Source organism: Lonchura striata, chromosome 18 (genome assembly GCF_046129695.1).
Source record: "Lonchura striata isolate bLonStr1 chromosome 18, bLonStr1.mat, whole genome shotgun sequence".
NCBI lineage: Eukaryota > Metazoa > Chordata > Aves > Passeriformes > Estrildidae > Lonchura > Lonchura striata.
Genome location: NC_134620.1, coordinates 4072809 through 4287272, shown reverse-complemented (window position 1 = coordinate 4287272; position 214464 = coordinate 4072809). Strand labels below are relative to the sequence as shown.

Below are 214464 nucleotides of genomic sequence, written 5' to 3'. Positions count from 1 at the left end.
AAAATACTATTAAATTTCAATATGAAAATACAAAATATTTTACAAATTGCATGTGGTGCATTCTGTACAGTCTTTGAAATTGTTGTAAAGTATTCAACCATCCTGGGCTTGCTCTGAAGAGAGCTGGGACAGTCTGGTGCCACTGGTGCAGCTGTAATTCAATATTAGAGGGCAATCCTGTGCGAAGAAATCAGCTGGTTTTGTAGAAAATACATGATCATGTGTGCTTTGGGACAGCTAGCATGAAACCCAGGCTGCATTATACCTGATAAAGTTTTTAGCCAAGATTCCATCCCCAGATTTTCAACTGGGAATCAAAGGACAGAGCAGAAGCTCCTCCCCCCACACCCCTGCAGTACCCAGGTTTTTGTGATTTCAGTGATCTCTAGCTGCTGTTGGCTCTGATAAATGGTCTTTGGGAGCAGTGTCTAGAGGCAGGAGGCTAATTCAGCTGATCTTGTCTTGGCTGCAGGCTCTGATATTTGTGGTGGTTCTAGGATGGATCTTTGTACCCATCTACATCAAAGCTGGGGTAAGTCAAACCACTGCGTTCCCTCTGTCTTTGCTGCTCGTGCTTACAGCTCAGGGCTGCAAACTCATTATGAATGGCACGAGATTCGAGTGTGCCAGACCAGCACTTTGGCATTTCTGTACTTGGAAAATGAGGATTCTCTGTTCTAAGACCTGTGCTGAGAAGTACTTGGTGCTCCTTCCTTGTTCTCCTTTGATTCCTGGAGCTGCTCTTCATTGAAACTGCAATTACAGTCTCTTAATTTTGTGCTCCACTCTCATAGTATCTAAATACCAAAAAATCTTCCTCTAATTTGATTTTACCTGTTCCCCATTATCTAAAACCTCCTCTGCCTCCACAGGTGGTGACAATGCCAGAATACCTGAGGAAGCGTTTTGGTGGGAAACGGATCCAGGTCTACCTGTCAGTCCTTTCCCTGATCATATATGTTTTCACAAAGATCTCAGTAAGTAAAACTTCTACAGCAATTTCTTCCATTCTACATCGATCTAAAGAAAAGAAATGTCCTTTTACAATATTGCTCTCATAACTGGTCAAGCATTTCAGATTTGGAGCTCTTGGCTGAATTAACAACTGTAAAATTATGATTTTGTGTTTTCTTCAATCTGTCCAGTGAGACTCTGTGTTGCAATCCAAGGTTTTTTCTTCCTGGCAGTTTCTTTTGATGCTTATTGTGCTTTGTCCACTTTTTAAAGTTTTAGGGTTTACTTTTACATTTGGTCTCCTCTAGAAAGCATCAGAGTGGAGGAAAATTTGTAATGTATTATGGTCTGTTATCTTAGGGATCTGTGAAACCCAGAACAGGAATTATTGTCCCTAGATTTCATATTCATCTGTTTTAGTATCTCCTGGTGAACATGCCATCAGTAATATAGATGAGGGTAAAGAGCAAGGGGACTATGGATAAAAAAAGAATAACAAGAATTAGAAAATGGAAGAGTGGGGAAATGAAAATGAGGCAAATTGTAACAGCTGAGGTGAAAGGAGGGAAGAAGAGAGATTCTTTTAATGGGCAAGTGATTGGTGTAAACTTTAAGGTACTAAGAAGTTAATGTTTATTAAGTAAATGGATGTGTTTCTGTGGAGTAGTAAAAAGAGCTGGTATTTTCCACATGTCTTGAAAGTACCAAGCTTCTAAGGAAGTCCACAGTTCAGGCACACTTCAGTCTGTTGTTTTGCAGAAGTTGTCATGGCAGATTAGTCTTTGCCCTCTGAATGGGAGCTGAGTGATAATAGTGCAATTTAAGCTAAAAGATTGGCCTTTTGCTCTCATTCTCACATTATAACTGATCCTTAGAGAGGTTATAAATTAAACAGGTTAGTAGTGTGAGCTGGCCTCAGAGCTGGATTTCTGTATATTTCAAAAGGATTAGAGAGTTTGTTGTAGCTGTGCTCAACTATCAGAATCAGAACTCCTGGGTACAACACAAAGTTCTGGACCTTCCAGCAGCAGAGGAGCTCCTCCAGTCAGTGACTCACAGTCCTTTTCAGCAACACATGTTGGTGGTGAGCCTATCAAGGTGCTGTGTAGGTTCTGGATTTACTATCCAGCTTTGATTTCCAGCCTGTGTCATGCCTGAGGCTCTGATGATGGGATTTTTCACTGTTTCAGTTGGAGTGTCCCGTTTCCAGGAAAAACAGATTCTGCATATAAGCTTCCAGTGTAGCCATGAGGCTCAAACAGCCTCTCCATAGGCAAGGGATCCATACAGCAGCACCTGTTACAGGTGCAGGTTACCTGGGCCCCACTCTGCCACTGGCCCACCCCAGCTTCCCATCAGCCCCTTTATTCCAGGTGTTTGTGGGGAAGTGCCTTGGAGCTGGGTCTCTGTGCTGTGCAGGGGTAAAATATGGTGTTCAATTTCCTTAAGCATTTCTTTGGTTGCCCCTAACTGTCCTGAGCAGCTCTGGCAGTGTCTCTGTCTGTACAGCTGAGATTCCTGGAGTGTACAGACAGGTCTCTGCATTTCTGCCTCATGTGCTGCATTTGGATGGGCAGGATCTGCCCAGGACCGATTCACTTGCTCTGTTTGATTCAGATTAGGCAGAGCAGCCAATCCTTGGAGGTGTCAGGTGCTGTCAGAGGATCTCGGAGTAGGTTTTGCTATGGCCAGAGCAGGGAGGGAAGGGCTGTTCCCTGCTGGGCTGTAGGGAGCTGTGCTGAGGGGAGAGGCACAAGCACAGCCTCCCTCCCCACAGACACGTTGGATATCCAAATCCATCCACGTGTTGACAAGCCATTGTATTGTACTTTCTGCAGTGCTGCCTTTGCAAATACTCCTGTGTGATTTCTGGGGCTCTTTGAGATTTGATAGAGAAGGATGGGCTGCTGCCCTGCCCTGAGTGGGAGGTCACACCCACCAGCAATTCCCACCGCCTCTTACCCTTGGAGAAGAGTGGCATCTCTTGCTTCTGGGGTAGTTATTTCATGTGCTTCTTCTTTGCTGTGTTGAAATATTATGTAGTGTACTTAATATAATTATAGCAATACTTTCTAGGGAGCAGAATCACATATCATGTCGTGTGACTCCTGCTGTGTTTTCTGGCCCAGTGCCACCACCGTGTGAGGATCAGATTCCCTTTGCACACCGCTCCACTGTCCTTTCCATTTCTCTTTCCCTGCACATTTTCTGTTGGTTTTGTTGATTTCTTACCATGCTTTGGGGCTAATCAGCCACTTTACTGACAAGGACATGCTGCAAAGGAGTTAATCCTTGGGATCAGGATACATATGATTTTTGAGCCCAAAGGATTTGTGTCATACAGAAATTTCTGCTCACACAGGGACCTCACCTGTACCTGCTCCGTAAGTGTGCAGCACATTGTGAACACTGCCATAGCAGCTTGCAGAGGCTTTTTAGCCACTGTGTTGATGATCTTGCTCATTATGCCAAAGGAAATGTCTAGTAAAAATAAAGTATTGATGGATAGTAATAGGCTAAGTTACGACAAGACAGAATTAAGGTCTGAATGTTTTTGAAGAAATCAGAAATCATAAACTGGAACTTCTGAATCTGTTAGAGCATTTTTCTCTCTGTTTGTTGTGCATAATTTCAGTAGGAAATCTATGGGCATAGACTTCCCAGGGGAAAGAGGAAGAGAAGAATGACCTTCTCCTAGGAGTGATAGTGCAGGGGCTGAGTAGGTGCTCCTGCTCTGGCACCTACAGGATATGTCCAGCTGGCACTTTCCTGGCCAGGTGTTGCTTTGTGATCCCTGCCTTTGCAGAGGTAGCCTGTAGTGTAAAGGGGAGAGACTCTAATAAGAGATTAGCTGAAGATTGTCTATAAAAGACTATGAATGAAACAGGGAAATATTGGAAGGCAATAATCTTACTGGGGAGGAGAAGCAGTGAAACTGGAAGAAACGCAGCAATTTGAAGAAGTTGATACATTTCCCAGAATGCTCAATAATTAACTATACATTTCTTTGTGGGAATCATTTTAGGCCCATCAATATTTAATGATAAACTAAAGCCAAGAACAATAAAAGGAAGGTCAGGAACACAGACTGATTAGTGGCGTGAAAAGATAAGAAACAAATTGCCATAGAGAGATGTGGGGCAGAGGATGTGGTCTGACAGCCACTGGGGTAAGAGCTAAAGCCCTGGCTCCCAGGGCCAGAGCAAAGCCTCTAAGGAATGTGCTCCAAGGCAGGGTTTGGGAGTGGGACCCCTCTGTCACTCGCAGAGCAGGCGCTGCCCTGCATCTCCGTTCAGCGTCTCGGGAATGAAGATGGTTTTTCTCTCGGCTTCTCCCAGGCTGCAGCACGCCCTGTGGGGGTGGTGTGTGCCCGGGCTGGGCTGTCATCCCGGCTCTGGCCGGCCCCGGAGCCCCCAGGGCTTGGGCAGAGTTTTGTGTCTTTACTTCAGCTCCTGAAGCCCACGGGGACCCGCTGGCAGCTGAGGATGGCAGTCCCTGTGCAGAGCCCTCCACGGGCGGTGTGCATGCAGGGGGAGGAGGGAGCCCGTGAGCTGCATGCTCAGGAGCAGCCTCTAATGAAAGCATAATTTACTGTAAGGCATCACAAGTGCAGCAGGGCAAGTTATTCTGATTGCAAACTTGTATAAATAACATTGATGTCAATTATCTCTAAATCGGGAACTGATTTAATGGGATTAACGTCCCAATGTTACTCTGAAACCTGAACAATTGCTTCCTTATGCAAGAGCTAAAGGTTTCCTCTCTTAGCCAACTGCTGTCAGTTCTTCTGACAGGAACTTAAAAATTATGTTTGTCTTTAATGCAAATGCACCGTTTGTCCTGAGCCAGCAAGACGAGCTACACCACATGTGAGCAGTAAAGGGAAAGAGATTTGTGGGGTGACACTGAATGAATTCTGCCATGTCTTGGAGGTGTCACACAGCCCAGCCCTTCACACAGCAGCAAAGGGAACTCAGTTTTATTTGTTTTGAATCTGTCTCTTAGTGCCTAAGTACTGAACAGTGAGGAAACTGTCTAGAAAAAACAACTCTGTTAAAAAAGGCCTGGAAATTCTCTAAGAAGTGTTACACCTCTGGTACTAAGAACTCCACAGTTCTGAGGGGACACTGGCAGGTGCACAGAAATGGCTTCTATTTTCTTTTTGATTTGTGTGTGCAGTACTACAAGGGGCAGAGTTGTGTATTTCAGTGCCCTCATCATGGAACTATAATAGGTCACCATGAACCTAAACATTGCTGAACCTACCATTTTTTCTTTTCTAGGCTGACATCTTCTCTGGAGCTGTATTTATCCAGCTGGCCATAGGGCTGAATCTTTATTTGGCCATAATTATCCTGCTTTCTATTACTGCTCTTTACACCATCACAGGTGAGTTTGCAGAGTAGTCTGATAAATCAGATGTTGAGGGAGCCAGAAGAAAGAGAAGTGGAGAAAAAGGGAGAAAAGAAAACCTGAAAGGGGGGTTATTTATAGTGGTCCTTGAAAAACAGAGGTGGTGGGAAAAGGGAAAAAAAGAAAAAAGCATTTCCACTGAGACATTTGCCCAGGGCTAACTTATTTGTTCTGACTTCTCCGCCATTAGGTGGCCTTGCAGCTGTGATTTACACAGATACCTTACAAACATTCATCATGGTATTGGGATCCTTTATTCTCATGGGATTTGGTAAGTAAATCGGATGAGTTAAACGGGAATGTTCAGCCACAAATCTTGCAGTGGCTACAGGAATGAATCCTGCAGTGTGAAACTGTTACTTTGACCAGGAGGTTTTGGCTCCTGTATGTATTTATCAGGGAAGAAAACGGGCATGTTGCCAAAAGTCAGGCAGCTTTAGTCACTGAGTCACTCTGTCTCCCAAGCACAAGTGAATGTGTAAGGTAATAAACAGCATCCCATGACAGGATTTTTATGACCACATTAAGGAAGCTTTTCTCCTCACACTCTCAAGCTGTGAGATTTCAGTAATAAATCCTTTATTGCTACTTTTACTTTCTGTGTTGCAGCATTTGCTGAAGTAGGAGGGTATGAGGCTTTCATGCAGAAGTACATGGCAGCCATTCCATCCAACGTCTCCTACGGGGGCACGGCGGTGGATCCCGCGTGCTACACGCCCCGCAGGGACGCCTTCCACATCTTCCGAGACGCCAGCAGCGGGGACCTGCCCTGGCCAGGCCTCGTCTTCGGCCTCAGCATCCTTGCCATGTGGTACTGGTGCACAGATCAGGTAATGTGGGAGCCCAGCACCTTGCAAAGGCCAAACACAGAGCTCCGTGCTCCACTCTGATCTTCCCCTCTAATGCAAAGCTGGCCCACAGAACTGGCTGTTATTTCAAGACTGGTCAGTGACTTTTCAGTTCCTGGTCTCGAGGCATCTCTCACATGTAAGAAAATGGAATGGGTGTTCTTTCACATCTTCCTGCACACTTGTGCCCAGCAGATCTGTGTCTGCCTCCTTTCTCATTTTTTATGTGTGACCATGTGTGAAAACAGAGAGGTTGGGCTGTGAACACTTACTTAGGAAGCCATGGAACAAATGACCCTTGTTAGATGGGTCTAGATACCATTCCCTTTTCAGTAAGACAAGTTTGTTTCCTGTATATGCAGCTTTCATCTTTGCTTGCACAGTCCTGGGGGGATTCATTATATGTTGGATCTTTCATCTTGGAGACTCTTCCCCAGTCATCCTTCCTTCTCTCTAAAACCTACTGTCCAGTTTCCTCAAGAGATCACACTGACATGAGTAAAGAAAAATGTGCTCCTGCAACATGTGAATGTGCCTCTAACAAATGATCTCTCTGCATCCTGAATTGTGAGAAAGATCATCACGAATTCTCAACAAATTAACAAAATCCCCAATGTAACTGTATTTACTGCTCAGTTAAACATTCTATTCCTTTTTGGCTTTTTAGTCTGTCTGCTTTAAAAACTTCTTGTGAGAGAAGTCTTACCCTTCAAACATGCATTGGATAAGTAATATTTTCCTTTACTTATTTCAAACATATTATTTGATTTTCATGTAGTTTTCATTTTTCCTAGTGGCAGAAATGCTAAATAGGCTCTTGTGCTATCACAGAAGTTAAGAAGCACCTTGTATGTGGAACATGGCATGGTATGATCGTGGAAATGTTACAGCTGCCATGTGTCATTGACAGGTTATTGTGCAAAGATGTCTCTCTGGCAAGAACATGTCCCATGTGAAGGCTGGCTGTATCATGTGTGGGTACCTCAAACTCTTGCCCATGTTTATCATAGTGATGCCTGGAATGATCAGCCGGATTTTGTACACAGGTATGATATGGGTATGGAAAAGCAAAGTTCTTGCTGCCTGCTTTTCATTGCCAATCTCTTTGTTCCTTCCAAAATACCTGTTAGATTGTCATCTTCTCATCCAAATAGTCCAGGGACCTTCAGCTAGCTGCACTGTTAGAAGCCCCAGGCCTTCCTCTTTTCCCTGATCCCAGGTTTCTGCTAATACTATTGCTGTCTGTTTTAGGGGAAAGAAATTCCACAGTGTCCCTCCCTAGCTGTCTGTTTGTTACAGCCCCACTCTGACTGAATGAGTGGAAAATGCTGTCAATTGGAGGGACAGGGCCATCAGTCACAGACTGCAGGGTCTGGGCCATGGGCAGTCCCAAGGGCAGCACGGGGAAATGCCACTTTCCCATCTCCCTGACCAGCAGAGAGTCTGGCTGTGCTTGGCAGCAGGCAGAGGAGAGAGGTTCAGGCTGCAGGGAGTAGGCTTGTGTTCCTCTGCTTGGTTTTCTACTTAGTCTCCTTATGTTGTTCAGCCCTGGTCTGACAAACGAGTGTAGATTTTCTTTTGACCTGCAGCACTTGTCAGTATTCTTTTAGAGAGGAAGAGAAGAATCACCTTCCTCCCTGCCAGCAAACCAAGGATGAAGTCAAACGTGTCAATCTGGTGGCTCAACACAGAGATCCATTCTAGAAGCTCTGTTAATTTGGGAGCAATCTGTTGTTTACATGACCTTGTCTCAGTGTCTCATTATCCTCTCCTCAGATGTGGTGGCTTGTGTTGTGCCTGAAGTCTGTCAGCACTACTGTGGCACTGCAGTGGGCTGTACAAACATTGCTTATCCAAAAATGGTAGTGGAGCTTATGCCAAATGGTAAGACGCTGTCTGTATTTGTTGTTTCTTTGTTTTAGGAAAGCCAGACTGCAAAAACAAGTGATAGAAGGAGTCCAAGACCCGTGTTTAGTTCCAAAATTCTTGCTAGAATTATGTACTATTAACCAAAGGGGCTGTCTGTATTAGCTGTAGGTGCAGAATTGCTCCACACTGAGAGTCAGCTCTCAGCTGGTACATACTGCCTGCTGAAATGGTAAATGAGCTCCCTTTTTGTGAAGGTAAAATATAACCTGCTTGGCCAATGATTTATGAAAGACTCTCTGCCAGGATCTCTGAGCTGGTGGCCTATTCCTCCTGCCAACCCCAAAGAGATAGGTGCTGGCTCATGAGGCAAAAAAGCCAGGTTTTTATTACAGAGACCATGGCACTTCCCTGATAGCTTTGGTACTTTCCCATCCTTTGATAACTGCTGTTAAAATCCTGCAGTACTTCCTCATGCTCTGTGACCAGACCAAGCCACCTGGAAAAGTGTCTTACTCTGGTTGCCAGACAGTAAAAGAAAGTAGGCATTTTTTGGCAAATACCTGGTTCACAAATATACAACAAGCAAGTGAGCACTCTCCTGCAAACAAAATGAATTATTTTTATAACTGTTGGGAAAAGCTACTTAATATTGTTTTCTTTTTATTCCAGCATTTAATCAGGCAGAATTCACTAAAGAAGTACCTAACTGCTAAAAGCTCAATGTTTTCCCTGGCACCGCTGTAGCTTTTTGCAAGCTCTGCTTGCCCAGCAAGTGAGTGTCAGGCAGGATTTTATGTCAGGCACATAAATGTGCCAGACATGCTCAGAGCTGGCCGATGGAAAGGGTCAGACCAACAGCTGGTGCCAGGTGCTGAGGCCGTGCACAGAAAGCTCATCCCTGTTCCCACCTTTGTGTTCCAGGTCTGCGGGGTCTGATGCTGTCAGTCATGCTGGCCTCCCTTATGAGCTCCCTGACATCCATTTTTAACAGTGCCAGTACTTTGTTCACGATGGACATTTACACCAAAATTCGGACGCGGCCATCTGAGAAGGAGCTGATGCTGGCTGGCAGGTGAGCGCGGCCGAGCGCTCGGTGCTCCGGCCGCCTCCCCCCGGCGCCCGGCGCGGCCTCTGCCCGGCCCCGCCCGGTGCGCTCCCTTGGGAACAGCCCCGCTCCGCAAGGAGCGCACGGGCTGCACGGAGCAGCCGAGATCGTTGTCGCTGCTTCCCACCGCTCTTCGAAGGAAGATCTTTTAAATCACCTTCCTGGGCTCCGTGCTGCACCAGGCTGCAGCGTCAATGAGCTGGTTCTAGTTCATCTGCTATTGGTTTGTCTCTGGACATAACAACCACAGGAGAAAGTAATTTTTGTATGTTTTGATTGCATATTTAACCATGCGCTGATGGGTATTTGACATACACAATACCCAACTTGGCTTTCTTTTGTTTGTGCAGTGCTAATTTGCCATTATAATTGATTTCACTAGTTGAAATACAAAATGAACATGTAAATTATTGATTAATTGATGTTCTTTTTTCTTTCTGATAGAGTATAGATACTTCTAAGCAGATGGCTAATTGAATATCTGGCTATGTTTACAGGGCATTTATGTTACTCTTAATTGGCATCAGCATTGCTTGGGTTCCCGTGGTGCAGTCAGCTCAGAGTGGGCAGCTCTTTGATTATATTCAGTCTGTTACCAGCTACCTGGGACCTCCCATTGCTGCTGTTTTCCTGCTTGGTATCTTCTGCAAGCGTGTCAATGAGCAGGTAAATGCAAATTAAGGAACAGGTATGCCATGTGTTCCTTTAGGAATTGGGGGAACTGGGTTTATTTTTGTTATGAGCAACTTCTTCCTGTTTATTTTAATCCCAGTATAGCCCAGGGGTTTTGTGTCTCCATACCCCAAAGCCTGAGGTTTCAGAGATGAGTTGGATAAAGTTCTTTCTTAGTCTGATAGATAAACAGTCAGCTAGGAATTCACAGATACCTTTGAAGCTTAGGTTACCTATCACTTTGCCAAGAAGTGTGCTAAAAGGATAATCTATAGACACATATTTGAAAGTTTTCATTTAGTATATTGGTCACCAAGCTCCTTTACCAAACAAACCACCTCTTACTCTCAAACTACCTATCCTGTCCGGTTGGGTTTTAAATATCCCCAAGACTGGAACTTCCACAGTGTCTCTAGGCAACCTGTTCCAATGATCAAGCACCTTTACAGTAAAACAAAAAAAATTATGTTTAAACAGAATTTCCCATATTTCAGTTTTGCCCACACATACCTGTGTGTCTGTTATACTTTGGGCTGTGGTACTGTACACCAGGCACCCACCAAGGCTGCTGAGAATTAAGTAATTACTCAGGGCCATTAGCAGGTAAACCAGACACACATTTCAGGAAAGATGACACAACATTCTAGCTAGTTCCATCGTGCCAGAGCTGTCAGGGATTAAGACCTCAAAGGTAAAAAGGTGTAAGACCAGCCCCTGGGGTGTGCAATCCATGGCTGAAACCTGTCCTGTAGAAGGGGACAGTTGTGTGGAGCCAGATGGACTGTGAGAAATGGTCTGGACGGGGTGTCCTGAGGTGTGCCTGACATCTCAGAGCTGTTCATTGCCCCTTTCAGTTGTGCTCATACACTGAGCTGTAAATAAGGTCACTGAAAGCATCTGAGTTAAAACCCACACACCAAAGCCATTGTAACACATCCATGTTACTACATCCATGTTTCCTCCAGCAACTGTTTGAGACCTTACAGTTTATTTCCATGCTTGAAATTACTAATTTTGGTCCCTTCTTGTCACACCCTTGTCTGCAGGGTGCCTTCTGGGGCCTGATCATTGGGCTGCTAGCTGGACTCGGCAGGATGATTGCAGAGTTTGCCTATGGAACTGGCAGCTGTGTGGCCCCTTCCAACTGCCCCTTCATCATCTGTGGCATTCACTACCTTTACTTTGCACTGATCCTCTTTGGGGTTTCTGCCATCGTCATCCTGGCAGTCTCCTTCATGACCAAGCCCATTCCTGATGTACATGTGAGTATTACTGCACTCCTGCTCCTCAAGAAATGGAACACAATGAAACCACCAGATCGTACTTGGTGTGTAACTTCCAACACTTCAGCCACCCCAGCATACAGCTCTTGTAAGAAAGCAAAGGAAATAGTCTTCATTTACCTGTCACAGATCTTCAGTGACTCCTAACAGCCTGGGACGTCCCAGACATTTGGGATGCTGTGGTCTTACAGCCAGCTCAGGTGCTGGCCAGGCTGGTTGGTCTCTGTGTAGTCAGCCCATGATCAATTTAAGTCCTTTTGTTCTGTGGCAGCTTTACCGCTTGTGCTGGTCCTTGCGGCACAGCAAAGAAGAACGGATTGATCTTGATGCAGATGAGGAGCAGGACAGAGCTGATGAAAAAGATAATGAATCAGGTAACTGTTGAATACCTAGAGATTCTGTCATATATTTGAGTATCCCTGTTTCATTCCTGAAGAAACATTAACATGCTTGATAGTTGAAGAGATCCTCCCTCTCCCCAGCAACAAACCCTCAGCCGCCACAGATTTAAATGGCTCATGAGTTGCCTTTTCCAATCTCTCAAGCTCAGTGTAAATCAGAAGTGAAGTGGGTTTGAAGGGAGAAAATCTTATGCTCTTGCTATCTTGGTGGCAGCTCTAGGAGTAAACCAATGGCAGTGCTCTGGGTCAGAGGCACTGTGCATTGGCAGAACTGTGACTCCAGCACTGGGAGGGAATTCACCTGCAAATAGTGGGCTGTGGTCAGGATTGAAGGAACCATGAAAACAAATTGCAAACCCACCTGCTCTCTTTACTGGGTTTCTGGTTCTGCTCTCAAGTTCCTTTTCATCAGTATTCTCAAATTAATTTATTTGTCTTTCAGTTCAGAGTGTAGAAAATATTGAAAAAATGGAGTTTAAGCTTTGAAGCACTTTGCTTCCCCAATACCTGGCCAAGTCTCTGGGCTGCAAAAGGCCCGAGTGCTTTCTGCAGAAGGCTCTCTTGGAACATGTAGAAAATCCCTCTTTTCCCAGATGAGCTGTGAAAACGCAATATTAACCTAATTCTTGTGCTGTTTTGTACTAAGATGCCCCCAACTGAATTATGACCATAAATCAGAACAGGAATGTTCTCGGTCCCAGAGATCAAGTGTGTGCCATGATCTGTACTCACCTTTCCTGACCAGATTGTTTATTCCTTCCAGTTAATGAAGAAAACCAGGAGGAGCCAGGATGCTGTAGGAAAGCTTACAACTGGTTCTGTGGCTTGGACCAACAGAAGGGCCCCAAACTGAGCAAGGAGGAAGAAGAAGCACTGAAGAAGAAACTAACAGACACCAGTGAAGTGCCACTGTGGAGAAACGTTGTGAATATCAATGGCATCATCCTCTTGACTGTGGCTGTGTTCTGCCATGCCTACTTTGCATAACCCCCTGATCACAGTCCTGGAATTGTACTGCATTGTTCAAGCACAAATGATGGTTTGTACATTTACACAATTAGATACACATTGTATTTTCATCATCTACATTTGTAAAACATCAGAGTGATTTACTCACTGATTTTGTGATCGTAATTTCAACAATTTAAAGATGAAGGCCACTGGGATTTCAAGAGAATTTCTATTTAGACATTGAACCAATCCGGGGCTAACTGAGGTTCAGAATTTCCATCCAATATTCTCTCTGCTCATGATACATTTCATATTTTAGGTTCAGAACAAGTCTGCATGAGCCATATTTTGTATCAGGTTTTGTGAACTATCTTTTAGGGTTCACGATACTATTGATTTTCACCCCTTCCTCTGATCATTCAATTTTCCTTTTCCTTTGGCTATGATAGTCTGATTGAAAAAAACTCACAACCACTGAGGGACTGTTACAAACTCAAATTAAAACATTGCTATTGTCCCTCCAAACATGGGATATCTTAAGTAAAGGATTTATTCATAAATCAATATATTTGATACTACATATAACTTTCCATTATCAGTTTTCCCCCCTTTTTCTCATTTTCCACTGGGTTGTGTTTCTCAGTTTTCAGTGGAACACTAACCTCTGAATTGATCACATTTTGAAACTGAGGAACATCCATCCTGATGATCCTAAGAAGAATTTTGCTTACAGCAGATTATCTGTTTAAGGTTAACTTCCAAAGGTCCTCCTCTCTTGATATTTTAATATATCCCTTTACTTGAATGTGAAGCTTTTTATACAAAATACATGTATTATATATACACAAGCAATACATTATGTATATGCACTATGTATATTATATATATTTAAAATATGTATTTATGTGTGTGTATATATATTTATTTCTTACTGATCAATTCCCACCCTGGTGTGTCAAGGACCTCTTTACTGTGGGCTTGAGTCAATGCACTGTCTCTGTCTCTGGACTGTGCTGCAAACCAGCCCATGGTGAAACATCCACAGTAGTGGAATGCTGGGCTGCATTTTGCAGATACTCTGTACTGCTTTTCTGCAAAGCTATAAATCTTTCCTCTGAAGATTTCATTGAGAAATAGGATTCCTGCTGCATGGCAGCATGAGTTAGCAGTTCAGGAAGGAGAATAGTCACAGCTGTGGGATATCAGCTAAACCAGGCTCATTGTCTCCACTTGATAAGTTTGGTACCAGCTGGGGACACAGGAAAAGACAGATTTAACACTTCAAAGCAAAAAGCAATAGATCTTTTCATCTCATTCAGCTTCCTGGGGAATCGTGTAGAAAGAAGATGCTGGTTGCTCAGTCAGGCAGTGCCACGATTCCCTGTTTCTTTTTGCACACGTTGGGACTGTGCTGTCCCCAGCACTCCCGAGGTTCAGCCCCAGGATGCTCGGGCTGGCAGCAAGTGCAGCTGAAGGGGGAGGCAGAGCAGCCCCTGCCCGTGCCACAGCACCCTGCTCTGTCTCCTGGGCTCCCATCACTCCCACTTCTTACTCTCCTGGCAGGATCTTTGCTTCATTTGGCTCTAAACCCAAATGCTCTGGATTCCAGCAGTTGCTGCTCTTCAGGAGAATTGATGGTCTTCAGCACAATCCCTGCAGGGTCCTTTGCACAGGCTAGATCAAATCAATACTTCAGAAACACCAGTGCAAACCTTAACACGGTGATAGAGTATTTTAAAGACCTTGGAATTAATTGTATTTAATGAACAATGAAGACTTGTATGTATTAAAGAAATTGTATGTTTTGAAGTATTTGGTGTCCACAAAGTGATGGGGTTTTTATATAATATGATGGAAGACAGAGAAACTTCATTTGGTATCTAGGTTTTGACTCTGGGTAATAGTAGTGGATGAAAAACAAACAAGATGTCACTGAGGATTGCTCAGATCCCTCTTTGTCATTCTTTGCTACAAAAATATGGTGAAATTATAAAGCTATTTGGATAAAGGCAAATAATACAAGTGATTTCCTGGCAGTCTGAGCAGCCTTTAGATGACCTCCTGGTTAATCAGGCATCATTGCATGATTTTGGTCCTCAGCAACCTGATTTTGTTCTGGTCTGGAGGTGGATGTTGTGGAGGGAGGGACTCAAATGTTTACATAAATTTGACAGCTACTGTTGACTCCTGTAATTTTGTAGATTTTCAAAGAAAAACTGCCTTATATTGTGAACAGTTGATAAAATTGTAATGTTTAGCTAACATTAAATGCCAACTCAGGTTGGTAGCTATTGCATTAATGATTTTAAGGAAGTAAATTACTTTCCTTCAGTTTTCAGGGGAGCTCTGTCCATGAGCTGTTGTTGGGAACACTCAGCTAAAAGCAGTAGCTTATGCTGATTTGGGCATTGTCATGGTTTAGAGGTGGGAACTGTGAGCACACCCTTTCCCCCAGTGTTGGACTATACATTTGAAATACTTCTGGTTAGTGATGAGACTCCAAATAAATCTCTGGCTCACAGCACAAAGTACCTGCATGATATGTGCAGCATAACACAGTTCTGTTTCAGGGGTTCTTGAGACATCCCAGCTTACCCTGTCAGGTAAGATACATGGTTAAAGCTTATTTTAGTGGACTTTAGTTAGATATACAGAATTATTTCAATAAAATGTAATATGCACTTAGTAGCACTGTCAATGAATTGTGACACTGCTCAGTAAAGAACACACACTAAACAAAATTTTCCATTAAAGAAATACTACATAATCCTTAAGAAAAACCCTGAAAAAGGGTAGTCACTGTTCATTTAATTGGTCTGTATCACCCACAAAAATGTATCCAAGTATCTCACAAATGTTCAGTATTCATGATGATAAGAACACCCTGTTCTTAGAAATCAGGATTTGGGTTTATTCCTAGTCTATTACTGAAAAACCTCATGCACTGAAACACCAGGGGAGGGAAGGTCTGGGACTTTGTTTGGAATCAATCTGCAGTACCCATGGTTTGGTTTCAAGCAGACTGTCTGGCCATGGCACAAGGCTGAGCTCCTCAGGTGCAGGTGATTGTGGTGATTGTGCAGCCCAGCAGCAGCTGGGATTGCCAGGGCACTCAGCTCCCTGACCTGCCTTAATTGGAAAAACCAGGAGTGCTCCTATAAAGAAAAAGCCAACACAAAAATGAGGAGCCAAGCTAACAATAAATCCATGTATTGCCAGTCACTGTATTTGAAGGGCACTTGAGCTCATTGGATTGAAATGTGGAGCCAGAGGACTTTAGAGCTGACATTTCTGAGGACAGCACAGAAAAGGGTTGGGCACAGGCTGTGGGGTGACAGCAAAGCTGCTCTCAGGAAAGCTGCTGGGTGCTTTAATTTGCTTAGTTGGCTCATGTGCCAGCTGCAGGTGTCTGTGCCCTGCAGTGTTCTCTGGGGGAGCAGAGAGCCCCCAGAGAGGGAAGGGAGCAGCAATCAGAGACCTTCCCTTGTGCTGAGCTGAGAACCTGTAGTCCCAGATTTAATAACATCAGACAATACACTGCTGAAAGAGATGGGAAATGAAAAAAACCTAGCTTTATTTGGTGGTTCCTGGCATGTTCTCATGGAGTGTGTATTGTAGGCCTGTGCTAGACAACCTAAAGGACAGACAAAACTTCACTCACTCCAGTTTCTATTGGTTGTTCTAATGCAAGACAGCATAAGCAGTGCCTCTAGTTATCATCCTTATTATTAATTAAAGAGTTTGCCTTTTTTGTGCCTCCTGAAGAACATTCCTTCTTGCCCTCTACCATGGCAGCTGTGAGGAAGACTAATTCCCCTGGAGCTCCTGGGCCCACCCTCCCCTCACCTGGCACAGCTGAGGCCAGAGCAACTCTGCCTGCCTGGATCAGCACCTCCCCTCCTTTTCTGAAGGTACCTGGAAGAGCTTCAAGCTGAGGCGTGAGTTTCTTGTCACTCTGTGCAGCATTTTTGTTTACAATATTGGAGCCTATAACTTTAAAAATGTAGCTTATATACAAGGTATGCTAAAACAAATTATTAAAATGTGTTTTAGTTATTTAAATTGCAAACTTTGTCATGCTAAAAATAAGTCCTGTGCTTTGAGCATATTAGCTTTGTGTGTAGCTCTCTCTGCCATTCTGGTTTAATGTCATTAGCCAAATCTGATTTTCCCACACTATTTTGTCCTTAGACAAATCTCTCACTACATGATTTTTATATATTTTTTTTAATAGAAAAGGTAGTAGTGGGAAACAAATATACTCCCTGCTTTGAAACATGAAGAGATGGAATTAAAAGCTGCCATTTTCCAGAGCAGGACAGGATGATTTCCACCCCTTAGCTTCCTGAAAGCATATAGGGACAGTGGAAATGAGTCTGCAATTGCAAGAACAAAGAGTCATAACATTCAAAACCTTCTGGAAACAGAAAAAATTTAATGTGAGCTCTGTCTGGGTGGGACACCAGACTCTGCAGGGAAATCTTGTTTCCCATGGATGCAGTTGACTTGTCTTCTGGTGCTGCTGAGGACTGCTGGGCAACTGGTTTGAAAACTTAGTCTGTGTAGAGTGTAACTGCATTAATTCCAGTATTGACCTGGGTCCATATTAATTTTATCTGGGCCTTAATATTTGTTGGCTTCAAGCTAAAAAGGCAAATTGATTTCATGATGTTAAAAATCTGCCTTGGTGCTAAAGCCATTGGAGCATAGAGCACTGGGGAGGGCAAGTGCTAAAACCAGAGACTTGCTGTACACATCATGTCCTTTGAAAGAGTGAGTTTAATTAGGGTGTGGGGTGCCAGATCCTGAGATGTTAATTTAAGTATTTGTCATGTGTATGAAGCAATTTAAAAAGATCTTAAGTATTTTTGTGACCAAGTCCATGGTAGCTTTTTTACGGAGTCCAGGAAAAGTGTTCATCAGCTGTTCTTTGATCCAGCCAATTGTTTTACTGACACCTACAGTGCTAATTAATTCCCAGCCTCATGAAATGGGGACTCTTGTGTCTCATCCCAAAGCAGGGAATTAGCCCTCAGCACAGCCTGTGACTTTTGATTATTATATCTGCAACCACCTTTTTGTCAATAATGCACCTTTGTAAGTAGAAAACCCCAACTAACAGTGGTTAACAGTGGCTGTTCCACACACAGACTTTAAATTCTGGCATTTGCAGAGGCAGCACATGGTCAGTACAGCCCAAGGGAATTCCTGTTGTGTTTGGAGTGTGATGGTTTCATGTTGTCAGGTGTTAACAGTGCCAAAGAATTGCTGAGACAAAAGCTGACATGTGGGAGGGCCCCAGCAGTGTCCATATCTCAGAGTTCACCTGAGGCTTTGTTCCATTTCTGTACTGTGTGTGTAAGATGAGAACACTGATCCATGTAGAGGCTTTTTTGGGAACAGTTTATATTGTCTTTGGAGCATTGATCAGGCAGATACTTGGAAAGCACTACTTAAGGTCCAAGTAAATTTCTTCTAGTCAGAGCAGTTCAGTGAAGATGGTCTTATTTCTGCATCTGAACAAGCTAATTGTTTTGAGAACTCACTGAAGGGTGAAACCTTAATTATCAGGGAAGGCTGTGACAAGGTTGGACCTGGGTTAAAATGATGATTGTTATCAGATTTCCCTGCAGTTCTCTAAGAGCAACTGAGCCTACACAGTGCTGCTCTAGTCCTTTAGCAAGTTATTAAAGCTGCCTGGCTTCTCTTATTGAGTTGGATGCACTCTGGCACCAATATGTATTTCGTATGAGTGCCTTATGTGTTTAAAAGGCAGAGTTCTTCCAAGATCCTGCCTGAAGGGAATGAATCCAACTGACTCAATGCTTTTAAATCAAATCCTTATAGGAGAGGAAATTCACCCTTTGGTTACATTATGGAAGAGAAACATTTTAACTGTAATCACTCCTACAGGAAGAGTTTATGCTGTGTGTAAGGGTAATGCAGTTTGCAGTGTGACCATGGGTTTGAATGGAAAAGCAGCCCTGACAAATAACCTCTTTTATACATCTGATGCAGCTTCTTTGTAGCTACAATTCTGGATATAAAACTCCCATGTGAGAACAAAACCCAAATGAAAACAAATTGGACTTGCTGTGAAGCTGTGCCAGCCACTGTGTCACATCTTCCTTGGTGGCTGAGAATGGCCAAGGCTGTTCTGCTCTCCTGTTGGAGAGGCTCCAACTCAGCTTTACCAAGGGCTACCCTTGTAAAGGCTTTCTGACTTTGGTCTTAATCCCATGTTCAACAAATTGCAGCAAAATCCACGTGAATTCCTGTTGGGTCAATTTGTCAGTACACACAACACTGATGGAGGGGTTAATTGTGAACCTTTCTAATACAATTAATTGCTGATAAGTGTTTGATAGGCTGAGGTTTAAAACCAAAAAAGGACAGAACATTATGAAGAAACCAAAAAGGGTTCATGTCGTGTATCATAGGAAAATCTTGGTAATTTGGGCAGTAACTCCTAGTGGGGAATTCCACACTTCCTAACTTTTCTTTTCAATTTTTCTGCTTGTGACCTGCAATATATATGTGAAACTGTTGCCAGATAACTTTGCAGGAGAAACTGATCCAGAGTAAGTGAGGAAGGGAGCTCTGGTGTTGAAGGTCTCACGTAATCATGTACCTTTTACAGCCAGACAACAACAGAGGGCAATAGATGTCTAGAAAAGATCGCGGCTGCAGGAGGGTTTCCAGTCGATCACGGCGATGGCGATTTCGGCAGCTCTTTGCACGGCCTCGCTGGGATCATCCAGACACCTCTGAAATGTGTCCCTGTGATCCAGCAGTGTCTGGCGGCCCTCTGGCAGCTCAGCCAGCAGGGTGAGGGTTTTGATTGCATTCAAACGCGCTTTGCTGGTTTCCTCAGCAACCAGCGTCAGTAAAGGTGGAATGGCTTCAGCACCCATGGCTGAGGATCTCCCTGCAGGGAAAGAAACTGGCTTTGAAATGTGGAATGACATCTAATCATCATCCTTTTGGACTGACAGTTCCATTCCCTGCCTGGCCATGGCTCTGAACAGCCCTGGAGATGCAGTGCACAGAGGCAGAACATGCTCTTCTTTCAGAGCCTAAGGTTGCCTCCCAGCTGTTTATTTTTAAGGAAAAATATCTTTCATGGTTAACTTTATCTGCCTTGCACATTAGTATTTCATTTGCAACAAATTATCCAAAATTACATGAGGTATTAAATGATAGAATAAACTGTTTTGGAGGGGGGTGAGGAGTGGAGTTTGCTAGATGCCCTTAAGAGCATCCTCCAGTCTTTCATTTTTAAAAACACTTCAAAGACCGAGATTCACTTCTGAGTTGTCTTTGGAAGCCCGAGGAAGGGTTGCAGAGAAGGACTGGAACACAACTGTTGTTATTGAGTCTTTTATGTCTAATTACTCATTCATCACACTGGAAATTTAGCAGTTAGTATTTTCTGTGTCATGTAAGTTACTTGGGAGAGCTACAGACCTTATTAATATTCATTGCTCTCCCAGCTGTGAGAGAGGAGCTGCCTCTAATCCCAGAATGTTTCCAGAGAGCACCGCTCCTCTACTGAGCACTGTGCAGCTCCAGCTTTCTGGATCTCTGTGTGGTCTGGACTTGAGTGGAAAATGTTCCCCCTCTGCAGGGAAATTATGCAGGTTAGGTAGATAAATAACTTCTTGACCTACTTAGGGGAATGAAATGTGAAATATCCTGTCCCCCCTAGGCACTGTGACGAAGCAACAATAGCTGCTAAAGACAGTTATAAAGAAATGTCCCACTCTTAGAGTTTCTAGACGTGCATTAACACTGTCAGAAACTGAGGACTTGGGGAGTAGGGAGGGAAAATGTTTTGTTACTTAGTTGCCCTAGAATTGGATTTCCAGGAGGTACCCCAACAGAATTGCCTCTGTTTCTCACCCTGAGGTGTAACAAGAGCAAACATCAGTGCTCCCGCTGAGCTAACTTGAACTTCGGGCTGTGTGTCTTCCAACAGGCTCAGCAGCACAGGAATCACCTCTTCTTTGCACACCTCGATTTTCCCCTCGGCGTGAGAACTGTGGAGAGAAGATGGCTGAGTCCTTGAGCTGAGCCTGCTGCCCGTGCAGCCCCCTCAGCCACCATCCTGGTGCCACCAGCACTGTCACACGCTGCTGTGCCCTGTCCCGGTGCCACCAGCACTGTCACACGCTGCTGTGCCCTGTCCCGGTGCCACCAGCACTGTCACACACTGCTGTGCCCTGTCCTGGTGCCACCAGCACCGTCACATGCTGCTGTGCCCTGTCCTGGTGCCACCAGCACTGTCACACGTTGCTGTGCCCTGTCCCGGTGCCACCAGCACTGTCACACGTTGCTGTGCCCTGTCCTGGTGCCACCAGCACTATCACACACTGCTGTGCCCTGTCCTGGTGCCACCAGCACTGTCACACGCTGCTGTGTCCTGTCCTGGTGCCACCAGCACTATCACACACTGCTGGCCCTGTCCTGGTGCCACCAGCACTGTCACACACTGCTGGCCCTGTCCCGGTGCCACCAGCACTGTCACACGCTGCTGGCCCTGTCCCGGTGCCACCAGCACTGTCACATGCTGCTGTGCCCTGTCCTGGTGCCACCAGCACTATCACACACTGTTGGCCCTGTCCCGGTGCCACCAGCACTGTCACATGCTGCTGTGCCCTGTCCCGGTGCCACCAGCACTATCATACACTGTTGGCCCTGTCCTGGTGCCACCAGCACTGTCACACACTGCTGGCCCTGTCCTGGTGCCACCAGCACCGTCACAGGTTGCTGTCCCCTGTCCCGGTGCCACCAGCACTGTCACAGGTTGCTGTGCCCTGTCCCGGTGCCACCAGCACCATCACATGTTGTTGTGCCCTGTCCTGGTGCCACCAGCACTGTCACAGGTTGCTGTCCCCTGTCCCGGTGCCACCAGCACTGTCACAGGTTGCTGTCCCCTGTCCCAGTGCCACCAGCACCGTCACACACTGCTGGCCCTGTCCTGGTGCCACCAGCACCGTCACACACTGCTGTGCCCTGTCCCGGTGCCACCAGCACTGTCACACACTGCTGTGCCCTGTCCTGGTGCCACCAGCACTGTCACACGCTGCTGGCCCTGTCCCAGTGCCACTAGCACTGTCACACACTGCTGTGTCCTGTCCTGGTGCCACCAGCACTGTCACACGCTGCTGTGCCCTGTCCTGGTGCCACCGTCATATGCTGCTGTGCCCTGTCCTGGTGCCACCAGCACTGTCACACACTGCTGTGCCCTGTCCCAGTGCCACCAGCACTGTTACACGCTGCTGTGCTCTGTCCCGGTGCCACCAGCACTGTCACATGCTGCTGTGCCCTGTCCTGGTGCCACCAGCACTGTCACAGGTTGCTGTCCCCTGTCCCGGTGCCACCAGCACTGTCACATGCTGCTGTGCCCTGTCCCAGTGCCACCAGCACTGTCACACGCTGCTGTGCCCTGTCCCGGTGCCACCAGCACCGTCACACACTGCTGTGCCCTGTCCCAGTGCCACCAGCACTGTCACACACTGCTGTGCCCTGTCCCGGTGCCACCAGCACTGTCACACACTGCTGTGGCCCCTGGAGGGACTGTCCTGCCCCCGAGGGCTTGGCTGTGCCTGTGGCTGCTGAACCCACCCACTGACACAGGCCTGAGGTACCACACTGACCTGCCCGGATGAATTTCACAATATTTTAGCTAATATCTGGATTTTTAAAAAAGCTTTCTATGGTACACTGGACACTGATGGGCAGCTGCATGTAACAGGATGTAGGATTAAGGATGTTGCAACGGAGCTACAAACCTGGCTGGTGAAGCCTCTAGACATGTAAAAACCTGCTAAACCAGAGGGCTAAAATGAATTCTTCTCCCAGACCACTTTTCTCTCTTTCTTTCCAGCCTCTCTAATGAGGAGAATATTTAATGTGGCCCAGCCATTGCAGGAACCTAGAACAAAGCTCATATCCATATTTCAGTTGCATTTTGCTTTCTTTCCATGACTCATGTTAATTATACTCTTTTCATCTAATACCTCTCTTTATTATAGGACATGAGGAAATGTGTAATGCCAGTGATATGTAAACTACATCAACTGCAGACCTTTCCAAATTAGACATTTGTTGAACACTTATTATATTTTCTGATTGCAGTACAGTGGACTTAAGTTATTCCTTTCATCCATTCTCTGATACACAAATTTAATATAAAGATTGCTTTTTCTGATCCATCACTAATGTATGTGGCAGCCTGTGGTAGAAAACCATTTCTGTTTTCAATCACAGTGAAAGTTTCCAAGGATCTCTAATTTTCTGAGAGAGAGCACTTTTCCAAAAACATAAGAGAGATTCTCCCTACCTCCATAGTGGTCAGAATCCTGTTTCTACAGGATTTTTCATGTAAGAATTTTTTTCCTAGCAGTGCTGTACCAGGAAAAAATCCTGATTCCATTGCCTATACTGAAAACAAACAGAAGGAGAAGGAATGACTGATCAGCATCTGCTTTCTTCAGTGATTTTTAGCAGTTAGGAATTTTTAAAGCTCCATGTGTCCCATTTTGTTTTACCCATGTGTGCATTCAGGCTGAGAGTGCTTTACATATGAAATGTGGCAGCCTCAGTGTGTAGTGGAACACAGTTGTAAATGAATGGCATTTATTTACTCCTGAATTAGTTCTGAATTTACTCCTGAAAGAATTAGTTATTTCTTAGACTAAAGCATTAGAGAGGTTTCTTTACCTGATTTCTAAGAGGACCCAGGCTGCTTTGCTCCTGATGGCTGTGGAGGGGTGTGAGAGCTTTTCCTTCAGCACAGGAACAGCACCAGCTGCCAGGGCTTCAGAAACCTCCACACGGAGACAGTTGGAGAGGGTACCAAGGATGAGCTCCTGGATCTCATCCAACTCTGTCTGCATCTTCAGGACCAGTGGGGGAATCAAACCAGCCTGCAGGACACCACCAGCCCCTGCAGAGGGTACAGGAAGGAATGTGGGTGAGAGTTGAGTGCTGTTACTATTGCTACCTGCACCTGGAATTTCTTCAAAGGATCAAAATACATGTGGGAACTCATTTCCTTACACAGAAGTGGGACTGAGAGATGGAAACTACTCCAACACTCCCCTGTTATAAATGTAATCTCAGCATTGCTTCTTTGGGAAGTTTCCCCAAAACTCCTCTAAAGAAATCAGTACCAGGTAATAACCAACATGACAATTGCTTTGATGTTCCCAGTTTCTTTGTAATATTTCTCCCAAAATTATCCTTGCAAGGAAAATACAGGAAATATATATACATTACAAAGTCACCTTCTATGCAGCCTTTCTAACTGTTTTCAACATGAACAGATACTAAGAGAGGCAGAGATGTTGGCCTTTAGAGCTTGTTCTTTTATTCTCCATGGTGCTTTCTGGTGGGGGGAAGTAAAGATTTTGGGAACTGTCAACTTCCTCACACGTTTCTTTGTAGTAGTTCTGTCAAAGCAAAAATATAAATTCTGAACTTTCCAGCAGTCAGACTCTTGCACTGACTCCTAAAATATAACATCAAAGGCAGAGGATCATAAATTGCCCTGCAAGTGATGTCTTTGCTATGAGCAAGAGTCTGATTTGTACCATTTCTCACCCTTTTCTAAGTCAACACTGCAACAGCAATGCCAGGGGAAAGCAGAATGTACTGTCCACAAGTAACTATGTGAAAACAAAATTCTCCAGCTTGTCTTGTTGCTAAGACTGATTCTTTGGTTGCTATGAGAAATGTGGCTCCTTTCAAAGTGATTCATATATGGTTAGATAAGGAAGTTTTGTGGATAAGAGTCATCAAGGTATTTTCAAATGATTCTCCACAGCAGAGACAAGTGGGAAAGACATTTTAATGACCCTTGGTAGTGCATAAGAAAAAATCCCTCACCTTGATAATTGGGTGAAAACCAGGATTCTAATCTAGAGGTTATTCTGTTGTACATATTTCTGAGGCTTTGCTAATACTGAATAACTTCTTATGGTACTAACTTATTAGGATTCACGTCACAATACCAAAGTAAAGAAATGCCTTGGGGTGATATTACAGCTCTACTACCTGTGCTAAATTTGGAGGTCAGTTTCTGTGAGAATTCAAATAAATAAGGAAAATCAGTTGCAAGACAATTCATGTTGAAGGCTAAGAGCATTTTACAAACAAGGATTTCTCCTTGTGCCAGAAAGGCAAAGCAGGAAAGGAAAGTGAAATAATGTTCTTTGAAGCTGTGGCTCTGTGTGTCACTACACAGGGGAGTTGGTGCTTTCACTGTGAAAAAAACCCAACCAACCCTATATTGTTCCATGGAGGAACAAAAGAAATTTGTCAAAGAGTAACTCCAGCCCATTTACACTGTCCCTTCAGAAGGATGTGATGAAGGACACCTGCACTATTGCTCTGCTAAGGACTCTGTTGGAGGGTCCCTGGGAAGGAGGCCCAGCTCGTCCATGACCAACATCAACCCTCTTGACAAGGATGGCTGGAGTTTGGATTATACATTAAAGGTATAGAAAGGTTTTGTCAGGTTAGACAACTGCAGGAATGTATCTGGGAATTCCCCATGCCTTATGGAATGCTAGGCAGTAGGGAACCCACTAGTGAACTGCTCCCAAGGAAGAAGACTAAAGCAGTTAAACCATACTCAGAATTCCTTTAGCCACACTTCCCATCAGTCTTTTGAAATGTCCTGTGAAATACAAGATTTTTCAAATGCAACTTTTAAAACTCCTCCCGAAATTTTTAATGAAAAGAAACTGTATGGCCTGAGTGCATGAAACTGGGATCCCCAGACTGCTCACAGTCACCATATGCACTTCTAAGTTCTGGGTGGAAATCAGTACAGAATCTCAGTTTGGAAGGTACAGTTTCAGAGGAAGAGCAATAAATCAGATGTGACAGACTTAGGCTCACACTGCCTGTTGCAAACACCTGTGTGTAGCCTTAACTCACGTGGATCCCAGTGTGCCTTGCACAGTCCATAAGCAAACCCTTTTTGCACAGACACACTCAAACACTGGTTTGAGCCCAGAGAAACCACTGCTTGATTTAACTTAGCTTTCCATCTTTCTGCAACAACTGCTGCTGTAGCATTCCCTCTACCTCCCTCATGCTGGGAGATGTACTTGGCTCTTTCCTGTTTTTTGTACTTGCTTTCAAATACTTACTAGCCATGTTTTAACCCATCATGTTAAGTTTCATTTTCACTTTGCTGCAATTCCCTTTTGTTCAGGACTTCCTTCCTAAGTTCTCTCAATTCTCTTGATCACTTTATCATCATACAGCCAGGAAGTATAACCAGCATTCAGGTTTCACTTCTTTCTGACTGGGTGTTTCAATTATCCTTAACGTATTCCACCAATACATTCATCCAGCCAGGGCTGCTTCCACTGGCCCTTGGCTTTATTCCTTCCAGGTAATGTTTATTGACTTTCTTTACCTCAGTCATCCCTCATTCATTGCACTTCATGTCTTCTTTTGGTGCTGGCCTTTACTGTGGCACTGCAGTCCTGGGTGTGAAACCCAACAAAGCCACTCTGTTTCTGTGCCCATAAGCTGCTGAGATAATGTACCATGTTGTGTAGAGCAGCTTTGATTTTGTGCAGTCATTAAGCAGGATTTATTCTGGGGCTACTGGTAGTCATTTTGTCTGAACACTTGGGATGGTCTAATGTTTTTTTAAAATTGATTTGTTTTATCAGGCTGGGTCTCTGTAGCAGGAGCTTTTTTGTCTACTGTTTTTGTCAAGCTGTCTGAGCTCAAAAACTGTCGTGCTACTAGAGGGAGCTTCCCAGATATAAATATAGAAAAAAAGATTAATTGTTTGACCTTGTCAAAAGTCTCAGTGTGGTGAAGAGAAAGAGGGTGGAGAGGAAAGGCCATCAACAACAACAAAAAGAGACTACCTAACACTGAGACTGAGATTTCCAAGTGGAAATTCGTCATGGTTTTCCCAAGGGAACCACAGGTTGAAAGGTCTGGAGAGGGAAAGGGAGGAGGCAAAATCAGTGGCAAGTTGTTTGGGAGTCACTTGTAAATGAGAGAGGTCTCAGATCCTTGGATCTTAGTGAGTGAGCAATAAGAGGGGAAGGTAAGCTGGAGTTTCGGGTAGTCCCGTACTGAAAAATACAGTGGCATCCTCAGGATATCGACTTTTTCATGAAAATACTGCCCTTTCAAAGGGGTTGGTCTATTGCAGAGAGTGTCCTAGGTGCCCTGGGCCCAGTGAAATAGTTAGGAAAAATGTTTTCAAAATGCAAATAGTTGCATTTGCAGCTGCATAGTTAACGTCATTATTGATCTGTTTTTCTGAGAACTTGTAATCTTCCCTTGGGCTGCTTTTTATCTGAGCACTCATCTCTTCCTTCTCATAACTGTCTGGCCACTCTCATCATCCCTTTCCTGATTTTTTTTTTTCCAAATTGGCCCAAAGAGGAGTTGCCATTTATTCTGTTCTCTCAGTATGGCTGCAGGGCATGTAAACAAGTTAAATTTAGTAGAAGATGAAGGAGTTATTTACAGTACATAAGAATGGTGTTTTCTTTTGGTTTTCAATTAAATAAATTAAATCATATTGCAAATCCTTTTCCTTAAAAATGTTGGTTTTCAACTTAAAATGGTCTGGTCTGAAGCATAAGCCTTATGCATGGTCACAAAGTGATGACTGGTGTAATAGAAAATAGAAAAATAATATGGAAACACAGATTCTCTGGAATATGAATCTTTGTCAGCACCTTGCATGTCTCTCTGCGTTGGTCACACAAGTATTTGAAATGTTCAGTAAAGGCATTTGTGCTTAGGAAGGGGCACACAAGAAAAGCAAAGCAGAGCCATGGGAAGGGAATGTGCTGCCTGGCATCACAGCCAGCTGGCACAGCCCTGGGGGAGCTCACTGACTGAGGAGCCAAGTGATCCTGACTAAACTCCCAGAGCAGCAGCTCTCTTGCTTGCCCTACAATAATTTATCACCATTGCAGAGGGAAGAAAGGGTTCATTACCCTTGTGAGCCACCATACATCATAGACAAGGCTAACAGTGCTCAGGTGATGCTTCCTTGGTGCCAAGAGTGATGCTTTGAGTGGCAAGATGAGCACAGGGGATGCTGCCCCTGCACACCTTCCTTAATGACTCCTTGCTCACTACTGTTTAAATGGAAGAAATATAATTTATTCTGGGAAGATCTCTGAGTCACCTGTCACAAGAGCACAGTTTATGAACCTTGTAGTAGCTTATTTAATGTTAAGATTCAGCATTTTGATTCTCAGTGCTTCCAGCATTATGGCTGTGTCAGGGAGAAGACTGAATATAATACTAGAAATACTATAAAACTGGGCTGAACTTTCTGGTGAGTTTGGAGCAGGAGGCAGACCAAATTCAATGAACTACAGCTCACCTGCCTAGAACCCATCAGCTTCACCAAGACTCCTACCTAAAGAGGATGATTCTCTTGACCTCTTTGAAAATCAGAATATTTTGCTCTTCTTTGCAAGAATAGTTCTCTGTCTCTCCATGACAATTTAACAGGAACAAACAGCAGTGTCCCAAAGGATGGCTGTGTCTAGAGACAGAGGCTATTTCTTATCTGAAAGGACTGAGGGGTGGGAAGTCTCTGTTTACATGACCTGAAGAGCTACTGGGATATTAAGAGAACTGAGGAAAACTCTGCAGAGATTGGATCAGACTAGAAATAGTAAACAATTCTGTATCAAACCATTTCAAATGGAAGCATTGGCTGGAGGCATTTATCTTATGAGAGCCCTAGGGATTCACCTGGTACAAAATCACAACCTCAACAGTAGTGTCTGCCAGATCTTCATTAAAAATACAAGAGCTTTATAAAACTTTATAAGCTTTATAAAAGCATTATGTGATCTGCTTCTGAAGCCACTGAGAATTTTTCCAATACTCAGGATTTTGGGATGCTGTCTGAATGAAAGATATGACAGAAATTAAGGTTATAAAAATATGAAAAAGTCAGCAGTACCCTGCAGGAACACATAATGTGGCTGCCTCTGGGGATGATTTAAAAACCCAAAATGCTTCCAGCATTAACAAGGAACAGGAAAGATTGGTCTGATAAACAAGAGGTTCCTAAGCCTCAGTAAATAATGAAAGAGATTCCTGTGTATCTTGTTTTTGTTTTAAAAACTTCGCTTTTCAGTGTGGGCAATTGAAATATCAAAGCACCACTACAAAATTTAACATATAAACTACATCTGATATATCTGCATTAGTTTCTCTGCTGTAATTTATAAATCCAAGAAGTAGGTTACTTAAAAAAACCCGTCATTTTGATAGTAATTAAGACTGTCTGTGACCACCTGCTTGAAAGGAGTGGGTTTAATGATTTAAATCATTCATGGCCAATGAAAAGAGGAATAATATCTAAAGAATTAAAAAATTTTAGTCTACAGAATGTATTTTATCATATCACTAAAAAACTCTGGGGATAAATTAGATAGAATAGACTTGTGTTTCACATAGAAATTTTCTAAAATGAGAAATAAACCCTGGGTTCTGTTTTTGTACAAGAACAATCTACAGTCCAAGATCAATAACTGACCCGGACAAGTCCCCTCATTCTGACTGAGGGCAGTGTCACACCCTTCAGTGGGAAATCCCCCAAAACACAATGGTGGAAATAATGAAATGTGTTGTCTGCTGTGATGGTGCACAGTCCAGCAACTGTGGATTGCTGCTCATTCATATGGAATCTGAAGGCAGGCTCCACATTGAAAACCACTTTTCCTTCTTTTACTGAAACTCTCTTGACTTGTTGTCATATACAAGAAAGCAAACAATCAAAATGAAGGTGAAATAGTTTTTCTTCCTAGCTCAAGTTGTTGATAGTCTGCCCGTAAGTTGCAGGATAAGCTGTGCTATTTTTTGTAGGGGTTTTATTTAGCCCTTCTGTACTCCAGGTGCTTGCAGCTCCCTTTTAAGTAAATTTCTATAAGTTTTCTAAATTTGTAACTTCATCTATAGACACACTCAGAGTCATCCTAGGTACTCAAATGTGTGAATGCATGTGCACACACACAGCATGCATTTCACTGATCTTCCATGAAGATTGATCACACAAATTGGGAAATTGCTTGGATTTTATTTCTCTGACAAAATATCTTCATCATTTTCTAAAAATAATAAAAATAAAAGAAAAAAATTGTAAGAATTCACCCAGAGATTTGGGATTTTTTTTCTTGCTCTTTTAGATGAAGAAGGAAATGTCACCCTGAAATTTATTAATTTCCTCTACAGGGAAGACTTTGCCAAAATACATGGAGGAAGGAAAACAATCTGACATGTGCACTACTTGTGCCAAAGTCCTCAGATCAATAACTGTAGAGAAACTTAAAGCCTTAAGATAACTACTCCTAAAAAGCTGAGCCTCAGCCACTGAGGCTATCCCATTTCAGATTTTCAAAGTCAGAATTTGTCCTTTTTTTCTGCTGGCCAGTAATGGACACATTTAGTTCTAAAATGAGACTAGGAGGGACCAGTGTAGCCTTTAACCACAAGAGACTCTTGAATTTCAGCTTCACAAGTACCCACTGTGGCATACAGCATTCACAGAAGGCAGTGGATTTACTGTGCCTGCCAGAAAACATTCTGAAGAGAACCTGGACTGGCACATCCACAAACACTGTCTTAAATCTTGGATTTTGTACTCTATACCAAGCACGTACATCAAATGTTTCCAGTTCCTGTAGCAAGTTTCAGTCACAGAAAAAAACAACTGATGCTGTAAGGTGAATGTGACATTATCAGTTTGACAAATATTCATATGGTTATTACTTCCATTGTGGCAATTTTTAGAGATTCCTGTGGAGAAAGGTCTGCCTTGTCACAGAGGTTTGTAAAGATGTGTGAGAGCTCATTTCCTCCAGAGATGATTGTCTGGCTGGCTGAGGTGGAAGGAGTGGATGGGGAGGAGGGGGGCAAACATTTGTTTCAGGCAAGTCAGTTGAACATCTGAGAAACTATTCAGAGCCATTTTACATGAATCAAGAGTTTGAAACTTTAAAGTCCAACAGTCTTACAAGCCCCTAATGTGAGAGCAATACACAATTGCAGGTTTTCAGAACTTCTGCTGAGAAAATAGGTTGAAAGAGAAAGAAATCCTTCCTCTTTCAGGGCAGAATGCCAAATAATTAAAGCAAAATGAATGAAGTTCAAGAAACAGTTTTCTCAGCCATCTTAAATTTCTGTACCTGGAAGTTATACCTCTGCAACTAGAATTTTGCATTACAAAATGGCATTACACAGTCAAGTGACCATTAGAACATCTTGGCTATCTTTAAGGTTCAGCTTCTGTAACCAGTGAATTAACCCCACACCTTCTCAGGCATTAAAGAACAGTTTTTTCAGTTTTGCTCCTCAGGAGAAATATGTCATTAACATGGTGAAAGTATTTTCTGAACCTCCATAATACAATTATATGGCAAACCATCAGAAACAGAGGTATATAAATGAGAACATTTCCTATAGAGTTTTGATTATACTACTGTCAAACATTAAAAATGAGAGGCTTAAACAACCAAATATCTAGAATTAATTATGTGTCAGATTCCGAAGAATTTTGTCCTGAAAATTAACATAAGCTTACTTTGAAGATATGAATCATTGCACAGACTGAAAACTGAACAGACTGAAAGACTGCAAATACTGGTAGAAGAAAACAGGAAGAAATTAATGGGAACATGAATTCAGTCTCATTGTGTAAACACTGATTTTTTGCATTTTCTCCATTGTTAGAAGGGTGGGAGATATATGCTACATGATGTTACATGTTATATATGTTATATGTTATATGATGTTATTTTAAAAACAACTTGATAGAAATTTCAAAGAAGGAACTGGAGAAATTGTAGTGCTGGCAAATCCACTGCTTTGCTGGTCAGGCCTGCTGGCAAAGCTGCAGTAAGACAATTTTATCCTACAGTTCACACTGCTTCCACTGATGCCAAGATGAGCACAACTGACTGGTGAGAACTGATAAAACCTCCTGAAAAGAAGAATACAGTATTACAGGTGGGTGAAATCCTTTTCTACTTCAGATGCTCTGGCTTGGTAATTTTGTTTGAAATGAGAGCAGAAGCACATCTTGATTGGAGCCACAGGCCCAGATGGCTGCACGACATGAGTGGAGCTGGGTGAAAAAGCAGATTGAGCCTCCCCTCTCCACTCAGACCTGCTACTTTGCAGATTCCATGTTTTCTATGGGAAGCCATGTTCTTAAGGAAATCTGCTTTCTGTCCTCAATGAAAATTGCATTCTGTTCAGACTGAGGCTCTACAGTAGTACTTTCCAGTTTCTTCTAGCCTATATTTTATTTCAAACAGTGAAAAATTCAAAAACCCTAATTGAATACAAACCTGCCAAGGTGTGAGCTGCTTTCAGGATGATTTGTTTTTTAAAGTACCTCCCCAGTAAATGTTTGGCGCAACAGCAAAATGAAGCTGTTATTTAACCTGAACAAAAATATTAAATCTAGCTTCTGTAAACATGCCAGATTAAGCATAGGCACTTCAACAGTACTACTTATGTGCTTATCTATTAGAACATTATATAGAGAGGATTCAAAACACAAACAGAAACAGAGAACACATTTTGTGTGTCTACTTTGTGCTTTCTGTAAGCGGGTAGGTAGATAGATGGGAAGCTCTCAGAGTTTATGGAGATGCAAACCCACTTGTGGGCCTGATGTTGAATAAGTGGATAATTGTGTAAACCAATTAGTCCTGACTGCAATATTGCAAATTTTTAAAGAACTAGACTGGCATTTGAAGTCCTCATAGTAAAGCTACCTGGATGTTCCCAGTACTTCTGCCATAGCTTCCCGGAATTACCTTTGTGTCCACAAAAAAAATTGACCCCCTTTTTCTTTTTTTAACAACCAAATAATTTCTGTTAATCAGACCCAAGGAGGATATAGAACAAATAAAGAACAGTGCCTGATGAATTTGTAGTTATATCTTGTGGTTCTTACATGAAGTGGAATTATGATGCTTAAAGGACACAAGAAAATGTGAAGTCCAATTATAACATTTTTTTCTAAGTATCTATTAAATTATATATAATCCTTCTGAGGGCCCAATTTGGTACTTTGTCATCTGGTAAGAACATAATTGGCAAAACTAAATATATATGAAATCAATACATTTCTTTTTGTTCTTTGTTATTACAAAAAAATTTTAAATCCCCACTAAATGCCTACTGATGTCCTCAAATGGGAGAGATCTACTTTCAAGCCACTTTTCAGTGAATATATTTTATCATTCATATGAAGTGGAAAACCTCCAACCAGGAAGATTGCAGGAGGGAAGAGGATACCCTAAGAACAACCAACAACATGTTGCTCAGACCACTTTAACAGAAGATCTGAAGCTGGTACAATTTGTTTTAAAAAATTCCTGGCACTCTTTAATTGCATCTCCTGGGACTAATTCCCAAAGATCTCTGTATTTTGATCTCAAGTGATTTTTTTCTCTTCAACCTTCATGGATCCTTTGTTGTATACTTTAGTAAGTGATCCCCAATTTGGGTGAGTGTTTGAGGTGTTTTTTTTTGTTTGTTTGTTTGTTTTCCATTCCTTTGCCCTTAATAGTGACAAATGAACAAAGAATATTTTAACTTACTTTTTAATTTTTTTTTTTTTTAATAACAGAATAATGCAGCCTTGAAGGACAGGCTCTTTAAAAAGAACTATGTTCCTTTATCTTATTTCACAGTATCACTGTAGCTTTCTTCCCATGGAGGCTCTGAAGGAATAGGAGTGCATGGATCCATCCCAAAGCTTAGGATAAGCAAGGCCTGCTGTGGAAAGTTTCCTGCACAGGAAAGCCAAGGTACCTCCAGGGCTCTGGGAGAGCAGCTCTCCTCCAGCTGCTGGATTTAATGTTTGTTTTTCTCAACTTGGCTTCAGGAGCAACTGCTGATGCAGCAGCTGAAACAATGAGCTGCAAACACAGTAGGGATATAATAGAACTGTGAAGGGAGGGATGTAAAGTGCTCAGCATTTGTAGGGTTTGGTTGTTGTTTTCTTTTTAAAGAAGTTCTTTTTTAGTTGATTGTGATATTAGATGTAATGCATTGTCTGGGTTCACATTCTCAAATATCTCTCATGATTTGCTCTCATAGGAGGAGTAAACTGCTGATATTAAGCAAAACCCTCAGTTACCTGAAGGGTGAGAGAAGATAAAAGGGTGAAATCCTGGTAGAAAGTGAATTTTCATCCTAAATGATGAAGCCAAATGAGGTCAGGCTGATACCACCTGATAGAATGTGCATTCATGATTTTTTCCCCACCATCTCAGAGTCACTGATACAAAGCAACAATATATCAGATAGATATAAATACCAGATCCCAATCATCTGTTCATGATGCTATTTTAAACTCTTCCACGTGAGAAAAATGGTTAAAAATAAAAATACAGCTCTTTTATTTTCCGTTAAATGTTCTGTTCAGTTCTTCATGCTGAGAGAATCACAGACCTGTCTATAAATATCTAACCCAGATCTACAATTGCTTGTTAAAAAGAGAGTGTTTGGTAGAAGATTGAATGAAATACACTATATCTTTTATTATATTTTTATTACAGACCAGATGTGGCCTCTGTCATTTGGAGATGTATATTCACCAAGAACATTGCATGTGTGCATATAAATATTTTCATGTTGTAATGGTATAATAAAGGGAAATTGGTTAGAAAAATCCCTATGGGATTTTCCACTTAAGAGCACATTTTTGTTTTAGCACTATTGTCTTCAAAATAAACATGTATGAATGTATCTATTTTGATTGATCCAGCAGAAAGCAGCTGTAAACAGGCAAGGCTTTGGCTTTTGGTTCATGAATAGCCCTGGCAAGTTGAGTGAAACTTGTGCAGCCAACGAGCCCAGGAGGTTGTGTCTTGGATGCTGCACCTTGAAATGCTGCTCCCTTCAAACTCAAGCCTGCTCTGGTGGGGAAAAATGGTCACCACACTGACATAGAAGAGGAAATGGAAATCCAGTCAGATTGCACAGGTCCCTAAAATTACTCTTTATATTTCCACACAAACTATTCACTCTCTACAGTTATTTCTGTGTATTCAGTCTACCTGTTTACAGAGCACAACATTCAGAGTCCTGGGCTAAGGACCTGGATTTCTGTGCTGTTTGACTTTTGGCATTTAATCACCTGTCCAGGCTATTTGGAGACTTATTTCTCTTTACATTCCTGTGGGAGCTTAGCTACATGTAATGCAATCAATACATGCTGAAAGGCCCTAATTGAGGATTTCTGGATGCAGGACAAGGTAAGACTGAAGAAAACTTAGACATATCTGCTGAGGTATTTTTCGGTCATGTTGGTTTTTAACTCTGCCATTAATCAGCAGCAAGCTCCCATATGGTAGTGTTGAAATAACTGCTCCTAAACTTCTCAGACTTGTCTCATTACTCAGGTACTGCATGTTTGTAATTCCTTCACTGCCAGCATTTGATCTATACTCTGGTGCCTCCCTCAAAGCTGGAGGAAAGCAGGTGTTCTGTTCTAGCAGTGGAAAATGCCTAAAGCTGCTCTCTCTGTAGACAGCATGCGAATGATGATCGTCCTAGCCAGGATGATGGTGGTTGGTGCTTTATTTCTGCCACAGTTGGTTAGTGTGTGGAAGATGCCTTTTCTCACATATCAAGTACTATGCTAAAGATACATGTAATGTGACAGTTTCTATAGTAACTACTTTATGGAATTGCAGATTAAACCTGTACACCTTGTTATTGTTCTTTTATCCTATTATCTAGACTACTCAGTTACCACAGATACTTTTTTTTTATTCTATTCCCTTGCCAACATAACTATACCAGGGATTTATTCATTTGCAACTAAAGAGTATATATTAAAAACAAAACACTTAGAAGTTTTAAATTGACCACTATCTGATCTTATAAACGGAGATGTTTGTGCATGTATATTGAAAGCTAAAATTCCAAAACAAGACTGTAGAAATATTTTTATTAAAGCAGGTCAAAATTATGATTTGAATATTATTGTTTTGCTGAGAGAACAAAGCAAGTTATGTATTTCACATTTATTTTCTAACAAATTTTACTTGAACAAATTTGCCTAGATGTACTAGCAAACTTTTAATATGAATGACATCTAAGATTCATTATTATAGGAAAATTTTCTCAATATGGTATACTGATTTAAACATGAAATTATTTCATTCTTATAATTTGTCAATTCTGCTGATAATATCAGTACTGGAAGTGATATCATTTACAGGAATCAGATGCTTTCTGCTTTGTATTATGTTAGCCTTATTGTGGGAAAAAATGCCTGCATCCCGTCTGCATGTGACAGTGTCTGTTGCTATCTCCGGCAGAAGTGTATCAGTTACAAATCAAGCTTATAAAATTAGCAGTGTAGGGAGAAATCAGCTACTTGATCAGGGCTGCAGATTCAACAATGCAACTAGTACTGTAGCCAAAAGGAAAAAGACACTAGGAAAAATGTAAAATATGAATCGGGTAAATCCAATAATGAGATAAAAAGAAAACGATACTCATCGTTAATTAAAGAAAAAAAAAAGCTGTAGTAAATTACACATACACAAATGCAAAAGGCAAAAGGGGAAAATCAGAAAAAAAATATCCGCCCAGTACTGAGAGCAACTGAGTGATGGTAGAAGTGGAAAGCAAACAGCCGATAAATCCCGTGTAACTAAAGAAACTGTTTTTTCTCCCTTTACCCTTGACCGTATCCTTCCAACACGTATGTGACTGGTTGTGGAATCAAGCCTAAAACTCGTGCCGCTGCCAGAGCCGGGCACTGCTGTGCTGCAGCGAACATGGACCCGCGGAGCGGCCCCGGGTGCGGATGCAGTTGTGCAGAGGCAGAGCCCGTGGCACGTCTGTGCCCGCACATTATGTAACGCGCGAGTGCAGCGGAGCGTACGAGCCGGGGAAGAGGCACAAACCCCTCGCCAACACCCAGCTCCTTCTGCGCCGCGGCGGGGCGGGGGCTGCGGGGGCTGCGGGCCCGGCCGCCCCCCGGGCGGCAGCCGGAGCCGGAGCGGAGCCGCCCGCCGGCCGCGCCGCCGCCCCGCCCGCGGTACCCCCGCCGTTGGCGTGGAAACGGGCTGGCGGCTCCGGCTCCTCCTCCAGCGCCAGCCCCGCGCTCCCCCTGCCCGGCTCCCCGGCGAGAGCGCGGAGCACCTCCCTGTCTCCCGCGGGGGGTCGCCGGACAAGTGCTCCGCGGCCGCCCTTAGACCAGCCCGGGTTTTTTTACGGTTGTGTTTTCTAGGGAGAAGATGGGAAAGGGCAGGTTCGTGCTCCTGCTGGGGCTGCGGGGCTAGTCCCTGCAGTCGTGGTGTGTGTCTGCTCGGCAAATCACAGATGCTGATGTGAAAAAGGGCCAAAGCAGAAGAGAGGCGTCAGTGGATGAGAGCTGTTTGTACTGATGGATTGAGGAGGTGGAGGCTGCCCGCCTGGTGCTGGAGAGGTGAGTGCAATATTCCGCATTTCCTTCTCTCCTAAATCAGTTCAGTGATCAACATTTCCAAAAATAAAAAGGAACTAATATAGCAAGAAGAAAAAAAAAATGTTATTTTGAAACAATAAGCTATGCTTCTGCTGGATAAAAAACACGAGTGTCACAGTGAGGTAGGGACATTTCGCTGTGTGTAGACAAAAAATAGTAAGGGGAGGCAGGCTGCTGATACAGTGAAAATGACCTTCTCAAGGGATACTGGCCTTCTATTAGCTACTGCTTCAGCTTGGGCCCTTCTTCTAAAAATTAAGTGATCTCCCATTCCTAGCCTGAATCGTAACCCATTAATAGCCAATACCTGAGCCTTAATAAGATCCGTTGTGTTCCCTTAATGATTCAGAAAGATAATCCATTCGATTCTGCCTGTTGGGAGAAGAACCTCCACGCTATGTAGCACCTCCTCCCAGGGAAATGCAGCCTGGATAGCATTCTATCAGAAAAGACTCCTGCTGCCAAATTTCCGTAATAAGTCCTCCTGGTAGCAGTCTCATCTGCTCATTGGAAGGATGTGTGGCTCTGCAGAGCCTGGGTGCATTCCCTCTCCGTGTGTGCCCAGGCATGTGAAGGAATGAGGAGGGTTTCTATTAATCTGCACCTGTGGACGGCTCCCATCTGCACTTGTGAACCACAAGTTTTTTGGTATCTTTGCATTTGCATTTTGGGTGAGCACTTAATACACAAAACCTCCAAGCCTTCAATGTTAGCTGAGAGAGCTGCAGACAAATAGATGTCAGTTTAATTTCTGCTCACAGAACTGATCTGATCTGCTTTTGGCTGTTTCACTGTAGAAGACGTTTAATGTGTGTTCTTGCAGTATTTGTTCTGCAAGATACTGACCTATCTCAACATCTTCCTGGGAAGATTTGAGAAAAAAATCCCTCCATCATGTCTTTATAGTTGTTTATATCCATTTTCTGATAGCCTCACACCCACAAATTGATTTTTATTTGGGCTCAGTATTTCGCGCCATTGTGGGTCACACCCTTCGGGTGGCCATCAACATTTCATCCATAAAGGTTACAACAGCAGGTCAGGTGTTGTGAATGCCTACTTGTGGATCACAAAAGGGCAAAAAATGAGTGTGTACTTTGGACTTAAGGGAAATTTTGTCTGACTTTGTGGATATAGACATTGGAAGTACGAGCTGATGCCTTAGGAGCTGCTATAGGCAGAAATCCTCACTTTTCTTCAACAGGCACAGATTTGACAGCTGAACAGACACAGCTCTGCAGAATAGAGAGTGTTTTGCCATTAACCTGGCTGTCTCCATCAAATCATTTGTTTGGAAGCTATCATGCAAAAAGCTCAGATCCCTGCCCTTGGATTAAGGACATTATAGGAGGAGAGGCCTATATATATAGAAGGATGAAGATGTAGTCTTAAAGAAGCCAGCGACAGGTGTAATCAAAATAAAACCTCTTAGTTATAAGGCATATTTAGGAGAAAAACTCATGCTATCTTTTGTTACCAAAGCACTGATTGCATTTTCAGAGAAGAAACCCCTCCTGTGTACATATGTATGCTTATAAGGAAGAAAAGCTGATTAATTCTGTGCAAGGCATGGAATTTCACTCTGACAATGAACCTTACAGAGAGGAATAAACTCCGCATGCTACGTAAAGAATGCTACACCTCTGGCTGAGATTATATGCTTGTCACTTCATAGGCCACTGGTGATAAGAGTTGAATAAGTCTTCTGAAGATGCTACCTTGAATTTTGTAAGCCTCCAGAACAGTTTAATGTTTCAGTTGCAGACCTTGGTTTTGAATTTAGTGTCGGTGATCTAAAAATAACCAGCCAGGTAGCTCTGAAGGACTGAGGTGAAAGTGTTCTGGTTGTCTCAGTTCTGACTATGCACTGATGGAACAAGGTGTGTTAAATTTTAAGAAGTGTACCTAGAAACAGAAATTTGTCCCTTCTTAAGGAATCTACCTGCTAAGTGGTAGGGAAGGGGATAAGGATAACAGAAAAATCAGTAGGTAATAGAAGCTCAAATCCTTAAATGGTGAAGTCAGCTTTTCCTCTGTAGCTTAAGCAGATAAGGATTTTGACAGCAGCCTTGGTTGATACACAGAGGTGAGGCAATATAGGGAATGATGCTTTATTCTCTCTCCTCCTCCATAAATTAAAGATAAATACTTCAAATTCCTTTGGGTTAAATCACAGTAATCCCACTTATTTCAGATGAGATTCTTCAGATTTATGTAACTGAAAATGAGAGTTGAATCTGACTATTTCTGCTAAAGTTTTGTTCCTGCTTTCACAGGAGTCACTGGAAGTTTTGTCATTTATTTCAGCTGGAGAGAGCCCAGGACACACAGTTTCACTGATCAGGCTCCCCCTTGCCTTTAGGAACAGCAATGTTGAACAGTTTCTTAGCTGGTTTATGTGAGGTCACAGGCTCAATGACAAATTCAGTAACTCTCTACTTGCATCACAAACTAATTCATAAATTATCAGTTACTTGAATCATGCTTTTTTGCTGAGAAAATGGGAGTGTTATGAGTGTTATTCCCATGTTAAGGTTGACAGTACCCACCCTCAGCAGTAATAGTTTCTACACAAGCAACTATTTTCTTTTTCCTAAGAGAAAACTTAGTCAAAGGCCCTTAAAAATTATAATCTTGGCCTATGTGCATAAAATCATATTTACACTTAGCAGAATTATCCTATTTTTATTTAAAAAGAAGGCTAAATTTTGTTCTTTGTGATCCCCAAAGTATCCAGAATAAATCCACATCCATTACTAGTTATAACAGATTTCTTTCACTTACTTGAGAGGATGATATGACTTAAATTTTGTATGTTATATTCAAAGTTCACATTTTTATTAAACTTTCCGGAATTCAAGAGTGGTGATTAGGAAGTCCAAATTTCAACTCTTATATTGATGGAAGAATAATCCCAAGAAACACTATACTGTTCCAAAGCAACCATAATTGATTCTCTTTGCAAAGTTCCCTGGCAATTTAAGGTATGTGGAACAGACAAGATGACAGAGAAGGGCTAAATACAGTTTGATTTATTCTGTTATTGAATCAGGAGTTGATATATATTAACAATTTAAGTTGTTTTAGCTTTCAAGTGGAATCAAGGACAGAATTTAACCCTTGACATGAAGGCTGCAGAGAAAATACTCTTCTCTGAACTGTTGCTTTTTTTTCACCCTGAAGGGCACTGGTGGAGTTGGATGGAAGGAACAGACTGGTGATGGGGCCATCTCTTCCATCCAACCCAGACTTCAAACATTGCCTACTATTAAATAAATTTAAACTCACAACTAACAAAACACATGTCAAAAATTCAGAAAACAGCAACTCTGTATGTTGGGTTTTTTTTTTTTTTTTTAACTTTTTCAGCTCAGAGCATTTTCTGTGGTTCAGCAGAAGCTCGAGTCTCCTCAGAATCCCATTTTATTATTTAGTATTGGACACCCAGTAAATCATTAGGGAACACGGTTTTACCCAACAAATCCTATTTGCCTTTTGTTTTCTCTTTAAACCCCTTATACCAGCGAGTTGTTTCTTCTTTGGATTCCTGAGCCATCACATCAAAAACACAAATGTGATAACTTCCACATGATTCTACATTGCAGAAATAACCTGCTGGATTACCAGGCAACACCTTGGCCAACAGAAAAACTCAAAGAGGCAAATAGAAAAATTCTATTTTTTTTTTTGCTCACACATCAAGAATAAAGACTGGAAAGTAAATAATAACTTCATAGGAATTACAGTTGGTTAATCTGTTATTTTTACAGTGGACTTATTAAGTAGTAATTGCCTGGACTTGGCAATTGGAAGGAATTATTCTCATCACATTCAGACGTCCGTAACATGGATATGTACATATGGAGTAGCTGTTAAGCTGTTCCCTTTTAGCTGGTGGAAGAAAAAGAGGTTTCTCCTTTGGAGTTACCCAGACTAGTTTCTGACTACCATGTTAGCGTGAGAATGAGCTGACCTCTGGAAATGACAGCTCCTCTCCACTGCCTCCGAGGGAAGCACTGAGTAGCTCTGAGGTAGCCACCTACATGCAGATGCTAAATCTGCACAGATGAATCCCACTCTTACTGTCTATAATGTAATGTTTAATCAAGATTTACTAGTTAATGATGAAGATATTTTCACGGTTCACCATAATTATTTGTAAGTCATAATACAGTTGCCATTCCCTACCTACAAGCCCCGTTTCCTTGATAGTGACTGGGCTGGTGTTGGCTTCGTCCTCCGAGTATCTCAACAAAGGTATTGGTCATGGCACTGGAAAGGCTTCACTGGAACAGCACCAGTAATCCAAATCTTTTATCAATTCCTCCTGGTGACTCTGGCAGTATTCTAGCATACATTCCCAGTGTGTTTTTACTGATTTTCTGTGTCTGCTTTCTGTGTTTCCAAACCTTGCCCAGACAATGTGGAATAAGCACCTTTATCTTCATAAACCGCACGAACGCAAATACAATTAGGCAGCGTAGCAAGTGTTGATGTACAAATACAGTTGACACAGTTGTGTTGTGGAAGGAAACAACACAGTGGAGCTGAATTGATTACAGTTCAGTGTCATGGCACAGTAACAAAAGCCCAGCTGGGTGTTTAGTTCTGAGAGGGCTTGCTGTTCAGAGGGGGCATGCACCTGGTTTTTATATTCCTTCCTTTAAAAGAGAAAAGTGTGTATGATTCAGAAGGATACTTACCTACCAGCTAAGGGAACATCTTTCTGAAGATAATACAATTTGAGCTTTTAGGTTGGATTTTTCAAGTAAAGAGTTTTGTCTCTGAATATACAAGCTCAAGTTATATAATCCAAATATTCCAATATGTTAACAAAATATGATTTCTTTTGGATGTATACTATCTATTTATACATATATATGCATTAGAATATGTTTTTTTGTTTGGATGTCTTATGAGGAAAGAAAGACTAGGATACTGGTTGTAGCCCTCTCTAGTGTTTGTGTTACAGGACAGGATTCAAACCAATACTATCAGAAATATTTTTTAATATCATTTAAAGAACTTAATTTAATAAATTAATGCATATGATGCTAACCAAGTCCACTACAAGCTAAAATTTTCCAGAATTAACACCATTGCACTAGAGCATCTCTCGATACTGCCAGCAAGTTGATTGTTGCAACAGGGCCTTGGCAAGAAGATTTTGTCTCAAGATGCCTTTCTGTGCCTGACCTTTTAAATTTGGCAGAGTTCAGGGTACCACAGCAGAAGCCATTTTGTGATGGGAAGATCTTCATATATTCTTATCATTGCTAAGAATCTATTGAGCTTCCATGTTATATTGCTCAGTAATAGTAGAACCACACCTTAATCAGTAATTTCAGAGACATGTTTTTAATCTCTTTTTCAATCCATCTATGTCCATGAACAGATAAACTCACCTTAATTTGTAATTCAGTGACATTTATATAGGCATTTAAAATTCTAAGGCTAGCCTACTCCAAATTTGAACAATTGTTCTATTATATTGTTTCTGTTCCCTGACTAGATGTGCAATAAGTCCTCTGATTATGTTTCATACTGTGAATGTTCCTGAAAGCAAATCTGAACTTTGCCTCATCGCTGTGATTACACAGGTGTGTCAAGTTTGCTTTTTGCATGTGTGCTCACAAAAAGCAACAAATTACTGAAGACTTTATGTAATTTTTTTTATGTTACAGGAACAAATTTTTGGCTAGTAGGTTCAAGGGATCAACAATTGTTTTCAATGTGGCAAGACTTGAGGCTGATGTGCAGTTCAGTATTGTATCAGCACAATATTATTTGCTGTCACAGGTCAAGTAAATATACAATGGTCTAAACAAATTAAAGTATCAGGTAGTATCAGGAAGAGGTAGGAATCAGTGACTTTTAACACTGCAGACTACAATTCTCCCTTTTTCCAGAGAGGCCTGATTGTACCCTGCAGTCCCGAACGGTGCAAATTCTAGATAACAGCAGTTAAAAACATCTATAAAGTAATAACAGTAATAACCTACCATATAGACAAAGAACTGAATTATTGGATCTCATACAGTCCTGTTCTCTGTCAGCACATGTGGGTTATAAACTAAAATTAAATGTTTACAGAGGATATTACTGTGGTCTGTGACAAGAAAAACCTCACTCTTTGCTGTATCCATGGCATAGCAATTCTGCCCTTTTCCCACTTCTGCAGTCAAGGAAACCAAGAACAGCCACTGATACTGTGGCCTCTTGGGATCATACTTGGAAACTGTTCTAATTCACACTGCCACTTAGGCAGCACCAACCTGGCTCCACAATAAAGGCTGGATCACGAAAATTCCTTTCTCCCTCAGATGAAGACTAGAAATGTTTGAGTTTCTCTGTATTTTTGATTACTTTATGTTGCTTTTCTAGTTGTGTCTTCTGATACTGGAAAGTAATGAACACCAAGTAGAATATACCGAAATATTGTAAATCAGAAATCATTTAGACAGAATTGTTCTGGAAGAAATGGATGATGCCTGTTATAGTAAAAGTGTGCTTTGATGGGGAGATTGGGCGCACAGGCATATGGAACTCTGGGACTACCTTTAAATATTGTAGATTTAATTACCAAGTGATGGGAGAACTTCTCAGTGAGCAGCACAATTACAGTCTCTAGGTAGTTTCATTCAGTATCTTCTTTGTGGTTTCGGATACCTCCAATGACAGGAGCCTGTAAGTCATCAAAGCTTATCTATGCAACTGTAGCTTTGGATTCTGGATATATTATGTTTTCATTATTAACCTGTGAAGAATTATTCACAGACCTCATTGAAAGTTTACATAAACAAGTCAATTCAAGAAAATAGTAAAGTATTTGTTTTAAAGGAGACCAGATGGAATGCTGTCAATCTATGCAACACTGTTCTTACTCAGCTGTGAGATATGGAGTGCAAATGGAATTTCTTAGACATGGTGTTTATGATCTGTCTTTTTCTATGTTGCAAAGATTTATAGTTGATGGAGGTATGTTAACAATACATCAGTTTCATTGTTTACTTGGTGTCTGCATCTTATTATCAGAATTATAGATTCCATAATTTCTAAGATGCAATTTAAAAGGATACGCTTTTTCAGAGTTAGCTAGTTACAAAATACATAGAAAATAATATTTTTCACTACAGTTTCTTTAGCTTCTATTGGGATTGGTTAGAGGCAAGTGGTGATCAACAGAAGACAAGAAATAGAAGGTCAAGATTGAAAGATTTCAGAAAATAATACAGGTGTGCAAGAGGTCAAGGACTTGGCTCTTCCTTTTAACTTTTACAAAAACCATTAGAAATGTCACCCTTACAAATGAGCTCCCTCCTGCAATCAACACAAAACTGGGAAAGGATAGTTATTATTTTTGTGCAGAGCACTAGTTAACAGTAGACATGAGACTCTGAAATACAAACTAAAATTGTACCTCATTCTCATAAACTGAAAAAAAAGGAGAGTTCTCAGAATAGCCAAGGAGACATATACAGTATCATGATGACAATGTACTGACTTTTTAGTGCCACTCCTGTGTCTCTAATAGAGCAAAAATACTTACAGCTTTTAGTGGATGTTTCCCTATTGCGCTGACCCTTCAGCCAGCAAAGAGGTGACACAGACTTGACACAAACTGGGGTTCACTTCTCCTGAGCTATTTGGCACAAAATATTCTTTGGGATGAGGAGGAGACTGCCAGTAGGTGTGTGTCAGTGGCATTGCATCCTAATGGGATTGCTGCCAGCTGGAAGAGATTGAAACCAATTTGGAATTGCTGTAAGGTGGGTTTGGGCTGAAAGCTAAGCCAGTTGGGAGCTCTATAGCTATTGTCTGCCTTTGTGCCTTTGGCAGAGGTGGGGAGACACCTCATCGGGCATTCTCCTGGAGTTGAGAAGTAAGAAATTTTATGTACCTTGTTTTCTGGAATGCCTGTAGCTTTTTTGGTGTAGATTATGTGTTCTCTTACTACTGAGGTGCATCCTGAAGGAGAATTTTTCAGCCTTGCTACAACAGAGATGCAAAAGTTGTTTGAAAGTCAGAGAGGGCTTTAAAAGGTAGCCCTTTTCATAGTTAAAATACTGATTCCAGGCTCAATTTAAGTCTTGAGGCATGCTGTAAATGAAACAAAATGTAACAAAAGTTGTGTTTTTAGGCACAATTGTTCTGGTAGTTATTAATCAAGGAACAGTGTGATACTTAACCAGAGGTACCTGACATTACTGAAAATGCAGACCCCACACCTCACCCCAGTCAGCCAAGTAATCCGAGTGCCCTCAGAGATGTCCTTGTAGTCCTTTAATGAAGTTTTCAAGATGAATTCTTGTTCTGCTGTGCATTGTGGATATTTCCCTCCCATCCTCTCCCCTTGGTAAATCTGCTTTGTGAGTTTAAGGTGGATTTGGAATCCCTACAGCTGCAATAGCTTTTGCACTGTTTTGACCCAAATATGGCTTGCTGAGAAATTCGTGTCCAGCCCCTCTGCAGAAGGCTGGATGTGCTGTGGGTAACGTCCACCATGTGTATTATTTCATGTCCCAGATCTGTGCCTATTTCACAGAGCTGCTTCTACAACAATATCAACAGTAGATTTTTAGTGAGCAAAAAGAAATAAAATGGTGAGTCATCAGCTTTTTCCCTGCATATCTCATCTGTGTGAAATGCAGAATGCTAACTAGAATAGTTAGGCATCAGCGATAAAATTCCAGCTTTATGTGCCATCTTAATAGTAGGCTAGAGTGTCACCAGAAGTATTTTTTTCCTGGTAATATGAGAAATGAATAACTAAGGATCCACTGCTGAATAATGAATAAACTAAAGGCTCGATTAGCACCTTTCAGCTTTCAGATAATTTTAGCGCTGCAGCTGCTTGAGTCAAGAAGAGATGTCACTGAGAGTAAAAGGAACAGAAAAGCAACTACCTGAGATGCTGCTGTTAAAGCTGTGCTGTGAGGGTGATGGTGTACATTTGGCTGGTCAGTGAGACTTCTCCTTAAGCTGATAGGACAGACTCATGCAGATAAAAACCGCAAAATTTGAGGATTTTACTATTAACAATAGCAGTAGATCATGTGTGTAGTCTCATAAATCAGTCCATCAGTTCTCAAAATATGATTCAAGAGCCTGCTTCAAAAAAAAAGGAATGAAATTACCAGGGTCCCAAAATGCTGAGCTGACCTCTATGTACCTCAAAGAGGAGACGACAAGTCCAGTTAGGGTGTGACCTGAGCAAAGGAGAACTTGTACAACAGAAGAGAGATGGATTATTTAGAGACAGAATTGAAGGGCTAAAGGATCACTAAAAATATAGACATACTGGCTGCAGGACTAGGAAGTTTGCAGGACTACAGAGAATAAAAAAAATGGGGGGAAAATGTCTGAACGATGAGAATGCCCTTACATGCAACACAACTTGAACAGGAGCACTGATTACCCTCCTCCCCCTCTCTCCCCACACACACCACATATACACAGAAAAGTACTGGTAGTGTTAATAGAACACCAAAATATCATCAGTATGTGCAACAAAATTAGAAGCTACACCTGTTAATATTACTAGTAGTGGTACAGTTACCAATAAAAAATAAAATATAAAAAAAAAATACTGGATTTTTGTGTGTCCCTAGTAACAAAAATAAATCTATCATTCATATATTTCAGGTCTGGGGAAAAATAACAAAGTTGCTTGAGGCTGAAAAATAACAACTTTGTCCAGCTAAATCTAAATCATGGTACTTCTATGTTAAAGTAAATACCCAACTAAAAATATACACAAACTTCCTCAAAAGATGGACTTACATTTAGCAGCTTATTTTGTTACTTATCAGTTTTAACAGTAATTAATTTTAATGAATATACAATACCTAAATTTTTCTATTTGTTTTATAGACAAAAAATCTATTCTTGGAATTATAAGAAAGCCATCCACAATTTTGACAGAATCGGTATAACCCTATGGATACGTGAAGCCATCCAACCAAGTCTTGTCGTAGCGTGACTCAAAATGGATGTGGTCAGTCTGGCCTCTGCTCTTCTAAGATTGATGAAACTAGGAACAAACATAGTGAATAACTGCAAAAGCCAGGCAGGGAACATGTGCACAGAACAAGAAATTAATGTTGAAACACAATGATACTGATAATGCTTCAGCATTTCCTAGAAATACAGTCACGCTGAGATCATACAAAAGCGGGGAGCTGAAAATTAAACTATGTTCATATCTATTTTTACAGAAGTTCTCACTGTAAATATTCTGATATATGAAGAGTATGAATCATGCACTGAATACTAAATTTTCATCAGTAAAACAGTCTATATTGCTGGTACTTTGGTATCCTGCTTGTAGTGTTGTTAAATACATTGTTTTTATTTTCATCCTGTTCAAAACCAAATACATTTTGGCTCATTTAAAAACCTATTGAAGTCAATAAAACCATTACTTTTTATGGTAAGCAGATCACAGACAGCACTTTACAGGGTTTGCAATATTTTTACTCTTATTTTCTCTTAATAAATACTGTCACTGTTTCTGGCAAGGAAGAACTATGAATACCCTCACCCCAAAGTGTCACTTTTCATTGGGTATCATTTCACCATAATTACTTAAGTTCCTCTAGCTCATTTTACATTCTCATTTAGTGCCACATAAAAATATTTTTCATCTCAGTAGAAAAAGCAAGGTTGAATAAGAGGAAAAACCTAACATTATCTAAGGAACTTAAACTCTTCAGAGCACAAGTGGTGAAAAACACACTGAGACTATTGCTAGAGATGTTTGCACTGCTACTTTAGCTTCACTTTTTTGGATCAATCAGGCCTTCATCCTCTTCAAAACTACAACCTGCATCTCCATCCATGACCAACTTGCTTATTAAAAGGCTTTTTTTAAAAAGACTGATGAAACGAATTTAACCACCAGTGTCCTCTAATATTCATTGTATGTTCAACATAAGCTGCTTAAAATCAATCGCGGGTGAGGAGCCAGCAGGGAGTGACTGGGATCCCTGTGCTGTGTGGTGGTGGGTGTGTAACTGCAGCAACTGCAGCTGGGGTGTGAGGAGGGTGTGATCACCCCTCCAGAGGGAGAGAATTGAAAGGAGAGACTGAAGAGAAACCCTCGTAGCTGCTAAACCTCAAAAGGATGTTAGGTTCTTTCTGGCAGCAGCAATTAGTCAGTGGTGGGCTTTTGTGTTGGTGTTTTGTTTTGGTTTTGTTCAGGGAGAGGTGTCAGTGAAGGAAAAATGGGAGCTAAAGAGGTTGATGCATCAGATACCAAGGACTTTTTGATTTACTCTGAGTGAAAAAGAACTTTGTTTCTATAGGTCTCTACAGAACTTTATCTAGATGGCAAAATAATGGCCTGGCTTGGCTTTTGAAACCAGGAGCTTATTGGCTATTGTACAATGTTGTACTGAAATGTTTCTGGTTGCAGAGTTCTTTTCTGTGAAGTAACACTATACCTGTGTTTTGGATTTGGCACAAAGCAATTTCATATCAAAACCAGAACATGGGTAACTTACTTCATATTCATCTTAGAAAAAAAGGTCCTTTGAATTTGAGAGTAACTCCAACAACAGCTCAGCTGTCTGAGATGTACCTGCCGAAGCTCTGGCAGGCAGCAGGAGTGTACGACTGTCAGAGCTTCTGAATTTCAAAAGAGAAGCAGAATGAGACCAGGCGTAGGCTGCAGCTGTAATCTGTGCTTGGTAGCATCCAAGTCCTCTCCCATGAGTCACACTGCTGAGAACATCGTGGATTCTCTTTAGCCTCTTGGGATTTTTTTTTTTGGCCCTGCGCTGCAGTCTAATACTTCTTCCACTTCTCATCTCCCTTTTGCTGATAAAATCATGCTTAATTTGGGTTGTTAAGAAGAAACCTAGAAAATCCACAGTTCTCATGTAGATACCTTCTGACATCGTTCATATGGTTAATTTTATGCGTGGCCTAGGGCTGGAAAATACTCTCTACCTTACCTTCCCAATTAATCCCTGATGATAGCCTTGCCTTTTATGCTGATAACTCTCTTCCTTCCTTTCTCTTATTATACTAGGAACAGCATTTTAATCCATGATTCTGTCTTGTTGTGAGGTTAATAAAAAATGCTGAAGTTTTCTTGTTCTTCCCTAAATTCCCTTGTCCTTCCCATCATGAGAACTATTGGCTTTATTCTTCCACTGTACTGTTTTCCTCTCTTTTATTTTGATCAGCTCTTCGATGTTTTCTCTGCACCATGTTGCTCTTTCCTCTCATGTTTTCATTGAGCTGCTGCCTCTGAACTCCCTTACAATTCATGTGAGTCTTCTATAATCCTTTTTTGACATTTTCTCATGTTGGGAACTTACTGCTCCTGCGTACTCATTCAACCTATGTCTGTTTTTCTGTTTTTTCATTCACCAAGGTTCTTTTGATTTCTTCTCTGTGTAACATTACTCATTCTCTGTTGCTTAGCTTCCAGCTTTAACTATCACATTGCCAGTCCTCCCATGCTGTCACCCACCCTTTCTGTGAATTCAGTGTTTATTACTTCTACTGAAATGATTCCTGTATTTTGCTCTTCTCCTTCCCAAACCTTTTGCTCTGCCTCCCCCTGCAAGTCTACTCTTGCTAGCTTTCCAGTCCTGATCCACTCCCAACAATGTCCTTTCTCTAGCAAAACCATTCTGATGGAAGTCTGATGATCTAGGCAATTTCTTCTTCCATGAATACCCTGGATTTATTATATCTTTTTTTTTTTTTTTCCTTCCTAGTGTAATTAAATTCCATATGTGCAGACCCATCTTTACAGATTCTGAGTCAATCCTTTCCCTCTGGTATTTTTTTTTTCCTGTGTGCAGATTTCTGCTGATCTTATGCCAGTATGATATAGTAAGATGTGCCCATCTGCTCTTCTCGCCTCATCTTTCCTTCCTCTATTGCTATCTCTTCCTTCTTTTTTTCATGGATACAGGATTCCTTGCTTCCTGTGTTTATATACCATTAAATTTACCCTAGAAATCTTACCTAGCTTCTGTGACTTGATTCTCTCATTCCTTCCCTTAATCTTTGCTTTTCCTCCAGTTCCTGCCCTTAAAACCATTAGAACAGTTGTGATGTATTTCCATCTCCAAGACGCTTTCTTATGGATCATCACAGATAAAACTCATCTGTTGTTTCCAGGATTGCCATTTGCTGGAGCATCTTCTCCTTGCCTCTTGCTTGGCATTGAGCTTCAACCTTTAAATCTTCACTGGCTGCTTTTCTCTATTGCATTAAACAAACCTCCTGTCTTCAGGACACTGTTATCTGTACCCAGACTCTCATGTTCTCACTACAGGGATTCCCATAACTCATGCCTGTTACTGGAACAGCTAAAGCAAGCACGGTTTTGCTTTATTATGTCACTTTTAAGGCACAGGAAGAGAGACTTCCTTTTACAAGGCTATACTGTTTTCCTGTTACAAATCCCTCTTAAAATTTCTTTTGCTAAAACTACTAAAATGCCCTTATCTTTCATACGGTATTGTGTGCAATAAAGTTGTATGAGTGATAGGAAATTTGCCATTATGTTCAAAAAAATCTAATGTTTACTAGTGCTTTTAAAAAAAATGTAATAAAATAATCTCCTTAGCCCTGTAAGATTCATGAAACAGCAACCCTGTGATAGTGAGTCTTAGCTCTTGAATCACCCACATAGGGCTTATGAGTCCCACTAGTGAAAAAAAAGCCAAACAGCAGCACTAATGAAGACATAACCTCCACTGCTGTCATCACCCCAGTGCTTACAAAACTCTGAGTGGCTACTGCATTTTGTTTGCTGCTTTATTGCACACTTTTAAATGGGTCTGATGTTTGTACATCCCTAAAGCAGATGCTGTGTGTGTTGTTTCTTCTCACCCTTGTCTAGCAGCCAGGATTTCCTGCACACCCACTGCTAGACCCACTGTAATATTCTTGTTCTTGTAATGCTTTTTGATGCCAGTCTAAAGGTCACCTCGAAAGCGGCTGCTGTGGCAGACTCTGGGTTAGTCAAACCGCTGTGAAGCACAGCAAACTCCCCGTGCAGCCACTGACACTGCGCTGGGGTTTTGGCCATGCAGAGCACAACAGAACTGTGGTGTATCTGGCTCTATTCAAGAGTCAGTCAGTCTCATGTCTGGTTGTGTTGGTGCTTCTTCTCACTGTCTCACTGTCGTTTGTGGCTGTTGCTAAACACGGCAAAATTTAAATAACTCCTAAGTATTTTAGGTATTAATGCTTCACAGGATTTATGTTTCCAACTTCCTTTAGTAAGTGGGGCGTGCACAGTTAAAAGAAAAATAACCAATAGATTTTTGTTGAATACTTGGTTTATAAGAAATAATATGTTTTCACTGTAAGTTCTTAGGTTTCCCTAAATCTTGGATGAAGCCTGTATGCTAAATTTTGGCTGGGTGATATGCTTAGCTGGTGGATATCCCTAACCAGTATAATTTGTATTGTGGTACTGCTAAAGTTTGTTGGATATTTTCCAAGTACACAAAGACGTATTTAAGATCATTTAAGCTAATGAATAGAATATCTGCAGCAAGTCTGTTCTGTGCCATGTCAGGCAGACTCGATCATACACTGATAGGTCTATGCCTATACAGTAAGTAATTTTCTTTGGGTTCTCCATTATCTCCTTGTAAAACTTCCTTTGCCATGTATCACAGAATGGTGTAGCTATGTGGCAATACTATTAGTTGAGCTCAGATTTTATGCCACAAATCTGAGTATTTCTATAAAATCACAGTGGGAATCAGCAGATGAGAACCTAATGGACCTACCAATTGTTCTTGCAAGGGCACTGAAAGCAGATAGAGCTGGAAACAGTCAGTGCTCGTGACACTAAGGAGCTCATGGTATGGCACCAGTTCTGATCAGTGCCCTTCTCATCCCCTGCCTTGAACTGAGTTCTGGATTAAAGTTTTTTAATAATTGTCCTTTCACCTTCTTTGACAACCTTTATTGTAAGAATCCCATTCTTACACAGCAGTTTCTGTTATTTGGTATTGTTTACTGTGGCTAAGGTCCTGTGCCATGAATATGCATTTCTTGACTCACTTTGCTATTCCTCACATTTTGGTAACTTTTGCACAGACATTAGTAATTTCTTGGCTCTGTTTTGGGGACTTGGTATAGAGGATAGGTCCTATTTTTCAAATAGAGATCAAGATGGATCAAGTAAAAAAAGATTCCAGTCAGCTAATTAAATAATGACACTTCTTTCTTCACTCATCTGACTAACAGAATATACGTTTTAACTGCTGCACAAAATAAACCTCAAATACATCAGCTTCCTCTGCTGTTTTCTTGTTCAACAACTACATCTGCCCCATCCTTTGTTTTGGGTGAGATTATAGTGCCTTAATGTGTAGTTGAAAGTTTTGTCATAACTTGAACATACTTCCTTGTCTTTCCGGTTTCAATGATTGTATAAAGAGAATGCCAGTAATATCTGTGTCCACAGTTTAAAAATAACTTTCTTCTGCTAAAAATGGACTTCAATCGCCATACATAAAACAGTAATTTCTGTGAAGTTATTTCAACCTTGTATTTGTACATCATGCATGTCTCTGACTTCTTCCTGGATGCTTCCCTGATCCGAAAATCTGGACTGATTTTCCTATTTCTTGTGAGCCTCAGTTCTTTTATTTTTCTCTCTCTCCCTTAAAAAAAAGCCTGATTAGTAGAACACTTTATTTCTTCCTCAGTAAATGCCTTGGGTATGTCCTGATATACCACACTCCCTTGTGCCTTCTTCTTCTTTCATTAATAGTATAAAAATTATTGAAAATTAAAACATGCAGAAATAAGGTTTTGTTAAAGTACAGAAATTCTCAGTGGGTGTGTATAATCATTAGAAACTGATTACAGTAGCTTGGCTTACACTTGTAGGTCTTATAAGAGTTCTGTGCTACTTCTTGCTAAATTTGCTTGAGTTTGCTTTTACATGGGTGTAAAAGCTTTTTACTGTATGTGAATGGGCAGGTGGTCATGAATCTAAATTATCAGACCACTTGCATTTGAGGGATAATACAGCCTTGTGCCTACAACTCCAGCTGAAATTCCTGCTGCCAGCAGCATGCTGTGTGCAGTCTCTGTGCTGTGACAGTCATAGCCCCTGGTTTTGTTCTCAGATTAGGAGTCACTGCCTTTCTACAGGATCGAGGGGGAAGCATCTTTCCAGGCAGGTTCTGTAACTCTGGGTTCCACGGTGACGTGTCAGCAGCTCATGAATCCAGAGACAATGCTTGGATCTTTCCTTATGGAAGTGTTTACACTTCAGTTGTGGTGGTGTGTCATTCTCCTTCCCTATGGCTCTTCTCTCTCTGCTGCCATAACTTGGGAACATGCTGGGAAAAGGGATAAGTGTTTATATTACACACACATGGATCAGTTTGCACAAGCCAGGAGTGATGGATGGGGCAAAGAGCGAGCCCAGATATGAAACAAACAATAATGACTGATTTTATTGGCTACAAATGAGTGGTCAGAACATGGCAGCAATAAACAGCTTAATGGACTTCAACACTTTAACATAGTAACCAGAGCAGAATTTCGTTCAGGTGTCCTTCCTACTCCAGGAATTGGTAGCATTCCTCTTTGATAATGGCAATAGATCAGGATTTGGGGCATGTTAATCTTATCTTGTGGAAAAAGCTACTCATTCTAGTGATGACAAAATAGCCCATCTATATAATCAGATTTAAAAACCCATGTTTTCTTAATATTTTGAGTCTTCGGTTGTCAGGAGAAGGCAAGTATGTTAGTTTAGACACATAGATACAGTATAATCTACTCATTTGAATAATAAGATTTTAAAAAATGAAATTTACACAAGTGTGCAAGTGAAAGGAAGCAATAAGGCTTTCCACTAGAGAACTGAAAATACGCGTACCTAATTAGAAACTTACAGCCTTAAAACACTTACATGTTTAATATGAAATCTGATTTTAAGAATCCAACAAATTCTAGACTGCCTTATTTTCTGAGTGTATTCCAAGAGAAAGTAAACCTGGTAAGAGGAAGGTCATCTGTATGTAGCCAGGGCAGTAAACTCCAGTAATGGAATAGTCTGTGAAGTTTCCTGAATTTTAAAAAGTATTGATTGTGAACATGAGAGATTTTTTTTCACTGTATATGGGAAAACTTTTCAAATACACAAAACTTTTACTGTAGTGCCTATTTGAAAAGAGAATTTACGACTCATCTTTACAAAGTAATAATATAATCACCTCATTGTGCTACTACTTGAAATAGTGATATCCAAATATCATTGCAATATAAGCAATAGGAATGACTAGAAGTCAGGGGAAAAAAAAGAAATTAAAGAGTGTAAAACTGTGTATTTATATACTCCTGGTCTTTCCTACAGTGAGAGTCTACCTTTTTTTTGGTGTTAAACATATTAATGAATGGCAAACAAAATAGTTCATATGTAAAACACTGTGGAATATGAATGATGCATCTGAATGTGTTGTAGAAATATACAATAGGAAATATGCCACACAATGTATGAGCTGAATGAAAGCAAAAGATTGTTCCTGAGAGAGTCTTTCTACCCAACCATTTGTCATAAGTGTTTGAGGCAAATAACATCAAGTTTAAAAAAGATCTGCTTGTCTTATATGGTCATAAAATCTCCAGATTGATCCTAAGACTGCTGCCTTTTGGCAGGAATATGTGCCCTCTTGCTGCTCGTTGCTAGCAAGCCTCTTTTGTTCAGGGTGGAACTGAGAGGATAAAGAGAAGGAGCCTGGTGTGTTTCTTGCAAAATTCTTCACCTGTAATCAACACAGTGCATAGAAAGTGGCTTAAAGGATTCAGCAAGTGGTTTTATCAATGACACGAAATGAGGCCTGTGATGATGAGGATTTAAAGGAGGACCAGTTTGAAATGTGTCAGAATAAGTGTGATTAGTGGAAGCAGCTCTGATTTTTATATAAGTAAAATAAGAATCTGCCCTGATATCTAATACAGGAATTTCATTCTCTCTGCCTGGTTAGAAAGTTATTCATTAAGAAAAAGCTTCCTCAATTCTGATTTTTCCTTTTTGGTGATTATTGGAAAAAGTGACTTACTTGAAGAAAGTGTAACTCCTGAGTTGGGAGGGTTTTCCTTTCCACATCTTCGGAATAAGTAAAGTTGTGCTAATTACAATTCTATTAATGTGTACACTAGTTTTTAAATTTTTCACTGATTAATCTGTTCTTCACAAGCTAATGTTGTCTCATACAAAGAGAAGTATGATAAATATAGCTGATATTAAGACCCTTGTAGAACTTCAGACCAGGAAAAAGAAATACATGGTGCATTTAGGGCAAAGGATTTGGATGTCTTTACATTTAAGATGCTTAATTTGCCAGCCTGTTCAAGCACTGTGGTCCCTATAGGCAAAGACAAGGGACAAGCACTTCAAACTGCTATGGAGAGGTGACTCTCTGTACTGACTGGATAATTTAGAACAACTCAGAGTAAGATTAGTTTAGAATATAATTCTAACAATATTCTAACCATATTTTAATAATGGTTAGTTAGAAAGTTAACTACATGAGGTTGCAAGTAGTTGTAGTTATACTTCTTTTCTCACAAAAGCTTGAGGCTCAACATCTTGCTTGGAACATTCTGTCTCCTGGTAGTGTGGAGTCATTCTCTTTAATATGTATTTTAATTTATTGTCACATCTACATTTAAATATTGGTAAGTTCAAACAGGAAAACTTAAAAAGGCTTGTAGGGCAACTTTGAAAATGGTGTTGGGAGACTTAATTTTATTAAAATGTAGTTGAAAGTTTTCTTTAGTAGACTCTGCAAGTTTCTGTAAGGATCTCAGTGCCATGTACTTTGGTACTTTGGTTTGCAAATACATTCACTGAGGAGCCTCCAGGCACAAGTAACCAGGCAGCAGGAGAGGTGCCAAGGTGTGCTAGGGCAGCACTCGGGGAGGAAGCTGTGACATCTGTGATTCTGCTGCCCACTGTGCTCAGAGCTTAGTGAGAACAGCAAGCCCTTCCTAGAAGAGAGGCAAATGGTCACCAATCAGCTGTTAGTAATGTGTTTTCCCTCTGCCAGAGTAACTGCTTCCTGCTGCTGCCTTCTGCAGAGTTCCAACTAGCAGGCTTAAAGTCTAATCTGGGAAAGAATAATTGCTCTAACAGACACTGAAAAGCTCTCTGCCCTTGCTTGGGATGGTGTTTCCTGTGCTTCTTGTATGAAAAATTCACCTTGTAGTCATTGTTCTCTTTTACTGTAGCTCAGAAATTTCCTGTATTGAAATGGAAAGAGAGCAGGCTCAAAACCACTTAGCTTGGCTATGAAAAGAAGCTTACAAAGTTTGCATCTCTTTATTGATTAAGCAAAGATGCAGGTACTGTGTTTAACAATACTGTTCTCCAAGGAGAAAAAAGAAAAGAGCTGTTACAAAGATGAGCAACTCTTCATTTCTCAAATACATGAAGAAAAGTTAATCAGCATCTTTTGAATCTTAATTTAGTTATTTAAATGTTCAGTGGAGATAGATAAGATGAAAGAAAACTCAGGAGGATATCTGAGTACAAGATACTGATATAAATAGAAAGCCTAGGAAAAGTGGTTGTGAGTTTTCATTTTCTACTTCAGACAAACCAGAGAGAACAGAACTGTGCAGGAAAAGCACTGCCATAAGCTCTTGCTGAGGGAGAAACTGGGGCACAGCTCAGCACTGTTTGTTTTCACGTAGGTTTAGATAATAAAACACAGAAAGCTGAAAGGGAGATTTGATTTGCTATTGTTCAGAAACCACACTTCCTTTGTCTGTGAGTTTCAGCTGTCCCTATGCTTTTACTATAACTTTAGATATTTGCTTTTCTTTACATTTTTTTTTCCATCTGTATTTTCCATTTGGCATAATAAAAGGTTTGGAAGACTAGAAGTGGAGTAAAAAGTGAGTGGCTTGCTGCAAGGAAGCAGACTCTCTCATTCATTTATTTTCCCATTGTTTGGCAGGTGGAAAGCACAGATTTACAGAGCTGAACAGGATCAGCTGAAGAAGTGGGGGAAGAGAAACAAAACAAGTACAGTACTAGTGAAAAGAGCTTCAGCTTTATCTTGCAGCATCCCCACAGCAACCAGAGAACACAATCAGAAGAAAAGTCTAGAGCAGAGAAGGCAAAAGTGCAGCTTCTTATCTTTGGACAGAAGGTAGCAAAATCATTATGCAGAACAGAAATGGTATTTGATGGTTCTAGACAAACTGTGGCAAAGGGAAGTGTCCCGTCATTTACAGGAATGTGCCACAGTTCATGCACTGGAAAGAGGAGTGCCATGAGATCTGCTGAAGAGACTATTTCTGTGGCTGCATACCTACATGGGTTTGCACCCTTGCTGGGACTCAATTAGGTGGCTGTAGGCATCGGGGATCATCAGGTATTGGATAGCAGCCTTCATTCCATTCGGGGTGTACCTGGCACGAGAACTGAAAGACCCTGCAGATCTTTTTGAGAGACGTCAACAGAGTGAGCCAGTCTGCACCCTTCCCTTCTGTACCTGCCTGCTGTACCATGGGATGTCGGCAAAGCTCTGAGGAGAAAGAGGCAGCGCGGCGGTCCCGTAGGATTGACCGCCACCTGCGCTCTGAAAGCCAGCGACAACGAAGAGAGATAAAACTCCTCCTCCTGGGCACCAGCAATTCTGGGAAGAGTACTATCGTAAAGCAGATGAAAATCATTCACAGCGGTGGCTTTAACTTGGAGGCCTGTAAGGAATACAAACCTCTGATTATCTATAATGCAATTGACTCTCTCACACGTATCATTCGGGCTCTGGCCACCCTCAAGATAGAATTTCACAATCCTGACAGAGCATATGATGCAGTGCAGCTTTTTGCCCTGACAGGCCCAGCTGAGAGCAAAGGGGAGATTACCCCGGAGCTGCTGGGGGTGATGAAGAGGCTGTGGGCAGACCCCGGTGTGCAGGAGTGTTTTTGCCGCTCCAACGAGTACCACCTGGAGGACAACGCTGCCTACTACCTGAACGACCTGGAACGGATCGCGGCCCTGGACTACATCCCCACGGTGGAAGATATTCTGAGGTCTCGGGACATGACCACAGGGATTGTAGAAAATAAGTTCACCTTCAAAGAGCTGACTTTCAAAATGGTGGATGTGGGTGGACAGAGATCTGAACGCAAAAAGTGGATCCACTGTTTCGAGGGGGTTACAGCAATAATTTTCTGTGTGGAGCTGAGTGGGTATGACTTGAAGCTGTATGAAGATAACCAAACAGTAAGTGCACCTTCTGCTCCTTGTTCTCTTTCCTTCATTTCCTTTCTCCTTCATCAGTATTTGGGCTTTTATCTCCCCCTCCTTCTTTCCCTCCCAAGGCAGTAATCAGTAATCCCCAATCATTAGGAAAACCTGGAAGCTATGGTTCCTTTATTTGGATAGTTTTCCCCACTGAACAGTTAGTTATTTAATGTTACTTTTGGGAAATGGAGGTGTTCTGCACATGATGGCCAATTTTAAATTTTTTGGTGCCTTTAGCTAAAAGTTTACATGGTTAACTGTTACTTCAAACACCAGTTAAAAAGGTAGGCAGTAGTGACATCCTGGTGTACAGGGATGGTTCATTTGGACACCACAAAGGTCCTGGGAAATGTCTAAGGTAAAATACTAGTAAGTGACAGTTTCCTCCCCCTTTTTTTCCCCAGGATTTTCAATAGGAATTTGGGATTAAATTACTTTTTAAAATTAATTAAACATGTTTTTTAATTAGTATGACATTTTTATATTTAAAATTGTATTTTTCTTGTTAAATGGCTGGTTTGCCTTGTCCAAAGAACAGCCATTCCCATTTAATAGTCTTTAATGTTGTAAGCTTCTGTTGTTCACAGCACACAAACACAGTAGCCATGGGAAATATATGAATGCTTACAGATACACAAATATGTATTTGCTGTGACTTTCAAAGTGCCTGAATTAAGCTACACTGGGGTTTTACTTCAAATTTTTTTTTGACAGCCTTGTAAAACATGCTGTTTAAGAGAAGGGAGTTTATGGGTAGGAATGCACGATGGCCCCTTTTTTGTTGGTATAGCTTATCACATATATAGTATTTCCCTATTCTTATCTTCTGTAGTGATTTTACTGTTTATAAACAGCACTTCTATTTTCTTTTCTGTACTATTCTGATGAGCCATTCCACTGTCCTGTGCATAGACTTCCCATTCATTATTTGGAGATTCTTTTCTTGGCATTAGTGCCTTCCTACGGTAACAGATTTCTGTATCTACCTTTTTATTTAGTAACCTCATCTTGACATGAGAGAAGCATTGCCACTAATTCTTTCGCCTAATTTTCAGATATATTAGGTAAAGTATTTAACATTAGACCCTGACTAGGAGTTTCTTGCAATTTTGACTTTTTCTGCCTTACTGTTCAGATTTAAAAATCAAAAATAGCTACCTAAAAGGGAAAAAAATCCATATACTCCGAGAAATCCTTATGAGCATTGGTCCATACAAGACCAACAATAGAAACTACATTGGTACATTACTGAAACTGCAACACTGAGACTGCCACTCATGAGAAAAGCCCTACAAATGATGGAATTGCAGAATGTAAAATGCTTCTTGGTGTAGTATCTGTGGTGAAGAGAACTGCTAAATAAAACTAGTCTACTGCCAACATAACTTACTGCTTGAGAGAGCATGTAAGAATCTGGCTGATTTATAAACTGTGAAAATTGAGCAAATGATCTGTATGAATATGAAAACTTCTGTGATCCTGTTGACAGAAGTGGAGAAATGCTATGCATGAACTCTGTCTTTATTGAAGATGCGTTAAAATAATGATTGACGGATATGGTGAAAAATGAGGGGAAAATCAGTTCTGCACACTGTGGGTTCTGATTTTAGCTCAGTCATGAAGTCTGCTGAGGGTGAGATTGTTGTAGTGGCACCAGTGAGCAGAACAGGAGAACAAAAATAATGCCCAAACTATTGGCTGCCTGGACAACTTTTCCTTTGTGTGACATTTTAAGTGACTAAGTTACATTTATCTGCCTGAAAACAAATAACAGAAGGGGAAGGCTGACTTTTTCAGGGGCTTTTGTCTTTCTTCTGCTATGCTTTATTCTGGGTAACATCACTCCTAGGAATAAAATCACCTGAGTTGACAGTTTGTAGACCTGGACAAACCAATATTTTTGCTTGTTTATGAACATACGTGATATTTAGCTGTTTACTAGAGAGACAGATAAAAGAAGTATTATTGTTCACTTTTTTCCTCCACCATGTATGCTCTATCACTCTGTAACAATATTTTTTCTGCTTATCTAGGGTTATTTGGCAATGTGATCTGTGTCTGGTTTCATTTCTACAATATCTTGGGAGGTCTTTCCCTTACCTAATCTAATAAATATAGCTTTATCATTCCATGCACCACAGCTAGTTAGCATGACTCAACCACGTAACAGCTGCCTCTTCTTTTGACAATTGAAAAATTGTAAAATACCTTTGGGTTGCTACTGATTTATTGTATGATTATTATTCCTGACCAGCACTATGAGAAGGTTGCCTTAAGTTTTTATATCCCATGCTGATGTTCTTCTCTACTATGTCAAATAAATTACTGTTTTGTTTTTCATGGTCCTTAGCAGCTGATTGAGCCATTGTACCTTTCATTACATATTAAGATGCCATCTCTGGCCTTTGATCATGTTACATTATCAAGTAATAATTTTTTTGCCTTCTTATATGTTGCATCCTGCACTTCGAGGGCACTACCCGTTAATATCAAAGTGTCTCATCTTTATTTCAATTTCTCTTTAAATGAATGTGTGCTAGAGAATGTTGAATACTGTGTACTCTCAGAAGTCAGTGCTGCTGCCTGTCCCCATTGGAAGGATTCTTGGTTCCTTTGGGAGTCCCCAGCTGTCCAGCTCTGTCCTGCTGTACATTTCACAGCTGGTTTTCTTCCACAGCCTGTACATCCAACAGGGTTTGAGACTGAGAAACACTTCAAAGGTGCAATAATGAAGTTCATAATGAACTGAGTTAAACAGGAATGTATGCCTGAGAATTCCTGAGGTCAGTAGCCACAAGAGATTCACATGGTGCAGGAGATACCAAGTAAAGGTTGTACAGGTCTAAAAATGACACTGGTTCAGTAATAATGTGAGTGTGGAAGTTAGAGGAAAACTGCTTGCAGGTAACAAGTAAATTTTAGGCTTTTTGGGGCTATTTTTTTAGTATCTTTCTAGAAGGAAGATGCAGATGAAAAGAATGCTGCAGCAAACAGTTCAGGTTGGAATAGGCCTCATGCAACACTAATTGCTGGGATCATAATCAAACTTCTCAATTATCTAATTATAACTGGGAAACCTTCTGTCATTGAATTTAAAGTAAACAACATTGGTAACATTTTTTCATTTTTTTCTGCCCTTTTTTTTTTTTTTTCTTTTTTTTTTGGTTTTTTTTTTTTTTTCTTTTTTTCCCTGAGGCCAAATACTTAAGGGGCTTATTTGGCTTTCCTGGCAGTTCAGCTTTTTCAGTAATTCAGGGTATTAAAAATCCTTTCTGGCATGCATTTCTTTTACTGCAATGCTAATAGGACAGAGGGGAAATTGTGATCTGTGTACCCATAGCCCTTCTAGCACCTGTTATTACCAGTGGTAAAACATCATGGCAGGAAACATTTTTCTGACAAACTAAGTCACTTGAGAATCCTAGGAAAAAATTGACCTACACTGTTACATTTTTTTATGAAGCTTTTCCATTTCAAGACTTTTCATAGTGAAGTTTGTGTGGGAGCAAAGCCTAGATGACTTCAGTACTCATGTGTGTTATCTTTCAGCACTGCAAATGAAATTCTAGCCTTTTTGCACTTAACAAAGTAATATATATAGTCCCTTACCCAACTTTAACTTTATATAGTAAGGCATCACAGTTCCAGCCTCAGGACTTGTATCTGTCTGAGAATGTGCCTTCTAAAATATGTAAACAGCAGTAAAATAATCAATATACATAACAGGAAATGATTGATTAACTGCCAATTTGCAGGTTTCTTACTAGATATTCTTTCAAGTCTGAAAATTTATTTTTGTTTACATTGTTCCTTATAAGTGTATGCTTCTTATGTGAATATTCTCACATAGAACACAAGGGACAGCAATTTTTCATATTTTGGATTTGTTGCCACACTCTGAACTTTACATTCTATGTAACTTCAGATACTAACAGTAACTTTATATGCTAATAACTCTGCCTATATGTTCACTAAATTATTTTCTCTAATTGGGGAAAAAAAAGCAATAAATATGATAATGTGCCACATTATGGAATACAAAACCCAGACTCATTCTAATGCCATTGTATGCTTGCAGGAAGATGCCAGTATCAGCCTGGGAAGCTTTCCTGTGAGGCTTATCTATTTCATGTCAATAGACTAATCCCTAAGACAGCCCTGTATTTAAACCTACAGATAAATATTTCTGTCACTGTAGAGCAGTAGAAGAAATTCACAGGGGCAAAACCCGAAAGATTTTTGCCTGTTTTGGAAAACGATGGCACAGAAGTAGTGGACCTACTGGGCAGTATTTGCCTGCTTTGGTATCCAGGGCTAGCTGTCAGACTTACATCTGAATTGATGACTGAATTTCCTGATGTATTTAGGTAACAGCAGGTAATGGCTAAAATCCCCCATGACAAATACCTGAGAGATGATGTAACTCCCGGGTTTTGGTCTCTGTGACTGGCTGTATTCAAAAGTCCTAGACTAGGTAAGGTGTTTTGCTGTGATTTTTAAATGAATCCCAAGCTTTACAACACTAAAGTAAATAAAACACTGAGGCATCAGGAGTAGCAGAATGCTCCTATCAGGCTCAGAATAGTACTTAGGTGGAAAGACTTGGGTACTGACAGATGAATAAACAGAACTTAAGCTAAAATCTCAGTGATCCAGTAACACTGCTGCTCTTCAAACTGTAGAAGAAGGAAAAAACCCCAACCAAAACCCAGCTGAATTCCAGGAATGCCTATCAGTGTAGAGGCAGTAAAGCGTGCTCTGTAAGTGCAGGGTTAAAGCAGCCACCAGTGTAGTACACATGAACACAAGGCACCTGTCAAGCACTGGGAGAATTGTAATGAGTCAGAAAGCCACAGCCACTGACAGGCAGAGGAGCTGATCATACACATGGATAATATCAGTAGGATAAAGAATGAGTTTGTGGAGAAAAGGAACTGAGTGTCTCTGCCTCTCTCAATGGGGTTGAAAAGCTATGAACATCTTCTCAATATATTGTATAGGAAGGATCCAAGTGAAATTGGAGAACTGGTTATAGCAAGCAAGGAGTTGGAAGAGGAATACACCAGGGCAATACAAGGTTCTTCGACAGCATATTGTCATCTTTAAGTGCAACTCTCTAGGTGAATCTATTGTAAATAATTTCCTTAAAAGCAAGCTGTAAATTTGCCCTCAAAGAATCCCTTGAACATTAAGGAATGCCACATAATCTTAGGGCTGTGAGGCACATGTGACAAGCCTGACCTAGCCTTGTGGAAAATATACTTCTTGGACAAGTAGAGTTTTAATCGTCAGAAGTTAATTAGATTCTCTGTAACTTAATGCATATCAAGTAGAGTGGCAATCAGTTTTACTTCTTTGTGATGAAAATACATAGCTTTTAATGCAAACTTAACAATAAACTGAGCAACTTTTAAAAGACATATGAAAAACATTGATGATATAGATGTAGCTTGGAAATTCACTTGACTGCATTGTAAGGAGTCAAGATCCCACTGAAGCCCAATGCCATAAAAAGAATAATGTGGTTTGAGTTTAGAATCTTAGCATCCATGTAGTGGGTAGAGAAGTGTTGATATCATCTCTCATAATTCTGTATGCTGTCTACTTAACAGTCACAGTGAGTAGAAAGTAGAAATGTGCCAACATAAAAAAAAAGGAAAATTCCACCCTGGTCTAGAAAAACAGCTACTTTGGGTTATTTTTGTAGGTGTATAAGCTGTAACAACTCTCTGTGGTATGCCAGCCCTGGGGAGAGTAGTGGAGTCCAATTAGCCTTAAAAAAAAGCAGAAATGCTGGAACAAAGAAGGATCCTTGCTGCTAATACAGCTTCAGAGTGAGTTTTGGTGGTGGTGGATTTTTCAGAACTTTCCTCCATGATTACAAGTCAGTAATTTAGATTGCAGGTTAAACCAACAGCCATGTCAGGCCAGCATTGGCCATGGACTGGTCCCTGAGCATTCTTGTTCTTGGAGGGCTACAGGATTCATCACATTCTCTTTTTTAAAATTTACTATTGTCTGCTACCTTTACACTAATATCCTTACAGAGTAATCATCCTAATAACCTTTTATACCAATCAGTGCAACATTGGCTGAGCATGTTCTGACCGAGTTAGACAGCACTGGTAAAAAGGCCCTGACAGAAACTTTGCATCTTAAGAAAATGTAGATATTTGTTATAGGATGTTGTGAGAGGTGGTCAGTTTAAGCTATAGAGTTTTGCAAATACACATATTTTATCACCAAACCATACCTTGAAATATTCTCATGGGCAGTTTGAAGCAGCACTGAATCTAGACTAGAGCCTTTTCAGATATAACTTTCTTTGTTCCTGTTTTTTTTTGCATATAAAATATTATGTGTATGCAAAACTCTTACCCAACTTGAAACTCATTTTACTTGTTTCCTTTGTAAGGATCATTAGTGACTACTCTCTGTCAATTCTGCAAAATCCCTGAACTGAATTAATACATGAATTTAAAAAAATCTCTGTGACTTGGTATACAGCTGAAATTAATTATAATTCTGATATATTGTTGTCTTAATCCTGGCCTGTGTTCATGGCATGTATTAATGTAGTGTTATCTGTTACTATAGTTATCCCTTCTGTCATTAACTAAGATATTAAATAAGCTTGGCCATTAAACAGATCCTATACACTTGCATTTACTTATTTGCCCTTTTTGTTGCAGTTTTACTGCTTTCAGCCTTTTTTTTTTTTTTTTTTTTTTTTTTTTTTTTTTTGGGATTGTGTGCTGCCAAGACTGAATACGTATGCCTGTATCTTGGGAAAGATTTTTGAGCATCAAAATGCATTTTTTGAAAGCTATTAATAAGCTCAGTTAAACTTTTAACTTGTCAACCAATGACAGTGTCCCCTGATTATACTTCAAAATTAGCAGACAATGAATAACTCCTCTACTCCAATTAATTCAGCTCTCTAACTCCTGTCACTTATTTTTTAGATATTTAAGCTTGATACTGTCCTTTCTTTCCATTATTAAGCTGATTGAAACTACTTGCTTTCAAAATACACAGTCCACATACTCTGTGTACTTTTTCTCATTATTTACTGATTGGCCATATTTTACTTTGCTAATAGGAACCAATTCCCAGCCATTTCCCATCAGTAATAATAAACTCTTGATAATATTTTAAGCCAATTTAGCATAAAATGAGAAGCTGTGGGGAGAAAGCTTGTGCCTAAACTGATTTTGTAGCAGGCCATGGTGGTGTGTCAGATGTGCTGCACCTCCTCCAGGCTGGCTGGGCCCCTCAGTTCAGCACCCTGATGTTCTCTCCCTCTGCTCTTTCCCTGCCAGCACAGCACTGGGTGTCACAGCTGCTGACAATGGCTTCAGCCTGGTCCTGCCAAAGCTCCCAGTGCTTCCAGCAGCCTGAGCTTTGCAACTCTGACAGAGCAATGAGCTTATTGCCATTAATATTTCCCCAGATCAGTTGGAATTCTGCTGGTGTCAATTACTCTGGTAATGCTGATTAGGGATGTCATTGGACTTGTCAGAGTACACTAATTTTTATAAAGCCTGTACTAGGTGTAGTCTGATAGTGTGCATTCTCCTGGCAGTGCCACAGAGAGGGATGGCTCCAACAAGAGCTTGCCAAGTGCCTTTGCTGTTCTTCAGAGATCAAATCAAAGTAGAAATTAGAAAGAAAGAAAGAAATAACCCCTCAACAACCCACATATGGAAAAAGGAAAAAAAAATCCAACTGAATTGGAAATGTGAGAGGTTAACAAAGGAGGTTAAAGATATGTTAAAAAAATATCAAATTTAAGTTGACAAGAGTAAATGCTTTGTGGCTGTGCCTAAAATGTCCTGGAGGCAGTGTTCTGCAGAGCATGTGGCTGTCATTGCTATCCAGCAATCCAGACTGAGACTTAGAGCATTTAAAAAGGTTTCAAAAGGTTAATTAGTTTTATAGAGCTAAAAAAAAGTGAAGTACCTGCTTAATGTATAAATACCTGAAGGACCAAAAAAATGCTCAATATTTAAAGAAATACGTCATCTAACAGAGAAAGGCAAAGAACAACTGGCTGGAAGTTAGGTCAGATAAATACTGTCTTGAAATAGTGGCGGGTTTAATTCTGGTTTTTTAGGAAAGAGACTGAACCAATTTTTCTCTGGCAGCTAAGTCTGATTCAGCTGGCAAAGACATAAAGGTTATTGATGTGTTAGAAATCATGGAAAAGCCTGATCATGTCATGATTCCTGGTCATGTGTAGGAATAGTGCTCATTCCTCCCAAAAGGTGGTTGGATCAGTAGCTCAACTGAAGTGCATCTACACCTACACCCACAGCATGGGCAACAAACCAGGGAGCTGGAAGGCACTACACAGCAGGAAAACCATGGCATAGCTGCCTTCACAGAAATGTGGAGGGATGACTGGCACCACTGAGTGCTGCAACGGGTGGCCAGAAACTCTGCAGAAGGAATAGGAGAGCTGGTAGGTGATGTGCTGCTTGCAGGCTGTCTTGGCACAGCAATCACAAAGGGAGTGTTTGCAATTCTCAGAAATCAAGGAGGGACTCAGCAGAAGTGACACCTTGCACTTGGCCTGTTCAGGAGACTGGCTGTCCCTTGAGGGGACAGTCCTGAGGCCAGGAAAGCTGGACATCCTTCAAGAAGGAAATGTGAAAGGCACAGGAGCAGGACAGGCTGTCCCCATGTGCTAAAAGATGAGCCAGTGGGGAAGAGCTTGTCTGGGAAACCTGTCTGCTCCTGGCTTAGATGGGTGTAGTGGTTTAACAAAGAGTCATGTAAAAGATACAACTAGATGATGAAAATCCATGTATTTATATCTTCATACATGCAGCTTAAATAGTTGAAATACTTGTTTTACTGAAGAAACAATACTGGGAAATTATACAGAATTCCAGCAGATTATATTGTAGATGCTGATTTCATTTTATTGATAATAGTTTTCAAACAGCAAAATGAATTAAAATATTACTACCATTGATTTTAATATGAGCAAAACCAGGCTCCAGATTTTAATTCTTTGTATTTTGCTTTCCTGATTAATACTTCTGTATTTCTGTGCTCTTTGCATTCATTATTTGCTGTGAGGAAATTGGTAATTTTTATTAGTATGAATTTTCTTTATTAATACTGCACATTCTCAATTGTTTCCTTTATTGGTAAATAGATCCTGGATGGTATCTTGCTTTCTGACTCATGAAGCTAACTTTCCTATTTAGAAATCAGTTTTATATGCAATTTGTTGTATTGCTCAGTGTATAGGTACAATACAAATAGGGAAGTTCTTGTACAATATCAGAGAGAAGTGAGGCACTGTACAGCTAAGAAATATAGAAGAAAAAAGTCTAGCTTTCCCCAGTTTGATTTTTCAATCATTCTTCCTCATCAATATAATTATTTTAATGAATAATTCATCCCCAATCTGTAATACCACTATGTCACTTTTTGAAGTTGACATAACTCAATAACAGCTCCTGCTAAAAGGGCATCAGTCACACAGCAGGGCAATGTCAAGTGAGGTGCAGCTGGCCAGCAAAGAGAAGATGAGTTATAAGATAAAGTCTTGGCTCACCTACATGATTATGTATTGAATTTACAGGCCATGCTGGTAGATTGCTAATATTTTTCCACTCTTTATTACTTGGTATCTGAAGTCTTTCCTATCCATAAACCTCTAAAAAAAGATACTGTTTGGTTTTTGGTTTTTTTTCATTTTTTTATCCCAGTTATAAAAATCATTATTAAGTTAAAGATGGCATAATTAGTTTTCAATTTTGCACTAGAGGCAGAAAGATAAATAAATAATATGATTTTAACATTTATGCAGTAGTATTTTTGCTGAGGAGCCCTGTCCCATGTCTTGAGGTTTTTTGCTCCAAAGTAGCCAGCATGTATCTTGAATGGAAGGTAACTGAGTTATTAGTTAGAGATTTAGTTGAAAATTATTCTGAATATGGATTTTACAGATGATATGATTTCTGTTAGTTGCAGGTTCTACTTAATGTGAAGATTTTAGAGAAATTGTAACCCTTTTTTCCACTGAAGGCTTTTGCAAGGTGCCTTCTCAGTTTGCCTTACACAAGGGATTCTAGGGCATGCTCATGAAGAAGTGATCAGAGTTTTCTGGAACAGCTTGAGAAATGCTTTTATAATTCTAGTGTTTTCACTATTATGAAGATGATTATCCTCTGAACAACAGAGAAATTACATGATTATCCAAAAGTGCAAGCTGGATACCAACAGGTTTTCTATGATAATAAATCCTGGACATAAAACACCTCCACTGTTCTTAAAATTCAGTGGTAAAATGGTATCTGTGTCATACAGCTGTGATTATGGCATGGGGCATTTCTGGTGGGAGAAAGAAGGTAAGTTTTTATAAAATGGAAGTGTCATATGATGACAAATGCACCTTCCAGGGAGAATGATTGAGCCACTGCTGTCTAAATCCCCTAATGTGTCCTCAAAGGATCTTTGCTTCAATAGTTGTTTAGTGTCCTGCTGTTCTCTCTCGTTGTTCAGCAGATGACAAACACTTCCTCTAAGTCCTTGCTGCTCCTTTTGATGTGCTCTTGATTCAGCGTTGGTATTTACGTCATCCATTGCTGTTCCAGGAGCCCAATCCCCAGAGCTGAGGCCTGAATGGCAGCATCATAATACAGAAGTGTGTATGACAGGGGGTGTATTGTTTTTTAAATTGTAGTTATTAAGCTTTACAGATGCAGTCAAAAGAGCATATCTGCAGTGACTCTACAACAACAATTCCTAAACTTTTCCATATTATAATGTTTCTTTTCTGGGTTAGAGCAGTGGAGATGAGGGATTTATTTATTGATTGTTCTATCAGCTTGCATCAGTGACTTAATCTTCCTTGTCTGTCTTGCTTTTCTCAGTTCCAGATGTGTATGGCTTATAAAAAAAAGGGTATTTTTTGAAAAATATACTTCTTTAAACACCTTTTTACCATAAAAATGTCCCAGAGTATTTGTTGCATGCAGAGCTTGGATAATTGGTTTAGTTGGCTAGCATATCACTTGTTTGAATGTCTTTCAAAAAAAGGATTTACCAAAAAACATGCCAGAAATCAGGCTGATTTTATAGATGAAGACTAATAAACATTTGGATAGATTTTCATTGGTATGCAGTGGTCATCTGCCTTATGATTTGCAAATTTTTTTGATAGTAACTTCATGCAAACAAGTCAATACAGCATTCTTGACTTTGATTATTAAAAGGGACAGTATTTTGACATATTTAACTGTTTATTTTCACAGACTTATCCTTTAAAAATACTTTTTTTTCTTGGAAAATGAAAACCACACAAAACCTCTAGTAAATGTTCTAACAGCAAGCTTTTAAATTATACATCTATTTACTATTTGTTTTTCATAAATTTTTAAAAGTTGCCTTTATATTACATACTGTACTCCATTCTCGTTGAGGGTCAAAGTACTGCAGTGGAATCTGCCCATACAATGGTGTTTTAAGGACTACAGTTTATATTTTGAATCAGAAATACAGATTTCCTAGAATATAAATGCTTGTTATCCTACTAGAATTTTAGTAGTGCTTAAGATCCAAATCTCTGTAATGAGTAAACAACCAAAATAATTAGTCTGAATAAGATTAATGAATAAAAATATAAATTAAGTCAATGCATTTTCTGCTTCCAGTTAGATTTTCAAAGATTAAAAGAATGTTGAGGTTTTATACTTATTTTAGAACATTAAATGTACTCAGGAGTTCAAATGTATAAGAGCCTTTTTGAAAGGGTAGAATTTTAATTTTGTATCAAATATTCTATTTGCAATAACTAGAAGGAATTAGAAGCTTTATACAAGTAAGATTTCAAAATTTAATTAAATAGTTTGGAGTTGTGCAGTATTTTTTTTAGTTAACAGAAATAGTTCTGTAAGCTTAAATCATCTCTTCCCTTGAGAAAGGGTTCAACTTCTAATAGCAAAATCTTAGCAGCATTTTATTTTGCATTGTTCTGGGAAATCTTGTAATTCATTCCTGCCTTCTCTGCAGGTCAGGTTTGTCCTGCCTATCCCTTCTGCTACCACTGTGAGGGATTTATTCTAGGCCTGCTCTCAACAGAATGCATTCGCTTACACACATGATCATTTACAGACAAGAACCCTAAATTTGACTGCCTGCTTCAGCAATACAGCATCTGTCATTTAAACTATCTCTTTATCCCTTTTTATGAATATTTTAATGCCAAGAATATAAGCACACTTCTGTGCTATTTCCATGGAAACCTGAAGAGGGACTTGAAATGAATGCAGTGGAAAACAGAAGTTGGAGGAGAAGGCATCTCGTGTTCTCTCTCTGTACTTAGGACAGGTTCAGGAGTCACCAGACCAAAATTATTTTCTGTTATAACTGGGTACAAAATTAATTACAGTATTTCTGACCTAATATTTAAACACTAAGTTGAAAATAGGAAGGCAGTACACAACCCAAGAGCTTTTTCCCTTTTAATGGGTTGAATAGAAAATCAGTCTACACTTCCTTAAGAAATCCGAGAAATGGACAAGTGATAAGTAGCCTTACCAATAAATGAAATCCCTTCCAGCCTGAAAATGCCTGTAACTTGGTTAGTTTTCCTCTTTGTTTCCTCTGTTATAAGTAATTCTCAGAATGTCCCTTTCTTGATTCAATCCTAGATGTATTAATTAAGAGTCCTCCAACCAGACAGGAGTTATTTTACAGAGACAACACTAGAAGCTGATTTGTTACAAAAAACATCAGGCAGGATGCCAAGACTACTGCATTGTTACTCACATGGAGTAAACATTTTAAAAAAGTTCGTATTTTTTTCAAAAGTTAGTAAACATTAAAAAAAAAAAAAAGTTCTGTAATAACAGAAATAATCAAATGTTCAAATAGCTTATCTTTTTTCCTTCCATGTTGCTCTATGCTGTTTTCCAACTTGTCATTACTCCGCCAGCACTTCCTGTGATTCCCCTTGTGATCCCACAAGAACCAGTTCAAGAGAGATGTTACAGTTTTTGAAATAAGCCAATAAAGCTGTTTCTGTTGTCTCCTGAGAGCAGGAGAGTCCCATGAGACACTTCCTTGTGTAACTGTCTCAGCACATCTGACGCCCCTCTTGATCTCAGCTATCAATTTCAGCTGGAATTACTCAATGGCGAGATAAAATAAATTATGTGATATGTTAGATGTATGGAATCTTGCAGTTTAAGGAAAAACAATCTGGTCTCACTGAAATTCACACACACAATCAACAGTGAAATTTGGTGATGGATGTACAAAAGGCACAGCCCTATCTTCTAGCAATGCAAATTCTAGGATTAAAGTACCACAAGAACTTTTTCCCAGTGTAGGAGAGAAGGAATTTTAGAATAATACAAGAGTATCCATTTAGAAGTAGCCACAGCTAAGATTCTTTCTCAGATTCTTTCTCTGATACCTAGAGAGACCCTTAAATACACCAAAATTACTGTACTAAACTAGTCATGAGGAAGCTGGAGACAGGATAAATCTGCCTTTCTGCAAATGGTCAAATGTATGGTGATTTGAAAAAATTATTCATTTGCAGGGAAAAATATTTTCAACCATTATTATAAAAGAAAAGCAATTAAGAATTTCACTATTTTAACAAGATCTTTATATTTCAGATGGCACAGCCAGGGTCTCAGAGGTGCCGAGTTTTTTCCTAATTCCTTTGCAAGTTTGAATTGTTTTAAACTGTGCAAGCTTCTGTGCCAATATGAATGGTACAAACCATTATTATGGAGATCTGCTCAGCCTCTAATGGTACAAAATTATATAAGCACTGTTTCTCATCTGGAATGTTCAAGTCAGAGGAGGAAACAGCACTGGAAGAGTGAGGAGGTTGGGAGTAAGTTTGAATTGTGAAGCATTGTGGGTTGAGGATGAGGTGGAGAGGAGTTTAAGTGCTCTGGTGCAATCAAATAATCAAGAGTTAGTAAATGGGAGAATGTTGTTGTAACTTTATTTTGACTGTCTTGTTTGTGTATATTTTGATTCCAGCTTTATATTGATGATAGGTTTTTTCCACAGATTTTATGCCTCTTTCAATGAATACAATGATTTTTCTATGATTAATGGGGGCTCATGTGATAAATAAGACTGTCAACTGCAGGAACACTGCCATCATCTCTAGCAGAGGGAGGAAAATGTGAAATGAATGGAACAGAGGGTTACAGGAAAGCAGAAAGTGAATGTGGCTAAAGCAGTGGAACACTACTGAAAAACTGGACTAGAACCTGGCATTAAGTCCATGATCTTTTTTAGTCCCAAATGTGTTTACTAAATGACAATTTTCTTAGGTACACATTCTTCCTTACTCTTCTCAAAGGAATCTAATTTGAGACACTGTGATTTGATTTTTAGTAGGTCTGATTATTCAGAGCTACACTAGACATCACTGATATCTTGAAAAACCTATTAATCTTTGTTAAATACATTAATATATGTGCTGAAAATTTATGTTCTAGAAAATTAGATTGGGTGTCTAGAATTACTGGGTTCCTTCTAACTATAATTTCTCATTGTACGGATTGTTTCTTCCCTATAATTTCTCATTGTATAGATTGTTTCATTCCCTATTTATAAGTTCCTTTCAACAGCACCTCTTGATCTGACAACATGCTGTGGAAACAAATGTAGTCAATGAAATATTCAGATACAATAATTATAAGCTTGAGAAGAAACCAGTAATTCTGGTTTTTGAGCAGTTCATAAACAGCAAGTCTATAGTAAAGCATGAATCTATAAATTGAGTTGTGACTCTAAAGACAGATATTGACTGGCACAGGACATCGTCCATCCTGTGAGTTGAATGAGACAGAGCTCAGTGAAGAGAAAATGTATTCCTATAACCTGAGACCACAACATTGTGTTGTTTGGGGTTCTCTTAAATATAGTCCTGATCGAACAAAATAATTTTTACTTCTTTTTCTGTAGCCCAACAGTTTAGAATTTCCATGTCAAATATGGGAGAACCGTTTTTTCAGCATACATCACCATTTCTTTTATTCTTCTCCAATTGCTCTGAAATAACTTCATAGAAATTATCTCTTGAAACTGATTTGTCATGAATCCCCATAATGTTGCTTAAAACCAAAAGAATTTATTGAAAGTGAAGACAAGATTCTCCATGATGCTAAACATGCTGGTTTTGCACTCTTAGTATTTGTCTCAGTTTATGCAAAAATTGCCAAGATCAGACCCAGATTCAGGCCCTCTGCTTGAGGCTGCTTTGCAGTTTCCCTTCAGCTTTCTTCCTCTTGCCTTTTCATTCTTGACTCTGAACACTGACCTTTGTGCCCCTCAGCCTTGGTTTCTTTCAGGTTAGTAGGAGGCAACCTCAGAACCCCCACAATGGGAAGAACTTTGTGAGAATTACAGGCAAGGCTGCTAAAAATACCCACTTTACTCCTGCTACCTTAATCTTGCAACATGGACAGGCTACAAAGGGAATGCAGCTCTTGTTCCCACAAGAGCTCTTGCTGTGCTAAACTCTGTAAGCATCCTACTCAAAATATCTTCAAAGTTGCAATAAAACAATAAGCCAGTCTCCTGCAAGAATTTCAGCTGCCTAAACTGTGAGGGTAAGAGGCATCTCTCTCCCCATGTCCCACAGTCTGAGAAATGGTGTCAGGGTTTGTGAGACTTTTTTTCCCCTGCAGTGAATTTCTCAGTATAAAGGGCCATTTACCTTTTTTGGTGTATAATAGGCTGCTTTTATTGTTCAGATACTACTGAAGAATGAAATGACTGGCCAACTCATTCTGGTGAAAACTGGTTCAGCATCAATGTGAACCAGTCTCACTTTCTTTCTTTCTTTGTCTGTCTGTCTGTCTTTCTGTCATTTAAACACTCCAGCACTGGACAATGCAAATTACTAGAGGTCAGTACTTTAGTGCCAAGAGCCTTTGCCTACCTTTCAATGAGAAACACTCACTGCTTCAAATGATGGTGAAGTGTGCGCAACAAACTTTTTCTAAGCTGGGCAAGACTAATGGGAAAGGCAAAATTGCCTGGGAACTGAAGTGATTTCACATGGGTTACATAAAGGAGAATTTTTCACCAACAGGGAGATAAACAATGATTTCTCCCTGAGGATGAGCTGTTCTGACAGCCCAAACACACAGATCAGCTGTACTAGGTCACAGCCAGTACCTGCAGCAGTTTGTGTCTAGCTGTGGGCAACAATGGACATTTAGGAAAATTATGGGAACAGATCAATCATACACTGATATTTCCTGGAATTTACCCTCCCAGGTAACTGAACAGCAGATTGCAACAAGATTTCTCTGTTTAAATGCCCTTTTAATTTAATTGCTTCTTGAACCCAATTACACTTTTTTTGACTTTTACTATTATGATTCTCTAACATCTCATGACAGAGTTTTACATTTAATTATGCACTGTATGGAAGGAATACTTGTCTGCTGTCAGATAAATGAATTTGATGTTTCTTACTTCTTGTGTTGTAAGAGATGGTGAAAAAATAATCTGCTATTCAACATTTCCATACCATTCATGGTTTTATAAGCTCTGTCATGTTCTTCCTCAGCTATTTCTTTTTCCAGATTGAAAAGAACTAGTTTATTTAACTTCATATGATAGTTATTCTATGTGTATGATAATTCTTGCTGGTTTTCTCTGTTTTCTAATGCTACTGTTACAAATGACTCTCATAAAGATCCAGAGAGTCTTGTTTGAAAGCTGGGCTTGAGTGTGTTGAAATGAAAACTTACTTATTTGATAAGCACTCTTTATATCATATGGTTATTTTCTCCAGAGAAATGGCATTCACAGGCACAAGATTTTGCAATCTGTTCCCCTGCCATTTTAAAAATAAATATTAATTTCCTCTTATGTAGCCAATATATTGTTTTACTTCAATTAAGACAATTGCCAGAAAGCAATAGTCACCCTATTAATACCCTTTCCCACCCTGTAATGTATTAGAAAACTGCCCATTTCAAAGAATGTGCAATGAAAAGTATTCTTTCTTTACACAGACAGTATCAGCAAAAACTTGGGTTATGAATAAACTGTACAAAAGTAGGTTAGTCAGTAGCCTGAAAGAATGGATAACCATTTCTCTTTTCACTTGTGTATTCCTGTGTAGTTCTCTTAGAGATTTCTGCCCTATTTCAGTAGCTTAAGGGCTATTCCAAGGACCAGAGAGCATCAAAGAACAGAAAAGAGTAAACCCTGGATATTCCAGAAAGGCCACAACTCCATTAATTAACTATTTCCTTTTCATCCTGCATTAGCAACAGGATAGAGACTCTTTCCATCAAAGGACAGTCCTTGTGCTTGAATTCTTCTCTTTGGGAGCAAAGTTTGAGACCTGCTCAGAACTGTGTATATAAAATTGACTTCTTATTTATGCATTCAACTATAAATATGTTTTTAAATTGCTTGGAATTACAGAAATGTAGGCTGGATGTGATCCCTAAAGGTCTGGACTACTGCCAGCAGTAAATCAGGCCAGCTATGGCTTTATCAGTTAGTTGAGTGAAAATCCTCTATGGAAGTAGATTTCACAAAACCCAGCAAATTGTTGCAGAGCTGTGCTAGTCTTCTGGAGGAAACCTAACATCTACTCTGAACTTCACAAACTTCAATTCATGTTCATTGCTGCTTATTCTTTCCTCTAACACTGCTGGGAAAAGTTCTGTGTCACTATTACTTCAAGTAATTGTAGGCTGTCCCCTCTGGCCTCTTCTTTGCCAGCACAAACAAGCTCAGCTCCCCCAGCTTCTACTTGAAGGTCAGAGTTAAGTTGTCTTCTGGGTAGATGCAGACTGGAAATTAGGAAGAAATTATTAACTATGAAGGTGGTGAGGCCCTGGGACAGGTTGCCTGGAGAAGCTGTGGATGCCCCATTCCTGGAAGTGTCCCAAGGCCAGGCTGGATGGGGCTCTGAGCAACCTGGTCTAGCAGAGTGTGTCTCTGCCAGGGCAGGAGCTGGACCTAGGTGATCTTAAAGGTCCCTTTCAACTTAAACCATTCTTTGATTCTATGAATGTCTAGACACAGAAGGCTGACAGTAAGCTTAAGGCTTTCAAACAAGGACAGCCAAAGTCCTGGATCACTTTATGTGTAAAACTATGCCAATATTTCAGCTTTGTAGAATATATGCTTGAAATGCTCCTTTTACCCTTGAGCTAAGCAAGCAATCAAAAGACCTGGGAGAAAACAAAACCAAAAAACCCACCCCACTTGAAAACACTGAGTAAATGTTGAAAGCAAATGAAATATATTAGCAGGAATAGAAAAGCTGGACTCTATTATTCTATAAAAAGCTCAATCTAAGGATAAAACATCCAGGTATTTACAATTGAAATATGGATTTAAATGATACCTTCAATATATTTTCAAGAACTGTGACATTTTAAATAAATATGCTTTTATCAAGAAAATGTTCTTAAGTTAGATTTTTGCTCACTTCCAGAATTATGCAGCTTGCTTGGGATACTGTACAATGCTTAAAAAACTCCTACCCCCAAAGCAAACATAGATATTATAAGCTGCAAATATGCTGCTTGGAATGACATGAAGATCCTAATTTGTACTCAGGAAATCTTAATTCGCTGGCACTGTGAAAGACCCTGGAGATCTATTTTTATATTCCCTTTATGGGATGTTTACCCTCTTAGTACTGGTTGTGCCCCAAAATGATCCACAGAGGAGCAGACCGCATGCACTCATAACTCAGCAGCCAGAGGCTTCTGTGGCATGAAACTTTGCTGACTTTGGGGCAGTAAAAGCACAGTGTTAACAGTTGTTTGCTGAGCAACTGAAACACAGCAAGCCCTCCCTTAAGGATAAAAACCAAGCTACCTGCCCATTTTGTGATTCTCTTGGGTACTTTTACTGCAGGCTGGCAGCATTGCCCTGGCTGGACACTGTCTGGGAAATGTGTAGGTTTTATTATGCTGGCCCATTGGGACATTAAGTTTCTTTTGTCAGTGGCAGCAGCATTACTTTGCCAATCTATCCCTATTACTGCTTCCCAGAAATGTTGACTTGTATGGCTGTATGTCAGACACAGGACCAATATTGGCTGTCCCATATTTCTATTATCTTGAACATACCTTTTTCTAGAACTTTCCTCTGGACTTGGAATCCTCTTATGGGTAATGATAAATATAACACCTGTCACATGCCCATTTTGTCACTTCTAAATATATTTGTCCTGCACTTCAGCTTACTTAAGAGATATGTATAGCCAGTCACAAGCAATAAATGAGCCTATGAGTATTTCTCCATTTCTCTTTTTCCCCTTTTCTTGTTTGTGGAACAGCCTTTAATACTCTGGCCAGACATACAGGAATAGCCTTTGTCTGGATCTTCTAGCATTTCTATGGAATGATAAATGTCCCACCCTTTCTGATCCCTGAACTCAGTAACCTTTTCACTGTTCTTCTAAGAGTTTTTTATATATCCTTTCTTTAAATTCCTTCTAATTTATAGGTCCTAGCAGAAGCACCTGTTGTCCTGCTCCTTTGCTTGGAAATCCTCTGGCTCAAAATCTAATCCTTCAGTCAGGAAATTTAATCAAACTTCTTTCTCAGCTCAGCTTCCTTTACTACAACCATACCTTGTTGTCAGACTGTACTTAGTAGGATTAACAATTCTGCATTGTTCCTGATCTAGGAATATAAAATAATTTTGATAGATAGTATTAAAGATTGCTTTACCCCTGTCTGTCACTGGTACAAGTATTACACATGTATGTAACAACTACATACCAATGTTTAACTGAGCATGCACTCCTAAGACATGACTTGCTGCAGGCCTGAAAAGTTTCAGGGATTAATTTTCAAAGACAAATGTTCAGGACCCTGTTAAAGTAATATTCCCAATTAAATCTGCCTTGTCTGCTTTAGTCCACAGTAAGCCATAATAACACTGCAGGGTTTTCTCAGTCACAGAGAACATACATGATAAAATATTCATGATGTTGTTCATTGTCATCCTATACAATAGCCAAGCCTAATGGTCCTCTTGTAATTCTCATTCACACTGCCAGATTCAGTTATCATCTAAGGAGTTCTATGTAAAGACAATAGCAACATTCAACAGGAAACCATCATTGGAAATAGTATGCTGCACTACCACTTTATAAGGTTTATTTTCCCTTGTTTCTCTAAACAAGAGGTATCAAATACTGACTATTGCCTCCTCTACCAGTTATACATTTGCATGTAAAAGCTGTAAGTACGAAAAATTACAGGACATTATCTTTAAAATAAAGAAGAATTGATTTGGTAGCTTACAAATTTTGTTTGCTAATATTTAGTTTCCTCCTGATTTAAGAATGAAACTGATTTTTAAAAAACTCAAAACAAACTTGTTTCATGCTTAATAGTTTCTTTTGCCCTCACCATAGAAATAGATATCTCCCTATCAAAATCACACAATATTTCTTCAGGGCTCCACTTCATAATACATATGTTTCTCAGCATTCTATAAGCTCATTTAATAGTAGTGATTCAATACTCCTACAATATAAAACCCATTCAACTTCCCTTCATTGTGGTGGCATAAACTAACATGCTATGTTAGGTTTTGACCTCTCTACACTTCACAGTCCTCCTATACACAGGACATTGGAAGGCATTTTGGTAGGAAGGACATAAATAGATGGCATGTGCAAGTGTGTATCTGTATGATAGGTGCCATATTGACATCGCTACTTTTACTTATCCAGAGTTCCTTCCTATTTTGTTTACAACGTGACTGAGCAGGATTTCCTGCAGTGGTTTTACACCAATGTAATACATTGTTTGGGTGATGGGATAATGAGGTTGACTGCTGGGAGAATAAGTTAAGCTGCTAAGTGACTTAAGAACACTTCTTAGTGAATTCACAGTGGGACTTACTCTTCTATGTCACCTCTTCTAATTTTGACAGTTTAGAATACCAACATTTTCCAGGAAAATTTTGGGCTCCTAGGATTGGGAAGAAAAAGTTTAGAAACCAGAACAATTCTGTCTAGTCAAATGCCTATTGCTTACCCCATCCCTTCTGGGAGATGTCAAGGCTAAAAACAGATATACAAAGGATAACCCAGGTAAAGAGTTTTATCCCAATTTAATTCTATGTCAGTGGGGCTGGTAATTTCTTTGAGAGGTGTTGGATTAAGTCTATTTACTTCTCTCCAACAGACAGTTTCTTCTTTTGGATATTTAGATGAAAGAAAATATTAAAAACTCATTAAATTATCATAACTTTTCCCATTTTGTCCAGCAGCCACATGAGCATATACATTCTTGTAGAAGTCTTCTTTCTTTGAGCAAAAGATGAATCCTACAATAGTTTTGTATACCTCTTAGCCAGCACTCAGTCAGGACTGTCTGACTGCTACACAGGAAGGACATTCCAACTAGCACTCATTGTAGTCTTTTTTACAAGAAAAGAGTATCTTTTTGTATTTACCCAAGCTATCACTTGCTTTCTGTATTTTTGTTTGTGAAATTCTTCTGTTTTCCCTCTGCCTTTACTCGAGCATAGCTTGAATTCCTGAACTACTTTGACTATGAGCATCCTGGGCAATGGTATTTCCTTCATTTGTTTTGTAGACTGCAGTTATTTCAGAATGGATTCAATTTTTTTTTTGTCTATTAACCTTAAGAAAAAACATCCAACTGATTCAATCACCTTTTTACCCCACTATTCTTCCTCAAATACTTTAGCTTCATCTGCTTTCTTCAGAAGATTTTAAGTCATGGATCTCTAAAGAAGATATTTGAAAAAGAGAGTTTCATGCCATTTTGTGAAATAGCTCATAGCTATCAGCATATGCTAAATGTCAGCCACTATTGCAAGGAAAGTCTCTACAGGAAAATGGCAATAGCTTCCACTGGTTATTCCAAGATTTACTGACATTCAAAGATTTTCTAACTTTTCTAGAAAGTAAATATTACTATTCCTGCACAAATTTTATTCATTATTGTTTATGGCTTACTCAAGATAAATTTTAATTGGTTTAGCTAGGGTTTTCAAATCCAAGTGCCTACTCGTTTTAAAATAATGATGATGAAAGAAATATAATGCCTGAAAGATGAAGTTCTTAAGCTTTTATACAAATGACAGTTAATTCCCCTATTTATGATAGTTTCTCTCTTTATAATTTTTCATTTTTAATTTCAAAGCTCTCCCAGCTGTGACTAGAAAGCTTTAACGTGAAAGCTGAAAGGAGATACTACATTACAATTTGGCTCCATTTACAAGCTCTGTTCTTTTAATTACTTGCTATCTTGATAACTGGGTCTTCCCTTTTGAAAATGCTTACTTGTTCAGAACTCTTTCCTGCTAAGCACACCTCTACTGTTCCAGAAGATGACCAGGGATGTTTGTGCCTCTGCAAACTATTGGAAGCATAGAAGCAGCCATCTGTTCCTTAGCATGTTCCTTTCCCTTAAGCAACCAATTCCTTGTTCTTATGCTCAGAGAAGAATTTGCAATTAGCCCCCAACAAGGCCATCTGGGTAAGGCATTGACATTATCTTGCTTATCCCCCAGCTTGTGTATAATTATAAAATTACAGCAGCACATTTTTTTCTGACCACCTGGCTATGTACTCCCTTCAGGATTCCAGAACTGGAAAAGACACTGCAGAGAAGAATGCCTATCATTATTTTACTATGTTTTATTACACCTTTGGGGGTCATATAACAATTTATTTTTATTATAATAAGCCATAACCCTCTCAAGTTTACTTTCCCTGTGATATGTAAAGTAATTTTACAATATTGTCAAAAGCAGAAATGAGCCTGTTATGCTGGGAGTTTATGAGTGGATATACCATGTATGTTTAGTGTCAGCCTTGACCTTAGAACTGTGGATATATCACTTAAGATATGGCAAGAAATCATGTGGGATGAGGAGATGGAGCAGTGCTGGGGAGAAGGACTCAGGGATGCTGGTGGGTGAGGGCTGGCCCTGCCCTGTCCACGTGTGCTGGGATGCAGAAACCTCCCTGTGCTGGGCTGAGCCCCCAGTGTGGACACAGGGGAGGGGGGGATTCTGCCCCTCTGCCCCACTGGGGTGAGAACCCACCTGCAGAGCTGCATGCAGCCCTGGGGTCCCAGCACAGGAAGAACAGAGTGAGTCCAGAGGAGGGCCACCAAGTTGATCAGTGGGATGGAGCACTTCTCATATAAGGAAAGGCTGAGAAAAATTGGATTGTTCAGCCTGGAGAAGACAAGGGTTAGGGGTGACCTCACTGTGGCCTCCCAGTACATGCAAGGAACCTGCAAGAAAGTTGGAGAGAGACAAAATACAAGGGCCTGCAGTGACAGGACAAGGGGGAATGACTTCAGACTGGAGGACAGTAGATTCAGATTAGGTATTAATAAGAAACTCTTCCCTGTGAGACTGGGGAGACACTGGCACAGGTTGCCCAGAGAATTTTTGGATGTTCCATCCCTGGAAGCATTCAAGGCCAGGCTGGGTGAGAGTGGAAGGTGTCCATAGCCATGGCAGGAGATTTGGAACTTGATGGTTTATTTAAGCTCCCTTCCAGACTGAACCACTATATGACTGTAAGATTGTAAGACTTGGGTTTTCCTTTCTGATACATTTTTTCATTGTTCAGTGATACCTTTTCCTTCTTTGGCTATTAAAATCATGACCTGCCTTTGGGGAGTTCATTTCCCAGGATATATCACACATTTATACCCTGCAACCACAGCCTAGCAGTGGCATAATATCACCTGCATCTTTATTGGAAATGATTCTTGGTTGGCTTATTTGTTTTTTAACTAAAAGAAATGGTATTCAGTTTAGTTAAAGATATTACAACTCTCAGATATTGAGCTAATATTAAATATTACATTGAAGAAAGCATTTCTTAGGTGTCAGGATCAACAATTTACTAATATTTTCTTTACATCCTACAAGAGATCACCAAGTTTACAATAATTTAAAACTGTCTGCCCTCTTGTATGTGTTCATAATATCTCCCAATTTATGGAAGGGTTTTAACTGTCTGCTTTTGTCCTTGGGTTACAGATTCCAATGGAGGATTTGGTAGTAGAGGGACAGTGTTATGATTCACTACTAAATACAGTAACAAACACAAACATCTTAAAAGGCAATATCCTGTTGGTATGATTATTCTGAGAGTTGGCAAAAACCTACATTAGCTCTAAAAGATGTTTTTTCAGACTATTAGTAGCAAAGGAATTTCAACTGAGATAAATAGTTTTTGCTTGGTTATTTATCAGCTACAAAATCAGGAAAGGAAATCCTGATTATTTGAAAACAGATCTATGATGTTTCAGGGGATTATCTGATGTGTTGGTGTTTGCACTATGAAAAGAAATGCACAAACATATTTTTAAAGCTATGTTTTTACACCTATAAATCTGTCTCTATATAAACTAGGCTGGAGTGTCAGATGACCCCACCTTACAAAGAAGTAAACAAACAGCTCCTAAATCAGAACTGTCTGACTGAGCTTGTGTTTCAGTGTGCCTCAAGAGGCTGGTGAGTCAGCTTTGCCCCTGGCTGCCCAGGCAGTGCCAGCCTTCCCAGCACTCCCAGGGCTTTGGGAATGACCAGAAACTGCCACCAGCCCTGGGTTTCACTGTAAACACAGAGCTAAATCAGAGCCTTCATGGAACTCAGAGAACACACGATGCAGTTCTGACCAAGGCGACCCTTAGCAAATGAAAAGGAGTAATAACACAAAGTGAGGAAAATATAACAGGTAATTTTAAAAGCTTATGTAAACCAGTCTGCTCCTATTTCAGCAATGCATTTTTAAGGGGCATTTTTTTAGTATACAGTTTTAGTGTAACAATGATGATCAAAACTGTTGAAGATTTCCTTTGAAACATTTCATTTTCAAATAATACAAAATAAAAAGTAAATTTTAAATAAATTATATTTAATATTAGTTTTTGTATAATAAACAGTGCATGATTATTATCTCTTCCTCTCAGCAGGTGACTCTACCGAGGTCAAGGGAGATGCACTAGACACAACAAATTTCAGGAGAATTTAGAATTTATATTAGAAATACTTTGTTTTTGTTAAAAGCCAAAGTTATCATCTTTCCTCCACTGTTTGTTCCTTCCAAACTGGAGAACTGGCCAGAATACTTCACAGTTAAACAACAGCAAAACTGCCCAGGCTCTGATTTTTTTTATCCCCTCTGAACACAAGCCAGACAAATGGAACACATACATATTTGCAAATAGTCTTGTAAACCAAATATACCCTTGGTTTTTGATATCCCAAATCCCTGCTGTTCACTTACCCTGGATCACTCCCATGACTCATGATGTATGCATAACATTTCCTGAAATCTAAACAGGCTAGAAAAATATTGACCTTGCCAAAATGCCTGATTATGACATTTTCTGTATCTACTTTTTTACTGGAGTGATACTTATTTTAATAATATATAATATTTTCTATTTGAAACATTACATTTATTTTCACCTTTTATTGTTGTAAACCAACAATAAATAGCCTCCCAAGAGCTTGGTACCATGGACAGCTCCAGCTGCATCCGTGTCACAGTGGCAGCAATACCCGAGGAACACTCAAGACAGCCACTGATTTTTTTAAAAAAGACCTCTCTTCTTTCAGTCTGCAGCAGCATTAGATTTTAATTTCCAAACATAATTATGGTGGTCATGGTCAATTGTTCTTAAATGGACTTTACCTGCTCAGGGCAGCAGACAGAACTGTGAGCTTTCCACAGTTCTGCTGAAGCACTATTGCTGACACTGTTGTTTCCTCTCCTACAGAGTCGAATGGCAGAAAGTTTGCGTCTGTTTGATTCCATCTGCAACAACAACTGGTTTATCAACACTTCCCTCATCCTTTTTTTGAATAAGAAAGATCTGCTGGCAGAAAAAATCCGACGCATCCCCTTAACAGTCTGCTTTCCTGAATACAAAGGCCAAAACACTTACGAGGAGGCAGCAGTCTACATCCAACGCCAGTTTGAGGACTTGAATCGCAACAAGGAGACCAAGGAGATCTACTCACACTTCACCTGTGCCACTGATACCAGTAACATACAATTTGTGTTTGATGCAGTGACAGATGTTATCATTCAGAACAATCTCAAATACATTGGCCTCTGCTAAGAATCCTTGGGTTTAATCTGTTTTCCTGGAGTGATAAAAAATGGGCTAACTTCTTCCACTTCCAGTGGAAAAAAAATTGGGCAATGCTTAATAGCCCAAGGAGAGAAAAGGGGGAAATCTGATATATGAACACAGTTCCTCTTATGCCCCCTTAACCTGCTACATCATTTTCCCCAAATATATGTTCTGGAGAGTGAGAGCCTCCTCTCCAAGAAAACCAAACACCCCCAGTGAAAAAAAAAACCCAACCAAAAACCCCAGACAAAAACAAAAATAAAAGAGATTGAGGCCAAACTCTGTGGAGATGTTTCACCACAGTCACTGCACTTTTATTCCATTTGTTTCATTCCATTTCCTACAGTGGGAGTGTTATCATGTTCTGTGTAAGAAATTACTCTTCACCCAGTTGTCCTAAAATTTTATTGACGTAAAAATATAAATCTGGTGAGTGATAGATGAACTTGTTTGCAGGGTGGGGAGCAGAATGCTTGTGTCGGGGAGAAAAGCTAGTTCAAACCAGAACCTACTGAATGAGAGTGTTTAAGCAAAATACTACTTAAATCTGTAGAGAGTGGGCATGCACCCACAATATTGGTATCCACAGTCAAGGGTATGTACACATCCATCATGTATGCACATGCACATGACTCTCAGCATATACTATGTACACACCTCTGCTTTACTTTACTGTTTCTCATGGACACCTTGCCTATTAAAGGAATTGTTGGTGCGCAACTGTTTTGTGAGTTCCTAACTGACTAGCAGCTCTTTCTGCTCTTTATGGCTTCAAATATGCAGCAAAACTATATGAAATGAATCTTTGAATAGGCCAAATTAAGGTCGGTGTTTCTTCTACTGTTAAGGAGTTTTATACATCAAAACAGTCTTCTTTTACATCTTTTTTTGCCAAATCTTGTGGTGTTTCATGAAAAACCAAATTATATTTAAGAAATAGGTTAGTGTTCCTTTTTTAATACAGATTTAAAAAATAAATCACAAAGCAATTTTTTAAATTATTGTTGTAGTGTCTGGATTGCTGAATGTGAAAGTTGCCAACGGACAATTCTGTTCCACTGCTCCAAATACCTTCTGGGTATTGTAATATTATAACAGATTTCCCAAGAAGCAGGAGCCATGGAGATTGTGTAGTGTATAACCTCAAAAGTCTTTTTTTGTTGGTTTTTAAAATTATTTTTTAAATGTGATGTGTTATTAGAAGGTTAAAGATGAGCGATATGAACAATAACTAAATGTCTTGTTATTTCAATTTATATAATTTAAATTATTTACAGTTTAGTGAAGTTAAGGAAACTGAAGAGATGCAATCCTCAGCTCCAGGTTTCATCTCATAAAGAAACACTACTGGATAACATTCCTGCAAAAGAATGCATAAGAAGCTCTGTGGGACTACACTGGAAAATCTCATATGGATTATATAGACCTGAGTCTTTGGTTCTTTCCCCTGCCATAGAAAAGACTTCTTAAAGACATCAGTGTAAAGTTGGTGTGTAAATAAATGTTTGATAACTGTAAAGCACATACGTACACAGAGACACAGACACACATGCACACTGGAAAATCACCTTCTACTTTTGTTCCCCTTATGTACTATGATTAGTGCAAGAAATCTCAGCCAAGGGCTCTAAGAAAATTAAAACAAAATGGTTAATAACATCAACATTTAAATTGTCCACTTCAAAAATAAATAATTCAAATGATACTGAATGTGTCTATAGTGTGTTCATTAAGTAGTGTTACAACAGTTACTTAATTGGATAATGCTTGTGAAGTTTTCTTCTAATCTGACAATTTTGAACAAGATATTTTATCCCTGTACTGAAGACATGGGGTCCCTTTAAGCATTCCTTGCCAATTGTTACACCTGGAGAGTAGAGGCAAGAGAGCAAATGAAGCTGTGCCTTCAGAGTCTAAAGATGCACAGAGATCTGTCCATCATGACACACAAAGAGTTTTTAGGTCTCACTTGTAGTGAAGAGCTGCTGCCTGCTTGGGATATTTGCACTCAGACTGCTTGGCTTGGCAAGTTTACGAATCTGTAAAAACTAAATCTGTACACAGTAATTGCTGGTACAAGTTCCTCTAAACTTTGTATACTATTAAATTGCTATCATTTACCTGGGAAATTGTGCAGTATTTCTAGTCTAATTTGCCTTTTTACATGTAATATCCAATTATTAGTTGGCTAAATTGTGGAAAATGTGGGAAGTGAGTCAAGGCTCCCTTTTCCAATGAATGGCCTACTAGATGTTGTGTCTCCTTCACCTCTTTCTTTCATTGGACTGTGGCCTATTCAGATTACTGAAAGAGGAGACGAGAAAACACCAGCATTCATTGCAGCATAGCTTCAAAGTAAGAAAGCTGGATAAAACCAAAAGTGTAGTCAATTATCAGGAGGGTAACCAACACTTTATATTAAAAAGCAAATCTTTATTAAACTAAGAAGGTCTTTCTACCATAAGTATTAGAGATGACAAAGAGGAGAACCTAGGACATTTTAACAATGGCCCAAGAGGATTTCTAAAGGAAAGCAGCCAGTTCCACTCCTCATTGAGAGAAAGCTATCTTGGAAAGGAGAAATGAAAGTGAAGCACCACCTGTGCTCCTACTTGACTTAAAATCAGAGGCATGGGGAGGAACAAAGAAGTAAATAATTATGTTTAAATAATCAAGTCACATAATTATGTTTTCTGAATAGCAATTTCTTGCTATTAACTCTCTAATAATTCAATTCCTATGATGTTTTTGATTTTAGTATTCTGAGTAATTCATGGTTACTCTGTTTTCTCTCTGAAGAATTCAAGATATTAAAATAAATTATGTTTTCTACAGAGTTTTCTGTACAAAAAATTCTGATTGTATAAGAAAATTGAGGCATATCAAAGCTAGAACGAAAAAGTCTGTTGGCTGAAGACAGGTGCTGAAATTAAATCCCTTGACTCTTAGTCATCCACCTGGATAAATCATGCAATAAATTTGCATCTATTTTCTCAGTTCTCATTTTTATCAGTGATGTAGTGCACTGCCACCTGAAAGAGCTGCATTAATACAGCTGGGATTTCACTTCACCTGGACAACAATGACATTCACAGAAGAGATGTCCCATCTGCTGCAGTAAGAATGCCATCTGTCTTTTCAGCATTTGCACTCCATACAGCAAAACAAGGGAAAAATGTATCCTTAAAGAGTCCTTATCCACACATTCAATTGACTATGATTTTTCAAGGGTGAAAGAATGGAGACACTAAGAGTCAGCAGTGTAGGAGAAAATATTATCTCTTGGGCTCTTCCCAAATAGAGGTTCTGGCAAGCTTAAAAATCCATTGCCCCATCCATTCCACCTCAATCTTTGCCTGAAAGGATTAAGTACCCATAAATGGCAGGATAGGTAATGGGCAAGTGTTAATCACACCATAATAAAAGATATTTTTTCCTAGAACTATTTCTGCAGTTGCTATTTCCAAGGTCATTCATCATTGCATAACACCCTTTCACTAACATTATCAACTATTATATATGTCAACTAATTGTTTTTATAAAGATAGGAAGTTTTGATATTAATTTCTTTAATATTCCTAATTTTCTCCTCCTGCTGGCCCTTCTCCCTCTTCTATCTTCTATCCTACTGAACACATATATCTATCTATTTTTGTCTTTCTTCTGCCCATTAATTTTTTTTTACTAAGTTGTTGTTTATTCTGGAAATGTTACTCTTCAGTGTTCTCCCAGTCTTCGTGCATTCTCCCACCTTTTCGTTTTTAACTATCCCACAGTTCCTGGAAGATACTGGTACACATCCTTATATTTAGGAATCAAAAATACTTGGAAAGTGGATTTGCTCAAAATAACCACATTTTCCAAAATTATTCCTGTTTGGAGAAAGACCAGGTGGCCTGGCATAGAGCTAGCTGGAGTCACTGACCACTTCCCAGTTAAAACAGCTACACTTCATGCCAAGGGCATGTACAGTTTCTGTTCCTTTTTGTCTAGCACAGAACACGTTGCTTTATTGGCCCTGCAAATTACCTCAGCTCTAGAGAACAGCACAAATAGAGCTGAGGAGTGCTGAGGAGTGCTGCAGTTGCTGACCTCCTCCAGCTGATCCAAGGTACATCTGTTACCCTAGGACAACACCCTATCCCATTTTCTGGATGTGAGATGTAGAAGTGAATGCAAAGAGAAAGACAGTTTCTTGGCTAACTGAAAAGGGCTGAATTACCAAGAAGAGACTATTTCTGTATCTGTAATGTGTCAAATGAATGATGTCAGGCCTTGTGACTCTTACTACTTATTGGAAAATACTTGTGGTTAGCCCTGATACTTCCCCGAATTGCCTCACAGCAAAAAGTTTTGCACCTTTTCGTTTTCCTTTTAAATTGCCCTCCGTATGTGAGTCTATTCTACACTGACACAATTCTGCTCCAGGATTTATCTTCCAGCATGTATACAGGCATGTATATTTTTATAGATACATTATATTTTTATCTAAATAAACAGAATACATGACTCAAAAAAACACCTTTTCCAAGAGCAATTACTCAGAGCTGCTTTTACAGACTTTTCCATACTGATCTTCACAAAGTTGTTTAGTCCAACGTTATTAATATCCTTCATATTATTGAAGATTTTCAAAAGGATTGCTTGTAAGTAAAAAATACATCTTTAGATTTTTCAGAATTCATGTACAATTAGTAAGGCTCTAAGCTTTCATTTAATTCTTTTTAAGCATCAGTAATGAAACGGAATTTCTCAGACAATATACTTTGCTATGAATTTAAACAGCATGGCTTTTTAACTGATAATTTCTACTGAAATTTTGTTTTTAAAAGCATAATTTTTATCAACTGGAAGAGAAGTTTAAGACTAATGTTCAGATTAAAACACTTATGAAACAAATGCACTGTGATGAACAGCTGATCCAGACTTTGAACAGAAGGGAATAAGTGAAATTTTGATACAAGATTATGAAATACCAATTCAAGCATGCAGGGCACTCTATCTTGAGGAGGTGGCCTTAACATGCATAAAACCTAATAAAGTTAACTAAAGAAAACTAACATAAGCAAAAATAGACAAGATACTGGTTTAAAATATTAGTTTCAAGGGAAATGGAATAAATTAAATTTGGAACATAGGTGAATTTACCTGATTTCTGCTCTGCGTTGTCTATGTGAGTACTTAACTGCTTAAAACCTCCTACCTTCAGGTAATTTTGCCAGCATGTCAAAAATCTGATGGGTGTTCTTCCGACAGATATCTACTGGATCATCCAGGAGCCCAGCGAGGGCAGAAATGACTCCACTTCGTATTAGCCCTTCCCTAAAACCAACAATGGAGGACAGATTTAGCACAACATAATAAAACTTGCATATGTTTGAGATATTTAATCCTCACTCACTGCTCTTCTTTATGCTGCATCTGTATGACAAAACTTAGGAGCTCAGTTCTGATTTCTCACTGAAAAATCACTTCCCTCACAGTTCAGTAAACTTTGGGATTGCACCTACCTGCCAATACTATGCAAAGCCATTATAGAGAGAACTTCTGTTGTTTTTTGCCTGACAGTTTGGTCTTGATGCACCAGCAAAGTCTTCAGGCTAGCCAAGAATCCTATGAGACATCAGAATTCATGTTAACATTTCTTACTTCCAGCATTAATTTTAAATAGCAATATTCATCATTTATCTCACAATTTGAAGTGCCTCAGGATTTTGAGCTTGTCCTGACAGTGAAATTCTCATTGTCATATTTCAAGTAAGGAAGAAACTTCCAAATTTCAAGGCCTACTGCCAAAAATGTCACGCTACAAACAAGCTCCTGACTCCTTATCAAGTTAAATCCTAATCCTGCAAATATAAAGTGACATAACTCTAAAAATAAGTCAGTAGAGATATTGATGTCTTTAGAAAAGCATGTTTTTGCAGGATTGACACTCACTTGTCTTTTTTGAACCGAAATAAATGTGGTGAACCATTAATGGTTGTGTATGCACATATGGCACTCACCAAAGCCAAAAAACCTAACAACCCCAAACTAACAACAATCTCACATTGCTTTGGCAATCAACTGATCATCAAACACTAACTTAATAAATTTTGAACATGACTAGGAAAAGAGTACAAAGGAAGTAAATGGAGAAAAAAGCAATAGCAAACAAAGATTTTTTTTTTCTGTGTTATACAATGAGCCATGTAGATATACCACAGACTGCTAAAAATTGCAAAAATGAGCTTGTGGTTAGGGGTTTTCCCCCCCACAAAATCAATACTCAAGATTCTTCCAGGCTTTCACAAAGTTGTGGCCAGATGTAGTCCTGATGAGTAAGATAAATTTGGTTATATTCCTTTCTTTTCTAATTTCTCATTAAGTTCCAGGTGAGTGGGTGATGATGGTGAAGGGGTTCTAACTTTGAACCAATTAGGTAGGAGGTTTTTTATTAGCCTATGTTAGGAATTAGCTAAAATCAGAATAAAGTCTGGGGACATGGTTTAGTGGGGATCATGGCAGGGCAGAGTTAACAGTTGAACTGGATTATCTCAGAGGTCTTTCCCAACTTTAACAATTCTTTGATTTTATGGAAAGAAAGATTCTGCGCTACTTTTGTATTTAGGAGTTGATAAAACTTACAGTGATCCAGTGATGAATCCTAAAGTGATGATAATTCTCATAATAACTGTCATGTATATGGTATTATAACATTCTTTACCTTTCTAAGGTGATTTTACAGTAAAACAAATAGGAAATTTGTGGCAAGCACGTTTCTCTCACTCTCAGGATTTTTCATGGAGGTGCACAGAGAGAAATGAAAGAGAAAACAATTTCTATTCCTGCTCCTTGTTTTTCCTATGTAGAATGTGTTTGGAGAATTGTTTACCTGGAATGAGTGCTTGATTGGATTCTGGTGAGGATTTTTTGAGTTTGATGGCCAATCCAACCCACCTGTGGCTGGACTCTCAGGAAAGGGTCACAAGTTGTGTTAGAGATAGAGAAAGTAGTATGTAGTTTTAGTATCTTCCTTTTTATATAGTATATTAATGTATTTTAGCATAGTTATAATAAAGAAATCATTCAGCCTTCTGAATTGAGTCAGACATCACCATTTCTTCCCATGGGTTCACCTGCATTTACAATAGAAAATTTTCCTGGGTATCTTGCATCATCAAAGATATTGTAAGGAAAAAGTAATGGAAGAAAGTGGAGTTGCCCCCTCAGCCTGCTCCAGTGTGTCATTTCTAGTGAGAACAGACCACTTACCTAATGCTATTGCCTGGTAGACTTTTTCTGGGTCGTGGACCAGATCGCAGAGAGCCATCAGCGCCCGCTGCTGCGTCAGCAGCTCAGCAGACTGCAACTCCTCATTCAGTTTAGGAAGGGCTCTCCTCCCAAAGGCCAGAGCAGCTTTGGTGGGGTCTATATCAGGGGGGAGGTAGGCTGAGATACGAGGTTGTGCCATCCCAAATCTTCCTGAGAAAGAGTCTCCCTATCCGTAAAAATAGTTCAAAATGGCTGTACTTGCTGACTGGGCAGATAATGTACCATAAAGACACCTACTGACTTTAAACAGTGCTCTGTGTTCCCAAGGAGCTCTTTTAGCAAACATACACTGTCAAGAAGCTGCGAAAGAGGCTGGACTCGTGCATCATCAGCACTAATGTGTGTTCATCTGCTGAATTGTCTTAATCTGGTTTAATTCTCACTGAACACTGTAAAGAAAAGAGAGAAGATAGAAAGCTTAAAATTTCAAGGAAGATGTTAAAATTGATAGACAGAATGCTTTTTAAAGGATTCAAGTGAAGCAGCCCAGTGCCCAAAATCAGAGGGGACTCAAAATAATAAAATTAAAGCAAAGGAAAACGAAATACCTTTTCTTTCCCAAAGGGAAAAAATAATAAAAAAAAGAGCGCATTTTACAGGGATCTGGTTAAAACCTGCCCTCAAAATTCGGTAACGTTTGATAGAATACGTGAGGGCTGCCTCCCCCTCACCGCCCTTCCCTCAGTACGGAAAGCGCCTCAGCTGATTGAACACTACAACCTCCAATATTGAAAACGGCTAACACCAAAACCAAAACCAAACGTTAAAACAGCGTCTAAACAACTCCCCTTCTCCCTTCAAGGCAAACGAAATTACTAAAAAATCGAAGGCGCCGTGTGCCATTACCGAGCCCCGGCTGCCGCCCCTCAGCGCCGGCCGCCGGCAGCGCGCGCGTGCCCTGGTTGCCACAGCGCCCGCTCTTTGCGTACGCGCCTCTTCGTGAATAGCGACCAACGCCGCCGAGCCCCGGGTCCGGCTGCGTCACCAGCGTGAGCGCCGCGTTTGACAGCGCCCAACGCCGAGGGGGTTACGTCAATGGCGTAGTTGGCAGCGGGGCGCGGGGCGCGGGGCGGGCGGGCTGAGGGGAGCCGTGAGGGGAGCGAGCCGTGAGGGGACGGAGGTGCCGCCGTGAGGTCCCGGAGTGGCGGCCGTTCTGCCTCGGTGTGCAGGCTCTGTCCTCGCCCCTTGTTTTCAAAGTAGTTTTACTTGAACAAAATTTAGAAAAATTCAGAGCGAGCAAAATGGTGGTGGAGTTAAGGGGCAGAAATACAGCCGGCAAGTGCCTTGGGGTACAAGGGCTGAAGGGAGCGCAGTAGATTTGGACTAGGTTTTCTTTCCTAATCTTCTCCAGAATGTCACTATGAACAGTTAGAATATGTAGTAAGGGTTTCCATTATTACTTAGTACTTCAGGGGAAGGTACACAGGAAGAAAGGATCATTGCAATGTTGTGGCACAATTTATCACAGTTCTGGATTGTCAGATGTTATCTGGCATCACGGAAAGAACTCTGAACAGCTTGTGCTATAAAAAGATAGTGCAGATAGTGAAGTCGTTGAGATATTTTTCATTATGTCTGAGTAACAATTGTAATAATCAAAGTTTAGAATTTTACAAATCCAAAGTAATTCTGATCAGCCGGATTAAAATGCATCACAGGAATAGATTTTGGTTTGTTGATCTTCCAAATCCATAAAAGAAAAATTGCTACTTTAAAAATGAAAGGATTTATTTTTCTGCAACATTTTAGAGATGATTATTTACTTTACAGGTGATTTACCTGAATTAGATTAAACTTCCACTAGCTATGTACTTGTAAAAGTTCACCTCATATCCATAGGAAGAACATGAACTTTTCTCAGCGTCAAAAGAACAGGACCAAATCAGAGACTTGGTCCTCAGTGTTACCTCTGCTTTTGGTGTGAGTTGTTCTGTCTTGTACTTCACTTTATCTTGGTTAGTAGTCATGACATTAACTTATTTTATGTATGCCTTCTGAATGCCTCACATCTTTTGTCTATCCACAGAAGTTGCTGGCACTACTGTTCCTGCAGTGTTGAAATAGGGAGGACTGTAACACCATGGAGACACTGTTCTCATCCCTCCCTGGTGACTGAATTCCCTTTCAGCTCTTTAAGAAGAGAAAATATGCATCATTCTCAGTATTTTTAGCAGCTTTTTATTTCTTAAATTCTTCTCCTGTAATGGTGTGTCTTATTTCTTGATATGGTAAGTCTGGATATGCTTATGTGTATGTGAGATTTAGATTAAATACATTAAGTGTAAGTGAAGATGACCTCTGAATTTTGAAATATATCTTTGTGGTTGCCTTGGTCCCTCCTGTCCTTTGCATTTACTGAGATGGTTGACTTGTGGTTTTTGTAGTTTAGTTTGTAAAAGAGCTCTAGGAGAGGAGCAGTGAGTCAGTCTGTGTATACATGACAGGTGTTTACCATGCTTAGGAGGTTTTGAACTACGACTAGAACATGCAGAAAGCAAATTAGTATTTGAAACCCTTACCAACTCATGGAGTTCTTGTTTTCAGAACTATACTAATGGTTCTGACATTAATTAAGACATTAATATTGCCATATTCAAGCTGGCCAGAAGGGCAGGAGCACAGCAAAACAAGGGTCTAGATCTCTTGAGTTTTATATGGTCGCAAGTAGCGTAAGTAGAACTCTCCATATGGTAAATAGATAAATACTGTACAGTCACCTTCTTTGGTGAATAACCCATCAGCTACAAATCTGGGTTCTTTGTGGGAAAGTGGCTGTCTTGGTACAGTTGAGATCATATTTGTGCCTGAAGGGATTTAAAAGCAATTCCTCATGGAAGAAAATAAAACATTATTTCTAAGTAGTTATTTTCTAAAGCATTATTCTTTATGTGCGTGCTTGTAAAACACAACTCTAGGGTTTTTTCTTCTGTACTTGCTTGTTTAAAATTACTAGTCTACTTTGATGCACACTTTAACATTTTTAGTCTGCTGCAGAAGTGGGAAATGCTTGTCTTCTGGTTCAAAATCTCTTCCTGCTTTATCAAAATACAACTGTTAGAATGGAACACCTTTGTTTTCTCCTGAAAGTTAAAAATTTAAATCCTAATAAAATACATAAGCAAAATCTTTTAGCATCCTAAGTTGCACTCTGGCTTACTAAATGCTGTCTCAATTATTGAGTAAATTGACAATACCTAGGTAATGCAAAATGGCTGTATAATTTCTTATTCCTTGTCTTTGGTGTTTTTTACATTAGAAAGCAAGATTATTAATGAGTAGAAAGATATTTATATAATTCAGAATGTCTCATTAGTGGCATGCGCATTCTGACTTTAAAGCTGAGATGAAATCAAGTTGAAATGCTGAAAAGATCCCTTGGGAGTTTCTTTATAATTGCTGCTATGCTTAATATTAGCACTGTGACTGTTCCCCACTCCATTGGTTCCTTGTCTAATAGGTTAATCCTGCTCTTTGTATCCATATATACAATCATCTTTGAAGAAAATGTAACTGTTTCCTTATCCAGGATTAGGGACCATTTAGTTTATTGAGGAGCAGTTTCTGATCAAAGGAATCTGTATGACCACTAAAACGAGTTTGTTGTTTTAAAACTATTGCTCTGTGTATAGTTAAATTACTCCATCTCCGCCTTCCCGGTCTGTGGAAGAAGAGGAGGAAGGGAATTGTTGCAAACCTGTTGCTATGGCCACGTAGCAGGGGCTGGGCTGCTTGTGCGGCTGGAATCCTGCTGCATCAGCTGCTGCTCGGTGAGTCCTTCCTTACACTTTGCTACAGGATGAAAATGCTCCCATTAGAAATGTTCTTTTGAATGCCAGTAAGAAATCTGTACCCTAATAAGGGTCCCCTCCCCCATCAGCCCACGAGGTTTCCTTACATAACCAAATTGATGTATCTCAGGTGAGACATCTGAATGCATTTGTGATTTTCTTGTGAGCATTATTCTTTTCCCATGTCAGACAGATTTCATTTTTTCTGAGATGATCTTGCATGAAAGTCTGATGTTGTGCCAAGAAATGTGGCAGCTTCATCTTTCCTCCCTTCTTCTGACCACATGAAATCTGGGATCCCCTAACATTAATTAATGCACTTAGTGCAGAAGCATTTGAAACAATGATGAGCAAGATTTTTAAATTAAACACTGCAGAATCCTTTGAGGGCTAAACTGCAAGCACTTGGGTTAAATTAAGTGAGCAATTCTCTGCCCTCCCAGGGAATTAGAGTTGGTGCCTTGTAGTTTCAGAAGGACACTGTTGGCTACTACAGCTATGTACACTGAGGTGGTCCTGTTTACATGAGAAGCAGCTTTCCCTCCATGCAAACTGAGTTGCAGAACCACCAATTCTTCAACTTTCTTTCAGCTGTGTTGAAAAGATAAAAGGAAAAAAAAAAAAAAAAAAAGACGAGTCTGCCAGAACTTGGTTAGTCTTTATCATATTGTCCCTGTATTGAGGCAATTCCTGAATACTGTGTTTCTCTTTATGTATTTTCAGACTTGTCAAATTTAACTGAACTTGGAGAATGAAGTCCAGCCTAATGCATTTGGTTCCCCCAGTGAGCAGAGGAAGAATAATCTCCCAGTTTCCCAAGGTAAGCATTTTTTATCCCTTTGGTCACAGTATGTAGCCGCTGCTACACTGATCTATCTTTCCATTGTGCTAATATGGTATTTTAATTTAATGTACACTTGTTGTCTTCTGTTAAAATTGCAAATTATTTAAGATTCTTTCAAAGTTTAATGTGACTTCATAGTCCCATTCAATGCTGATCTCTTTAATAACAATCTTTATTCTTCTTTCTAACCTTTACAAAAAGTGACTCTTGTGACAGAAGTGTTATCTTACAATATTTGGGGTTTTTTTCAGCAAAACAGTAATAATTACATGCATAAGAACTCCAAGACTGAGGGCAAAGAGGAACCAGAGCTGACATTAAATTTGCCAAAAAATCTAATTAGGAGTCTTAGGTTAAAGAATTTAAGGCAATTTTAATTTTCTGTTTGTACAAGAACCTTAGTCATACAGTAGATCAAAGGTAGTAGGCACTGTAGAAACACAGACAAAATACCTTTGATGTCCCCAAAGACTTTTGTATTTGAAGTATAATAGAATAGTTAAGGACAGGGAAGGGCAAGGAATTAGCACTTGTTTTTTTCAGTTGTTCAAAAGATCCTTTTAAGGGAGTTCACTTTTTTTTTTCCATTCTTGATCTCAGCCACATATTTTGCTTTTAATTTTATGAAAAATACCACAGGTATTTTAAGCAAATACAAGGTAAAATGTATTTTTCTAATTTTTAACTAATTCCCAATTAAAGAGTTAGCAATAAAAACAGTGCTTCACACTTATAAAAGATTGAAAAAACTTCACAGTAATGAGTTGCTGGTGGTATGCTCCCATCTGTTTGTCTTCTGTGTCAGATTGCTGGGACAATTGAAAGCATTTTCTGCTGTACAGAATTGTGGCAGCAGCTCCCTGGCCCCAGAGAGCAACAGACAACTTTCTCAGGTCTTTCTGGAAGAAGTCTGTGAGAAGATCAAAGAAAAGAATGAGAAACAATTCTTAATCTTAACTTGCTGCACCTGTTGTTGTGAATATGTGGAATGTATTATGGAGATTTGTTTACCAGAGTGTGGTTTCTTAATTAGCCAATGGTGATGGTGTTATGATTGAAGGACCAATTAGGTCCAGCTATATCATAACTGTCTATAAAAGCAGTGGGTTTCTTAATAGTGGTATATATAATAAGGAGATTGATCAGCCTTCTATGAATCAGGGAGGCAATGCTAATTACTACCCAGCCAGGGCCCGCTGCAACAACACAGAATGATGAGCAAATGGATTTGGCCATGGGTGCTTAGGCAATGCTGGACACTGACACTCAGAGAGGTGCTCAAAGGATAGTGCTGTCCCAAGGAGTTTTTACAAATACAGCTCTGGGGAAACCTTACTGCCTTCTAACCCAACCTACCCCTTTTCTTATGCCAGGAAAACCCTGTTCTTGAACAATTCTTTTATCTGTTTTTCCTTGCCAGTTTGACTTCTTGCCAAGTAGCCATCACCCAGTTTGTCCCAGTAGCTGCTCTCTCTTTTCAGTGGTACACACCTGAGGCCTGTCTGCAGTTCAAAGAGCACTTCCATGCACAGGTCAGGACTGCTTGTCAGCAGAGCACTGCAACAGATGGGTAAGTTTGTTATAACACAGGTATGCAAGGAAGAAAGTATTTTAAGCTCCTTATAGCCTCCTTTCCTCATTGGCTTTCCCCCCCCTCCCCGCCCCATTCCTCATATTCCTCACTCCAGTATGTTTCAAGGCAGCTAAGCCCCTGCATAAGACAGTTCTCTGACCTGGTCCACAGTACATTAATTGAGTGCCTCTTCTGCTGGGATAGGTAGCATTGAAAAAATGGTGTAGTAGTTTAGACAGGTTTTTAACACCTTTTAAATAAACACTTAGTTCAAAAGATCTAACAGATTCAGCCTTGCTGTGTTCGCTGCAGGTGTTCCAAAGGAGTAGTTAATAAAGGCTTTGGAGGGATATAAAAGCAGCAGTTCTATGTTTCTTGAAAAATCTAGGAATCTGGTTTTAGCCTTTTTGATGTATACATGCTGAGAAGTTCTGTTAAAATGTTTCTTAAAGCTGGAGCAAAATTCTGGTAAATTTATAGCATTTAAATATCATAATAAGCTGATTTATACTCTACTAATAATCTAGAAATTGTTTTTTTTCCCCCTGCATTATCTCTCCACCAGAACTGTTACTATTACTGATTTAATCTCTGAAGCAAGGCAAGAAAGCTAAACTGTGTTGAAATCATCACTATTCAGTTAAAATAAATAACTGTACATTTTAGTGATAAATACTTCTGGTTTCAATGTGCAGGATCCTCCATAAATTTGAGCTCCTATGAATACTGACAATTAGCTCACTATTCCCCTAGCTCTAGAGTTGCTGACATGAGACTTGTCATGATATCCATCTTTAAATGCAACTTTATATTCATTTCACTAGGGAGTCTTACTAAAAAAAAAAATTTAACCGAAAATATGTCACCCTGAGAGACATCACTGACTTTATCCCTTTTTTAGAAACACAGTCACTATCTTAGTTTCATGTAAATTTCTTACAAGCGTCTGGACAATTTTCCAAGTACGACATGCTTTATTGAATTGAGGTATTTTTTCGTTCCATTTCCAACATGTATTTGTTTGGGATCTTTATTATTAGGGTTTTTTTTATTTATGTAGTTAGACAACTCTCTATGTAATTTATTCTGGTAACAGAGTATAACTAAAAAGCTATATGTTTTGTCTTTGTGAATAGAATTAAACTAATTTTCTGTCACTGCTTTCTAGATATGATTATTATCTGGTCATTTAGGTCATTTTATGGTGGAATGGGGGTAGGAAGGGCAGCCAGAGTGTTTTGTACAGTACTTGTAAAGCTTGACTGAAATAACCATTATCTTCCTTTTCCATTACCCCAACTAATAAAATATTTCTTTGTCATTTGGAAAGCTAGTCTGATGAATTCAGCAGTTAATGGCTTTATTTAATACTCTCCTGATAATCCATCATTGTGTTAAATGGTCTGATCTAGGGAGTCTTTTCCCCCTAGTACAAATTAATGGAACACACCCTCTAAACCATCACTTACTCTTTACCTTTTCCCTTAAGTTTGTTGATTTTATTTAGTGTTTTCTCAGTAACAGTAATCAAGAGCATGGGGGCCTGTGGTCACCCAGTTAATGTTGACTGGCACATATAGCTTTTTTTTTTTTTAGATATTAGTCATGCAGTTTACCGGTCAATTTTTCAGCTATTCAGGATAGATAACTTAGAATCAGCATCACATGGAAGTTGATGTAACCAGAAATAGTATTCAATAGAAGATTAAGTCCTTTGTTGAAAAGCCATTCCTTAATAGAAAAGAACATTAAACCTCTTAAGCCATTTTTATAGCATTTGCACAGGAGATGTCAATCCAAGTTTAGGTCAACAAATGAACTTAAATTCACTTATCCACCTGGATCTCCTAAAATCTCACAGTTTCAATTTTAAGAATGCAGGCTGAGTCACCTAAGGCCCATCTGCTGTATCCTGTGGGAGAACCTAGAGCAAAGAGGATTATTTGCATGAAGCCAGGTTCAGATTAGTATTATTCCAGATAGTCAGAAAATGTATTGGCTCTAACCCTGTGAGTTGTTTTTCCCAGAGGCACATTCTGCAGTGTGTTCTTTTATTATCAACAATTTCTTATTTCTGCTCTTAGGACTTCATTTGTACTATTAAAGTCAATGAGAAACTTGGGATAAATTGGAATGCCAAGGATGCAGATACACTATGGTCTTATGTGTAAACTTCTGTAAAATTATGCCAAATGCATATACTTGTATTCAAGCAATTTTAATAGAATAAAATTTGTTCCACTAAATTGAAATTAAGAAAAAAACCAAAACAAAGCAAAACAAAAAAACCCCACCAAAACCCAACTAACCAGAGCAAGAAATGGAGTGTTTCTGCTCCAGAAGGGTTTGGTTTTTGGTGGTTTTCTCTCTCGTAATTCAAGACTCTGGTCATGCAGCACAGTGGCACATAGATAAATTGAAATCACAGGTACATGTGCTCCTCACTTGATATTTAAAAATCTAAATCAGAATTTTTAGCAGGAGACTGTGAAATTACTACTAAAACGATGTAATATTTTCAAATATTTATAACAGGCTGAAAATATCCAAAGTGGTTGTGGTAGGAGACCTGCATGTTGGAAAAACCAGTCTTATCAACAGGTACAGTATATCTCAGCTGATGGTTTGATTCTCCTGTTTCTCAAATAAATGTTATAATGTTTCCATTGCTGGCTTTAGAGCAGTGCTTCATGGCCCTGGTTTGAATCTGAACCAGTACTTTTTGGTTTTCTTGAAGACAAAATGAAGTCAAGAGTATGACACAGTCTTGATACATGAACCACAGAAAGTTGTGCTCTAGCACTTCAGTCAATATATGTTACATTCTCAGGTGTTTTTATCCAGTCAAATATGATACAGTGCTATACAGTGCTTTCTTAAGGAATCTAGTCTAAAGGCTAAACAATTAGAGAACAATTTCAGTTTCTCAGTCTTGGTTTCATTTGCGTCATTATTTACAACCCAATATATATTCCCTTGTAACTAAAACTGAAGATACTGTACCTCCCTTGAAAGCCCAAAGATGTTTTGTGCTGAGTCTCATATTATCCTGAGAGCTTACTAGATATATGTGCTTTCTAGTTTGTTAAACAGTATCTCCTTTTCTTTTAGTTAGTGTCTTTACATTTTTATGTCTGCTTCTACATTATATAGTAAATCCACAGTTAGTTTTTTCTTTTCTTCATAATTTACCCTAGACAGTGTTAGTTTTGCAGCTATTTGTACTTGTCTTACTAGTATTTCATCCTCTTTTTTTTCAATTGTAGATTTTGTAAAGATAATTTTGACCGAGACTACAAGGCGACCATTGGAGTAGATTTTGAGATTGAACGTTTTGAGATAATTGGAATGCCATATAACCTCCAGATGTGAGTTGAAAGAGCATGGTTAAGCATTGCACAGAGTACAGTCTCAGCAGAGCTTGAATTGCTGCAGGCTGTAGTGGAATAAAGGTTTCAAAAATATAATACAATTGCACAAAGAATAATGTGATCTGAAAAAAAGATTCTGTCTCTGGACTTGCAGTTTTAGTAGAAATTTGACTCTTGGATTTCTTATGCCTAAAAAAATTTGCAAGCTTGTAAATGAAAATTCATCTTGGATGTCTTTCACTATTTCAGTGGATTTCTGTCATTTTTAGTCAACGTTCATGAAAGAGAAGTGGAAGCTTTTGTCACAGCCACCAGTGCTTGTGTAACCTCAGTCTGTGATTTGAGTTTAGTAGGCACAGTGAGCACTGAACTTGTCTTTACTAGGGGTTTTATTCCTGCAGTTATCAAAATTAATAAGATGTCCAGTGATTTCAACAACTCTTAATTAGCAACTAATTAATTATCCCTAAATCATGGAAAGGCCGGAGTGGTTTTATTAGAATGTGAACTTAATATCTTTGATTTTCAACTTTGCTTGTCAGACTAGTGGGAATCCTGCCCTTCTTGCACCTGCTTTGGGTCTGTGGAATGTTTCTGGTGGCCAGAAACATTGTTCTGTAGAGGGCATTATGGAATCATCTGTAATGTAACCTAGAGCAGAAATAAGATGCTTTGCATGAGATATTTTAGTGCATGAATTTTAAAAACCTTTTTACTTAGAAACACTCTTTTCACGGTGAGATCACTGATGTAAATAGATGGCTCGTGGTATTTATTGAAAAATCCATTTCCCACTGATTTCACTGCAATTGTCTTTGGGAAGTTTTGTCAGTTGCTATCCTTTTGGAACTTGAGTCCCTCTAAAAATCCAGACTCATGCATCAGCATTTTGCGAACTGAAGCAATAAGGTCAGGTTGCATTATCTGCAAAGTCTTCAGAAGCTGGGTAGAACATTTCCATATGATAATCACTAGTGCCCCCTCTTGCTGAGAGATTTCCATACAAGATATGTTGCAAGTATCTGTGACTGGCAGTACAAAGCTACAACAAAACCCAAACCTCTGTAATGCTGGCAGTAGCTGAAGGCACTGCATATCATGTTTATTAATGAGAAGGACATTCTTGATTTTATGTAATGGTGTCATTAGTACCTGATGGACTGAGCTACAGGTCTCTAATTTGTAGTGTAGAGACAGATACCTTATCTAGCAGTTGCAAGATTCTAACATGGGCTAATACATGACTTAGCTAGTATTAGCACAGAAAATTTACAAAACTAGATTGCCCTGGAAATACATGCAAATTACATAGGTGAAATAAAAAAAAATGTTTTAAGGAAAGGACATTACCATGCAGAATACAAATATTTGAATTGTCTCCGAAATTATTAGTATTTTTTAAGAAAAGGTACAAATGGTGTTTGCATGTCTTCATTGACTAATAGAGTCTTACTATATTTCTATCAGTAGTTAATGAATAACATGTTCCAGATGGTGACACTTCTCTGGTATCACATTCTTCTCCGCCTTGTACCAGCCTGCTGCTTCATTAACATGTTTACTCAGGTTACCCCGGGTTTTATTAACCTGAAATTTCTTTTTTCCCCCTGTTGCACAGATGGGACACAGCAGGTCAGGAGAAGTTCAAGTGCATTGCATCTGCTTACTACCGAGGAGCAGAGGGTGAGAGCAATATTAATTTGATCCTGCTTTTATTAGGAGGCTGTGTTTTGTACAGCAACCTATATCCATATATGCTCCATGGGAAGGTACCTAGAGACACACTGTGGTGGAATGGATTGCTCTTTGTTGAAAGGAAGAAGGGATGAAGAAGTTAATGACTTGATGTGTTGTCACGTCTGCAAACTCTGAGTGTTCTGATGGTGCAGTGATAGAAAGTGGCACTTGTGACTAGGGGGGAAAGAATTTGAGGTCGGGTGAGATTAATGCTGGAGTTGGAAGTGGATATTTCTGGCTTTCCCTTTGCTAAGAGACAATCCTGTGGTAATTTGTGGTCCCAAAATGAAAGGGTTGATAGCACTATAGACTGCAGACTATAGATATACCATTGAAGACTAAGGATTTAGGTCTTATTGGGTGCTAGAAAAAGAAAAGGAATGAGCAAATGGATAGTCTTCCACTTCCTAGGTGTTAAATCTGTTCTTACACCTTATACATAAACATTCTCTCTGTTTAACAAGACAGGTTGGAGAGACTTCTGATACACTTTCTAATTTAATTACTTTTTTTTCTGTTCTTGTCTTTTATTGCAGTTATAATAACAGTGTTTGATCTGGCTGATATCCAAACTTTGGATCACACCAAGTAAGTTTCTGCATCTTGGCTTATCTTTTGAAGGTTTTTACAGCAGGTTTAATTGCCTTCCATATGTAGGTGTTAAGATCTTGCTGGATCATGAGCTCTTATTGAGCTAAGAAATTAAAAATGACAGTTACTAGTTTGGATTACATAGGGAGGGATTTTTCTGAAGAAAATGCAGAACATAAATTTGAGGTGCTTACACTTGACTCCCTTTAAAGTCAGTGCAGAGGGAAAGGCATTTCAGTAAAATCTTGATCCTTCCAAAGCTAGACATGCAGGAAAAGATGAAGTGCACTCCAAAAGCATTTTTTTTTACTTCATTTGATATAAATAGAATAACAGGCTGGAATCTAATGTAAATGAAAAAACTGATGAGATGCATCTCATGCATAATGTCTCATGAGCCTTTCATTTTTTAGGTGCACTCATCTCCAATTTTTTTCTCTGGTTTCTGTGATTCTGATGTGAGATAGGCTGTCAAAAAGAGGAGAGGAAATAAAAACCTCAAGTTTACATACAGCTAAGCTTACTAGTTCAGATCCTTGTAATGATTTGGTTACAGCAACACAATAATTGTTATGAGTAAACTCATTCTGCTTTTAGTGCAGGCTGCAAAACCCTGCATGGATCTATGATCCACACTGCTGTCACAGCTCAGAGAATATGTATTTCTAATGTGCTGTTGTGACTGTAATGCAGGTACAGACTTCTTTACAACCTGTACTCTGTCTTATTTGAATGTGTACTATGGTGCTTAGCTCATTTACATAGGACTTTGTAAAATAATATATATATTAGTGTCTCTGCTTGGCTGAAAGTAATTGAAGCCTGTGAACCTGATTTCCCACACACGCACACACTCCCTTCCCTCCTTGACTTGTGTTGGATGACTCAAGAGAAACTTGATTGCCAGAGTAACAAGAATATAAAAGCTTGTGAGACAAGAATCATACAGCCTTCATAGGGAGCTGTTTTATAATGCTGAATAGATTATTTCACTCTTTATTCCCATTTGTATCTAACCTGCTACGTGGTTCATACCTTTTCAGTTGCTTCTTGCTTTCTTATTCCTTATTTGCACCAAACTTTGCCCTCTCCCTTACACTGAGAAATAGGCTTTCTGGGTGCTAAAATGATTGTTGAATTTGTACTCTGCCATGGGTATGATTTTATGAAGAAAAAAAAGGCTTTTGATACTCTCAGACAAGTTCTTCCACTCAGTTTACTTGTGACCTTATTATCTGTCATATTCTCCTGTACTCCTTGTTCCCTCTGACTGATTCTGCCTTTTTTTTTTTTTTTTGCCTTTTTTTTTTTTTTTTTTTTTTTTTTGCTTTTTTTTGTATTTCAGACAGTGGTTAGAAGATGCTTTGAGAGAGAATGAGCCAGATTCTAGCTTTATCTTTCTGGTTGGAACAAAAAAAGATTTGGTGGTGAGTAAATTGAGTGCAGATGAGGAAATCAGATTTTCCCTAGTTCCTCAAGCGATTTCCCTTGCAAGTTGTGCACAATGTCATTGAGATAAAGACCTTGAGTGAAAAACTTAAAAGGTAAATTGAACAGGCTACTTGAAACCAATTAAAGAAGAGACTCTGAAAAAAAAAAATGGGTAGTTAATGAAATATTTCTTGCATGACATTTTCCAAGCATATATAAACATGCATAGTGATCTTGAAGGTTTTGTTGTTGTTCTGTAACTGTTCTTAGGTTTTCTTCTTTCTCTCCATTTAAAATAACTGCAGTATGAAATTCAGACCATTATACGTATTTTTGTTATGCCAGTAAGCCTGACATGTTGGATATGAATCCTAGAAATAAGGAATTCTAAGCTAGATACTCACAAGTGAATATTACAATTCAGAGAGCTATTGGAAAAATTAGAGGGAAATTGGTTTTTAGGGAATGGTGTGTTCATTACTCAGGGACAGGGCAGGTTTCTTACTTAATTGATTATCACATAATTTTCAAAAGAACAGGTGAATGCAGTCTCTCTACACAATTCTCAGTCCTGTGTCTGTCTTTCTGTAGAAAAAAGATTTTTAAAGCTTTGAAAACAAACTTGTTTCTTCTGTTACTAGTTGGTCCCACAAATCTTCTGCTGAGAATGATGGGATTACAAGGATTTAAAGACCATTAACTGAGATGCTGACTTGATAGTCCTTTACCAGGGAATGTGTTAGATACAAGGTTAACTCTTGTTTTGTTTCAGTGCTGTGAGAGCTGAGTGGAGACTTCAATTTAAAGCCAGTACTAAATAGTTGAATGTTCTTGCAGTCAAGTCTGATTGCCCAAGTTTAGGCATGGTCAGAAAGGCCTCTGAGCAAACTGGAAGCATCACAGTGTAGGCATCACTGCTATGGCAGTGCCTGTGTGCTGTTACCAGCCCAGACACAATTCTGTTCAAGCTGTTCCTTGTTGTTTGCCCAGTCAGATGCTGTGTGTGAAAGGACAGAGCTGGATGCCATCCGTTTTGCCAAGGAGATGCAGGCAGAATACTGGTCGGTTTCAGCCAAAACAGGTAAATTACTGCAAAGGATGTAAAAATAGCATAACCACAAGGACTGATGTTGGAGTGGGAAGAACTTATTATCCCACCATTGCCAGTTTTTTTTTTCTTCTTGTATTTTGTTCTTATGAGAAACTTCAGTCTTATTAATGGCTGATTTTATTTGACCATTTGTATGTGTGCTTTCACTGTTGTGTATGCAGAAAGAAACAATCAAGCTGCTTTGCAGTATTTGAGCATGTATAATTCATAGATAGTTACATAAATACACATGTGCACTACTACTCAACGTTTGCAATGGAAAAAGATTACACCACAAAATTAATTCTCTCTGTTGCTGGCTAAAAATAAAGGTGCAGCACAGGATACAGTATTCCAAAGTAAGAAAATTAGAAATTCTTTCTGCAGTTATCAGAATGGGAGATGGATTTTTGGAGAGGCCTGTTCTGTCCAAACATTGAGCAGTCAGCTGTTCACAGATGTGCTTGTTATGCTTGATCATCTGTTGATATGCCTTTATAAAAACACATAATTTCTGTCTTGTTTCCTAGGAGAAAATGTCAAAGAATTCTTTTCCCGTGTTGCTGCTTTGGCCTTTGAACAGTCCATGATAAAGGAGCTGGAGAGCACTCCTGGGCACAGGGCCCAAATTAGGGCAGGAAATCTCATCAGTATGTGGAGTTTTGCTTTTTGTGTGCATTTTTCTTGTTTATAGTCCGAAGGATTGGGGAGGTTTTTCAAGCATTAGAGCCAATTTCAAACACCTGCAAGCATATTTATATCATTGTCTGCCCAGATTTTATCCTACAGGAGTGACTGGGCCTGCATCCAACTTTTGTTACCCTTAATATCAGATGGTGTAATTTCTTGTACGTTGATTTTATAACTTTTTGTTTCCACAGAGCTAAAGAAGAACATTGTGGAAATTCCAGAAGACAATGCTCAAGTCAGCCTGAGCTGTTGCTAACTGTCAGCTGTTTCTGCGAATGCAACAATGCTCTCAAACCAGAAATAGAGAGCTTTAATTTTAGAAATGAGGGAGGAAAAATTTGCCCAAACTTTCTTGCTGAGAGTTCCCTTGCTGCCGCAGGCTCCCTGTGCTGGGGGGTACAATAGTGATGTAAACATTTCTCTGTGTAGCTGAAACATAGCATCCTTGTCTTAATGCAAGAAGACATTGCCAGTGCCATGGGCTCACCTGTCTGCCAAAAAGGCTTGTAGTCAAAAATGATCTCATTTTAGTATGTCGTTTTTTGATAATTCTCTAGAAATCTTAGCTAGTAAAGTGGCATTCTCTCATGGGAGCAGGAAACAAGTGGCAGTTCAGAATGAAGGGTGGTATCAATACAGGTTTTCCTTTTAAAACCATCATGTAAAATAACTAATTGCTTTTATGCATTCCAAGTATTTTAAAACTATTTGAAAATAAATCTTTTCAAGTATCAGGCTTGGAAGTACACAAATGCAGACTGCATAGTTTCCACTGTGGTTTCTCCATACAGGAAAAATATTTATTACTTTTCATTTTCCACTTGAGAATCAGAGCCCAGTATTAAACGTTTCCAAGACTAAAAGAAGTGCAGGTAGGAGCTTTGTTGTTTTAACACAGCTGTCTATATTTTGAAAAATGTTGCCAGATAAGACTGCTGTTCTTTTCCATTCTCTTGAACAAAAAAGAATGGTCACACAGGTGCATAAAATGGAAAACATATTATTTCCCTCTAATTTTTCCAATAGTTCTCTGAACTCTAATACTCTGTTGTATCTAGCTTAGAATTCCATGTTTCTAGGATTCATATCCAACATGTCAGGCTTGCTGGCATAAAAAAATATATAATGCTATAAATTTCATATTGCAATTATTTTAAATGAAGAGAAGGAAAACCTATGAACAGTTCCAAGGTACTGTTTCTTAGGATATTGATTCAATCATTGCAGAAACAACAGTATCTTTAGAAAGAATTCTAACAGGACTCAGATTTGAGATGCTGAGAAATAAAGATGTTTGTTAAGGAAGAAATTCTTCAATCTGAAAATATTCTGGATTCTCTGCCATTTCTCCCACTTCTATAAGAAATGGGAAAAAGTGGAGTAAAGATAGCTTGAGCATGCTTTTTATTACTTTTTCCTTTTGACGTAAGTTAGAGCAGCTTCCTAGAATATGATGAATAGGGATCTAGGAACTCTGTGTCTTTTTTTATCAGACAATCTTCACTTTGGCAATTGTGCTGTCTGTTGGCAAGGACACAAATGTAGCATTTGGTGGAAAAAATGAATCTGTAGGGTACAAAAGGAGCTCTTTATCCAAATGTATAATATTTGACCTTCTGATGTTCTATGCAGTTGTTAAATTCCAGAGTCTGTTTCACAAGGGAGGTGAATTTACACTGTGCTTATAGCACAGGCCTTGGCTGAGTGGACATGGCCTTCGTGTTTCCTGAGCCTGGGTGAGAGTGGAGATGGTTCACTCTGCTGCAGCAGGTCAGCTTAGCTGGCTTTCAGTGCTGACATGAGAGACAGTGATTACACTGCAAAATGACTCAGGAACAAATCTAAGGCAAGGTCCATTTTTGTTTGTTTGTTTTGTTTTTTTTTTTTTTCTCACCAAGAAATGTATCTCCTAAGGGTTTCTTCTGTTGCTGAGCTCAATTATTGTACAAAATCACAGAGATGCAATCTCTTCAACAAGACGATCATGTTGCCTGGGAAATCAACTGGGACAGTTTTTTCCTAGGGATTCAGCACATTGCACGATGTCATTACTGTTTTGTATCATCTGGAGCTCCAAAAACTTCACATACAAATGTAATAGTCTATCAATCATCAGCTATCATGGAACAATAGCCTGAGTCTGTTTATTAAATGATGGATGCTTTGAGACTGGGTGTTTTTTATTTGGTGGTTTGTTGGGTTTTTTGTTGTAATTTTTTGTTTGTGTGTTTGGATTTTTTTGCTTGCTTGGTTGGTTTTAAGGGTGTTTTTAACACCCCTGAAACCTCCCCTGCAAATAACTCCATATTAATAATTTATCATCCAAGATGAATCTTGGATCATGTTGCAAATGATGAGTTGCTTAGAAAAGCACAAAGGAAACGAACTATAGAAAATAAATATAAATTTCTAAGTTCTACCTGGCCAATGTTTTATCTCTGTAAATCCATTCTATCAGCAAATTAATTGACTTTAAAGAAGCCTTAATACTTTGAAAAACAGTGTTGAAAAAACTTTATTAACTCTAATTGTAGGTAGACTAAACCACAATTTCTATGCCAGTTGAAATCCCTCCAGTGATCATGGCAACAATCACAGTTTTGGCTTCCTTGTGGAATTTGCAGGTGAGAAATTGAAATAAACCTTGGAGTCAGTCTGAAGCTAAGGTAAAGAGCAATTGTAACAATCCATTTCCCAAAAGCAGTACTGAAGTTGTGCTGTTTCTTTTCTTTAATAAGTAAAGTTAATGTGTTCATGGATTGTCGATGCATTTGTGCTGAGCAAACCCACTGGTAATGGATCAAAAGCCATTTAAGAAAGCCACCTGACAAAGTTAATTTCTTACTATAAAAGCCTGCTCTTTTAATTTTTAATGGTGTTATTTCACCTGTTGAGTTATTGTTTGACACTTAAGATGTGATTGTTTATACTTACATAGGTCATGCAATGAACTCTCTGAATCCTGTTGGTTCCCAGCTCTAGGTTTATTTACATCGTGGTAGTACTGGAGTCCATTCTGCATGAATAAATCTGTCCCCTTTGTGTTTTCGACTTCCATTAATAGTTAGAGGGTGTTCTAATGTAACACACTGGTGAGTGAATGCTCTGAGAGCATGTAAGCTAAAATGAAATGTTTGGCAAGTTGTAGGAGAATATGTATTTGGTGTGGTGGAGAGGGTTGATAACTTTCCTGTATTTTTGGCCTGGAAGTTGTTCTCACAGTAAGAAATTGCCATTGTCTGAATTTGGAGAAGGAGAGTTCCTTTTTTTCCCCCAGGTTCTTAGAAGGATTTAGACTGAATGGGACTTCCCCAGACTTGTCAGCTTTATCAAACTTCTCCAAGACTGCTGCTTTGTGTTTACAAAAATACGATTTTTTTTTTTAGTTTCAACCACATATTGATCAGAAAGCATGTTTTGTTTCTCACTTTAAAAGCTAACCTTATGTCCTACGGTTTTTTTGTTTGTTTATTTGTTTTTTTTGTCCTCAAAAACCCGCGGTTCTTCCGCGTGGGATGATGCAGCGGCTCCTTCTTGCCACAAGAGGGAGCCCGGCGGTCGCTGCAGGATCTGCTCCGCGCCGGCTCGGGGGCGCTTTGCGATCTCCCACCGGCCAGCAGAGGGGATGTGCCGGGCGGGCCGGCCCGAGTTCAGCCCCTCATCGCAGGATTCTCCGTCTCAAATCACAGCTGTGCGTCTGCCACCGTAGTCTTAACGAAATGTTGTATCCAGTTAAAATACTGCTTTCTTCGATGCATAAAGTATCAGCAAAAATTCAGAGAACACTTCAATTCCCAGTGGAATTTCTGGAGTTGTGCTACCTCAGTAGATAAAGAGGGTGTAGTTGTTTATCAGTATTATTCACTAAAAGGTAAGTGTGCACACAGAAATCCCTCATGTGACTCATTACAGTTTTTACTCCCTCCAGAAAGGACACAAATGTCAGAAAAGTGGACCCAAATAGAAACCACTCCAAAAATAAATCAGAATGGTGAGCCTTCAGTAAAAGTTCTGTATGAATTCAGAACAGACCCCAATGATGTCACATACCTGCTGTTTTTTATAACCATGCCAGTAAAATCTTATTATTCCTAGAAATACATTGCATGTCAGAATTTTGTTGGTCAAACTGCCATTAAGCAAAAAAAAAAAAAAAAAAAAAAAAAAAAAAAAAAAATCAATAGAGAAAAGGCAGTTTACTTCTGTGACAGATTGAGATGTGTTGAATGATTTATAGAGTTATTTATTAAACATATAGATTTTATAACTATTTAGGTCATAATCTGTTTTCCATATAGGTCAGCCAATGCCTGTTATGTGTTAAAAGCTGAGGAAACAAGTGCAGGAAAAGCAGTTAAAGCCAGGAAACAAAACCAAGAGGGATGAACTATGCAAAAGTGAATACATGAGTAGCCATTTGTGATATAGCTGAAAGTACCCCAAAATATTTTCATTGGCATATAAAAAAGCATGGAGAGGAAAACTGTTTAATGGATTTCGAAACAGTACATGTCTCAAAGGTAAGAGAGCTACTCCAGTGGAGTTGTGCTTTTCATTCCTATGGGATTTTATTGGTTCTTATGAGGGCTATATCCCACTCTCTTTTCTAGCAACATGTACCAGAAAAATATGCTTCACCACAAACATGAAAGGAAACAGTTTTATGGGGGATATGAGAGGTACATATCATCTTTGCCTGTCCTCCAAACAGGCAAGATGGAGCTTTGGTTGATTTTTACCCTTTTTTCAGAGGTTGAATTAGTACATGGAAAGGACACATGCTGTAAGCAAGGTTAAGAAGGAAGTGTGATGGTGTGATTTCAGAAGGAAAATAATACCCAGCACCCAGAATTCTGTTTAAATAATTTGCCACCCTTCACCCAGAGGTGAAGTGTGGGACTGAGTTACTGGGGCTAAATAATATACAAGAGAAAAGTGAGACTAATGCCCAAAAAAACAGCCTTTATTGTCAGTATCAGAGTAGCAGCTGCCCATCTCGGAGATCCAGCTTATAATTTACTGGCAGGGAAGGTAGAATCGAGGGAATGACAAGCGTGCTGCTAACCAGCACTTACATGAGTGGGGGAAAACGTGACCTTTGAAGGTGAGCTGCATCAATGCCTGGGAGGAGAGCCTTGTTATGAGCATAAGAGAGAGCACAGAGACGTGCTGATGTTTATACATTATATATGAGGGCATGGCTGTATGGACGGGAATGGATACCTCCCTATGCACACAGGGCTGTGTGCATGGCATGTTCTTAACCAGTCTTAGCTATGGTCATGTCTGTACGGTGTGAGGATGCCCAGGCCTGTGGCTGCAAGGGCGAGCGGGCGGGACTGCTCACGACTTTGCCTTTGTCTCACGGGGAGCCGCGGGGAAGGCGCCGGGGCCCCCCAGCCCCGCGGGTCCCCCGGCCCGGCCGGCCCGGCTGCCCCTTTAAGAGGCCCCAGCGCCGTGTCAGTGCCTGCGCCGGGTCCTTCCCTCCCCTCCCCTTCCGCAGCGCCGCCGGAGCCGGGCCGCGATGGGCCGCCGCGGGCAGCGGGGGCTGCGCCGCCGGGGGGGCTCCCGCGGGGCCGCGGGGCGCTCGGGCACCGCCGGCTAGCGGCGGAGCTCGGCCGGGACGCGCCGCCGCATCGCCGCCCCGCGCGGGGACCGTGCGCGCCCCGAGCGCAGCACAATAGCCGGGAGGAGGAGACAGGCAAAGGGGCAGGGGGAGAGGAGGAGAGAGAAAGAGAAAGCACAACACGGGGGCTGGCGAGGCAGCGCGGAGCGGAGGGCTCCGAGCGTGGCCGCGCTGAGGACCGTGCCCAGGACGGCGGCGAGAGGAGGTGGGTGGGGGGCGATATTTACCTTCCCTCCCCCGCCCCGAGCCCATTCCTTTGTCCACGCGCTTTGAAGTGCTGGGGGATCGCCAGGGTGGGAGCATTGTTGTTCGCCAGCAAACGATCAGTCATGCCGGGGAGAGAGTAGCGAGCGTACGCAGGGCTGAGGCCGGCAGAAGCAGAAGGAGACGGGGAGGAGAGACGATTGCGAGAGAGGATTGCTGCCTGCCTTCCAGTGCCCTGCATGGACCGCGAAAGAGACGCGCTGAGTTGACGCTGCCCGAGCTGTTTCTGCTTCTACATGTGAGATCCGGTTGGTTTTTTCTTTCCACCTCTTTCTCTCCAGCCTCCTTCTCGTATTCCCCACTTACTCCCGTATGCAAAATGGTGGACCCTGTGGGGTTTGTAGAGGCTTGGAAAGCACAATTTGCAGACTCTGAGCCTCCTAAAATGGAGCTGAAGTCTGTGGGAGACATTGAACAGGAACTGGAGATGTGCAAAGCATCTATCCGGAGACTGGAGATGGAGGTTAATAAGGAGAGGTTCCGCATGATTTACCTGCAGACTCTTCTGGCAAAGGAGAAGAAAAGCTATGATAGACAGAGATGGGGTTTTAAACGTGTTTCTCAGTTGCCTGAAGGGGGTGCAGAGCAGCAGATCCAGGACCTGCATCATCACCAGTCTGCTGACCAAGACGAATATGAAAAAAGCAAGTCACATCATGGGGAGGAAAAGTTCAAACCAAGGATACCCTCTATGCGGAAGCTGTCTACCCAGAGTGATGGGTCAGACCTGTCTCCTTTGGACAGCCCCCACCATGGAGAAGGAGAGCAGGACAGGTGTAAGTACTATGGTGAAGAGAAACTGAAGAGAGTTGTAGAAGACATGGAGAATCGCTGTGATACAGATGGCTCTCCTTCAAAACACAGATCGGCTTCCACTCGCAGGCTGGTGGGATCTGCTGAGAAGGAGGGATCATTTGAACCTAAGGAGAGAGGGAACAGCACCAGTGTGGCAGCCCTAAGGTCCAATTTTGAGAGAATGAAAAAGGTTAATTCACATTCTTCTAGTGAAAACAAGGATGTTGTTGAAAAGCCCTTTTATGTGAACATGGAGTATCATCATGAAAAGGGTCTAGTAAAGGTCAACGATAAAGATGTTTCTGATAAAATAAGCTCCCTTGGTAGCCAAGCCATGCAAATGGAACGAAAAAAGTCTTTGCACTCCCTGCCTTCTAACATGGTACCCAGCTTCAGCGAGTTCCAGAGGCCTGCCTACAGGGGAAGGTCCTCAGAGAGCAGCTTTGGCTATGATGGAGAATATGAGGATGCTGAACTGAACCCCAAATTTCTTAAAGATAACCTGATTAATGCCAATGGCAGCAACCGTTCACCTTGGCAGCCCATGGACTTTCAGCCGTATCAGAGTATCTATGTTGGTGGAATGATGGGGGAAGGAGAAGGAAAAGGACCTATTCTGCGAAATCAGGGCCCACCTGACCAGGAAAAACATCTCACGTGGCCCAGGAGATCTTATTCCCCCAGAAGTTTTGAAGATATTGGAGGAGGGTATACTCCTGATTGTAGCTCGAATGAGAACCTTACCTCCAGTGAGGAAGACTTCTCCTCAGGACAGTCCAGCCACGTCTCCCCCAGCCCCACCACTTACCGCATGTATCGGGATAAAAGCCGTTCCCCCTCCCAGAACTCCCAGCAGTCCTTTGACAGCAGCAGCCCACCAACCCCCCAGTCTCAAAAACGGCACCGGCAGCAGCAGGTCATCGTGTCCGAGGCCACTATTGTGGGTGTACGAAAAACAGGACAGATCTGGCCAAGTGATGGAGATCTGCCCTCTGCGAGATGTCACCAGGACAGCTGTTTCCACGGGGATACAGGTGTGTGCCAGCTTTTTGCTGAGTCTTTTAAATGTACAGAGCAGGGAATGGCATCATGGAAATGAATGGGAGACCCTGGGTGAATCACTGTGAGGGGGCAACTGTTTCGTATGAGAATTCTGTGTTTAATTTGTAGTTTTGCTGTTTTAGGAAGATCATACAGAATATATGTCACACTGCATTTTAGGAATTCAGTCTGGATTCCCAGAAGGGTTGATTCAGACTTCTTTTGAGAGGATCAATGGAGTCCCATGTTAATAATTTCTTAAAGTATCAGTCTGAGCACTGAGCTAAAAAGGGGCCAGAACTTCACCAGGTATTCACCATCTGTGGTGAATTCATCACCAGTTTATTCCCTCACTCATATTTATGCACTATGAAGTAGTTAAACTCTACCTTAGAGGTGGTAGTGGGCCGGCAAGCCACAACCCGAGGGTTTTGCCAGAGCTTTACCGATAATGATGCTGCTCCCACAGTCTTGTTTTTTCCTGTGTGTGTTAATTGCAGTGCTAGTTTCTCGTTCTGTCTCGTGTCAGCCTTCAATTAGAGCTGATTGGAGGTGATGATTGTGCAGCTCTGTTCTTGGAGCTTTCTGCTATCGCTGTGTGAAGGAAGAATTTGGAATACCAGGAAGCCCTAAGGGAAAAATTTTAACTAAATTTCAGCAGAATAAAACTTTTCATTTGGGGAAGAATGGGCAATGTTTGAACCTGATTTTATGTAACTCATTCAGGCATGCAGGTGTGTCTGTGAAATCACAGTGAGTTTACAGTTGGAAGAGGTATACAAGGAATTGTATTAATTCAGATGCATTTTTGAATGTATGTGGATGTCTGAACCTATTTAGCAAGGCAAGGCATGTAATGTAAGTAGTATCTTGTGCTAACACCTGTAGTCTACACAGTAAATGAAAATCAAATCCAGGAATGAAGAAAATAGGAATGTTTGTTTTGACAGATTTCTTTAATTATAAATCTGTGATTTCTTTCATGGGTTTTCTTTGTTTCTTTGAATCTCTCATTTTAATAAGGGATTAACATGTTATTTGTCAACAGGACCAAATTCCTGTAGTAGTGGGTGAATTCAGAGGCATGTTAGAGATGTCACTTTCTCAGGTTGTGAGAGTTTGTTCTCTTCTCAGCAGAGTAACAGCTTGAAGGAGATGCCTGGTTTTACTTTCCCTGCTGATTGTTTTTGTCAGCAATACTTTTGGGAGCAGCAATGGAGAGAGAACTCTTCTGTGCTGTGCTGCCATCCTCTTATCCTCTTGTATTATTGGAAGGCTGGACAGTTGTAATGGATGCTCAGTGTACATGGAAGCTCTGCAGCTCCTCACAGTGACTTCTCCCTTATCAGATTGGTTGGACATCTCTGTTTTCTCTCTGGGACTGCTGCATTCTTCCTGGGTTTTAGGGAGAGGCTGAGTCTTGTGCTCATTTGAACTGAGCTCTGCCATCTGTCTCTGCTCTTGTTTACTGATGCTCTTTAGATGACTGGGAAGCCTCCTGGCCATTTCAGTTTTTGCAGAAGGAAATAATGGGGTAAAAATAACAAAGGTGGATAAAGGTTGAAGATAAATTCAGCTTTCAAAAAGCAATAGGTAATTTTTATTTTAAATAATTTACCTGGGATGCAGTGATAAAAAAAAAAAAGGCAGCTGAAAAGGCAGAACACATACAATTCCTGGATGCACTGGAAAGCTTTGTGTCGTGTTCCTAAGGATGACCACACATTGCAGGAAAGGACAGAATGTAACTGATCCACCTTCTGCTTTCCTCAGCACGGGGGGGGTGACATGGCAAGCTTAGCAGGAACTTTCACCAGATGGCTAATCAGTACTGTCTTGCACATTAGCTGGTGGCAACTTTTTACTTAACTGAAAAGGCTTATGCCTTCAGGAGGGCTGTGTTTCTGATTAATTCCTACTGAGCATCATTTTATAGGAATTTTCTTTCCTTCCCGATTGGGATGAATTTTGATCTGAAACCAGTTGGCAGCACGTCCTTTTCATAAAACAAACAAAAGGCCTGAGAGAGCACTGTGTGATTATCTGGCTGGCTCCCATTCCCAGCTCCCCTGCTCTGATGCGGGCTGTTCTCCATCACCACGTGGTACCAAAGCCATTCACAGATCCAGACAGATTTTCCAGCACCTGTGGTTCAGTCGCTGGTTCTGCCAGGCTTCCCTAAAGTTTTGCTTGAATAGAGTGCAAGTTTCAATCACAGGAGGTTCTGGCCAGCCTTCATGTTAATTAGCATCAAGTGGGGTTTATTCAACAGTACTTGACTTCCCTCTGTATTCAGATTGTTGTGTGTTTTCTGGCTTTGCCTTTGATCACTCTTCCCTTAGTAATGTTGAGTGGACAGGTGCAGTGTGAAATTTCCATCTGGATCTGTCCCAGTGCACCTTGAGCTTGGCCAGCAGACACGTGCTGTTCTGTCCAAGTTATTTAATGACTTCACAGTTAAGTGATGTTTTCCTGATTTTGTATTACAAAAAAAGGATGTAACTCTCAAGTGGATGGAGTCTGAGCCAAAATTTGAATCTGGGTTTTCGGAGGTGGATTAACAAAAACCTTAAAGCAGACCAAGGTATAGTAGGCTTTCAGTTTTTTCCAAGGAGCAGCATAAGAACTTCAGGGTTGAGAATTGGTAATAGCTGTACTTTCTATTAAACGTACTTAATGAAACCTGGGCTTGATATTACGGTTAATATTGTATCATTATTTTCCTGAGTGGGAATAGAAAAAAAAAATCACATCTTGACTTTGCATTAAGCTTGAATAGCTTTACTATGCTTGTGAAGAAAGAACAAGATTTTTAAAATTCTGCCTTCTGTTAAACATTAGTTGTAGAAGTAGACATGAGAAAAGCCACTCATTGTGCATTTCTGCTTATGGTGAAGGGGAAAGTTGCACAGTACTGTTATGGAGCAATGAGACTTGCAATGGCCTCAGCTGGGACAGTTTTTAACTAACAGCAGTTTGTTAATGAAGAGCACACTGGAGCTGTTGCTTGGCTTTGGAGCTTGCTGCATAAAATCAGTGTTCTCACTCTGCGTGAAATGATTTTATCTGTCTGCATAATAACATAGAAACTTTCTGGAGTCCACATAAATAATATTTACCTGCCTCCCTCAAGGTGCCCTAGGACTAACTTCTGTTCACGTGAGAAGACTTGGTGGTGCTCTGAGAGAGTCCTGCCAGGCTCTTTCTCTAGACAGCCACCAACCACCACAGTGCTCAATATGAGGTCAGTTTGGGGATATGTGTCATTTAATTCCATTGGAGTGAGGTTTTACTTATTTTAGCCTCTACTAAATGTGGGAGTTCTGAATGTCCCTTTCTGGAGAGCATGGAACATTCCTTATTTTTTAGTGAGTTTAATGTAGGGAAGGGAAAAAGCAGTGGAATTTATGTGAACTGCAAACCTCACAATTCCTATTATGTCAGCAGAAGGCCATTTACAAACTTCTGCTTACCTAGAGCGGTAGGTTCTTCAGTTTTTGTGTGCCTTAAATGCCTGACCAGATAGGCAAGCATCTGAATTTCCTGCTGTTAAGGCAAACTTGACACTACTTGTTTGTAAAGCCCCAAGAAATCATGTAGTGTGTCATCATGGGAGGACCTTATTCTGTACCAGTTTCTGCAAGGGTTTGCTTCCTGAGTTATTGCGTCTTCTGAGATCTTAGTCAAGTTTCTTAACTCTGCACTTCTTCCACCCAGTATTGTATTCTGTGAATTTTAGTTTTGAGATGTAGTTTGAAAAGTTCTTTGCAGGATTTTGCAGACTCGTGAGGTAACATGCCAGTCCTGTTGCTGTTGTTCAGAAGCACAACTTCCCTTTGAGCAGCTGAGGCAGACTTCAGTCCACTCTGTAGAGATTCTTTCTTCTGAGGAGCTGAAATGTAGAACTTTTATAATGTGCAGATTGCTTGTTAATTTTAAGGCGTGCTGGGCCACAGGTTCTACTTTCCATCTGTGACTTACATTGGATCAATAATGCAGTTTAAATTTTCCTGACACTTGTGTAGTTCATTTTGCTATTACTTTTTAAACATGTTTTAATTCTTTCTTGTGATGATCAGTGATTTCTTAGGAGCAATGATGCCAAGATGCTGTTTAAATGCAACCCCCCTGCCTTGCTTATCAGCGTTTTAGTGGCTTTTGAGATTTTGGAGATTATCAGGATGCTTGCACTACCACTCCCCTCTTGTTAGTCTGGTGGAGTGAAGAGCTCCCTCTCTTTCTCTTCCAGATTTCTCTTTCCCTACAGGAGAGTTTAATGGAATCTACAGAGCTGCTTTATGTCCCCAGTGACTGTAGTGGACACTGAAGTGTTTGTTTTGTTCCTTCTTCCACAGAGAGTTGCTGATGTTTACCTCAGGCCTACTAGAAGTAATAGCATGTAGGCAGATTTTATTTTTTCTTTTCTTATGTCCACCCTAGATCAGGTACTTCTGCAGTCACAAAGCACCTGCCTTTGAAATGAGAGTGTAAACCATTCCACATAGTAGTTGTCTGGTACTGGGGAGCCCTGGAGACTGCTGGTGTCCCCTCATCTGCCTGTGAGAAGCTCATTTTCATGGTCCATGACAGGGAGATCAGAGTGGGGCTGCCTTTCCTATGGAGTAAGCAGACAGAGAGCTGTGAATTCTGCAAGTAGTGGGTCAGAAAGCTGCTTGTCCTCCCTGCACTCTTAGCAGCAGGTCCAAAGGGGTGTCTGGCAGTGGAGATGAGCTCACTTTGTGCAGCTGCCACTGCTGCAAGAGGGCTTGTGCCTATGGGAGGCAGGCAGTGGCCTGTGGCTGGGCAGGTGAAATGTATTCCCAGTGCAGGCTTGAAGTTTGGGAGTGGTATAGGAAGCCAGCTAGGGCCAAGCAGCCCCAGAGCCACAGGATATCCATGCTATGCTGAGCACAGACTGCAATGCTGTGCTGGATACAAAACTGTTGGACCCAGGTGATTGCAGCTTGGTGATTTCTCAGAGCCAGGGGCCCGAGCCCTAAAGCTGTGCAGTGACTTTTGAAGTGATTTACTTGTGTGTGTAGGTGATAGACTTTAAAGCAGTGAATTATATTGGTGAATGAAGTGCTTTGGTCCCCTGTGTCTTGTCATCTCTAGCAAAGCTGTTAATGGTTTTAATCTTGAAGATTTTTATTGTTTAGTGTAAATATACATGATCCCATGTATAGACTTCCAGGGTGCAAAACTGGAACATTATACTCTTAATTCTTATAGTTATGCTATCTCAAGCTAATGGTGAGAAAAAGAAAGCTAAGAGCTTGCTAATTTGTGGAACAAATTGCTCTACCATTTTTCCTAAGTGCTTCCATTTGTCTTATATCTCTGGTTTGGATATTTGGATAAAATGCTAAGTACTGTGTTCAGTCACTCCTTCATTGACAGCTTGCTTTTGACTGCCACCAGCCAGTTTCACTGAGACCTAAGCAAAAGTAATAAAATGAGTTGACTGGAATGGCAAGGAGGCATTCTGAGTAACAGATTTAGGATGAAAGAAAAATAAGGTTAAATTAGAAAATTTGCTAAACCTTCAAGTGTGGGTGAGGAAATGCTTATTTTTGACTACTGGGCAGCATACTAGAGCTATATACTGACTCTTAAAAGCAGTGTTGTGTGTGGGAGGTGTGATTTGTAATCCAAATTTGGCTTTGAAGGCTACCTGAAAGACGGGCCAACAAAGGAGGCCTAAGCCTGTGAAGGTTTGGGCCCCAGTAATAGGCTGGAAAGAGTTCTTTTTGCAGTTTAGCAGTTTGCTCTCTAATGCCCTCCCTTGCTCCCCAACCACTTAGGGGCAAACAGCTATCATGCAGAGGCAAGGGGGACCTGTATTTCAGCTTCAAGGAATTTTGGAGGTCAGTCCATAAAGGTTAATGAGGTGAGACTTGGCAAGCTGTTTGAGAATTGCTCCATTTCAATTACCACAGGGAAGCATATTGCTGCTCATGAAAATCAGAGTGTTGATTGGAGGCACAGCTTATCTGGAGCTTGCTTTTCCCCAGAGAAACCAAGACCAGCAGTTTGGGTTTTTTTTTTTTACTGTCTCCTCTTTGATTTGTTCTGCTCAGTCAGATAAGCATGGAAAGAATAATAAGGGTCTGATCCTGTTCTTCCCCTGGTGAAATATAAGTAATCTTATGCTGGCACATGTAGGAAAAGAAATGGTGTTCCAGTCCAAGTTGAATGGCAGATGGAGGGGTAGGCTGCAAGTGACTAGAGAAATGCTGGCATGGATTAGTTTGGGTGAGCTGCATGTGAATGAAGGACTTCCAAAACAGCAATTTGAGTGTCTTGGGTTACAAAACAGGTTTTGGCCAGCTCACTGAGGACAAAGTGGATTGCTTTCCTGATCATATCTTTAAATTACAAGTGATGTGAAAGTAACCATAAGCGGTAGGTAGAACCTTGAATGTTAGTCTGTCCTTCTACTGAGACGGTTTTACAGATTCATAACTTCTCTAATTTTCTTTCAAATTGTATTGTATGTGTTTTAAACAGTAAAAGTGTCCTGTGTAGGACAATTTGTTGTATTTCTGCCACAAAATCTGGCTCAGTTTGCAGATCTGTCTGTTACTAAAACAACAAAGCGTGTCTCCCTCTCCCTGTCTTCTTCCTAAATGCCAAAATGGTATCTCTCAGACCCCTTCTTAACCAGGTTATGGCTCATGGAGTAATCAGATTATTGCAAATGTAATTGGAGTCTCTGCTTTAGAGGAAGCTCTGCCCAAATGTGGCAGCTGGAGTAAAGTTAGTTGCTCATGGCTACATGGATACTCGAGGAGTATGTGTGAGAATCCACAGGGACTGCCCTGTAGGACGAGTGAGTTGTTAAAATTCAGTCTGTTGGTCTATATTACTGAATTGTGCCTGTTGGTATTACAGGCTTCTTGCATAGTTGTTACTTTTTGTTATTTTGCAGTCATTTCACCAATCTCTGTTACTACTGGGTGGGGTGGGTTTTTAAAAATTTTTTTTTTTTATCTTGTAGATGAGAAAGATTATTTCCAGAAGAGTAGATCCACCACAACCTTCTTTCTTTTAAAAATAATACTTCTTTTTTTTTTTAACCCTCAAAATCACCCCATCCTCTTCAGGAGCTTCTGTGCAAATTCTGAAGTATCCAAAATCCACAAATTATTTGCAGATTGGTCTATGACAACAGCTCAGTAGCAACTATGGTAGGCTGCTGTGTATCACACAGTATTATATGAAATCTAAGCAGGCAGCCCTTGCAGGAGGAGTTACTTAATAGTGAGTAACTTGTGTGCTTGGACTCCAGCTCCTCTCTTTGAGGTGTGGAGAAATGCGCCGTGCAGCCTTGGCTCACTGTGTGTGTTTACTTCTTAAGGACTCCAGAATATTCTAAACTGCTCACTGAAATGCAGCTACTTCTCTGATGGGGTATTTACCAGCTAGTCTGTTATCAGCAATTACGTATGCCCTTGGCTGCAGAGAGAAGGAAGGAGTGCCCATTTTGAACCCACAAGATGGGTGAGGCTGGAGCAGGCTGTTGTTAGGAAAGTTTTAAGAAACCCAACACACAAAAAACCACCAAAAAACAAATCCCTCAGTTGCCTACAGTCACATCTGTGTGTTCTTTTGAAATGGGCCAGCAGCTTCCTAGGGTAATCTGTTCTCAAGGAAAATACCTTGTTCCCTGGAGCATCAGGCTCCAGATGTATTTGAGCTGCTAAAAAGTGAATGTAGTTGGTCTGTTGTCACAAGGGAGGTGTCACACACAAACTCAGCACTGATTTGCTGCAGTGCAGTTACATGGCAGGGTCTGAGTCTGACTGCCCAGCCAGGCAGCCCCTGGCTGGGCTCAGGGCATTCCAAAAGAGGTCAGATTATGATGCTTACAGTGAACCAAGGCACAGAACACTTGTTTCTGTGACTCTTAGTCCAGCTGCTTCAGCTCGTAATTCATTGCCTCGTTTTCAGTTCTGCTTCCTGCTAACCTAGAGCTGCTCCGGAAATTTTTTTGTAGTGGCCTGAAGTGACATTATGACATGAAGTTTCAGAAAATAATATGCTCAGAACAGCAGATCACTGTTGGAAGACTTGGATGTGTTTTCCCCTGTCTTTGCCTGTCACTTCTATAAACTGTCCCCTTTGTTTAAATCCTTTTTAGGTAGAACAAGTATGGGACTCTCTTTCCTGGGTAGGACACTTTTGCTTTACACTCTCCTGAGGTGGTCATTGGACCTGTCAGTCTGACAGGGATGAAATCACTGATGATCTGAGAAAACACAATAATGCCTTAATGTTTTTGAGGAAATCATATTATTTGGATGAATAAATTTGTCTTTGCCAGCTGTATCAATAACTTATTTGGATTTCTAGACTAGCCAGCAGAGAATGCCCAGTTGCAAAATTCTACTGCAGTTCTCCCACCTAAGCCTAATTGTGGTAGATACCAAAGCCAGTGCTTAGCTGGGATTGAAGGTGTCTTGAATAGGGGATGGTCATCCTACGCTCCACCAGTGGCTGCAGTGAGGAGAGCACAGCTTACAGTCCATTCCTTGTTTTACTTTTCTTGGTTTTCTTTATTAGAAAGCTGGCGAGTGAAATCTGAATTGCAAGGAGGAAAAATAATCTAACGAGCTGTTAGATGAAAATACTCTTTTTAGCCTGGGGACATACACTGCTTCTCTAGTCCTAGTATTGATCACCTGTGGCTCCTGCTATGGGGTAAATGAGTACTGGGGGCAGAATGTTTTAGGCACATCCAGAGTGTTGTCTCAAATGCTTCCTAAGCTGGAACAAGAACTTCTCAGCTCACATAAGCAAGATCCTTAGTGGCCCTCGAGAGCTGCTTCTGTCTCTGACAGAAAGCTGGTGCACTTAATGTGAACAATACATTGGGCTTAACAGTCACCTGAATAATTGTTTGGGTGAATCTTTTGTTCAGCCTTTTCTCCGTTGGCATCTTTCCCGATGAATTTACTCAGGGGAATGAAGTATACTGAATAACTTATTTGAGTTCTCCATTGTCTGCTCTTGCCCTCTTTCCATGAGACCTGTGACTGTAATGGGCCCAGAGGCAGATGCTGCTCTAGCAGAACTCATGACAAGCATGTGTGTGATCAGGTGAGGGGGCTGGTGTGTGGCAAGGAGACTGTGTTTATTCCTTGAGAATATCCAGAAGAACCAGTGTGTGCTCAGCTCAACAGGAAACCTGGAGACCATTTGTTGTCTTACACTTATTCAACAGGTCATTTTTTTCTGGCAGAAGGGCCATTGGCAGGCCTGGCTGATGGTCCCCATCCTCTTTTCAGATGGTAGGGATCAGGAAAACTCCCTGGTATTCCTTTGGTTTTTCAAGTGGTGTACTGAGCTACAGGCCTGACTGCCTTCTTGAATTGATCTGTCCTGCATGACAGGGTTGAGAGACTGATTGCAATTTTGAGATGCTTTACATGGTCTGGTGCTCTTGCCATTCAGAAGAGGGCTTCATGTGAAAGCAGAAGGTCTCTCATATCTTATGAATTTATATGAGGCCACAGTAAAGGCAATTATTTTCCACTTCCCCTGTTCTTTAGTGGTGTTTTAACACACAATGCAGAGAATGCAGACCTGTCACTGCACCTGTTTAGGCTTTGGAGAGGCACTTGCTCTGTTTGACGTGCTGAATTTCTTGAAGGTCCTCCTGAGCACAGCTGAGCAGTTCCACAAGCCCATAAGCCTTTTCTTTTGTAGTTGTTGAGAAACCACACTGCTTTATATAGAAATATTTACATAGGATTTAAACACTTTGACCCTTCCTAATCCAAATTGATTTTGCAACTTCTGTATGCACTGAGTGAAATATGCTGTCACAGAGCTGAAGTCAACTTGCTCTTACCAGTTTCTCTGTATTGCTAAAAGGGTCAGTGTTCTCAATAGGAAAAAATATCAGGAAAGAAGGTATGCATTTGGAATAAGTAACAAGGAAGGAGCAAGTGAACTGAAAAATTTTTGGTAGATTTTTTTCCTTGGATTATTGTTTTTTGTTTAATAGTTGAACACACCAGTGGCTATGCTTGAGACCTCTAACAGTGTCTTGGGAAAGACATGATTGAGGTCTTGCTGATTTCTTGTGACTATTTTGCTGTGAGTGAAGCTCCACAGCACTAGCTGTTTGTTTCTATGTAACTACCTGAACCAGAATTTCCCAAGATACTTTGATTTTGAAGTTTGAACAGAGCGCTTTTGAGCTCTGACTTCAAAAGCTCTGATAGGGTCTTCACAGGCTTAGATGATAAATGTTTTAAAACTGGCATGCATGCAGGTTGTGCTGTTTCAGTAGCAATACTCATGTGGCTCAGAGCTATGCTGGGCAGGCAGTTCAAAACTGTAATTTTGTTTTGAAGTTTCTTGTACCTCTTGGAGGACTGTGTTAGCTGGCCATATGTGTCTGCCATGCCCCCTGGTTAGGTGCTATGGAAACACTAATGTAATTTGGAAAGCATTTTTACTTCATTTAATAATTCTTTTAGCCATCCTGCATCAGTCATCCTAGAGGGGAAAATGGTCTGACAAAGTGATAAAATGGGTTTTACATCAAAATAAAAAATATGTTCTTTCCAGTTTGCCCAGTCCTCTGAGCAAACTCTCAAAATGCGACTCTCTCAAAATGAATTTTGGTTAGGTAGGGCTTTTTCAGTATTCATGGAGAAAAAAATATGTCTGTTATGTCTCTAGAGTATCTGAGACACCAGCAGAAGGTGCCTTCCTCTGCAGGCAGCTGGGGCTGTGTCACACCCTGCTGTGATGGGGCTGCTCCAGTGGCACTGCCCTGTCCTGTGTGCTCAGCAAACGTGCCCTAGGCCTGACCTTGGCTACCCCAAATTCACTCAGCCTTGAGCACTGACCTATACATAATTTGTTGTGGTCTCTGCTCAAACTGAAACACGTCCTAATGGCATCTAAGCTCTTCTTTGTTCTGTGCTGATAGGTAAACAGAATAAAATTTCTACTGCAGATAAAGGGTTACACATCTTCCTCCAGTCAGTGCAGTGTCCTCCATTCTGAGCATGTTAGAAATCTCAGGATCTCCACTTAAAGCAAAGAAGGAGACCTGATTATTTGTTACGTAAATGTGTTCTGAATATTTATGTGCATGAGAAGAATCTGAAGAGGAAGAATTTTTAACTTGAATATTTTATTCTGTATATAGGTGTTCCAGACTGGTTTCAATGTATGTGCAAATATGCACTGATGCAAAGATACAAGCAAATTTAGAGAGTTCTACCTAGACTTTGTAAGGAACTTTTCCTTGTAATTAGACCAACATCTGGTTCAGGAAGCATTCTGATGCTAAAACTGGTTTTCCCATTAATAGACACTTGCCATGTAGGGCTGATGCACATTGAAACAGGCTTGTTTAATAGTCTTTAATAATTGGTTGCTTTGTGGTTGTGCTTTTTAGTTTGTAAGGAAACGAGTCATTTGCAAGTTTTTTTTTTTTTTCAAACAAATGTAAAGAATGAAAAAGGAACTTAAAAAGAAAAACAGCCTTAGGTTTATAGCAAACTTTTATCGTAATATAGTGATTTGCATAAATAAATTTCCAAGTGTGTTAATGAGGAAATATGCAGCTCAGTCTTTTCAGTTGTTGAAACTCGGGGTTTTAGCTGAATTTTGGTGAGCCCTAGTGTACTGGAATCAAATTTGATGCGTTTCTCCTGGATCACACTTTAGTTAGTAAATTAATTAACTTCCTCTATAGGTATGTGTTTAGAAATTTTGTATCCACGTTTAACTTCTAAGGGAAAATACTGTCAAAAAAAACGGACCCAAAACCAAAACACAGTGGAAAAAACCTGAGTTCTGTTCTGCTGCTGGAGGGCTTGCCCTTTCACTGCTTTCTACAATTCATATGCTTGCTCCCACTATTTCTCTTTTTCTTCTTAATTCTGTGTTCATATTAACTCATTCAGTTTCCTCTTTAAGTAAATAAGCCCAGAATCTGGGGGCTTTGCCTGTGGCTGTGGTTGCTCCTTATGTGTTAATCTCTGGGTTTTCTACTCCTTCCTTTTTTTGGTTTATTTGCTTAAAATTTGAAGCATGAGCTGCCTTGTCTTACAACATGTATCTGTGTATGTCTTCCAGTATTTTTGTATTATGCCCCTTGAGGCTAAATCTTGATTTAAATTGTCTCTGGTGCTAAAGCCTCATGCTGTGACCTGCTGCCCCGTCAGCCGTGCCAACAACTGCTCATTTCTAGCTTCACGCTGAGAACTGAATCAGGGAATTTATTTGTGGCACTTTTGGGGCTTTTGTTTGGTTTTTTCTGAGCCAAAACCAATCAAAGAAAAAAAAAAATCACAAAACTCACCCAACCAAAGCTCAAAGCTCCTCTAAGCATGGATCATAACTATCCTCCTACAGATGTTGCTGGTGGAGCAGTAACTGATGGGGTGGTGTTGGGGCAGAGAGTGTAATGCCATGAAAGATAATTTACACTTCAACCCCTAGTCCCCTGCGACTCCAGGGCTGTTAATTCAACTAACAGTGGTGCATTAATGCTGAGAAGTCTTGTTTAACTTCAGCAATTTCACTTATGACTATCCAGCTGTTCTGGGGTTTCACAAAGAGGTTTGGGGTGTCCTTGGAGGTGGGTAACTCTTCCCTAGGAAGGAAGATGCTTTGCTTCTGTTGCTGGGGGAGTATGAATGAGTAAAAGCTGGCCAAAAGCTTGCAGATATTTAAAATTGTTTTGTAGAATAAATCTAAGTGGAACGCTAGGACTGAAAATGGGAGTATTTACAATAAGTATTTGCAATACTGATGACTCCTGGTCTGTATGAGTGACTCCCCTTCCAGTTGCCTATGTAAGTACTTTGTGGTTTTAATTATTACATCAGCAAATACATTGCCTACTTATGACCAGGAGAAAATGGAAGCAAAAATACAATTACTCGTTTTTACTAAGACTTAAAAAGGTGACCAGCTTCTGCCAAAAGGTTGTTTAGGTCATAAATCATCTGAAAGGAGCACAGGAGGGATGCCAGGTCAGCACAGCTTTTAGAGGTGAGTGGACCTCCTTCAGTAACTTGTGTTTGCTTTGTCTGTGTGTGTGTGTGTGTTCATGAGCTAAGATTTAATGTATTTTTTAATGATGTAATTAAAGTAATGAGACATCTGTAGAATTACATCTTACAACTATGTGAATATTTTCCCTTGATGAGTGTTTTTGGAGTTTTAGAGGTCATTCTTAGGCCTTTCAAAATTTATTTGCTTTGAAATAGAAAATGTCATGTCCTGGCCTAATAGTGCAGCTAAGATTTCTGTCAGATAGTGTGATTTGCTTAAAAAGCTCGGTCTTGCACAAAGAGAGGGCAAGTCACCACCAGGAGAAAATACATGTAGCTTCCAGTATTGAAACATCTTTACAGTTTCTCTGTTCAGTTTTATTTTGAATGCTTACTTGACTCCCAGATAAGACTTCTATTTTTACCTGGCGCTCTGCAGAGATTTGTGAACTCTTCTGACTTAACTCTGCTGAATTCCTGCCTGTGCACCAGCCAGGTGCTACATTTTTGGCTTCCAGCTTCTTTTGCTTTTTCTGTTCTTGTTCAGCCCACAAACATAGGAAAAAAGTGCCCCACCCTGCTGACTCACTGAGGCCAGAACAGTCCCTATATTCCCGAAATAGGATTACTATCTGAGGCACTTTGAGCAACTCAGCAGAGCTGGGTCTGGTTCTCTTCTCTAGAACCTTTTAAAATAGCTGATTTCTTGTTCTTGGCTGTGTGCTCTGCCTCAGCCCCAAGGTGTTTTCCTTAGCTGGTATTCATTTAAAGGGCTTTTAAAACAAATGCAGCTGTTGTAGAAATCAACTTGTATGTAGAATAATCCTTTTAACAGGTTTATTCTGATACTCTGTTGGGTGTTTAAGTGGATTTGACTGCATTGTTTAGTATGTCCTTGAAGATGGCTCCAAATGAAACCTGTCAGTGTGTGTCCTATCTGTGTGTGCATACCAAGTGTGCCTGGGAGATGTCAGCCAGTGCCGTAGGCAGTGGGGAGTTGTTATTTGTAGGGGAAAAGTGGGGGTAGCAAACCATTCCTGCTCTTTAACACTGTGCTGTCTACAGCTCAGTGGCTCAGACAGTGCTGAGAAAGTCTCGTTGCTCTGCCAGGACTCAGCAGCCTGTTACAAGGCAAACTCATATTTTTTTGCCTGTTCTTCTCCTCCTTGCACAGCCTGCAGGTGTCCAGTGGCTCACCCCAGGGGCAGCTCAATGTATCCCTTTAGCTTGGTTTGCTTTGGGAGCAAAGGACTGTGTGAAGGCAAATATCAATTATTAATTCTCAGTTTTAAAAATACACAAAGTGACACACTTTTTGTCTTTGACTGAAGTAAACAGCAGTCTACTTTCTGTCAGCAATGCTGTGCAACCTTGTTGAAATGCCTTGAGTTTTGAGTTCTTGCAGAAAAGTACATCCTGGAAAGGGCAGTATTTGGCAGTGAAATAGTCAGCAAAATGCCTGGAAAAGAACATTACAACCTTGAGCACAGCCCTTTGGAATGTAGCAGGTTCCTGATAAGGCAAAAATTGGGTGGGTGAATGTTTTTCGGAGAAGCAGGCCCGAAGAAAAGAATAGTGTTAAGGATGGTAGGAGTCCTGTGCTTAGAGAGTCCTGGGGTTTGTTCTAATTATATTGAAATATAGTTTTAATAGTATGAAAGTCTGTATGAGACTTGCGATTAGGATCAGTTATCTACTTTTAAAAGGATAATTTGTCATTTTATGTTGCAATGTGCGGAATTGGTGGCTGGCATAAAAAAATGCACGTAAGGATCTTCTACCTCTACATGGAAATGGGGAGGAGAAAACTCAGTCTGAAGTTTTCTGCACAAAAAATAAAGATACACGCTGTTAAAACTGGGGGTTTCTTTCCATATATTCTGTTGCACTGCTGTAATGATATGGGCTTATTTGTTCTTGGGATCTGCAGGTGTTTCAGAATTGTGGGTACATTCCCTGTCCATCCAGGGAAACGGACAGGGGTTTTTTTTGTCCAAGATCATCTATAGATGACCAGTCTGGGATCTTGACCCTGGACTTTAGTTTTGGTTCTAGAACTTAATGCATACATCTCACCCATGATGTGAGGTGGTTTCATCAGTGCTAGGTTGGCTTTGGCCCCTCTCATTTTGCCAGTGGTGGTTAGATCAGAAAGGCTTCACCTTTCTTTTCACTGTTTCTGCTAGAGCACTGCTGTGGATAGGGCCTAAAGGGCCCTGGTTACTTAGCTCCACTGCCTTTTTGTTGGCTTATGCTGCAGTATTTGGATGGTAAAGAACCATACTGGTGACCACATCTTTTATGTAACAAACTGAACAGCTATTTTTTTTAGTTACTAATGCATGTAAATGAACTGAAGCTATACAGTAGTTTGTATCTCATTACCAGGCTCCTTACTGGGGAGCTCTTCTGTCTTTCTTTTTTTCTCCCAACATTTCTATGGCTCTTGGCATGGTAGAATCCAGGGGTCTGACTTTTATTCTCTTACTACAGTGCAAGAGCCACTTCTTTTGACCATAGCTGTTGTTAATTGAATGGTAATTTTCAATACAGAAATTTTATGGTAGGAGAATATTTCAGGGAAGTCCGATCTATTCTCCCACTGGGTTTGCTTAAGAAACCAACCAAGCCTTTAGCTGGCAACAATAAAGGAGACAGGAATTGAAAAAATTCAATTTTTCCTGTGCTACAGGATTGACTGCTAGACTAACCGGCTTTTCTTATTTGCAGTTCTCCAAAGCCAGATCTGTATGGTGGGGGTTTTTTGGGTTGATGTTTGGTTTGGGGTTTTTGTTTGTTTGCTTTGGATTTTTTGTTTGTTTTTTTCATTTGTGTTTTAACTGCTTAGAAAGGTGCATTTCCAGTAAAGTAATTTGTGTTTGAGAATTACTTACTAACCAGTAAGTTCCTGCCAGAACAGTACTCCCCTAAATTTTAAAGCCTTCCAGGTAGGTCTCATTAACATTCTCTTGCAAGATCAGTGAGAAAAGTTGATGTACTCAGCCAAGAATGCAACTGTCTTGTGATCTGTGGTGTATTACCAGGCCTAGAAACTTTGAGTTTCTTCCTTGCAGCAGCTTTGCCCAGGTTTTCACTTATGGTGTAGTTGCTTATTTATACCCTTTGTACCTAGTATTTTTTCCCCAAAACTCCATTATTATGTGCTCTGCTTGTTCTACCTCTTAAGAAAAACTTTAAAATCTGAAGTTGCTGATGCTCGGAATCAGCAGCTCCCTAAACCAGTTCCCGTGGTAAGTCTGTTTACAGTAGTGTCAAGAAATAAGGTGGCAGTGTTCAAAGGAAAAAGAAATAGCCGGCCCTCAGGGAACGTATGGTTTGAGAGGAGCAGTACCTACACAGCTCTCTTGACTCTCCTGAGAACAACCCTCCTGAGCTAAACCCTCTGCATGTGCAGCACCTGTTTGTTCCCCAGCTTGGCCTTTCATCAGCACAGTGGCACAATTTTCTGGAGGGGACTACACCCTTTTGTAGCTGCTGTTGGAAGGGTATCTGCCTTTCCTAATGCAATGAAAGGGACAACTTGGTTTATGCATTGGGAAATTGCTTTTGTCTTCAGTGTTGTTGTCCTTTCTGCCCATCTGCGTGGTCTGAGCTGTCAGATACTGAGCTTAGTGTCTCCTGATGCTTTGCTATGATTTTAGTTGTTGTTTGGTGTGTGTGTTTTTTTTTTTTTTTTTTTTTTTTTTTCACTGCTGAAATATGTTCATGTTGCAGTCCCATGAAGTGATGATTATTTCTGCCTGGGAGCAGAAATGTATCTTCTCCACAAGTGGCTGTGGCCATCTCATATGGTGTTTCCTTCCTTGTTGACAGTTTTTGGTTGTGGTATTTTTCTCCCATCTCAATGCCCTTTACTATTCTGGTATCTGGTGTCTATGTGCCATGCATGATTCAGCTCCATATGTAATTAGTTTCCTCTTTTGTGTTGATTTGTCTATCCTGAACCTAATTAAACCTTAATTGCTCTCTGACACCTGTGTAAGGATTCTTTCTGGCTATGATTTGCTGCTGCACAAACCTGCACTCCCTCATTAGACTAACTTAGCCATACCCTTAGCTAGCTTAAAACCAACTTTAATTTCAGAGTCTTTGTGTTCCTGTCTCAACACTTTGCTTTTTATCTTTCATTTCCCTCCATCCCTTGGCCATCATCTGCTTCTACTGCAATGCACTGTCTCTTTTGGGGCAGCCCCACAATGTGACTGGGAGAGAGGAGGGTGGAAGGTTGCAATTACAGCAGCAGCCTTGGGGAACCCTAGAATCATGTGAATAGGAGCATGTGAACTCTTGGAGGGGGCTAATGGACTTGGCAGAAATGCTTCTGACTCTGCTTCTGCTAAAACAGTTATTCTTTATCCTTCATAGAAAGCACGTGTGTTTGAGTATCAGGTGATGAATGGGAGTCAGGGTGTAGTAAAGAATGTCTGAACAGAGAGCAAAGAGCTTTGGGATATATGAAAAGGTGTTAAAACAGTAAAACTACCCTTTATCTACTCAAAGCCTGTTGTTCTGTTACCCTTAAGCTTTGATAGCTTTGTATTTATTGTCCTCGGGGGTCACCATACTTCTACAAGTTGCAGAAGAGCTGTGCTGAGGAGCAGTAGGGTTATAGGAATACACTGCACCTGAGTTACTCAGTACAACCTTCATCAAGAGGGTTTGTGAGACTGCTGCCAGCACATTTGTAAGCAAGGCTTAAGGAAAGGGCAGTAGTTCTGTGGATTGCATCCTTCTAAATTGCTGCCAGAATCTTTGGGTTTTCTTCATTTTGTTTTTCTTTGGACTACCATTTCCCTGGGACTCGCACATCCAGTACTGAGGTGGTAGGGAGACAATGTCTGCTAATCAACAGCATAACAAAAAAGAGTATCTGAATTCTGTTGGTCTGCTTTTGTCTCTAAAAAACACTGTGGCACCATTTCTAGCTCCAATATACAGCGAGGGGTTTTCCACAACAAGCTGTTGGTGATCCAAAATGGACCAGCTAGAGGGAGGGTAAGTAGCTGTCACAAACCAGGATGAATAGGTTGCTTATCTGATCCATCCTGAAATGTCTAATCTGTCACAGGTGTCAGAATCTGGGTATATGCTGGAGGATAAGCTATATTTATGTAATGTCTTGGAGGGTGTGCAAGAGAGAGGTGAGGCTAAGGGGGGGGGGGAAGAGGTGACATTTAATCCCTTGCTTGCTGAACCCTAAAGGTTTGCTTTGTGCTGATCTGCTCCCCTGCACTTCCCTCCTACTTTAATGGCAGTGTTGAATGACAAATGGAGGCAAAGCAGTGAAAACAGGAAACATAATCCCTTAAAAATAACTGGTGGGAAAGGAGGAAAGAAACTAAATAAAGGAACCCCTGCTTTCATGGGGCAGCTCCACAGAACAGCTAGTTCATGCCAACAAGAAGGAGCTGATATTCTCTGAGGTCACCAGAGAGTCCTTTGAGCTCCTGGAAGGGTGAGGAAGACCTAAAAGCAGGGGAGCTGTGGTCTGCTCTGTGTTGTTTTTGTTATTTGTTTTGGTTTTGTTTCTTTTAAATTTTAAAAGAAGGTTTAGAACCACTTCTCTTGACTGCAGAGTGAGGTTTGGCTGGGATGTGATTTATATTCGCACATTATTGCAGGCTGCAGAGACCCTCAGTTTTCTCTGGCTGGGAGAGGGCAGCCTTGCTTCTGTGTTGCCATGTGGTCACTGAGAGCAGGAGGGGTGCAGGAGGGGTGCAGGAGAGCTGGCTGCAGGAGCTGCATCTGCACAGGGAGGGAGCCATTCGAAGCAGTGAGGGGCTGCTCAGCAGGACCTGTGTTGCCTCAGACTGGTTTTCTCACTTGGCTGTCTCTGGTTCTTGTTTCTGTTATGTAAGAGGGGGTGAGAGTGTCACAGTTTTATTGCACACCCAGCGGAGTCACTGTTTGGAGGGTGGACAGAAAGAGTTCTGGTGGGCAACAAAAATCTCTGTCAATGGAGCATTTTAGGAGGCATCATGTTACTGCTTGGCAATGTTGAAGGCTCAAGATTTCTACATAGCTTGATTAAAGATGGCAGATAGAGACAGTTTACCAGTTCATGTGGTCTATCTTATAGGTCTTTTGATGCCATAGCTTTGGGGGGGTGTTGGATGGAGTGCCATCAGTGGGAAATTCTTGAGGTTGAATAAAAGTGAAGAATACAGAAAGGGGAATCTCTAGTCCACTCTTACACCCTCTGTGAATAGTAGGTGCTGAGTAGCTTGTGGAGAAGCTACTAACCTAAACTGGTGAACAAGATTCTGCTAGAGCTCAGCCTTCCCAGCTCCTGTCTCCTGATCCCCTTACTGGGGATGGTAAAAGGCAAATTTGCCTTTTGACTGTGTTGATTCCTGTTCAAGAAAGGAAAGGTAGCCTGCAGGGAGCAGGATCCCTTTGGTATGGCACAGGATAGTGAAAGAAAGTGGGACTGTTGAGGGAGATGTGCTTTACCTCTGCACGTCTGTCATCTTTTTGTGCAAGATTATTTTCTTTCTAAACGGTAAATTTCTTTGTTTTGAATGTCACTTACTGCAAAGGGACACCAAATCCATGGCAGAACTGCCTGTGGATGTGTCTGAAATGCACCCTGTGGCAACTCACTTCATTAGGAGCAGCCAGTGGCACTGCCAGGCTTTGGCTGTGTTCACTGTTCTGGGTAACTTTGGTTTGGACATCTTTCCTGAAGCAAGCTGGGCACAGCTCTGCTTTTTTCCCCCCTAAATGTGTGAGGATGAGGGAGCTCGAACAGCTCTATAATAATATCTCATCTGAAATAGCTAGAGGAAGAAAATAAGTGACATGGATCAGTACTTTGAGCCTTTTCTTTCCAAGTGGAGCCCATGTTAATGGAAAAATGATTCCAAACCTGTGCCCAGGAGCTGCCAGGTGAAGACTGGCAGCCACAGTTGCATGGAATGGGGCAGCAGCTTGGATGCTGCAGAGGCTGGGCTCAGTAAAGGGATACAAGAAAGGCAGATGAAAAAGTTGGATGACTCACCTGTTTATTTCTAGTTTTCTTAGGACTTCTGCTAGTGGGGTGTGGATCTATAGTAGTGTTAATTTAACTGTAATTAAGTCAGTGTTTGAAAAATTTACCTGTGCATATTTTTAGGTAGTTTCAGCCACTACTTGTATGTTTGTATCTGTTTAAAGAGTTTGAGAAAAACTGTTTGTGTGGCTCTTGCACTCTAGCCTCTCTGCAGCTATGCTTCCATTCTGGACTTCCTCAGAGTGCTGCTGCTTATGCATTTGCCTCATCTAACCCCTGTTAATCCAAGAATTTAATGCTCAAACTTCTGCTGCCTGGCCTGCCCTCAAGTTTGCAAGAGTACATGCAGAAAACAGCTGGTGGACCAGCTGTGACAGCATTAAAAACCAGTAGGTGCTGTCAAAGCTGAGCTGATGTTCATTACCTGAGCTCTTCTGTGGAGTGAAACTCCCTGCTTAGCTTGAAAATTGCAGGATAGGCCTGAGAGGAATGTGATACATATCTACATTTGAGCATCACTGCTTACCTGAGTTAGAGGAGTATCAGTTCTTTAGCTGAAGGAGCCCTGAGGACCAGAGGAAGGCACAGAAGAATTTTTGAAAGGGAACACACATTTCATGTGTTACCACTGACTGTGGTAAATGTTACCCAGGCATGTTTCATTTTCTCCCAATGCCCCTCCTATGGTTACTCTGCCAGTTTTGCATTTTATCTGATATTTTGTGGCTTGAACTTGGAGGATTTGGCTCCAGGGAAAGCTGCAGCTTTTCTTGCTGCTTAGATTCCCTTTCTGTGACCACCACCCTCCAAACTCGCTGTGTTGGCTCCAGCTGGGTTCTGCTGAGAGCTGTCACCTGCTCAGCTGCTGCTTCCCTTCTGTGGCTTTGTCACTTGCCACCCAGCTGTTGTCTGAGGAATGGGAGCTGTCACACACCCTGGGGTGGCATCTGCTGCTGGCTCTGGGGCAGGACTGGGGCCCTGCAGCCTCATGCCAGCACTCAGGGCCACTCCGGCTTCTTCCAGTCCTTTGTCACCTGCATCTGCCTGAAGCCTGGCTGCTGGAAGCTCTGGGTGACTAAGGTGCTGTGTCAGACAGCCTTCTCTCCACTCCTTTTCCCAGAAATGCTGCAGGCAGGTGAGATTGTACTGTGATTCACATTTTCTTTATAAATTCTCTAGCCTTAGGTGGACTTGGAATTTCCCCAGCATTAAACATGAGCCCTCAGAATAAATTACTGCAAGCTGGAGGGAAGGAGAGGATGCCAATACATGGCATCGATGTGCTTGCTCTGTTTCCCTGTTTTCCTAAGTCCTTTTTTGTCCCTTGTTGCTCTCCTGTGGGTGTGTTGGGGAGAGCCCCCTGCTCCCAGCCCCCGTGGCTGTCCCTGCAGCTGCCAGGGAGGGAGGCACAAAAGCTGCCTGTGCTGCTTCGGGGGACAGCTGATGGCTCAGCCCTGCTTTAGAAACTTCTGCTCGGCTACAGGTGCTGGGTGGGGATGAGCACTGCTGCTGTTTCCTTGGGGAATGGTGGGAATTTTGGAATTTTTATCTGCTCCACTGGGGAGTGACAGAAAGGGATTCTCCACAAACACGCTTTGAAGGATCTTCAGTCTTTTCCTGCCCAATGTAGCAAGGTGGGATTTTCCCTGCCAACTACACAGATTAGTTTGTTGAAGAACTGTGGATTGATTTTGGAGCACAAGTGCCTTTGTGAAGGTTGCTGGGCTCGTCTGGAACAAGGGTTATTTCTCTCTTAAGGGGAGGAGTTTGCAGTCAAAATTTGCATTTTGAAAGTTTTGTGCATTGTCTCAGTGTATCCTGTCACTTGTAAATATTCATCACCTTCAAAGAGATGAGTGAGGGTAGTTCTGAGCCTTTCCTCAGAAACCTACCCTAAAAATCTATGTATTTGTTCAACTCTGATTAGCAGCTATTTGGATCAGTTTGGAATCTGTTGTAAATTAAGGTGTACAGGCAGACTTTGTTTTTCCATATTTGTTTCTATGGGGAAGGTGGAGGATGGTGAAAAGTGGAGAGGAGTATGGAAGACAATACTATTTTTGATTGTGATAGGGATACAAAGAACTCCATTGTGTGAAGGCTGAGGTGAAGGAGTTATCTTTGATAACAGCCCTTTTCTCTACAGTCTTTGTTTAGGTACTGCTGAGAGTGTGCTATCTCCAGGCACAAAGGAGTGACTTAAGGACAGTGTAAAGTGTGACAGAGAATTTGCTGCTTGTGCTTTAAATAGAAAACTGTTGCCTAATTACCTGAATATAGTTGGGTTTTAAAAGCCTGAGAAAATTACTGCTTGGATAGACAGTCACTGAAAGCTGTGAAGATGAAACACAACTGAAATTTTCTTTTCTTGTGTTTGTTTTCACGGATAAACTTCATGTGTCTTTTGGCAAGAAATTAATGCTCACCAGGAACACAATGTCTGTCTCTCCTGAGGTGCAGTCATTTCTGTAACTTTTGCTCTGCTGAGGTCAATGACACTCCAAATGACACTTAGTATCTGTTACCAGAGTTTCTTGGTTTAATTTAGTTTTGTTTCTCTCTCCCTGGCAAAACATGAGCTGGTTCTTGCATTGGCTTGTTTCTTTCTTTCAGTTTAGTGGTAACCACACCCAGAGTTCAAGTCTCAGCACACTTTAACATTCCTAATTCTTTAACTGCTGAAATACTGATCAGAAAGTGCCAATAAATTTGTTTGGAGGAGTACTTATTTCTGCCCGAGTCTGAAGTATCTGGGAGTGTACTGTAACCTTGAAAATCTAAATGTGTCATGTACACCTGTGAAATTCTGGTAAAGAAGGCTCCTCAAAGCTCTGCCTGGCACATTTGGAGCATTGTCTGGGTGAAACTCTGTGATTTAGAAAAGCCTTGTAGTACCAGCTCTGAAATCCTGTTCATTGTCTCATGTTGATTTGTCCATGTGAACATATCAGAAACTCTTCTAGCTCAAAAGACATTGGTCTACAGAGTATGACATCACATATTGAAGTCTGATTCCAGAATGTCTTAATGCTAAATTGTTACAGCTGAATCAGTATGTTCCCTTTGCATGACATTTAATTAGGGATGCACTGTCCTTGGGAGACTTTTAGCTGCAAAGCTGGATTTAAGAATGACAATTAATGGATTAGCTGAATGGAAAATCTGTATCTTTTGGGTTACTTTTTTGTATCTTTTCTTTGCCAAAGTCTATCTTAGTCAAGGTCAGATTTTATACTGAAGCTGAAAAGTGGTATGAGACAAGGGTAATTTATTGAATGAATTGTTACTGAGGCTTTCAAAGTCATGATTTATCTCTGAGCAGGAGGCCAGACTCCTGGTGCTGGTGCAGCAGAGTGGTGTTCTCACAGTGCTGTCCAACTGCACTGGCAAGCTGTGTCCTCCCTGCCAGGAGATGCTCCTTCCTCCCTTTTGGTCTCCCCTGCTCTCTGGGGATACAGTTTTGCTGTGATCAGAACTGAGGCTGCAGAAATACCTCGATAATTTATTAATTCCACATAGCAGAGCAGCAGCATGTAAAACATGTAATGTTGCCTCTTTTTCCTGTAGGGATGTCTGATTTGTGCCTCTGCATGGGCCTGGCATCAGGCAGGTTTTTGCTGGAACTGGCATCCATTCCCTTTGGTCTGTGTTGCCTCTGGGGTAGCTGTTTCCAGAACCATCTCTTTGCACTCCTGCTCTCTCAGTGCCTACTTAACCAGGCTCATGGCTTGTTCATTGTCCCTTCCTTTGATGTCCTTGCTGTCACTGTAAGGTGATACAGAGGGAAAGAGGTTTTTATCACTGCAGTAATCCTCAGGCGGCTGGTTCTGCTGGTGGTGAAAAACTACTTCATACTCTCCAGGAGGCTAATGTCTTCAGAATTTGTTGAATAACTGTGTTATGACTGCAGGCATAATAAGCTATAATTGCAGATAAATGCAGGTACAGGCTGGTGACTGACACCATTTTTGTGCATGCATAATGTCCTTATCTCTGTTCTTGTGGATAGCTGTTGCAGTCTGGTCTCACTTGCTCCACTGTGGCAAAGTGGAGAGGTTCTTCCCTAGGAAATCTGTTTTTACAATGTTCTGATAGCAAAACAGACAGGGTCCTTCATGCCTTTATGTGTGCTATGAAAGGTGTGCTTCTCATGTTATGGTTTGCTGTGCACGCACTCTCAAATGTTTTAAAAATCCTGTGGAGAGTGTTGATGGTTTTTGTGGAGTTTTTTGGGATTGCAATGTGCAAAATATTTAATGGTGCAGCAGTAAGGCCTTTTCTCTTCACATCTGTGTGGTGCATAAAGTGTGAGTTCATTTAAAACTCTTGTGTCAGAAAATACACAATCTCATTCATTGGCATACCAGGCTTTTACATCCAGTATTGTCTGTATGCATAATGTAAATTTGTTTGTTTAGTCAGCATAAGAGCTCTGACTTTGGAATGCTTTGGCACTATTAAACTTTTTCCTACTTGCTAAATGTACAAGCCTTGGTTGGAGTGGTTTGGTCACCTGGAGCATCACAGCTACCCATGAAAGGTGAAAGTTATCCTGTCTCAGGGCAGTCTGTGCTGAGGCTGTGGCAGAGCTTCTCTTCCAGAGTCAGTGTAAGGAGGCAATGGCTGCTGCAGAGCTCTGTGCAGGCCCTAATTTCCCTAAATATTTAATTGCATGGTGTAGGTTACCCATTGCTGTGTGTTGGTGTGGTCTGTGCTGTCTGTGTGTGCTGCACAGTGAGCTGCTCGTGCAGCCCCTGAGCTCACTGTGTGCCTTGTCAAATCTGAGCCCCTGTTCAATGACTTACCCCAGTCACTGCCCCAGGGTTGCTCCTTTTCCTCACTGAGGGGCACTTTCCTGTTTGTTTTAATTATGAGTGTTTCTTCTTTCTATTTCAAATAAAATGCTGTATTTTTGTTTTCTAAATTGACAGGCAGTCTTGTAGTACACTGTTAGGAGCCATTGATTAAACAAAATATTTGGATTTGCTTATCTAAGTGTTTTTCTTTACATAAATATTTTAAAGAATTGCACCAGGCCAAAGGATCTGCAGATCTTAGCTATGTCTGCTTGTACATACTAAGAGCATCTTGCTTTGTGTTTGTGTTTCTCAGAACGTGTTTTTGATGTTTTAATTTGGATTATTCTGCAAATTACTTTCTTGTCTCAAGTAATATGTACTTCAAGGCACTGACTTTTTAGTGTTTCTTCTGACAAAATGTTCTGAGATATAGTCCCACTAGCTTCAGTGAAAAGAACTTTCTCAATTTAATTATAAGGATCTTTTTTGGGTAACAATTTCTTAGATATTTCTTGGTCCTGGCCCACAGGTATCTCAGACTTTTCACTTGGGGGAAAAATCGGTCTCTGAGGGAGAGACCAGACACATACATTTTTAAGCCCACAGAAGTAAATATTTCAGTGCATTATGTGTAGGAATCACCTCAGGAGTTCAGTTCAGAAATGTCTCTGAAGTCTGACTACGTGCTGAAGATCAGGGCTGACAAGCATCCACATAGGATTTGAGTTAACAGAAGAAACTAGCTTGGAAGTGGAAGCATAGAGAAAATGGACTCAAAGTGCTGGGCAGCATTGTGATGAACAGAGCACGTTATTGGAGTGCAGAAACATTGTCTCGGCTGTTTGACTAAGTTTCCAAATGTTTGGTAGTGCAGACTTGTTTTCTTGCATCTCATTTCTGTGAATTTATTTCATGGTAAGTCTAAAGATGGAACTGCAGATTTGTAATGGCAATTGCCATGCTGATAGCTGTCTCTAGGAATGTGGCAACAACTAAAAAACATTGGAGAATGCAGCACATGAGCATAAATGAGAAGCACAGTTGTTGAAATGGGCTTAGGAATTCACTTAATCTGCTTCTGATTTCTCCAAATGCTGTCTGCCTTCTTTTATTCCAGGGGACAAACATTATCTGTAAGGATGGGCAGGGTGACAGGGGCATTAAAAGTGCATCTGTTCTGTTATAGCTTGAGGTGGTGAGAAGTCCAGGCTTTACAGTGCCATGATGTTTGGAGTACACTTTCTTTGCCTGTGGGCAGCAGCATGTGCAGTTAGGGGGCACCAATTAAGTTTTCACACACCCTTCTTAAATCATTCTATTGTATTTTGGGACAAAATAAAAGGCAGGATTTTGGCACTTCCTGACATTTGTTAAAGTACTAGAACTACAGTATATTTTAAATGCCCCCCACCTCTTCTATTTTGCTCAGTCATCTCTTTGATACTCTAAGTGATGCTGCTACCTGTGCCTCCCTGCAAAGGATGAGTTGGCAAAGCTTCCTCATCTGTTAGACTGTGGTCTTCAAATTCTTTTGTGTTAAAGGGAGTTAATGTGGCAAAAGGCTGGTTTGTAAAGCTTTGCCAGTAAGTGTTGCTCTCCAAAGAATGGCTATGCACATCAGCTATTCACCCTCAGTTTTCCTAGGGAGGAGAACTAATTTTCTTTCCTGCAGAATTGTAAGATTTAGTTATTTCCTGAGCCTAAAATAATGTGCCCTGCTGCTTAAACCTTGTTAGCAAGCTTAGACTTGCTGAAGAAGCATTTGCTTCTTCTACTCCTCAACCTGTCAGGTTTTCAGATTATCCTTGCTTGTGTCCTGCTTGTAGAGCCAGGTGGAAAATAATAAAGCCCCTCTGCTTATCTGTGGTCAGCACTGACTGAAAGGGAGAGCTTATCTCTCCTCCCCATGTGTCCTAGAGGAAGCCAGGCTGAAGCAATGAATCTCATTCCTAACAACAGGAAAACCCAGAATTTGACTTAAAGGGGATGATTGATTGGAGAAAACAAACAAACAACAACAACAAAAAAAAAGACACCAAGTGACTGGGATTGGTGCCAAGTGGCTGAAGTTCCATTTGTGGCTTGCTCAGGTGTGGCACTGCCCACTGCAGCTCCAGAGCTCCCAGAGCAGCGCTGCTGGGGCTGCACCAGCAGTCTGGCTATGTGTGCTGCAGGTCACAGCAGCATCCCACAGATTCTTTTTTATTTGTTTTTTTTTTTTTTTTTGGAAGTTTCATTCTGGAGAAGCATGTACAGCAGGTTTCAGCTCAAGGAAGAGCAGAGACGGCAGGTGTGAGCAGAGGGGTGGTGCAGGATATGTACAAGAGCTGGCTCAGTCTTAGTTAACCTTCCTCACACGTCAATGCTGTGACAGCAGATGTGATGTTGTGTTCCGGGCCATGATTTCAGGAGAACTGCAGGTTGTGTGGGAGGCATGCCCTTATACAATGACCTTCATACCTGTAAGCCCTCAAAATAATAATGCAGAAGTGTTCAAGAAGATGTCAAGTCAATTACTGTGTAAGCTTGTCTGAAGACCAGCTTCTGGGACTGGCATCCATCAGGGGGGTGTGGAGAGGTAAAAACTGGAAACATAATGAATTTGAGACTAAGGAAGATTTTTCTCCATACCCTTAGAGAAGCTTTGACTAAAGGATTGGTAGTAGAACAGGTAAAAGAGGAGTAGAGTGCTGCATCCAGAAGAGTTTGACTGCAGAATAGTGCCTTGAAGGGTATAATATGCAAGATTTTGGGGGTCCTGGATTTATGTAATTCTGAAATTTTTCTCTTGTGTATAGCAGATTGTCTTGCTTGTTTCTATAGTAACTTAAAGCTGTGTAGTTTTCCTTGTCTCAAAAAGCTGTTCCTGAGTGATGCTTTGGGATTTCTCTTTTTTGCAATTGAATAATTTGGCCCTTAACTGTATAGGTTATCCTAATTCACCTAGAAAACCCTCCCTGCTATGAGGAGTGCAAGAGAGAAGCCTAAGAAGAGTTAGTTACTTGTAGGAAGTGACTTTTGCCCAAAAAAAAAAAAAAAAGCAAGGACATATTTTTCTAGCTTTTACTTTACAGTTCTGAGTATAGGTAGCTATTATCTCAGTTTAAAAATTGAGAATGTCTAGGCATTGCTGGATGCCAATCTGGCTCTTCCTAGAGTCAAACTGTTCACCTGCAGAACAAAAGACCCTAATCTCAGCTGTTGTCTTTCTGTAACATGTCCTTAAAGTAATGAATAAAACAGTATATTCAGCACATCTCTACGTGTTAGAAAGTTTAAAAGCAATGGAAAAACTTGGGGTGTTGTTTAAAAAGCCGTATTTCCAAAATATCATGGCTTTTCCCTATTACATGAAAGGAATTGCTGTCCCAGATGGTTGGACACAAGGGGATTTGGTATAGAGCAGGATTTTGTACCATGTATTGCCTTAGTAACCATGGTGCCATGCTGTCAAACCTTGCAGGAGAGTTTCCTAGTCACTTTTCCAGTGATTGCTGTGAATCACTGACTCTTTTTTTTGTTGTTGTTGTTTTGTGCATCTACTAGATCCAGAGAAGTACAAGTTCATAGTGGCAGTCTCATGAAAAATGAACTGCCTGGGTGATACTGGAAGTAGGGATATTTTTTGCCAGAGCAGTGTGATTGCACTCAGAGAGCTGTGATGTTATAAGCAATTGAATTGAAGTTACTGGAATACTTCTAATTTCCAGCAGTCCTGGAGGCGTGGAAAGTGCTTTCTGCTTTGGATTTGCTGCATGCCAGGGCTTCTTTTCTCCAGCTGTCATTCTCGGAGAATCCACCTTCTCTTTGCCATCCGGTCTTTTTGGATTGGATTCTCTGTTTGTCACCAGCTCTTCTAGCCTTCTATGTCTCCTCAGCTGAGATTTTTGTTCCTAGACTTGCAGACAGAAGTGTACCTAAATTAAGCTTTAGTCCTCCTGGTTTGAAGCTCTAGCTCAGCATAAAGCTGTTTCCCTGTAAATTAGTTTTATCCTTTGTGGTGGAATTTTGCTACAATTCTGATGTTACCAGGATCATTTATTAGCCATTACCAGGAGAGGCATTAACTTATATGCAGGTATAATCTATTACAAAGGTGTTCCCAGGTAAGGGAGAAAAAGGTTTCAGTTTCTTTAACGGGGTACAAATCTCTGTAGCCAGGAATTCCTGACCCTTTGAATGGAATACTGAGGGAACATTCAGAAATTACTGGGATTTGTTTGCTTGTGCAGAAGAAAGTTGTTTGATGTGTTTCCATTTGAAGCAACTTTTATTTCATACTTTTTCTTCAGTGTTTTCTTCCATTTCTTCTGGACAGTACTACAGGATGTCTGTGCTGCATTTCTTACAAGGAATAACATCCCCAGAAATGCCACTTCTTTTTCCATGTGTGAGCTCTTTTCATCCCTGATTGAGAGCCTTGCTTTGTAGGACCAGGCTCCTGGGCTCTGCTGGTTAAAGAATGGAAGAGGTTTTGGCATTGGTTGCCATTGGTATAATGCTCCTTGTACCTGGCATGAGAACAGAGAGAAAGACTGGGAACAGGGAAATAGGTTTGACTAGACCTGTTGTTGCCATTTAAAGAAACTAAGCAGAAGGGGCTTGTCCAAAGTGGTTTCTTCCTTCCCTTTTACCAATCTCAATAACTATGGGCAGTGGAGAGGGAGAGATTTAAATTACCCAACAAATAGATAGGGAGTAAGTCCTGACATCAAAGCTTCTATTCATGTCTTCTCCTCCTCCTTGCTTCCCTTAAATAATATATATTTTATACACAGCTTTTGGGCCTATTAATTGAGCTGGTTTTGGTAGGTTCAAAATGGGAATGTGGTGTTTTGAGGCTGGGCACTAAACCACAGAGCTGAGCTCACTGAATGGTGCCTGAAGTTCTATGGCCTTGGCCTCCCTTTGCTTGCAGGCCTCCAGATGTGGAGCACAACCCACACTGGCATTCTTAGGATTTCTGTAATGTATGGACAGCATTCAGTAGGAAAAGCAGATTATTAATAGAATTTGAAGGAGGTGGGATCTTCACTGAACGTCTCCCCTCCCAAGTTTCTTCCCAAGCTGCATAGGGCAACCTGCTGTGCTGGAAGCAGAGGTCTCCTGGCCTCTGTGCAGCAATGGGGTGTAGCATTCTTTCCAGCATTTTTGTAAAACAAGGATAGAGAAAGAGGAATATTGACATCCAAAAACTTTTCCAGCCTTTTCCAACCTTGTGGGCCAAGCAAGAGGAGTCCCAGATTTTTGGAAGGCAAGAAAAAGCTTCACATTCTGTTCAGCAAGTAGCAGTGAGGAGAGGCAAACTTGTGATCTCTAGAGGGCAGATTTAGGAGCAAATATTGTTACTGGGGTAGAGGGGTATTTCAATCCTGGACTGCTCATATGCCTGAAAGGTGAGCTTGGGTTTGAATAAAAAGTTGTGCATCCAGGGGAAGCTCATTTTGCAGTATGGTCATTCCAAGTTTTAGCTGAGGAGTGGATTTTAAACCTTGTCCTTTGAAGGCACAAGGCTGCCTAATGCCAGCTAGTGCCCATCTCTCCACATTGCCAGTTACAGGATGGAATTGCCTGTGCTTCCATGTGACACTGGTGTCTGCTGCTTGTTTAGCACACCTGGAGAAGAGCAGCATTGATCCCTCATGCCCATGTGAGACTGTGCTTGGGTTGCCAAGACCTGCTGGTCTCCAGTGAGCTCAGGTTCCACCTGTGCCATGCTTGCCCTGGAGTGTGGGAGTGGGGCCTAAGCTCCTGTTTTAAGGGCTGCTCTGGGGTTGAGCCCCATCAGGTGCACTGTTGGTAGCTGTAGAGTTAATTCTCTCATTTGGCAAGGCCCTCCTGCTGCAGTAACTGCATTGCCCTTCATCCCTAGGGAGCTGGGCTGTTGTGGCTGTGTTGCCTCCTGTCTGTGCCATCCTTCCTGCTAGGACAATGGCCAGCCTCGTGTAAGGAGCCCCCTCTGAGAGTGGCTGATAGCCAGCAATCCCTTTAGAAAAGTCTGTGTGCTGTGAGAGTGTTGTGCTGCAGATCCCACTGTTACTAAATTTTACATTTCACCCTTGGCTTTTTGCCAGGTCCCATGGGGATGGCGGTTTCCAAGAAGCCGTTCCAGAAAAGGAATAGTGGCTGCTCTTTGCTAGGGATCTATCAGGCAGTGCTCATCCTTCCCTGGGAGGAGAGGGAGGCAGCCCTGAAAGGAAGGATCACTTGTGAGGCTCAAATCCTCCTAACCAAGACTCAGCAGCAGCAGGGATGCTTTGTGGTACTCGATTAAAATAGTCCCTTGTGTGAGCACTTCAGGTCCTGAGACTCTCCCTGCCCTTGCTCCCACGACCTTTTGTACCTCTCTGAGGCAGAGCAGTGTGTGCATGACTTCAAGCTAACTTCAGGCTTAGTCCCAGACTAAATCTCCAGGCTTGGGAAGAGGGACCTGGCAGTTGAAGGTCCTGCCATGACTAGCAGAGAACAGAGGAGCCAAGTCCTCTGGTTGACACGCAGGTTATGTGATGTCCAGGGCATTGTAGTGCCACCCTTTGATAAGGCTCAGCTGTGCTTTTTGCTTTTGCTCTTCTTGTTCCTCTCCCATTTGTCAGCATCGGGTGCTGGAGAACTGCCTTGTAACAGAGTTGAACAGAGTGTGGGTCCTTGTGCTCCTGCTGGAGAGGGATGTAGTAACCAAAGGCAAGAGCCCCATCTGCTTGGCATACACCTGAGCATTGAGTGCTTTAACCTTTCAGATGAGGTGGCTGGCCACAAGGGTATGCTGGCTTTACCTGGCAAGTCCTCACCTTGCTCACTGAGTTTGCCCTTCAGCTTCATGACAAATTTGTGTTTAGATTAATTAATACACATGGATCAGCAGTGCAGGTGATTATGAAACTTGACTTTTTTTTTCTGAGCTGTTACATTCAGGAGTAATATGCAAATGGAGTGAGTTATGCTTGTTTTGTTTCTCTTCTTGATCCCATCTGTTAAAAACAAACCCTTATGCAAAAATGAAGTTATTCCATCGTCTTTCATCTCCACCAGGCTGCTCTTAGGAGACAGCTTTGCCTTTATAAAGTGCTGAGGTCCAGCCCATTTTTATTTTAGGATAGAAGAGACATAGAGGCTTGTTTCACTTCCTGCAGCTCCTGTTGTGTGTAGCCACTTGTGGTCCCCAAGCCCTGGGTTGCTGATCTGAAACTAACAACTTAAACGGTTGTGATTATTAACAGGAAGAAAGTGCCTGAGGATATTTGTCATCTCTTTTGTGTGAACTTGTTTCTTCCATTACAACTTGATGTCATGCTCTGTGGCATCTTTAACACCTGCTGTTTTTATAGTCAACACTCATTTGATTGAAAGCTGCTTGGCCAAAGATCTAGGCTAAAATTCACTCAAATAGCTGGAGTCTTAAGTCTTATTTTCATGAGTTACTTGGGCCTGTGTGGTACCAGTGTGGTCCCAGAAATTCCCCATTTTGACTTGCATTCCCAAGATTTCTGCTTTGGGATTAGAAGAAGAAGTTAATATCTGGGACAGAAAAGGAGCCTCTTGAAGGTGGTGATTGTTGTTTTATGGTTGTGATGTTGTGAACGGGGTTTGCATTGCCACATACAGCTTTTGTAATGAAATATGTGCCCACTGTGCTGGGTGGGTGCATTTTATGAGCTGTATGAAATCTGGACTGGGGCATGCCCCCACTCCGAGAAAGTGAAACAAATCCCCAGGTTAAGGTTTATTTTTTGGGGACTGTCTGTCAAACCCTGTTCTTGGGGCAAGATCAAACTTTCCACTTTGTGAGTGGATGCTGTGCTTGAAATAATTGTCTGGCTAGTCCCATAGGGAAACTTAGAAGTAGTGTTTCTGTCTTTCTGCTGTAGTAATATTGACAGGAATCTTGTCTAATCCTATTAGTTCTTCACTATTTCAAACCTATCAAAGTGTGTGTGTCTGTCAGACAGTGTAGTTGTTGTTTAAAATTGCTGCTGAAAATTAAAGGAAGCATTAATGCAGGAAACGTAGTGGTGTGCAGAGGTTTTGTAGAAAACAGTGACTGTGCTGTTGAACAGTATCTGCTCTGTGCAGCTTGCAGTCTGAAACGTCACAACTTCTATTTCAGGGCTGTGGCAAATTGCTTGAAGCTTTTTAGGGCTGGACCAAGCATCAACACAACACGTCTTCCAAGTTTCTGTAACAGTCCCAGTAAAGCAGTATCTAAATATAGTGCTGATGTACAAGTGTTCCTTTATTGTCCCCTGTTGTGTTTTACTTGCTTCTGGTTGTACATGTGTTCCATTTAAAGATGATTAGGCTTTTTGCTGAAGTTTTCACTCAAAATATTTGACTGTCTGCAAACACGAGATGAAAGGCAAGAGATGAAAATAAATAAATACATTTCCTTTAAAAGAACTGAAGATTTGAGGCAGCTGTGCTGCATGGAGGAGTGCAGCCATCCTTCTGGGCGTGTGCTCCCCTGCTGGCACAAACATTAGCTGTACATACAATTTACTCAGTTCAGAGCAAGTATCTGGACCTGGCTAATCTTTTTCCCTTTCAAAATGATTCAGTCAAATCAGAAACCATGGCCTGGATCCTCTCCCTCTGACAGGGGGGCATAACTGTGAGGATTTCTTCTGTTGACAAGTGATTGATCCCTTCCAGTAAGCAGTTTATCCCATCTAAGATTTTTGTTTGCTTCCGGACATGCCTCTGGACTATAGAAGGAGTTTAGGTTGACATCATTTCTAGATCAGTTCCTTGGGGGTAGGTGGGGTTAAAGTACCTTCCACTGCAATACAAGTTGCTGTAAATTTCTATATCCCACCTCTGTTAACATGAATTGAATGAGGCCAAAGAGTCATTTAGGTCTGTATTCTTTCTAAGGTGTCTCGTTAAGGTGCCAAGACCATATGTGTACTTGTAATGCATTTTGGCACCAAGTTCTGTTATCTCTTGCCCCACATAAAGGACTTTTGGAAGCTCAGTGTCTTGAAGATTTTGGATCTTGTCTCAAATATTTGAAGTTTTTCTCTTCATAGTTATAGGCTGCACTCCATAGAGCTTCTGTTTGTGTTTCTGTGTTTGTAGAACTGTTCTTCTCTCAAGATACTGGCTGCAGTGTCAGTTCATGCAGAACATGTGACAGCCAGGGTTGGCACGGGCACCGGTGTGGTGCCAGTGGCAGGCAGGCAGGCAGGCCAGCTCCCTGCAGCACTCAGCCAAGCCAAGGGCTCCGGGGTCCCTGGCACAAGGGGAGCTGCTTCCCATCACCAGCTGCCCTCTGGGAGCTGCCCGGGCAGGGATGTGGGTGCGCTGAGGCTTGAGAGCTCCTGAAAACAGCCCCTGTTCCTGCTACTCCCACATACTTGCCTTTTTAATGCTTTGTTCTCTAGCAAAATGTTGCTTGGAAAGGGGGGAGGGAGGAGATCCCAGGCTATTATCTGCTAAGTAGGTCGTAATTCTGGTAAATAATTGATTTTTTTTTTTTTCAGGCTTGAAATCAGAAGCAGGTCTTAAGTGCCAGTGTCAGACCACTGTGATTATCACTCCTTCTGGAATTTCAGTGCTTCAGCTTGAAGGATAGTTTTCTGGCTCTTTTGGGAGGGGTGTGTCACTGGAAATAAAAGGAGAAAGTAATTCCAAAGCCATATGGAGAAAGCATTTCTTTTGTTGTGGTATTGGTTTTAAAGTTTTCTTACTTTAAACTAGCTCCTGTGAAAATTCTCTGCTTCTGGCTTCTGTTATGCTCTGGAATAGCTGCTCAGACTCTTCACCTTCTGGAATTTGGAAATGAAAGTGTTAACAGTAGCAAGCATCATCATTGGCTGTGTCTGCTCTGTATGAGACTGTCCATGCTGTACTGCTTAATCTTTTAAAATCTTACCCTGCTGTGCAGGCTGCTTAGTAGGAGTCTGCTGTGGATTGCTTGGGTTCAGCCTGTATTTTAGCAGACCAAATCCTGTTCCCAAATAGCTGGGACAGCTGATCAGACTTCTTCTGTGGGGTGTAAATGTAAATGTGTGTGTGTGTTCATGTACAGACACTTGGTGTATGTGTTTTGTGGTTTTTAACTCTGGACAGAGTGATTCCTTAACAAGCTTTTTTCACCTCAAGGGAAAGAGCTCTTGTGCAGGGGTGTGAAGTGTGGAGACACACTCCCCTGGAACTCTGTTTATTTTGTGACTTGCCTGGGGGTGAGTCCTCCCTGGGCAATCCTTGGCTCCATCACCTGCAGTACAGCAATAGTGCAGAGGCTGCTCTGGGGCCTGCAGTGGACAGAGCTGCTTTCACAGGTAAGTCCTTCTCCTGCTTTGCCCTCTCCTGCACCAGCTGAGCTGGACTGCAGCTTCTGGCTGCCCTTGAGGAATGGGGGTGTGTGTGGCTGTCACAGCTGTTCAGGCAGCCAGGCTCTGTGTATCCCTGCATATCCACAGCTCTCCTCGAGTGCTGGGGAGCTGCAAGAGCTCAGTTCTTGGCCTTGGTGCAAAGTTTCTGAGTGCAACAGCTTTGTGAGTTGCTGGGCATGAGAACACTCAGTCTGCTTTGGGAGCTGCTGTCTGAGCAGGAGCTCTGCTTGGTATCTACAAGTCTGGGTACAGAACACAGCTCTTGGGGGACACCATCATCTACACAGGTTGTTTTGTCTTGGTTGGGATTGATGTGGTCCTGTTTTCCTTTGGCTGGAATTTATTGGCATTTTAGTGCTTCCCCTTGGCATGTCTTCAAAATAATTTTTGGCTCGTTCATGCTGTGGGATGGCAGGGCTTAATGAAGTGGTGGTGTAACACATCTGTGTTACCAAAATAAGCTCCCTCTTATCCCATGTTTTAATAAAATCTGAACAGCAATGGATCTGTCAATGATACTGAAGTGTAAACCAGCATTGTTGGTGTCTGATGAAGCACACCATGAGCTCAGACTGAGAGGTCTTTCCTCACATCTGCTTTTCAGCTTCTCAGAGAACTCTGGCACCACTGTGCTGCTTGTTCTTTAATTTTGTTTTTCTAAAATTATTCTTAATAATAACTGGAGGAGGACTTGCACTTCTAAAAGCAGGTTCCACACAGAAGCACACAGTTTGTGAAAAAGGTGGTGTGGTATGCCAGCTGAGAACTTCCTAACCCAGAGCAGACCTTGACCTTCATCTTAAACTAGTGGTTTCAAGGGGAAAAGATATAGAGAGAAGATGGTGTTTATTAATGCTGGTAGGAAGCTGTGTTCCACCTTCAGCATCTTTAATTAAAAGAAGTTCCTACAACTACCTTGCTATGATTATGAATGACACAAAAGTGTTTTTTCTTCTCCAGCCAGATGACAGGAAGGCACTGAGCTTGGGCAGCAGCTGTGTTCAGAAAGGGTTGTCAGTGGTGTAGGCAGAACCATCTGCCCAGCAAGGCATTTAGCTTGGGCTGCTTTTTCTAGGCCAAGATAGTAAATCAATAGCTTATTTTTCACAGTGTTACAAGTAAGATGTCAATGGGTAGATTTACAGTGTAAACAGGAAGAGGGAGCTACCTTTATTGGCTTCTTAGTGTCCCAGATGCATTAATGAGAAAACAAAACAATGCTGCAAAAAAACCCCAAAAAACCAAAAAAACCCCCAAAAAACCAAAACAACTCATCCAGATAGAGGTTGAAGCTCTAGAAACACAACAGTGTTCTTATCAGACATTTTACTGTTTCTTTTAAATAGACTTTAATACCCCCCACTGCCTAGAGCTGGCCCTCCCTTCCCTTCTCCCAGAACTGTCAGCTTAGTTAAACTCTTGTTTGAACAGGCCCTTTCCTCTCCACATGCCAGGACTGTTGGTCTGCTCTAGTTAAATACAGGAAAAAGTTTATATAGAAATGGGGAGGGGTTTTAAGAGATCATGGGGTGAGAATTGCTCCGTTTTGTTTCAGTTAATTGTATAATCTACTTCTCTGGAGATTCCCGTTGCCAAATGTTTGAAATGACTGCAAAACTCTGAGATAACTCTGAAGAGCAATATAGTAAATGTTATGCTGGTCATGGTTGGAATTTTCTTTCATTCACCTGGCAGATGACAGAGCCACCTTGGGTTTGAGAGCAGCAGCCCTCCCAGTGCAGTCAGTACATGCAGTTTCCACTTGGGTTTTGTTACTGCTGGTTTTTTTTAGAACTGAAATGAAGGCTGTAGTTTGAGCACAGCAGTAGTGCTGACCTGAGCAGTCACGTTTGCTGCATCCCACCTCTGTGTTCTACTGCTGCATTGTGTGGAGAGGATCAGTGAAATGGAATAGGAACTGCTCTGCCTTATCAAATAACACTCTTTCCAGTTATTTTTAGCTACTGTGGTCTGCCATGATCCCTGCAAATGTGATTTAGGGGACAGTGAGTGGACATGGACAGGAACCTACACAGGGGAAGTTGCTTGAATCCTAAAACTTTAACCCTCATAATGAAAGCCCTGCTTTTGTTGGGAAATACTTTTGACTTCCAGGTTCTTCTCCTTACAGCAGTGCAGGGTTCATGGTTGTTTACTTGTTTGGTTTTGCTCTTGGTGTTTTTTACCTTATTTTTCATGGAAACCTTTTTTCTCAGTTTGCACCTCTGACCTAGTCAATGCTAAAGCTCCTGGTGCCTTTGGCACAAAGCCACACATACTTCTGAATGTAGCTGCCTGTCCATGTATCTCTGTGCTAAAAAGTCTCTATGTGTGAACAACCAAGCCTAAAATTTGCTTTATTCGTGTTGGACTTGAAGTAAATGAGGACAGCTAAGCTTAGTGCACAATCCCTAGTAATGAGTGGAAAACTGTGAAGGTGTTCCAATATGCTTTGGGGTTTCCTTTGCCAAGGACATCCAGTGGCCTGACTGCCAATATGAACTAAACATGGAAACCTTTCCAGCTTGCCTGAGAAAACACAGAACAGAAGAATCTAAAGGCATAGATGCTGTAAGGAAAGAGATTCATTTTCTGCTCTCTCTAAGGCAGGAACCTGAGGTATTAATCTGTGTTGTGGGGTGTCATGTTGTGCCATTATCATTCAGGAGCAAACAGGAGGAATGGTGAAAAAAGAAAAAAGGTAGCAGGAATTTCACTGCTTTGGGCCCTGGCCTGCACTGTGTTTGTTCTCTCTTCCTTGGGTGGGTGGTACCTGTGCAATTCAGCCTTGACCAGATTTCTCTGTCTTTACCTGTAGGCAAGATATCTGCAGCCAGTCATGCTGGGAACATCCCTTCTTCATGTATGTGTGTGTTTGCTGTTCAGGGCTCTAAGTGAGGCCCATTAGACCTTGTAAGTGCCTGGGAGGACATGCAGCAGCCCCTGGGACATAGGCACTGTCAGCTGTCACAGAAACATGCTCAGGGCTTGCCTTCTTCAGTGGCAATGGGTGTAACTTTGTCTCCTAATGTTAGTCACGCCCCACTGCTTGTAGAATATCCTAGAATTTACAAATGGCTGTGGAGACACCCTGTATTTGAAAGGCCACATCTAAATGTGTAACCTGTTCTCCACCTAATCACAGCTGTTATCAGCTGGGCTCCCCTGTCTGGTTTGTGGTGTGCTGTGGTTGTGCTTCCCTCCCTGTTTTTCAGTTGGATTGAAACTGCCCTAAGTGTCAGATGTCTTGGAGAGATGGGAATTTACACCTCTGCTGCTGCTGCCCGCTGTGCTGTGCATTGGTGCAGGCCTGGCTGGGTGTGAGCTGTGTGTGACTCCTCAGCGTGCAGCACTCCGGGGCTGCTGACTGGAGTTGTCAGGAGTCAAGATGAGCAGCAGGGAAGTTGTGCTGGCAGAAGGGACATCCTTGGAATTTGCATGCTACAGAGCAGTTGTGTCTGGACTCTGCTGGATAATCAGGTTAGCTGCCTGGATTTTTCTAATGACTCTCAGTAGTTGTAGTGAGCAGCTGCTTCTGTCCTGTGGGAGGATGCCTTAGGTTTCCCTGAGGTGGAGAATGGCCTCAGTAGTCCCAGCTTTCACATAATGGGTGGATCATGGAACCTCTTCTGCATGGGCATTAGATCTGCGTGGATGTTTAATCTGTCCCCACAAATACACCAATGGCAGCAAATGCAGCATGTTTTAGTAGCAGGCTGCTACAAACAGATCAGACCTGTCCTCTACTCTCTGCATGAACTCTTCATGGAATATATGGGCAGATTAAAGAACTCTGATCTTCTTTTTTAGATGTTTAATGATCTGGGTTTGACACACCTAAAAGATTAAAAGTGGACTGCACTTAATTCATCTCCTAAAGACTTAAAGGCGCTGTCTGCTGTGGGGATAAAGCTCATCTGTGGTAGAGACAGAAGTTTCTTGGAGGCTGGTTAACATCCACGGCCTGGGATTCCCCCCGGGGGAGGGAGGGTGGAGAGAACCACCAGCTATCTTCTTGCTGCTTCCATATGCAAGGTACATTGCTTTCTCCTTCTTCCATCTCAAAAATAAGAAGCAGTTCTCAATCTGTACATGCACATACACACTTGATTCACATGTGAGTCTTACCCTTCCTTAGCAGACATCGAAGCATTGTGTAAAATTCACATGTCACAGGTCTTGTTCCTGCAGCCTCTCCACATGGTTGAGAGATTACTTACTGGAATGAGAGAGCAGAGGGTGCAAACCTGAAATGGATGTTGGTGGGAAAATCTGCTGAAATTTTGGATTCACAAACTCCTTTTTTGCATGCTGCATAAGCTGCAGTTGTCATTCTAGTGTTCAGCAATGTATTTAGAAACCTCCCTTCCTGGGGTGCTGTTTCCCTTTTGTTCCGTTCCCTGCAGAGGCTTTCACGTCTCCTGCAGAAGGGACAGTGCAGCCTGTGTGAAGCTGCTTGTTTAACTCTGGGTTTGAGCTGATGGCTCTTTCCTGGGGTGAGCTGTGTTGTGTTTCACTGCAGCCCATGCTCCCAGTCAGCTTCTTCAGCAGTGTGAGGGATCATCCTCTGGACATTTTCAGTGATGGTAGGAGTCTGTCAGCACTGATAGCTGGCTTCACTTCATGTGCCTAAAGGAGAAACTTGGTCTGAGGCCATAGACTGGCTTGGAGCTAGCTGGTTTTGGATGGTTTTGTCTTTGATTTTACCTTGTACTGAAGAATAAGTTTGCAAATTAATGGGACTTTTTGTTGCTAAATGAATTGGTTTTGTACATGGGGGGGGCTTCAGGGTTCACTGAACATCCTTACATGTAGGTGTACTGTCTTTACATAGAGAAGAGATAGAAGGAATGAAGAAAATAGTTTGTTTTGAATCTGTTTAGCATCCTAGCAGAGCCTTTTCTTCATCCATACAAGAAAAATAAAGTTGTAGGGATTTGACATGGCAAACATATCTGCTCTTTTTCTTTTGATACTTGAGCTTTGTGTCCTGGGGGACAGGCTCCTCGTATAGCTAAACACCATAATTATCATTTGTGGATCTCAGTTTTGCGTGAAATTGTATATATTGAGTGTGCTGTTTCCTGGGTTTGGAGATGATGATTCAGGATATGTCAGAGAAATAAGCAAGATGTTTAGCTTTCCATAGCTTAGTTGTTATATCTTTTAGAGAACGGTGCTGTATTCCCCAGGCAACTGAATTCACGGCCCATGCACTCTAATGTACTTTGACGTGTGCTCAGCACTGGGCCTGAATCCCTGATCCTTCTCCAAGTAGCCTGGCCAGCATTAAGAAATAAAATTACATGTTTCTGTATTGTTTATCACCAAGTAAACAGTGATATGCAAAAGCCGGAGCTAAGGTTGGAAGGCACATTAGTAACTTAAAGGTTACAAAGGAAAAACAAAAATAGAAGGGGTGTTGCATTCCAGTAACTTATCCCTAAAGCAGCCACGTAGAAATCCCAGGAACTGAGAGCTTCAGCCTGAAGGAAAATGAAGCAGTGTTTTGCTTCAGTTGCAGTAGAAGCTTTTTTAAGTGTACCCACCCCATATCTACTGTGTGTGTATCCTTCCAGTTTGGATTTCTGAGCCATGAACTAGATCACAGAGCTGATCCAGCTTAGAAGGGAAGCGTCAAAGATATTTTTCTTTGAGCTGGCTGAGTTCTTTATCTGGACCACAGGCATCTGTGGGGTTGCAGAACTAAGGGGATAAGAAGGGAAAGGGCAGTGAAGTGGTTTATGGCTTGGTGGGGGAAACCTAAAACCCTGTTGCTGCCAAGGTAATGCATTGTCAAACTATGGCCTCACACATTCCCTGGCACAGAAACACGAGGGTGCAAACTGCCTTAGCTCTGTTCTGCTCTGCAGCTGTGGGCATGTTTTTGGAGTGAGTGTAGAGACATTACAAACTTGTGCTAGCCATGGTACCATTCACAAAGAAGCCACAGTGATGTGGGGCTTTGGCAGGATGTACAGCTCCCTTCCCCCTCCAGGATTCTAGGTATTTACTTAGGCAGGCAGGTCTGAGCTGCTGTGGCTTCACTGCTCTTTTAGCAGGATTAGCTGGAGCACAGCTCCCTCGAATCTTTTCTGCATGCTGCTGTTAAGCCTCTCAAGCAGCTATGGATGTTGTACTGCTGTGAAAGTATGACATGTGCATTTTGACCATTGTGTGGCTGTGGATTAGATGCAGATAATCTTTCTTTTTACTTAGAAGTTAATTTCTTTTACCCTTCCTGCTTTTGCATTAGGTCTATGATTTCATATTTCCAAAGAATGAATGTGGCACCCAGCAGGAAGGGTGTAGGCAACAGGGCAAGGGAGCAGTGTTGCTGTGCTCTCTCTGAGTGCCAGTGAATTTGTAACTGTAAATTTGTTAGATTCTTCCTTACCCCCCAGCCAGGTGAAATTTGAAGCAGTGAGGAAGGGAAGCAGTTTAGAAGAGGGGGAGGCACAAGGTCACAGAGAAAAGGAATATTATGTTTGAGAAAAACAAAAGAAAATAAAAATGGGACAGAGATGAAAAACAAAATGAGAGGATAGAAGCAGTAACAGGAGGGAAATGCTAGAACAAAATCCTATAAGCTGAAGCAAAACAAGGCCAGGCTGCTGTCAGAACCGAAGGTGGGAGTAAATACTTGAGTGGTTTTTTGCAGAATAGGTGAATTAATGATGAGCCTTTGTAGCCCCAGGTGGTTCACAGTGGAGGAGAGTGGTACTGTAAGACAATGTCAGAGGGCCAGGGGTAGAAATAGCTCCTGTTGTGAGCAGAGAGGGCTCGTTTCTGTAAGTCACAGCTGCTGCCCTTCACTATGGGATGGGATCTCTTTCAGGTTAGCAAAGAGGAGGAGAAGGGCTGTGCCTGGTGCTGAGATGAGAAGCAGAGCACACGTGGAGCCGTGTCCTCAGTGTCTTTCTCAGGTGCTCTCTTAGCACACTGTGGTGGAGCCCATCAGCCTGTTTGCCTGCCCTTTTTCTTGCCAGCAGTTATCTGTTGTTGCTGTGGTTCATCTTCCTCTGGCCTTGATGGCAAAGTTATTGATAGCAACTCTGAACCTGGCTGGCCCTAAATGAGAATAAGAGCCCTCTTAATGCTCACCTTGACAGAGCCACTGGCTAAGAGACCGAGTGCTCTTGCTTGAGCCCATGTGCTGTCTCCACCTGGAGCAGCTGCAGGTGTCGGAGCAGGTGAGCTCCTGGCTCAGATCTCTTTGCTCTGGTCCCTTGCTGCCAGGTGGAGCTGAGCAGCCTGTGAGCATTGTGCTGGCTGAGGAGATGTGAATAACCCAGTTTCCCTGGCAACAGCGGGCTCTTTCATCACAGAGACACAAGGCTACCTCTGTTCCTGGTGCTCAGGCTTGCGTAGCGTATCTGGCTATGGCAGTACTTTGCTTTTCTGGGAAAAAAAAAGGCAAATAAAAGCAAGGAGGTCTTTCTACCTTTGAGATAATTAAAATCACCATAGGTAGATTTCAGTGCTGCGTTCAACAATAATAGAAAGAAGAAGGATAATAACTACTTCTAAGCTTTTTAATGTGTGAAGAATCCTTGGAGGATACAGAAATAAAGTTTTAAATTCTGTATGCGGCTTTATGAACAGATTTCATAGCAGTCTGTGACACTGATAGATTTGCAAGATGACTTATTTTCTTTTTTATGGCTAGGGAGACAAAGTGATTCAAAGGTAGACTGAATCTTGTTGCAAAGCCCTCTGAGCTGATCCTCCAGCTGGCATTTTCCCTCCAGTTTCAGGTAAAGGTTTTCCTGTGCAGTAGGAGACAGAACACATTATAGGAGGTAGAAGTGTGAAGCTGTTTTTTAGCTGGAGAAAGTGAGGAAAGTGGAAATACTGTTACTCACTGCAAGCCTTTCTGCTAATGTATTTTAGTCTGCATTTACTCCCCCACTAACAAAAGTGGAGCAAACTATTCATTTTGAGAGTGAGCACTGGGAATGAAAAATATATTCCTGCCTTAATTTCCACACAGCAACTTGGTCTTGTTACCGCAGGAGTGCAGAGAAATGGGTTTGGGTAAGAATAGTTTGAATAAACTCCTGCAGGAGAAAGAAACCCTTCCTTGAGTGGGCTTGAGGCCAGCAGAAGTGCCCAGTACTGATATTCCTGCTTGGATAACACCTGTTCAATGATCAGTGATGTATCACAGGATTCTTGGGTTAGAAAGTTCCTGTTTTCAGCAACTCCCATTCAAGCTGCTGTTTAGCAAATCAAATTATATGGTATTTTCTGAATGGTCGTGGACTCTGGAAACCTCTAACACCTGGACCAAAGTTCCTTCCAGAGAGCAGATACCACCTTCCCTCTTGCTGCTGTGATTGTGCAGAGTCTAACAAGTCATTTGAGGAGCTCTGAGAGTTTGAGCACAAGGTAATAACTTGAGCAGGAGGGTGACATAAAACTCAGAGTTTGTTAAAATAATATTGCCACAGTCCTTCAGCAGCCTCAAGGCCTTGTACCAGGCTGTTACTTAGCTGGGTGGCATTTGGAACAAGCTGAGACAGAGGTTCACATCTACAGTGAGTTTATTGTTGGGTTTTCAGTATATTGTTTATGTAAATTCCCCAGACCAGCTCTCCCTCCTGAAAAAGCCACATAGATCAAGTTTTATTCTGTTCCACATAAAGTTCACATCTTTTACTGAAATGAGTCATACTTTAACTGAGTTTACTGTGAGGGAGGAAAGTGGGCTTTAAAATGTTACTCCTCCACCCTGCCTTAGTGATGTATAACAGGATTATTAGTATGCTTGGCAGCAGCTGCTTATTATTTTAACAGAACCTGGATATTTGTGAAAACAAGAAATTGCTTCTGCTTGTATTCAAGTGTAACTGGTTTTCCTTTTTTGATGGCTCTGTCTTCCATAAGGCTCACTGGCTTCTGTGAAGGCAGATCTAACCTATCTCCTTGGGGTTATTTTTCAGTTTGGGAAGAAGGGTGGCATTCTGTGACTTGTGGCTCAAAGAGGAGGAACAGCTCTGCTGTTTTGTGGACAGTGGCCCGTGCATGACTGTGACTGTCACACCCAGGACACTGCTGGGCATTGGCAGGTGAAAGTGCTTCACAGGCCCATGGAGATTGTGGTGCAGTGTCACTGTGTAGACACCAAATTTGGCTACTCTGTGTGTATTTCTTTGTGCAGAGAGATGAAAAGCCTTTTAGCTTATGGCAGAAGGAGCTGCTCTGTCCTTGTTACAGATTTTTGCATTTTCTCTGTACACAGTAACTAAAGATGGCACAACCAGTTTTGCTACTCATTTTTCCTGCAGAAGTTCACTGCTGTCTCATGCAGTAATGGTTAGCGTGACTCCTCATACCACTGTTCTTTTCTGCTTGTGTTCTGGATGTGTTGTTTTAGGGCCTTCTGGGGGAGGGGAGACGGCATGTATAGAAGGGAGCAGTGTGCTGGTTTGTTTATTTGTTTAAGGGGTTAAGTTCAAAATAGGAGGAGGGGCAGTCAACAGAAGAGGACCTTTTAGGATTTTATTTTTGTCAGTAGGTTGGTTCACTTGACATGTAGGGCCTTTCTTTCCTACTCTTCTTGTTGCTGAGAGGTATGGACAGAGTTACAGTTCTCCCCTGAGTTATGTATTGCCTATTTTACCTAAACTGCCAGGGGCATCATCTGCTCTTGATGGGCAGAAAACCCAGAGTCTGTTACCCAGGAGTTTCCTAAACTCAGACTGGTAACTTTTATGGAGCCAGCAAAAGCATTTATTTTGGTGCTAATTCTTTTGAAGGAAGATGTGAGGGAAAGCACTGTAATTAAATGACCACTAATGCAAGAAAGGACTTTGCCTTTTAGAACTTAGAATAAGTGAAATGAACTTTTGGTGACAACATGAATTTAAGTATATTTACTCCTCTCCTTGATGTGTGTTTGACTTTGGGTCTCGTGATAACTGACCCCAGCAGCTGGAGGGCTGTGCCCGTGTTGCCCAGCCCGTGCCCTGCCTGTGCAGGCTGAGCAGAGCCATAGGATAACAGGAGACCCTGGATGGGAAATGATGGTGTCTGTCTCTAGATCAGAAGGCTGAAGGATCTGCTTATTAAAACTATACTATATTACATTAATATACTATTTAAAGATATACTATCCTATTCTATGTACTTACTTCTTATTTACCTATCAACTAACTCTAACAAAACTTGTGACTCTCTGCTGAGAGTCCAGCACAGCTGCATCCGATTGGTCACTGAACCCAAACAACCTTCACCAGAATCCAACCCAGCCATCACTTCAGGTAAACAACATCCGTACCACATTCCACATGGGGAAAACAAAGCAGCAGAGACGAAGATTGTTTTCTTCTGTCTGTGCTTCTCCCGAGAGGCAGAATTCTGTCCGTCTGTCCAGAGAACGTGAGTGTCACCCGGAGCCTGTGTTGTGCTTTGCAGATGCCCCGTTCGGGGGGACCCCGCCCGGCTACGCGTACGATGCTGACCGCGCCGAGGAGCAGCGGCGGCACCATGACATGATGCCCTACATCGACGACTCGCCGTCCTCCTCGCCGCACCTCAGCTCCAAGAGCCGCGGCAGCCGCGACACGCTGTCCTCGGGCTCCCTGGAATCCACCAAATCGGTGAGTCCCTCCCTGCTCCCAGCAGAGCCCCGCGGGATTGCCAGGGGTGCTCGGGCTTGGCGGGGCTGCCAGTGCTGTGAGACATCACCCGACACGATACAGCACTGCCTGGCGTTGGACGTTGCACGTTTTAGCTGATGCTGGGCCTGAGCTTCATGGCTCACTGTTGTGTATATGATTTTTGAGCCCTTCGTGCATTTTAGTGGAGAGAATTGGTGACTAATTGCAGTTGAGAGGGTCTCTAAATAGCAGATATTATGGAAAGGAGGCTGTGGAATGAAATACATTCATACGTCTCTGCATGTGAGTTGTCATTGCTATTTTCACGTAGGTTAAGGGTTTTGATCAAGCATCTGGAAGACCTATTTCCTTCACCCTGTGAAAATGGAATAAAAAGAACTAAAAGTGCCAGCTCTGAAATGGTGACTTTGGGTGGGAGATGGCCACTACTTGTAATGGATTTGACTATTCACTAAATAGCTATATATATAATCAATTATCATAGATGAAAAATATAGAAGGGGCTGCCTTACCTTACCTGTGGTTTAACATGGCCCTTCAGTCTACCTTGCTTTGGTTTTGCTTCAGGTTCAGTAGCATGGCTACAGCTTGGAACTTCAGGAAAATTTCTATTTTTGGTTTTACAATATTCTTGGTTCTGCTGTCTTCACAGTCCAATATATCTTCGTTTCAGCTTGGATTAGTCTCTTTGACTTTCAACCTTTTGTTTCTTTTTGTCCTCTTGCAATAGATTGCAGAGCACTTGAGTCCCAAGCTGCTGTTTTTCTCAATATTCTTTTAATTTTCAAACTTTTGGGTTTCCCAAATCATTCATAAAGATATTCAATAGCAAAAAGACAACTGTCACTTCCTTTTTACAGTACTTCAAAGAAAATGTGCCAAACAGTCTTGAATTCCCACATTGTAAATGACACTTCGAAATCTCTCATCCAAGTGTGTTAACTTATGTGTTGCCTTTATATAGTTCTTTCCTGTTAATTAAGATATCATGGAAGGTAATTATGGATATTTTAGAGATATCAATGTACATGTAAATCAACACCATCACTATTATCAGGAAGTTTTATTTATCTTGCATCAAAAGGCAAGTCTGAGAAGTGCCACCAAACATTATTGTGCACATCCTTCTGCTCTCTGTTGGTTACTGTCACAGCTGTGCTTACTGATTCCAGGATGAATTCTGGGCTAAGAATCCTTCCTGATACAGTGTCCTTGTTCTTTCTAATTTATAAAAATCACTGTCAAGATCTCTTAAAGCATTATTAAGTAGATACATTGTTGGTGTTTGCTTAGTTTTATTTGACTGTAAAGTGTAGAATCAAGTTAGCTGCTTATGCTTTAGTGAATTCATTTTGAGATGCTTTCTTATCTCTCAAGATGAGAATTCTTGTGATATGTAAGAGGCTTTTGAGTGAAGAAATTATCATTAGTAAATCCAAAAAGCTCCAAAACTATTTTAATATGGACTTGAGATTTTCAGGTTATGTTTCTCATGATGAAGGAAAAAACACTCTGTGACTACACATGACTGAGAGTTATCTTCAAGGAACCAGTTATGACAGTGCCTGTGACTGGAGGCCTGGAGGAGACACTGCCTAATAATTAATATTTTTATTTGTTTGAATATTGCCTCATAAGCATTTAACAGTAGTTAATTTAAAAGTTACTTTAGTAATGCTTGAAGGCTGCTTCTTCAAAAATAATTTTTAACATAAATTGCTGCTTTCTTTTCTCTGACTATAAAAAGATGTTTCATGGCTTCCAAAAGAAAGAGGTGTCCTGATACAGATTGAACTTCTAATCATGAACCTCAGCAGCTTCATTTACAGATCCTGTCTGTAATCAGTCCACAGATGACAATCCCTGGACAGTCTGTGACCAGCAGAAAGAGACTAAATTTATATCCAGGTATTTCCAAAGCAAGTTAAACTGTCAGTCATCATGAACTGTGAGATGGTTTTTGCTGAGCTATGTTTTCAGCTATAGTGGAAAAGACATCAGTAACAAAGTTAATTGTCAAACACACTGCTGAGCCAAACATAACATGTTGGACCAGAAATACCAGGACATATGTCTCTTCCATTTTCTCTTGTACTAAACTTGATTAGCAGAAAACATGTTTTGTTTAGATGTGTTTGCTTTTAAAGTTGTCCTTCTTGCCTTTTTAACTGAGGTGCCTGCAGTTACTTCTGAAAATTTCAGATTATTTTTATGACCAGAGTCTGGAAGTGAACTGCATGCAGCAACACAATGCATGCACTACATAAATCATGGCAAAACATTAAGATTGTAAAGTCATTAGAAGTTAAGAACTCTTGAATCATTATGATAACTTTGAATTGCTCAATTGTCCCATCTTTCCTGTGGGCTCCTGCACTGTGCAGTGGATGAAGTGAATGATACTCACAGGATTCAATATTTCATCTCCAGAGCTGCACCTTATTTTCATCTCTAGAGTGTGCACCTTATTTACAGGACACTGCAAACTCCAGTCTGGGTACAAAAGTATTCATTTCCATGGAGTCCAGATACAGCTGGAGTGCCACACAGGTTTTAATTCTGCAGTGTTCCTGTGAGATAAGAGGATGGTATGTTCACTAACCACAGCTAATCAGGGCAGACAGGTTATGGGAGAAGCATCTGCTAATTTTGGGTGCTTAATGTGAGATGCGTAGTGTTCTGCAAAACTAGGCTCTGACTTTTAACACAGCTTTCTTCACATTAAAGTAAAATTCCTTTAATTTCACTTTGCAGCCAAGAGTTAACAGCACTCCAATCAGACACCCAGAAAATGGAAAATGTAGCAAACAATGATATTCACATTTTTTAAATATAAATATAAATCTAAGTAATTCCCTTACTATCACACAGGCATTGCAGCATTTTGCTGTTATGTTTATCTGCCTTATCCATGAGACCTCTTGGGGACTGCATTTTTGCTATCTGAATATTGAGGGCATTTTGCTTTGACTTATTTTATGGCTTGCTCTGCTGGTCTTTGTGTTTTTCTGCCAGGTGTTTGACTGAGTTCTTCCACCTCCCTAGAGCAGCTATAGCCTGTGCTTGAGTAGCAAGCACATCAGGGTTCATCTGCTCTGTCCAGCCACCACAGAGAAAGTGCAGAGTGCCAAAAGCAGTGTCTCTTGCTAGAAGAGAATGAAGGGACACCTCCTGGACTGCTTGTGAGGGAGCTTCCTGCTGTTCCCTCAGTGTGCAGGGTGACCAACTCCCAGCACATTCTGTTCTGAGAACTGAGGGTTGCAGCTGACTTCCAGAGGTTTGTGGTGGTTGCACTTTGTCACCTGGGCAGTGTTTTCTTCTCCCTCCTGCCACCTGCATGTCCTGAGCAGACAAGGAGATGCTGCCTGCTCTGTCTCCAAGGGGTGCCACTCCAGCCACAGCTGGGGCATTCCCATTCCACCTGTTCCTGCCCACTGCACAAACTGTTGCTGTGCAAGGAGGAGGATGAGGCTGCACTGGCATTGGTTTTGTCTGTGACCCAGACAGGGACAGCCAACACAGATGTTTGTAGTGTGGATCTCAGCAGCCCTTGACTTGTCATTTGTGTGGAAAGGAGGCCTTAACAAATGTTTGTTGGGTCTGACTCAACTTGCTCCGTTTCTTCTGGCTCTTCTAGAGTCTCAGGCTGGGTTACTGATGCATGTCCTGCCATAAAACCAGTGCTTTTGCCAAACTTTGCTCTGAAGCAAGCCTACAGGGACAATGGGAAAAGGAGAAATAGGTTCCACTAATGCTTAAGTTGTTTGTTTATTTAACTTGAGAAGAGATTTAGTTTTCCCAAACCTTGCTTTCTGTAACAGCTGAACTGTTTTGATTGGACTTCACAGAAATTCTGGAAACCTCTCTTGGAAAATGTCAGCCCAAATGTTTGCCAAATAAGACAGTGCTGGTAGCTTCAGAAGGTGTCAGACTTGGTAAAAAATAGTGGTAACTCACTCCCAGAAAGAGAGAGAATGTGTCTGTCTTTCCCATACGGTGAGGGTGAAGAGCAGAGAAAATACCTGGATTAAGTTAGAGGAGGACAGAGAGAGGGCTTGCTGCAGTATTCTTAGGCCACAGAAAGGTGTAAGGATAGCTGGAAAATCAGTGACTGACACCCTTCAGAAGAGAAGAGTTTCTGCCAGGAGTTTTGGAGTGGGTAGCTTGCAGCCTGGAGGCTAAAGAAGATTGGGAAAAGGGGGAAGCCTCACTCACTGTCCTGGTGCTGCTCCTTGTATGGGGAGAGGTTGCAGCCCTGGGAAGTGCAGAAATAGGAAATGCTTTGAGGATGTTCCCCAGCAGAGGCAGGCTCAGGGATGTGCCTGGGGCTCTGTGGAGGTGGATGCAGGGCAGGCAGTGGAAAAGCAATGCTCGTTCCACTGCCCCAGGAAATGAGGAAAGTCCCTTCTCAGGAATTTAGAGATGAGTTTTTGACAAAGCAGATCTTTCCAATTCTTGCATATATCAAAGCAAGGGAAACAGGAATGCTAAAGCTGAGTGACTCCTTTCTACTGTCTGTTCTGTTTGGAGGAAATATTGCCTGGTACTTACAGGCTTTCAGGTAGAATTTCTCTTTCCTTTTCTGCTGTGCAGCATTGGCAGCCATTGCCTGTCCTCAGATCAGATCCCTTTGTTCCTGTTGTGTGCCAGCTCAGCAAGAGCAGGGCTGTGGCAGAGCAGGTTGTGGATTTTGCTCCTCACTTGGTCCCAAGGGGATGCAGAGAAGCTGACCTGTGAAGCTACAGCAGTAAGTAGGATTACTGCTCCTCTTGGTACTACTCTTGCTAGCTTGTCCTTCCCCCTCCAGCTTTTCCTAATCATTCTCCTTTCTTCCTCTCAGTATTTGAATTGGTTTGTTTTTGTTTTACTGTCACTTTCCCTTCACCACCGCCAACAGATGAAGCTTTTCCTTTTTATTCTCCAATTCTTTGCTCCTTAAGGGCTCTGCCTGGATGTACAGCCCTTCCCGAGGAGAGCTGGCACACCAGTACTGATGTTATAAATAATGTTGGCTTCTCTCCCTGCTGCTTCCCCTCCCCACATGGAGCATGATTAGCTTGATTACAGAATTTGCCCCGTTTAATATCATCAGGACAATGAGACACCTCCAGCAGAAGCTTTCAAACATTTACACTTAAATATTGAACGGAATGTTTTTCTCCTTTGTAAGCTGTCCTTATGGGAAACCTTGCCTTTGAACACATTCATTGCATGGTGTATGAACAGCCTGTACCAAAGGAAGAGTTAAAGTGCCTTTTATACGCCCACTTTGAATCCCTGATTCTCTTTAAAGAGCTGTGTCAGCAGCAACCTCTTTGCAAAATCTTACGTATTGTGGTTTCTAGATTCTTAATCTGTGCTCTCCTACAATTTGCAAGAAAACAATTATTGCTGTTGATTTAAACAAGAACCAGGAAGGCCTGAGTTCTTTAACCAGTCTCAGGAAGAGCTGAATCTGTCTAAACCTTGGAGCTGGTGAATGTCAGCCTCGCAGTAATTGAACTCAACACACGATGCCAACCTGGTTAGTAAACTGAAGTACTTGGGCTGACAATCTGTAAACACATTGAACCCAGCCATGGCTCGGGGCCAGCGTGTGCTCTCTCATATCTCCAGAGCTTCCAAGCCCTCTCACTGACTGTGGTTCAGGTTGCAAGACTGCACTGTGACTCAATATTTTTGTTTTTAAGGCTTTGGAATAGCAAAAAGCACCACCCAATTGAGAAGAGAGGAGAACACCAGGATCTTACAGGCATGAGATACCTGTGTAATTTCCTGTAGCCTTTTTTCTACCTTCCTTATTGTTTTGGTGTTTTTTTAAACGAAGTTCATGAGAAGTGGAAGCAAAGCACTGATGTCTTGTTTGTTCAGATCTGGCTGGGTGCTTGGTCCTCACGGCTCCCACAGCAGGCAGACGGGAATGCTCTGGCTGCTGCCCTGGTACAGTCCTGTAAGATTTATTCTGAAACACGTGGGTAGAGAGGTAGACAAAAGATGGGAGGGCAGTGGAGAAAGGCTAGACATGGATGCTGCCATCAAAGGGGTAGGGACAGTCAGAGCATGAAATACCAGTCAGACTTGTACAAGTGGAAAACAGGCTAACCAAGCTGGGTAGGAAGCATGGGATGGACTGCTGACCACCTGGCACTCCCTGCTGAGTGGTTAGAGTTTGCCAATAGAGGCTGCTCCCACTTCCTGCTGGGAACATCCCATCTGCACTTTGGTAATAGGTGTATTTTCCCCATCTTCTGTGGTCTGGTAGATGTGGTACCAGCTCCTCCACTCAAAAAGCAGCTCAAAGATTTCAGGCTGCTCCCTTCTTGCCAAGGTATGGGAAAGGAGTCCTCAGCCTTGGCAGGTCTCCCTGTACTGGTGGGGAGCTTGATACTGATGCCCAGGATGTTCCCTCTTAGCTGTTCTGGCTGGAGTGCAGGAACAGAGGGGCAGCGAGGCTGTTGGAGTCAGTGGTGCTCTTTGTTTCCCTTCTGTGCCAGACACAGGCAAAGCAGAAATGCCCTTGGCCCAGAGTGCATCACAGCTTGGCTGCTGCGTGGGCAGACAGTCTCTGCCTGCTCACTGCTCTCCTGTTCTAGGTGAGCCTGCTCCCCGGTCTGTAAGTGAGGAGTGTTGTAATACCAAATAATAAACTTACTCTTCCTCCTGATTTTGGCACCAAGTGAATTTCTGAGTCTTGGAGTACATTTCGTAACAAGTGTGACTTAAAAGGACCCTGAGGCTGAAGCAGCACAGGGGCTGTTTTCCAGATGTTCATCGTGCTCCAGGCAGCCCCAGCTGGCACTGTGAGCAAAGGCCTCCCTCAGCAGGAGCTCTTGTCAGGACACAGCTCCCGGGAGGGAGCAGCAGCAGCAGCACAATGCACAGAGCAGCTCCCTGGCGGTGCATTGATCCCTGACACAGCAGGAGCAAGGGGATCATCTTTTCACACTGTATGTAAATTCGAGGATACGGCATTGGAGATCTTGTAATGTGCCCTGTGATTGTTGGAACAACTCCCCTGAGGGTTGCTTGAGCAATTGCTGTGCAGAGCATAAAGCAGCCAGGCCCTGCCCCGTGTCCTGGCTGCCTGTGGCCGAGGCTGCACTTCTGCAAGCATCACACTTGGGAAAATGCCCCTATTATCAAAGGGCTAGGACAAATCCGTGGACTTTGCACAGTGCCCTTGTGGTAGTGGCCAGGAAGGAAGGGCTGCAGAGTGTCCTGGGAGATGTTTGTCTCTCTGAAAGCGCATCTCTTTTAAAGGGAGGACATTAACATTCCGGCAGAAAATGCCGTCTCCGTCAGCTGACGGTGCCCAGCAAGAGCTGGCTTGTAAATTAAAGCTTTTACTTATGAAGAGAAAACTGTTCTCAGTGCTGTAAGGAAAACTGTTGTGCCACTGTCGTGATGGGGAAGTTTAAGTCATTTAAATAACTTGTCATTGTGTGCTGCTCATTACAGATGTTACAAACGTACCCAGCTGGTTTTTAAATCCTCACCTCCTCCAAGAGAACCTGGTAAAGATCATTATGGTGCTGTGTCAATATTGACCAGATACCTCATCCTCAGCAGTGCGGACTTTGGAGCACTGTTAGTTTTTCTCAATGCTTCTTTGTGTAGCTGCACGTTTTCTTTTGTAAGTGTTGTAAGAAATCTTTGGAAACCAAGAGCAATTGTGTTTTTCTTGCACCAGGGCTGCCACATCCTTTCCTCTTTGGATGAAGGCAATCTTTGTTAACTGTCTTGGGGCTGCCTGTCTTGATTACGTGTGTGTACCATGCCTTACCAAATGGTCCATGAGCTGGACATCCAGGCAGTCCTGGCACAGGGACCATAAGGAATGGTCACAGCCTTGTTGAACATTTCTATGCCAGTCACACAGGTGCTCCATGGATGCACAGTCTGGCGCAGTGCTTATTTTACCATGTAGTTTGTCACTTGTGTTTTTCTGAAGTCTTCTGAATACTGACTGGTGAATTCCAAACTTCTACCTTCTTTGAGATGCCTTTTCAAGATTTTAAAAGGCACTGTGGTTCTTACTGAATGTCACTGAAGGGTGGGATGCAAAGAGAAGTTCTTGTTTCCGTGTAGTACCTAATGTGTGTGTAAATCTTGCGCGTTTCCTTAGAACAGCTTCTGTCTGCCACTTTTATTTAAGAGGTGGTGGTGGTATTTGACACCTTGCAAAATTTTTATGTAGCTGCTGCAAGGCTTTTAGGCTAGAATATAGCTTGTAAAATGTAATGAAACTGTTCAAAAATCAGGATGGTTATTGATGAGACAGAATCCAGAAATATCTGGGAGCGTGAGGATCTGTTTCTTTCTTTGTGTTGTGCGTAGGCTCAAAGTCACACTCAGGATGTGATAGTTCTGCAAACTGAACCTCTAGCCCAGGTACCTCATCTGTACATCTGCAGAGGACCCTAAACTAAGTGGAGCTTTTTTGGGGACAGTTGTAGGGCTGTATATTCAGTCACTAGAGTGGAGTGTACTGCTCTGCTTCCTGATCCTCCCACTGTGAAATCAAAAGCTGAAGATTCCTCTGGATATTAAGAGTAGGATGGAACCCCAAAAAACCTACCCAAATCCCTTGAAAAGCATGTACCCTTTCAGAGACAGCTTCTGACTCTATTCTTAGAAAGATTTAACAACATAAAAAAGCTGCAGGAGTCTAAAATGCTATTTCAGTGAATGACAGAAATAAAAAGAACTGGGCTCTGTAAAAGGGGAATGTTTCTCATTATTTATAACCTCCATTGCTTGACCAAATTTTTTTTTGAGGTTTTGGAAATACTCAGTTTTACTTTATCAGGTTAAATGCTTTTTCAGGTAACAGTTTTGAGAGGAAGGATAATTGAAATTCAACAGAAGGGATTACTGCTTCTCTTAACACTTCATGCTAGTCTTCTCCATTAGCCCTTGAATGTAGTTATGTGGGGTGCTTTCCCCCTCTCTTTCTTCAGTTGTTTCAGTAAAGAACTTCTTCATGGAATCCCAATAAGAAAATCAGCATGTTCATTCCAAGCCATGCTGATTATTCCATCCTCTCACTAAAAATAGACACTGTGCTAGCTGGCACTGAAAAATAATTCAGGGAATAGCAGAGAGTGGGAGGAAGAACAGCCCCGTGGAGCCAGGTCAGGCTGTGACCGTGGCACACACCTGGGAGGTGCAGAGGAATGATCCTGTCTGCTCACAGAAACACAGCTTTGGAGAGCTCCTGTGGAGGGAGGGAGGACATTGCACAGAACAAGGGCCCTAACATTTGTTTAGGAGGATGAATTTTGAATTTTTAAGTTCCACGTTTTGAATTTTGTGAAGAGGTCTAGGCACCTAATTGAGACATCACAGTCGGATGACTAAAGCTGAAAACTGTAAATAATCTAAGTGGTATCAGTTGCTGGTAAATAAAGATTTCTTTAATGCTTAATGTTTGCATATTTCTAGAAACATGATACTGAGCACAAGTAGATTTTTTGTTTTTACTCTGAAAGTAAATAAAAAAAATAACTGTGCTCTGGTCAACTGAATGGTCCTTTACTCTCCATCCTCATTCTTGGGTTTTTTCCTTACTCTCCCCGCAACCTGCTCTTTATTTTTTTAATTCTTTTTTTCTCCTAAATAACTTATTTGTAGAGTGAGCCAGACCTGGAGAAAGGCCTGGAGATGAGAAAATGGGTCCTGTCAGGAATCCTAGCCAGTGAGGAAACCTACCTGAGCCACCTGGAGGCCCTGCTGCTGGTAAGGCTGGGGTCAGATGTCAGTTCAAACACTGAACTGAATTTTCACTGCTGCTTCTACCCAGAGTTTCTCTGAACTTCATATACCGTGGGTTACAAGGCACTGGATGCAAAAGGTACCTGTTTCTCCTCCAGCAGAGAGAGAGGCTTAAAGGAAGGACTGGATGTGGCAGCGTTTGGGAGCTGTTAATGTGGCAGTATCCAGGAGCTCTCTTTAAGTATCCTGTGCTAATTATTACATGTTGCTGTACAGTTGGACAGAGATTAGGGAAATGGAGTGCAAAGGGATTTTAATTGTAGCATTAATATCCAGGGAAAATCCACCTACCAGGGGTGGCTGATCCTCATGAGAGAACTTGAAAATGTCTAGCTTTTAGAAGTTGTATGAATGTAGATCTCACTTTTTATTAGTATAAAAATATGGAGGGATGTGTTGCAGTGTGGCAAAGATGTATGTTCATGGTTTGCATGATAATTATTTCCTTCTTTCCTCATTTCAGCCTATGAAGCCTTTGAAAGCCGCTGCCACCACCTCCCAGCCCGTGCTGACCAGTCAGCAGATTGAGACAATATTCTTCAAAGTGCCTGAGCTCTATGAGATCCACAAAGAATTCTATGATGGGCTCTTTCCCCGAGTGCAGCAGTGGAGTCACCAGCAACGTGTTGGGGACCTCTTCCAAAAGCTGGTGAGTCACTGCCATCACCAAAGGTGCTGGTTCCCCTCACCCATCTCACAGGAGCTGGAAGTTCCCTCTAGTGACTTCAGAGACCAAAGGGATCAGTCTGTGGCTGGAATAGGTGAGAGGTTTCTCACCTCCTCACTTTGCCCCTACAGTGGAGCCCTGCAGCAAAAGTGGCTCTTTCATTGTCTGTAATTAAAGACTGCAGCAAGCTGTGGTGGTAAATTAAATACAATTTCACATAAATGTTGAATCTCCAGGGTTTCTGCAGAGTCCTCAAAGCATTTCCTTTTGATGGAGATGGGAGAGTGGCAGTATTGCAAAGTGAACCAGCAGTGAAGCATTCCTCATTACTGCTGAACTCCCCCACACATCCTTCCCTCTCTCTTGTGCTTTGCTCTACCTGGTGCTGATTTATGGTCATCACCATTGGCTTTGCTTTTCTGCCACTATCCTGGCCTTTCTGTTTTCCTTGCTGTTATGCTGATGCAGTCAACCTGCAGCTGAGAATCCTCTAAGCAACCTCAACAAAATTCTCTGGGTGCAGAAAGAAAAGGACAAAGACATATACAGCATATTCCTGAGGCTGAATTAAAATTGCTGAGTTTCTGAGCCAGATGACAAATTGTTTGCATTCTAGGAGGTTTTTTTGGCCCCTTTAGCCTCTCCCCTAGCATGTGCAGAGAGCAAAGGATTAAAGGAGCTGTTTTTTCCTTTTTAGAAAAGAAAAGAAGCTCTGCATTCCTGAGGTGCCTCTGGTTCTCAGGGTAGGAGTGACATTCCAGTGAGGGGTTTATTGGCTGGGGAGTGTGCTTTACCAGGCTGGATCAATTGTTAGCAGCTGTGTAGCCCAGCATCAGCCCCATCCCCTATGGAGCAGGGGGAGCTGGCCTGGAAGATGATGTTTTCTGTACGTGCCAGCAGCTCAAGATGAAAATACAGGAATCTGCTTTTCACTGCCAGCGTGTTTTAGCCAGGAGGGGTCAAGTTGGTGCCTTGGTGAATAGTTCATGGTATGCAATTTGAGCAGCTGGTTTGAGAGGACAAACCCAGCTGCTGCTGGGTGCTGAAGCAGACACAGAAGGCTGCTGGAAGTGGCAGCCTCACAAGCTGCCCTGGATGTGTGGTGCAGCAATGGGAATAGCTTGGAGAAGACCTAAATGTATTCCTTGGCAGGGCTGTCCAGCACTGCACACCTACTCAGGCTTTTGTTTCAGACCATTTCTTATTGCTGGCTGATCTCCGGTGCAGGAGTTCAGCCCTCACTCTGCTCTTATGTTCCCCTGATTTTTCTGCATTTGTGACAGAGTTGTTGATTTTGTTGGACTAGCATTGGAAACAAAGGAACAAATTGCCCTAGTGCAGGAGGCTTTGAGCTGGCATAGCAGTTTTAGTTTTGGGTGGTTTGGTACAGCAGTGGTGGGAATTGCAAACTCTTTGTTGGACGAGATAAAACTAATAATTCTTGGCAGGCACTGGGAAGCAACTAGATGAGAGAGACAGCAAGAACATCAGGCTTTATAAGGCATCTACACTGGATGTACATCAAATCTTTTGGAGCAGACAGTTTACTAGTGGTCATGTCATGCAGTCTGATGATAAACACTGAAATACCCAGATGTCCTTGGGGACATTAATTTTCTGTACTCTCACGCAAAAAACAGCACAGTAGATGGAAGTTACAGATAGTGGATGCAAAGAATTTTAGAATTCCGTGTGTTCTGGCACAAAGAATGATCTATTTGCAACATCAAATTGACTGTTATTACACCTTTTCCTGTTGAGAAAAAGAAAAGATGCCAGGCATGTGGGAGTGAAATACGCTTCTCATTTTTGGAGAATATATTGTACATATTTTTTTATAGCTAGAAAGGAAACTCTTTAGAGCTCTTCTTAGAAATGGAGACATATTTAGCAAATATTCTCACACTGATAGGCCTCAAAACCAAAAAATGTCCAAAAGCCAACCATTTCTACAAACTCTTGTTTCATTTTCAGTGGGTTCTTTTTAATTTAAAAAAAAAAAATTAAACCAGCATGTAAATGGTGTGTGAGCATTATTGCTTTTATTGGAAGCTCAGTTTTTAATGAAAAAGATGTCTTTGTGATGACACATTCAGAGGAGGAAAATGAAAGCTTAAAAAGACTGTTCAGGAGTAGCGGGAAATGAAAGAACTTCATGGGAATGGAGAAACTTTAAAGCTCTGCCATGTTAGCTGGCATCATCCAAGTCTGAATGGCATAAGCCCTGCAAATGGTCAGTAGTTCTGACAGCAATGTCTTCCCAGGATTGTGCTCAGTGGCAAATACAGATTTCATTCTCTCCATGCTGCTGGGGTCATCCCTGGTATAGGTGAGCACAGTTTTCTTCAGCTTCAGTCATAACTGTAATTTTGTATAAGGGTTGAGATTGGTTTCTAGTATTTCAGTAAAACATCATCTAGGAAATAGCTCACTGCTTCTCAGCCCTGTTAACAGAGTTTTTGCTGGGAATGTTGTTCTGGGAGTGGCTCCACAGAATGGGGAGCACAGTGGCACAAAGCTCCACAGAGAATGGGGAGCACAGTGGTTTTGGGAGAGAGCAGGAGAGGGAAGGAGCAGTGGGGAAGTTCCCTGCTCTGCCTCTTGCACATCTGGTGCAGCAGTGCTGAGGTGAGTGCAGCCCCCTGGCAAAGTCTCTTTGCTGCACCCGTGGCTGCTGCCCGGCACTGTGGGCTCAGGCTGCCGAGGTGTGCCCAGCCCAGCCTGGCAGCTGTGCAGCACAAAGCCAGCTCTGCACTCCAGACAAGCTTGGAGGCTGCCCAGGGATTTCCCGTGCTGGATCTTGTGTTCTCTGGCATGAATATGGCTGAGGTTCCTAAGTCAGCAAATGGGATCAGTGCTAAGACTCTGTGATAATAATGACTTACTACTGTACTCTGAGGCCTGTTCCATCCTCTTCTGGATCAATTCCGTATTCCTTCTGCTGGAAAAACTGCCATTTTCTGTCACCTAGTGCCCCAGTCACTGCCATCCAAACAGATTGTGCTCTCTTTTATATTTTCAGCACTCTGCTGCCCTTATAATAATGCTCACTAAGGCAGATATGGGTAATATCTGAGTTTCATTTAGTATATCCATCATTCAAAGGCCAACAAGTAGCTTACTGGGGTCACATTTGTGCTGTTGGGCTGAATCATTCCTCCCTGATTCATATGTTGTGGCAAAAAGCCAGCGGCTCCAGTTACATCAATGAGCTGCAATATTAATAGATACTAATCTGGCAGTTCAGAAGGGGAAAATAGATGTCAGAAATAAGGATGTGTCACTCCCATAGGCTTTCACATCCTTCACAAGTAAACTTGTTCAGCACAGGGTGGAACTGGGTGCATGGGGGCACAAGTGCTGGTTGGACAAAGTTGAGAGGTCAGAGATGTCATTCTGGGCCTGCTCAGCATTCCCTGCAGTTGTTTGGTGTGAAAGAAACATGACCTGATCATTGGATACCAAGACTGACCATCCCAAACTGCCTTCTTCCACGGCATTCATTATATTTTGTTTTGCTTCCTGCAGGCCAGCCAGCTGGGAGTGTACCGGGCCTTTGTGGATAACTATGAAGTTGCTATGGAGACAGCAGAGAAATGCTGCCAAGCCAATGCTCAGTTTGCTGAAATCTCTGAGGTAATGTCACGGTGTTCAGACACACGAGCTGTCTGCCTCTGACTAATACCCTGCCATGTCACTCCTGTCTATTCTCCAAGTCCCTCTGCAGCCCTGACTTCTGGAGGAGTTGTGAGCTCGCACAGACTCCCTGCTTCAGCTCGTGCTCTTACCCTGAATTGTACCCTGGGCTGGGCACAGACACAGCCTTTGTGTGCTGTCCCCACCCAGGGAATCTGCTAGAAACTGGCATTGCTTTCAACTTCTCCAGCTCTGTGCCACCTTCATGCAGTTCTGGAAGGGAAAGCTCTGTGTGAGTTTCTCAAATGTTTCTCTTGCTAATGATGATTCTGGCTGTGATATAAAAGCCATCCTTAATGGCTTGCACAGTGGCTGTCAGTAGGATTGCAGGCTTCACTGGCATGGAGAGGAGAGAGTAATTCTCTCATGAAAAAGGCAAGTGTGTCTACCATAAATCTATAATACTGTTCTTTGACCTGCTCTGATTTCCTGCCTATCAGAGGAGTACCAGTCTCAAAGCATTTTGAATATTTTTTCAGGCCTCTCAGAGCATCAGCTTTCCCTGCAGTGCATGGTCTCTTTGACTCTTTGTATTGTAGTGATTATTTCTTGAAGAACTCAGGTGCCAAGAAAACATGAATTTCATATGTGTCTCCTTAAAAACAATCAGATAAATCGTCAGAGTTGAGTACTACCGGGGCATTTAGTGCTCTGAGAAAACTCCTGAGTACATTCTATATCACATGTCCTGTGAGACTTATGAGAAAGAGGTAGAATATGATCTCTCAGTTTTGCTGTTTCTGACAAATAATTGTGAATCATGCCAGTATCTACTGTATTTGGAATGATGGGATGGTACTTCTGCATTTGTGTCCTGGTGAGGATTTTGGAGCTGAGCACATTAATGCATGGCATGGCCCATGGCAAAGAGCAGAGTCACAGACAGTATTCCTCTGCTGCTGTGGAAGAATTGACGTGTCCAAGGTCACCCAGCTCTGAGTACAGGAGTAAGAAGCATAACCTGAGGGTATTGAATGCCAATCCTGTACTTTATTTACTGGTGCTGGGACAGTGGCTGTGTCCTTATGGACATCTTTAATCTGCAGGTGATTTCAAAACTCCCTCATCCTTGTTGCTGTAGGTGGTTCCCTGCTTTACTGCCTATTAACAGGTGCTCCTAAGAGCATTGCTCAATATTTGAGATGTGTGGGTGCCTGTGACATGGCAGTGGTGGATTTACCAAGAAGGAAAGTGCATTTTTCCATCACTGACTTGAACTGTGACAGGGCTCTCCTTCTTTCACACCTAGGCCTTCCCCTGGAGGAGCAGATAGTCTGTTGTGTTCCCATGTGGCATTTCAAAGTGATTGACCATCTGCTACATGGGTTTTCTTTTTCTTTTAGAATCTAAAGGCCAGAAGCACAAAGGAATCTAAAGATCAGACGACGAAAAATTCCTTGGAAAGTGAGTGATCCATGGAGAGGAGACTGGTCTGTCAGGACTGTGTGGAGGCTGTTGCCAAACCTCCACCCTCCCTTTTTCTTTTGGAATGCTGGAAGGTTATGGAGTCTGGGGCTCTACCTGGGAAGTCAGTTCCCTTTTGTTAAGTAGCAGAGCTCGTGCAAAGCAGGCTGCCTGCATGGGGAAATGCCTCCTGGCTTCAAACCTCATCAGTGCCTTTGGGCAAAGCCAGCCTAACCACAGGGCTGCTGTTATTTTAAGAGAACATCTGCTACCCAATAATAGCACAAATGCAACCCCAGCGGTGATGGGGGCACTTAGAGAGCCTGGCCAAGATCAGGTTCCATGGTGCTTGCCTTTGTACACATGAGTAGAAGACACCCCATGCTAGAAGGAGCTTCCATACTCACTCTTCCTGATATTCCTGCTTTGTTTCCACAGCTCTGTTGTACAAGCCAGTGGATCGAGTGACCCGCAGCACACTTGTCTTGCATGTAAGTATCTGAAGGGGAATTTTCAAACTTTAGACCCCTGTCCTATTTTCTTTAACCTTCAAATTTTCCATGGAGATGCAGGACTGCGAAAATAAACCTGTTGAGCTGCATAAGAGCCTCTTCCCTTTACACCAAGGAGATGGAGTCCATGGGTAGGATGCTGCTATCTTTGCAGTGATGTCACCAAGAAGTGCAGGGTATTTTTGTCTTTATCTAGAGATAAAGCCTTGCTCTCATCTGTATGAAGAAGCTGGAGCATCTTGTCCTACAGCTCTGGTTAGGGGTGCTCGAGCTCTCCTGCCATCCAGTGCTGCCCATGAGTGTGTTCTCTGTTTGTGTTCCTGCTGTCAGGATTTGCTCAAGCACACTCCTGTGAGCCACCCTGACCATCCCCTGCTGCAGGATGCTCTGCGGATCTCACAGAACTTCCTCTCCAGCATCAACGAGGAGATCACTCCTCGCCGGCAGTCCATGACTGTAAAGAAAGGGGAGGTGAGTCTTCCTGTCTTGTTATTTTCTCAGTTTCTAAATACTGGTTATGTCTTTTCTGTAGAGCTGACTAGGAAGTTATGCTGTTAAGCTGTTTGTTGCTAAGATACAGTTTATCCAATGTCCTTATTCTCTGAAGGATGTGGTACAGCTCCCTCTGTTTTCTTTTCAGAATACAGTTTGGAAACCAAGAGGAAAAGTATGATTAGAGTTTTGTCCTTAGCACTGTTATAATCATTTGTCATTTGTAATTTCTATGATGCACATTGCCATGCACTAAATGGACTTGTGTTTTACCTGCAAACTGAAATCAAATGAGAAGCCTGGGAGGAGAAAAAGATGAGGAAACATCAGAAGTCATGAAAGATAAGGAAAAGCTGTTTTCCAGAATCTTCATTTTCACCATAAAATTAATTTTCTGCATCTTTATTCTAAAGGAGAGTGTTGTAAATATGACTGGAAAGCAAAATTAATGGAATGGGTTGGGAATGCCAGAGAGATTATTGACTCCTAAGAGTATATATAATACAACCCTTCTCAGCTCTATAAGGAGCTGGACTGTGCCTAGAAAGGTCTGAGATGTGCAGATCCTTCACCTGCAGAGCTTCTCTGTGGTGGAGTCTGCATTCCTCAATGGCTTGATTCAGCTGCCTCCAGTAAAAAGGGATTCAGTCCCTCCTGATAAAGAAGGGCCAGGACAGGCAGAAGTGTTGAGAGAAGGATGTAGGAGATTGGAGACAGAGAGGTGCAGCTCAGATAGTAATGGTGTAAGAAGAGCTGTGGCAGCATTCCAGACATGGGCTGATCAACAGTGACCCAAATTACCCTGTACAAAAACATATCTTACAAAGCCCAAGAGATCGTTAAGATACCATGAACCTTCATGATTTATTCCCAAATCCTGACAGCTAAACATGCTTGCTTTTAGCTGTTAAACTCATTTTCAGCTGACAAAAGGTTTGCTGGAAGCTGCAGTTCTGGGAATTTGGTGCACTTTGTCCTGCATGTCTTGCTCATTGTCTCATTTTGTCAACCGAGGACACCTCCAGCTGAGAAAAGAAAAGGAGGGGCTGAGCAATTGGAGGCTGAGGTAGAAGCTCAGCCATCAGTCACCAGTGCCTCAGTGACAGGGGATGGCCTCGTTAAAGTGGCTGCTGATTGAGTCATAGCAGAAAGCACAGGCTAGAATGCCCCTCGCAGGGGAGGGAGCATTTGTGTTCTCTGGTTGTCTGTCAGCATCTCAGTGAGGGATGCAGGCTTTGAAAGGTGTCATGCAGAATCCTAATGAGGTGCCAGAGCCCAGGCAGAGGAGCAGGCTCAGGAGGATGATCCTGCTGATGGCTTTTTGGAGCAGTGTATCTGTCAGATCTTAGGAAGCAGGAGGGGAGGCACGGCAGGACTGGGCTCAGCAGGCCTGGTCACACTCTCACTGGTCCTGCAGTGGCTGCAGGTATGATGTGGGGAGGGAGGAAGAGGACATACCAGAGGAGAGGGCTGTGGGTGTGCTGGGGGGGATTTGGAAGCTTTTGTGCCCTCCCTCGCTGCACACAGCTTTTCCCAAGCCCAGGGAACAAAAGGACTTCCCTTCCTGGCAGTCTGACCATGAATATTTTCTTTAGTCATTTGGCACCAATATCCCACTTCTATCAAAGCAGTAGTGCCCCAGTTGAACCCTCTGTGTCCTGAGAGTAGGTATGTTCACTCTCCATGTAGTAATGCAGAGACACAAATCTGCTCCCAGCTACTCTGTGTGGGTTAGTGATGGCTCTTCCTTCCTACAAGCTGCTCAGCTTGGGGTCATAACTGGGTTTTGTTTATGCCTGTAAATCTTTCCTTTTCTACTTATCCTTTCCTCCCACTCGCCTTGCTGGTGCTTCCCCCGGGGTGACAGGACAGTGTGTGGATTGCATCTCCTAATTGACTGCTCTCAATGCATAATGCATTTTTTATTTTAATGAATCACCAGCTTGCTTTGATGGCTTTTTTCATTATTTGTACTCCTCCCATTGAAGTTTCCTTGGTGGAAAGGAAGGAGGGTAAAATAGCCTTTTCCTCTCATGTATTGCTTAGGTGCTGATCTCAGTTATCTTTTTTTCCCAGTCCTTGCCTTTAATGTGGAATATTTTTTCCTTTTGAGTGTATTGTGGGGAGGAATCAAATCTCCTTTGCCAGCCTCTTGCTCCAGCTCTTTTTTTCAAGATTGCTTTGAACTGGGGGAAAGCAGCCAGTTGTTAATCTCCCTAGTGACAGGCTGCTAAGGAGGGGAGTACAGGTCAGGAGAGAGTACAGGCTCATCAGCAGTGTTCTCTTTTGCAGAGGTGATTCCCTGCTTTGGGAGCAGTGACTCAGCCTGCCCTGCCTGCTGGGCTCCCTGTGTGGTGCCAGGTGTCCATCCTGCACTCCAGCCCCCCAGTTCTGCTGGACTCCAGAGGCTTTGTTCTGATCTAGACTTATGCACAGGAGCTGGGAGGTTTATGTCATGTGGTTTGATTTGCTGGGCTGGATGAGGATTTCAGGTAGTGCAAAGAGATAGGAACAAAGGGAGTAAAATCCCTCCCCAGAGGGCCAGAAGGAGCTGCAGCAGGGAAGGCAAAATTGATGCAGTGAGCCTGTGAACAGAGAGTTTGGTCCTTGCTGACTGACAGAGGAACCAGCAGAGCCTCAGCCCCAGGCTGGCAACCCAGGGGAGCCAGGAGGGCATCTCTGGCCTTTGGGATCTGTTTCCATTCAGCTTGATCCATTCTCTTGCTCCCTTCTTTTCATCCCATCTTTCTACTTTCATAGTTTTACCTTTTTTACAGTTTTTAAATGAATTATCTACAGGTATCCACTTTGCTAACCCTCTAAATAACCAAGCAAATGCTTGGTTATTTGCTCCAAGCAAGTGGAGGGGAAGGGAGCCTAAGTAGCCCTGTGCTTTTTGGCTTGGGATGTGAGTGGTGGAGTCACCTGGCCCTTGGGGCCATGGAATGGGCATGTTCTTGTCACTGCTGATCCTTCTGCACCACTGTTGTCTTGGGTTAAATTAGGAACAAGGTTAAGGTTTTACTGGGGACAGTGCCTTGGGGAAGAAGGAAAACAAATGCATTGGGATGAAGGATGTGCCACTGTCATGTGCAGAGGGAGGGCAGTAATAACCTTCTCTAGTCTTATTAATAGAGCAGCTCTAGGTACTGCACATTGGGTTTTTTCAGCTAAGCCCAGATGCAAATGACTGTAGTGCTTGTCTTGGCCTGCCAGAGGTCAAGGCTGGTGTTTCCAGCTAATTCATTTGTGCAAAGCAGGAATTAATGAAGCAGCAAAAAATTGCAGAGTTCACTTGGGGGTCCCTTTCCTGACTGCTGCTCCTCTTGTGCTCTTTGCAGTGTTGTTCCAGGGCAGTTCAGACCAACCTGAGTGTGGTGGCTACCACTCTGCCTTGTCCTGGTCATGTCCTCCCACCCTCTTTGGAGCATTCATACTGGAGTTTGTGTGATCCCACAGCAGCATGGAGGAAATGAGTTTTGGGTCACTGCTGGCTGAGTGGCTTCGTGTTTGGTCTCATCAGCACCGCTTCAGACACAAGGGAGCTGACAGGCAGCTTTTTCCAAAAACAAGCCCGGTAGATCACATCACAGATCTGCTTGTGCTGCTGTACACCTTTGTCCTTGCCCTGGGAGAGGAGAGGCTTGGCAAGCTGCTCTCCTGGGTTTCTAAATGTGGTTTTAAACTGCAGTCGAGGGACTGGCTAGCATTGCCTTAGGCTTTTGTTTGACTCTGTAGAGGACCAAGTGTGCTAGAGAAGGGAAAGGAGAAAGGACATGTGCAAGGGAGCAGAAGTGCAAACTGAAGCCTTTGAAAAGCTGGACGTGATGCTTAGCCACAGCCATGCACAGCATGGGCCTGGTGCCTACTGCTCCTGGAGGCCTTGGGCAGATGTTGGCAATAGAGCACTCAGAAATTATCTTGGCTGCTTCACACTCTGTCTTACAGCTGGAGACAGAGAGCTCCTGGTGACAGGAGCTTTGGGAAGAAGAAAGAGGCCATTAAAATGCTCAAAGAGCAGCCAGTTTAACTCCCTAGGAAGAGCATCCCTTTTTATTTCATTTTGCAGTGCTGGTCTTGCAACACACTTAGACACACGAGGAATCATTTTCTTCCTACGCTCTGCACAAAGCCAAACCACCTCTTCCTCACTGACATGTGCCAATACCCATCTCCTGGTTTTCCCCTCCTCCCTGTGCCTCACACATGTCCCAGCCCTTCCTGGGGCTCTCACCCACGCACGCTGCAGGCCTCTGCTGTCACCACGTCGGATGAGCTCTTTCCTCGGCGCACGAGCGGGGAGGTGGCCTTTTGTGCAGCTGTGGGTCTGCTTGAGTAGGTTTTTCAATTCCACTTTTTGTAATGTGTCTCAGACAAGCTGGCCACACTTCCTGGAGTTAATCAGTCTGTGACAGCAGCAGGATTTATCATATGCAAACAGCACAAAATCACTGTAGGATGAATAGATGAGCACACAGGTAGTCGTGAGCTTGGTAGCAGAGGAGGGGAAGATGCTCAGTGAGAGGTAAGAGGAGGAGGAGGAGGACAGCAATAGGCAATCCAAAGAGGATAACCAAGCTCTGGAAAAGGTACAGGGAGAACTCTTTTGTTCAGAGCACTGAGGTGGGTGGGAGAAGAAGCAGATGAAAACATGCAAAGAAAAGCAGGGCTTGGAAAAGAGATGTTGTACCAGTATAGGAGCTTCGCAAGAGCCACTGAAGTTAACAGCACAGGCCTTGTGTGAGATATTAAAGATGATCCTAATTCACTCTATGATGACACAAAATCAAGACTTTTCTCCCACACTTCCTGGAACATCTTTCTGAGGCTGAGCTGAGCTCCTGTGCTGGACACCTGACAGATTTGGGGGCTGTCTGTGGAAGAGAGGATGTCACTCTGCCACTTTCCTGCCACTGTCTCCCTATCATCCTAACTTTATGTTCTCTTGGATGTTTATTTGGTGTTTCTGTGGTCAGTGTTATTTCAGAATGTTTTAGGAAATCTTTAGCGCCTTTGGTTACTTTAACAGAGTAACTCTGGGAACAAGGTAGAGTGATGGCTTCCCACAGGAGAGCTATTATATGTCAGTACAGCAGGCTCACCCATCCAAAAACCTTTGTGTTTCAGGAGACCTCATTCAACAGGAGGTCACCAAAGGAATAGCTGTTGGTGGCCCTGGGTGGGAGCAGCTGACCCAAGTCCTGGTTCCAAACTGCAGAACTGAGGTGGCACAGGCCTCTGCGTGCCACAGCCCTGCCTGAGGGGGCTGCTGGCTCCCCCAGGGTGGGAGAGGATGGGCTGACTCATGTCAGGAGGTCCAGGAAGGTGCCCTTTGCTCCCACACTGTGGGGTTTGGCGGGGATCTGGTAAGCCATTGGGAAATCCTTTTATTGTTTCCCTCTGACCTGCTGAACCTCCCGGCAAGATGATTCATTTGCAGCAAAGGATGTGCCCCTTTGCTGGAAGTGCCCCTCCTCAGCTCCACGGATGCTGAGCAGCCTGGAGCATGCCTGTTTTACCCAGCCTTAATGAAAGTTTTCCAAGAAAAGCTGGTAGTGAGGAGATATTTCCTGACTTGATCCACAAATGTTTTCTCCTGTACTCTCCTCCCCAGATGCTTGGTTGCTCTTATGGCAGTTCACCCCTGCTGCTTGCTGGAGGGACACCTTCCCAACTAGCTCCCATGAGCAAGAAGATAGGAAGAATTAAGTGTTCTGGGAAGCTCTGTGTTTCTCTCTGACTGACTGGAATATCTCTCTTTCACCTCTCTCCTTCTGTTCCAGTCAAGCTTAGGAAGTACAGGCTTGTTCTCTTCCACCCAGCTGCTTTTGTGGGACTTTTTGCTGCCTCGGGGTTGCACTGTGTTTCACTGATAGGATTTGGTTCCCAGGAGTGCTAACCCAAATAAACTCAGTGTCACCTCAGCCCCAGATGAGAACGTGAAGGTTGTTGGGTCACTTGGCTGAGATTTCTGCTCGGTTTTGGGGGAGATGTGCTCTCGGCAGGGTGCTGGGCTGGGGCCCCGATTCATCTCACACGCTGCCAGTGCCTGGCAGAGGCAGACAGAAGGTCAGGTCAGGACTGTGCCCTGTCAGTGCCAGGCAGGGAAAGGACAGTGCCACATCCTGCTGGGTAGCAGAGATGAGTAAGCTGTGAGAACATCTTTACACCTACAAACAATGAGCAGAGGTTGAGCTGGCAGCCAGCAGCTATTCTCATTGCTCCAGAGGAGCTGAGCTGATTTGCAGTGTAATTAATATGCATCAGATCTAGAAACCTGAGATCAGGGGTTTGGCTTGCTCAGAAAATATCTTTCCCTGCTTATTATTATTGCTCCCAAATGAAATTCTGTGCAGGAGTAGAGAGTGTTCTTGTGCTACTGACAACATACCTCATCCTGTTTGTTTATTTATTTTCAAAGCTCAGTGTTTCTAGTTTCCTGTCTGGGGCTTGCTCTCCCAGGCAGGAGGGGAAGGCGTGCTCAAGTGTCCATCAGCAGCAAAGGCATTAGTGCAGGCAGGAATTCTCTCCAAAAGCACTAAGAAGAAGCCAGGATGATCACACCCACCTAAAAATAAACACGAACATATGTACAGGCCTTTGTGAGCTGAATCACTGCTGGATGCCAGACCTCCCCAGAGTCCTGCCCAGAGATGGTGCAGCAGTCTGCCAGGGAGCAGCCTTGCTTCCTGCAGCTCTGGGAAAGGTGCAGCTTTTGCTCACAGATTTAGAGGACCTTTGTGTAATGGAAGGCAGCACCAAGATGAGCTGCTGACACTGCTCCACGTGCTTTTGCAGGTAGCTGTGGTGCTCTTGTAGCTGCAGATGGGAAAATGCAGACTCCTAGTCCCTGTCAGGAAGCGTAGGGTGCTGTGGGACAGACCATGGAAAGAATTGTCTGCAAGGGCATTTCTTTGTCGTGTGTTCCTTGCCATGATGCCTGCTAGGCTCAGGACTGATGTGGTTTGTTTTAATTTTGGAAAGCCAAGATGGGAAGAATGGTAGGCAGGAGGAGAGGCAGCGTGGGCGTTTGCACTCCCACACCCTCGGCAGGGAATGCGTTCAGGGTTTGTTAAGTCACGCAACAAACAGAACCCAGGGGCATCACCTGAGAAATGGAGGCATCACTTCTGGTGTGGGTGTCCTGGCCTTGCCCAGGGGAGCTGCTCCCGGGGTGCTGCCCCAGGAGACCCTTCTGTGTGTGTGCCAGTGTGGGGGTCCCGGCCATGGGGCAGGGCAGTGGGGACTCAGGGGTCAGTCCTGAGCCTGGGGCTGAGCAAGGCTGGCAGTGAGGCAGCTGGGGAGGTGCTGGTTAGCCCTGGACAGGCTTAGCAGAACCCTCCTGTCTCCAGCCACAGCACTGTCTAGGCAGATGTGGGATGTCTGATATGTCACTTAGGGATGGCAGAGGAGCATCCTCTTGGCTGGAATAACAAAGGAACTACAGGTCAGGAAAGAAAGAGTTCCTTAGCTTACCTTAGCACGTGTGGGGAAGCTGATGGTTGCTGCTTGTACTGGCTGTGAAGTGAGGCAACACTGACAGTTATACATATTGGTGGAAATAAAACTTGCCTGGAGCTGAATGGCCTGACACCTGCTTGAAAATCAGTGGGCAGTATCTGCTCCAGGTGTGCACTGAGTCCTGCTGATCCTGACAGCACAGTGGAGGACCTGAGCACAAGCAGGGCATGAAACTCCTGTTGTGGTCACTGGAAGGAGCACACAGCCACTGTCCACGTGCCAGCATTCCAGCCTTTTGGGTTTTTAGCTATGGAGTTTTCTGTTCCGCCCCTCCCCCATGAGGGAATTAGGCAAGCAGTGGTTCTGCTTACCAATGTGTGCCCCTTCTTTAGGAGGCTGTTAAACTCCATGGAACTAGAAGAAGGATTAAAGGCATCAGAGCTGTGCAGCTTCTTCTCATCTTCTAGGTTTGGGGAATCTTAATATAATATATAAAGAAGATTCTAATAGGCACATGAATAGACAGATGGTGAGGGTGCATCCAGGTGGTCCTTTTAAAGCACAGGCTGATAAGGAACTCCTGAGAAGTTTGCCAGGTACACATGTTCAGGAATTATCCCTTAACAGCACTTGTAATGAAGAAGCAGCCACGGCGATTAGCTGTTAGTGTTGACAAAGTCCTTCTGTGGATGGGAAGGGAAGGGGTCGAGGAGAGCTTTGCTGTCCCTGCTGGGGTGGCTGAGGCTGATGCAGAGGCTGGGAAGTGACTGAGAGAAGTGGCTGGGAGAAGCGGTGTGTGCTGCTCTCTGCTGGCTCGGGAGGGGACGATCCACTGCCAGGGATTCAGGGACTCTGGAGCTGGGCGGGGACTCACAACAAACTGCACTTGGGCTCAGGGACAGGTGATGGAGAGAAGCCCAAAGTCTGACCCAGCACCAGGCAGGGGAGAAGATGCATGGCTCTTTCTGCCTCTGGGAGAGAGGCTGCAGCAGAGAGCAGAGGTGACAGCAAGGAGTATTTAATAGGCTTTTTCATTTTTCTGAATTAGACAAATGTACTGAATTTGCTCTGGTAGGAGTTGAGTTTAAGGACTGTGTTGCCCCAGTGTCAAATTTGGAGCTCGTTTTGCACTGAAACGTTTTTCTGTTTTTTTGCCCAGCACCGGCAGCTGCTGAAGGACAGTTTCATGGTGGAGCTGGTGGAAGGGGCTCGCAAGCTACGCCATGTCTTTCTTTTCACTGACCTCTTCCTCTGTGCCAAGCTCAAGAAGCAGATTGGAGGGTGAGAGTTTCCTTTTGGACTTCATGCTTTGCACCTCACTTGCAACAGGGTTTAGCCTGCAGTTTTAGTTGCATATGGATACCCCAGACCTGGGTAACCATAATCCATAAGAAGCAGTTAGATAAGAAATTATCAGCAAGATAGGAATGTTTACTATATGAGATCCTGTCTAAGGATTACCTTCTAATTACCTTCCTGACCCCTCAGGAAAGGTAATTCCTCCCATCCCTGCCCTACCTAGGAGAGCAGGATATGTTGTAGCTGCTGGTATTCTGGAAAAATGTCATTAATTTTTCTATTTCCCCTTTCTTTTAATAGGTGACATTCTTCACTTTTTTTATGACTAGGGTTGTTAATTTTGGCTTTGTAGCTACAGCCTGTTAACAGTTTCACAGAAAAATGGCACAGGGGCAGTAAACAGACTATGTGTCAACCCCAAAGTGCAGCTGTAAAAGCAGTTTTGCTGACAATTTTCACATGTGAAGGGGGAGGAACCATTACCAATATACTTCCCTCAAAATAGGGCTTCTCTTCATTTTGTAAATGTTCTTCTTGGGGAGACATCTCTTATCTTCTTGCCCTCCTCAAGAAAAAAAGTTACACCTGCTCTTTTCAAAGCACGTGCTTCTGAGCAATGAACATTCAAAGGAATGGGACATTCCCAAGAGTGGATGTTCCTGACAGCACAGGTGAAGGGGGAGTAAATGACATGAAACATGTAAAAAGTGAGTTGCTTATCCTGGTGAAATCCCTGGAGAATGGCAGCTATGAGCTGTAGTTTCTCTCCCATGGTTGGATTACACGGGGGTTTATATCCATTCGTTCAAACTTGCCCCAGCTTGGGCAGGAGAGAGCTGGGTTCAGATCCCAGGGGCCAGCAGGTCACAGGCGTGGCACAGCTTTAGAACTTCACCACACCAGAGGCTTCAAAGAGAGAGCGTGCCGGACCAAAATTGTCTGCAGGAGATGGATGTGGTTTCCTAGGATGAAAAGAACTAGATAACAAAATGAGTTGCCTTTTTATGGGCTGTACCAGCTACTGGCCCTGCTAGGCTGTCTTGCTGAAAAGCAGCCTGTTGCCAGACTTTTTCCATATGGGAATCACAGTAAAGCTGGGCCAGTATTTGTCCTCTGCATTATAGCAGGGAAGAGCTTGTGGGAAGGACTGGGTGTTGCCAAACACCAGTAGTAGTAAAAGGTTTGGACATACTCCCTTTCAGGAAAAGCCAACAATATGACTGCAAGTGGTACATCCCGCTCACTGACCTCAGTTTCCAAATGGTTGATGAGTCTGAGGCAGTGCCCAATATCCCACTGGTACCTGATGAGGAGCTGGATGCCATGAAGATCAAGATATCCCAGATCAAGAACGACATCCAGCGGGAAAAGGTAAAGGAGTTGAGCACTCCAGGGCAGTGCAGACACAGAGTCTGTGCTCAGATGAGGTGCTGGTGGCAGCTCTCCCAGGGCTGCACAGTGTGGGATGCAGGCTGCAACAGACTGTTCAGCAGGGGTTTGTGACAGCCAGGTGCTTTGCTCATCCAAGTGCACGGCCTGAGTGATGCTGCCCTGTGAGGAGGCAAAGACCCTGTGGTTGTATCCAACAGCTCCTCTATTCCTTTGAGCATCTGTGTGGAGGGCAGGGATCTTATACTGCAGACATGAAAAAGGCTGGGAGTGTTATTTTCCAATTTCTGGCTGTTAAATTATGATCCTGCCAGTGATTTTGGTCAGAAGCCATATACTCTTGAATTTTAGCAGACTCAGTTATGCCTTTGAACCTTTTTCCTACTTCACTGATGTCAAAGCAGCAGTAAATGTATAGAAAACAGTAATTATGCTGACAGTCAGACATGGACATGGTGCCTCTGGCCCAGGCTTCTCTTTGCTTGCAATTTATGTTTTCTGAGAGCTGTTAGATCCCAAACCTTCCTGGAGCCTAAAAGAGGAATAAGAGTTTGAACACTGGTGGTGTGTAGGGCAGGATATGAATAACATTGATCATGCTGTGGGAAGGTTATTCTCTGCACTTCCAAAGAACATGCTTCTGCCTCTCACCCCTGGCTGGCTTTCAAAGAGGGCTTCCTGGAAAAAGTAAAGTATTAGGAAGAACACTTTGTGGAAGCCATTTACTCACCAGCTGCAGGTGTCTAAGATTCATGCTTTGGTGCATAAGTGCTAAACAATACACATGGCTGGGTTTGGTACTGGATTTTATCCAGGAAAAAACATATTTTTAGCAGACCTCTGATGAAAATGGATCAGTGAGTGGTGAGTGGGAGAGTTCTGGGATCCCTCTACAGAAGTTCCTTAGAGTCACCTTAGTTAAGGACACTTGGAGGACCTGGCAGTGCTATCTATGGCTGCCTGGTAACATGATGATACTGCAGGCTCTGGAACAGAAAATACAGGGTACAGCTGGGACAGTGGCCACACACCTCTGCACTTCAGCTGGGACAGCTGGAAACAGGGAACAGAGCCCAGTCCGTGTGTAGAGATTCTGCAGATAATGCCTTTCTGAGCACCTGGGAGTCCTGTGGATCCTATTGACAGCATTTCTTCTGCTCTAGGGGCATTTACCTACTCAGAGGGTAGAGACTGTGGATTTCAAAATAGCAGGAAGTGTAAATGAGGGCAGATTTGGAGAATAACACATCTTCTTCTCCCTCTCTCCCACACCCTTCAGAGAGCCAATAAAGGCAGCAAGGTCATTGAGAGGTTGAAAAAGAAGCTGTCGGAGCAGGAATCCCTGCTGCTGCTGATGTCTCCCAACATGGCCTTCCGGGTGCACAATCGCAACGGCAAGGTGAGAGCACCCACCACCCCCAGGGGCCACAGGTCTGGGGGCTGGATCTGACTGCCTGTGCTCCTGCACAGCGAGGGTTTGTGGCCTCTAGTGTGTGTCCTCAGAGCTCTTTCCAAGCAGCAGACACCTCACCCTTGCTGTGCCAAAGGTTATGATGGCATCCTATAAGGCTGTGACTAATTTGCATACAAGACTGGCATTTAAGAAATAACCATAGAAATGAATCCCCTGCCTTAGCAGCAGTCCTGGTGGAGCAATAGGAGCAGCCCTTCACCTGAGATCCAGCTCTGCAGCAGCTTCCTTCTAGACTGCCTTGTGGCTTCAAGGTTTGGCGCACTCAGGGCAGTGTCCACAGGGCTTCAGCTGCCCCTGCCCGGCTCCTCTGCCAGGGGTACTCCCTGCTCTAAGTGCTGTAACCTCTGCTGTAACTGTGGCAAAGGAGTCTCAAAGGAGTATGTTACTCCTCAGTGAAAAGCCATGAGCTGGTCGCTGCTTCCTGACTGTCACTGCTTCACCAATGTCTAGGCCTGTGCTGGAGGCTCTTGGCATTCCTGGTGCAGCTGAATTCCTATTGTGAGGAGTAGCACAAGCTGCCATGGGAGCTGCTGCAGGGCCTTGGCAGGGCGGGGCTCTGCGAGCTCTGACTGTCCATGTTGGTACCATGGGCACCTTGCCAGAGCCCAGCCTCTCTTGACAGAGATGTGCAGGAAGAGGGGCAGGAGTGCCAGCAGAACAGTCTGTCCAGCAATTTGCACTGGGGGAGGGTGGGAGCAGGCCCTCAGTGGTGCATCAGACTAATGCATACCCTATTTTCTTCTGTGTTCCTGGGTAGAGCTACACATTCCTCATTTCATCAGACTATGAAAGGGCAGAGTGGAGGGAGAATATCCGGGAACAGCAGAAGAAATGTGAGTATTCCTCAGCTGTCATTGGTACAAATACCGTGGTCTTAAGAGAGCAGGGCTTCAGAGGATGAGGTGTGGGACAGGCTTCCCTGCCAAAACAGAGATCTACGTTGAAATCCACAGCACAATATGGGTGTCTCCTGTCTGAGGCTGTTTGGGTAACTTCTGCTGCAGCAACATGTGAGGAGTGTGTAGAGAGCAGTTAGGAAGTAGATGCGTGTAGAGGTTCTCCCGTTTACCCTAGAGATCAGAGCTCAGTGCAATTCCAGAGGGAAAAGCCACACCCTTTTCCCTACCTCCATTCAAAAGAAACTTAGTTACTTTTATGGCACGGTGTTTTTGACTTTGCAAGGAACCAAGAACCCTCTATTTCCTGTGAACCATCCTAAGACTTGGACAAGAAACTAAATGTGTCCCCAGCAGAGCTGGGCTGCAGCAGCAGCAGGGATGCCCTGAGCACCTTGGTGCTGCTGCTGAGCAGTGCCCAGGGAGCTCTATCCCATGTGCCCAGGATGAGGGGTCATGCATCCAGCCTCTCCTTGGAATTTTTACTTCTCCCTCTTTCAATCTCCATGACAGGCTTTAAAAGCTTCTCACTCACATCAGTGGAGCTCCAGATGCTGACAAACTCCTGTGTGAAGCTTCAGACAGTGCACAACATTCCCCTCACTATCAATAAGGAAGGTAAGACCTTTGGATTTTGCTTTCACATGGTGTAGCTGCAGTGAAACTCTCCCCCTGCATGATTTTGTGCTTTCCCCTAGAACTGCTCTTATTGTTCCATTTTGCTACAGGTTGCAGGCATCCTCCATTATACATTAATCAGCCATTAAATTGTCCTTGCATGCAGCTGTTGTGCAAGGTATTGGAGTGCCTGGTGGGGCCCTAGCCTGGAACAGCGTTGAGCTATGTCTGAAAATCCTTTGCAACAGCACTAGTTGGCCAAAATGTGTCAGGGGCCATCCTAAATTAATACATAGTCTGCTAGGTAGACTTAGCCTCTATAATTCACCTCTTCTCCTTTGAATTTCTTCCATGCTGTCTTGCTGATCTTAGAACTGTCACTATAAAGGCCCCTCTGTGCCAGAAGATATTACAGGTGTCAACTGTGGAACAGTCTCCTGTCTTGCTGAAATGGTTGTTACTTGCTCCTGCCATCCCTGGGGACAGTTCACCCTCTGCTCAATAATCTGTGTGATACCAATCTCATCATTCTCATTCTTGGCTCCACTGTGAATATAACAAAATCCCTTGGGTCTTTTGTACAGATGATGAATCCCCAGGTCTTTATGGATTCCTGAATGTCATTGTCCACTCTGCCACGGGATTCAAGCAAAGCTCAAGTGAGTTGCAGTTTTGGGGCACACAAGATGTACTGATAGGGGGTAGATAAGCCATGTGCTGGGACAGCTGGGTGTAGACTGCAGCATCTGTGGTGATGGTGAGGAGGAGAGGTGTTTTGGGGAACACTTGTTCCTACTCTTAACTCCCAAAAAGATCACCATCAAGGATTAAGCAGACAACCCTTGCTGTTTGGCCTGGTCTGTTTAAGCAGTGTTTGCTGATTACCCAGCTGTTCTAGAAACAAGTCAGCCCTTATCCTGAATTCTTTCAACTGTATTTTATTTTACAGTGAAAGAATGAAAGGTGTTCTCTGGCATCCAGAATTTTTGTTGGGAAGAAAGTGGTGTTAAAATTCAGGGGAATGACTTGACAGAATGCTCAAAAAAGGGGACAGAGCTTCTTAAGGGCAGCTGGGCTGATCAAGACAATGAGATTTGTATGGAATATGTTACTGGTACTAATACAGAGATGATGGAAACTAAGGCACCTTGTACAAGTGATTATTGCAAGTTAGGAGATTCTAGATATTGTTTTTAAGTTTTTGTCCCTGTCTCCACTCCTCAGATTTGTACTGCACGTTAGAGGTTGATTCTTTTGGGTATTTTGTGAACAAGGCCAAAACTAGAGTTTACAGAGACACAACAGAGCCCAACTGGAACGAGGTAGGTTTGATTTTTCTTGATGTGACTTGTTCCATGTGCCAAACGTCAACACATGATGGGCAGATGATCTGCCAATGAGGGCCGTTGCTGCATGCTCAGCACTTGTGCTGCACATGCTGCTTCTGAGAAAACACTTTTCTGCCAGGTTCATTTGGCTGTCAGGGCTTGCAGAAGGTTTTCTCTTGGATTAGCTGTAGTTAAACAGTTTGATACAAATTAGTCTTGTCCAGTGTTTCATCTTTTAAACAGATGTATGTTTGATACTTGATATTTTTTTTTAAACACAAGTAAAAATATGTTGAAGGAGATGGTTTTGTTTATTTGTTGAGTGGGAGAAGAATTAGCTATAGACATTTTGCCTGTTTATAGCCAACTTAGACCTGCTGGTGAGCAAAATTTCTTACAAGGAAGGTGAGCACATTTGTGTCTTCGAATAATGCTTTGCTGAGACCTGTAAAACCTGACTAAGGAGTGAGCCATCTTAGTCTCCAATTTGACCACCTTATAGATACAAAGTACAATTTCAGCTTATTTCTAGACCAATTCCAGCAGGGAGGAGGTTTTGGCTAGTCCTTAAGTGTTCTTCTGATGAGTATTAAAGAGATTGTATTGATTATTCTGAGAGTGGTGTCCTGTTGTGATGCAGCCATTGCTCTTTCCTTTTCTGGTCCCCTGCAGGAGTTTGAGATTGAGCTGGAGGGCTCACAGACACTGCGGATTCTGTGCTATGAAAAGTGCTACAACAAAACCAAGCTCACCAAAGAGGATGGAGAGAGCACAGATCGCATCATGGGGAAAGGACAGATCCAGGTAAGACTGTGCTCAACTCACTTCTCATACCCTTACTGCAAAACATCACAGGACTTTTGAATCCTGCAGTTCACTGCAGAGGTTTCATCTGTTTTCTGATTGTCTCAGCATTGAAGATTTTTCCCTCAGATAGTGAGGTACGTACACAGTGTGATTCACAGGCAGAAAATCAGCAGCTTTGTTCCTCTTGCTTTGTGCCCTATGCCTGCTCCATGGAATAGCTGCTTGTTTTGATCTCTCATTTGCCCATTAACTTCAAAACTTCCACACCACTGTACAGGAAGTGCCCCTGGCACTGGGCACTGGTGAAGATGCTTCATTTGTGACAGGAGGATGCAAGAATATTCTCCCTACTCTGTAAATCATGTGCAGAAAGGCTGCCATCTGTGTGTGCTGGAAGTTGATGGATGTGTTGGCCAGGCCCTGGGACAGCCTGCCTGTCCTAGTGGCTGCCATGCCCAGTGTGTGGTGTCCATGGCAGCAGGCAGCATCTGAGAAGCATTTCCATTGCTGGGAATTGGCCTGGGACACTTTGCATGGCAGATGTGTAATACAGTGGGGGAGGTGATGATTGCAAAGGGCTGCTGCTCTTGGGGAGCTGCTAAAGCTGTGTGCTCACTTTAGCTGTGATAGAGCAATAAAGCTGGATGTAGGAGAAATCAGGCCTTGTGTGGAGGAAAACATGGGCAACATATGTCCCCCATCCTGTTCTTCTAGTTTGTTGCACTATCTGGCCACAACTTCAGGAGGGTGTTTAAATGCCTGCTCTGAGGACACATCCTTTGTGTTGGAGTGACTGTTGAACAGAGCAGGGACCCTGCCCAGATACTTTTCCTTCCATGTCATGTTTAAAGATCCCACCAGTTGCCCTCCATTTAGGCCTGGCTGTTCATTTCCCTGTGCATGACAGCTTTCCCTGGCACTGGAATGATGGTCATGCAGCCAAGGCCATTTGTGGGATCGCAGGAGCAGCTCAGAGGGAGGGTGGCCTGTGGGATCACGTCCCACCTTTGCTCTGGCAGGTTCAGTACCTAAATGGCTTTGATTAGGCCTCTTCTTCCTTCTCTGCTGTTTTCAGGGGGAGCTTTTGTCTCAAATGCATGGTGGGATTTGAAGGGAGCTCGTGTGCAGATCAATAAATGCCAGCACAGGCTGGCTCGTGTGTGTGTGTCTCGGCTGGCCAGAAATCCCTGTGTCCCTTCAGCTAACAAAGGCTATTTTCCACAGAGCTGAGCAACTACAAAAGAGCAAATTTTCAGCCCTGAAATGCCCTGGAGATTTATGTGCTCATAACAGAGAACCCTGAAATCACTGACCTGATAAATTCTACAAATATGTTACATAGAAAGATTTTTTAAAAAACACCAAATAAAATATTTTAAGTTTTTGGCAATTTTTTTTCTTCTCACAGCTGTGGGCATTTTTATGCAAAGCAATTGTATATTTTTGTAAATATATTTTATACTTAAGTAAATAAAAATATTCTTTGATGGCAATTAAATATTAATTGCATCTTGATTCTTTTAGAGAAACCTAGACAGTGGGAAGGTTAAAAAAATCAATTAAAATGTTTTCAATCAATGTACAAATGTTGCATTCTGTTGTCTCATAAAAGACACTGCAAAAGCTCTCTTGTTTTCTGTAAATCCCCTTTGCAATTTATAAAGAATCTTGATGAATTGCCAGAATAACTCCTTAATTTTCAGTGATTTCTGTCTCATCATGGATTTCGAACACTATTGAATCAAAGAAAACTCATATTAATATCTGGTAAGATTTTGGATTGATAAAAATTATTAAAGGTTTTGATTTTGGTTTAGTTCTATTTTTGAAGTTAACACTATTTCTCTGTTAAGAAACCATAATGCAACAATAAAATCTGATTACAGCCTGAAGGTTGGCTGTTCTCCCAGGTGCTTTTATATCAAATTTTGTTTACCTTAGAGTTTGTAGTTTATCCTGGGTTTCCGATTGCTGTTGCACTGTCATTATTCAGCCCAAGTCTGTCTGTCTAAAGGTCTGTGAGGTTGGGTGAGGGTTTTTGTTTCATAAATTCCTTTTAGTTAAAAACTCTGGGAACATGAAGAGTCGTGTCTGCATCCTCCTGTTGATAAAAACAGAGAAGTTTCTCTGTTGGCCAAATTGCAGTGTATTGTTAAGCCATGCCTTATTGTAAATATTCAACTTCCCACTACTGGGAATTCTGACTCACCAAATACTGAGCCTCAGTGATGAAGACAATCAAGGAGACTAGGACTGTTTTGGCTGTAAAAATGTTTATTAAATCTCTCCGTTACATTATGGCAGTGAAGGAAGGAAGGCTGGAAATTGGTCCATGTCACAAGTTTCCAGGAATGGGAAGCAGTTTTAATAGCTCCCATTGCTCATATTTTCTTTTCCTATGGAATATTTTATTCATCTGTCTTTACAGCCAGATACCAGAGCTGCTTCTTTCTTGCCAATCTTCAAGTTTTTTATCTCTTTTATCTACACTAAAACCCATGAGGTTTTAGTGTAGGAGAACCTCCTGTAAATGTAGGAGTGAAGTCCTCACCTGACCTGGGCACAGCAGTGCTGGGTGTGCAGTGTTGAACTGACTGGCACACATGGCTTGGGGCTTCTGTGCACCTCAGGCATGAGAAATACTATTCGTGAGTACACTGTGAAACTGAAATTGCTGGAGGAGGACAGAATGGAGATCACACGATGGGAGGAAATGTGAGGCTTAGTTCAGCTCTGGGCATAAGCCCCTCTCATTGTGAGCACCCTGGGCTTTTCTTTCTGTTGTTACCTTGCAGTCCATCTTTGGCACTTGGCTGGCCCTTTGGCTTCTTGAATTTTGCACTTCATGTGGCAGGCACATCCCCGTGTTTGCAGTGCAGCAGCCTTTTGTTTGGCATTGAGACTGTACCAGGTGGGCACATTTGTCAGCAGGACCAGCCTGGCCGTGGGAACTGTGAGTGCAGTGATACTTCACCCTGCGATCCAGCTCCTCCCACTGGTGCCTCCTAGAAATGCCGTTTCCTTTGCTGTTTTCTTTTTCTGGATGATCAGCTCAACCTAAATATTTCCTTCTCCCTCACAGCAGTGCTGAAAAATCAGGGAGGATGTGACCTTAGGTCACTCATTCTGTGCAGCAGCACCATTCCTCTGTTGCCTTGCAGAACAATCACTCTTATCTGAATTATCTGGGATGTCTCATAGCAGTGCCCATGGCTATTTCAGGCATTAGGTTGTTTTCCATGTAAACCAGAGTGTCCCATGCTGTACCTCCCAGATGTTAACTTGGAAACCTTTTATTCACTCAAGCTTGTTTAAACAGTTTGCTGAAGCAGAACATTGTCCCAGCAATGAAAATAGGGGGGAAATGAGGAAGGCAACGGGTCATGGCTAAAGGGGGATGGTGGAAAAGATTAACCTGTCAGTGGGGAGCTGTGAGAAGAATGGGATTATGGCAGGACTGGGAGTTCCCAGCAGCAGTGAGACTCTGATAACATGTATGTCACATTAGTTACAGTTCAAAATTGATGGAGTGTAAAGTTGCCCGGGAAATTTAATAAAGGGAAGAAGTAATGTGAATGAATACATAAAACACACTAACCTTAATGTTCCACAGTCCATGGTCTTTCATTTCCACTGAGGCTTCTTTGTTTTTCTCTCCTTCTGCATGTTTTCTTTTCTCTCTGGGGGAAAGGAAATCATAATCAAGCTCTCTGTAGTGGTTTCCTAGGGCAGAGCATAAACACCCTTCCTAGTGCCTGGCTTGCATTTGCTTGAGAAGCATCCTCAGTTTGTCTTTCTCCAGGTTCTCACCACACTGCTGTGCACTCTCAGCCTTTGCTGACTGCTGTGCCCTGTCTGAATTCAGCTGAGCTGCTACAAGGACCAGAGACCTGTACTCAGTAACCCCTGTGGTGCTGAGCTGTTTTGTTCTGCTGTGTTTTGGGCAGGATACAGAGAGATATTGGCTTGATTCATTAGTGAATTTGGGGCCGTAGCTTGCCACTGCAAATACCAAAGGCCACAAGGGGGCTGGAGGAAGCAGCAAACAGGCAGAGTGGGTTGGTTTGTATTTTCCTGTTCAGCATGAGCTTTTGGTGGGGACTGTGCAAAGAAGCCCATGCAGTGCACTCTGTGAGGGTTTTAGCAGGTCTGTCCTATTTGCACAGAGCATGGAAACAGCACAGTGGCTCTGCTTCAGCAGAGATGGGGCAGGTCACTCAAACCAAGGAACTGTCTGGAGGAGCTGTGTAGAGGAGCAGTAAATTCCACTGTCAAATGCAGAGGCAGGAGCTGCACAGTGCCTCCCCTGCTTGAGCTGGCACAGCTTGCTCAGAGCTGCCTCCCTTTGCCATGCTGGCTGTGGATTGCATTTTTCTACTCAGTGTTCCTTCTTTCAGGTCACTGATCTCCAAATCAGGCCAGAAGACTGCATGGCCCCATTTGTCCTCTGTGTTGGAGCACCACTCTTGCTAGCTCATTGTCCTCAGTGTGCTCTCTCCCTGCCTGCTCTAGCTGCCCTTTCCCTCTGTTGCTCTTGCTGGCCTCAGAAGATCAGTCATCACTTGGGACCACGACTGAAGCTTGATTGAAATCCCAGTGACAGTTCTTGGTTTCCTGTTGACTCTGTTATGTCCTGCTGTGACTTATCAGACTGTTAGACCTGATCTTCCTGTCTCAGTGTTGCTGAGTGTTTATTCAAGCTTTGCTCCTTTAATAGCTTCCATCATTTTGCTTTGTTATTTAAAAAACACCTTGGAGGAGTTTGGGTTTTTTTTCCCCTTAATTACTGTTGTTATTACCAGTGATTTATGCAGGGTTGGCTGGGTCAGCCAGCCCTGGTGCCTGTTCTCCCTGGCTGTCCCCATTCAGTACAAGGCATTCTCCAGCAGGAGTCTAACAGTAGGAGGGAGTGCAGGGGTCCTGCCAGCTCTGCAGGAGAGTTCAGAAACAAGGGAGCAAGAGGCAGCAGCAGGTACATGGAGGTTTACTTGTGCTCCTGGCTCAGCCCCAGCAGTTATCCAGCAAGGAAACATCTCTGTGAGCTCTCAGCTCCAGCAAGGAAAAGTCTGCAAATTCTCAGCTCCAGCACTCTGCTTCTGCTTGTTCTTTGCAGCAGTGCCAAAATTACTCTTGAGACAGAGCAGGATGGTGTTTGACTCATATTTTTTAACAGCTATTTACTTGATTTTGTTTTGTGCCGTGGCAGGAATTCCCTGGTCATTACTGAGACATACACAATAATACCTCTTAGCTTAAATAAACTACAACTGGATTCTGCTGGACTCTTCCTCTAAAGTTTTTGGCAAATATTCAAACCCTCTTTCCCCTTTAGTTTTAAACTATAAATAATATAACTCCCTGCTATAAATAATACACTCAGTGACTCTGTTCTAAAAGTGTATGGAAAACTGGTTCCCAGCAAGAGGATTGGCTGTGACTGTGTGACTGTGTCTATCAGCAGGGCCATTTTGGCAGCTTAACCAGATGACTCCTCAGAGCTGGAGATCAAGCTTTCAGGAATACTTAGCATGGTTACTCCTCATAGGAAACCAGACACTTCAGAAATGGTTTCCTCTTGATTCTGGGAAAGAATTCCGTTGTTGAAAGAAATCAAACTTCCAGCACGGAAGTTCAGGGTAGAACAGCCTAGAAACTGGCCAGCTTGTAGGGCCCTTGGCCAGCCCCACAGGCGGGGCGGATCTGTTCTGCGGAGTTAAAAGCGAACCCCCTTGGCGAGCAGTCCTGTGTTTGGGGTCACTGAGGCACTGGAGCCAAGCACTGCTGCCCATCGGCCCCCTGGACCTTTGCACAGTCCCATAATGTGGGAGCTGCAGGTTACTGACAATTCCTTGCAAGGGCTCTTCAGGAATTTCTGCCAGCGTTGCACCTACAGGAGCCGGTCCAATTCAACAGGGAAGCATGTGTGTGCTGGCATCATCCCGCTGTGGGCTCACATCCGTAACAGAGCGCGCAGGGATAAGGTTGGCCTCGCTTGTTCTGTTGCTGCTTGTGGTCTCTGCAGTGGGAGGAAGCAGGGAGGAACTTTGCTCTCTGTGCTTGCCTTTCTTTGGGGAGTGGGGAAGGTTAAGGTGGGGGCTTGTCTCTGTAGCTGTCAGCAGCACTGCGCTGCTCTGTTGATGATCTGAGTGCGACCATGACCATGTCTAAGCTCTCCCAGAATTTCCTGCAGCTGCCATTGTTTCAGCATTTCCCTCCCCTGCCAGAGCTCTCTGGCCCTGCATGGGGCTCTGTGGGAGGGGGGAGCTGTGCTGCAAAGCAGCTCTGGTTATGACTGCCTGTTTGCTGACAGCAGCAAACTCAAAACAGAGTTTGCTGCAGTTGCCTCCTCCTGGTCTTACTGTGCCTCTGTGTTCAAGAGCCAAGCTGTCTCAGGAGGCACTGAATTCTTGCTTTGGCTGGTTCCAATGGCAGATCAAACCCCCAGGGAGACAGCTCCTCCTCTCTCTTGCCAGTCTCCCTGAAGCTGAGTGCCACTCCTCAGCCCTTCGGATGTGTTTGGGCTCTCCCGAGGCAGTAGTGGAATTACTGGGTGACATTCTAACACTTGAGTCAGCTGCTCCCCAGCCTCACAACTGTCCACTCAAGAGATCAAGCAAAGCTGACATTGAGAGATTGGAACTTGTTTCTGTTTAATGAGTGTTTGCAATAGCAGGGCCTGGTCTTCTTCCTGCCTCTATGCTCAAATGGAAATGAAAAGGAATAGGCTGTTTGAAGGACAACTTTCCATGATTTATCAGCAGATTCAAACGTTAGTTGTGCTCCCTGAGGTTGCCTTTATTGTTGAGCAGACACTGCTCTCATATTGCTGGTTTTTCCATGTGTATGAACCCTCATTAGCCCCTCATCAGCTCTGTTTAGAGAACTGCACAATATCCAAAGCCTGGTTTCCCTGAAACCAGGGTAACTTTGGAGTGTGGGGTTTTCTATGGAAAAGAAATAAACAAGGTAAAAGTGATTTTGCTCTGCTGACTTGCAGAAGCCTTCCAGGCTAGCTGGTTTCTCTGAAGTCTGTTCCTAGCTCATGGGTAACTTCTGTTTTCCAGCTGGACCCACAGGCACTGCAGGACAAAGATTGGCAGCGCACAGTCATCTCAATGAATGGGGTAAGTGTGGCAAACAGAAATTAGCTCTGCTTCTGTACCTCCTGTGGGCTTTATTTCTTTGCTCTTCATTGCAGCATGAAAAAAAAAAAAGAAAATGTTTAAAAAGTAACAGCTGTTCTCTTTGGTTCAGGTGGAAGTGAAGCTGTCAGTGAAGTTCACCAGTCGGGAGTTCAGCCTGAAAAGGATGCCATCCCGCAAGCAGACGGGCGTGTTTGGGGTCAAGATTGCTATTGTCACCAAGTGAGCTGATGGGTCACATTTCTCCCCGTTTGAAACACATTTCTTGTGTTTCAGGAAGACAGCTGGCCAGTGGGGTGCACTTGCCTGTGTCCCCCTCAGGGGTTTGGCAGTCCAGCCTGTTCCATTAGTGTAGGAGTGTAGATGTGGCTGCAGACAGGAGATGCTTTACAATCTCTGAGCTTCATTTTTGCAGAGATAAAATCCAACGTGCACACAGGCTATTTACTGACAGCCTATCTTCTGAATTCCGGAAATCCCCCTTGCACTTGCCTTCTCTATAGTTAGCTGACATGGTCACAAATTTCCAGAGCCACTGAACAGTGATGTTTCCTTTCCATAATCAAAAATGTTCAAGGTCTTTGGATCCCATTGTATTATTTTAACCCCTGATCTTTTGTCATGAATCATTTGCCAGCAGAAATCTGTTTGTTCTGTTGTATGGTTTGGGAAATGTGGTATTTCCTCCCCATGGTATTGCATCAGTTTGAAAGCAACAGAGTTGCCATGTATCCAAGGGCTGTTTGGGAATCCTCTGATTACCTGGGCAGAGTTCGTAGGCTCTGAGGGCACTGGGACCTGGCCAAGAGCTCAAGTGCTCAGGGAGGCTGCAGAACAGCCAGAGCAAGGCTGAGACAGTCAGAAAACCCTCTCCAGTTTTAAAAGGAGCTCTTCAGCTCGCTCCTGACTGCCTGTCAGACTTCCTCTCACCCCATTTTCCAGAAGAGGTTTGCACAGGAAAATGCTTGTGGCCGTCCTGGCTGGCTGGGGAACAGGCACGGAGGGCCTGGGCTGAACTGAACTCTTCTGTCTGGCTTTCTTCAGGAGAGAGAGGTCGAAGGTGCCGTACATCGTGCGGCAGTGCGTGGAGGAGATCGAGCGGCGCGGGATGGAGGAGGTGGGGATCTACCGCGTCTCTGGGGTTGCAACCGACATCCAGGCTTTGAAAGCTGCCTTTGATGTCAGTAAGTATTTGGGTCTGATTTTTCCCTTTGCTCTCTGAGAACCTGCCTGAGCTCCCTGTCAGGTGGCTGTGCTATTTTTAATCTTATGTTGCCCAAGAAGCATTAAGAAGTAAAGATTCTCACTCAAGGAAAACAATTTTAACCCTAGCTGCATATTTTATTTACTGATATAACCCAAGACATACAACAAGATGGATACTTTTTTAATTCTTCCAAGCAGATGCAAAATGATGGCTTTACCTGCCTTGCCAAATCTTTTTAAATGGCAGACACCTCTCTGGGGGAAAACATCAGCAATCAGAAGTCATAATTTCTTCACTGTTGTGAGATGTCCAAATTAATAGAAGCCCTTAAAATAAATAATGTTTTGTGAAAGCCAGTGTTCCTTAGAACTAGGAGGAGTATTTATGAAACTGGGGTTGGGTGGTCAGGGCTTCTCACCCTACCTCCATCTGGACTGATGTGCAGGCTTAGAAAATAGATCACTTTGAGCAACCTTTGCAAAGCTGCCTTTGATCTTGAGCAGAAAAAGGCTCCTTACTGGTGCTACGTTTAAAAGAGTGGCCTCTATGTCACAAAATGCACCTGAGATCAGGCAGGTGAAATGTCTCCAAATTGCTGAGGTACAGAAAGTGAAATTTTTTCTTACTTCCAGCTTCCATGTGATGGTCCAAGAACTGTTCAAGCCACATTCCATCAGTCACAAGATCTGGGCCAGACACCAAAATTCACCCTCCATGCACTTTTCCTTCAGTTTCTAGTGAAATTTCCTTCTTGTGTTTTCTTTTCAATGAGCCTAAGATATCAAAAACCACTGATGAATCACTGCTAGTGGAAGTAAGGGTCTTTCACAGTTTGAAAAACATCTTTTTTCATTTCTGTTAAACGCTGGCTTACACTGCTTTATGAAGCCAATGCTAGTTGGTGTTTAATTCTGGGAGAGGGGCTGGTTTTGTTGTTCTTAATAGTAACAAAATGGAAATATAAGCCCTGAATTGCCTTAGCTACACTTAGTGGGGAGTTAGAGAATCTCAGAGTCTCTTAGTCTGAGCTGTTAGAGGCAGGGAATTGGAACAACAACTGCTGTCAGTAATAAAAGTTGAAATGCATATAAATACAGTCAAGTGGGGCTTGTTCAGATCAGGCCAGGTCTGCTGGCACAGCACAGCTAGCCCTGAGAGGGTGAGGTTCCCTGCCTTGACGTAAAGCAATGAAGTGTTTGCAGTCATTTGTACAGTGCTTCTCAGCTGGAAGGTTGCTCATTTAATCGGAGAAATGTAAACAGGAAAACTCCCAGCTATTTGGGCAGAGATGAAAGACAAACAGACCCAAAGCGAGGAAAAGAAGGAATGCAAGGCCAGCAGTTCCTTTACCCTTCCTCTACTCTCCCTTCTTGCAGATAACAAGGATGTGTCAGTGATGATGAGTGAGATGGACGTTAATGCCATTGCAGGCACCCTCAAACTGTACTTCCGGGAGCTGCCGGAGCCCCTCTTCACAGACGAACTGTACCCCAACTTTGCTGAAGGCATCGGTAGGTGCAGCACAAGGAACCCTTGGTAATGGAGACTCTTCTGTAGGAGGCTGCTTTAAAGCATCATAAAACGCATATTTATAGTGTTGGACAAAGGCTGGAACAAGCTGTGAAGGGAGTGGAATGGAGCTCAGAATGGCATTGCCTTCCCACGTGGTGCAGTATGGGCACGTGCCATGATGTTCTGCAAACTGCAAAAGCCCAGGTTTCTGAAGGACAGGTTGAGAACAGAATGCCAGCCTGTCTGCTGGGGCCCTGCACACTCACTGCCCAGGCAGGCTTCAGGGAAGCCCCCTTTGGAGGGGAGGGGGGTATGTACCTCATCTTACTGTGATGCAGAGAAAAACATAAATGATTGAAAGCCTCAAAGCACTTGAACTGCTTTGAAAGAGAGAGAAAAGGATTCTTAATGCATTTGTGAAATGAAGGAATGAGATGCTGGGGGTATTGATGTGCAACTCTGACCTTCCAGCCTATAATGATGTAGTCACAGACCTTTTGGGACCATCTGTATTGGCTGTTCTGGGACGTGGTTCAGTCAGATTCGTGCTCGCTGCCTGTGGTGATGTCTCGTTCTCTGTCCTGTAGCACTTTCAGATCCTGTTGCAAAGGAGAGCTGTATGTTGAATCTGTTGCTATCACTTCCAGAACCCAACCTTGTGACATTCCTTTTCCTTCTGGACCATTTAAAAAGGTAATATGTAGTTCCTTCAGAAACACATTTAATGTGTAAAGCATCAGTTATTTTGAAAAGTGGAGCCTTTTCTTTAAATACCTGCTGAATCACAGAAATGAAGAAGTATTTGCTGATCTGCTGTGAATGCTCATCAGATAACTATTGTCTCATACTCACTTAGTGAGGTAGTAAATCCTGAATTCCATTTCCACTCATACTGAAAAAGGATTAGAACTGGAGGAAAGGAGTAAAAAAAGAGTCAGGGCTTATCTATTGCAAATGCAAATTTCTGCTGCAGGGTCGCTGAGACTGCACCTGCATCTGTATACACAGACCAGAAAGGTTTCTGTATGAACCATGATGATTTACCACTATTTAAGGTCTAGGGAACCCTGTCTCAGAAGGTGTCCGAAATCCAGTATGATCTATTTTTTTAATTCCAGCACTTTGCCTATCTGCAGTTGTCAGTTCCTTTTGTAGTCAAGTATTTCTGATTTTGTATATGTCTTTGTAATATGGTTGTACCTCTGAAAAACTATTGCCATACATTTGACATTAATGCAATAAGCTGGCTTAATGTTTGCCCAATGTGTTGATTTGCATAAGTATGTTGTATATACCACAGACTGTCCCTGGAGACATGAAAGATCATCTTGTGATTGAGATTCTGGATTAAAATCCCGGAAATCTGGGCTTTAATTGTGTTTCTGCTCCAGACGTTTCTGCCCTTGGGCAAATTTTTTAAACTTTGTGCCTTGGTTTCTCATTTATAAAACTCAGATATTTATGAAGGTCTGTCTTGTGTGTTGTTTCTTCTCCCAGGGTTGCTGAGAGGGAAAGCATCAACAAGATGTCCCTGCATAATCTTGCCACTGTCTTCGGACCAACACTGCTCAGACCTTCAGAGAAGGACAGTAAAATCCCTGCTAACCCAACCCAGCCCATCACAATGACTGACAGCTGGTCACTAGAAGTCATGTCCCAGGTAAAATCCTGAATGTGCCGTTCCATCTTGTGAAGACACTTTCTGGGAAAGCACAGTCCTATGGCAGGCCTGGCTCAGTGACCCCACCCCCGGGTTTTCATGGTCATTTTCTTGGTAAACATAAAACAACTTTTGCCCTCGCACAGACATTTTAGTTATTTTAGAACAGTGTTCCTTCAGGCAGTCAATTTGCATCTGTACAAATATGGCTTTTCATGAAGGAATGTCTGTGTGTGTGCATCCTGTGTGTGCTTGTGCATGGGAAGAGCTTTTGGGGAGCTGTGTCCCAGCACCATGCTGCTGGCCTGGGACAAAAGAATTGGCAGTGTTTCCACAATGCTCCTCAGTACTTAAACCATCTTCACTGATGCACAACAAAATTCTTTGGCCACTGCTGCCTTTGAAGGCAGAGCACAGAGCCTGTGTCACTGAGTCAGACCGGTTTGTATTTCTCCATTGAGTAATGGCAAATTCTAGATTTAATTTCTTCAGTGCTGGAAGTACCAGCACAATTTTTCCACCTGGAATATAAAAATAATTTCTCTGAACCATGTCAAGTTCTACTATTTACTGCTGTTATCCAGCATATTAAATACACTGCTGCTAGGTGTCCCAGAGAGAGCTGTATCACCAGCTCTCACATAGCCAGGATGAGAATGAATTTTTACAGGGCTTTAGTATTACCTTGTCATTTCTCTTTCCAGGTTCAAGTTCTTCTGTACTTCCTGCAGCTAGAGACTATTCCTACCCCAGACAGCAAGAGGCAAAGCATTCTCTTTTCTACAGAGGTGTAGGTGCCTGCGGTACCAACGGGACACAAACTGCTTTTGGCATAACTCTGTCACCCTGGGAAAAAGATGACTGGTGTGTCCTTGGACTGACCTGTTCCTGTGCTGGGGAATTCTGGCCCTCAGTGCTTCTGCAGTTTGTTAACCGGGAGACAAGCTGGAGAGAATGGAGAAAAACCTCCTTGTGCTGGTAGAACCAGAACTAACCGGAGATGGAGCTGTGCAGAGTCTCCACTAGAAGGAGCAATAGACACTTGGACAAATGCACCACAGAATGTGGTGATTATTCTTGCTAGGAATGTGACAGAAGGTATTCCTCATTTTGTGGATTTAATTTATCATAAAGAAACTTCAAGATTTCTACTGGACCACTTGATAGGACACCTCTTTTTGGAAGAGGGGGCGTTAAATGATATATCACAACTGTGTCTTTAATAACTGCTGTTTTTCAAGTACTGTTTGAGGCCACAAAAAATAGCATTGCTTTGCAAAGAGGAAGGAGAAGAGAAGGGTCTGGGATCTAAAATTCTCTCCACAGAAATTCAAGTCTTGATTTGAATATGGTTCTAAAGAAATCAAAGAGTTTTATGTACAGCTAGAACTGTTGTCTGGTTGGGGCTGGCTTTTTTTATTTTGTTTGTATGGTTTTTTTGGCTCACCCAGCCTTTCCCATAGAAATGTTTGTACACCCCAGGGAAGGAGATGCCCTGCTCTTGCCTATGTTGCACTTCTGATGGGTTTTGTTGGGTTGAGACAGACTCAATAAAATTTAAGAAATAAATACAGCAAATTAAAGAGAGGCAGGGAGAATAACAGTTAGTGATTCTGTTGTTTGTTTACTTATAAAAGCAGGGCACTGGTATCCAGGAAGGATTGCTAAATTCCTTAGACCCCACCAAACTTAATGAAAATTAATTAGGAAGACTTAATACCCAACACTCCAAAGAAAACACATTATTTCTGAAAAGTAATTGAAGAATTTATGGATTTAAAAAAAATCAATGGCTCTCAGTTTGGCTGGCTGCTTACTCCAGACTTTTTATCAGAACATCTTTTTTTTTTTGATACTTGAATTTTTGGAGGCTTTGTACATTGTTTCTACAAGAGTCTTTTTCTGATAGATACAAACGCTCTGAAAAAATGCCAGAATGTACTTTTTGGACAATCTAGCAAGTAGCATGCATTGTGGATTCTCCAGAAATTCCAACTCTGTTTTAATTAAGAGCAGTGGAGAAATTTCTGTAGAACTCCATCTAGCAGTACAAAAGGTCTGGCCAAACACCAATTTTGTATTTCCCTCCCTAAATCAGTTGAAGCTACAGGGTTGGAAAGGCAGCAGTATTTGTCCAGGGAATTGAAACTGCAGAATCAAATTGCTGGTATCCAGAGCCAGCATTCTGGCTCTGAAGAGTTGTGCCAAACATCCTGGGGGTGGGATCGATGCCATTGTCCTAAACTATTCCAGCCCCTGCTACTCCTACCCAGCTATGCAGCATCCTTTTAGTGGCATCTGTCCATCATCATCCTGGCAAGAAGTACAGCTGGAAGACAAGGGAAGGAATTGGCACAAAAAGGGGAGGGAGGGACAGATGTTGAAAGATTGCTAGGATCAGGTTGTCTACATCATTTGCAGGGAAAAATGACACAGAAAGCAACTCCTCTTGTGCTGAATTGTGCATTTTCTGATGGGTCATCTGCAAACTCTCAATTTAAAAAAATAGCAAAGGAGTGTTTCAAGCAAATAGAAAAAAATTAAAGGGAAATTATTTTGTAGTCACTGTAATTCTGACTGCTGCAGAATATTAGAAATTATTGTACTGTGAAGTTGCGAAATCAGAAAGGAACAAATATAAATTTCAATTTTGTGAGTATATCAATATTTTGCATGCTTTGTAAGGATTCTTATAGGAATTTAATATTGCTTAGTATCCCTCCCTCCTTAGGTCTGGGAGCAAACCTCTTTGTAATGTAATGTACAACTAGAAATTCCTTCTCTCTTGTATGTATTTCCACAACATTCCAACTTCTGAACCTGCAAAAAAGAAAAACTGTCTGTAGTAGGAGGTGCTTTTTGGGGGAGGGAGGGAATGAAGGCAAGGAAACTTGAAGGCTTAAGATTTTGATTTTTTAAAATTTTTAGATTTGTTTTTTGCCTGTTTGAAGGTAAAAATTGGTCACAATCCTGAAAAACCATTGACTTGAGCCATGTCGTGCAGAGCAGTAAAGCATTCTCTGTGTTTGTTCCTCTGTATTTGTTCTCCCTTTTCCCCAGGAGCTCTACAGCAATCCTTGCACTCCTGCCTGCTCCCACTCGGGGGGATGGAGCTGAGGCAGGAGCACTGCTGATGACTTCATGGAAAAGCGAGAAAACCCTAGCTACACCTGGTGCTGGGTGATGGCCTTTTCCTTTGGTGTTTGGAATCTGTGGCTGCTCCTTGCAGTGTTGAAACTGGAAAGTAATACCATAATGACTGTGCCAATTTACTTTTGCCCAACTTTTTATTTTTTATTTATATAGGAAGTTAATTTTAATATTAGATTACTGATCTATAATATGTAACCATGAGAAAATTGCTTTTGCTTTGGTTACTGTGACAGGTTGTTGCTGTCAGTCTCTCATTACAATGCTCAGTTCTAATGAAATGTTATCTAACATGCAGGCATGTGGATCAGGGAAAAAAGTTAATTTAACTTAACCCATTAATTATTTCTGTTAAGTATGAATATGTTTTCCCCAAAGCTGGTAATTTTGGGCTGGAAAAGATAGTGGATCTTATTGCTGATGATAAAATAATGGACTGATTTGAAATACGAGAATTGATTTCTTGAATTTCCTTTGATTTTGCAATTAATTTTTTTCAATAGTCTTATGTTTTCAGAAATTAAGTATTTCCAAAAAGGCTTTTATGGGTTTTTTTTTCCCAGGGATTTTGGTTGGGGTTTTTTGTTTGTTTGGAGGGTTTTTTTTGTGTTTTGGGTTTTATTTTCATTTTATTTTTTTAATAAGCCTTATCATACTTAAACAAAAAGGGAAATGCAAAACTTGGCTTTAGAAAAGGCCTTCTGATTTCTCCTCTTATCCCTTGTGAGTTGTGTCAGAAAACTGAACTCTTTAATTTTCTAAGTTAAAAGATACAATGTAAACAACACAAGAGCAAACTAGCAAAAAGTTGCCCTTTATGTATGCACTGGGAGATTTTGCTCCTTCAGTTTCTAATGTATTGGAGAGACTTTTTTACAAGTGTCACTTTCAGGAACAGGAATCTGAAATGTTTAAATTTTCAGCTAAGGAAATTCAGGTGATTAGGATAGTCTGTGTCTCTCCAGCTTAAGGAGAGGAATAAGCATCAGTTTTTTGGCATATAGAAACTACCTTAAAATTCTTGTGGGTTTTTTTAACACTGAAAAGGTTTTTAAGTAAAATTTTTTAAAGTTAAGTAAATGAAGGGAAAAGTTTTCAAAGATGGACAAGAAATTACAGTTACGAGCTCAAGAGTCAGCTTTGTGTTTGTGTATGCTTTGTATGGGAGGGAAGTGTCAGAAACCAAATTGAAATACATCCATTCAAATGCTGCTGGTGTTCTTTATTCTTGCACATTTTTAACAAGTTGAGGTAGTAGCTAAGCTATTTCAGGCTGTATTTTAATGCTGCTATTTTTCAGTGTATAGCTAAGGCAAAATCCAGCAGTGGGGTGCCCGTCCTTGCCGGTGCCCACTGCCCGCCTCGGCTCTGGCCGTCGTCGCGCACACGCGGAATCATCCGGCCCTCGCGGTGTTGGCCATGAGGTGGTGGAACCACAGAGGATATTTATGGGAGGTGCAGGATTTTTACAATTTATTAATTTTACCTGTTTAAAACTCTTTTATGGTTGTTCCTGTTAGTTTTCTATGAGTTTATTTAAACAAATGGACTGTTCCTTAAGGCAGACCTGGATCTCCAGTTTAGTTTGTCACTGTGTAACACTGAAAGGCATCACAATGTATTAATTTATCTTAATGTGCTGTTCTTTCAAGGGTGTATAAAATGTAAACTGACCAATGTGGTTTTAAACATGTTTAAAGTCTGATGGCAAAACCCCAACTTTCTCTGATTCCTCACTAGGTAATCTTTTTGTTTCACTGCTTGGTCACCTACTGTGATAACTTTAACAGGTGTGGCATTCTTCTTATGGAAATTTTAGTATAAAATGGGAAATGTTTTAAGAAAAAAACTTCCCCTTTCTCTTTTTACTTTAATTCAAGATGACAAGGACTTGTAATAACAGAAGACCAATACATTTGTGCAGGAACTTGAGGGGGGATTTACTTCTGTTCCTTGAAGAAGAAAAATCTGAAAGGGCAGTTCCTAGATACAATCAAATTAATCAAATTCTTGTAGCTAGTCACTTGTTTACACCCTCTTAATTTTCTACTCCAGGGATGTTTTTCTTTGTAGACTTTGCTAACACTGTCCTACTACTATTAGTGAAAAGTAAAAATGGTTCCATTCTGTTTCTTTAACACAGGGCCTGTACAACTGAGATACTGGAGCCTTGGACTAGTATTAGCAATTCTCCATTCTGAACTAGGATGAAATAAATGTTCATGTGTGTTCTGTGAGCTTTCTAATTGAATAGAATTAAATCTATGGATTGCCCTTAAAATCAACAGAAGCTATAAAGGAAGCACTTATAGTTAATAGACTGTTCCTTAACAATCATTAGGGAATGAAACCATCACACATGGGAAAGGGAAGCAAACTTAAGAATTGCTCAAGGCCACATTGCTTGGGACTAGATGAGGCTCTCATTTTGAGTTACGGAAGGTGGCTCATGCCCTCGATAACTGAGCAAAGGCTCTCTTGCCAATAAATAAACATGAACATGGGAATGCCAGGAATTTAGCTTCAGCAGCCTCACAATTCTTATGTGCTGCAACCCCTCTTTCTTGCTAGTGAACATTCACAGTTCAGTGCTAAGAAAGCAAAGCTTACCACTTGCTCTCTACCATTTCCCCCTGAGGCAGCAGCTGTAGCACCTGTATGTTAACATAGGTGAACCACCACAAGGAAGAAAAAGGCTCCTAGAACCACAAAGTTGGACTATTGTTTAAGCTAGAAGTCTGGTTTTGGGCTGCAAGGATAAAAAGGCACAACAGCTGTAATGACAGAAGCGTTGGGGCAGTAGGACCAAAGCAAACCTGAGTGTATGTGTTGTTTTGAGTCTCCCTTCCATGACCATATCATTAGATTTATGCCTCTTAGGTCAAGCAAATTCATAAATACTCTTGTTGAGAATTAGAAAATTATTAAATTACCTAGTTTGCCTCCACTGTTGATTCTTGTGTTACCATCTTACAGTGACATTGCTAGCAACCACTGCAAAACATGCAGCAGTTTTTACATAATTTTTTTCCAGCTGCCATATTTCACCTCACAGTAAGACAGAGCATTCCTTTCCCAACAGAACCACTTCACATCTTTCTGCACTGTGGCAACTACCACACAGAGAGGTTCAGTTTAGAGCAGAGCCCTGGAGATAATTTAAATATTTCCAGTCTTCTTGTGCAGAGTGGACTAGGTAGTACTGTAAGTTCTGGGCTCACGCAGGGCTGTGTTGTGAGCTAAGTACAATTCTGTTATTTACAGCTGTTCAAGCATATTTGGGAATTAATATAATTACAGAATGCCCAAGCCTAGCAGAAGTGTTTGCTCTGCTGCTTTGTCTTAATCACAGTCATGTTCAAATCCCCTTGTCAAAAATGGTTCACAAGAAGAGAGAAAGTTATTTTGCACTAGAGCTTTTGCTTGTGTAACTGCTGTGTTCTTTTCCCCCATGGTAGGATGTTCTGAGAATCTGAGACATTCTACAGATGAGCTGTTTCTCTAACCTGCAGAATGATTTATACCACACGGCATTTTATATCCCTGTGCATGTACAAAAGGGCAGGCTTGTGTACAAAACAGCTTCCTGCTTGCAAGGAGACTCCAGCAGCTTCCTGGAGATGACCCCAAGCGAGGGTCAGAGCCGGTCCAGCCCACCAGTGAGCAGAGGCCTGGCTGCTGCTTGGGCTCTCCCATCTCCCCTGGGGCAGTTTGCTGAGGCTCAGAAGGCAGCTGTGAGTTCCTTCTTACTGCACCCAACCAAGGGATCAAATGCTGATCGAGAGTAGCTCAAAATTTCTCTATCTTTGTCACATTTTGGGAGAAACAGGGACAGTCCTAATTTGGGATTATAGAAATAGCTGAAAACCAATCTATAATTAAAACCTATTTCATATATAGTAGATGGTAATGTGAAAGTTGCTATAGCAAAAGGTCATTTTTCTACAAGAGCCTTTTCTACTCCCTGCCTACTTTACTGCTTCTTACAGCCTAAAAGAAGTCTTGGGTTTCACAGTCACATACAAAACTTGGAGAATCCTGGATAAAACTTAGCTGTGCAGGGACCAATGTTTCAGGAGTACTTAAAGTGATTAACAAGGTAGAAAAAAGGTGGTAAGGAATTGTTGCATTGGGATAACTGAAAAGCATCACAATGAAATGGTGGATTTAAAAATTATCTCACAGGAGGACACTGAAATGTTGTCCTTTCTGTGTCTGTCCAGAAAAAAAAAAAAAAAACCAAAACAACTCAGCCTTCTCTTGCCTATGTAAGTTGTGTAGTTTGTCCTTATCTCTAGTATAAGTGTTTATAATCCATGAAGAATTCGAAGGAAAGGAGTTAAGACTATTTATTTAAATATAAATACAATTAAATTATATAATTAGTCTTAAATTATCAGATGTAGAAGAAAACAACTTATTGTTTGGATAATTTTGGGTTTCATCAGAACTAATACTGTTGGCATTATTTTAAACACTACCATGTTAGGGAGTCAGTTTTTGACATTTTATCCTGCTAGTGTTGCTAGTGCTTCAGTATCTCATAGTGCTCAGTTTTGAGGAAAGAAAACTTAATCCTAATAGTTTAAATATGGAAAGGTGTTGAAACCATACTGCTAAACATCTCTCACTTTAGGCCCAAAGAGAAGGGGGAAGGGAAAAATTGTCATTCTGGATTTTTTTTTTTAACTTTCTGAGAAAAGTGATATGAAAAAGGGATCCAAGAACTGTATTTGGGGGAAAAATGTCTTAAGGCATTTGTAGCCTTTCTTTGTACACAATGTTAAATAAAATCTCCTGTATCTATGTTGTCAGGTTCTTTTGGTCTTATTTAGATAAAAGTGGGCCTACATTACACTGAATGAATCGCATTTAGCTGAGTTTGCTGGGGGCATGGAATTTAACACTGCTGTTTCTAAGTAAAAGCTGCTTCTTGATTTACAAGGTAAAAACTGTTTCTCCTATAATGTAGAGGTTAGTACAGAGAACTAAACTGAAATAACTTGAATGTGTGGAAATAGTTTACATGGAAGGTAGAAAAATAGCTCAGCAACCCAGTCCATGCTCAGATCTGAATCCTTTTGTAGGAGTTCTGCTTCAAAACCCAGCCTGTCTCAGACTTTGTTAACTTTCCCCTTGTGTGCAGAGCACTTGAACTGTAGTTAGTGTGTACTAAGAAATCAGCTCTGGCCTCCAGTTCTTCAAACACTGCATGAAAATAGCGGGATTTTGTAGGAATCAGTGTGGAAACTGAATCAGTTATTTAAATCAAGTTAACTTGGTGCTTTATTTAAACATTGTTTAAATTATTAATGTAATTAAAGTACATTTATGTTTGAATATAGTCCAAATTTAATATAATATATAAACTCTTCTACAATAAAAAGATACCTGCTTGAAAGTTCTCTAGCCCATTTCATTAAGTGTGGATCACAAAGATTACAGGGTTCCGTTGCAACTCTGGAAGTAGATAAAATGTAACTGACTGCAGTGTTTAAAAGTACCCTGAGTATCATGCCTACCCCTGAACTGGACAAAGAAGGGGAAACTCAATGACTGTTACTAATACTTCTGACCTGTGGTGTGGCTAATAATATGAAATAGTTTTCCAATAGCTTCAATGTGGAATTCTGCCAAATGGTTCTCCCTCTCCCAGAAAGTGAACCCCTGAAGTGCAGCCACATGGAACAGCAGCCTCTGCATGAGGCTGGAAGGGATCATGTCCTGCACCAGGCACTCTGCTCCCACAACCAGCTCCTACCATGTCCAGCTCTCCACTGACTGCCAGCCTGGAGCATCCCAGCCGCTCCTCCTGGATGCTTTTCCCCAGCTGAAGGCCCCAGGTGAGCCTGGTGCAGGTCTGAGCAAAGCAGCCGGCACACGCCTGCGGCACCTGGAACGAGAGGGAGCGAACGGGACCTAAGGCTGGAGCAGGATGAGAAGGAACATGAATATAATAAGCACGGGTGTTCTGTGCAAATTGCTCCACCTGAGCAGGTGAATTTCCATTTTCCAGACAGCCCTGAGGCCTGGACAGGCTGCCCTGGGGCAGCAGCTCCCCTGAGGCCTGCGGGATAGGCCTGTCAGTGTGTCCCTGCCTGACTCCGGAGACACATTTGTCTGCTCTTTGTTAGAAGCCTCCAGTTATGGAGATTCTGTAATCCTCTGGGGCAAGCTAACCCAGAACTAACCACAATGAGAAAGCTTTCCTAGCAGACAGCTGAACCACTCTTGCACACACACAATACTGCCATTTAATGCTTCTTTTTAAGCGACTTTTAAGTTCCAGAACCAAGATCCAAGGCATATGCACTGTCAGCTAGCAGCTTGTTCATTAATTCACTGAGCTGAGCGACTGCTTCCTGCTGCAAAACAGAAAGCTGAGCCCTTTGTGGGTTACCGTGAGAAATACATTGTTCAAACCAAATGCAGCCACTTTTCACATCCTTAATACAGAAGTAGTGCCATTGAAATGCCACTGATAACTTAAAAATCAATCCAAAGTAGAAACAGGGCAACATTTTGCTGAAGGTATCATGGAGCAGAAAATGTAACTGAATGGCATTGGTTGTAGTGCAGGAAAATAAACATCAGGATTATTACTTAATCATAAAGGAGCATTTCACTGTCTGTGCAGCCGCCTGTCAGGGGAATCCCCACCAGGTAGGAGCACACAGAGTGACACAGAAATGGACGTGGAAGGGCAGCTCAATGAAATTTACTTTGGAAGACACACAAACAGAAAAATTTTCCCACCACGTAAATCAAACGGTGTTGCAATATATAGCAGCATACATCCTGTCAGTTTTAAAGGGAATTCTGATGTAATGGAGATATAATTTACTTTGATTTATAATACTGAAAATTTACCTTCATCAAAGATAATGAAAGGACTGTAAATCATACTTGCCCTACTGGTCTGCAACCTACAAATTCTGTATTCTTGTGAATCCTATTCCTATGAATTCTAGGAAGGAATGTACCTCAAGGGAGAACATGCAACTCAATCTTACACTGAAATGTTTCTTTTGCTAAAACAGCTGAGCTGGGAGAGAAGCTTTCGCCTAAATAGAGGGAAACTTTTACAGGAATGTGTCAAATAAGCACATTTTCTTAACTTTGTGTTCATAGCATTTCCCAGGCAGTGCCTGTAAATACAAACTCTGCTATACCTCCCACCAAAGCACCCACGCTGCAATTTGGGGTTATTAACTTCATTTGCTGGTTATTTGTGACAAGCCAAACATCCTGTGCAGTGATGGGCTACAAAGCTGAGCTTAGTTTAATGCATTTGAAGGGAGCTCAGACTCTGAAAGCTTTTGTGCATTTGAGTTCTTGTCACCTAAGAAGGAAAAGCTATTTCCTACCACAATGTGCTGGTTTTGGCTGGGGTAGAGTTAATTTTCTTCAAGGTGGCTAGTATGGGCTATATTTTGGGTTTTTGCTGAACAGTGAAGAAAACTCTAGCCCGTTTAAGCCACAACACACATTTAAACATCTACTTTTCACTCAAATGAAAAGCTACAGTTATAGACTGGACAGTAAGACACATGTTTAGAAGACCCCCAGCCCACCCACTCACACTTACATTTCCTGTC

The 214464-nt window shown here is 41.9% G+C and overlaps 5 protein-coding genes across 6 annotated transcripts in view; 4 read left to right on the top strand and 1 right to left on the bottom strand.

Moving 5' to 3' along the window:
* Window positions 1–13377, top strand: part of SLC5A1 (solute carrier family 5 member 1) — a 24524-nt gene extending 11147 nt beyond the window's left edge. Inside the window, exons 4-15 of the mRNA XM_021549882.3 lie at window positions 473–532; window positions 873–977; window positions 5238–5343; window positions 5558–5638; window positions 5977–6197; window positions 7126–7261; window positions 7992–8099; window positions 9006–9156; window positions 9687–9855; window positions 10908–11123; window positions 11416–11518; window positions 12309–13377. Of these exons, the coding sequence (XP_021405557.1) occupies window positions 473–532; window positions 873–977; window positions 5238–5343; window positions 5558–5638; window positions 5977–6197; window positions 7126–7261; window positions 7992–8099; window positions 9006–9156; window positions 9687–9855; window positions 10908–11123; window positions 11416–11518; window positions 12309–12532 (1680 nt within the window). The 3' untranslated portion in view covers window positions 12533–13377. The remainder of the gene's footprint in view (window positions 1–472; window positions 533–872; window positions 978–5237; window positions 5344–5557; window positions 5639–5976; window positions 6198–7125; window positions 7262–7991; window positions 8100–9005; window positions 9157–9686; window positions 9856–10907; window positions 11124–11415; window positions 11519–12308) is intronic.
* A 5431-nt stretch (window positions 13378–18808) lies between these two features.
* Window positions 18809–91881, bottom strand: RSPH14 (radial spoke head 14 homolog). Its single transcript, XM_077787129.1, has 6 exons — window positions 91683–91881; window positions 89936–90038; window positions 89629–89747; window positions 23222–23447; window positions 20399–20535; window positions 18809–19424 (listed from the first exon to the last, which is right to left on the bottom strand). The coding sequence occupies exons 1-6, from the start codon at window positions 91879–91881 to the stop codon at window positions 19165–19167; spliced, it is 1044 nt and encodes a 347-aa protein (XP_077643255.1). The 3' UTR covers window positions 18809–19164.
* Window positions 36583–86135, top strand: GNAZ (G protein subunit alpha z). Its single transcript, XM_021549917.2, has 3 exons — window positions 36583–36980; window positions 56987–58263; window positions 84066–86135. Exons 2-3 carry the CDS (start codon window positions 57541–57543, stop codon window positions 84408–84410), a joined length of 1068 nt encoding a protein of 355 aa, XP_021405592.1. The 5' UTR covers window positions 36583–36980; window positions 56987–57540; the 3' UTR covers window positions 84411–86135.
* An 817-nt stretch (window positions 91882–92698) lies between the features above and the next one.
* On the top strand, window positions 92699–109024 carry RAB36 (RAB36, member RAS oncogene family). 2 transcript variants are annotated; one of them, XM_021549818.3, is made up of 13 exons: window positions 92699–92731; window positions 93769–93970; window positions 95372–95509; window positions 96254–96350; window positions 97856–97944; window positions 100483–100548; window positions 101214–101315; window positions 102937–103001; window positions 103592–103643; window positions 104992–105073; window positions 106068–106158; window positions 106698–106817; window positions 107049–109024. In XM_021549818.3, the coding sequence occupies exons 4-13, from the start codon at window positions 96282–96284 to the stop codon at window positions 107111–107113; spliced, it is 801 nt and encodes a 266-aa protein (XP_021405493.1). In that variant the 5' UTR covers window positions 92699–92731; window positions 93769–93970; window positions 95372–95509; window positions 96254–96281; the 3' UTR covers window positions 107114–109024. The 2 variants fall into 2 exon arrangements, with proteins under 2 accessions (XP_021405493.1, XP_021405494.1); XM_021549819.3 differs by lacking the exons at window positions 92699–92731; window positions 93769–93970; window positions 95372–95509 and adding an exon at window positions 95533–95660.
* Window positions 109025–112448: 3424 nt separating this feature from the next.
* Window positions 112449–212267, top strand: BCR (BCR activator of RhoGEF and GTPase). The gene is made up of 23 exons (XM_021549904.3): window positions 112449–114576; window positions 160173–160357; window positions 170012–170116; window positions 170616–170801; window positions 174348–174455; window positions 175859–175919; window positions 176358–176410; window positions 176762–176902; window positions 185544–185665; window positions 186886–187054; window positions 188352–188471; window positions 189304–189379; window positions 189956–190060; window positions 190645–190719; window positions 191285–191382; window positions 192061–192192; window positions 199260–199319; window positions 199450–199559; window positions 200382–200521; window positions 201921–202055; window positions 202644–202749; window positions 203554–203716; window positions 204421–212267. Exons 1-23 carry the CDS (start codon window positions 113067–113069, stop codon window positions 204508–204510), a joined length of 4050 nt encoding a protein of 1349 aa, XP_021405579.1. The 5' UTR covers window positions 112449–113066; the 3' UTR covers window positions 204511–212267.
* Window positions 212268–214464: the final 2197 nt, after the last annotated feature.

Coding starts and splice junctions, on each gene's coding strand:
- RAB36 (XM_021549818.3), top strand. CDS start 96,282: ATGAAGTCCAGCCTAATGCATTTGGTTCCCCCAGTGAGCAGAGGAAGA. Junction 97,945..100,482: donor CAGAGCACTGCAACAGATGG/GTAAGTTTGTTA, acceptor TATTTATAACAG/GCTGAAAATATCCAAAGTGG. Junction 105,074..106,067: donor GAACAAAAAAAGATTTGGTG/GTGAGTAAATTG, acceptor TTGTTTGCCCAG/TCAGATGCTGTGTGTGAAAG.
- GNAZ (XM_021549917.2), top strand. CDS start 57,541: ATGGGATGTCGGCAAAGCTCTGAGGAGAAAGAGGCAGCGCGGCGGTCC. Junction 58,264..84,065: donor TGTATGAAGATAACCAAACA/GTAAGTGCACCT, acceptor CCTCTCCTACAG/AGTCGAATGGCAGAAAGTTT.
- RSPH14 (XM_077787129.1), bottom strand. CDS start 91,881: ATGGCACAACCTCGTATCTCAGCCTACCTCCCCCCTGATATAGACCCC. Junction 23,448..89,628: donor GCTGGCAAAATTACCTGAAG/GTAGGAGGTTTT, acceptor TACCCTCTGCAG/GGGCTGGTGGTGTCCTGCAG. Junction 19,425..20,398: donor TGCTCTTGTTACACCTCAGG/GTGAGAAACAGA, acceptor CTTTCCCTGCAG/GGAGATCCTCAGCCATGGGT.
- BCR (XM_021549904.3), top strand. CDS start 113,067: ATGGTGGACCCTGTGGGGTTTGTAGAGGCTTGGAAAGCACAATTTGCA. Junction 187,055..188,351: donor ACGACATCCAGCGGGAAAAG/GTAAAGGAGTTG, acceptor CACACCCTTCAG/AGAGCCAATAAAGGCAGCAA. Junction 190,061..190,644: donor CCTCACTATCAATAAGGAAG/GTAAGACCTTTG, acceptor TCTTTTGTACAG/ATGATGAATCCCCAGGTCTT.